Source organism: Ixodes scapularis, unplaced genomic scaffold, assembly GCF_016920785.2.
Source record: "Ixodes scapularis isolate PalLabHiFi unplaced genomic scaffold, ASM1692078v2 ptg000460l_1___fragment_1__unscaffolded, whole genome shotgun sequence".
NCBI lineage: Eukaryota > Metazoa > Arthropoda > Arachnida > Ixodida > Ixodidae > Ixodes > Ixodes scapularis.
Window position 1 is genome coordinate 977013 of NW_024609981.1, and position 288358 is coordinate 1265370.

General features: G+C 44.7%; 3 protein-coding genes and 1 pseudogene across 3 annotated transcripts; 2 read left to right on the forward strand and 2 right to left on the reverse strand.

Annotated features, from left to right (window-relative positions):
- Positions 1-5815: 5815 nt before the first annotated feature.
- On the forward strand, positions 5816-6685 carry LOC121047136 (annotated as a pseudogene).
- Positions 6686-41521: 34836 nt separating this feature from the next.
- On the forward strand, positions 41522-238610 carry LOC120842550 (A disintegrin and metalloproteinase with thrombospondin motifs 16-like). The gene is made up of 15 exons (XM_040213686.1): positions 41522-41582; positions 60568-60740; positions 76630-76722; positions 80802-80928; positions 82929-82979; positions 133856-133986; positions 150479-150550; positions 150688-150827; positions 173215-173270; positions 200895-201006; positions 202915-203082; positions 220833-220968; positions 224814-224822; positions 228534-228653; positions 238539-238610. Exons 1-15 carry the CDS (start codon positions 41522-41524, stop codon positions 238608-238610), a joined length of 1521 nt encoding a protein of 506 aa, XP_040069620.1.
- LOC120842551 lies at positions 101174-102162 on the reverse strand. Its single transcript, XM_040213687.3, has one exon. It carries the CDS (start codon positions 102136-102138, stop codon positions 101263-101265), a length of 876 nt encoding a protein of 291 aa, XP_040069621.1. The 5' UTR covers positions 102139-102162; the 3' UTR covers positions 101174-101262.
- Positions 207408-209220, reverse strand: LOC115318756. The gene has a single exon (XM_029978476.3). The coding sequence runs from the start codon at positions 209203-209205 to the stop codon at positions 208033-208035; it is 1173 nt and encodes a 390-aa protein (XP_029834336.2). The 5' UTR covers positions 209206-209220; the 3' UTR covers positions 207408-208032.
- Positions 238611-288358: the final 49748 nt, after the last annotated feature.

A 288358-nucleotide genomic window follows, 5' to 3' on the forward strand; every position in this document is an offset into this window, starting at 1 on the left:
CTCAGAAGTCTTTCACTGGTCGCATTTTCGTGGTAAAATTAGAAGTCTCCACTCTAAATATTAGGGTTGTGAGACTTTTTACGTGTGTTTCAACAGCGGAAGGAGACGCTAACCAAAAACCAGTTCTGTATTGTTTTTTTAAATGGCTCTGTCTACAGTGCCGTCCGACAGCACTCCAATCGCGCCTACAAGTGCCGTCCGAAAGAGAGTCGGACGACGCGTGTATCACTGGGGAGCTCGTGAACACAGCCCCCCGCCTGCGTTCACGCCGCTCCGCGGCGACGGTATGCGGCTGCAAACTACAAAACTATTGACCCATTTGGCCCCGTCGTACACGCCGCTTCGCGGCGTCCAGCCAACAAACCAAGCCTCGTTGTGGCCCATGCACCACCGGAAAAGAATTCCCATAGGCAACCTGCAGTGCAATTTGGCGCTACACGTTGCGCCATCTAGCGGCTGCAGAATAAAGAAACTGGGTAGGCCAGGCCTGCGCGGGTCGCGGGGGCTGCGGGCGGGCGCATCCAGAAACCATCTGTGAACGTTGCATTCGGATCGGCGTGAGCTTTTTTGGAACCAATTTTCGTAAAAGTAAGTCCCAACTTCACGTCTCTATAACCTCACCGGGTTCCTGTGACATCTCGCCTACTCCTAGAGTTCCCCCAAAAATAAACGTTGCTACTGCTGCATGAAAGACGGCCACAGTCGCGAAAGTGACTCAAGCGTCAAACTTCACCGCTTCCCTTCGAGATCTTGGGAAGCGACACGGCAACAGAAGTGGATTACTGCAGTGCGACGCAACAAGTAAGTGAATTTTACAGAAACTGTTGGAGGGGGAAGTGAACGAAAATATATGTGCAGGCTTGGAAAGTAGTCGGACGAACTCATTTTGCAGACTACTCGGCAAAGTAACATATTTATAGAAGTTGTATTACGAGTCGCTTTGACAGCCACATTAGGGAAATATGATAGAAAACATCGGACCAATTGTTGCCTCGCTGTGACGTCGAGAATCGGACGATCAGGTCTTCAAGCGAAAGGCCCGTCGGCCCCTTCTGGCACTCCTAATGCCGTTCGGCACGCGTGGTCGCAGCGAAAACCTTCCAAAGCTGCGAGTTTTCAAATAGTGGATTTCCGTAGCACAAAGTTTTGTTTGTTTCAGCAGCCAAACTTAATGCTGAGTCTGGTAACAAATGTGACGGCGTGCAGAAAGCAGGATGCTGAAGTTATTCTTTAGATAAATCTCGTGCGAAGCGTGCAATTCCACGCTCCAGTGCAATTGCACGCGCACTTGATGTCATCGAGTGCGCGTGCAATTGTACTGGACATTTATACAACCGCATTCGCAACCGCTTTGCGAACGCGGATCCGCTTCCAGTGTGAATGAGCGGACGAAGGGCGGCAACTAGGGTCGGCGGGTCCGGACTGCCGGCTCTCGAAGACGGGCAACCGGGATGTGCAATAAACCCATTCGGTGACTTCTCGTTGTGTTGTGTCACTTCCTGGGAGACGAGCGAAGCACAGACCGATCGGGCAGCCACAAGTAGTGAAGACAACTCAAACTGGTGTTCAAATGACGACTCTAAAATATTCTCTCAACACTTGGACCTATCAAGACTCCCGATGGGCTTAAAAAACCGCATAAAAGAACCAGGGACATGGCACGCAGGGACGCAGGTGCACACGGGGACTGCTGGCCGCCCCATTAACAGAGACGCCTCCGCTTGTGGCGCTGAATGCAGTACTCTCGTGGCGCCACCTGGCCATTGCCGGCTACCTATGCCATTTAGCTCAGCGAAATTCCGGTGACAACATTCGATTTTTTCTGTGCTAATCGTAAAAAAATAAATGTGAACATCGCCAAATGCGTCGGCAAAATAAAATGTTCGAGAAAAAAAAAAAGAAATCCCGCACTGGGGATCGAATCTGGGATTACTAGCTTATGAGACAGACATCTTACCATTACGCTACACTCCGTTTCGAGAAACTCATTTTGAGAACTGGTTTTATACCCCACTTTCGAACGGCACTTAAACGCTCTGCAAGAGTACCGTCGGACGGTACTCTAGACACTACGTTTTTGGCTCAGGGTGTCATTTTTTTGTTTTGTTTTGTTTTCGGAGTTGAGACTTCAAATTTTAGTACGAAAATGCGACCAGTGAAAGACATTTTCGAGAGAAGTTACAACGTGATATGGCAAGTTTGTGATTTTTGCGGGCTATTTTACCATGTAAACTTTTTTGGGGAGACGTACACACGTGCTCAAAGACTCACTATGCCCAGAGTTATTCCGCTTACTAAGACGCATGGGGAAACGGCTTATAGCAATACAGAGGTGAGAAAGAAAAACAAGAACCCCAGACGTACTCACGCAACCTAGAAGTTTAGAAGAATCGAATAAGCGGTTTCCGAAGAATACTAACGAGGCGCTGTACTAACAAAGACCCATCCGGAACTCCAAATCTCGCACCACGGCGCATCATGGGAAGGGACTAGGTCGACCAGCGCGCCGCCTTTGGACACATTACAAGGCATGCGTAGTAAAATATAACTGCGAAAAAGCGAAAATCAATTTTGCCACAAAAATATCCAAGAGAGTGCGAGGATGTATACATTTATGCATGCTTGAAGCTCGATAAAAGTGCAATATACTTTAGCCCCATCAAATGGCGAATAGCGGGCGCTCGGAGTGCGCTCGCCGAGCGCGTCCAGCGGTCTGGAGTATTTCTCTACGCAGCCCTTTTCGGGAGAGTACGATCTGTGGTCAGTCGCAACATTTCAGTTTCGTTATCAACGTTCCCATGGGGGAGCGAAGGGGTTTCGCGGCTTCTTTGTTTCGATTGCTGGGTGGGCTCTCGCTGTGCTGCTTTCGTTCCTCTCGTCATGACCGACTCGCCCGGGCATACTGCGGCGATGACATCGTTGCAGTTAATATCAGAAGGTCTACTGAAACGCAGCAACATCGACGAAGATACGAGCTTAGCTCCTGCTCGAGTGACGACGAGGCAGCCGTTCTCAGCGAAGTCTTTGCCGAGTCGTTCGCCTTGCCAGCGAAGAGGCCCAAGATATCGCGTTGCGTTGAAGACGTGTTAGCGCGCCTATTCAGATGAAGAGCTAGGTATGTCGTTTGTTTGTTGTGTGGTCTCTGTAATGTAATTGGAATAATTAGAAGACAATACCCAAATACTCGGCAGATGGAAGTTGCCTTCGGAGATGACGATCGCTTTACGGCATACGTCAAATTTGGGTCTTTTTTTTACGTGCCAATCCAACGACGGGCATCTGGCACACCCCAGCGGAGGACTGAGGATTAATTTCGACCACCTGGGGATCTTTTGACGTGCGGCCGAAAGCTCGGTTACACGGCGCCTTCTCCGCAATATGCCTCCGTCAGATTGCGGGCACCTCGGCCGGGATCCGAACCCGCCACATGGGGATCCGTAGGCCCGCGCTCTCGCGTCGGAGCCACCGAAGCGGCTATGGCATACCTGTCTGGTAAAGGGGTATTCACACGAGGGAGAAATCCCGGGGATTTCTCCCCGGCACGCGGATCCCACGACGAAAACGTCAGGCTTTGCGATGTGCAAAAGCCTCGCGTTTTCATCTCGTGATGCGCGCGTGTCGGCGAGAAATCCCCGGGATTTCTCCCTCGTGTGAATACCCCTTATTGCTCAATAGACCTACTGCTAAATTACCAATGCATCAAGGAGAATGCAGGGATTGGTGCTCCACGCGCCGCACGTGCTGGCCTCAGCAGTAGTAGCTTTTCTGAAGCAAATGCCTAAAACAAATTGCATCTTGCACGCGCGTTCGTCGACGCTTTTTTGGTTATTTACTTCGAATCTGTATTACGGGGAAGGCCTTGTGGAGCGTGGAACACCAATCCCTCCATTCACCTTGATGCTTGGGTAATTTAGCATTAGGTGTATTGCATCCTACGGCTCGTACAAGTACTTCTAGTTGTTTTCATCGTGTCAGCGTTAATCAAGTAGTAAACTATGAAAATTTTCTATGAAAGCATGAAGTTCGATCAGGACTTATGCTTTCAGCAAGACAGCAGACTGTCTGAAAGATGTGGCGCTGGGAGCGTTACGCTCGATTGGCTCCGCATCGCGTGGCTGTGTTCCAAATCTTACCCAAATGAACCCGAGTTACTCCGGCGGGTCGTGTCACGTGACAACACAGATTGAAGAACGCTGGACGCGGGTAGGTTTTGGAACGCCAAGGTAGAAAACTCTTATCCTGGAGTAAGATCGAGTAAATTTTGGAACATGGCCCGTGTCAACAATGCGTGTCATGGGGTGGATCACGTGACCGATCGCTCACGGAGGCCAAGCCGCTAGCGCGGAGCGCTCGGCATCTGCCAGCTGAAGGGCTATTAGTACATTTATGTAGCCGATGGAGCAACCCTGAATGCGGGTAGATTTTTGTAGGTTTTAGAACGCCTGGGGTAAAAAACCTTTACTCAGAAATAGGATCGAATAAGTTTTCGAACACGGCGTGTATAACCGGCGGCTCGGCCAGGCTCGGCTCACCGTTGGCTCGGCTGTAGCTCGGCCTGGCTCGGCTGGCTCAGCCACGTCGGCTTTGTGGCTTTGTTGTTCGCCGTTGCTCACTGCTCGGAATTGCGAGCAGCTTCCTTGGTTCAGGTGATTTGTTCGCTTCATTTCTTTATGATGAGCTCCAAATGGACGAAGTGCCGGGTCGTGAGGCAGGAGTATGACGAGATCCTTGCGGAACTGGGCATCTCGCCACAGACCACGGTGCCTCCGGCTCCAGTTGTAGCACCGAAGTCCCCGAGCAACAAGAGACCAAGAAGCGAAGCCTTCACAGACGACGTTTGCGCTGGTGGCAGCGGACAGGGGAGTTTTCCTGTCAGTGTCGATCGCGACGAAGACCCGCAGCCTACGGGGTGCGGTCCGGGTGACGACGAGGACACTTGCAGTTCAGTCGATGACGGCGACCTGCACATCTCGAACGATTACCCTCTGATTTCCGACACCTCTAGCGAATCTAGTGGAGAATCGGAGCAGTGCGAGGAAGGACCCAGTTTCGTTGAAGCATCGTCTGATGCGCCTCCGCTACACGAACTCTCAGCAAGCGAAGAGCTCGCTGTCATTGCCCTCAAGCACAACCTGACGCACGGAAGCATTAACGATGTTCTGCGATTCTGTCGGCGACGAGGCATCGCTGACCTTCCGAAGGACGCGAGGACAGTGATGCGGACCGAGCGGAAAGCTCATCTCGACCGCAGTCGTTCGTTTGTGCATTTTGGCCTTGCGGAGGGCATCCGGCAGGTCTTGAAGCCCGGACCTGTTCCTAGTGAGCTGAAGCTGCAAGTCAACATTGATGGCCTTCCGTTGTACAGGAGCAGCCAGGTTGGTTTATGGCCGATACTGTGCCGAGTGACGAACGTCAAGTCATCGCCGCCGTTCATGGTTAGCGTGTGTTGTGATGCTGGAAAGCCACCTAGCCTGCAAGAGTATCTGGACCCATTCCTGGAGGAAATTGCCAAGCTCACCTGCAATGGTATAGTATTCAGGGCTGTTCACATAGATGTGAGCCTCACAGTGGTGGTCTGTGATGCACCTCCAAGGAGCTACGTGAAAGCTATAATAGGACACACCGGCTACCATGCCTGTGAACGTTGCAGCCAAAAAGGCCGACGCACCATCGGCAGAAAGATATTCCCAGATCTGCATGCACCACAACGTACGGATGCCTCATTTCGGTCCCAGGAGGATCAGCACCATCATAATGGTGTATCCCCATTCATCTCGCTCGACGTCGACATGGTGACCTTTTTCCTACCGAATACATGCATCTTGTATGCCTCGGAGTTATGCGGCGACTGCTACGAAATTGGGTAAGCCAGGGCTACGGCAAGAGGCTGAGCCGAGATCAGCGCAGCCGCCTCAGTGATGGCCTACGAGAGCCGGCCAAGTGTTTCCCATATCACTTTCAGAGGAAGCCGAGGGGTACGGAAGAGCTGGACCATTGGAAGGCGACGGAGTACCGGACCTTCCTTCTCTACGTTAGCCCAGTGCTTCTCAAGCACCTACTGAGTGATGAGCAGTACAAACATTTTTTTATCTTTCATGTGGCACAGCGCATACTGGTATCACCTGATGGTTTACAACCAGTTTGCCCAGAAGCTGCTCAAGTACTTTGTTCAAGAGTTTGGCAAGCTGTATGGAGAGAAGCAGCTTGTTTATAACGTTCACACCCTGAGCCACCTTGCCGAGCAGTGCCTGGACCATGGGCCCCTAGACACCTTCAGCGCTTTCCCCTTTGAGAACTACCTGGGAAAAATCCAGAAGAAGCTGCGATCTTCCAGCAAGCCACTCTCGCAGCTCAGCAGAAGAATGTCTGAAGTCCGACGCTTGGCCCACGTCTCAGCCAAAGAAGTGCTACATCCTGTCAAGCAAGGTGACTGTTTCTTGCTTGCCAACTCTCCTATCATCGTCCTGGAAATTCTGGGTGACACCTTCAAGGGAGGCATCTTGCCTAATGCAAGGAATTTTTTTGAAGTTCCACTGCAGTCATCTTGACTTGGCATCTGGCGATGTGACTCCTTCAGACGTGGAACGAGAATCTGGCTCTTCTTTATCTCCAGAATGGAATTCAATGCCTGAAACTAAACTACAAGCATGGACACGTCATACTCCCGCTATTACACCTGCAGTGAAGCATTAGCGCCAATCGGTGAGACTTGTCGGACAGGATCTTCGTGCACAAGGACAATGTTAGGTGTGGTGCTGACGGTCTCCGCCCAGCGCGCTTCCCTGCAGCCTGCAAAATCTCGCGTGACGTGTTTGTGCCAGTCAACTGAGGAGTGCCAGCTGTGGCAAGGTGCTTCCATCGAGCCGAACTGGTTCCCTGCTCGCCCTCGTGGCAGGCTGCAAAGCTTTCCGTGCAGTGTTTGTGCCAGTCAACTCAGAAGTGCCAGCTGCGGCAAGGTGCTTCCATCGAGCCGAACTGGTTCACTGCTCGCCCTCGTGGCAAGCTGCAAAGCTTTCCGTGCAGTGTTTGTACCAGTCAACTCAGAAGTGCCAGCTGCGGCAAGGTGCTTCCATCGAGCCGAACTGGTTGCCTGCTCGCCTTCGTGGCAGGCTGCAAAGCTTTCCGTGCAGTGTTTGTGCCAGTCAACTCAAAAGTGCCAGCTGCGGTAAGGTGCTTCCATCGAGCCGAACTGGTTTCCTACTCGCTCTCGTGGTAGACTGCAAGGCTTTCCGTGTGGTGTTTGTGCCAGTCAGCTCAGAGGTGCCAGCTGCAGCAAGATGCTTCCACCAAGGCAAATAGGAGTACCGTCTGCAGCAAGGGGCTTTACAAAAAGGCCCTTTTCAGGGCCCCAATATATCGTATCGGGGCGTGCACTCTATTGATTGCCCTCCATGTGTCTCGTGTTTTGTTGCATACCTTTATTTCTAAAGGACTCTCCTGTAGCATCTCCAACTAAGACTCAGTCTGTTGTCCGACCGCTCGAAAGAATGTGATGGCCTTTGATGTTTTCTAAAGTTTTATAATGGGTCTCGGTATAGTCCTACTAATTGGCTTAGCCAGAATGTGCTCACAAAGGCTGCACCATTATTCTTTGTGAGTAAAGGAAGTGTCCGCATCTCGAATAGTGATGCAAAACTATCAATAAATTGGATATTGATAGTATTAATGGATAGCGTTGAAAAACTATTGATAGTACTATCGATAGCGAAAAAATGGCAGATATTTAGCAATAAATATCGTTAAGCTTGTTGCCTTTTCTCAGATCGGTTTTAGTTGAGGTAGATGTGAATACTAGCCACCCTTAAAATTTCAATTGCAATGTGACCCAATAAGCCGTGAATTAATCAACTTATGGTGGTGTTGATCCACTCATCTGATGCCCACCGAGCACCACAAATATACAGCGAAGGTGGCATCAACTTATCTGTCACCACCGTTTTTCAAAAATTGTGTGAAGTTTAAAAACAAATGCCCTGTACGGGACAGGTTCACTTTCCATTTGCAGGTTTGAGCTTTACTCAGACTTTCCCAATATTTCCAGCAGTCAGGTAGGAATGGAAAGCTCCCTGATGATTGCACTAGGGTATACCAATCTTGTGAAATCACAAGGGATGACTTTATTGTCCTCAAATTTTGTTGTGTGCAAGCGAGTACTGGTAAGGGAAAGGGGGCCCTCAGTATTGCTATACACCAGTACTCTAGTAACACATCCACTTGTAGAAACTTCTTTAATAGCCATATGCTTATTCCCAACGCATTAATATATTTTGTTAAAGGCCTTTTATTTTATTTTATTTGGAAATTACGCTTTTCTAAAAGTGCAAACTGCTGTTTTTACCTATGTATTTTGTAACTCAATAGTAGCAGGAGAAGTCTTACCAGAATGGCGAAGTAAAGACATGAGAGGAGGAGAGCAGACAGGAGAAAACCACCAACTGTGGCGAGCAGGGGTGCTTTTCTCTTGTCCCTGTACTGCTATTCTTGAGTTGCAAAATACTGTAACTTATTTGTCTCATTGAGAAACTGAATTTATAATCAAACATGAACTCCTGAAAACACCTTTCGACTGTTTTTGTATACTCCGAAAATGCAGAACCCTATTTTATAACCCTTCTGGGCATTTTGTGCCTGTTCACATTGAGGAAATTGTCAGAATCAACATGTGTCAATGTGCAGTGTAGCATGAATGTACAAAACAATGTTTTCTCATTGGTGTTCATAAGAGCACTGCAGGGAAGCTGCATTCTAATGAAACGGCTGTATCCCGCTGAGGTGAAGCCAACTTTGGGGGTAGACCTTAAGGAAAATATGAGCACCAATGTGCATGATAGTGCCGATAAATGTGCTTAGCGAGAGTTTTTCCCATTTGTGCCATGGCAAACACTGCAGGAAAGTCAAAACCTTGGAAAAGGGGTACTTTATAAAGCAGGTGATGCCAACTTTAGGGTGATCTCTAGTTCGGAATGCTGCCCAAATTATTGCACTTTTTGCCAAAAATTTGTTAATTATGTGAAGTTTCTAGAAATTTAGCATAAGAGAGCTGTTTAATCTTGTTTAAACCTAGTGAGGAATGTGATGTAAAGCATAGGAGAAATGCACTGGTTTGAAACAATTGAAATAACTTAATACTCACCGAGTATGTTGAGGGACAGTTTTTAATGGGCCAGAGTTTTTTGTACCTGAAGTTCGTAACTTTAAAAAGGTATTTCCAAGTTGGTTCTGGGCATGTGCATCTGCTTTGAAGCTTGGAGTGAGTAATCGGCTTATGCTGGTTATGTGTGCTCAGTAAATCTCAATTTCGCACAAAGTAAAATTGCCAGTTATTCTCCTTTTTTGTTTGGCAACAAACTCGCTGGTTCCATCTGTCGGATAGCCCTTTTAAACTTCTGGTTGACATTTTTTAACGCATCTTTCCTCCACATAATAGCAAGAAAATGTTCACTCAGTGTAAAATACAGCCCTTTTGCAAAGAAAACTATCAGATTTAGTCCCGCAAATGATGAAAAACAGTACCTTTACGTCGTACCGGAAGTGTTTTTTTGCCTATTCCGAAGCTAGCGCCTCCACGTTTCAACTTGCGCGAAAAAGAGTGAATACCGCCGTTGTGAAAAGTTCTGCAGAACGGGAGCTCGCACTGGTGCTCTGGGGAGGCGGATAGCTTGTGCATGCCACTTTCAGTTGCTATTTTGTTCTGCTCATTACGTATGCAGTTCACATTCCAGTTGCCTGCTTATGGATGGCTTTCTGACGATTTTCTTGTTCATGCACATTTATGTGATTTGCTCATTGTACTTAGATTGCATAGCAAATTCCTGATCACGGCATTCGGTCAGATTTTCTCATTCAGGCACATTCGGTTTGGCACCAAAATGCACATTCAATTGGTCTCATTTTGTGCATTCAGCTTGCGGATTTCTGGCATAATTTCACATTCAAGTTGCATTGAAATGCTCATTAATGCACATTATTTTTCGTGCCACCAATATGAATGAGATTTCAGTTCTTTTTTCCAGCAGGGAAGCCTTTGCTTAGATTATTACAGAGAAGTCTGACAGTTGGAATACAATAAACAACAATTGTTTTTGGCCAGTATGCCATCTGGAAAAAGTTGTCAAACTTCACAATGATGAAAATATAATGCCTTATGCGATATTACTGGGACACCCACAAGCAGAGGATGTAAGCAAAGTAATGGGGCATCTCAATTCTTTTTGATTACTAACATCCACTTTAGAGCGACATATATATTTTGATTACATTGCATAACAAATAAAAGTGTGATGATTATCATTTTTCTATCGTTTTATGGACTAACATATCATTTTGCCTTTGGGATCAGCGTGATAAAGGGCAGCATCATCGGAAGCACTGTGAAGTTTATTGCAAGGGTGGTGAGATCATATCCAATCTGCGTCCACTGCACATGGCATCCGTATTTGATCTGCCCCTGCCAGTGGGGTGCAGGTATCCACAGGTAATCTGTGGATATGTGGGGCTCTAGGCGTCCTCTACTACAAATAATGGCATCATCCTGAGCGAAGTGTACTGTACAGGCCTGGGTATCATATTTGCTGAGCTAGGATGGCTGGAGATTAAAGGGAAGACCTGCACGAGCAGGTCTCGCTACTTGTGCGACGATATCACATCTGTGTGTTGAGGGAGGCACTCATTTCATCGATTGACGTTTTAGCGAACGCCCACGTTTCACCGAATGACGCTTTAGCGAATAGTCGGACGCCGCGAAGCGGCGTTTTCGAGTGGACCAAATGGGTTCACATTTTTGTAATGAGCCGCCGCAGACTGTCGCCGCGAAGCGGCGTAAAGCGCAGCGCGGCGGATGGGGTAACGCGCGCCCCCGTTATTCGCTAAAACGTCGATTCGCTGAAATGTCGCTGTTCGCTAAAATGTCATTCGCTCCTGTGGTATGGACCCGTGTGTTGACATGTTGTCCAATATGCAGTTGGGATTCAGTTCTTAATCTTGGCCTCCTTTGCGAGCCGATGTGTGCAAGACTGCAAACATATTGAAGGTATGATTTATAGAAAGAATCACTCTCAGCGCTTTTTAGATTTTTAGGCCAATGATAATAAGCCATTGGCTAAGACTTACTATTGGCCAGCCTAAGACAATCAATTACCAACGTTGGTAGCCTATTGGCCAAAACAGGCCAATGTTGGTCAGGCTAAACCAATCAATTACCAACGTTGGTAACAGACTGGTTAAGACAGGTCAATGTTGGCCAGTTTAAGCTAATCGATTGCCAACGTTGGTAAGCCATTGGCTAAAACAGGCAAATGTTGGCCGGCCTAAGCCAATCAATTACCAATGTTGGTAACCCATTGGCTAAGACAGGCCAATGTTCACCAGCCTAAGCGAATGAATCGCCAATGGGCGCGTTAAGTCAGCGTTCCTTTACTCACTCCGACGCTCCGAGTTTCATACTCCGAGCGCAGCAACTAAACGGCGCATGGCGTACAGGAGCGCGACACACAAAAACTATCGTCGAGCCGCACGAGCACCTTCCGACCGCATGGTTATGACGAACCCGGCATCTCGTGGATACGGGTGGCAGTGGCCAAAATTATTTCGGAGATAAATCAATTAAGGCCCATGTGGAGTGGCAGGATGTAAAGTAAATAAAACGGCGACGTTGTGAAGTTTCTACGAACGTTTTAATATTCCTCAAAGGTTTGAAGACTCGCTTCGAGCACATATGTGGAAAGTTACCTTGGCCTATCTATTTATTGACAATGCATGCTGTGCATATTTCAATTGAAGACAATTAACAATTTTGAACCCGTTTGTCGACGCAGGAAACCCTCAAACTTGTCAGATATTTCGTGGCTTAATTGTCTTGCAGCGCGAGACGGAATTGTGCTACGTCGATACCGGCACGCCGTCGTTCAATAGATAGCCGTTTTCTGGCGAGATGCATGAGCATGATATCTTTCGGCTTTCCAATCGGAATATCTTGATTCGCTGGGTAAATTCGTTGGCTGGGCGAAGCATCCTAAAAAAGGCAGCGGTCCGACTGTCTTCTCATCTCAAAGACGTTTCTGTCGCTGTGCTGTCGGCACGCTACCGTTCGATAGATGAATTCGTTTTCAGGCGACATGCATGAACAAACCTTTTCCGCAGCGCTAACATGCTTCGGCTTTACATTCGGTGTATCTTTATTTTGTATCAAAATTAACTGCTGGGCTAGTTGGTAATGCATTATAGAGGACAAGAGCGCAAAATACACGTGACAAGTAGAACTCGAGACGCTTTGTCCTGTTCTTCTACTTGTCCGTGTCGTTTGCGCTCTTGTCCTCTATAATGTCATTATTTGCTGGGCTAAGCATTGGGGAAGCGACCCGAATGTCTCATCATCTCGACATCTTTTCTGTCGCTGTGCTATCGGCACGCTACTGTTTGATAGACGAATTCGTTTTCAGGTGAGATGCAGGGGGATCGGTGGCCGAGTGGTCTAGCGTACACCAGCTGGGAGCGCGTGGAGTGAAAGCTCGTGCTGCAGAACATCCTGGGCTCAATCCCCGCCCCTGTCCGTTTCGATCTGGATGAGCATCGTACGGCATGCGGTCGTGTATCACTACTGCGTGGTGCACGTTAAAGACCCCAGGTTAGCGGTTGTACCGCACTGGTTAAATTTCTCATCTAGACGCCCACTGAGGCAGACTAACTTCCGGCTGTATAAACACACACACAACAATTTGCTTTAGGTGAGATGCACGAACAAACCTTTTCCGGAACGCTATAATTGCTGACTAAGTATATTTCAAATCAGATTGTTTTTACCTGCTGGATTAGGCACTAATCAACTGAAAAGGAGCAGCGGTCCGGCTACACCTTTCGTCTCGACGGTCTCAACAAATGCGCAGCCATCTTGTTTGTTTACGTGACGTCACGGAGCGCGAAGAAGTCTCTCGCGCTCCGAGAAATACTCGGTGCACGAATAGCGCTCTCGAGTGTACTTTCCGGCGGCACTCCTGTGCGTTTAGTGAAAGGAGCGCCAAACTGTCGCGCTCCGGAGCACGGACTTAACGCGACCAATATGTTGTAAAGCCACTGTCTAAGACAGTCCAGCCAAAGCCAATTGATTGCCAAGGTTGGTAAGCCACCGGCTAAGACAGGCCAATGTTCACCAGCATAAGCCAATCGATTGCCAATGTTGGTAACCCCTTGGCTAAGACAGGCCAATGTTGGCCAGCCTAAGCCGATCGAGTACCAATGTTGCTCACCCATTGGCTAAGGCAGGCCAATGTTGGCCAGCCTAAGCCAATCGATTACCAACGTTGGTAACCCATTGGCTAAGGCAGGCCAATGTTTGCCAGCTTAAGCCAATGGACTGCCAACGTTGGTAAGCCATTGGCTAAGACAGGCCAATGTTGGCCAGCCTAAGTCAATCGATTACCAACGTTGGTAACCCATTGGCTAAGGCAGGCCAATGTTGGCCAGCTGAAGCCAATGGACTGCCAACGTTGGTAAGCCATTGGCTAAGGCAGGCCAATGTTGGCCAGCCTAAGCCAATCGATTACCAACGTTGGAAACCCATTGGCTAAGGCAGGCCAATGTTGGCCAGCTTAAGCCAGTGAATCCCCGACATTGGTACTACAATGGCTGTAATGGCCCAACCGTGGTCCACCGTTTGCCAATTGAATTCTAATGTTGGCCCGACGTTGTGTGCTGCCTGGGGTTGCTTATGACTAGATCCTTCTGTTGTACATCTCATAAAAGTTAAACTCAAGGAGTGCTACAACAGTGACGTCACTGCCTACGGAACAAGACGCAATGTTATAGCACTGACCACCACCAATTCGGTCGTGGTCGAGGCTTCGGGAGCTTGTCAAGTGACAAAAACTAGATCCCAGGACAGCTTTGTTCTAAGGGCGAGCTTTTGTTTTTCAACTTTCTCGGTACAAGGCAGCAAACAAAAAGCAATCGCGAGAAAGGTTGATTAGGCGTCGAAATTGGCGTTCCGATTGCCGGTTTTCTCGCAGTTTTCTCGCGCGGTTTTGAGGCTGTTGTGGTCTGTCGAAGCTAATTGAGTGTTGAAATGTAACGCACGCGCAGCAGTACTATTCCATTACCTTCTGCGGTAACTGTTTGGTCATGATGCTCAATTGAGTTCGGCAAAAAAATTTTCGTCCGGCGTCTCGTGACTAGCGTAGCTACCGATACCTGCTCTAGCTGAATCCGGGTTGACGTTTACACCGTCATCTCAGAAAAAATAGACATACACGAGGAATGAAGTGTTCGTATCGCATGATGCGACGGTAATCCATGCCGTGTTTATTTAAGCTTTACGTCAAGAAAAGCACCAAATAGAATCAACGAGTGTGGCACTCTGTGGGAACCGCGTCTGCCACCACCGCACGACCATAGCCGGTAACCCCTCCCCCCCCCCCTTACATAATGCCCCTTGAGGGCGTGTAAGGTATTTAAATAAAATTTAAAAAAAAAATGCTGACAAAGCCTGGCAGATCGCCATGAGAAGCGGCCGCCGAAATGGAAAAGGTGGACTGGCAGACAACAGATGGGAGGAGAAGCACGTCACTGGCGCCCAGCATGGCGAGAAGCCGGAACACACTTCTCCCGAGCGAGGAGGAGTGTTTAGGGTCCTTGCCGTCCTTGCGCTGACGTTCAGGTTCTCCGAGGAATGCACTGTGCTACTGGGGAGCCCCGATAGACGCGCCTCCGTCCAGGGTAGAGACATCTCCGTCGGCTCCGCCATCTTTGTTCAATTGCGTGCCGAGGCGCTATCTTGTGTGGGCTACTTCCAGCCTAAGAGTCGCTTGCGTACGCTTACGTCGTACAACTTCCATTTCGCGTTGTATTTTCCAACTCAGACGCGCGTCTCTGAAAGTCTTTTTACTCTTTTTTTTGTAGTGCCACACTTTTCCTGCTAGAGTGAGTGCAGAACTTTGAAGTGGGCAACCCCTATGCGTACTATTCGAGACATGATGTAGCACATAATGGCAAAATATTATAATTTTTTTGTTAAATGGAGCAGCTGTTCTACCATTAGGAGACACTTACTGCAGAGCTCGGTTTGTATATTATGCGCTTGTTCAGTAATTTTTGTATTAAATGGGTTATGGGTATCACATGTCATGTTACAGAAAAAGACACAAATACCTCAACTCGGTATGCAAGATTTATTTCTCGAAAAGCGAAAAGCTGCATCTCACAGCAGGTTGGCACCGGCGACGCTTTGCTACCATACACATGATATGACTCCTCCCGCTGAGTTAGCCGATGCGTGTAAATGCGCAGGCGCATTTGCGACCAAACGCTTCAACAAACTGCGCATTAGATCTTTGTGTTCGTTGAAATAACCGGAATAACAGGAAGAAATTGCTCAATAATTTTTCTCGCGGTCTTCATTAGGCTCTTCAAAAGACAAATGTCCTCACCTTCTGAGAACGCTTTAGATACCACCTCACAGCAAGAAACTGACATAAGTGAGGTGTTTTTCACCTTGAACATATTCTTTCATAAGCACCAGAGCATGCTCCTCGGAAGACTCTTCTGCAGTGAACATTTGTGTGCAAACGCGGCACGACAGGACAGCGGAGAGCAGAGGTTTAAACAAAACCGTGCCAAATGAGCGAAGATTTCGGACTCGGCTTTATAGAGTGGTTTTATTTCTATAGTTTCACTCATCTAGTAGAGGCTCTTTAACTTCCTGCAGCACTTTGATTTCTGCGAAGAAGAAATCTACCAGGCGGGTGGTGTTGTAAATGTCGTAGCCTAGATTTTTTGGGACTTTGATGAACGAGCTCACTGTCGCAATTTTGAGTGCATTTTTCACATCATATGCCTTTGGTACTGGAGAAATCATCCTGACAACTGAAAATATATTCTCAAGACAGTCTCGAACTAACCGTTCTGTCAGCACGAAAATGTATACCCGCACTCTTTGAAAAGAACACCGTGCAATAGCAACACTAGAGTTGTCGACTCTAGTACCCCTGCCGGGCATGGCTTCCGTACTTTCTTCACTCCGATCCCCAAGCTCTCAACAACAGAAATACTAAGCTTCAGAGGTGAAATGGCGTCCTCATACTTTCTAGCATTCGCAAAGCTCAAAACAACAACAGGATGGCGAGAAGTCACTGGGGTGTACCATTTAAACCCCAATTTGAAAAACCAAGCTGTTGCTTTGGCCTTAACTGGCACTTTAATCTGCTGGATAAAATACCGAATAGCCGAGGGAGCTTGCCTGAATAGCTGCACCGCTAATCCGACTTTCATTTTCATGAAACGTCCATTTGACACATGAGTACTGTTTAAGCTTGGTGCCACACGCAGCTGCTCAGTGTCCACCTTTAGCACTACCTTCACATGCCATATTGAGACTTCACAGCTTGTTAAATTGAACTTGGAAACTACCTCGTCATTATATGCACTACATAATTTCGAACAAGGTGCCCCCTTCGATGTTTCACCACATGTACAGGGTCTGCCGTGAAGAACAATGGCTTACCATCATCACAGGGATGCGGCACACTGCATACGGTCACAAACTATGGGACCTAGAGAGGTTCAGGAATCTCCACATGGCACAGTTAGAACTGCCCATATCACACGTAACACAAAGCACACGCAGTGAAATGTCCACACAGAGCTTCATTCAGTAAACACTTCTTCAGGTCGTCCTTCATATATGAGCCCGAGTAGTCGCACGCTATGACTTGCTTCCAGCGTAAGTTGATCCCTCTCACCATAAAATTAGGGCATGGTTTGCACGGTGATCACTCTTGGGCAGTGTCGTTTTGACAAGCAAATTTTCATTGCCACAATGCAACACGATGCCTTTTCGAACTTCCATTTCGTCAAGAAAAAGGTCGCTATTCTTTTTAATGTCTGACATCACAGCTACTTTGGTTTACATCACATGCAATATTTCAGTTAGCCCACCGGGTTGAAATGGCAGGTGATGCGGTCTCCTGCACGTCCTTCCCTTCGGAAGTGGGTTGCCCTGCTCAAGTAGAAGGTCATGTCCTGTAGAGCCACAGGCAAACCTCAGCTGTAGTCCCGTCCATATGGTGGCAGCTCCACAAGCACAGCCCCATCTGTTCAGTTTTTTCAAAACAAGTTTTTCTCGTTCGGATATGTCAACTTTCTGGTCAACGTGGAAAGCTTTGGTTCTAGCTGCATTGTTTTCCTTAAAGCCCTCTAACTTTATTTTTGCAGTTGACAGGCTTTCCTCCAACTCACAGTTTTAGAGCGCAGCTCTCAGGTGCCCGTCTCCTGCTTGAGCGGCGTCGGCGTCGCCATCGGCGTAACCGCGCGTTGCATATTGGGACATCACGTGTGACGTCACGAGGGTCACTTGTGACGTTACCGCGCGTTGAATTATTGATAAAGTTCCCCCTAATTTTAGCGGAAAAAGTTCCCCGCTAAGTTTAGCGGAAAACTTTCCCCGCTAAAAACTGTCGGTGGCTAGTCGCGAATCAAGGCTATTGATCGAAAGGCGAAGATAGCATGCAGTCAGTGGACCACAAAAACTTGATGTACGCGCACGCGGAAATATTCCGCGCTTATCAGATCGTTTCAGGCTCTTTGAATAGTAAAATAAGCACGAAACGTTATCACAGAGCTGTGAATGAGAGAGAAACTCTCACACTAACATCTACCTCCTCAACCTATTTCAATCGGGGAAGGCTAATTAGTGAATATGCCATAACTGCAGAAAAAGAGTATCAATTTAGGTATTGCTATTAAAACTCGGGATCGGGTGCTTTAGAAAATAAGTTTCTGACTTCACAATTCCGATTGATCGCTCGATCCGACCGGTGAGACAACGCGAGGGTTGATTTTGAGTGGAGCAACTCCGATCATGGAGCGATCGATCGGAGCGGTTAAAAAAATTTATGAATACAACCTAATATTGTAATAAAGCGGTCGTGCTTTTGTAACTTACCTCGCAGATCTTCGAGGTTTGACTTGCTTTCCAGCGACGCGCGTGACGCAGGACTCCCGATTCCTTCTTCGCGCATTTTTTCTTGAGAAAAGCGGAAACATCGGACTGCCATTGCTGACGAAGCGGCCCAGGGCGGTCCAGAACAGGCGGTCATGCTAGTGCTCGGACAACTGCCGTTGATATCACTAAGACCCACTGATCTATGTGAGATCAGTTGTAAGACCAAAAAGTCGCGCCGCACGAACAACCGCACGTACCGCACGCATACTCCGACTACCTTTGAACCAAGATGGCGTCGTCGCGAGGAGATGGCGGCGTGGCGCGTTTCAAACGATGTCCTCACCATGCAAGTCGGCGCTGACTGACCAGATCCTCGCGCTCCAAATCTGCGACCGGCACTCTATGGCGTTGTCGTCGAACTGCCAGGATTTGTGAGAATAGAGGATTCTATGGCCCGACGCTTCCAAACAATGACAATTGGACGACGAAGATATAAGACTCGCCTTCTCAACTGAAAATCTAGGTTGAAGCTCAAACTCGAAAGGGGTTCGCTTAAAAAAAAAATCGGAAAAGGTCACGGGCTCATTGTCCATTCAACAAAGCAGCCGGTCGTCTGCAGCGAGTTAGGAACGATGGCTACGGGCACACAATTCGGTGGGGTTGTTTCCGCTCTTGCCGGGATACAAACATCTAGCGGCCTTCAACGAAGATAATAGTTAAGAATACGTTTTTTTTTTTTTCGTTTTAATTCAGGAAGTCTCAAAGAGCACGGAGGCGTACGCTCGTTGGTCTCCACGGCGAAATATCCGGGCGCTATGGCGGTCATAAAGCTATAGTAGTGTTTTATGTAACTTACACACAGCTTCCCTTCGTTTCGCTTGGTCTATTTTTATTTGTTTTTAAGTCGACGCAGGTTTTCCGTCGTGGCATAACCAAAATATACTAAGCGAACCGTTCTGCTTCCACGAGCTATATAACGAACCCAAAGCAAAGTGGAAAAAATACCAGGCTCTGTCACGTGATGCTGGTCACTACGTCACCATCGAGCAATCTCGGCTCTCGAATTAGTATCGCAGGAGCCTTGTAGCTCTCATTCTCGGGGTGCATTAGATATTTATTTCCAAGTCTTTCTGATACCGTCCGCAGTGTACATACTGTAACGTATCTTATCGGCATGATAAGCGGGGCGGGGCGCATGCCCAGTTTTCGGTGCGAACACGCTTTTTGCTTGAGATGGGACTAAAATAAAGTCGCCTGCCAGAACGAAGGTGTCGTCACTCCGGCCATCGCGGCCGAAACGTTACAATACTCTGCACTGGACGCTTAGGACTACCACGTCATCGATGCTTTCTCGCATTTCACCAAAATTAATGAACCGAAAAATAACATTCCGCTAAAACATTTGCCTTTCAAGGATAAGTGCAAAAGGAAAACAAAAAAATCGGCGGCACCTTGTTTTTTTATTAGCTTTGTCTCATTGAGTAGATAGCGTTTCTTTTGCTCACGTCTAGCCAACGTTACTAAAACACTCAGTTGGGAAACTCGCCGTCGAAGCCTGGGCCGCTGGCGTCCACCGAGACCGAGCTAAATGCGACAACAGCGCCACTCTTTTTCGTTTGTCTGTACTATGGTCACCTCGAGCTGTTTGAAAGCCTGTTTTTGCGTAAAAACAAACGGAAAAGACTCTTTTTGTATGAAATTTATTGGAGTTTAGCACCAAATGATAGGCGCGTGATGTTTCTATCATCTTTAGTTCGCAAGGTTTTGCGGAACAATTAATATTGTTTTCATACAACCATGCACCAGCGGGCCTTTCAGGTAGCACGTCCTGACCTAGGTGCATTTTAACGTCGGTAGTTGAACGCGGCGCGTCCGCCGGGGAAACAGGGGTGGCAACCCTGTAACCTCTACCGCTGTATCTATTCTTAAAGCCAAAATAGAAGTCACGTGCAGTTCTTCGAGAGGCCGCTGCGGGAGAAATGGTGGCGTTGTGTTCGTCATTAGCTCGGTGCTCGGAGACAGATTGGGACCACTTTTCAAAGCTGTCTCTATGGGAGTTTCCCAACTGAGTGTTTTAGTAACGTTGCGTCTAGCATAAGTTTTGCCAGTTTACCTCTAATTAATGAAATCAACGTATATTTCAATTAGACATTTTCGGGGAATATTAAAAACAAATATATCTCGATTTACAAAGTTTTTTAGCGCATGATTTCTTTATAAGCGCATCTAAAATGTGTGCAACGTCAAAGCGCCCGAGTGGTTTTTCAGTTTTCTACCGATCGCCCTCTCGCTGCGTCAGCCGTGAGCACGTTACAAAAGCGGCAACAATTGCGTATTCCACGCTTCCTGTGAGTTCAGCTCAGACGTATAACCTTTTTGAATGGCGTCGGTGTCAGATAGAGTGGATTTCTACGAGGTTGTTCTTCCTTTGTGTCGACTTCCGCGTAAATAACTCGCACTTTGCAGACGTCAGAAATAAAATGTGGGAGGAAAAAGCTGAACTCTCAAGTTATTTTGGTTTCTCTAAATGGCCGTTCTTTCTTTCGGTCCGCTTTCTTTGAAATCAAAAGTGTCTTGGATGCGGACTTTTTGTTTAAGGAAATAAATATCCAGATGCATCGATATAACTAAATTTATGAGACCATAATATACGCAATGCTTTTTTTCGGATTCTTTTTTTCTGTGATATGTCAATTAGATTTTGACAGGACGACCACTGAGACTAAATTATTTAGAGTTATCTTTAGAAGCTGGTTTCGTTAATATTACGTCTAATATAACCTTTTTAAACAGGCGACATATTTAAGGACAATCCGTTTTAACCTACTGCTGTTCTTTTTGCTCTATTTGGCACGTATATATCCACTTTAAAGAGTATTACAATATATAGTGTAGTTGTCGTGGCCTCGGTTTTCGATAACAATCTGTTTCTTTACATATTAACGGAAGTCGTTATAATGTGGATTAGGCTGAGGATCGCCGAACCATAGCTGCTGACTCCAGCTCGCGGTGTTCGCTTTCAAACTCGTATCGCGCCGCTTGCGGATCAAGCATGAACGCTCCTGCCTCGCTCGGTCTGCCCGACAGGAGCAGCTTCCAATATAAAGTGAGTAAAATATTTTATTTTCGATAAAAGTGTTATGTTTCATTTTTTTTTGGCCCCCCACCCCAAAAAAAAAATGGAACATAACACTTTTATCGAAAATAAAATATTTTACTCACTTTATATTGGAAACTGGGGGGGGGGGGCAAAATGCAGACATTGATAAAAAAAAATTTTCGGAAGAAAACAACTAGATTGGTACAATTCGATGCCATGTATATAAAACTGCAGTTGTGTTGTATTTAATAATTCGCCTTGCTTCGATTTAAACGCCTTGTCGATAGAAGTACATTTTCTAAATTATTTCAAAGAGTACGTTGTTAATTACGAAAATGGGCTTTTACATATATTCTTTTGTATACCAACATACACGCCCGACATGCACGTTCGAAATCAAGTGAAATCTCTAATAAATATAATTGCAAAATGATTCCTCACTCAATATATATCTCATTTTCCTTTTAATTACACGAACACAAAGGGTTGAAGATATCCGTTTTGACTAGATGTACTCTGTCCAAAGAATATCATTTTGTGGTTTGTCACATGAGTGCATATTACACAGGTTATCAGTCTAATGTTATCAGTCTAATGTTATCAGTCTAATGTGTAGACTCCATTGCTGTGTGCGTTAGAATATTGCACATTGGCGGGATTGCACAGAATGGCACCTGAGGAGGTGTCGTCCAGCTATATCGTTCTACGGTAGGCGAGGCAGCAAGGAATATTATCTTGTAAATGCAAAAGTCATCATGTTAGTATAGATCGAAGACATCGTTTAGTAGTGTCTGCACTCGTTGCAAGAGCAGTGGTTCCAAATTAGCGTAACTACACTGCACGTAGCAAACTAAAGAAATGGCTCACTCGACTCAAACTTCGGAATCCTGGCGGTCTAACTTCTGCCTAATACAGTTTTTCTTCAAGGATGTAGTTAGTGACAAAATGCACTCCTTTGACGTTTCTGCTACATTTTCTGGCACGTTATATACCTCCAAAGTGCCAGACATGAGCCGAAAATAACATGTATAAACCAAACACCCTGCAGTGAAGCATACATCTGGCACTTCTTTTGCCATTAAGGCTCAAAGTTGCCATATAAATACCGAACAAGCAGAACTGAAGCCTAACCGTGCGCATTTGTTTGGCAAATTAGAGGCAAGATACCAAAATTATGGCAAAAGAAGGCCATGTTTGGCTCTACTTTGAATTCTTCAAAACTTTTAAGGCCCTAAATATAAAACAAAAATCTAAGCTTAGTCCGAAAAATTGTGGTACCAGGGACTACGCCGTAAAACGCAACATATCTTTATGCTGCACAGAACGTACGCTACCTTTAGATGCACGGCGTGTATTTCCAGATGAGTAACTTAACTGGCCAAACTCTGCCAGCATGAAAGGCTCTGATGTCATCCACATGACTATTCCAGCGCAGAGTATGGGTCAAAATAATTCGAAAATATTTAAATTTTTTAATGCCGCGTATGAAGTAGCGGAAGTTTAAGACCTTTTTCTTGTTTGTAATTATGCAAGAGAATGTCTTACAACAATTAGTTACCATACCTTTGTTTTATCTTCCTTCCTCACCTTATTTGCGCTGCTTAAATAAACATGTCTAACCAATCCGCCCAGCAACTCATTCTGGTACCATACCCCATTGCTTTCTCCACATCAAGATTTGTCCTAGCAACTGGTTGAAAATTTCCTGTTCCTGGACTGTTGCCAGTTTTTCAAAAACCATGCAGTCGTCTGCGAACAGCGGACCTTAAACAAAGAAAAATGAAGGTTAAAAAAAGTCCTTGGAGACGTGCAATTAATGCTGACACTGATTTGCAAAGCAGCGGTTCTCACGACATAGCAGAGGTGATAACGATGATTACGAAAGTTACAGAAGGGGGAATCGGACACAGCGATATTGGAATTTAGTGTGGGCAAGACGGGGATTTTGGCGCCAAGGAGTTTGACAGTCGGGGGAAATGGCACGTGGCACATGGAACGGGGGAATCACCATCGGAGGAATCGTGCTACAGCCATATCTGAAGTTATTAGTTTGTCCTGGTCCCCAAGCCATTCTTCACTCTGTCTTTTGTTGTTCTCACGAGGACAAGAAACTAACGTTATTTTCTTGAATTTATAATGTTTTACAATTGTAGCAGAAATGAGGAAGCAGAGTTTTATATTCTCAGCAGCGTTCAAGCCCAGGCGGCACAGTCAGCGAGTTCACAAGGAGGCAAATGATGCACTCCTCCGCGGGGAATTATCTCTTGGGAATGGGCGCCGAGAAGGTCGCGCGGCCGCAGCGATGGCAGATACCATAAACGGAAAACTCTCAGAGGCCCACTCAGCGTTTTAAAAGGAATCAGCGAGCACGAGCTTCTATGCAAGTCGGAGCTTCGGCCGGTGTTCCAAGAGGGCACGAAGAAATGGGACATGAAAAATGGCGAGCGGTGCCCCCGAGACATTGCTCGCACGCTACTGAAACCAACGGACCGCCCAAGAGGTGACGTGTGGAGCGGCTCAAGGAGTACAACATTGTCGAACCCTGTAGAGCAACAAGATTGCGACAGATATGACTGAAAACGCACGCCAAACAAGCCAATTACGGCAAGCAACCGGGTACAGACGTGCGGCATGTGTTGAGGGGGCCTTCGCACGTCAGTCTCTTGCAAGGCTCGCTCCATGACAGGAGTTGCGAAAACGACGAATCAGTGTCACGGCGCGACCGTTAGGAACAGTGTAACTTTCCTATCGGACATTGCCGTGTGTACCTAAGTGCACACAATTCCACGCTTTCTGTATTTTAAAAATCAGCGTTGCCTGGTCGAGCCGTGGCACAACATTCCGCACAACTTTGAAATAGAGAAAGCTCGAGAAACAAAACAAATATTTGATGGCAGAATAAAACTCAACTTGCATTTAATTAGGCGCTGACCGGCCGCGCCCTATGAAAACTGAATCGGTCCTCTATTTCCATGCAGAAATTAACCTGCGCGAACGGTATCCGTCCCGATTAACTAACTTTTGCAACGGTTCAGGAAAAAATCAAGTCAAATTAGATACCAGATGCTAACCGGGCTACTAGACAATAAAGCCCAACTCTGACATTTGCTTGGTAATTTGAGATCAATGACTCTGGATAACTACTAAACATTCATGCAGAAAGCCTACCTCTAGCACTTCCTGGGCAATTTATGCCTAGAGAAAGCCGATGACAGCTGAACTATGAGCAAGTGAATCCTAACTTTGACACTTGTTTGGAGATTTCGGCCCAACGATTCCAGATGCGATCCAAGTTAAAAAGGCAGTAAGCCTAACTTTGGCATTGGTGTGGCGGCTTGTGCCCAAAAATTCCAGATTACAATCATAAACTGAGAAAGTGAGGTCTAACTTACAGTTCTAATAACAGTGTTTTACGCCGCCTTGCTATTTGTGTGGTTTGTTGGTTCGCGTTTTTTTTTTATTTTGCCTTCCATAGAAAGCCACTTTCTTTTTGCTGAAAAATCCACCTTACCTCTTCTCGTGATCCCGCTATTATTTGCTGTAGAGTTTCTATTTTTATTGAATGGGTCTGGCTACGGAAGTTTTAAAGCGAACGCTCGGAAACTGCCGCAATGACGCCTCCAACATTTTACACAATAGACCTCTGAAAAAACAGGAATAAAAAAACTTCAGAACTGACGTCAAGTTATGATGCGTCTACGCTTACTACTCTTGCGTGGGCAAGGTTTCTTGCACCCTGTAAGCACCTGCATGCTCTTTGAGAAAGACAGGAAAATTTTCAAACACTATCCAAGAAGAAAAATTATAATATCGCAAAAATTTAACAGCTTGCCTGAACAACTAAGAAGTTGTTGACACTGCTAAAAGAAGTGATTCTAATTGAATAAATGAACATTCAACCTGGTAGTTCGAAATATTTTCTACACTTTACCCTATGTTGAATACTGAAACATTTCAAGCTGTGAAAACAAACAAACGGTTTGCTTGAAAATTTTCAGAAAACGAATGGATAATATCAAAATGCCTTAAGGTTTTAGTTATCAACAATAACAAGTTTTGCTACATGTTTACAATAGTTTCTTTGTGTTACCATCATTTTCATATATGATTGAGAGAAACAAATTGGCATTTATGTAAGCATTCAGTTTAAAACATGCAGTACTGTGTAAATCAACCTCTTTTCTAAGTTCCGGAGGGCACGCAAACGACATTATATTTGTTGTAATAATCACTGCAGTTTATATATGTTTGCGTACAGGGGGATCAGCACACCTTTAAAACAGTTAATCAAGTTCACGCTCACAAAAGTGGGTGCGCCGTTCCCCTTGTACATCTTGAGCACCCAGGTCGCCCGAAAATCCGTTTTAACTTAACGGTGTTTTAAGTGTGTATTACTTACAGCCTAACAAACCAAGATACTGATGTTTTCGAAAAATAAAGCACCTATCTCACGGGAGCACTTCCAAGCCTTGCACCCTTATGCCTCTAAAAACGTTGGTAACGGTGCAAGGTTGTAAAGTCTACAATACATTAACCAAACCCATGCCGTGAGATACCATCTTGAATTAGCTCGAGACTGAGGTAGAAAAGAAGCATCGAAACGCAGAATGGACCGAAAATAGACAGGACGACGTCTGAAACTCAGGAACCCGTTTATTTAATCCACGTCCTTATACAGTCTCAATTATCAAGGTCATCACCATGAACACGAAAGGACAAAGTCTATACAGTCCAAGTGCCACAGTCTACATCAAAAAATGTAAGAATCTGGACAAGCTCAAAGGTGGATGCTATAAGGCAACATCCATCCTCCTTCAAACTTTAACTATAGGATCTCTCTCACCTTCCTTGTCAACACAGTCCCCACTTCTGATTCTGATTCAAACAGTAGCGAAGCCTGCCATATACAAGAAAGGACAGTTGGGCTATTGGTCAGCGTTCATGTTGAAAAACAGCGCCTTGTCCTGTATGCATTTCTTTTCTTTGTGTCCTTGTGTTTCGCGCTGTTTTTTACCATGAAGGGCCTTATACAATTGCTTGAAGATTTTATCCTTTTCGCTACAGTTCGGAAGCAATTCAGAAATATTTTTAGAAAGCCAATATAAGTTTTTATGTGTGAAATGGGCACCCCGATTGTGATTGTCTAAAGTGACTGTAAGGCATATTTTTTGGCGGTTTTTGTTTTTTGACGTATGTTGGTGAGAAGGCCGTTTCGGTGTTTTCTGGGGGTATTAGGTGGAAAGGGCGTCTTTTGCACCGGAAGAGGTGACTGTGTTGAGAACGGAAGGGGAGATAGATCTTATTTTTCAAGTTTGAGGGAGGATGGATGCTGCCTTATTGCATCGACCTGTAAGTTTTTCCACATCCTTAATTGTGTGATGTAGACTTTGGCGCTTGAACTGCGTAGACTTCGTCCTTGTGTGTTGCTGGTGATGGCCTTTAGTCTGCGACTATATAAGGAGGTGGACGAAATAAACGAGTTAGCTGAATTTGTGACCTCATCCTTTCTATTTGTTGTCTCGTCTACGTTTCGAAGTTTCTTCTCTAGCCCAGTCTCAGGTTTATTCAACAAGGTTAATAAAGACCCGTTAACGTTGGTTACTTCAGCCGATGTCGGTCTTCGATCGGATCTCTGCCCAGCGATTGTATAGCGGACCTCTCCTTCAAGGGCGCCGTGATTCGAGCAAGGCCTCGTGGGGGTAGAAACATACCTGCTTTCGAGCAAGATCAAAGTAGCCCCCGTTGCCGATTATGATTACACTGTAAATCTGAAAGAAAAGTGAGCTCCCAGTCAAGCTCATAAAAGGTGGACATGCCTTGATCTCAGAAAGAGGAGGAAAAGAAAGACACGTCTCCGAACATGCAGCCGATATTGGAGAAGCTGTGTGTTGATCCTATCTTTTACATGTCTTCTTTCTTCTCTGTCTCGTGCTAAGTAATGTCAACCACAGTTTCCTTGGGTTCAACCGAGCAAGCAGGCGTCCTTGTCCAGGTCGCCTTCTTGAACAAAAAGTAAGGGCGCAAACGAGCTGGTGTACATTGCACATGGTTGTCGCTTCCCCGCAGCCTCGGGGTTTTTTCAACCATCGCCTTCTTGCTTTGGTGCCTTCATTACGAGCCGATACCAACGACCCCTTCATTCTTGAGAGTCAGGAATCCCAGCGCGTTAAGGTGGGTAGCATGCTCCTGGCACAGTCGACGTTTTTCGTCGCGAGTGAAGCGGGTGAGGTTTTCGGTTTGCGCGCGCGGAACTAGTGCTCCGACGCGAGAGAGGGTTGCTCCTCTTTATGAGCAGCCGTCAACAGCGCGATTCTTGCCTGCACCAACACGATGTTTTAAAGAAGGCGCGGAGCGTGCGTCCTGCATTCCGCATAAAATTGAAATAGCATTTTTTCAATTAACTCTTAGCCACCATAAACTGGACAGAAAGAGCTGTGTTTTATCAACGCATATTGGGTTTATATTACTTTCCAGAAATTTACTTGCATTAGAACAGATGTAACGGTCAACGACACACAGGATTGGTTGCAGTCGGTCCACAAATGCAAAAGCTGCTTTCCACTTTCTAGTAAACCCTACCCTGGATTCCCCGCGTAGGGACGCCTCAGAGACTGCGTAGCCGCTTCCGCTCGCCGGGGTTGGCTCTGGACGTTTTCCAAGCTGGTGACCAGTGCCAATTTCGCGTTGACATAGAGATATCAAAGAGGGTCGAACCACGGTGCGTGCGTTGCTAGTATAAGTTCACCCTTCCTTTACGTCCCTTCAGTTGACATTTTCCTTAAATGTACAACCTAGCGATTCAGGTAGAACACCGTACATCATTCCTAAAATAAACACCCTTTTCCAAGCATAGCCCCTCGTTCATCGGCTCGCTTTAACCTTTCGTTAGGGGAAAACGGGTGATTAAGCACAATTATTCTTGCTTAAAATTGTCACGAGCGATTGGCGCCCATGTTTACATTGAAGCCTACTTCAGGTTACTTAAAAGTAGAGCGAAAGAGGGCTGGATTCGCGTACCGCTTCACGGAAAAGCGATTTCAGTTTGGTGACTATCCTAGGCCTAACGTCAAAGTGGTTGAGTCGTCGGGCGTGGCCAGCCGGTCCCGCCGCGCCCGGTGGGCCGCGCGGCGTCACCGGTTCGTATGCGAGGCTCTTTCCAATGCAGTGGTTTATACATTTGCGAACAAGCGATATATTACCAAATGGCACTGTCACTGCCCACATTTTGTATAAAAGTAATCGATATCGTAAAGACTAAGCGAGTCGGAGTTGGCCAAGACAGTACTCGCGTCGGACGCAGATATCTTCTCGAAGCCGTAACCGCTGAGTGTGGCACATGCTCGACGTATTCGTTATAGCGTCGGCAAGTCGCTCTAACAAATCAGAAAGGTTCTATCGTGCTTGCCGCTGCGCTTGCCCAAACTGCGCGTCACCAAATCAGATTATCTTTTCCAAAGCCTCGTTCATCGGCACGCTTTATAACTTCCAATGCTCTAACTTCAAACAAGTTGAGCTCCTTCATTGAAAACATTCAAAGGAGTGCTACTATAGGTGAAAAATGAAAAACAGAATGCTAAATGAAAAGGAGACGAGACTCGCTTAGCGCTTTGGTCAGATGCACCATCGTCGTCAAGGCAGACGAGTAGGGACGGTCGGCTGGTCAGCAGTCAACTGGCCAATGTTGCTGCTGGGTGCCGGCGCCGCCGTCAGCGGCGCCGTCACCCAGCACCCGGGGACGCCGTAGCATCCAGCTTCGGGTGCTATGGACTACGGCGTCCCCAGCACCCGAGGCGACGTGCGCTTTGCTTATTGCCGAAGCGAGGAGCGTATAGAACGTGGGAGTGTTCGCAGGTGGTGCAAAGCTCCAGAACGATGTTTGAAGTTCACCCTGGCTAACAACCTTGACGTGGATGATGTTAGGCCTGTGCACGTTGGTTGAGCGGCGCACGGAGGAGGTAGGACTTCCGTGGAACAAACTGCACCCAACGCGAAGATTTCAGAAGGAGACGAAAGTGACAAATATAAAGATAGCTTAGGTGGAATATCACCGGGAACGTTATACGCAAGGTTAAAGTAGTGCTAAATGAAGGCGGCCAAATCATATCTACGCTTTGTTATAAACGTAGTGGTTGCTCATTTTGAGCGGTGAACTGACGATGACACATTAGTGCAACATGGTGGCTCCATGTTTGAGGAATGTAAATGTGATAACACTTAAGTAGAAGTTAGATGGCTGCATGTATGGCGACTATAAGCATGGCGGCAACATACAGGGACCGTAATGTTTGCATGTATGACGATGATAACTAATGATTCATCTTGTTGGAGGTATATGAGCTGTCTGTTTGTTTCCGCTACCTATTTCCGATAGGGTAATAATATTATTAACACTATTATTAGGTTGCGTAGTATAATCATTCCTAATCAGCATGGCTTCATGTCCGCTTATCTTCTACGTTTGCTGCGTATGAAGTAGTTTGTAATAGAGGTAAGTTTGACGTGTCTTTTTTTTCGACCTGAGTAAGCCCTTCGACGTAGTGAACCACAACATACTCTTATACATGCTTTCCTCTTACGGAGTATGTGGTTCGGTACACAATTTGTTAAAAACGTATTTCTCCACTATTTATTTAATTGATTAATTTAGTACATACTGCTGACTTTTTTCAAGGTTCAAGCAGGGTGGGCGATAAAAAAAAAATAACGGTGCACAAACCAATGGTTGCACATAAAACAACAAAAAAACAAGGGTGGAAAAAGTGCGGCACAGAAACGCAGGACATAGAAGATATACTTATGTCAAAATCTTGTAAATAACAGTTATAAGAATAACCCAATAAAAATATACAATGAGAAAAATAACAATGAAACTACAAAGCTGAGAGCTCCATCAAAATATATAATGACAATAAGATTACAGTGAAAGCACAAAGCTGCGAGGGTCACTGGGATAGATAAATAGATTCCAATGATGGTAGAAAATTGGGTGATGAAAACAGCTCCAGGGGCAATGAATTCCACTCGTTTATTGTCTTTGGGAAATAAGAAAATGTAAATGTATTAGTACGTGCGAAGTCGGGCGTTAAAGAGTTGCGATGATTGTATTTTGTATGCTTGGTTGAAAGCGGACTAACGTAAGAACAGAAATTTAGAGAAACCTTAGAATTGGCAAGTCGCTATAAGAACTTTAAATGGGCAATCTTACGTCGGTGTTGGAGAGTAGGTATATTGTTTGTCTGGGCATTGGTAATGATGTAGAATCGGTGCGTTTGAATTGACCAGAAACAAAGCGAACAGCGCGTTTTTAAACTTTTTCTAGAATGTCGAAACTTTTTTGTCGATAGAGCCTATACTGTGGAAAAATATTCGAGTTTGGGTCGACTGAGAGAAGTGTAGGCTAACCATTTGACATTTGGGGGGGGGGGGGGGGGGGGGGGGCGTTCTTAAGTTTATGCCGTACAAGACCAAGCTTGCGGAAGGCTCCCAGAAAACTTTATTCACGTTACCGGACCAGCTCAGGGTTCTATTGATGGTAACACCAAGGTATTTACATTGATCAACTTCTTAAATGAGGAAGTCCTTAATTGAAAAGGAAAACACAAGCAAATTTTTATAATTGTGATATGTAAAAAGACTGTTTAGTCCAGATTTATTATCATACCCCACAGGTCGCACAAGTCTTGTATCGCACCAAGACCACAGTTAATCAATCATTAATCAGATGATGAAACTATACTTTTAAATAACACGCAGTCATCCGCGAATGACCTCATACTTAAAGAACGATCAACTGCGTCAACAATGTCATTCACATTTATTAAAAATAGTAATGGCCCCAATACGCTGCCTTGTGGTATTCCTGATGTTACATCCAGCGTTTCCGAAAAACAACCTGCTATGTCGACGAATTTCTCGTGATGTAATAGGCATGAGCGAAACCAGTTGACGATTGCTGAATGAAGACCTATACTATGCAGTTTTGATATTAGTTTGCCATGGGAATCAGGTGAAAAGCTTTACTGAAGTCTAAAAAGATAACATCTACCTGGCATGCCTTATTCATTATTTGTGATAACTCATAAATGGTAGTTAGTAATTGTGTCGCTCCTTTTGTAGTCAAGGCATCCTCAGACGTCACAAATCCCACGACTTGAGGGAGGGGCCCTTTGCTGCTGACGCCTCGTGGAAACGTTCTGTCGTAATGGATCGGTAGTTGGATGGCGTTGAAGCTTTCACTTGAAGCACCCATGCAGCAGTTGAAAAGAAGCAGGAGGGCCTGAACAAAGAAGAACATCGGCTTAGCGATCGTCATGCTCCTGTGGCATCCGCCGTGCCCACTGAGCCGAACTTGGTGCGTCGCTCCTTTTGTAGCCGTGGCATCCTCAGACGTCAGAAACCGCATGACTCGAGGGAGGGTCCCTTTGCTGCCGACGCCTCGTGGAAGCGTTCTGTCATAATGGATCGGTAGTTGGATGGCGTTGAAGCTTTCACTTGAAGCACCCATGCAGCAGTTGAAAAGAAGCAGGAGGGCGTGAACAAAGAAGAACATCGGCTTGGCGATCGTCATGCTCCTGTGACATCCGCCAAACCCACTGAGCCGAACTTGGTGCGTCGCTCCTTTTGTAGCCGTGGCATCCTCAGACGTCAGAAACCGCATGACTTGAGGGAGGGTCCCTTTGCTGCCGACGCCTCGTGGAAACGTTCTGTGGTAATGGATCGGTAGTTAGATGACGTTGAAGCTTTCACTTGAAGCACCCGTGCGGCAGAAGAAAGGAAGCAGGAAGGCCTGAAAAAAGTACATCGGCTTAGCGATCGTCATGCTCCTGTGACATCCGCCGAGCCCACTGAGCCGAACTTGGTGCGTCACTCCTTTTGTAGCCATGGCATCCTCAGACATCAGAAACCGCATGACTTGAGGGAGGGTCCCTTTGCTGCCCACGCCTCGTGGAAACGTTCTGTCGTAATGGATCGGTATTTGGATGGCGTTGAAGCTTTCGCTTGAAGCACCCATGCAGTAGTAGGAAGGAAGCAGGAGGGCCTGAACAAAGAAGAACATCGGCTTAGCGATCGTCATGCTCCTGTGACATTCTCGGAGCCCAATAGGCAAGCGTACGTTCGTGTCAACCATACTCCGTCGTCCTTGTACAAAGCAAGCTCTGGGGTGCCTCAGGAATATGTCTTGGGCCTCATCCTCTTTGATATTCTTGAAAATGATGTCTCTCAGTTTATATGAAACACCCCATTTTCCTAGTACGCTGATAATATAAACTATACAAAAATATCGGCCCTAGAGGATTGCATGACGCTTCAGAATGACGCATAGTCCTTCGGTTATTCGTGTTTAGACAATGGCCTCTGTTTGAATATTTATAAAACAAATATAATACCATATTCTCGCAAGACCCACGATATATGTTTTCCATTTAGTTATCATGGCGAACTTCTGTCACGTGTATGTCAACTGAGGGACCTTGGTGTTTGTTCTTGATTCCACTCTGAGATTTTAGACTCAGGTAATCAAAGTAGTTTAATCGACCTTGCGGAAGTTAGGTGCCGCGTCTCGCATAACAAAGAAATTCAAAATAATTCTTCTCCAGGGATTATTTTTGGTACTCTTCTCCAGCTCGCCTGCACCTTTGCATTTAATAGCATTATAATCAACAGTCCGTCCGCTTTTTCCACACTGTACTGTTCCTTAGTCAGATCCAAGCTGGAGTACGCCTCGGTTGTTTGCAACAGCGTTTAAAAAACTTACAGTTCAACTGTCGAATGAGTCCAAAACAAATTTATATCCATTTTAAATGTTGTTACCTTGAGGAAGGTACTCTTTGCTTAAACGTTGCCGCCTCGGTGGCTCCGAGGCGAGAGCGCCGGCCTACGGATCACCAGGTGGCGGGTTCGAATCTCGACCGAGGTCCCCGCAATATGACGGAGGCTTATGCGGTGAAGGCGCCGTGTAACCCAGCTTTCGGTTGCACGTCAAAAGATCCCCAGGTGGTCCAAATTAATCCTCAGTCCTCCGCTTGCGCGTGCCAGATGCCCGTCGTAGGTTTGGCACGTAAAACCCGCAAATTTGACTTTTTTGCTTAAACGTTGGGTCTAACTCGAAACTCGTCAACTTCAGCTTGCAGGAGCGTCGGGTGAAGGAAGATCGGTTATTTTTGTTTAAGACCCTGCACGGCTTGATTAACTCTCCCAGCCTTCTGTCTGAAGTGAGCCTTAGTGTTCCACGTGTGCCTGCACGGAATCAATTATAGTTTTATATACCCTCGACATTTTAGCCACTTATACCTGGTCCAAACATCGGCAGAGTGTTATAACCGTTACTCTGATGCACTTGATATTTTTAACTCATGCTGGAGCAAGTTCGGAAATGCTGTTCGATACTTCCTCTTTCAAGAAGAGGGCTGATCAGCTGAAGGGTTGAAGTTTGTCAGTAAGATATCCAATTATTTGCTTTTTGCTCTCACACCTGGTGATGTATTTCTTTTATGCTTTTGATTTTCCTTGTTTATTTGAGTGGCTTTTGTACTTGTTAATATTTTTAGTCTCAGACTGGTGGACTACGTTTCCTTTCTGCACTCGTGTGTATGTGTGTTTGTATGAGTTTGTTGCTTTTTTAAACTGTGCCAGGACTAGGACCGATTGTATTGTTCCTAAAAAACTCTAATAAACACTGATTGATTGAGTTATTGATTAGTATAATTTATTACTAATATTATTATCATTATTACTATTAATACTATTTATAATATAAACAACCAAAATTTTGAAAGGTATGAATTCTACGTAGTTGACATATGAATGCTACCTAGTTCTTTAATATTTTATGTTAATGACTGAATATGTAATCCCTGAATGTATAGTGTTTCATAACGCTGATAATGCCTTGCGTCTTTCACGACATGTGCGTTTTGCGAGGCAGTTTGTACTGTGCAGCCTAAGATTGGTAAACTGATATATTGGTATACTCCCAAACATTCAAATATCGTCCATATTACAATAATGCTTGTCTTCTTCTGCAGTCTATTAATGTCAGAACAAAAACTGCGTATTCGATCATATAACCTCTTCATTAGACAACCCCTCTAATCCATGGCAATATTGTTTATTATCCCTATTTAAATTTTATTGCACCTCTTACAAAAGGTCCTGCGATATGATGTTGAAGAGTAAACTTCGGCAAGTCCGCGCCTAGTATATGAGTTCTTTGTAACTTTCCATCGCTTCGACTTATGTTTTTTTCTAGAGAGGAATCAGACGAGTTATGTCTTAGAACGAAACTGGATCGGTGCGTAGCCATAGAAATTTGTGAACAACGCAATAATCACGTAGTACTTTGAGACAACCCACAAGTATCAAGTCAAAGCACCCACTGTTCAAGCAAAAGGGGGTATTCATTCATTCATAAAAAGTTGTTTTCTGTATTATTTTTTTTTTTAATTTCCTCGCTGCCAGCGTACGCTAAGCGAGTACGCTGACCTTTGTAAGATAACTTTTGACTTTTCGGATAAGTCTGACGTCTTGTAGAACGTCCGTGGTAATCACAGTTAAAATGTAACTCACTTGCCTTCTCCAAAGGTTTTCGTACGTTGCTGTTGACTCAAGTGTCAGCCCATTTCATTTCTTTGTCTTCTTTTCGGAAGTGACTTTACATTGTACTTGGTTGAAGTGAGTGCTGAATTTATTTGACCATTTCCTTCTTCGGCGAGTCTCATTCATTCGCAAGATGACGTACTCGAGAATTTCTTCTCCAATGAGCTTCCGGAAACAAGTAAGGCTCACTTATTGATAGATATTGTTAGACCCCATCACGGGTTTCTTATGAGAAGACTGAATTTTCTAGGGGCAACATGGGCGACACTTTAAAAAAATGTTATACTCAACTTGTTTCTCAACGCTATCAGAGCTGCGTGAGTTAGTTTTTTATGTGTACGTATTTTTTTAGTGTGTTGTTTTTGTCCGCTGTGTAGTTTTAATGGGACTCACCAACTCGCCCAAGATGAAATATTGACTACGTCTACCTATCGAATATATTGCGAAACGGCGGAGTCATGCCTCGAGGATCGAAGATGTGTCGAAGAAGTGTCGAAGATCATTTCTGCATCTTCGACACTGCAAAGAGCCTGTATGTTTGGGGCTTTCTTTGCGATGTAAAATTGGTGAGTCACTCAGTGCTATTCAATTCAAATCCTGTCCGCCCATCCCCATTAGACGCGGGCACCAACACGTGCATTGAAGCCAAATACTAGGCGATTCCTACGTGGCTCGTGATTGGATCTGGTGGTCCGTAGCTTTTGCCTTTAGTACATCGTATGGTGAGACAAAGTATAGAAGTTTATTACAAACCACTCCGTAGACAATTACAAAAGTGCAACCGATCTGTGAAATGTGAAGAATCATTCTTTTATACTACTGAGAAGATTGCAGAGCAAACAAGAACCGAGGCAATCTAGACTATTATGGCAAACGTTCGGGGAAAATAATCTCCCGGCTGCCGCGAGAATAGACGCTGCATAATTCTATAGGTTGCCTGGAAGTGTACGCGTAGAAGAACGATCGATCGTCGCCAACAAGTAGGTTGAAGTGCACTTACCATGATAATAGCGGACCTGAAAGATGCAATCCAAGATATATGTCGACACGGTGTAAGCAGGCCAACCAAACAAACACAAAAAATGACAAGGAAGGCTCCTTAAGTTTCAACACGTTGCGGCGCACAAACGGTCATTTATCGAACCCAACCAAACCGCAAGAATTCCTGAATTTTTCGAAGAATCATTTGTTGCCGATATACGCGTAGGACTTTGCAAACACTGATAGCTTTGGTGCACATTCAATACGTTGTCGAGATACATCCTAATAGGGAGTTTTAGTAGACCGTGTTTCCCCCTCCGCTATCCCTCCGCTACGAAGAAACCGCCACTGCGCCTGCGCGCCGATGGCCTTGGCTCAATGTTACTAGAACACGCAGTTGGGAAACTCGCCGTCGAAACCTGGGCCGCTGGCGTCAACCGAGACCGAGATAAATACGACAACAGCGCCACTCTTCATCATTTGTCTGTACTGTGGTCACCTTGAGCTTTTAAAAAGCATGTTTTTGCGTAAAAACAAACGGAAAAGACTCTTTTTGCATGAAATTTTTTTGAGTTTAGTACAAAATGGAGGGCGCGTGATGTCTTTATAATCTTTAGTTTGCAAGGTTTTGCGGAACAATTAATATTGTTTTTATACAACCATGCCTCATCGGTACTTTCAGGTAGCGCGTCCCGACCTAGGTCCATGCGGCGCGTCCGCTGGGGAGACGGGGGTGGCACCCCTGTAACCTCTTCGCTGTATCTTTTTCGGCGGAAAATGCCGATTAAAGCCAAAATAGAAGTAACGTGCAGTTCCTCGAGTGGCCGCTGCGGAAGAAATGGCGGCGTTGTGTTCACCATTAGCTCGGTTCTGGTGGACAGATTGGGACCACTTTTTCAGAGCAGTCTCTGTGGCAGTTTCCGAACTGAGTGGTTCTAGTACGTTGCCTTGGCTGTAGAGTTCCGGGTAGCGGAGCTGCTTAGCGGAGGGGCTTAGCGGAGCGGGAAACACGATCTACTGAAACTCGCTGATAAGACCGCAAGGAAAAGCGACATATCGAAGCAGGTAGGACGAAAGAAGTTCGAACTGCAACCGACAACAAGCAGACAAAAAAAAAAAGCGGCTGCAAGCACGCGCGTTTCCGGATCACGGAGGCTGCTATGCTTATCAGCGTGTAGCTCTCGCGCACCTTGGTGCCCTCCTTTCTCTCGGGTCACGTGATCAGAGAGGAGGAATGGGGCGCGGTCAAGCAGGTCAAGGCAGGGGACACCGCGGCCCCCCGAGCCCCCCCCCCCCCCCCCCCCCCCCCCCCACCCTCTTCTCGGGTATCAATGCGTTGCAGCCTCGGAAAGCAGGCGAATCGCGCGCATTTCCGCACGCTCGAAGGCTCGAAATGGCGCCGGCCGGTAGCTGGGCTTGTGCCCCAGCGAGGAAAGCACTCAGCGCGAGCTCGTAATTTGACTGCTGTAACGGCGGGCGTGCTCTCGCTATGCTCGATGTTTTAGCAGCCAAGTGTTCGCGCGCTACCCTCGCCACGTCTTCAATAGACCGATCTTACCAAGCGTTCGGCGCATGCGTGACGCCGCCATAACTTTAGTTCGCAGGAGGCAGGCTGCAGTGCACAAGACGGCTCGTGCCGCCTCATGCTCCACACGCGCAGAGCTCCAGCGAGGTTGTTGCACGTGCAGAAAGACTAAAGCTCCCTCAATTCATTGCGGCAGCGGTGGCGTAGTCAAACTGGCTGGTGAGATCGGTCTATTGAGGTGAAACGGAGTCCAGAAGGGTATTCTTTCATGCGGTCGCGTCTTCTGTGAGAAAGTTCCGAGCTGAATAAGTAAATTGAGGCAACAAAGAACGCCACAGTTTTAACGTTCTACCAAAAATATTGCTTCGCCGAAGTCGCTCGTTTACACACAAAAAAAGAAGAAAAAACAAGATCTTGTTTATTGCAGTTGCAATATAAGGGAACATCAGCGCAATCAAAATATAAATATAATTACTTGCATTACGCGGACAATTTGAAATCGATGAACCGGCGCTCCCGGCCTTCCGGAAACAGAAACCAAGGCTGAAACAGGCGTACCCATGCCGCCGATCTGTACGTTCAGTATCAGACGGTTGTCCGGAGGGCCGTTTGCTTAAACCGGTACAGTTTGCCGGTCACCGCTCACCCGTCCGTGGAACATGGTCACCGGTTTGAGCAAACGTGCGACAACTTTGCCCAAACGAGTGGCCCATTTGCCTAGAGGAGTGATCCCTTTGCTAAAGGAGTGACCTTTTTGCCCGAATGGGGAACCGTTATGGCTCATACGGGAGACCCCTTTGAGCCATACGGGCGACCCCTTTGACGAAGTGATAAACGGTATGGCTATACCAGGGGTGGCCAAACCTCGGCTCGCGAGCCGCATGGGGCTCTTTGCTGGTCACTGTGCGGCTCGCAGATCCCTTGTAAAGGGACACCCCCCCCCCCCCCCCCCCCCCCAGACCGTTCCGCTTTTCCCCAGGAAAGAAAAAAAGGATTTCAGAATAAAGAACAGCTTGCGGTTTGACAGCCTTGCGTCCCCATACGTGCAGTCGAACCGCTTTTCACTCGTATGTTTCCACAGATCCTGTTTCTTTCATTGTTCGAGGGAATTTGCCGGATCATAATTGGAAAGGCATCAAGGAGAGGGACTGCCAAAACATGCATGCACTTTAGCTTGAGGTCGAGGAAATGTTCTGTCTCACGGCCTTTGTCACTCGCCGGTGACACTTGTCCCCTTTAAGTAACGGTTGTTCCCTCCATATCGTTTCTTGCTCAAGTTCGCGGAAGCCCGGGTTGACCTCATTTATAGCTTCCGCAGACGTTATGCTCAAGTTCACAGAAGACCAGGAACATTCTCATTGCTATTTTTACCGGCTTTCAGTTGTGACCCGCAAGCTGCTTTTTTATGCTTTCGGGGGGAAGGGGGGGGGGGGGGTATAACCAGGCAGCGGTGTTTGTTCCCTCCCCCCCCCCCCCCCCCCCCCCTTTGGGCGGCTCTTATTCGCGTCTCCAGCTCGACGCTCGCCCTCCCGCGGCGGAAACGGGAAGCGCTCTAGTGAGGGTCCCCCGATTCTCCTGCTCAGCGGGCATGGCGGAACTGCTCGCGATCATGGATCGCGAAATGTCGCTTCCGAATGCAAACAACACTCTTCACTGTCCCAACGTAGTGCTGCAGCCGGTATGGGATTGTGCCTTACTGGAGAGTTTTAGTATTGCGCATAGAAGCAAACGCAAGCGGTGTGCGTTTGCGTTAGAGTTGCGTGCCCCACGTTGTGCGTGCGCCTCATCGCCATGCGCCATCCAAGACCACAATTTCGGGCTCCGCGCACGCGCAGTGTGGAACGCGCAATGCTAACGCAAACACACGGGACTTGAGTTCGCTCGTATACGCAATATTAAAACTCACTACTGTTTCACCGGCTTCCAACGCCAACGAAACGTGCTGCAGTGAGCAGACGTGCAAGCAGGTAGGCGTTCCTTCGAACTGGAAAGGCTGAGATTGGCAAAACGACGGCGAACAGATACAAAAGTAAATAAATGTTATGAAAAAACTAGTAATTAAAAAAGGCTTTTTTTTACTTTTGGGCATTTGGTCTGGAAGTATATTGGCGGCGACTTTGGACGTTTCGCCGATTGTCAAAAGTCGCGACTTTGACAGCACAATATACTTTACCCACAATTAATGTAATTTTACATGGATTTCCCACGTTCGCTAGAACGTTTCCATTGATTTTAGACTATTTTTATTTTATTTGTAATTAAAATGCAGCAATTGGAACCAGTGATCATAATTAGCACAGTTTTCATTGTCATATTCCTTCACGCGTTTAAAATTAGATCATAAGCAACATATTATATTAGAGATTGAAGAATTACTTATTCAAATTTGCGAATTTTAATATTATTATTATAATACAAATCGCGGCAATGTATGCCTCTAATTAACGCCAAGATCACGAGAATACTCTATTTAACCATAATAGTCTTTCCAGAAAGGTATAACTCTGTTTTCTTTTTAGCGTATGATAAACTCTTACAGAGTTATCAAGATAGACAAACAATTAAACGCTGGATGTAATACGAAGCCCTACGCGTCACGCGGTGCTATATAAACACACACTCACTTCAGCTGTCTGACTCAGATTTCGTCTTGGGTTGTTGCAGTGAGAGCAGCGTTTATTAGTTTATGCGTTTCGTGGACATATTGTAAAAATTGGAATTATTCTCTTATTCTTGTGCTGGGATAATTGCCATTATTTCCCATGACAATTATCTGAGCGAGAAAAAGGCAGCGAGAACGCACAGATATCAGCACTGATTTTTTCAACAACGACGAATATAAGCCTGGATCGAACAGTATGTCACAAAATAAAGTTTCCGCGAACAACTTTTCTAAGTAAATAATTACGATGTGAGACACACCTTGAGCCATGAAAGAATCCGAAATTAAGACATCTGTCGAGAAATTAAATCCAAAATAGAGGTAAGTTTCGGTTTCGCTCCAGGATTAAAACGCGCATCCTTCCGTAATTAATACGCTAAACACCGTTCTTGTTTCCAGGTTAAAGAAGTGACCTGCGCTGATAAAACATTAGCTTCCTCGTATTACCAAAAATAATTTATGTCGCTCAGTGAAGCCAGCACACTAGACAGGCTCAACAGCGGCACGCATCTCTGACCCTCACTAAACCCGCCATCTTGGAAAATGAGTGGCGCCACCTATAGTTAGTTGGAGTCGCGACTCCGCGACAACTTTTCTTGGCAATGCAGTGGAAGGTACAGGCCCGCGTCCTCTCTCCCATTTTGAGTGTGCGCGGGCTCTCCTCCTCTCCCCGGAAATGGGGGAGGAGGAGAGCCTGCGTACACTCAAAATGGGAGAGGGGACGCTGGCCTGTACCTTCCACTGCATTGCCAAGAAAAGTTGTCGCGTAGTATAGAAGGTTTATGGTTTCCTTTGCGGCTCTTAGGCCGGGTCAGCCTGGCCACTCCTGGGCTGTACTGTTACCGGTATGAAACCGTTTACTCTCATACAAACGCCAAATGTTTTTTTTTAGCAGGGAATTTTCTTTTTTCCATCTCATTTTTTCTTTTCATTTTCTTTTGTTTTCTTTATCTATCTGTTTCAATTTTTTTCTTAATGATTTTTTGTATATATCTACTTCAAAAAGCAACCTCCTATTTCATATCCGATGTCTTTTTTTATCTTCCTTCTTCTTCTTCTTTATTGATTTTTCTATTTGAAATATCTCACTTCTTTTTGTCTTCTTTTCTCTTCAAAATTAAAAGCCAGTCGTCAGTTAGCGCACTTCTCGTTCTTTTCCGTCGTTCTCGGGATATTTTTTACTAACCGAAGTAGCTGGTAGAAAATATGTGTCGCAGGTACACGTCATTGGAAGCGCTGTGCAGGCGCTTGTTTTGTAGTTAGAATACTTACATCTTTAAACAAGTTTTTAAACTACGAATTTTTAAATTTTTTCTTTGTTTGTTGTTTTGAGTTTTAGTCATAAAGACCGCTCTCTGGACAAAACGTAAACTTGATCTATTATATTTTCTCTTTAAATTTAGTTGCAATACGTGCTCAACATTTTCTAACTGGCCTCTAGGATTGTGATAAAGTTTTGTTGGGTGCAAGTTTATATTTTAGAGAATTATCGTTCAATATACCTTTGACCTCATGTTACACGTAGAAAATTGCGGAGTCTTTGTTTTTTTTATACGTTACCGTCACTCCATGTAGAACTAACTATCTTTTTGAAAAGTTGCTTGTCCTTCCGCAGTTAAGGTCCGAAATATTAAAAAAGCGAGACTGCGAGCACATTCTGCGTATCGCCAAACATTTCGTCGTGTATAATTTAATTTTGCGGTTTTTGTATAACAGACATTATTCACTATGCTGGAAGTTTTTAGGGTGGCGTTCATTTGCGCAATTATTTACGTAGACGTCGATTGCGGTGAGTACTGTAATTTTTGATTAAATGGAAATTTAGCAAATAAGATTGGCATTTATTTCTAAAATAGTATGAATAAATATTTTTTGTTAAAGTTTGTTGCTATTATGATTATTTTTATGTTTTATGATTTATTCATTCTTAAAATTGAATATTTTTCTAGTTTATTTTGCGTCATTTGTTTGTTTCGAATGCGTTTGTTATAAACAATCAATGTCATTTTTGTTTCGATGCCAAGCAAAGTAAACTCTGAAAACCCCCTTTTTTGCTTTATTTAATTTATGGTAAGCTTGCTGACCACTCGTTGAGACTTTTTTTTTATTCAGTAATTCAATACAACTTTAAGTGCATTTTCATTTGCTTGTGGCGTACGTATTCATTTATAACAAAACAGTGTATTGCTAAGCGCATAGTTTCAGAAACAGCCTATGTATAAAAACTCCTCTTGCCTAAAGACATGGTACTTTTTAGCATCATGGTAGCTTAGGCGATTTCGCCCCATACACATGAGTACCTCTTTCTCTTCATGTGATTGTGAAGTGAGGGCAAAAAGCTGCCGCCTCGATACACAGGGACAAATAAACGGCCACCGTATATGCAGTTCTAGAGAAGAAGCCATTGTTTATTATGCTCTTTCCTCCCATACTCAGTTAGCTTATAACATACTGCTCCTATAAGAGAGCATAACGCAAACAATGGAATATTGCAGCATCTCTCTTTGATTCAAAAGGAGGAACCTCCTAGGTAAAATTTGTAACTGGGGTGTATGTACATATATAATCTGCAACTGCAACCTCTCTAAGTATCTAAGATATACTTTTCTCATATTCCTGACGTATTCGATTTTCTAACCATTCATTCGCTGCAAGTGATTACCAGGGCAGACTTGTCGTGGCCTAATCAATTCACAAAGACAGAGTTCAAATACACGGCCATATTAAATTACGATTCTGTCCTATCCTCTCCCCTCTCTTTTATAAATTTCGAAGGAAACATCTTTTTTTTCTGTTTCGGTTTTGAAGGTAAAAACGCGGTGCCATCTCTTTTAGCACTTGGTAAAGGCTGGTATTTTCAAATTTCTTAAAACGTAAATTTACTCGAGCGTTCTTAAAAAAATAACAAAAAATTGCTGTTTAATATGAAGGTTTTGTCTCCTAGTTCATATTAAAAGCATACAGGTGAAGATTTTTTTTGACATCAGTCTCAACAAAGGCGGATCGAAAAGCACCCTGAAGACAATTACGACTGCTTATGTGTAGGGATGCGAAAGTATTTATACACGCAGTGCATTTTTACAAGCCGCGCGCCACGCCCTCTTTTTGCACACGGCGCTCCGGCGGTGACCTCACGCTTTGCCGCTGCGCAGGCTTGGCGACCCCTCCAATTTCACGGCTTTTGGGACGAAGCATCTGCGTTGCTGTGTTTTTCTTTGTGTTTTATTTCTGAGGCACGTCAACTTTGGCCTTGAAAGGCGCACGCGTGATGGTGTATTTTTATGGCCATTCTCGGGCACAACGCCGACATCTCTTCGGGTAATGGGACATATCAGGCTTTGGCTTTAGAATTGGTAGACGTCATTTCTTGTCTAATGTGCTTTTACTTCTGAGAAGTTATCAGCTACATGTAGGACCGTTCAGCAGCCTTCTCTATAGCTGGATACTTCCATTACACACGTAATGAGGTTTTGGCTGTGTCTTCGAGCGCTGCTCGAGCCATATCTTATGTGGCTATCAGCTTGCCTGAAATGTCTATCACCTTTGACTGGTTACACATGAGTCATGTGAATAAAATATTGTCTACGTCACAAATGTGCTACTAGTCAAAGCTGATGGAATTTCCGGCAAGTCTGGGATCTGTGGCCGCGGCGCTTGACCCGATAAAATTGCCAAATGACGGGTCGCCAACACGTCCTCGCGTTGATCGCAAGGAATGCTATTCCGCTGGCCGAAAATGAGAGGTCAGAATGAAGTGCAGAATAATTAATCTTTGATTACTTGTTGAATTGAGTTCTAGGTTCTTGCTGTGAAAAACCGCAATAAACTAAATTAATTAACACGGCATTCTAAGCTTCATCCTTTAACCTTCTTACCTTGGAACATGGCATGGAATAATTCACTTCTTTATTATAGTTTGTTCGAAACTAATCCTCACGCATCATATATACGTCATTACTACAACCGAACTGCAACTATAACCTCTGTGAAACGTTCATTATTATTGCCGAATCTAGATTTCCGTAGACAGTATTCTCCTTTATTTGTTTGTCACTAAATTTACCACTATCCTTCCCCGCGGCATTATCTACTAAAACCCCCCTTATTTGCTCTTCGCCTAGATCGCCAAAACAAAGTTGACGTTCTTTCATGTCATAACAACCCGTTGTTTCACTGGTGTATTCCTCGCACGCCTGTCGAACAAATCTCCCCCTCCCGCACCTCGCCCCCATTTTCCTCGTAAACTGCAATCGTTCATAGCAAACTCCTTTTAAGAATGCTATTTTTAACCAATTCGTTTCTTAGCAAATCGGTTTACCCGTTTATTTCACTTTTGTGTTCTCGGGGATTTACTCTACCACCTCCCTCTGTAATGCCGTATGACCAGGAAAATTAATAATTGATCTGCTAAAGAGATTCATATAACTGCATAACCTGATGGCAATTTCCCCGGCCACCGTGGCCAGTAGACTGAAGCGTCACTTTCGACTACATACATTTCTAGGATTAAATAGTCTTGGGTTTATATTTTTCAATTATTTTAGTGCGCAGCTCTCAGAAGCCTTTTTCCGGGTTGAGCGTCGTCGCGGTCACCGTCGGCGTAACCGCGCGTCACATTATGGAACGTTTTTCATGATAAAGTCACACCTGACGTCATGTGTGACGTCACGAGGGTTACCGTCACGAGGGTTAGGAGCCTTACCCTCATGTCCGTCACCCTTGTGAGTTTAACCTTTCTTTCCCTCATGAGGGTCACGAAGGTAACGTCACAACGTCACGCTCGTGACGTCACGTGTTACGTCAATATAAAAAACACCTGACGTATGACGTCACCTGTGACGTGACGTGACGTCACACACATCTAACATTGCCAATATTCCCGGTAAAATTAGCGACGCAATTTTCCGCTAAATATGTGGGAAAAATATTCCTGCTAAATTTATCATCGTCGCGTCACAGTTGACGACACGTTTGGCTTGAAGAGGGTAAAATTTCCCCGTTATATTTACCAGAAATGTTTACCCGCTAAATTTAGCGGGGGTAGAAGAGGGGCATATTCTCCCCTCGAGGAGGAAGAGGGAGGGTATCTCCCCTGTTCCTCTTCGAGAGCTGCGCTCCAGTTTGGCGTTAGGGAGAATTGTAAACGTCTTTCATTTTCTGTCTTTTATTTTTGTTCTATTATGAACACAAAAATCACGTAATTTAAAGAATAATTCACCTTCGGAAGACTTTTTATTTAATATCTGTGTTTCTAATTGCTCTGAGTAGCGCCTCGGCTAGAGCAGTTTCCCTCGCACTTTTGCTTTTGGGAAATAATGGGAACGTTCCTGACCGTCAAAAGCCTTGACGCTGTGCCTAATACAGCAAAAAGGCAGTTTCACAAGCTACGATTCTCGTCCGAACTCGGTGCGATTTCCAGTAAATGTGCCATTAAAATCGCAGTGCACTGTCGCAGCGGCTGTGCGACTGGTTTTTACCAAGGTAATATTTTGTCGCAGAGTCGGTGCGATCGTGCGATCACGTCATATAGCCCCTTCCCCTGCAAATAGCGAGCGCTGGGCGCGCGCTCGCCGAGCGGATTCTTGTTTCCCTCGCGAGATGAGAGCAATCCCTCCGTGTGCCGCTTGTAGATCTGGAGCCAGGAGGCGCTCGCCGAGCGCCTCCAACCGCTCCGTACAACAGTGGCGGAGCGCGGCGAGCGGTCCGGAGTAGTTCTCCGCGCAGCCTTTTTCGGAGGAGTACGGTCTGTAGACGTCTCTCGCAACGTTTCAGTTTCGTTATCGACATTCCCGCGAGTGAGCGAAGAAGTTATCGCGGCTTTTTTGTTTCAATTGCTAGGTGGGCTCACTTGGTGCGTTTGTTTTTGTTCCCCTCGTCATGACCGACTCGCTCGAGCATACTGCGGCGATGACATCGTTGCAGTTAATTTCAGGAGGTCTAATTAAACGCAGTGACAGCGACGAAGATACCAGCTTAGCTTCAGCTCGAGTGACGACGAGGCAGCCGTTTTCGGCGAAGTGTTTGCCGAGTCGTTTGGCTGGCCAGCGAAGAGGCCCAAGATACCGCGTTACGTCGAAGGCGTTGTGCGCGCCTATTCGGATGAAGAGCTAGGTATGTCGTTTGTTCGTTTTGTGGTCTCTGTAATCTATTTGGAATAATTAGAAGACAACACGCCAAATACTCCGCAGATGGAAGTCGCCTTCGGAGATGACGATCGCTTTACGGCATACGTGTTTGGTATTACTTAAATCCTACGACTCGTACAAGCACTTCTAGTCTCTTCATCGGGCTTACCTAACTGAAAGGAAAAATAAGTTGTGTCTTAACGTCGGGGTCACCGTTAATCAAGTAGCAAAAAATCAATTTTTTGTGAAAGCATAAAGTTCCGACCAGAACTTCATGCTTTCAGCAAGATAGCAATGGGAACCGCAACTGTTCAAAAGCGAAAGCAGACGCTCTGGAAGCGGTGGCGCTGGGAGCGTTACGCTCGATTTGCTTCGCAACGCGTGCCACTGGAATGGATCACGAGACCGATCGCTCACGGAGGCAGACCGCTTTGACGACCGCTAGCGCGGAGCGCTCGGCATTTGCCAGGGGAAGGGGCTACTAGTCAACAAATCGTTCATTACAGAGCTTTCATGCGATCCTTGCGTATTCGCAAATGAATATTGACACCTGACAACTTTTGGTTTAATGCTTAATTATTAAAATGTCTAGTTACATATTGTATTCGTAAAACATTTGTGTTTATTAAGACGTTTTTGTTGTATTTTAGGCAAAGTCAAACCCGTCGAGTCCGCGTCCGAACAGCCGGCAGCGCCGACAGAAATCGCGCGGTTGTTGGAGCATATGAAACCAAACATTGCGATCGGTCTCGCTGCGTCGGCTGTCGCACCGATTTGTTTCGCAACAGTCGCTGCATGTGAAAGAGGCTATATTGTCACGAATGAAGGTGACGAAAAGCCGAACAGTGAACTGAAAATAAAGATTTAATGGGCGAACTTGTGCCAACCAAAAATAAATAACGAAAGAGCGTCGAGGTAGCAGAAAAGCGGGCGGCGGTTCGGCGGCACTACAGAGCGCTAGCGAAACTGGGACTGACTCGACAAGGTCGCGGGAGCCGCTTATCTACCCTGCGTCACTATCTCGAAAGTTCGGCAAAGAAGGTTCGAGCGTCGCGCGCTCGGGGCGAGGATGAACTGGCACTTTCGAGAATAACAAAGCAGAAGGAAAGTTACGTCTGCTGCGAGAATGACCGGGAATCTTCTAGAAGACCGTGACCGAGCGTTGCCTTCTCGGCTCTTGGTGGCATTATCCCCCCTTTAAAAGTGCATCGCCCCGATGCAAAACGAAAGGAAAACGGAAATGGCTAAAACAATTACGGCGAAACAAAACAAACATGCAGTTTCACAATCCTAACGCGCGTAGAACGGCTTGAGTCGAACTACGTGGACGACTTCGGGTCGTGGCTGGCGGCGTCCTGATGGGCGAGTTCCGTCGGGGAGCACCCCGTAGTTCAAGTCCCCAAGGCGGCGGATGACCTTGTAGGGTCCGAAGTAGCGTTTTAACAGTTTCTCGCTGAGGCCGCAGCGGCGAATGGGCGTCCACACCCATACCCTGTCTCCGGGCTGGAACTCCACGTCGCGGCGGCGAAGGTTGTACCGGCCAGCGTCCACACGTTGCTGGTCCTTTATTCGAAGACGGGCTAGCTGGCGTACTTCTTCTGCTCGTTGGGTGACCAGCTGGGCGTCGTCAGTGCCGTCATCCGTCGGGTTGTGGGGCAGCATGGCGTCGAGCATCGTCGTCACCTTTCTGCCGTGCACCTGCTGAAAGGGTGTAACGCCGGTAGTTTCTTGAATCGCCGTGTTGTACGCAAACGTGACGTAGGGCAGCACTTCATCCCACGTCTTGTGTTCCACGTCCACGTACATAGAAATCATGTCGGAGATGGTCTTGTTTAGTCGCTCCGTCAGCCCGTTGGTCTGCGGGTGGTATGCCGTGGTCCGGCGGTGGTCGGTGTGGCTCAGGCGGAGTATCTCTTGTGTCAGTTGCGCCATGAACGAGGATCCTAGGTCCGTAATCAGGACTTGGGGAGCGCCGTGTCGGAGGACGATAGACTCCACGAAGAATTTGGCTACTTCCACGGCGGTCCCCGACGGGAGTGCTTTTGTCTCGGCGTACCTGGTGAGATAATCAGTTGCCACGATTATCCACCGGTTTCCCTGCGCCGACGGTGGGAAAGGTCCGAGAAGATCCATTCCAACCTGCTGGAATGGTGCAGTCGGGGGCGCGATCGGTTGCAAGAGACCTGCCGGCTTCGTCGGTGGTTTCTTGCGTCGTTGGCATTCGTGGCACGAACGGACGTAGAGGTGGACAGTCTTCGGAAGCTTGGGCCAGTAGTATTTTTCTCGGATTCGAGCAAGAGTCCTACTGTAGCCAAGGTGACCAGATGTTGGGTCGTCGTGGCAGGCTTGGAAGATCTCTTCTCGAAGACTAGCAGGAATCACTAACAACCACGTCGAGTTGTTGTCCCCGAAGTTTTCTTTATAGAGGATACCTCTCCGGACGGCGAATCTTGGCAGGTCACGTGAGACGGCTCGGGGAATCGTACCCCCTCGTCCCTCCAAGTGGTCGATCAATGCACGCAGCTCACGATCGTCCCGCTGGAGCGCTGCCATGCCGTGAATGCTCACCGCGCCAAGAAAGTGGTCGTCGTCGTCGTCTTTGGCACATCCGGCAGCTGACTCGACAGGGGCTCTGGACAGGCAGTCGGCGTCGCTGTGTTTTCGGCCTGACTTGTAGACCACGGTTACGTCGTACTCTTGCAGTCGTAGGCTCCATCGAGCGAGGCGTCCCGATGGGTCCTTCAGGCTCGCTAACCAACACAGCGAATGGTGGTCGGTGACCACCCGAAAAGGGGTCCCGTACAGGTATGGGCGGAATTTCGTGATGGCCCAGACGACGGCCAGACATTCCTTCTCGGTCGTTGAGTAATTGCGTTCCGCGTTCGACAGCGTCCGGCTAGCGTATGCGATCACGCGCTCCGCACCGTCTTGTCGTTGGACCAGTACCTCTCCGAGTCCTGTATTACTGGCGTCCGTGTGGACCTCCGTTGCGGCTGATTGGTCGAAGTGGCCGAGAATCGGTGGTGACTGGAGCCGTCGCTTTAGTTCGTCGAATGCCTGTTGTTGTTCTTCACCCCAGTCGAAGTTCACGGCGTCTTTCGTAAGGTGCGTTAGCGGCGCAGAAAGCTTGGCGAAATCCTGAACGAATCGCCGGTAGTATGCGCAAAGTCCAAGGAATCTTCGGACGGCAGTTTTGTCGGTGGGTGGTGGAAAGGCCGCTACGGCGCGAGTCTTCTCAGGGTCAGGACTTACACCTTCGTTGCTCACCACGTGGCCCAGGAACTTCAGTTCTCCGTAGGCAAACCGGCACTTCGTCGGCTTGAGGGTGAGTCCTGCGGTCCTGATTGCCTCTAAAACGGCCCGAAGGCGTCGTAAATGCTCGTCGAAGTTGGCCGAGAATACCACGACGTCATCGAGGTAAACGAGACAGCTCTGCCACTTGAGGCCTGCCAGGACGGTGTTCATGACACGTTGAAACGTTGCCGGCGCCGTGCACAGTCCGAAGGGCATCACCTTGAACTCGAACAGTCCGTCGGGCGTGACGAAGGCAGTCTTTTCTCGGTCTCGTTCGTCGACTTCGATCTGCCAGTAGCCACTCTTAAGGTCCATCGACGAAAAGTATCGGGAGTGGCGCAGCCGGTTCAGCGTGTCGTCGATGCGGGGGAGCGGATACACGTCTTTCTTCGTAACCGCGTTGAGCCGCCGGTAGTCAACGCAGAATCGAAGCGTTCCGTCTTTCTTCTTTACCAGCACAACTGGAGAGGCCCACGGGCTGCTCGAAGGCTGAATGATGTCGTCGTTGAGCATCTCCTGTACTTGTTCATGAATGGCCTCTCGTTCCTTTGGGGAGACCCGGTACGGCGGCCGATGCACAGGGAGCGCGTCCTCGTTGGTAATGATGCGGTGTTTCGCAACTGTTGTCTGGCGCACCCTCGACGTCGTCGCAAAGCAGTCGCCGAACTCGGCGAGGAGGTCTCCGAGCTGTCCTCGTTCCGTGGCGCTGAGCTTGGGGTTAACGTCAAGCTGTTGCGGCACTGTACTGGACGGCTGACATGGCGAGGGCTCGTCGGAGATCGCGGCGATTTCGGCGTCGGCCCGGAGTTCCTCGACGTGTCCTATAGTGGCACCTTTCGTTAGATGCTGCGCCTCCGGTCGAAAGTTCGTCACGAGGACCACACAACGTCTATCCTGCAGCTCTGCTACGCCCCTTGCGACGCCTATTCCTCTTCCGAGAAGCAGTTGGACGTTGCCTTCCAGAAGGACTTTCCCGCTGGCAACTGCGTCGGTCACGACGGGCACAAGAACACTCGACCGTGGCGGCAGGTTCACGTGGTCCGCAATGACTCGGACGGCGGCTGGCGACGTTTTGGATTCCTCCGGAGGTAGCACGGGCTTTCGCAGCGTCAACCTGTTTGCTCCAAGGTCGATCACGGCACCGTACTCACAAAGGAAGTCCATGCCAAGGATAACGTCTCTCGAACAGTCTTTGAGGACGACGAATTTGACGGGGCAAGACTCTCCGTAGATGTCCACGCGCGCAGTACACCTTCCCATTGGTGTGATGAGATGTCCGCCGGCGGTTCGTATTTTCGGGCCATCCCACGGCGTCATCACTTTCCGAAGGCGGCGAGAGAGCTTCCCACTTAAAACGGAATAGTCTGCTCCGGTGTCGACGAGTGCCTTCGCGTCGTGGCCGTCGATGGTAACGTCGAGGTTATTCGACACCGTCACAGAAGCGTCGCTCCTATCCGTTTCGTCGCTAGTGTGGGAGCCCTCCGACGTTAGTGGAGGATATTGGCGTCGTTCGTCACCGGCAATACCACCTCCCGGTATTGCCGCACTCAGTTTTCCCGACGAGGCAGGGGGGACAGGCTTTCTCGACGGGACCTACGATGAGGTGATGCAAGGCGTTGCGGTGATGGCGATCGGTAACCGCGGCGGGGAGACGGTCCTGGGGATGGCGAACGGCGGAGGTATTCGTCGATGTCCCTAGGTCGCTCTCCGTAGCGTGGTCGCGGGTCGTCGGGGTGGAAGCCTCGTAACCCCAGCTGCCGGTACGGGCAACGGCGGTAGACATGATCGGCTTCCCCGCAATGGTAACAAAGCGGGCGTCGGTCGGCCGTTCGCCACACGTCAGTTTTCCTGAGTGCTGGTTTTTCCGGGCGCACGTGCTGTCGTTCTTCGCGACGTTGGTAGTACTGTGGCGCTGGAGGTTGACGTCGTGGTGGCACCGTAGCTTGGCGGGGAGCTTGCGGCGGTCGTCTGGCCATGGCGGCGTAGGTCAGCCTCGGTTCCTCAGGGGCTTGCTCGTTGACGGGAGTTTCCGGCTGCAAGGCCCGCTGTACCTCGTCGCGCACGATCTCGGCGACTGACAGCGACGCCGGGCGCTCAGTAGCGGGGAGCAGCTTTCGGAGCTCCTCTCGGACGACGTCCCGGATAACGTCGCGTATGTCCCGGGTGCGGGCGCCGATGTCGGTGGAGGCAACGACGCCGGGATGTCGTTGGTAGTAGGAGGCGCGTGCTTGGAGGGCGCGCTCCATGTTCGTTGCTTCCGTGACAAACGCTTCGACGGTGGTCGGCGGGTAGCGGACGAGGCCCCCAAAGATGTCGTCCCTCACCCCGCGCATGAGGACACGCAGCTTCTTGTCATCAGTGGCTTGTGGGTCGGCACGCGCACTCAGCCGCAGGACGTCTTGAACGAAGCTGGTTACGCTTTCGTTGGGGCCTTGCGTCCTCGTCCGAAGGAGGTCCTCGGCTCTCTCCCTTCGGTGGTGACTGGCGAACGTCCCTCGGAGCTCTCCTTTCAGCTGGTCCCATGACGTAATCGAGGTTTCACGATTCTCGAACCACTGTCGCGCCGTTCCCTCGAGGGAAAAATAGACATTTTGAAGACGCTGTTCCGGAGTCCATTGGTTGTGCAGCGCCACCCGTTCGTATTGCTGCAACCAATCTTCGACGTCTTCGTAGATCTCGCCGTGGAAGGACGTCGGTGTACGAGGGGCGACGGGCAGGTAGACGACGGGGGCGACAGTCGGGGTCTGCGACGACTGGGGGTCCATGGTCGGCTTCGTCGACTGGTTGGTCTTCTTCGGCAGTAGACCGTATGAAACCCGTGCAAAGTACCCCGCACCTCCACCAGAAATGTCACGAATGAAGGTGACGAAAAGCCGAACAGTGAACTGAAAATAAAGATTTAATGGGCGAACTTGTGCCAACCAAAAATAAATAACGAAAGAGCGTCGAGGTAGCAGAAAAGCGGGCGGCGGTTCGGCGGCACTACAGAGCGCTAGCGAAACTGGGACTGACTCGACAAGGTCGCGGGAGCCGCTTATCTACCCTGCGTCACTATCTCGAAAGTTCGGCAAAGAAGGTTCGAGCGTCGCGCGCTCGGGGCGAGGATGAACTGGCACTTTCGAGAATAACAAAGCAGAAGGAAAGTTACGTCTGCTGCGAGAATGACCGGGAATCTTCTAGAAGACCGTGACCGAGCGTTGCCTTCTCGGCTCTGCGGGTGGCAATATACCGTTTCCTTCCCGGCTGCTCACAGGCTATTTTGCCAAGCGTGTGTGCTGCGTGAAGTGCAAGATTTCATGTTTCATCGCTTGTGCACGTGCAATAATCCGCAGTTCCCAAAACCGATCGCCGGTACACTCAGTCATGGTAAGGCCATAACTGGTCCCGGTTGGAGCAACGCCTCTTAGATAGGAAAGCTTAGGTGCTGCAGTATTACTGCGTTACTAACGGAGGTTACAGATTGGAGACGAGTGCTGCGCCAGTATTTGGTTGGAACTCGTGTCCAATCAACGGGAACACGACTCCTAGCCGTACGCTGACGCCTTAATCGTGTCCAACCTCTCGCCAAATGTGGCCTTTTTTAGTGACGCAGGAAAGTTCAAAACTAGGCTTTCTTTTTCCTGTAGGTGCGGGTTGCGCACGATGATTTTCTTTGCATGTGAAACATATGGTAGTGTTTTTGAACACGCCTAACCATGCGTCTGCTTCGTTTTTCGGAGTTTCTATCGTTCCTGTTTTCGTTCTTGAGCTCAGAATCGATATCGCAGCTTACGATTTGCCACGCTCCATCTCTTACTTCACACTTGTAATCCACGCGAGGTAGGACTGTTCGAGCTGTCACAATTCCGCGTAAATAACCGACGCATCTGAACTGATCCGACTCGACGATTCGGCCGGCCCGACGACCTCGCCAACCTCGCCACGTGCGCTCACGGCCGATTGAAAGAAAATGACTTAGCGCGCTTAGGTCGACTTTCTCCAACGTTACTAGAATACTCAGTTGGGAAGCTGAGTATTCTCAAACCATGAACTGAACTAACGGGGATCGCAACGCCGCCATTTCTCCCGCAGCGCACAAGCATGCATTTCTACGGAAATTTCAAGACTGCAGGTATTGCAGTCGCGCAAGCGCCGGGGGCGCCATCTCGCAGGCAATCTCGCATTAGCTATATAAAGCATCTTTCATGATTTTACTCGTCGCTAAAAGGTGGCGCTGTTATCGTATTTAGGTTTGTTTCGGGGGAGACCAAGCTCCGTCATATTCTACGGATCAACTTCGGCAGGGTTTTAAACGCGCCACGGGGCAGGTGCCGCCACACACCTTGCGGGGCGAAAAAATACAGGGAGTCCAAAGCGGCTAAAGCATATGTTGCTGTTGTTGTTGTTGTTGTCGTCATCCCCTCTTTAAACCAATACTAGAGACTGTAAGCAAAAGTATATTGAACAGTAACCCAACGTTTCGAAAGCAGTTCGGCCCCTCGTTCACGAGTGCGTGACGGCTTTTCCGTCCCTCCCCCGTGAAGAAGGGACCGAACTGGTCTCGAAACGTCGGGTTATTGTTTCTTAAACATTTGGTCAGAATTCCTATTTTTGCTTAATATCTCTGCCTAACCAGGCAGAAGGGGCTGCCAACGTTTACCTTCGATCCCCTAATTACACAAAGTCTCACACATTTAAAAAAAAAAAAAAGAGAAGGTTTGCAGCCGCTCTGAAATTTATTCAGTTTTTCATACCCCTCAAAAAACCAGTGCGGTTCGTTCAAAAGTTAACTCGAGGGCAAAAAGAATAGCATGAAGAGGCGTTATAAGAATCACGCATATCCGATGGTTCCATGTGCTATGGGAGTATTGTATAGGTTACCGCCCTCATGTGGCAGCACCTACGTTGGCAGATGAGACGCTGCCTGAACGGTCGGCTCCAAGAACACAGCTATTCTCTGGGAGAATGGCGGCGGAGCATACGCTCGTGGGACGTGTCTTGCACGTTTAAACAACAGTGGTTGGTGCCTCTATCAAAGAGCTATACTAGGAGCCACCCTGGAACTCCACTTCACCGTTCACTTTAAAGAGTGTCTGTGCGAACCGTCATTCAGTTCCCCCACCTTTTTAGAGCGACGCAAGGACAAGATGACGCCCGAAGTGCTTCAAGCATTTCACATTCACTGTGGGAAAGAAAAGCTTATAAGCGAGGCTTCATTGGTGTTGTCTATGAGCAAGCTCGAGTTCTCGAAAAATGACAATGAAGTGCCAGCTCGTACCGAAGTGACCATCTACCTCGGGCAAAGGTTTCGCGTGTGACTGTGTGATGCGTTGCTTGTTTTCTTTCTTCCTTTCTATAAATAAAAGAAGAAGTAGTTTCGGGTTAGCGCTTTTCCTGTCGTGTATGTTCCTAATCTGTTTTTGTGTTCTGCGCTATTTTTTTTTTTACTATGTAAAATGACTACAAATTAGCCCAGCGTTCAGCTTCATTCAGGGGTTTATTTCTGCTATTCAGTATCTTTGATACCCAAGTTTCGCTCTGTTTAATGATAACCAGAACAACCCGATTTGCCTCAGTTCGTAAATGAACGTATGGTACACAAAATGTTACGGACAAATTGACTGTGAGAGGTAGAAGGACGACAGGATCTGCTCTATCTTTATGGGATGCGGAACACAATAATCTTTAAAAAAAAAAAACAAAAAAAAAAACGGGCTGTCTCTGCGGTGCTTCGCTACAGACCAGACATAAACGCTACAGTATTTTAACTTTTTTTTTATGAAGCCCATATTTCACTGACCAAATTGAGCCGAATCTTGCACCCTCACTCAGCCCTCGATTGTAGGAAGACTAGCCCACGTTTCTTGTCTTCTCCTGGCCAAACTCTGCTTCCTCTTTCCCGGCGTCTTATTTGCCGACGATGATACAGAGCCACAGAGCCTCGCATTTAAAAAAAAGAAAAAAAAGTATTTAGAGTCTTTACTTTATTTCTCGAAATGGATGGGATTATATTCTTGCATAAACTAGGCAACGAATTGTTACCTTGAGAAGAGTGCGTTTAGTGCTTGGAGCAATGCCGTGAGTTGGGCACGTTTGTATTGAGACGACATAATTCAAAAGCAGCGCAAATGGACAGGACAACAGGAGGGATACACATACAACACAGAAGCACTGCACGAGAGGAAGAGGAAAACGACGTTCATACATAAAAGGAGAAAGGAACGAAGAAAAATAAATCATATCATGAATATTTACAAGAATAGTAATAACGTAACAAAAAAAAAAACTATAACGATACATGTGCAAAGCAGATCACACGTTCAGGTAGAACACACATACATAGAACAAACAGTGAGTGTGTGTTCTATGTGCCTCTTTCCTGTTGTCCCGTTCTTTGTGCGCAGTTTTTACAGCGGAGCTGTTAAGAGCTACTTTTCCCAGTTTCATGTCCGTGGAAAAATAAATCTTGACACAATTTTCTGGACAGCTACCGCCATCTATAAGCGACGGAGGCAACCAGAAAACCAGCTTACCGGTTGTCTGGTTGCCGCCGTCGCTCATAAATGGTGGCACGTAGTACAGCACCGCTGCTTTCCCTTCTTCACCAAAATGGAAAGGCTGAATTTTTTTTATCATGAAGTGCTTGGAATTTTAGCGATACATTGCTATTCTACTAATAAACCCTCAAAACTGGAGACGCTGTGAAATATCTCAGTAAATTATAAGGCCTACTCGTTATCCTCTCACTTCACCATAAGAGGATTCGTGCTTCTCTCACAGAATACCACATCTGAATATGACAAAAGAAAGTAACCCTTGCATTGAGCCAGCGCGCTTTCTATCGTAAACTGGCAAAAGAAGTAAGGACATGATAGCTCAGTAATTCTAGCGTTAAAGTAAGGAACCGCCAGAAGTATGCCCCACTCCGTGTCAAAAACGATTTCTCTCTTGAAAGGACACTGACAGGGTATTTATGCTCACCGAGGTTTTTTATTTGTGCATGACATATAAGAGCCCAACTACCGAGGACAGAATTTGCAGCTCAAATATCGGTTTCTTTCTGCCCGAAAGCCGCCGATCGAAAACTAGCCGGTTTGAGACGCGCTCACTTTCTTTTCCATGGTCAAGGACCGTTCTCTAAGGTTTAGACAGAAGCACCCAATTTAATAAAAGTCGTGGGTCATTGAAGGCACAAACGAAAAAGTAAAAATAGAAAAAAAAACATATGAAACCCATTTTTGTGGCTTCTAAAACGCTGTAAATACATTGATTGAAAAAAAAAGCTCAAGGTACATTTATGCACTTCTTATGAGTTGTGAATGCGAAAGCATGCATGTCATTCTTCCGCTCCCTTATTTCGTATGCGGCGTATTTGCGTCGACGGCAGAGCGCGCCCTCTCCTCGCCGCTCTGACCTTGGACGTTTCGTGTTACCGGTCCGCTGACGGACACGCAGTGCCATGGGGTGGCGGTCGTTGAAAGTGACGCGCAGCAGCCAATGGAAGCTTTGTCGACACGCGCCAGCCAATGGGACCGAAGCAAAATCTATTAGCTTTATACCGCTCCTTTGGGATCGGGGAAACTAGGTGCCGTTTGACTATAGGCTTTTCGCGTGGTTTCATAGCTGGGAGCTGCCTTCACATGACAGAAGAATTTAAGGTGCCGTTTGGTGCGGCTTCAAAGCTGATAACGTCGGCTCGCTCCATGGGGCAGTTAATACTTTCGCATTGAAAGTTGCACAGAGAACCGGAATCTTTCTGTGCTTTCATAATTCTCAACATGACGTCGTATCACATATCGTGGGACTCGCGGGCTGGACAGCGATGGCAGCGGACGACGGGCGTGGGACCTCTACTTCAGAACAGTCGTTCGCGATACCGGCGAATATGTCTTCCTTCGAAAGATACATTTTTGGACGGATCAAAACAATTATGATTCATTCCGTACGGCACACCCGACCATCAAGCCGATTTGCACGAAGACGTCGCCGTGTCGTCTCCACTTTTCGTGGCTCAAGATATCGCGAGTCTTCCGAACACGAATAGGTAAGAGCTTGAAAAACCCGCAAACTTCAAGTAGGAAGTGCGTACTCCGAGTAGAATATGCATGCGTGCGATTTCTTCACTATGTGCGAATGTGGCGAATGCACCACCCCCCCGACTTCGAGCCTGACGAGTGCCTTTGCTGCAGAGAAATTGGTAGCAAACTTTCTAACCTACAGTCGAGTGGCTGAGTTACTATGAACGAGGAGTTTCTGCTGGTCTGTCCGAACATTACGATGATAAGACAATCGTACTTCGAGCTCCACGATAGGAAGCTGCATATGCCCAAGGACATCCAGAAGTCTATGTTAGAAAGTGGATATTTTGCCGGCAGCCTGCATAATCTTGGAAAAAAATTGCCGGAAATTGTTCCCTATCGGGTCTCGTATACAACAAATTGTCAAAACGTAGCTTAGTAGAAAGGTGTCCGTTTCACATACTCCGGACCGAGGCCCAGTTCAAAGGGCGGGAATACTGTTTTTCTTTCAACATTTTACGACATTTAAAAATTTCTTTTTTACAATTATCGATGAAAAAAACATTGCGGACGAAACATTATTAAACAAAATTTTATAGGACTCCCTTTTTGAAACCTGCGAACCTAATGTACTGACATTCCACAAAATGCAAGAAGCACACAAATAAGGTAGCGTTCGCTTTCCGAAGTGCCGGTAACTGTTCTGCCGGAATTTCAGCCAGGCTTCGGTCTCAATCGCAATGATTTTTCGGAACCTCGTGCAGGCTATGCCGCGTAATACCACTTTCGGATGCAGAACTTGTGAGGCAGCTCTTTACGCGACATCTTGGGGGTACTCTTTTGGGAGCCGATCACGGGCATTCCCCCACCATGGGTGCTCACTACTAATTTCCAACTCTTCAACCCAAAGAGCAAATCATCTTGAAGGGCAGAACAGCGAGCGGAACAAGCATAACTCCAAAACAATCAAACGGGAAACGTTACCCGCAACACTGTCAACAAAATCGTCTGTTGCGCAAAATAACAAAAAAAAACAAAAAAAAAACGGAGGAACAAAATAAAATGCACGGACGGGTGTAGCCACGGGACTCCACGTGAATTCCGGCACTCTTTCCTTTGATCATGATGGAACTTAACCCGAGACTGGGGTAGAAACAGAAACTTAAAAGTAGAAGGGACAGTGACAAGTGAAGAAGAGAACGTCTCAAACGCAGCTAAAAGATTTATTTAGTCCCACATCCTTATATACTCACAACCACAATGTCACCCAAACACTCAACATGCCCCTTTCAAAAACACAACACACCAGGAAAAAAAAAAAACCAAGGACAACAATGCAAAGGGACGCCCCCTCAAGCAATGTTGTGTCTTTGAAAGACACAACATTGTCAAGTGTTGTTTCTTTGAAAGGGGCATGTTGAGTGTTTGGGTGACCTTGTGGTTGTGAGTATATAAGGATGTGGGACTAAATAAATCTTTTAGCTGCGTTTGAGACGTTCTCTTCTTCACTTGTCTCTGTCCCTTCTACTTTTAAGTTTCTGTTTCAACCCCAGTCTCGGGTTAAGTTCCATCATGGTAAATATCCACCAGCTCGCCTGTACTTTAACCGTTTTTTCACTCTTTCCTCCTCTATATTTCTTCAACCTTCGTGCGAAGCCTTCGGTTTCGGTTTCGAGTAGTTACGTTTCTTGGCTTTGTTAAAAACATACGTGACTCTGGAGCAAAGTGTTAATTGGGTAGTCTTCTGACACCTTATTGAATCGCCCGCAAAAAAGTAAAGCCAATTTTTGAGGGTGTCAGTGTCCCTTTAAGACACGCCACAAATGCATTACACGTATTAAGTCCTTGCTGTAAAATTTCCTGCCCATGTGTACTAATGCTTTTTCCACGGATCATTGCACTTCTTTGATTACTTAAAAACTACACGCGAATCTAGTTGCAGAGACTTTGTGACCTCATTCTCAAGATATTCAGCAGCTTTGCGCAGTACGGCATTATGTGTTACCACATTGCATTCTTTGTGCTAACCTAGGCTGACTTGCCTTAAGCGCACTACAGAATAATCGACAGTTTATTCGATTGAAAAAGTACGGTCCCGAAGTGCCTACTATTTTCTTTTTTTATAACTAAGCCTTTTCTTTTATGGCACATGGAACAAACGAGGAGGCAAACTTGAAACGGTGGAGGGCATTCATATACATATTTGCAATATCAAACTTGTTGGTAACGCAAATTATTTTATTGCTTAATTCGTTTTAGCTGTTTCGTCATTCCTACTTGTGTACTACCATGTATACCACTCACAGAGAAAATACATATGTAACATTATTCTGAGGAATATTAGACAAACCCTACCAAAGAAAAAATATATATATATATATATATTCACAGATAGCAATATCAAACAAGAAGTCTAACTGGATTTCTTGCTGGAAATCTGAAAACCAGTTAACAGACAAACCGCAATTCATTTAGCGAAAAATTATACTGTTTTTTTCGGTAAGGAAATCTTTTTAATATTAGACAAACGGAGTAGGTTGAAATATTTAAATGGTGTATCAAGAGTGACTGTTGCTGTTTATATATATTGTTTGCTCTTTTATTTTTTATACAACCCAGTGAAACAACCAAATTAAAATTTTCGTATCAATAAAGGAGTCGTATTCTGTGATCACGGGGAGATCCAAGCATTCTTGTTTATTTGATGTGCGCTTGTTCTCTTTTGACATATTTTTTCGTATGCTTCAGATGGAAAAGCCTCCATTGTCGAAGCGACATATCAGCCTCAATTTCCTTGACCCACCGCAGCGGCAAATAAAATTTACATCTATAAATTATCAATATGTATGGTCTCATGTTTTGGTGCATACCGATTGACTCCAAAATGTAACCCCCGGTCCTGCCTCTTATTTTTAGTGGAGGAAAACCTAAAAGTACCGAAAGCGCACTATCCCTCCATAAGAAACACCCTCCAAAACGTGAAGAACATTTTCATCTTCGCTGTATTCTGTGTTTACACGAAACTCGACCCAGACTGAATTGTCCTTGAGGCTACTTTAAGAGCAATATGGTTTATGTCGTTTCTTGGTCTTAGTGACAACAGTATGTTCTACAATGTCTCAATTTATGCGCATGTTCTCTGGATTTTGGGAAAAGTCATTCCCGTTTCGTCGTTTATACTAAATTAACCCTCTACAACGTCGATATGTTTACGGCAACTAAAATCACAAAATCAATGAAAAATATCATTATAAATATAGCCAGTCTTCTAATAAAATAAAGTCCGAAAACGCGGAACCTTACTTATCAACGATTACGAAATGTTGACTAACCTGTACCCTCTTCCTTGTATCTGCAGCACATTTACCTGAACACATCGTGTATCCAAAGTTGCTCGAGGCAAGAGGAATCAACGGAACAAAATTATTGCGCATTAAAGACGGACTGACTCTTAGGTTGGAAAAACTCTCCGTACTGGCAGACTCACTTGTTTTCACAGGAAGTAATGACGGAGTCACCGCTGAAACAATCGTAAGTTTTTCCACTGAAGGTGAAACAGCATATAAAAAACCATGAACCGCGGATGTAGTTGACCTCAAAGAGTTATCATCCCCCTATAAGAGTGTCTGGTCAATGAAAAGCCTAATCACAAGAGGGACGCTCAAAACGACTGTGTAATGAAACAAATCCCAATAGAAAATGTAGATACACTCAAACTCAATCAAAAGGTAAATAAACTAAAAGATAAATACACTCTCACTAATGATTGAATGAAAATATGTCAGGTCAAACAAACGGTAGCCCTGCCAACGTTTTAACAAACAGCATGTATAATGGTACCTACATTCCCATTGATGCTAGAGTCGTCGACGACACCAACGCTGAGATTGTGCAATACTGTCAAAGGTACAAGAAGTTCATATTGAATGACAAAATATTTTCTCGAACAACCTTCAACATAAAAACGAAAATTGTAAACGCCACGGTATTTTAGATGTGGCGTTGAAGAACCATATATATTTACGTATATTCTAAAATATAAATATATCTGCGTGCCGAGTTGTGGCCGATTTAGTTGTCCCTGTTATGTGCGCAAACCTAGCCAGAAAATTACGGTTAATTTATAAAAAATTAAATAAAAAATAGTCAAAAATTAACTCACGTACGAGTAGAAGACAGACAAATGCAATGCCTCCTACGGGTCCTGTTTATTTCTGCGCTGTTTTTATTTCTCTGGTTATGCACCGACTCATTCATCTTCACACCTTATTACAGTTTATTTATGAACACTGTAAAATAATAATTCTTACTAAATGCGCGGCAAAATTGCCAGTGGTAATGAAAGGAACATATCAAGATAAATTACGGACACGCATATGCAAAGAATTGTCGTGGTGCCAACCGAAAGCTTAAACGAAGACAAGAATATATTCTTCCAGGCATATTCCATCTCGACACAACTTTCTATAATTTACTACAGATACTGAACATGTTGCTTACAATTTAAAAATGCAGACAACTGAATTATTTAATCATCCCCACCGTACGCATCACTTATTAACTTTCGATCACATCCAGCGATAAAAAACAACTCTTATGCATATTTGTAGATTTAATTAACAGTTATAATGTTTGGCGTCTTCAACTAAGGATAATATCTCTGCAGTGGGTTGTTGAATACGTAGTTTCAGATAAAGTTTCTGAAAAGTTTCAATGATAGCATATACTTGTCGCTTTTTTACAGTGTCGAAATATAAAACTGACGGGAAACCCTTATTGACACAGGAGCATTGCTTTTCTTAGTCATGAAGGTTGCCAAATTAAATATTTATTTTTATGTAACAAAAGGTTGTGCTTTGAAAAAAAACGTAGCTTTACGGTCTGTCTTGGCAAGATCATACACGCGTAGCAAGTTCGGTAGACATTTTTTAGGTGTTAAATTTCAATGTATGTATAAATAGAAATCATAAAGAGCATTGTCAAGAAAAATAGATCAGGGCTGCATCAAAGTGGCAACCTTTTTTTGGAGTTTTGTGATTCTTACAAAGTTTGACGGCACGTAATTGACAAAACGCGAATGACAAAAAAATCTAATATTTTATTACGATAGTTGTTTATAGTGTTGATATCTACAACAGTCTGTACCATAGTATTCTAGAAAGTATATATCGCTCTTCAAAACTGGACAATCTGTGTTACTTTGACATTTTAGTTTATATTTGCTATTTATTAAATCTTACTGCTTTGTAAGATATAGCTTTTGAACTTTCGTCATATATTATATATATATATATTTATCTATCATTTGTGTATAATTTGGTGCTTTATTTTATGACAAAAATATTGACAGCGCTTTGAACCTGTCTGAATGAAAAAAGTTCTGCAACTTCAACGTTTCATAAGACTTTCCTTTAAATGTAGGTGTATTATTATACAAAATATCACCTTGTTTGTGTTTTTATTAAAGCATGTTGCAATATTTGTCTCCTTATAAAATATAGCGCTTTAAAACACACATATTCGTCTACTTTTACACTTTTGACAATATTGGTGACCTGTTATCTCGTGCGTTTTCAAGCTTTAATACATCTTTTTTTTTTCTCATATAATATATTCGAAAGTATCTACGATTTAGATATAAATTGTTGCTTTATTTTACAAATAAAACTAAAGATGGCGCGTCTAACATTCCTTAACATAAGAAGGTCCGCCAATTCAACGTACAATTAAAAAAAAAGACAAATATTTCTTTTCAAATTTTAGTAAAATATTTACACAACATCGCAATGTTTTCTAATTAAAAACGTGTAGCATTATTTCGTCCCGTAAAGCATTAAGTGCTGCGAAATCTGATATCATCATCACAGGTACCGGAAAAGCGAAACCGCGGAACAGCGGGTGATATCAGGGCACTTTAAAGGTCCGGAGCGAGTGCGATAAAAAGATAAGGCGGGTTCAGAGTTAACCAAACAGCGTAACCATTCACCGAACGCTCTCTATGCCTAAAGAGCGAGACACACGGGACTAGACCAACCTATTATAGAGTCACGAGATGTGAACTACGTGCATGTGGAATCGGTAATTCACGCGAGCGAGACGCATGCGGATCAGAGCGACTTGTCGCTTCTACTCTTCTTTGCCGCATGCGATAATGTTTTCGGCAGCAAAAGTAAAGCGGCGGACCCCGGAAGTGCCGCGGCAGGCGCAATCGTGCCTAATTGAATGCCAACGCGGGATATGGCGGCTTCGATACCTAAGCGAAATCTGAAGACGTAGCATGCAGCACTGGTCGCCGTAAGGCGCTGTCGAGAGCGCAGATCGAAGTTTATTTGGGAACTGCGAAGGACGCCTCGTCAGCCCCTAAATATTTGGTTATCGCGTGCATGAGGTCTAATTGCACACACTTGCTCCCTTCCTAGAATAAGACATCTTAAAAGTATAAGAAATTGTCTCGCTCTCTTGCACCTTTTCATTAATTGCATAATCATCATAACCTTAATATTGATACCGTTCACCCTTTTGGGTGTTGGACTTGTGGCCACAGATAAAACACGTTTGCTCAACTGAGGTCTAACTCCCTGCTACCTGAGTTGGTAGAGCGCTCCTCTGGAAATGGAGAGGTCTCTGCTTCGATACGAGGACCAGGTGGAGTTTTTCGGTCGCGCACCAGTCACCTAGTTGTTTTGGAGGTTTGCGTCTTCTCTTTGTGCCTCCTGTTCCTCTTTTGCTGTGATTAATATCGTCATTTATGTCCACCTCGCTTTTCCATTTGCATTATTTGGATTATCATCATAACCTTAAAATGCAGGCCGTTCACCCTTGCTGGTGTTACACTGATGGCTGCTGACAAAACCTGTTTGCTCCAATGACGTCTACTCCCGGTTAGCTCAGTTAGTAGAGCGCTCCACTGGAAATGTCGAGGTTTCTTTTTCGACACCTGGAACAAGCGGAGTTTTTCTGTCACGCGCCAATCACCTAGCTGTGCTTGGGCATTCGTGTTTATGCTTTGTCCCCCTTGTTCCCCCGCCTTCAGGGATTTTTATCGTCTTTCTTGTCCTGCTCCCTTGGGCGTTTGCAATAAATTGCATTATCATCATAGAAAAACAAAGAGTATAGCGTTATTTCCAACCTTACCGAAGTTACGTCTCAAGTCCCGCCATAATTGGGTTTATGAAAGAGATAAAGGAGGAGAAATGAGGTTAAGGTGATACTTTCAGTGCTGAGTGGGGAGTTAACTCCTGTCAGATTGTAAAAATACAAATAGCACAGTGTGTGTCCTTCAATTCAATACATCAACATTCCCGAGTTCCGTTTATTTGCATCGTGCCAGAACGCTCCTCAGCTACGGCAGCGAATAACAGCGTTGACAGATACTTTGTGGCGGCTATCTCAGTAAATTTAAGAAAAGATAACACAGCAGAGGAATTTTCTGAGTGCGGAAAATTTCGGCGTCGACACCCTCGAGAAGATTTCGTCCCAGGAGGCATCTGTTGCAGTGAACGAAACAAATGGCCTTTTCCAAAACTGTTTCGAAATTCTTCAACCGGTACATACAGTGTGCACAAAAAAGGTTTGAGAAATGACTGCCTTTTTTTTCTGATTTAGGGGCCGTCAAGAAGCTGAATAGCTATCTACTACCAACAGAAGTGACACCACTAAAGCAGCCAAGGCAATTAAAAAGCCGCTACTGAGAGTCCTATGATAAAAGAAGACAAGTAGATATCAAATATGCAGTTATTACGATGTTTGAATGGGGATTCCAACGGCGTAGGGCAAATTCCATGTTTCGAGACCATCGCATGGTGTCAGTAACAAGTCCAGCGAGGGGATGCAGAGCTTTCGGCCCAAGCACGCTACATGCGCTCCTTACCAGGAATCATGGATGAAGAAAGAATGAAACAATTAAAACAGGGACAACACAACCACATCTTTCAACTACACTTTGTCGCATCCTACGATGAACTAAAGGCCAAAGCCACGGGCGCCAGGTCCAATCACGCTCCATGCTATGCTATGACACGCTTAACATTGATTAGGGGTGGACGTATATTGCTCGAATCCAAAAGCGCCGCATCATTTCTATAGCTTTGACGCTGCAAAGAGCCTATATGTCGTGGCTTTCTTTGCCACGCAAAATTGTTGAGTCACTCAGTCCTCTTCGATTCGAACCACTGTCAACCCGTCCCCTCATCAGTGAGCCCAGACTCGGGCACCGATACGTGCATTGAAGCGAAATACCGCACAATTTCTAAGTGGCTCGTGATTGGGTCTGGCTGTCCGTAGCTTTGGCTTTAGTCCATCGTAGGGCGAGACGAAGTATAGCAACAGACGAGTAAACTTTCAACACCGAGCGGCCGACTATACCCAGGAGGAGAAGGGGGTAGAAGGGAAGATAAGAAAACGCGACGTGCAAGTCAGAGTGGTGGGCTTATCTCGGATTTTAGAAATTCAACCTCAGTTTTCGTCAGCAGGAGGGAAGGGTTTGACACGTTGTTTTTTGCTGTGGTCATGGCAAATGACTCTATGATCTCCCTGCCGAATCTGCTGTCATGCCCACCCAGGATTTTTGTTTCATCAAAGTGGGGATGACAACGCAAACACAAACGGGCATGTGTGACTATGGGATGATAAGAATCTGGAGAGGCCTTAGAAACTTCGTTTTGATCTTCGCGGAGTCTGTGATTGGTGCAACTGTCGGTCTGTCCTATGTATTGATGGCCACAGCTCAAGGGGATGGCGTAAACTTTCTTCTCTTTGCATGGAATGAATTTCTTTTCGTGTTTAACAGTGCAGCCAATCGGAATCCGGTTGTTTTTCACTTGTTGACAGAGTTGTTTAAGACGCATGCGGCACGAGAAGACATCATTCGTGTCGAACTTTAAGGCAATGGATTTTATCCGGTGTGCTGAATTGTGTACGTAAGGAATGACGGCGAATCAGGTTTTCTTTTTTGTGGTTGGTCACTGGCAGTCAGGCCCGCGAATCAGCCTTTCCATTGCAGATCGAAGAAGGTCGACGGGAACCCCTGCCATGACGAGCCTCATGTGCTGCGATTTGAAGCTATCTTCTGAAAGATGACAGCAAGGCTTCGTGAAGGATGAAGAAAACAACGATTTCATGATACCGTGTTTTACCGACTTCGAATGGACGCTGGAAAACGGTAGGACAGGTTTAGCAAACCTTTGTTGAAAGGCCCAGCAGAGTCCAGTAGCACTGACATGAAGCCGCAAATCTACGTACTGAAGACCTTCTTTCGAGGGTTCTTCCATCGTGAATGTAAGGCCTTACGAACAAGGGGAAAAACGGCTGTAATGCTATCTGAAGAAGTTCGATCAGGATAAAGGATTAGGTAATCGTTTACATTTCTGAAAACATGGCAGCCAGGCGCGGAGATGTCCAGTCGTGCTTTTATAGCTCTGTCAACGAATAAAAGAAATAATACGCTGAGAACAGGGGCAAGGCATGAACTGATCCAAACTCCTTTTGTTTTGGCGGTAGATTCCTCTCTCATGTTCAACTAAGGTGAACTGGAGATATAGATGAATCAGGTCCACGAATCCAGCAACGGAGACACCGGAGGAATTCTGAAAATCCACAGCTGCGTTCTCAAAGATGACGTTGGAGATTGAGGCAAGCAATGCGGTAGGATCTAGATTGAAATACATGTCTTCTATGTCAAGTGAAAAAAATAGAGTGCGGCAAGGAGACGAAATGTTGGGAACTGATGAGAAAGATGAGTTCTATTGAGTTAGACACTCTAAAGGGTTGAGGTAGGTGGATGCAGGACAGATGCTTTTGTAGAAAGAGCCCGAGCTGCTTCTGCCAACAACCCTTTTCCGACACAATACTCCCGAGGGGAACTCCAGTTTTATAAGCTTTTGCATTGAAGAAAACTGAAAGGTACAGCATCGCTGGGCTACTAATTGCCCTTTTTAAGGACGACAAGTTCAACGACGAGCAGAGTTGTTTAGCTCTTAACCTGAGGGTCCCGGACGGTCGCGATTTCAGTTTGAGAAAATTCTTTAAAAGGGCGGCGTTCACCTTATCTCCGAAATCTCCCTCCTCTAACACAACAAAAACAGCCGTCTTATCGGATTCTAACAGCTTTAGGTGTTCTTGACGAAGCGTTTTAACAGCGTCGAGTTGAGAGATCTTGCTGAGCTTGGGGGGGGGGGGGGGTGGAAGCACACGGCGCGGATGGCGGAGCCGAGAAAATCTTGCCTCTGTGGATCTTGGATGGCGACGGCGACTTGATGTACTGAGGCGAGTTGATCAACCCTCTTAGTAGGAAGGTCTGGGGCGAACTTGGGGCCTCTGGAGAGCGATTCCATGGTGTCCTACGAGATAGCAGTGTTGCACAACAGGACTGGCGGTTCGAACTTCGTCTCGTCAAAGTGAAATCGCGACCGTCCGGGACCCCCAGGTCAAGAGCTGAACAACTCTGCTCGTCGTTGAACCTGTCGTCCCTAAAAAGTGCCATTAGTAGTCCAGCGAAGCAGTACCTTTCAGTTTTCTTCAAAGCAAAAACACATAAAACTGGAGTTCCACTCCGGAGTATTGTGTCGAAAAAGGGTTGTTGACAGAAGAAACTCGGGCTCTTCCTACAAAAGCATCAGTTCTGCATCCTCCTCCCTCAACCCTTTAGAGTGTATAACTCATTAGAACTCATCTCTCTCATCAGTTCCCACCATTTCTTCTCCTTGCCCCACTCTATTTTTCACTTGACATAGAAGACCTGTATTTCAATCTAGGTCCTACCGCATTGCTTGCCTCAATCTCCGACGCCACCTTTGAGCACGGAGCTGTGGATTTTCAGAATTCCCCCGGTGTCTCCGTTGCTGGATTCGTGGACCTGATTCATCTATATCTCCAGCCCACCTTAGTTGAACATGAGAGAGGGATCTACCGCCAAAAGAAAGGAGTTTGCATCGGTTCACGCCTCGCCCTTGTTCTCAGCGATTTATTTTTTTTTATTCGTTGACAGAGCTATAAAAGCACAACTGGACATTTCCGCGCCTGGCTGCGATGTTTTCAGATATGTAGACGATTACCTAATCGTTCATTCTGATTGAACTTCTCCAGATAGCATTACAGCCGTTTTTCCGCGTGTTCGTCAGGTCTTACATTCACGAAGGAAGAACCTTCGAATGAAGGTCTTCAGTACCTAGATTTGCGGCTTCATGTCAGTGCCACTGGAATCTGCTGGGCCTTTCAACAAAGGTTTGCTGAACCTGTTCTACCGTTTTCTAGCGCCCATTCGAAGACGGTAAAACAAGGTATCATCAAATCGTTGTTTTCTTCATCCTTCACGAAGTCTTGCTGTCATCTTTCAGAAGATAGCTTCAAATTGCAGCACATGAGGCACGTCAGGGCAGGGTTTCCCGCCGACCTTCTTCGATCAGTAATTAAAACGCTGATTTGCGGGCCTTATCGCCAGTCACCAGCCAGAACAAAAGAAAGCCCTATTCGTCGTCATTCCTTACGTACACAATTCAGCCAACCAGATAAAATCCATTGCCTCAAAGTTCGACACGAATGTTGTCTTCTCGTGCCGCATGCGTCTTTAACAACTCTGTCAACAAGTGAAAAACAACCGGATTCCGATTGGCTGCACTTTTAAACACGAAAAGAAATTCATTCCATGCAAAGAGAATAAAGTGTACTACATCCCCTGGAGCTGCGGCTATTGATACATAGGACAGACTGGCAGATGCATTAATCACAGACTCCGCGAACATCACAACGAAGTTTCTAAGGCCTCTTCAGATTCTTATCATCCCATAGTCATACATGTTCGTTCGTGTTTGCGTTGTCATCCCCTGTTTGATGAAACAAAACTCCTGGGGGGGCCATGACAGCAGATTCGGCAGGGAGGTCGTAGAGCCATTCGCCATGACCACAGCAAAAAACAACGTGTCAAACCCCTCCCTCCTGCTGACGAAAACTGAGTTTTAATTTCTAAAATCCGAGATAAGCCCACCACTCTGACTTGCACGTCGCGTTTTCTTATCTTCCCTTCTCCCCCCTTCTCCTGGGTATAGTCGGCTGCTCGCTGTTGAAAGTTTACTCGTTTGTTGCTAGTTGAAAAATGTGGTTGTGTTGTCCCTGTTTTAATTGTTAATTATTTCTTCATCCATGACTTAAACCAACACGCTCATCTCCCAAGCTCACCGGGAACTCAGTGGGCTACTGATGCTCTCTCCCCCATCCCTAACGAGGAAAGAGCGAGAGTGTTGTGCAGAAGGCCATTCGGTATATTATACACAAATCACGGAAATTCGGAGAAAACCATCTCGTGCGTTTTATACCAACACCCCACTAAAGATCAAATGTGAGCGATGGCGAGTTATATCTACTTCTTAAATTCTATACTAAGGGTGGAGTAGGCTGCTCTAGACAAAGCCCAAATAAGAAAGACATCATTTGTGTATTGGTCAAAAACAGAAAAACAAGACCTGCGTAAGTCTTTTATGAAACGATCAATGTGAGAGTCATTTAGTGTGTTCAATAGTGCGAAACACAAATCCAAGCTTGGCCTCATTAACTTCCCCTCATTGCGACCTCGGTGGAACACATGTGCACCACAGAGAGGTGTTTTTGTATGTATTTATTGCGTGAATTCCAAGCTTCCCGCAGCAGCTTTTGAAAGAGTTATCGGTAAATCGTCCACATCTCTGACTTTGAATCCAGGTACTGGTTTACTCAGCAAGCCAATCAGCGCCGACTGGCCACTGCTAGAGATGGATTGCAATTTTACGCTCGAACGGCTTGGCAATCTGGAAGAAGCGGAGCTTCTGTTAGTGGCGTGGTAATATAAATCTTTGATAAAAAGCTTTGAATCTGGTGGTATTTATAAATTAACTTCAGATGCTGGTAGGAAGGTGGATCTCTTATCATCATGTTAGATAAGTTCACAGAAAGTTGATACACACGGAAAAAAGTTGCTAAGAAAAGGAATGCCCCAGAGTACGTTTTGATTTTCCGGACAATTGAACCATTTTGCATTCAGAAGTGGAGGCCTACAACTGACACAAAAAGCACGTTTAAATCTTCTCATGCGTAAAACTTCACTCACAGCCTCTCGGTCATCAGCAACAATGTAATTCACAAATCTGCCCACGCCTGCTTTGCACTCGGAAAAGTCACGGATTGGATTGATGACAAAGTTACTGTTTACTGGCAAGTTATTTATGCAAACGATGGTGCAGCGAGCCTCTTTAAGAACCGTTATCAACTGCACGAATTTAGGAAACTTGTGTCCGCTATAGCATAATGGCTGGTTTTTGCGACTTGATACGGCAAAAACGCGTGCGATGGTTGAACAGGACTTGTAAAACAGAAGGTCACTCTACACAACTTGGGACATCCAGCAAGCATGGCGATGCAAAACGCCCGAGACATCTCAGGAGTATTTTCCCATCAGCTACTAGGAGTCAATTAGATTTTTTTTTTTTTTTTGAAGCAAACGAACTAATAGAGTTTCGAAGTGCGAAAAAAGTGCAATGAAGACACGTGTGCCCCGTTGCTGGAATGAAAAAGTGGCATGGAAAAGTGGCATGATTACTCCCCATTTCATATTTCATCCCGTTTTGACCATCAGCACAAAGTTGGAGTCCCAAGCTCATTTACCGCAACATTTCAATCTTAGCTTTTACCCCGCACAGCCGAGGGATGGAGCCACCTCAGCGGGTTGATTGCTACTATAACTGATACTAACCTTTTTAGGAATTCCATAAATAACTATAGGGTCCGATCGAGAAAAGTAAACCCTACTTTTCGGCCCGCGTAAAAAAACTACGCATCGCAGAACGCTCAAACTCCGCCCGAATGTAACCCTAGCGGTCCAAGCAAGATGCCAAAGTTTCAGCCCGATTGGATAACTTAATCAAAAGTTATAAGTGATTTTCTGAAAATTTCAATGGGAAAATGGCCGCCGACGGAGTTTTTTTTAACACATGGGGCTCTATGACACCAGAAACCGAAAACGGGCAAAAATGGGCTCCATTTTCCCATTGAAATTTTCAGAAAATCACTTATAACTTTTGATTAAGTTATTGGATCGGGCTGAAACTTTGGCATCTTGCTTGGGCCGCTAGGATTACATTCTGGCGGAGTTTGAGCGTTCTGCGACGTTTAGTTTTTTTACCCGGGCCGAAAAGTAGGGTTTACTGTTCTCGATAGGACCCTGTAGTTTAATGGTGACCCATGACCTGTGGATTTTCTTTGTTTGTTGTATATTTAATAATGTTGACTTGTTACTGTTTTACTACCTTCGTCTTTGTGTGTGTGCTCTCCCCCTCTCTAATGCCTTCGGGCCCTGACGGTACTTTCGATAAGTAAATAAATTAATAAAGTCGTACAGACAGGGTGAGCTTGGAACTGCCTCTTTTTCGGACCGCAGATAGGGTAATGACGACCATTTTTAAACAATTACTTAACGTTTTGAGTGCCCGTCACGTAGAATAGAGTTGAGGATTATGCATTTTTTAGATGAATTTAAGTATTAATTTGATAGGTTCAATTAAAGTGTTATGTTCGGTACCTACCTCGGCTGCGAAAACCTAGTTTTAACAAACAAAACTTTAGGGCGCAAACAAGCTGGTGAAGGTTTAAGATAATTTGAGACAAACCCCCGAGACTAATGAAAAGACGAAGGGCAGCACAACACACATAATCTCATACACAGTTTTGAGCTGTGTTTGAAACCCTGTGTGTTGTGTTGTCCTTCGTCTTTTCCCCAGTATCAGAGGTTTGTCTTAAATTATGTTAAACCTAGGTTTCGTGCTGGTGATTTGCTTTTCAGTCAAAAGGGGCACGTACTAGGAAGTCTCAATAGAAGGCTGAACTTGAAACTGACTTTCACTCCGACCATAGAGGGCGCAATTTGACCATTCTTTCTATATAACTACAGCTTGGATATTCTCAGTGCCGAACACGTGTAATTTCATTAATCTGTTATAAAGAGTCAAGTGTTACTTCACGGTTCCACTATGATATTGTGTTTGGTTCCTTCCACGGGAGCGACAACAGAGGCATTGTGTTTTTCCCTATCTGGGGAATTGTGTTTCAGTTTGCGCCTCTACCAAGCAGCGACCTATAAAACTAGCGCGAAGGCGGGCTCGGCATAGAACGCTTTATGCTCAGGCTTTGAACTACTGCCGAGAGTCTATAGGTGCACTTACTGAATATGGTTATAGTATCAGATATCTGAAATTAATTTGCACTTAGGCACGAAGTAAAAATATATATAGTCTGTGGCATTCTCGCTCACAGTTTGTTCGGAGAAAGGAGCCAAGTCCTGATGGAGATACATGAAATCTTCGAGCCCGGTGCTCGGCTGCTTACGCTGCCATGGCTGAACTAGCTGACCTGTCCCCTAGCCACGCGTTTCTTGCCCCGTGCCTCGGTCTCACACTCGCTCCTCGTGCGTCCGCTGCATCGTCGCCAAAGTTCTGGGTGTGCAAAAACCCCGCAACCATTTTAAACACTTTTTTGCATTTTAATACTTTAGACCTCTACGGATTAAAAAAAAAACAGGGCAGGGAATGTTAAAAAAAAACACGCTTTTTGTGTAAGGCTCGTCAGACAATGGGGCGCTGGTGGGAACCAGCCTTCTGCGTTAAGTGCTTATTTCGAACACTTTTTGTTTCCGTTCCGCTCTCTGAAAAGCCTGGAAGCGCATCAGCACGCACCTGGTATCGTTGCGCCTCAGCGTTCTTCCGCGACATAAGGTCCGTCTCCTTTCATCTCCGTCACCATGGCAACGAACGCCGAAAGACCTCTTCGGACGGCGCGTGTATCACTGGGGAGCGCGTTAAACCCCACCCCCCTGTGTTCACGACTCATCGCGGCGACAGTCTGTGGCTCCTAACTATTAAATTCTGGCTAGCAGGCAGGGGGGTAGAGTGTCTGTTTCCATTCATTCCACGTTCGTGGCCATGCTGACGGCGATGAAGGCAGACGCCATTTAGGCTGCGGAAGAACACTGCGGCGCAGAGATACGATGTGCGTGCTGAGGCCACTTCCGTGTGCTTTTCAATGGGCAGAACGCGAACAAAAGGAGTTGGAAATAAGAGCATAATGGAAAACGCTGGTTTTCTCAAGGGCTTTATAATATGACAAGCCCTACTCAAAAAGCATGTTTTTAAACCGGAGTTTAGATATTTTTTTTTCACAGCAACTTGGGTTTAAGGTACCAATGCTCAAACTCCTTTATAAAACGTAGAAAAAAGGCCGGAGACTGTGAAAAATATTTATCTCTGGAAGATAAATATCTGAGCGTATTATTTACAACATAATGCAATTTGATGTAATTGGTAAGACATGGCAATGTGGCATTACTTGAACATGAAACAACAAATTCCACTCTGAATTCGCGAAACGTTCTACCTTCGGAAATGTTTGACGCGATGTCAGTCCGTTCATATATAAACAAGTGCATCAGTTTATTTCTAGATGATACATCCTTTGGAAAAGTATACTTGAAAAAAAAAGAAAAAAAACAACAAGTGCAGCTTAAAAATGTTACGTGATTAAAGCTAACCATGTTTTGGTAAAAATATCAAAGTAGATAAATATGTTTGCATCGGAGCTCTATATTGTATGCCAAAATAAAAAATGAAATTTTTTTAGTGAAAAACACCGAGATATCGTGTCAAATTCTTCACCTACATAACATAAAATAAATGTTTTATTGCATCTTGAATTTGCGGAACGTTTTACTTTGACGCATGTTTGAAGGGCTGTAAGTATTTTTTTATGAACTAAAGTAGCACATTATTTATTTATTTATTTATTTATTCAAAGTACCTCAAAGGCCTGTCGGCATTACATGAGGGGGGGTTATATAATCTGGTTAACACAAAGAAGGAATGGCAGGGAGCACGCCGACTCTATACAAACATCAATACACATCTGCGCGCAACAGAATAAACTAAATATTTGCACAGCTGGGTAACATAAAGCACATACTGAAATAAAAAATAATAATAATACACACATCCGTTAACATTTCGAGTAAAAATATAGATACAGTGACCAGTTTGCAAGAAAATAACATCGTTACACATTTTTAATTGGATAACATATATGCGGTTAATTCTGAACGAAAAAGTGCTAGGTCGGAAACTGAAACAACGGCCTCGGGAAGATCATTCCAGAGCTTGATGGCACGTGGCAGGGAAGAATTATTGAATGACAATGATGTCCCAAAGATGCGCTTAAAACTCTTAGTGTTAAAATTACGTGATTCCTTGTTCAGGTGTTCCAGATGCAAGAACCAAGTCCCAGCGGGGCTGTGGCATAATCGGTGAATTAAGCATAGGAGTGAAATGTTACGTCGAGTTTCCAGTAGACAGATAGAATAATTTTGCTTTATTAGTGACACGCTGTCGAAACGCGAATATGATGAAGAAATGAAGCGGGCTGCACGGTTTTGAATGGATTCGATTTGATTAATAAGGTAGGTTTGGTAAGGGGCCCAGATAGCGGAGGCGTACTCTAATTTCGGGCGAACATAGGTTTCATAGACAGATATACACTTTTGTGAATAATATATGAAAAACAAATGCCAAAGATGATATATCTGATAAACACAACGAGAAAATAAATCTTAATTATATAGCTAAAATGTCAGAATGGCGAAATTTTTGCAATTGTGACGCACGATATATATTTTCTAAAATGGTAGACATTGTAATGGATATCGGCACTATAAAATAATATGTTCATAAAGCATTTGAGTTTTTTTGTTTAATGGTTTACAGTATTTCCGGGCCATCTAACCTTGTATTTATGAAAAATACCAAAAAGAGGTTACTGCTCTTATGGCGCGTTCTCAACCGCAAAGCGGCTAGGATCGAGCGGTTGGAGCGCGTTTTTGCCAACCGCTTCGGGACCGATTTCTCCCAACCGCGTTCACGAACCGCAAAGCGGCAACCAATCACAACGCGACGCTGACGTGACGTCAGTGACTTTCAAAACAAGATGGCACCTGTCGCTGGTGAGGCATCCAAGGCGCTGTAGTCCTAGCGCTGTAGTCTTAGCTTTCGACATATCAACGGAGAAACTTGATGCTCACGTCCGTCACTTGAATCCACCGCGAAAAGAATTGACTTGTAATTTTAACGGGCTTCGCACCGGTGATTTGGTTCGGGTAAGAGTTAGTTTATTATTCCGGGTGCCACAGGCCCAAGCTCGCTGTCGTGTTAATCCCTGCCTGTAGAACATCGGAACCCGCCCCTGATCGACCGAAATGTCAGCTTTTCTACCCACTAAGAGAGTCGCGTGAACTATTGAAAGCTTTCGACTCCGTGCATGATCACCACGAAGGCCGATAGAGACGTCGTGAGCTTGATTGCGTAGCTAACGCACTATTGCGGAGGGGGCAGGGTACCGCACTATTGCGGAGGGGGCAGGGTACCTGCGCTAGCTCGACCTGTAACGTTTACTACTAATAAAATAAATAAATGAACCTACTCAAGGAATAAAGTGTACGTACCAGACAGTGCTTAGGTAATCCATACGGCGTTTATTTGAGCTTCATGTCAAACAGTAGACTCGATCGACGAGCGAGTGACGAGAGGAGAGTCCGCCACCAACGAAGCCACGACCGGCTAGCACCGAACACATTTCCCCGCACCACGGTCCACCCCACCGCTCACAACTTCGAAAATGATAAGAGCGAACAACAACGAGGGGGAAAACTGGCCCTCTATCCCGAAAACAAGGTCAGCTATTCATTCGGGAAGGGTCCACTTCGAAGAAAAGGTCGGGGGCATCCTGTTCTGAGTCAGCAAGGCGCGCCTAGCTGGGCTTTGCTTGTGGGCGAAGTCGAGGGAATCACAGGCGAGTTTGGCGGGTCCATGCTTCTTTTTTCGCTGCCTGAACTCGTGGATCACGAGTTCAGGCAGCGAACATCCCGGAGAAAAATATTCCGAGTGCCAAAATAGCAAAACTTTGGCTTTGGATCTTGAATTAAAGTGGATTTTGGATTGTAAAACAGGGTTGCCAAACGCAAGTCTCAGAAGATCACGCGTGATCGCCGAGAAACCGCCAACCGCCTCTCGGTGTGTCTGAACGGGGTCGCTCGCGAACCGCATCCGCGACCGCTTCGCGAACGCGGATCCGCTTCCAGGGTGAATGCGCCATTAGTCAGACTTGATATTTTTTTTCTCCAGAAGTACATTCGGGTTTTAAACTTTTCTTGATTTTTTGGGGGAGTAATATAGAAATGTGTAAACAAAATATCGGCCGAACACGTGTGCATGATCTAATCTAAAGGATATATAGACCAATGAAAACAAATATAGAAAAAATATTAAGAGCGCGTCAATATTTCATTGCACATAGACTGAATATTTTATACGCGATAAATTTTTTTGCTTTGAACACATTTTAATATCAATTGTTTCTTATTCAGATGAACGGAACTGAGCTTGAACTAAATTTGTACCAAGACAAAGAGAAGATGGCCGCGGTAGCTGTGGAAGAAATCGACGACACTATTGAAGTGGTACGAATATCTTCTGGTTTCTTCTTTCTACTGTGGGAATGAAGTAAAGATTAATAGAGCAATCTGTTATATTTATATATTTTCTGTGATACGTTGGAAAAGCACTACGTAGTGGAAATATGAGATCGTCCTGGAATCAAGAAAAACAACGCAGCAAAAAAGAAACGTTAGCCCAATTGTTTTGTCTGCATTATTTTAAATCTATACGTCAAAACATTTACGAAACAAGCCATGTTTGTGTAGTTTGTAAAAAAAATAATTGCAACACTTTGCTATGCGACGATTGTGACAAAATTCAGTGGTGAACTATTGGGCCAAAATGTAGATTTGTCTGAGAGTTTATGTCCCTAAAATGACCGAAGAAATCAAGGCAGGATCGAACTTCAATTTTTTTGGCAAGAGTCTGGGTATTCGGGCATTAATTCGCCAAACAAGTGCCAGATTTAGGCTTCATATTTGACTGTCATCTGGCACCTTTGGCTTAAGTCTGGATAATTTGCTGGATTATCCGAAAAGCCATTACATTGATTTACAGATAATGGCACTTTAGTCAGTATTTGGCAGGCTAGAAACAGGAGGTAAAAATAAATTAAAATCAACTGTTGGGCTAGTCGGTTAGACATCTTAATTAAAAAGCGCAAAGGACAAGGAGAGGACCAAAAAAGAACAGGGCAAGCGCTTACTAACAACTGATTGTTTAATTACTGTATTAAAATTAACTGTTGGGCTAGTTGGTTAAACAATCAGTTGTTAGTAAGCGCTTGTCCTGTCCTTGTCCTTTGCGCTTTTGTAATGAAGACGTATAAACGCCGGAGTAAGTCACTTTGACTCAAAATAACGCCCTGTAGCATATTCTGTATTAGCGCAATTACGTTTGGCCACCGAGATTGATAAGCTTCTGCCAAGTTTGGCGTTTCTCAGGCGTGCTACCTGGGATAGGTAATATCTCATTCCGGGTTGTTTTATCATGAATAATTACAACGTTATTTCCCTTATTTTCCCTACATTCCCGTAGAGTAATAAATGGTACAATATTTTCAATAGTGCCAACTTTATGTTTTTTTCCAACCAAATTAATAATGGGTATTTATAAAGAAGGATGCCCTCTTTTACATGATTGGGTGCAAAGAGCTTCCACCGGGTGTCACATGCGCTATACAATAAATGATTTACATTCCCGTGCATGATGTAAGAGCGTGAGAATAATATATTTGTTTGTTTCCTGAATAACGGTGTCAAGAAAAAAGCGTTGCTTTCCTTGGTCATTGCGTATTGCCCGTTCAGTCAGGCAATGTCAGAATAAACGCTAACAGCTCACATATTCACGTAGCTGATTCAGTAAGAATCAAAGTATTATTGATAATTTTGTTACTCTTAAATAATTTTACAGAAAATAATTAATTTGAAATGTAAAATAACAGCGGAGTCATCGGACAAAATCAAGTTTGACAATACTCTGCCGCATGTCGACATCACAACGCAAATTAGTGTTAGCGCGAGGCTGCGATGCAAAGTGGAAACGAAAAGTAATAGCTCCTGGCACAAAAAAGCCTCCTTAAAAGAAATAAAAACAAATTACGTAAAGTTCCAGTTACAATCTTTGACTTATCCTGCCCTGAACACCGATGGTGAAAAAGAAATGCACGATACGTATACTTATTTTCCCCCTTTATAAAACAAATTTCATATTTTACCGAATCAAATTGCCGCAGGTCATACACTATTAATTTGTTATAACAGCGGGTCGACACGTTGGCCATAGCACTGAGGTGCTGAGTATACGAAAGGCATATAAAACAGGGCTTCAATTCTTGAATGTATGTTAAAAATATGCCTTAAGTGTACGCGCGTTTTATACAAATCCCAATTACAATACGTTTAGTGTATTGCTCATGGTTACGACCAACAATTCCAACATCTACTGCCCGTTCTATTCAATTTACATAGTGAGTTATTGCTCCCCATCGGCCGATTGTCAGAACCGACTGGACGAAGTGATGTCGGCACCCTATAGACATAGAATATGTCAGTCAATATTATTCTCGTTCATTCTCATCTTGTACGGACTTTACATTATAACACGATTTAGCAATACCGTTTTCCTTTTCTTGTATGCTTTCTGATATTTGCATTGTTAGCACATATCTTCATGACATGCCATTATTCGCAAACACAACTCTTCGTCGTCATTTGTTCAATTTTTGGCCTTCAGTTGTGCTTTATGAACAGAGCCAGCCGAGAAAAGTGTCGGTAAAAGTAAATACGCGAAACACTCCAGAGATAGTTTTATTGCAGTTCATTTAATTCCAATTAGAATCTTATTCATTATACCAACCGCTGATGAAATGCACGACCTACAACTAAGTGTAAACGCTGAACTCGAAGTTTTTATGTACAGGAAAGTGCAATAGTTTGCTACAATCTGATAATACCAGATTATTCATACACAACCGAATTTTTTTATTTTTTTTTTTTACAATTCCGTTAACTTTTGTACAGTTTATTCACATGTTTCATACCTAGGCAATGGGTAACACCCCGTCAATGATTTTAATGGAAAAGTTCAGTACAGTAGTTCACTCAGATAGGACATAGTTGATTTAAAAATGAGATTCTCACGCCTTGATTTCAAAACGTCAGAGCGTCTATTGCAACGAAAATATATTTATGAGATAAGGAAGCAAAAATATCGCTGTTATACGTTAAGATGTAGCGTTTAATAAGAATATTAACTTAAATGTCAATTATAGACACTTGAAATGCTCTTTAGTAGACTCCGTTCTCAAGAACTGCGTAGATGTGGGCCCTGATATTTTTAACTGTACTACTCCTGTCATACGGTGGGTGAAATTTCTGGTCTCGTGTGCATAAAAAAACTGGCATTTTCTTATGGTTTTTCATAACACGTCTTCCTCCCGTCAAGTTTGCGTAAAACTTGACTGTAGTGTACACCTCCCCCCAAACCCCAAGGTGTGGTGTTAAATCAGCTAAATATTTACTTTATAATTATCAGGACATCATGTAATTTTGTATTACAAGAATTCTTAGAAAACTTTCGCCGCCACCTCGTCACGCAATTTTCTTAAGTGGTGACCTTTTATAAATTTCTGCTAGTGGACATAAGTCAGTAAAAGGCCCTACCTGAGAGCGTTTTTTTTTTATTATCATGCTAAACGTGCAGGAATCATAACCCTCCTTTTCTCCAACTCCATAACTGTACCACCGTGTGTCTTAGATTGTGGTTATGCTGATGTATTAACCGTTCCATTTCATACATGTCCACTCCCTTGTATAATGCCCAGAATAATGCCAAGAAAAATGAATTATTATCATTATGAATATAAAAAGCATACGGGCGAACAAGTTATCAACAAAAAAGTGAAAGCCGTTTACAACTCCCTGTAACACAGAATTAGAGCGCAGCTCTTGAGGAGGAGGAGGGAAGGGTACCGGGGGACCTGGGGGAGGGGTCACGTGACCCTGGGGGAAGGGGTCACGTGACCTTGGGGTGACCTTGGGGTCACGTGACCTTGGGGTGACCTTGGGGTCACGTGACGATACCGATGATGTCATCAGTGACGTCACTGATGACATCATCAGTGACGATGACGATGCGGACTCCGATGACGTCATCAGCGATGATGACGATGACGATGCGGATGTCAGTGACGTCATCAGTGACGTCACTGATGACGTCATCAATGATGATGACGATGCGGATGCCGGTGAGGTCATTAGTGACGTCACTGATGACGTCATCAGTGATGATGACGATGACGATGGGGATGCCGGGGACGTCATCAGTGACGATGACGTCATCGGGGAGGTCACGTGACTCGGCGAGGGTCACGTGACCTCGGGGGGGGGTCACGTGACCTCTGGGGGTCACGTGACCTTGGGATGACCTTGGGGGTCGCGTGACCTTGGGGTGACCTTGGTTACGCCGACGCCGCTCAAGCCGGGAACGGGCCCCTAAGAACTGCGCTCTAAAACGATAGTCAAGGTCATAACCTGAACCACGTGTTAGGTGTGTCAAAAACCTTCCTGGTGATCTTATGGGAGTGTTTCATTCTTTCCAGATGGGAGTTCTCAATGACAAGTTACGGATTGCTCCTTTGCCTTTGATGGCTCGATCTGAGGAGGGACATCTTGCACACAGGATCTACGAGGTGGAGCCTTCTATGAATCACGGAGAAAATGACCCTGGTATGATTGCATCCTCAATAAATTTGCATTTCAGAATAATCGAAATAATAACTTTTGCTAGGACTACCTAAAATCACTTCCTTTAGTGGCTTAAAAATTGGGTTGCAGGCATGTTTATACATCCTAGAACTTGGTCTTCCTCAAAGGGCGATGGGTCTCCCAGCTGTAGATGATAAATTTAGCTAGTGCAGTACAAGCGCTAGCCTGGGGTCTTTAACGTGCATCACGCAGTAGTGATACCCGACCGCACGCCGGCACGGTGATCTGCAGATTGACGCGGCTAGGGGTGAAGATTGAACCCAGGATCCTGGGTTCTCCAGTGTGAGTTCTCGCTCCACGGGCTCTGAGCTGGTCACGTGGCATGACAATTTGCAATCCCCATCACACTCTACTCCTTACCCTCTCCGTCCCTCTCGTTCTATTCCTTCACCCTCCTACAGTGTCCCCTCTTCCCTTCCGCATCTGTTTTCCTTTCCCTCATTCTCCCCCTTCCCTTCCCCCTTCCAATCCCTCCCGCCTTACATTTCCCTCTCTCTCACTGCCTTCCCTCTCTCTCCCCACATTTTTCGCTTGTCGCATTACACACCAATCCAGTTTCCCCGAAAACTGAGAGAAACAAAAAGAACAGATTCTTTACTCCCGAAGCGACTGCTTAATGTTTAGGCAGAATTGAAACGATCGCTGCTAAATACTGCATTTCATGCAATGTAGAACTGTGTAAAAAAAAGGTCGCCGCGAATTTTTATTTATACATACTACCGGCAGCCAAGGGGCTGCAACATTACGAACACAAATATGTAGTACCACTGTACCCACATTTGGTGCACAACACTACACTCTTAATATAATCAGAAGGCTGGACAACGATTGAGAAAAGAAGGTCATTATCGCATGATAAAACTTCACGCACAATGAGACAAGGACGGAAGAGGACGGAACACAGAACAGAGACAAGCGCGTACTCATAACTCTGTTATATAAGGTGAAGAAAGAAAAGAAGAAGCAAGATTCATCATGTTCAACCCTTACCAACCTACCAAGCTAACCACTTTACTACAGTTCATGATCACATATTATAAAAAAAGCATCACATAATAAAAGAAAAAACGAGGTAAATTATAACTTGAGTAAACCTGTAATATAAAAATTCTGGCCAATCGTTTAGTCAGTATGTATTCAATCGGCAGGAAAATAAGAACACGCCATCTGAAACGGCATTTCATCCGGGGATATAGTTTCTTAGTTCGTTGTGAGCGCGTTTGTGAAGTTAAATAAAATAGAAATAATAAACATAGGGACGGACAGAATAGCACATCTTTCGAATATGTGGAAAAAAAAAATAGTTCTAAAAATTTCTGCAGCACATTATATCACCGAATAATTCAAGTTTGTTTCTTGTCACTCTGGTTGTATTAAAATTGAAGTAGTTCTGATAAACAAACATAGTTATCATTTGTCAAGATTAAAAAGAAAGTTCAGTTGATTAGTTATTTAGGTTTCTCCAAAAACGTTTGTCCGGTCTGGATATAAAGTTCTGAAGTATACATAGTCCTGTCAAATCTGTTCAAAATAAATCCTAAGGCTAACATCTGAATTATTTCTAACCGATTAATATTACACTTAGTATGCGGGCCATGTCTAAATGCGCGCTGAGATGCATGTGTAACCCGACCTTTTTGCAGTATCGTGAAGTTACATACAATGCAGTGTAATGCAGTTTACACCTACAAAACAAAGTGACTATGAAAACATTTTTTATTAGATCAGCAAGTTCTAACATTTTGACAAAACATTTTCTTCTTCAGCTTATCAATAAACATAATTTTGAAGAAATGAATAATTTTAGTTAAAAATTTGTCTGTAATGTTGATCATAACAGTCAGAATTTAATTTCGTTTGATTGGTAGTTTTTATGTAATAGTAACAGCTTCGCCAAGTATATATTAGTAAACATTTCTCGATTTTATGGTGACACATTTTTATTATCCTTTATATTTTAGTTCTTCCAAATTCACTACATGAAGAATATGCTCACATCAAGAGCCGAACAGGTAAGCAGTAGTTTACTTTTCTATCTCCATTGATTTGTGAGATTCGTAGATCTATGGAACATATTCTGTCACTGATTACAAAACGTTTTTGTGGCAGCATCGTTATTGCAATAACCAGAACATACCTTTTGCCTTCTGGAAAACAGCTCTGCTCTAAACTCTCCTGTACGTGGGTCTGAACGAAATATAGAAAGCTGAGGTTATGTTATTCGGAAACCCCCAAAATTATTTTAATATACCGCACGACTGGAGGTGATACCTAGATATAACCTCAAAAGTTAAAACCTGAAATAATTAAAAAAAAGAGAAAACTTTCTGAAACTTTAATGTGAATATTCTACGCTCCGCAGTGACGCAAATAAAAGTTTGACGTACTTTTTGCTTTTTATTTTCTTCTGCTCTCCTTCGAATTCCGAAAGTGTCGTTTGTCTATCCCCCTCCTCCCCTCGTCCATCACGCGCTCGCGCTCGAATTTCGCTCCGCGCTCCGCGACGGCCATTTGTCGTAAGCAGACGACGCGTCAGTTGCGGGTTTCGATATATTGGTGATCCTCAGTTACGCGTAGGCGTTTCAAACAGTATGAAAAGCGGTGCAGTTGTAGACGAAATGCATCGAACTTTGATGAACGACGTCACTGGCGATGTTGCGTCGGTGCAGGATCAAAAACTCTTCCAGCACTTGCTACACAAGCCTTCAAAGAATAAAACGAAGAAGAAAGCGTGACTGGAGGCGATTCTTGAGAGTCAAATCCAGGATTCAGGCTCGTTTCGTCTGCTGCCGCCACCTCATCGATGACGATTACGAGACAAATTGGAACGTTGCTAGGGTGTAGGCATATTGAACCCTTTCTTGTTTGAAGCGTGGGGTCGTTCCGACGAAGTTTCCAATCCAAGGCCCATCAGGTGAAGCAAAACGGCCAAGATTAAAGCAAGTTCAATTAAAAGTAAGTCACGCATTGTTTTGCAGTCCTGGCGCTGCATGCGAATCCGCATCCGCCCAATCTACCTAGAGCATTTGCCCTTGTACGGTGCAAAGCTGCTCAACACAGCTCATCGGCACCGCTGTACGCAGGAAAGGACTTATAATAAATACATAAGTGACGGTCGCTGTCTTCTAACTTTGACAGCTTTGAAATGGCGGACCAACTATAGGCTGTATAAATATCCACACAACCCCAATTATTATTTCTTTCATCTGCTCGGAGCATGCAACGCGATCTTACCAGTCTGTGTAGTCGAGGACCCACACATCTGATGTAGGTGAAAGTACCGACGAGTCGGCGACGTCCGAATCGGCATATTCCTTCTTTCGATCAGGCGACTCAAACTGCACCAGACCCGGCCTCCGCGAACGATCAACTGATTCCTTCCCGAAGTCAGAAAGGTTTGCTGGTACTCAAAAAGCCACGTGATCTTCCGATCTGTCCCTAACATCGCCCTCGCTTGCGCACAACCAACGTGCGTCGCCATTTTCAAAGACCATACCAAAGATGGCAATGAGACGACGTCGACGCGTTGACGTCTTGAAGACGCGTCCGGAATTTCATTTACACATTTTGAATCCAGCGTCGTCGTGCGCAAGCTACGTTTGTACAAAACATATATTATGCACAACATTTTAAATGTCGAAAAACATAATTTTCGCGAACTAGAACAATTTCTGCATATTCACCCATCGATGACTTCGCTGCTGGTGATCAGAAAAACGATCTAAGGAGGCGTCCGGTAGGAGAGGAGGGCAACTTTTTTTTTTTTTTTTTTAAAGCGCGTTCGAGTAATGATCTTTTTTTGCGCGTTGGAAATTTTTCCTTTGTTCCTGACATCATTTTTAAGTGTTTAAGACAAAAAAACGATTTGGTGGTGTCAGTGTTTTTTAATGTATGTGTCGCCGAAGCCATCTTAATTGAAAGGACAGGGGGTTCTGAGGACATTGTATGTCGTGGAGTTATGCCGTTACCTGCAGAACTCAACCAGTTGCGAACGCTTGTTGTTGTTAGCCACCAACACCGTCATATCTGAGAATGCCTCGTTTTTATATCCTCCAATCTGTCAAATTTTCGCGATAACTTCCTCTATATCACTCATTTTTTTAGCGTGTTATTTTTTTTTTTTAAGCGAAAGCACTAACTGTTCTATGAAGCGTAGCCGGCGTTGTATACAACCACGAAAAAAGGCAGCTTTCAATGACTGAGTGTAACGGCACCTAAATGCCCATTGGGTGAGCGAAACGGTGGCTCAATGCAAGTCATCGTGCAAACGAGTTTAAAAATAAAACTTAAAGAGAAGCACAGCAACGCAAATGTTTTGTCACGGAAGCCGAAAGGGGCGCTCAATGTCAAAGCGGACGCACCTCAGAAATAAAGCACAAAGAACGGCACAGCAACGCAGATGCATCGCCCTGGAAGGCACGGAGACGGCGAAGTTCGCCGCGCATGCGCAGTGCCTGATGTCACCATCGGAGCTCCGTGTGCGAAAGGAAGACGTTGTGCGCTGCTTGTAGGAAGGCGCTGCGTGTACGAATGCCTTTCAAATTTTTACATGTAAACAATGTAAAGGGTTTCTGCCGAATCTTTAATTTTGTAAAAAGAAAATCAATATTCATTTTACAAATACGGGAGGAATACATTTGACGTGCAGCGCAACGATGCGTATATTTAACTTCATTAAATTAGCTCAATCTTCGTTGTTTCAAAAACTCTCGATGCAATCCTAGCTAAGCATTAAAATTATGTCTTAATGTCACATTATAAAAAACAATTGTCTTCAATTATTTGTTCTTAAACCTAGCTCTTTGGATATTTAGAGTCATTAGATAAACACAAATTCGCAGCGTCAGTTGCAAATCACGAGGGTTAATTAATTTAAAATCAATCTATTCACAGCGAGACTATTTTTTAGCCAATAAGATTATGACGGTGTCGCACTCAACTCGGGGCTTGTTGGAACATGGCGCGCGAGATTCCTTGTGCGCATAGCTCTCCTCGGCCATTCCATTTGTCGGGAGAGACTGAGATAGAGTAAATAAATGGCTGGATGATGTTTTGGGAACGCGGTGGCGGTGGTACACGACCGCAATCACCATCATCGAGCTTGCTTGGCTAGCTTCCCGGAGAAAAATATGCTTGTTTGCCAGAAATTATGTTATTTGTTCCACGCCACAACAAACATTACTGTTTAGGAAGCCGGAAGAGGACGCCGACAAGGACACTGAAGGAAGCTGGCTCGCTATCGTACTGTGGACTGCGGACATTCGATCACCGATCATATTCATTGCATTTAAACATCCCCGATTAAACATCCGCGTATTCCTATCCTCAGATATGGTGGAGGTCGTTTAACGGTCCCCGTCCTCTTATCTGGATTCATTTTCGTCTTCACGGGGCTCCACAGCGGCCGCTCGACCCTCACCCAGATGCCCGACGAAACCAGAGAGGAAGCCGCCACTGAAGAACGGTCCCGCGTCAAGAACCGGCAACGGGATCCCCACGACTTCGCAGGTACTCCTAATGCCGACGGTCATGACTGGCTGAAAACCGTCGACCGAGTAAGCGAGCACAACCGCTGGGACGGCACCTTAAAACTAACCAACCCAAGCAGCACGTTGTGAATGGGCCATCACTGGCAAGTGTACTATGGCCAACCAGATTTTCGATGGCCCAAGCTTGGCCAAAGTGCTCGGCAATAGAAGTGTTTTCGTCCTCGTCTGGTGACTTGCCATTCACTTTATGCCAGTCGCTGGCCATTCACTTTAGGCCAGTGACTGGCCATTCACTTTTGTCCAGTGGCTGGCCATTCACTTTAGGTCAGAGACTGGCCATTCATCTTTGGCCAGTGACTGGCCATTCACATTTGGCTAGTGACTAGCCATTCACTCTAGGCCAGTGACTTGCCATTCACCTTTGGCAGTCACTTTCGGCCAGCCACTGGCCATTGACTTCCGGCCAGTCACTGGCCGAAAGTGGCTGTAGTTATACACTTAATACATAATTTATCACAGACTGCCTCAGTGTTCCTCAGAAGACTGTTAAGAGTTTCGGGAGGTCATGTTTTATAACTCAACCCCAGAAACTCTTACATAGTAATGACACGCGAAGCTGCTGCAAGGCTGCTCAATATTTATTGGACCTTTTGAGTACTAAGTCTTACGACGCTGGTTGCGACCACCATTCCAGTCGTCGTAGGTTCAGGGATGGTCTGTTGTCCCACCATTAAGATCCCCCGGTAGTGCAGCAGTAAAAAAAAATAAGAAGTAACTTTAGGTGAAGGGACAGTGCAACAATAGAGAGTTTTAGTAGATCGTTTCGATACCTCCGATAGTCCCGATAACGATACATGTATGCGCAAGGGAGGCGGTGGCGGAGTATCGGGTATCGTTATCGGAGTCATCGGAGCGATCTACTAAAACTCTCTACTGTTCAGTTAGTAGTTAAGGGTGTAAATCAGTTTGTCCCTGGGCTAACACCCTTATGGCGTTCAGGCAAGCACCCTTCACAAAGGATGCTTGCTAACACCCTTGGTAAAGGGTGCTTGGCGTGAAATGTTCACCTGCTGGGGTGGCCCATCCACCCCAGCCAATCTGGCGCCGGGAGAGTATCATGCGACGGTTTGGTTATGTGGAGTTCAAGGTCACATGATGCTCTCTCGACGCTGGATTGGCTGGTAGCGTCCGCCGCGCTCGGACGAAGGGTGAAATGAAGTATAGACCCCAGTGAACATTTCATTGGAATGTGTCCAATACACATATCAGAACTTGTAAATTGTACGAAAATCATATATGGTATTGCATATTCTTATATTATTATCATATGATTTACAGCTTATCATGTGTACTGAACACATTTACACTTTCTTCACTTAAAGGGATTGCCACATCACCACATACGAGGCACGTGATAAAGAAATAATGAGTCACACTAAACACAACTCACTTCATGAAGAAGTAATACGAAAGAGCTCCTTGCAAGCCACATCATAACCCCGTGGACACTTGGGAAGTGTTACGGCACCCCCCTTTTTCGAACTCTAAGTGAGCAAGCAGTGGCCCCAAGCATCGCACTGCACGGCTGAACCATTGTGAACATCATGGTCTGCCACAAACGAAGCATGCAAAGCTTTCCTGTTTGGAGATCAAGTGACATGTTTTGTTTGTCTCAGAGGATTGCAGGCAACACGCTTCGCTTATCACTTGTCTCCTACGCCCATCTGTTTACTAATTGGAAGCAGGGTAGAGGGGATAGTTTAGCCCTTGACTGAACCACAGCAGTATTTCATTAGGTGAAGCTCATTATGACATCAATTAGAATGTGTTAAATTGAACATTTATTGAACCTTGGGAAATGGAAAATACAATGTATGCCATTCCATGAAATAAAGAATGCTATCTGCAAATATGTAATGAAAAATACTACAGAATGAACTTGCACTCTACGGCAAAACAGCAAACGTTTCAGTAGAACACGCTATCCTCTTGCTCACGTACAAAGAAAATTATAAAGTTCTGGAAGACGACTATGGATAAGGAACTCGTACAGCTAAATTATAAGCACCTCGTCTACAGGAGGTCAGTATTAGTTATCACAGAAAGTGCCCAACATTTAAAGAAAGAAAAAGAAAACATGCCTCCATAAAACCTTCTATCATTCATTCTGGAAGCAAAATAAAAATTAACCTGATAATTCTGGCGAGAAATGTGGATTATACACTTTTAAAACAGCTCACAAAACGTCTCTTCAACCACATACCTTTCTGCAAACATTGTTAAAAAATTTAATTACGACTGTCCTTGGATCGGCGTCGCTCAAGCCAAGGAAAATCCTCTCCAGAGCAACCAGTGTGTTGGAGGCCTTGCATTCGTACTGGATGCTGAGCAGCCAATATGCTGCCAACAACATGCACAGCCCCTCTTCTGCATTAAAAACGAAAAACAAGCGCTCACGATCCTCAACAAGGTGAAGAAAGTCTGCATCGTCCAGCTCTTGCTTGTTGTAGAGGACACATGGTGTCGGTGGGGTGTTCTCGTCCTGCGTTAGGTAAAAGGATAAAGCAAAACATATTTTAATGTAGAAGGCCAAAACTTCTTTGCTCTTGTCAACTGCTATTATTCGCTGCTGTTAAGGCCATGAGCATCAGCCTCCACACAGGCATACAGTGCTTATGTTGGAACAAGTAACCGGCGTCTGCAGCAATGTAAAACGAATGAAGAATTACAATCGGGGCAACATCACAACATGCAAGCATTGCGATGTAATCTTAGGGGCACTCGTGAGCATCTATATTTCTGTGCCGAAATGCATTTCCGAAATCTATTTGTGTTTCAGTAGTGAAATACTTTTGTGATGCATTATGATACGCTGCTAGACTTATGTATCTTGTTACATTTATTGTTAGAAATGAGGTGACAGGTTTGGAGATAAAAAAAAAATGCCACTCAAAAATCCGACGCATCACTGGTTTATTTCTGCAATGAGTGATTTTTTGCTCTGCTCTCACTTTTAACTTCTACAGCGGCCGGTTTCCTTTCTGCTGACAGCAGTCTTCCTGTGTACATTTGAGGTTATTGTATGGGTAAGAGGCCACCAACAAATGCACAGATGAGAAACAATATGTCTAAAAGAAGAAGGCAAAAGCAGGGACGTTTGGGCAGACACGCTTTGTCAGGCAGTGTCATCAGTCGACAGCGTTCATTGGGTGCGATAATGGGTTCTTTTCGGTATCAGCAAACATAGCCAAGGGAAGTCAAGTTGCAAAAAAAAAAAAAAGGGACAAACACCGACAGAAGGCGGGGAGCTTAGGTGCTACAATCTATGTTTGCCACAGACGCACCCTTCTCACCTAGCCACCCTGCATTTATGAACCGTATAGGGCTACGACTGACTATAACGGTACATGCTAATATTTGTCTCTTGGCCAATGTTAATTTTTTTTGCCTCCTCCTCTACACTGAAAAACCCAAAGATAAAGGTTACAGAAAACAGCCAACATAAAAATGTTTCGCGTGTAGCTGTAAAAATTAATTTTCAAGAGCTACATTTTAAGTACAGTCGCCGGCCATATGAACTCCCCCGTCCAAACACCAACCGGTGCAGCAAAAATTCAGCATGCAGCGTGTCGAGGTTGACGGCCGCGGTTTTCAACGGTGGAGGGGGTGATTACACATTAAAAGGTGCTCGTGATAATATATTTCTACAGCTATCTATGATACATTGTTGCGTTTGCACCTCAATGCACCCCTCGAATCCGTGACAGACAAAGGTGTTCTGACAAAATATACAATGAGCTGTCTGCGTCAAGAGAAGAGCAATCTCGGTGGCCCAAAAGGTAACCAGCAGCTGCTGGATGACTTCATGTAAACGGACTCAGAATTCACGGGCTTGGAGAGAGGTGCAGAAACTATGTGACATTCAACTGAAAAGTTAATAAGCTCAAATTATTATCCATTTTAAGCCAAAATCCATGATTCGCAGATGCCTATTATTTTCACAATGAAGCCAAAGGCGAAACAAGTAGTAGTCCGTTGATTTATTGCCGAATAGAGTACCAAACTGGATGCTTTGCTTATGTTTGGAAGGTTGCAATGACAAATGCAATACTTAATTGGGTGAAAAGCAAAGTTTTGTAACAATTATGTGCATGATTACATTCTACAAGTCGTTTTACGTGTATACACTCTGCACAGCATTCTATTTGAAAGCTAACAAAATTTAAAAAAAAAGGCCGTGAGACTTCTGTCGATGCCTTCACTGCGTGTTCGTGGGACTCGGCGGACATTAGTAAAGGGGATAACTGACACAGTATGTTGACTAATTGACCAAAATCTGTTAGCTTTGTAATTCATGGCTTTATGGACCATGTTGCAACTGCAGTTGTAAAAGCCCGTAAATATTAAAGGCTATCCCTATTTAAACCATTCACAAAAAGCCAAGCGGCTTGGAGGTATTCATTTTCCAACTTTTGTGTTTTTAATGTCGCATGCAAAAACCGTGCTTAGCTTGAGCTCAAGATTTCGTGCCGTTAATAATGGGCAGAAGAGTGACCTAGTCATACCGGGTACGTCGTCACTATCTCGACTGTGTGTCCTTGGCGGAAGCATCGGCGTCATACTTCCAGGATAGTGAAGGTGCGTTCGAAGCAACCAGGTCCGCACGACATCCTGAGGCCTTCTGCGCGCAAGATTTTGGAATTGGGCGACGAAAAGGCAGATTTTTATCACTGAATATTTCGAAACTTGTTGCCATTCGCAAATTGTGTTAATTGTGTTAGTCTTTAATATTCACTGCCTTTGAAACTAGAATTGAAACATACCCCATAAAACCATTATTAAAAATTTTGGTTAATTAGTTTTGAATAACATTCTGCTAAGGGTTTTCCCCTTATGTAATGTCCTCTGAGCCCCACAAACCCACATTGAAGTCAACATCCAAGTAACACTCACGCCGTTTTTTTTTTGTTTTTTTTACTTTGTTTGAATTAAAATAGAAAGCTTTGTATTTATGTATATATAAATATAATAAATACCGGGTGCATGTGCATGCAGCCGTGCACCATCCCACTATAGAGGTCCACTTTTTTCTGAAGTAAAACTGGTTCAAACGGACAAGGCCAGTTTTACATAAACCCCCAGCACTGCATGTACCAAAGACTGCCAAACATGATTGCTCACCTCATAGAACACTCTGCGCGGCTTGAAGATAGCGGCGTGCGGTCTTTGACGGTGAATCTACTCGCTTGGTGCAGCTGGGACCTGCAATAATTTCAATACCGCTTACCATATCCCACAAAGTAACAAAGAAAAGCCAGTAATACATAAGTGTACAGCAGGACATGTCCCAAGGACCGCTAGAAATTTTCGCTCGATTCATAGAACACTTCATGCGACAAAACCCTGCATTAAGGACCGATTGAACTTAGTATAAATGTTGCAGAAAAATAAGGATCTGTATTCAGCTGTGTCAAAACACGTGATCTAATGTAAAAATTGTGTGGCCTTATAGAAGACTACTGAAATAATTTTGACTAAAGAGAGTGACCACGAGTGTATACTGAAAGAATCACTAACAATGACGAAACCTAGAAATCTATTAGTGCCTTCCCTGTGTTTTCCCATCGAGTGGAAGAAGTTTCTTGGCCTATATTTTTGTTAGAAACAGGTGTGATGCGTCCGTCTGTTTTTTTTAAATCTTGATGTTGTGCATATTTTTTTTATTTCCTAGGTTGAAATCTCAAGGCATTCCCTGTTGTTTGTTCAATCACATTTACCCAAATGTTAGTAGGTTGCTTTTTTATGTTTACTGCCCTTGGGTATGTCAGGGGTTGTGAACAGTAAAACGCTGTAAGGCCCAGGAAGGAATTCCCTTTGTAAAGTGGTGGCAAGCAGAAGGGAAATCGTAAAGACTGACTTCAAGTCTTCCCCTACGTTTTCTTTTTTGAGTCGCCTATTCATTTTTTGCCCATTAATACTCACTTGTGTTTGATACTTCTCTGCGTTTGTGTCGTCCTTCAGAGAATCCGTCTTTAATAAATTATGTCTTTAACCTGATTAGCTAGCTTGCACCCTCGTTTTTGTTTATTAAGAAATGACTGTAGGATTCAACTGCAAACACGGTGTTAATGCATACTACTAAATAGCAGCATACGTTTATTGACTAGTGCTGATGATTGGACTAGTTAGTAGCCAATTATTGAAAAGAAATCATAAAGAATATGGGAACGGAGGATATGAACACAACACAGCGCTGTGTTGATCTCCTCGTTCCTGTCCGCGCCATTCACATTCCATGTTTTTAATAACACATTTATTACTAATTTTCTGCTTGGCATCATCTGTATAGGGGTTCACTGGAACGACCCATCTGCTATTGCATTCACTTTAGGGCAGCTCCCCCTTCCTCATGGTGCCATCGCTCAGGAAGTGCAAGGCGGGTGTCACTCTCACTCTTGTGGTTCAGTTCCCCAGGTTCCCATAGGTTTCAAGCTGCAAGCCAAACTGAGTCAGGCCTTCCAGCCCTGCAGGAAATGTCAATTCCAGTCTTTTAGACGTAGACACCCACATTTTGCGTGTACGTGAAAGAAGCTCTAACAGAGAGGAAACAAAATGATCGGCCTTTTTTTAATGCATCCTTTTCTTTTGCTGAGAACATACATAAACGTTACACGCTATTGTACATACAGTGGTTCGGCTTAATTTAGGAAGAGCACTTTTTTTCATATAACTTTTATATAAAGAAAAACTCAATATAATGGGTCGGGCATAAATGGTTGCTATGAACTGCCCTATACGTTTACACATTACCTGATATCATCAAAAGAGTAGAGTAGCGTAGGGCTGCACTGCACCAATTACGACTTTGTAACCAATTAATACTTGGCATTTATTTGTTTATTACTATTGGCTATTATTCTTTGACAGAAAGAATAACCGGGCGAGTTGGTACGGTGGTAGCGTTTGAACTCCATCAAATATACAGGTTTGACATTAGTTCATTTTTTCCGCCTTTTTTCATGTTTTTGCTTTTTCCAGCTGCTCTGATTTTTGTAAGGGCTTTCGCCACTACTAAAAAACGTGACATCTAAACTCCTTTTATTTTTTGCATCACACAATTGTAAACGTAAAAAGTGTGCCGGTTCGGTAAACGCGAAGAGACCTAATTGTCTAGTGTCTGGTATGAACGAATCCAAACTTAGTTTTGACTAGAAAAAATACTTGGGGACAGGAAAAATCGTAAGGCATGAGGTGGTGGACAGATGCATTAACGCGCACTGATGGAGGGGGCCCGTTTGAGAGTGAATAACTAAAGCCATAACATTAGGAGAACTCTAATACGTTTTAGGCGCAAACTATGGGTATAGCTTGCTTGTAATATAAAGTAATCATATTTATTTAAAATTTATTTATTTTTCTAAAAATTGACAAACATGCCTGCTCGAACGACAAATGGCAAAATTTGGAGGTCTGTATCTCATGAAATAATTTAATCATTATGATATAATTTGCAGATATTATTCTACTAATATATAGCTAATATTTAAAAAAATAACTAAGGTATCTGTGTGATACAATAGTTAGGATATATTTAGTCGAACATGGAAAAAAAATCAAACAAAGAAAAATTTCGATGCGAATAAAAAAAAAAACACCACCCTCGATTTTTTTTAAATTTAGGTAACCTGTTATACTCTATTTCGGCATTCATTTCCATTAAAAACATGTTGCATCATTTTATTGAGAAAGAAGATACAACTCCCCAAAGTAGGGTCCTTTTTCAAAGCCTACACTTAGCAGTGTTTTATACAAGAACTGACTCTGAGTTCCAGTTTCATGAAACCAACACACATCTTTTATATATTTTTATTCAGATGAGGCCAATGATAACTAAAGAAATCGTTCACACACTTAAATTAAGGAGAAACTACTGTGTACAAAGAGGTATCATATTACGGACTAGTGATCCGAGAAAAGATCATGCAGCCATCGGCCACTAGGAACTTTGTTTACTTTATTCTCCTGCGACACTATATGCTATTCCCTCTTCCGCTCTACCTTCATCTCTCTCTCTCTCATATATATCCCTGATATATATCCAGAACAAAAACATGTTCAAGCATTCCCTTTCTGCGTGGTAGTGTTCTGTGGCTAGCAAAAATCATTTCCTCGCTAAGCTCACGATTATGGCAAAATAGTTGCCGGAAACCGCAGACGACACTCGTCGCTAGTTCTGGCAAAACGGCCGATACAATCTTTTTTTCGCATTTCCCCGCTCGCTGTCAAGGACAAGGGGGTTCGCTTCAACCAGCAAAACATGGCCGCCGACGCCTGTTTACTGAGCAGTCATGCCTGTCGCCATCTCACTCGCTGGCGTCACGGGCGATAATATCAGGCACAAAGGGGCACACCAACCGGCAGCATTATCCCCAAATACTCGAGCCTCGCGTAAATACATAGAGTGTAAACGCTGTCGCCATGTTATCGTAGTAAGACCGCCCCCCCCCCTCCCCCAACGGGGGACTGCAGTACGCGACGGCGTACTAACACAACGGCGACGATATCGACATCGCGGGCTCCGAATTTTCCCATAGTTCTACTCCACGGGCATTTCTCGAAACGCTTGATATTGTGTACGCCCGCCTGGAAGGAGTTCAGGCGCGTAGTTAAGATAAGGCGGTTCTCCGCGGCAAAAGAAAGCAATTTCACAAAAAGCTTAAAAGCGGCGGCGACGCGTGTGCGGTGAACGCTTGTAGTTTTGGTGTAGACAGGGTGTGTGTGTTCTCGTTGTTGACACCAGCCGGCGATAAGGCACTGCAGGCGGTAGCTCAGTACAGCAAGGGCTAATCCGAGTGACCATCAACGTAACCCCACCGCCAACCCCTCGCGAACCGGTCGCCGACATGGCTCAGGCTGTGTCATGAACCACGTGGTAGAAGCTCGGGTGCTTTCATATCAGCGCGTGGAGGGACGACAGCAGAGCTGGCAGTAATGTAATTACTGTAATGAAATTACAGTAATTTAATTACTTGTTCCAGTAATTAGTAATGTAATTCATTACTTTTTGTAGCAGGTAATTTAGTAATCTAATGAATTACTCCAGCGACGGTAATGTAATTAAATTACCTAATTACTTTTTCGCACCGGGCATATTTTTTGTGTCCACAATGCACAAGGCGCTTTTCTTTTTATTTTACTTTTTCTTTTTCCTCTACACCTTTCCAAAAAACGCTCTTTGGCCGCCGCTATGTTGCTGATGCTGATGCGGCTGGTGCGACTCTCGCGCCCGCTATCAGCTAGACATTTTCTGCCACTCTCTTGAACTGTGAAAACCCGCTCAGCGCGATTCTCTACCTATGTTTTGCGGTTTTGCATTCGACGTTTTCTAGCCCCTCTTGAAAGTTTCCGCTTACTTTTTCTGATGCATACTGCGTACCCTCTCTGTGTTTTCGTCCACTGTGAGAAATAGGGCTGGTAAGTGCCTTCCATTCGAGCTTTTCTGCTCGATATTCTCGGGAAACGAAGGAGGGGAAGTAGGTCGAACCAAGGCCGCTGGTGGAACGGCCCTCGACGCGATTTTGCGAACAATGACAAGTGTTCTCCCCCTCCCAGAGATAATCCGCGTAGGGTCCTCAGTCATTTCCAAAAATAGTTGTCCGGGTTGGAGTGGGAAACGGATCAGTCGCGTGCGTTCCTCTGTCCATCGGTAAACATGCAACAGAGAGTTCAAGCTGTGTGCCATGAACTGTGTAAATAATGTAAATAAAGTTATCTGTAAAAGGAAGTTATCAATAGCACCTTTATATTTAAAAGTATACAAAAGTAATGCGAAAGTAATGTCATTACTTTTAAAAGTAATTTGTAATGGTAATTAATTACTTTCTGGCTGTGGTAATTTGTAATGTAATTTAATTACATTTCAGCAATTTTCAGCAAAGTAATTAGTAATGTAATTTAATTACAAAATATGAGTAATTTGGCCAGCTCTGGACGACAGTGCGATTCCGGAAAGTCTTTTCCGAAGGCCGCTGACCACAATTTTTTGTCTGGAGACTTTCCCTCTTTCTTCCTTTGACGTGGATCAAGCTTTGCCGACAGCCTCAGTTGTGACCTCTCTTTTCAAATGTACGTTTGCAGTGTGTGAGCTCCTCAGCCTCGGACTTGTCACTTGTGCACCCAGTAGTTCTTTCACTTGGCAATTATATGCCATCAGTTGGGGTTTAATTTCTATTATTTATGTATACATTATGAAGACGTCCGTGAGCTCCGAACGAGTGTTTTGTGCACATTACTTTTGCAAACACAAAAAGACTATACCAAAGCAGCGGAATTTTCGAAGTGTTGGCGAGTTGGACCTAAACTCGTTGAAGCAAATTCTTCCGCCTGACTGTTCCACCAAAGTGAGTGCGACGGACTACCTGTGCTACCATTGCTTCATGCACATCACTAAGGAGATCTCGATGCGAAGCTCAGAGCAGTGCCCTGACATATTTGTGCCAGCTGAAGAAGCAATTGAAGATCTAAATCGCAGCATACTACCTACAGATGTGTCGCCGCTGAGACAACCAAGCGTCGTAAGAAGTCGGGACAGGCCTGCCTATGTCAAGAGAAAGCAGACAGAACTGGAGCAGGTTGCTGTCAAGAATATACGCTCAAGGCTACGTATTGCGTACGACAGGGACGCACCATCGGGGTCGTCCGAACCAACATGCTCCACATGCACTGAGTGGGTGGACAACTTTCGGCAGGCCTTTGAAACCGCGACCTCTCTCCGGGAACGTTGTCAACTGCTTACACTCCTGCCGTCAACACTGACGAAGAATGAGGTTCAAAAGATGATTCCACAGGCCTCAATGTACCTCATCAGTAAATCCCGAAAACTCAAGGAAAAGCATGGCGTGTGGTATGAGCCGGATCCTTACACGAGGTGCAAGGTGAGCCCTGAGAACCTGTCTGCTGCCCTAGAGTACTTCACTAAAGGCGAGCTACAATGTTCGCGCCAAAGTCCCAACCAGAAGGACGTCATCTCTGTCATGCTCAACGGAGAGAAAACGTTCGTGCCAAAGCGCTTCATGACACGCTCAATACGAGAGGCCTTCCGTATATACAAAGACAAGCATCCCGATTCCGGCGTTGGGCTAACGAAATTTTATTCGTTGCGCCCTAGATGGGTCCAATCTATTCCACACCAGAAAGTGTGCGTTTGTGTGCGCTGCGCCAATTATTATCTTTGTATTGCCGCTCTAGAGAACGTTACAGGCTCAACATTCAACACTGGTGAAATGAACTCGGCATTTCTGTGCGACCCAGCAACAGAACTGTGCCTTCAAGGAGACTGTGATCACTGCCCAAAAGGCCAGTTTCTTACACTCCAGGAACTTGATATCCCGTAGGATGAAGAGATTGTGCTTGCAACATGGGAGTCCGGCGACCTTGTGAAAAAAAGTTTGGAACCTGAGACTTTCCTAAAAGTCATCCAAGTGACGGTTGGAAGTTGGGTACTTCACAACCATATCCGGCAAACGCAAGGTAAAGCGATCTACGATGAAAAACAGTGCATGCAACGCGGGAGCATTGTCTTTCATTTTGACTTTGCTGAAAACTGGACCATCGTGCTTCCTGACGAATTGCAAGCATATCACTGGAAAAAAAAAACAAGTTTCGATATTTACATGTGTAGTGACGACAAGAAAATCTACAAACAGCTTTGCCATCATCAGTGAGGACCTGTGTCACGACGCCGCTCACGCTTGCTTGGCTCTAGAAAAAGTGAAGTAGTGGGTTGAAGACAACGTTGCGGTATACTCGTACGTGACGTACGTAAGTGACGGCGCCGCCAGTCATTTCAAGAATCGCTACCAGCTTCACCAACTTGCAAAGGACGATTGCCCACAAGCCCAGTGGTTATTTTCTGCATCTGGACATGGGAAAAATGCATGTGACGGAGTTGGCGGACTCGTGAAGCACCAGGCCACGCTGAACAACCTGAGAGAACGTTCAGTAAGCGCAATTCAGACGGCCAGGACAATGGTGAGCGTTCTATCAAAGAAACTGAAAGGCGTGCATGTTGTATATCTGGACGAAAAGGAGGTTGTTCGGTATCGTGAACAAAAAAAAGAAGAGTGGCTGACGGTGCGCGCCTTCCCTGGCATTCAGTCTTGGCACGCGTGGCGGCTCAGCAAGTCATCAACAGAAGGGACCTGTGACGTATATGTAGCACGGACAGTCGGATCTGCTTGGAAGCAACTTTATTAAATGGGTACAGCGAGGAAAACCTTAGCGTAAAGTGCCGAATTTGATTTCCCAAGGACTGCTCGTTTTGAATGCAGGGACATCTTATTTATCACATTTTTCTTCACGGGGTATTTAACCTACTGTTTTTGTTGGTGGTTATTAATAATTTTTATCTGATCACTATAAAAAAAATCCCAAAATGTTATCCTCGAGCAGGATAAAATATATCGGCTTGCCACGATTCATTCATACACCGAGAGCATCGAAGCTGCTCCAGTTAGGCACTATGGCATCCGTCACCTGAAATTGTTTGTAATCGTAAATACACAGCCAACCTAAATATCTTACTATTATATCTTTGGTTTTGTGTGTGGAAGTAAAGTTATTTATTTTACTCTAGATATAAAATATACCGGAAGGTACAACTTCACACTGCATCATCTTTTCTCAAATCGTTAGTCTCTAATATGATACCACTTTGTACGCTTATGTAAAATGCTGTATATAGTTTCTCCTCCCTTTTACTGTGTGACCGATTGCTCTTTTTATCAATGACCTCATCTGAATAAATGTATATAAATTATTTGTGCAAGTTTCATGAAACTGGAACTCAGAGTCACTTCTTGTATAGGACACTGCTAAGTGTAGGCTTTGAAAAAGGACCCTACTTTGGGGAGTTGTTTCTTCTTTCACAGTGCAATGATGCAACATGTTTTTAATAGAAATGAATGCCGAAATAGAGTATAACAGGGTACCCAAATTAAAAAAAAATCGAAGGTGGTGTTTTTTTTTTATTTGCATTGGAATTTTTCTTTGTTTGATTTTTTTCCCATGTTTGCCTAAATATATTGTAACTATTGTGTCACTCAGATACCTTATTTATTTTTTCAATAATAGCCATATATTAGTAAAATAATGTCTGCAAGTTATGTAATAATGATTAAATTATTTCATGAGATACAGATTTCCAAAGTTTGCCATTTGTCGTTCGAGCAGGCATGTTTGGCAATTTTTAGAAAACTAAATAAATTTTTAATAAATATTATTACTTTATATTACAAGCAAGTTGTACCCATAGTTTGTTTGTAAAAAGTTTTAAAATTCTCCTAATTTTATTGTTTTAATTATTCACTTTCAAACTTGCCCCCTCCATCAGTGCGCGTTATTGCAACTGTCCACCTCTCCCTGCCTTACGATTTTTCTTGTCTCCAAATTTTTTTTTTTTTTGGTCAAAACTAAGTGTGGATTTGTTTATACCAGACACTAGACAATGTCATATAAAAACATCAGTTGATTTAAAAATGTCGACCAGCCACCCTTTGGTTGATCTTATCTGAAATCACCCGGTTACGCTCTTTTCAAATAACGAAATAACACAGGGCAGAAGCATAGTTAGAATCAAGCATAGCTTAGCAAGCACACGGTACACGACAAAGTTTGAAACAGCAGCCCACTTCGCAGAAACAAAAGAAAGTTGCTTACCGGCGTTTGCACGAGTCGTGCATGGGCGGTTCTGAACTTACGGGCGTTGGCAAGACGCAGCGTCTCCCAGCTCTCAGTCATCGATTGTTATTCTTGAACACGGTATTCGTAAGGAAGATATCTAAAATATCCACTAAAACGGCTAAAACGTAAAAAAAAAAAAAAAGATTTCCGAAACCTCTGGAATTTCAACGACCATTCAACCGAGCCCAACGGAAGCTGATTGCAATAGCGATTGCCTTGCGCAGTCTTCAAGAGTCTCTTTTCCTTTTTATTTATTGTTATTTTTTTTAGAACGATACTAAGCAAATTATTTTTGTATTAGTAACAATAAGATGGTCATTAGAATAATAATGTAAAAGATTACAAAAAGTGAGTAAATCTTAGGTTTTATTTAAACTTTAGGTTGTTTCTTTTTTGTGTAAACCGAAACCGAAACTAACTTGAGCAACGTTTCGGGAACATGCTCCTCGGGAATACTTTTTCTTTAATATTGGGGTTAGGGGGCTGAAATTTGCACAGCTAGTAGAAATTGAGCTCCTCTTTTCATTTATGTAATTTGTTTGGTGATAGCTGCTCTAGTTCAATATCTGTGCTGCATGATATGCATAAAAAGCACCCGTCTTGTGCACAACTTTTTCACACTAATTATAAAGATAGGGCAACCTAAATAGCCAGGGTGGTTCCCCAATAACTACAGACTGTGAGTATCTATTTGAATCAGCAATACCTAAAATATTTTTTGATATAAAAATAAAAACTTTTTGTGTCAGTATTTTGAAAATTTCACTTTTTGTTTAGTATTTTCTAAAAAAAAGAGGTAGTACTTATCTTGTAACTAACAAGGTTTGCACACTCTGTGCACTCTCAGAAGTAGCTGTGTAAAATTTCATTGCGATTTGACAAATACAAGGGGAAAAAATTGTGTGTACAAACTCCGGAAACAGGCAAAAACACCTATTTGAGAAAAAAGCATTTCAAAGTTTATTTTTATGCCAGATACCAAATGTGACAATCAAACCACATGAAACTTCAAGATGATATAGTCCCAAATGTCTATTTCTAGACCCCCAGACTAAAACTCTCCTGCCTAATAGGTAGAGCCCTCACGGTCTTTGCGGTTAGAGTCCTCCGCACGGGCACGCTTCAGCTGACGGCGTCGATGAGACCTGGCCTCAGCGGTCAGCTTTGCAGACATGCTGGTTATCCTCTTCTGGTCAGCCGCACTGCTCAGATGGACCAGCTGCTTGGAAGGGAGGACTCCCAGCTCTTCCAGAACTTGCTCGAAGCTGGAGTGGCCCCGATTGAACCATAGCACAGCAATGGCAGTGGCGGTCTCCACCGCAGTCCGTGCAGCAAAGCGGGTCTTGGGGCACAACATCCAAATCTTGCTGTTCAAAGACTCCGCAGCATTTTGTGTCTTCACCCGCAGACAGCGAGCAAGGAGCTTGATGTCCGTCAATCGTTTGTAGATGGGAAGCACTGCCTTCCCTTGTGCTTTGGTGAGGAGGGGTGTGTGGGCCGGAGCCGGTGCTTGTAGAGCTAGTGCCCGCTTATGCTTGCACCAGGACTCCTCCCCGTCAGGGCAGAACTTGTGGCTGCTGGCTCCGTCAGTCGAGCATGAGTGAAAATACGATGCCCAGATTGAACAGTACATGCCTCGCACACTCCCTCGGTTGCTGGTGATGGCAATTTGGTAGTACCGCTGCAGTTGTTGAATGGTCTTGTCGCCAAGCTTCTCCTCACGTGGTAGAGGAGTCTTTAGTTTCCTCAGTGCTGTTCCAAGACGTTTGGCGACATGATTCGTGCAGTCTTCCTTCGTCACCGCGGTGGACCCATACACATCTGCTTCCGACACTGCCGCATACGCCTTGCTGTCCCCGTCGCTGAGGAATGTCGTAAACTGCATCTTTGTGTTGTCTGCCTCTGTCCTACGCCAGATGCGTAGAGCTGCTTCAATTTCCATTGCATGTGACGAGCAGTTTACGTTCTTCTCGCACACCGGAGAATGAAATGCCTGCCACACTTCTTCCTCTTGCTCGTCGAGGATCTGGTGCCTGTTGCAGCCGTGGCAGTAGTTAGACAGCACCTCGAAATCCAGGCAGAGGCCTGTGTCCACAGAAATGGCAGTGCCAACTCCATTGTGGCTCTTATGTCCCCGTTTCTGCCACGTCCCGTCAAACATCACGGCGATGTCGCTCTGACCCGCTTCAGACGCAGATGCTCGCCTCGCTTCTGCAAGGTTGTCGGAAACGGCTTTGGTGGCAGCGACGTGGACTTTTTTCGAGATGTTGGAGAACGTCTTATGATGAAGCGGTTTCGGGAGACCAAGGATGCCGCAAAATCTAACCAGCTGGTCGTGACCGATGCCAATCGCGCGCGCTGCGAGCACTTTCACGTTGAGCGCAAAGCTGTCGCGGGCGCTTCCACGGCTCTGTTCCGGGTCGCTCATTTCACAACCAGCGGCGGTCGCACGCTGCGATGTATACGCAGCCGAAAGAACTTCGGAAGGCCACGCAACGTTTGTACACTTGAGCTCCAGCAAAGATGCAAGACCCTTGCGTTTGTTCTCAACTTCCACAACGGCGAGTTCGCACTTCCCACATGTCCCGCACGTCGCGCCGCTCACAAGTTGCGTCAGAGTTTCACTTTCGCAGATAACGGCGTTTCCGCCGCTTTCCTTGTCAACGGTTTTATTATCGCAAAATGTCATCAGCTTCTTTTCCGAAGCACTCACGGAGTCCAACACGTCGCTGATGTGTTCCGATGCGCTCCGTTGCCCGGCACGCGCTTCGCTCGAAGAGCTCGTAGGCGCGTCGCCATTCTGCTGGAGTGGTAGGTCCACGGGGGGAGGCACTCACGTGATCGAATGACGTTTTAGCGAACGCCCACGTTTCACCGAATGACACTTTAGCGCGAATAGTCGGACGCCGCGAAGCGGCCTTTTCGGGTGGGCCAAGTGGATTCCCATTTTTGTAATGAGCTGCCGCAGACTGTCGCCGCGAAGCGGCGTATAAAGCGCAGCGCGGCAGATGGGTTAACGCGCGCCCCCGTTATTCGCTAAAACGACCATTCGCTCAAATGTCGCTGTTCGCTAAAATGTCATTCGCTCATGTGATATGAACCCGTCCACGGGTGGGTCCGTCGCATTCCTCGCACTTTTGCGCGTTTGCATGCGCCTTCCCTTGAACGGCCGCAGTGACCGGCTCTTCCGGAGTCGAAAGTTGCGTTTCTCGACGCCATTCATCATGAGAAACTCTCGATAGGCGAACAGAAAACGTAGTTCTCCTTTCAGACAATGTGCGACGTAAAGCGAGCGGAAAAGATGCGCTGTCTTCACAGCATGGTCTGTCAGCGCGTTAGCCAATAGGAGTGCCGCATTTACGTCACGTGGTTTTAAAGCGCTACCTAGGGCCTCATCGGGACGCGAGGAAATGTTTTATTATTTTTATTTCTACTTCAAGTACAAAACTGTGGAAGGAGTCAACGGAAAGAAGGAGGCTGACTCCTCCTCGTCGAAGCGACGGCAACAATGGCCAACGCGGACGTTAGGAGGGACGCGAGCTCGAAAATGACGAACTTCCCGATTTTCGTGAGTCGCGGTAAGGCGTTCAAGTTCGCTTTTTTGTAACTTCTAGGCCGAATTTTTCAGCAGTTCTTTTTTTATATGAAACTAGAAGACATACAGATGGCAAAAACATTAAAAAACAAAAATCGAAAATTTGAGCCAAAACGTCTATTTCTCGACCCGCATCTCCCCTTCGTAGTAATTGTTTGCGTGTGTGTGCGTGTATGGGCGCGTGCGTGTTTGTGCGCGCACGAGTGGATGCGTCCGCGTGCATGCCTGTGTGCGTCTCTGGTTGTGCGTGCGTGTGCGTCTGCGCGCGGGCGTGGGTTTGCGCGTGTGCATGCGTGTGTACGTGCGTGCGCGCGTGTATGTGTGCGACTGCGAGCGCGCGTCTGTTCGTGCGTTCTATTGCACTGCGCCGGCAAGAAGAACAATTGGATGTCCCTGGACACTGTTAAAACACTAACTTATTGATTATTGTTATGAATATTATTATTATTATTATTATTATGTTGGTTGTGTTGGTTGTGTGTTCGTCGTCGCCGTGCCTGTGATACTTTTGTCAATTAAACTGCTGGGTCTGATCCTACAAGCCCCTGATGGCTTTGATCGGGCCCGAAACTGATCTTGGTACTGGGCAATTTGAGAATAAAGATTTATTATTATTATTATTATTATTATTCATGCATCTATTATTGTGCTAACCGAGACCTGGCTCTGTTCGAATATTTCTTCATCTGATCTCTTCCCACCAAATTTCACAGTATTTCGACGCGATCGCACATTCTCTACATTGAAAAAGACAGGGGGTGGGGTGCTGATAGCAATTGATACGTCGTTACAATGCGTTAGGCGTCCAGATCTCGAGACATCATTTGAGTCAGTGTGGGTAGAGCTACAATGCGCTAATGGCGAGCGTATCCTTCTCGGCTCTTATTACTTGCCCCCTGATACCTCTCCTGATGATTTTAGCCAATGTCTACTAGGCATTGAGCGCACAACCAACGCCCTTGAAAAATTTAAATTTATGGTTCTTGGCGATTTTAATGTCCCCAACATATGTTGGGAAACAGCCTCTGCGTCCTCAAAACATTACTATATTATTCAAAAATCTCATCTTTTGCTTAATTTCGCATCATTTACGAACTTAAGACAATATAACTGTATCCCGAACACCCAGGGCAACATGCTTGATCTTTGCTTCTCGGATCTTGACTGCATAGATGTAACTGAGGGCGCGTCAGGCTTGGTTCCCCCCGACGGATATCACCCCCCTTTGGAGATTAGTATACCTGTCCGACAGGGCATGAGACGTTGTTCACGGAAACATCCTGAAGGGAATAGACACAATTTTTGCGCTGGAGATTATGTTAGTTTGTACGATCATTTCTCCAATTACGACTGGTCCTCAGTTATCCTGTGTTCTGACGTTGATCAACAGGTTCGCGATTTCACTCGAATCGTCCGAGAAGGAATGGATCAATTCATCCCGCTTCGTAAAACATCAGGCTCAAAGTTTCCCTTCTGGTTCTCGCACGAATTACGTACTTTAATGAATAAGAAATTGCGCGCTCATCGAAAGTTTAAAAAGAACGATACCCCCGAATTAAAATCAGAATTTGGGCACTTTAGGTCTCTCTGCAAGGAAGTTTTTAAACGTGATCGTCAGGCGTACACTGATTCCGTCGAGTTGCAGCTAACTAAAAATCCCAAAGAATTCTGGAAGTATGTTCGCTCTCGGTCCCAGAAAAAAGGTAGAGGAGAGATCACCCTGCTGGACTCACAGGGAAACTCGACGACAGATGTTTGTGAAATTTTTGCACGCCACTTCCAGTCTGTTTTTAAGCATCATCCAATCCCTTCAACTACTGCCGCGCCAGCTGTCTCTGGGAATGCATCCTGTATTGCACTCTTTGACGAGGAGCTACTGCATGAGTGTGTAAAAAAAATGAAACCATCATTGTCTTCTGGCCATGATGGTATTCCGTCAGTCCTCTTGAAGGCATACAGTGCCATATTTATTCCTGTTCTAGTACAGATTTTTAACAACTGCCTAAAGAATGAGGTCTTTCCCGCCATGTGGAAAACGGCACTTGTTGTACCTGTGCATAAGTCCGGTCCAAAAACAAATGTGTCGAACTACAGACCTATATCTCTTCTTTGCACATTTTCGAAGCTCCTCGAAGTGGCACTACACAAAATATTGTCATTCAATCTCAAGCGTTATCTTATCCCTAACCAACATGGATTTATGGCGGGTCGCTCGACCACAACTAATCTCGCCTGTTTTATGTCAACCGCTGCTCACGCCGTCGCTAACAGAGGCCAGCTTGATGTGATTTACTTTGACTTGAGTAAAGCGTTTGACATTGTTAATCATGAAATGTTACTGGCTAAACTGTCAAAGCTAGATATTCACAACTCATTGCTTTCATTGCTCGAAAGTTATTTGCGTGACCGGAAGTGCTTTGTTAGCTCGAATAATAATTTTTCTGCTACTTATGAGGCGACAACGGGTGTGCCTCAGGGCTCCGTTCTCGGACCTCTTCTGTTTTCAGTTTTTGTTAATGATGTTTCGACTGTGATTCGTCACTCTTCATTTCTTCAGTACGCAGATGATATTAAGATGTTTATGGAGGTACGAGAAGACCGAGACTGTGTTTTGCTACAGAGAGATGTTGATGCTTTTGAAGAATGGTGCCGGGGGAATGACCTAAAGATAAATAGCTCTAAAACGAAAGTCGTGTCGTACACTCGTAAGACACATAACATTGTATTCCCATATGTTATTCAGACAGACCTTTTGGAACGTATGAACAGAATCAAAGATCTTGGCGTAGTGTTTGACAGCACCTTAATCTTCTCCAGTCATGTGGATCACATCGTGAACGCAGCTCTACGTACGCTCGGTAGTGCGTGCCGCATCACTAAAGAGTTTATTAACCCCTGCACATTTCTTATACTCTACAGTGCATTGTGTCGACCACAGCTTGAATACGCTTCTGTTGTATGGAATGGAATTTGTGCCACAAATTCCTTGAAAATAGAACGGGTTCAGAACAAGTTTCTTTCCATCTATAGACATCGTTGCTCAGCGCGCATTGTACCCACCACTACTGATGTCCCTGTCCCTGTTCAGCGTAGCGTGGCACTACCTACCCTGCTTCGTAGGAGAGAACTTGCCGATATCTTATTTTTATACAAACTTGTCCACGCCGTCACTGATTGCACGGTATTGACGTCAAGAGTACTCTTAAAAATTCCTCTAAAAACAACAAGGCAAAATGCGTCCTTCTGCAACAGGCGTCTACTCAACCTCCACGATCCTGTGTCCAGACTTGGGCATACTTATAATTCTTCTTTTTCTGAAACACTCGACATATTTAACAATAACACGCTGCAGTTTGTAAAAACGTTAAAGGCCATCACTTAAATTAGAACTGTATGCACTAACTTGCGGCGTTCACGCCGAAATTCCCCACTTTGAATGCATTTTTTTTTCTTTCTTTCTAGCAATTGGTGTTGGCGGTAGTACCCTTAAGCTTATCGTATGTTGTGACTTTGTGTTTACTTTTTATAATTTTTAAGTGTATTTTTCTAGGGCTTGTCCGTTGTTTGTGTTGTCCGTACTATTGCTTTATACCCTGTTCTGCCTTACATGTTAACACAGTGCACCTGTACCAAGACCGCAAGGTTGTTCCCGGGCACGAATAAAAACATTGATTGATTGATTGATTGATTGATTATTATTATTATTATTATTATTATTATTATTATTATTATTATTATTATTATTATTATTATTATTATTATTATTGTTGTTGTTGTTGTTGTTATTGAAACATAGCCCCGAGTCTTTGGACACAGGGCCCTAAACGTTTCTATAGCTGGCTGTAGCTGTATCTATAAATTTCTAAGGCCGACCATGCAAAGCTACAGGGGGTGATAGCCTGCCATTGAATTTTCCATAGGCGACCATAGGCCTTTTTTGTATGGGATGTCTCGGACTGGTTTACTATGGGATTCGCCTCTTTATGTGTGTGAGTTTTTGTGCATGTCACCATATTCTTAAATGAATATTTTACTCAGGTTGACATGGTCATGTGACAGGTTCTAGCAGCATGTCATGCATATTTGTCAAACTTTTTCACTATATTTTGATTTCATGTTGCCAGATATAAACTCGAGACTAATGACTTTTTTACTGTACACTTCCATCAATAAATATTTGTAAAAAATGCTAGTATAGAGCATCTCACCCTACTTTGCAATTTCTGAGCATGGAGTGATTTGTAATAAAATAAATATGAACTCATATATAAAGTTTTGATTGCAAAGATAAAAATTGTATGCAAAAGAGGCACTTTATTATCAGTTATTTGCATGAATTACAACTGACATTATAAAAAAAACTAGACTGCTAACAACTGTTGCTTTTCAAGCAGAAATCTTACCTGTACATTATGGACAGAGCCATATATAAGCTTTCCAAAACCATTTCACATTATTTATTTAGCACCCTCTTCCTGCACCCTTCTCACATTCTTCACTAAATGTAGGGTGTAACACGAAACAGCACCTTTTTCGGTAAAATTATGAGGTTGTATTCCTAGTTTTTAAGGTGTTAAAAGGGTGTAGCCGAGGATGTAAGTTGCTAGAACACCCCTTTTAGACCCTTAAAGGTGTAAAAACTTTTACTGTGTAGTACGGCCGAGCATCACTGGCGTCAATCGCCACTATAGCGTCAATAGCGTCACGGCGTTGCCCAGCACCCGCCAACAACCACGTTGTTAACAACAAAACCAGCGTTCTGCACATCTAGGTCGAGGTGTTCATTTTCTTTTTCGTTTACGTGTGGTTCGCTTTTGAACGTTTCCGTTGCGGTTTTAACCGAAGCTGTTAGCTTTCGTTGACTCAGGAAATCAGTACCCTAGCACCTCTATAAAACATTACTGAGACTAGCTTAAGTTTAATCAATATATGAGAGACGTCTTGTTTAGGCTCTTCCAAAACACAAAGCCTGAAATATCCAATCTTATCCGATTTAAGTACAAGCTGATCGGGAAGCGTGTCTAGCGTGGCGGTTTACTAAGCTGGGTGCATTGATGCACCTATAGGTTTTTAAGGTGGAGAAGGGGGCTTATGGTCGGTGTACAAGTATACACTGGCTGGGTAACGGAGGGCGCGTCTTCCAGGAAAGGGGAGTATGTGCGCCTGATGCACCCGACTACAACTTTTTTTTCTTCGAATGCAGTTGGGAAGTAAATATGTGGAGCACTAACCGAAAAATCGCGGATGTGGTATTCGCGCTAAGAGGTGCCGCGCAGCGACAGAGCGGCATTCTTAGCGCGAAAATGACGTTGGCGCTGTTTTCGTACTTTATTTTCATAGAACAACGACGGGCACAATATTTTCCCACTTCTGGTAATGTTCCAAATGAATATATCACACGATAGTGCTAGTTAAGAAAATAGCCTTTCAAGTCTAACGAAAAAAAAAAAAAACTGAATAAAACGGTGATCGTTTGCTTGCGCTAACGGTGTTCGCGCGATGCACGCACTAATATCCTGCCAACCACTCGCTCATGATGCTTCTCTCGCTGCCCGTCGTTATGCCAAAGGTTCGTCAACGCGATGAAAGTTTAGATTATGGGTGTCCCTGCGGCGAAACTGAAAATCAACACTTTTGGCCGAACACATGACGGCCATGTTTATGTCCACGGCGGTCAAGCTGAAAATCATCATTTCTGGCCAAACACTCGCCGGCCGTGTTTATGTTTCCGGCGGCCAAGCTGAAAATCAGCACTGCTGGCCAAACACTTGCCGGCCGTGTTTATGTCTCCGGCGGCCAAGCTGAAAATCAGCACTGCTGGCCCAACACTCGCCGGCCATGTTTATGTTTCCGGCGGCTAAGCTGAAAATCAGCACTACTGGCCAAACACTTGCCGGCCGTGTTTATGTCTCCGGCGGCCAAACTGAAAATCAGCACTTCTGGCCAAACACTTGCCGGCCGTGTTTATGTCCCCGGCGGCCGCGATGAAAATCAGCACTGCTGGCCAAACACTTGCCGGCCGTGTTTATGTCTCCGGCGGCCAAGCTGAAAATCAGCACTTCTGGCCAGGCACTTGCCGGCAGTGTTTATGTCTCCGGCGGACAAGCTAAAAACAACTAGTTTGTGGCCGGACTCTTGCCGGCCTTGTTTGTGTCTCCGGTGGCCAAGCACTTAAAGTGGCCAAGCTGTCCAGACACTGGCCAACCGTCGGCCGATCGAAATTCACTTTCTGGTGCTGCTTGGGCAACGTTGCGTTTTGCCTTAAGGGCACTGCTCTCCAGTGGTTTGACAGCCACGAAGGTGAAATTAATTCATGGGACTCGTTTAAAGCCGCCTTCTTAGAAGTTTTTGGCACCCCTGAACGCCACCGGCAACAAGCTCGCGACATGCTGTCGCGCATATACCAAGCCTCTACTGAATCCTCCATATCGCACATCGAGGACGTCCTTCGCCTTTGCGGTCGTGTCGATTCGAATGTGCTGGAGGAAGACAAAATCCGCCACCTCTTTAAAGGCTTGTCTCAAGAACTGTTTTCCGTCGTGGCACCTAAGACTCCTCCGACTGTTCAGCAGCTCATATCCTAGTGCAAACACTATGAGGACCTTCAGAGTGGACGAATCCTAAAGGCACCCTTTGCACGCCTCCCAGAAGTTCCAAGTCCCACTTCTGCCACAGACCTTCCGACGCTGAATTGCGTCATCATCCGCGAAGAACTACGTGAGTTTTTATCCTCACTGCCTGGTTCAAAACCGTCTGCCGACTCGTTCGCCGAGCCCGACTTGGCGCCCGCGCCTAACATACAACAGATCATCGACGAGCTTCGATCCGCACTCCATCGCGAGTCGTCTGCACATACGCGTGCACATACGCGTACACATACGCCTCAACAGCCGCTTCGCCGCAACCTGTCTGTGCTCTCTAGCATGTTGCGCCTTTATGTGCTCCCATGCAACCACAAATATGATGCAGACGCCTCCCTTACCCTATGTACAACCACGAAGAACAGAATTGTGGAGAACGACAGACCGCCGACCAGTTTGCTTCTACTGTCATAACCCCGGTCTTGTCATCCGCTACTGTCACCGCCACATCGACGCCGAAACTAACGGTCGTTCCCCAGCCAACAATTTTAGGTACTCTGACCACACTGATGCCAATCGAAACGTCGATGACCCCCCCCCCCCCCTCAGTCCCTCCTTTGGTTTCTAGCCGCGACGAGGTGGATCACCTTCTCCTTAGCCAGGACTTCAGCGCTCCGTCTTTCAACAACACACCCGTCGACAACCAACCGTCAAACTAAAAACTGCAGCTGCCTTGGAGCCGGAGGTCAGGCTGCATCAGCACGAACTGACGAAAATCCTTTTCGTCCTTGTCCAACAACTATATTGGTAACAGTGGATAAACAGCTAATTCCAGCATTAGTCGGTACAGGGTCCGCAAAATCGTGCATATCTAATCACCTTCGTCGCCACTTAAGCCAAGTGTTAACTCCACCAACTTCCGGACATTTCTTCCGTTTGGGTAATGGAGAGGCCACACGACCCCTTGGATGCTGCGCCGTGCCAATATCTACTAGTGGCATCACTCATTATTGTGTTCACTGACCTTTCCAGTTATGTGGCCGACCTTATTTTAGGATGAGATTTTTTTCTCAGCCGCCGATGCCCTCATTGATTGTGCCAGCCGTGAACTGCACTTGAGCTCTACTGACATCATAGACGACTCCTCAGTCTCTCGTTCCGTTCCCCTCCACACCGACGACGACTACATCGTTCCGCCTCACTCTGCTCTCGCGGTCGTCCTTGTGCCGGACCATTCGCTTTCAGCGCCAGGCTGCCTCGTTGAACCCCTGTCAAATGCTTTCACAAAAAAGAAAATTATCATTCCGTACAGCCTTGTCGTACCAACAGATGACAAAGTTTTCCTTCTCGCCACCAATTCTTCTCCCCAACCACAGGTTTTACCCCGCGGTACTAATATGCCTACGATCACCGCACACTGTGAGCACAACTTCGCTACTTTGTCTAAAGCCACGACTCATGTCGCTTTCCCACCTTCAACATATGTTCTTGAAAATAGAGAAAAAATGATAGACACTTCTCTGACCGCCGCGCAGCATAAAGCTTTGACCAAGCTACTTACGACCTGTCACAACCTCTTCGATTTCGACCGGCGTCAACTTGCCCAGACGTCGCATGTCCAGCACCACATCCCTACACTGGAGCAGCTTCACCTATTCAAAGTCGTCCGTACAGAGTTTCGGCAGTCGAGTGTAGAAACATTCATGAAGACGTTCAAGATATGTTAGACAAGCGGGTTATCGAGCCATCCCACAGTCCTTGGTCTTCACCAGTAGTACTTGCGAAGAAAAAAGATGGCTCCTCGCGTTTTTGTATAGACTACCGTCGCCTCTACAAAATAACAAAGAAAGACGTCTACCCCCTGCCGCCTACTGACGACGCCCTCGGTACCCTCCAAGGGTCTTCTTTTTTCTCCGCCATGGATCTTCGCAGTGGATACTTTCAAATCCCCGTTGCTCACGCTGACAGACCGAAAACAGCTTTCGTCAGAACTGATGGGCTCTACCAGTTCAATATCATGCCATTCGGTCAGCGCAAAACACCAGCAACATTCGAGCGAATAATGGATACACTACTCCGCGGTCTCACTTGGAAAACATGTCTTTGTTATCTTGACGATGCCGTTGTCTTCGCAGAAAACTTCGAACGACTTTTACGCCGTCTAAGACAAGTCCTTGATTGTTTTCAATCCACTGGCTTGCAGCTAAACTCCCAAAAGTGCATATTTGGAGCTCGCCACATTAAAGTTCTGGGACATATCGTCAGCACTGATGGAGTTCGTCCAGATCCCCAGAAAACCGCCGCCATCTCCAATTTCCCCCAGCCGAAGAACTTGAAAAACGTACGCTCATTCCTTGACCTCTGTACGTACTTTCGCAGATTTATACCAGGATTCCCTCACCTCACTGAACCGTTGAACATACTACTTCGCAACAACACATCTTTCCACTGGAGTAAGGAGCAAACCAAAGCTTTCGAACGACTCAAAACAGCCATAACAACCGTCCCAGTACTCGGCCGTTTTGTCCCGGGCGCCGACACCGAGATTCGTACTGACGCTAGCTGTTATGGAATTCGTGCAGTGTTAGTCCAAAGCATCTCTAGCACTCAGCACGCCATCGCCTACGCCAGCCGCACACTTACCAAATGCGAACGTAATTATTCCACAATCGAACCCAAAAGCTTAGCCGTCGTATGGGCGATACCCAAATTTCGTCTTTACCTCTACGCACGCGCATTTCTATCGTCACTGATTACCACGCCTATGCTGGTTGGCCACTTTTAAAGGTCCTTCAGGACGCCTTGTACTTTGGTCGCTTAAACTACAAGACTATGACCTTACCGTCTTGTACAAATCTGGAAACGCCACCTTCATGCCGACAGCCTCTCCAGACGTCCTTTGCTTGTTTCTTCATGCGGATCCAAGCCTGTCGCTCACCGGGACACCACCGCAGCCTTCGAAACTGTCGACATTGCCGCCGCCCGATCTTCTAACGTAACTTTGCGGCCTATTATTGAACACCTGAACGGAACGCTGCACCACCCCAAAATGCGAACGCAACGTTGCTCCTGACTCTCCGTATTTCGCGATAGAATTCTTTACCGGCGGAACTACGAGCCCGAAGGATGCCCATGGCTTCTTGTTGTCCCATCCAACCTACAGCGACAAATCATTCAAGCTCATCACGACGATCCTGTAGCCGGCCGCTTTGGGAGTTTTCAAAACCTACTTTAAAATTCGCCGAAGCTACATATGGACCGCCACAACCCGCACTATCAGAAAATACGTTCGAGCATGCCATCAGTGTAAGACATAAAAAACTCCGTTCACAAAGCCACACGGCTTTTTACAACCGCCTATCCCACCTGATTGGCCATTTCAACGCATTGGCATCGACTTTCTCGGCCCCTTCCCTTTGCCGGCAATAAACAACAAATGTATCATAGTAGCCATCGATCATCTGACGCGGTACGCCGAATCCAAGTGCGCTCGTGTGGCCAATGCCCAAGAAGTCGATAAGTTCTTTCTACACGGCATTCTATTACACCACGGCGCACCCCAACAGATCATCAGCGATCCAGGGACCCCTTTTGTCTCAAAAGTCCTCGAAGACGTCTTACGTCTGGCATCAACCATCCACAGAGTTACCAACGCCTATCACCCTCAAACCAACGGACTTACACAGCGACTCAATCTCACCTTAGCTGACATGATCTCTATGTACGTTTCCGACGACCATACAAACTGGGACACCATCCTTCCCTATGTGACGCTTGCCTATAATACCGCCCGTCAGGCCAAAGCCGGCTATTCTCCTTGTTACCTTCTGTATGCCCGTGAGCCTCTCACACCGCTTGACACTGTCCTGCCCCTCCATCGACGACCGCCCGGTTGAGCACTATATCGAAGAAGTAACATCCCGGGAAGAAGACGCTCGTCAACTCGCCCGCATTCACACCTTCCAGTCCCAGCAGCACCAGCGACTACGTCACGCCGACCTCTATCGCCCAACTTGATGCAACGTCGCGATAAAGTTCTTTTCTGGGCGCTGTCCCGCATCGCCAGACGCTGTGAGAAATTTATAAAGCGCTTTGTAGGCCCCTTCCGTGTCTGGCCCCAGTTTCGCCGCCTCGAGACCGTCGCTTTAAATCAAGAGAAGTTTTGCACGTTTCCCGCATGAAACCATATTACCGTCACAACTTCTGAGTCTGCCACAAGCTCCGGGTGGCCAGCCCTTTCCACGACGGCGGGATATTGTTAGGAAGCCGGGGAACGGACGACGACAAGGACACTGGAGGGAGCTGGCTCGCGCTCTCATGCTGTGGGCTGCAGACATTCGATCATCTATCATACCCATTGTATTTAAACATCCCCGATTAATTACCCGCGTATTCCTATCCTCATTACATATATATATATATATATATATATATATATATATATAGATGGGCGGTTTCCTTTGGATTCAGGCAACGAAGGGCAGTCGTATTTTTTATTTTGTTTCAAATTTTTATATTTTGTGGAGCATGTTCCAGGAAGAACAATCTGTTTATTTTAATGTCCTGACATGTTTAGTTTCTGAGAAAAAAAGTCACAGAGTAGCGGGAAAGAAGGACGAGGTTTTGGCGATTGTCCTCTGTGGCGTGTTTGAATCACTCTCTATCTCAAAGTATTCAAAAGAGAGCGTCTATATTTTTTTAGTGTGAGGTATATGGAAGTAGGTAATACAACATTATAACTACTATATTTTATTCGTCGTTCCAATCTTTGTAAAAATCCCCGAACATGCCTCCGCGAACAACTGTGACCAAAATTGCGGATTTTCTAGTCGTCTATGTTTAGTATCGGGTGAAAAATTGAATGATCGGGTGAAAAATTAATCAACTTTTACGTGGTGCTGCTTTGCCTGTCGTGTGTATATATGTGTTCAATTTTCCAGAATAAAACTAGTTGAAAGTTAGCGCCTGTCCTGTTTACTTCTTGTCCTTGGTTCTGTTGCGCTATTTTATATGTTTTACTATGTTTAGTATCGTTTTTAAAATATTACCACGAGTAGAACCTTTCATTCCCTTTCAAATTAAACAAAATTTGTGTTTTTATTATGTACGACTACTGAGAAATAAATTATGAAACAGAGAAAGTTTTCACTTTTCGTTCAATATCAGCACGCTGTATATAAAAAAAAAAACGATTTTTAATTTTTCTCTCTTGTTCTCGCGTCGCGTTCGTTTTGCACCCTTATTTTACCTAGAATAGATTCCGCTAGAGGTACAGTGCCCCTCAAACTTAACGCCGCCACTTGGTTGCGCAAATATTAATCTATTGTATGCTACCAAAAGATAAATTGGTCGCTGCATCTACTGGAATTCCTTCCCCTGGTTGGGTTTTCATCGAGGACGCAAGTCTTCACCAACTAATTCCATCGCCAGGTTCAGGAGTAGCTCAAAAGGTGCAGAAACCGGACCATCTCGTGGCGGCGTTAAGTTTGCGGCGCACCGTACTCGCACTGGTTTTGAGTTTTAAGCCGCTAAATATGCTAAAAAAGAGCAAGTGCCAATGGTGGATTTTGAAGATTCTCGTGTTTGGCGTTTTTGAACCACTCTCAAGCTCAAAGTATTCAAAAGAGAACTTCTATATGTTTATATATATATATATATATATATATATATATATATATATATATATATATATATATATATATATATATATATTCTTTTAACTCGGAAAAACGTAGATTAGCTACGAATACATAAAAGGATAAAACACCGAGGACCACGACGTTAACAGAACTTTTTTCTTATTTACCAAGATCATAGAAAGCTATTCTATTCTTTTGCTTCTATAGTAGATAGGCCTGGTCAAGTCGACGTCATCTTCTTTGATTTTAGCAAAGCCTTCGACAGAGTTCCTCATTCCGGTCTTATATACAAACTAAATGAGATTGGCCTTTCCAGCACAGTTGTTCAATGGATTTCAGCTTATCTTCAAATGCGAAAACAATTCGTCGATGTAGACGGTCACCATTCTGATCCTCTTCCAGTAATTTCGGGTGTTCCGCAGGGAGTGTCCTTGGCCCTCTCCTTTTTTCAATTTTTATTAATGACCTCACTTTTTGTATAGATAAAAGCATGAGTATTCGTTTATTTGCGGGCGACTGTCTATTGTTCAAGGATATTAACTCTACTAGGGACCAAGTTGCTCTGAACGAAAGTCTTAATGCAGTTTCTAGCTGGTGCGATCGTTGGGAGATGAAGCTTAACCAAGAAAAGTCCTTGTACATGCGCATCACTAACAAAAAGTCCTCTCATCAGTATGAATACTTTATTGGTGATAACTACATCTCTCGGACTATGAGCTTTAAATATCTTGGTATAACAATTTCTAGCAACTTATCTTGGTCCTCACACATTGAACACGTTTGTGCAGCTGCCCGTCGAAAACTAGGTATGATAAGGCACAAGCTTAAGCACGTGCCTTCTCATGTGAAACATTTAGCCTAGAACACATTGATAAGAACGAAGTTAGAATACGCCTGTACAGTCTGGGATCCATTCACAAAAAAAGATATCAAAATGCTGGAAGATGTTCAAAAGCAAGCAGCTCGTTTTATATTTAATCGCTACCACCCGCATGACTCACCTGCTGCCTTAATTCAAAGAAACAACATCATCTCTCTTGAATCACGAAGGAAGCTAGCTAGACTAAAATTTCTTTATCAACTCTGGTTTAAAAACTCCGGCTTGAATCGTCGTCCTTTCTTCACCCATCCTCGACTAGGCGCAAAAGGCATGACCATCCGCATAAAATAACTCCGGTATTCGCTCGAACAAATGCATTTAAATACTCCTTCTTTCCCAGAACCATAACAGAATGGAACAACCTACCTCATCAGATATTTATATCTGACAATGTTTTGGAGTCGATTGAGCGTTTGTTTGATGTGCAACTCTTTGCATTGTGTTTTATTTTCCTGTTCCCCACTACCGCCACCCCTCCCAACTTTGTTGTGAGCTATTACATGTGCTTTATTACAATTTTTGCACAATTTTCCCCTGTTCCCCTCTCCCAATTTACGGATTACCTGGTGTTGCGCTTTTTTGACTCCACTTTTGTAACCCTCAATCCTGCTTGGGCCGCAATTGGCCTGCAGTATTCCTAAATAAATAAATAAATAAATAAATAAAAATAAATATAAAACTGCTCCCCAAAAGTTTTAAAATTATTAAAGCGTGAAAGAAGAAAATTGGTCGAGGAAAGAAAAATTTACTATATATTTAAAAGTTTAAAAAGCACTGTGTCCCGGCGATATCAGTAATCTAGTCATCTCTGGTGTCTGTAATTGGAACTTTGGGTTTTTCACTGACAATGAAGGCATGGAAATGTTGTTGCTGGCAGTCCCCTGGCAAAAGGTTCAATGATTTCTCTCCCAAATATGTGTTTGTGCCCTCTCAGTATTCTAGTATCAGAGAAAAAAGTACAGTCAACGAACGTGCGGCTGTAAACGACGATTGGGTGAAAGATTTATTTGAAGCCTTTGATGCCTCCAAGTTGTGTTCTCTGAGTCTTTTGTTGAAGCATCCATCAGTTGGTCCGATGTACTGACTGTTGTAGCCTAGTGGAATTGAATACAGCTTTCTATTTTCGCACTTTACGAACTTTATGTCATATTTAACATTGCACCTTCTGGGGCTGTCGCTCTCATTTGCCTTCTTACATATCTGCTTAAGGCGCATACGACAGGAGAAAAACCAGCCTCGCGTCGAACTTGGAGGCGATAGGTCTTAAACGGTGCGCAGTATTGTGCATGTACGAAATCACAGTTTAACGACCTGTCTTTCTGGCAACAGCTTGCGGACGTTCTGGCCTGAGAATGAATCTCTACAGTGTGTAACGAAGTATTGCTAGAGGAAAACCTGCTTTTATTAACCTCTGATGCTCCAAGTTGCCTTCAAGCAGAAATCGGAAAAACCAGTCCTCCCTTTCACCAGTGCTTATTCCGGGTCAGTTAAGCATGGCATAGTGAGGTCGTCTGCCAAGTCCTCATTCTTCAAGTCGTCTACGTTTCTGCAAGAGGAACCTCAAGTTTCAGCATCAGAGGTTTTTAGAAGCTGCTGACACATTTCGTTCCACGCTTGAGAGTTTCCTTCTCAGGTCACAACTTCTGCAAGCTGATAAAGGTTGTTTCGCTGTTCCTTCCTAGATGCACAGTTTCGCTCATCAGTTAATATCTATTGCTATGAAGTTTGACATGAGGGTGTTTTTTTCTTGTCGTGTGCGCCTAAAGCAGATGTGTAAAAAGGAAAATTAGAATGACAGTTTGAGAAGGTGCAATTTTGAACATGCCGTAAATTTCTTAGTGTGCGAATAAATAAATGCTTATTCAATTCCACTAATCTGCAGTAGTCAGCACAATGAACAAACTGGGAGATACGTTAACCATCGACTCGGAGGACACAACTTCGAAGCATCAAAAGCTTCATAGTCCTTCGTCGCATTCCCAGTGAGCTGAGTCCTTCCACCCAATCGTCATTCACAGCCGCGCGTGCGATGACCGTGCTCCTAATTTAGCTAATACTGGAATACTGGGCGGGCATAACAGCAAATTTGGTAAAAAATCATTGAAAAATTTTCTATGGGGACTGTCAACAAGAATATTTCTGCACCTTCATGGTCACTAAAAAAGACTGGGGTCGAATTCATAACACCAGAAATTACTACATTCCGGATACATCGTAGCGACGCTAGTACTTTTTCAACGCATATATTTATTGTAAATTTCCCTTTCTTTCGTCAATTTTCTGGTTTTCTGGCTAGATAATGTTTAAAACTTTTTTTTGGGGGCGGGGGGCAGTTTTATATTTTGTGTCATTCTATGTTGTTGCTTAATGAAGGATGTTGGGTTTCGGTCCCCAACCTCGGAGATTTATCCTTTCATGTATTCGTATCGATACACCTACGCGCTTGTTTTCAATTATTAATATCAAATAAATGCACACCCGATTGTTTTCACACGAATTGCGCGTACAAGAAATTTCTACAAAAATAATCGCGAGTCAATGACTTGTCTTAATAATGTTTATTTTCCACAAATATAATTTCCTTTGTGAGAGTTAAAGCAGGTGAAGCGTCATGCTAATTATTGTCTCACAAATCGCTTTATTGTAGTGCAAGCCAAAGGGGCTTTTGTTTATAGGTCTTGTAATTTGTTTAGTGCTCCGAATTCTATCTTTTTTTAAAGATTTATGTTAGTTTAATATTATTCATCGCTTTCTATTTGATGTTTTGAGCGTTTCTCTTAAGCGTTCTGAGACACCGTCTCGCAATGATTTTGCTATCGGCAGGGTTTCACGGCTTCGGACTTTTCGCCGCACTAGAAGTTTGTTCAAGATTCATCTGTACCGGCTTAGTAGAAACCGCGTGTTAGCAAAGGCTGTTTGAAAGAAAGCACTACCAGAGCCAGTGCAACAGCTGAGCGGCACTTGTACCGCGCATATAAAAGCGCTCGCGCGCCTCAGCCTTCGCGGTGGAAAGAAAATATGAGCTCTTTAACACGTGCACGCATTAGATTTTGAGATATTGGCAATATTCATAATAAACTGGCTACAGACACCACTATTTCTCGCTGTCTACAAATTACGACAGTATTCGCTATGAGACTCACGACTCAGCTCACTGGGAATCCGACGAGGCAAATTTGAAGTAAACACGTTTTTTTTAAAGGTTTACCCCGCAAACATTCACGTTGCGCGATCGTAGCACCCCACTTCGAAATTGAGTGACTGCTTCTATTCTATGTAATCGTTTAATCTTCTCTCTCTGTTTAATTCTTTAATGTGCAAGTTGTTTCACTACCATCATTGACGATGGGCCAACTATACTCAAACCGATAATTTCTTCATAGCTTGTGCTTAAATCTGAAAATGTGCGTACTGCCCCTCTGGGTATGCGCAGTGTGGGTATATCTTCTTGATAGGACGAGGACGAGGAAGACGTCCTAGACGATGACGTTAAAGACGACGTCTAGGGCTTCGCAGTGGATTGGTCGTAATTATAAAGAAGGTCGTGGTCTCACCAATGTTTCAAACACTAAAAATAGCGACGTTTCAATTCTGCGAGCAGCGAAGAAATATAGGTTTTGGTCAAATGTGTGTGCTTCGGCGATTTTTTCGAGTAATGACGGCGTAAATATTAGTTTAATTTTATCAATGTTCCAAAAGAACAAAAGGTGAATACTCTTTTCTTATCATTATTCCTAGTGGCAAAAGCAACAATGGGGCACTGCGACTCTCTGTAAACTATGTATCGTGCTACCGACAGTGCGCCTGTTGCCATGTTCGAGGAGAATACAGGCGTCACCCTCACCCAATCTAGTCCGAAGTGCACGTCAGTGATGGCTGCATTCTGCAAAAAGGATTATGCGAAAAATATGTATTTTCCCCAAAAGTAAAGACGAAAGGAAAAGTCCCAAGTTGTGATCTTGCATACAGACAACGCTCCGGCTTATCGTGGGCCATTGACCTAAAGTTTATTTAAGAAAGCAGTTTTAAATCGAATTCACTTCTTGCCTACTCCCCCGGGCTTGTAGTAGTAGTAGAAAGCGTTTTATTAGAAAGGAAAACCTGAACAGTTGGCCATTCCTAAAAATGGGGGCGAGCCAGTTCAGGGTTGAGGAATGAGTTAGAGGAGAGGCAGATTAAAAGAAAAGAAACAGAGAGAGAGAGAGAGATAAAAACAAAGGGAAGGAGTAAATGACTGTCACTTTTTGGCACTCTGCCCTTAAGGTCGGGTACTTGTGTTACCCTACCTTTGACCACGCGGTTAAACATTCAATCAGTCACTCATTCTGTCAATCAAGATTTGAATTAATCAATTAATTATATTTATCTCTGTGAAAAAGGAAGGAGCATAAGAGGCACGCAAGACTAGCAGGTACGACCATAAGCCGTATTCAGGAGCTCCTCCTAGCCAACTTCCTCAGCACATACGGAAATGCAAGTAAATGAAGAATGACGAAGTTTAGCGTAGGAATAATAATGAAATACATTCACAAATGGAAAGAACGATGTGACTATAGGTTTTATGATGTCGTGTTGTCGATGTTGCCAAAAATTATTAGGAGTATATGGTGACTATGTGGGAAAATGACAAAGTTTTAGCTTATAGTTACACATACGTGTTTTGTAAATAAAATAGGAGATCTCGAACATTATTAAAATTAGCGAACAACATTAGGAAACTGTTCAAGAAAACAGAAGACAAAAAAGACGCTGACATTCACAACTCAATATATATTCCAAAGAGTAGAATAAAGAAAATGACACAGAATATAAAGACCCCCTGCTAATAGCTAGCGAAATCTGGAACGCGACGCGATAGCTTTAGACCTTTAACGTTTTAAAAAGGATATTTTCTTTTGTGATAAAGCCACGGATGGCTGACTGACATAGCCCGCCCCCAAACCATGTATATTAAGCGCCTCATAAATTTGTTTTAATTTTTGCCCGATATCTACCTATAATATTAGTGTTAGCCAGAGTTGGACTACATTAACAATTACGGCAGCGTAAAGGCAAGTGACCAGCTACGTTGGATTTAAGTGATAGGTAATGTTCACAAAGCTTGTCGTTAATATACCGTCCAGTCTGTCCGACATAAGTTCTACCACATGACAACCTAATGCTGTACACCACACACGAGGTACAGGGCATAAACGATGAGACATTTTTTGTTGCACATATGTTTGGACGTCTGGAAAAATGAAAGCCGTTTACAACTCCCTGTAACACCGAATTGGAGCGCAGCTCTTGAGGAGGAGGAGGGAAGGGTACTGAGGGTGACGTGTTCTCGGGGCGGGGGGGGGGAGGGTGTCGCGCGACCTCGGGGGGGGGGGGGGGGGGGGTCACGTGACCCCCCAGGAAAATTTTTCCGCTAGGTTTAGCAGGGTATTTTTTCCGCTATATCTAGCGGGGAAATTTTTCCGCTAGATTTAGCGCGGAATTTTTTCCGCTAGATTTAGTGGGGAATTTCTTCCGCTAGATTTAGGGGGAACATTTTTCAGCTAGATTTAGCGGGCAAATTTTTCCGCTAGATTTAGCGGGGAAATTTTACCGCTAGATTTAGCGGGGAATTTTTCCCGCTTGATTTAGCGGGAAAATGTTTCCGCTACATTTAGTGGGAAATGTTTTCCGCTAGATTTAGCGGAGAAATTTTTCCGCTAGATTTAGCGGGGAAAATGTTCCGCTAGGTTTAGCGAAGAATTTTTCCCGCTAGATTTAGCGGGGAAATTTTTCCGCTAGCTGGGAATTTTTTCCGCTAAATCAGCGGGGAAATTTTTCCGCTAGATTTAGCGGGGAAAATTTTCCGCTAGATTTAGCGGGAAATTTTTCAGCTAGATTTAGCTGAGAAAATTTTCCGCTAGATTTAGCGGGGAATTTTTCCCCGAACTAACGGGGAAAAATTTTTCCCGCTAGATTTAGCGGGGAAATTTTTCCGCTAGCTGGGAATTTTTTCCGCTAAATCAGCGGGGAAATTTTTCCGCTAGATTTAGCGGTGAATTTTTTTCCGCTAAATCTAGCGGGGAAATTTTTCCGCTAGATTTAGCGGGGAAATCTTTCCGCTAGATTTAGCGGGGAAATTTTTCCGCTAGATTTAGCGGGAAAATTTTTGCGCTAGATTTAGCGGAGAATTTTTTCCGCTAAATCTAGCGGGGAAAATTTCCCGTTATTTAGCGGGGAAATTTTTCCGCTAGATTTAGCGGGGAAATTTTTCCGCTAGATTTAGCGGGGAATATTTTTTGCTATTAGTGGGGAAGTTTTTCGCTAGATTTAGCGGAGAAATTTTTCCGCTAGATTTAGCGGGGAAATTTACCCACAATGCAGCGCGCGGTTACGCCGACGCCGACGCCGACGCCGACGCCGACGCCGACGCCGACGCCGACGCCGACGCCGCTCAAGCCGGAAACGGGCCCCTAAGAGCTGCGCTCTAAAACAACCGGTACGGCATATCGCTGAGCTACATGTTTTAGGTTACGCGATACCTTGTGTAAGTACGGTACCACTACCACCCGTTTTTTCTCAGCATGGCGCCTAGGGCTTACTAATTCATTTACTTTCTTAACCAAGACACTCACCACTTCACTTAACACCGGCCACGGAAACCAGGAAGACCGGAGTCTATGAATTGGGGCATTAAAGCGGTCCTTAAAGGGACACTGGAAGGGTATTTAAGCTCGCCAAGGTTTTTAGTTTGTGGGGTTCTTCATGGAGATCCCTCTAGTAATATTCGCCGCCCGAACGGTATGCGCTCCACCCGTCACCCAGGGAGTGACATAACACAACGAGAAGACAGCGAATGGGTTTAGTGTACCTCCCGTTTGCTCGTCGTCGAGAGCCGGCAGTCCGGGCACGCCGACCCTTGTTGTCGCCCGTCGATCAGAGCACACAGTCCGAGTCCGTGCCCAGGCATGCGAATCGCCTTTCCCACGCCAGTGCTGCGTAGGCTGGCTGTCCCGGGCTATTAATGCCCGAGTCTCGCTGCGGAATCACCCCGGGATCGCCGTAGCTCAGGTCATATGGCCAGGGCTCGCCGTTCCCACCTGAGTTGCTCCAGATCCCGATGGTGGACCGCTCCGGGGTTGGCCATGGGCCAGGCCAGGCAGCCCCGCTTTGACGTTTGTGTCCAGCTCCAGCCTCGCTCAGCACGCACTGTCTCGCGCCAGCTCGCGTCTCCTCCGCCGACCGCCTGTCACGTGCCCTTTGCCTCGTCTTTCACCCTCGGCTCTCACAAATTGCGCATGACATATGCGAACCCAGCTACCCAGTACACAAATTGAGGCTCGAAATTCGGTTTCTTTCCGCCTGAAAACCACCGATCAAGAACTGGCCGGTTCGAGTCTCGCTCACTCTCTTTTCCGTGGTCACGTGCCGTTTTCTAAGGTTTAGACACAACCACTAAATTTAATCAAAGTCGTTGGCCACTGAAGGCACACACTTAATATTAAAAATGGAAAAAAAATATGAAACCCATTTTTGTGGCTTCTAAGAAACTGCAAATACGTTGATTAAAAAAAAAAATTTCCACAGAGAACCGGAAGCATTCTGTGCGTGCGTCGTTTCGCGCATCGTGAGATTCGCGTGGACGGCGATGGCAGCGGGCAACGGGCGTGGGACCTTTACTTCAGAACTGTTGTTCGCTGTACCGGCGAATTCCGTCCACCTTTAAAAGAGAAATTTGCGACTGATCAAAAGAATTGGTATTCGTCCCGTACAATACGCCCGACTACCAAGCCGACTTGCACGAAGACGTCGCCGAGCCGTCGCTCCCTTCTCGTGGCTGAAGCCATCGCTCGCGCAAACGTCAAGCACGAAGTGTGTACTTCGAGCTGAATACGCACGCGTACGGTTTCTTTACTAGGTGCGAATGTCGCCAATGCGTGGTTCGAGGCTAGAACAGGATTATTGAGGACTAGGATATCTAGGACGAACTATGGGGGAATCGATACGCGGTGTGCCGTGTGCCAAGGGGAAGCCGAGACTATAGAACATGTGGTGTTGACGTTCACAGGACTTGCTCCCGCCCTCCCGGAGGGAGCGACAGATTTAGCCGGAGCACCAGTGTTCGCAGACGAGAATGGAAATATAGATGATAAATGTATTTTATACACCAACTCATGTTTACAAACAAACCGGAGCGCCCCTAGCGGACGTCACCGGCGCCGCGCATGCGCCGTGGATGGTGGGCAAGAAGCCCGCCGTCGCCCATAAACAGACCATTGAATTGCGTTGTTGTCGGCGTCGGTGGGAGTCCCCGTGCTCTTTTTCGCGTTGGAATTGTTGATTCTACGTCCTCCTAACAATGTCTGACTACTTGAGCGGCTTCAGCAAAACTATCGAGGTAAAACTTTGCGTGGATAATGTGACGTGCGGCGATTCATTTCACGTGGACGCCGCAGAATGGGCGCTAAAGCCTGACTCCCACGTCGAGATTCTGCTCGCTATTTTCAGTCGCGACGTCGCTCGGACTGCAAAAGCGTGGACCGTAGCTGAGATGGTGGACATCGATACTGAAAACCTCAAGTAGAATCGGGCATTACAAGTCGGTGATGGTAACTGGTAACAATGATCTACAACTTCTTGTATCTGTTTACACTTAGCCAACTTACCTCAACCAACCTTCAAAAGTGTTGTGAGGCCTGCACTTAGTTCTTATTGCAATTACCGGGTCAACGTTTGGTTTACGAGCCGCTGTTGTTTGAACGAACTAACGACAAAAAGCAGCCAAGTTTGAAAGAGCAAACGACAGTTCGAACGCACGCGCAATGGAGTACGGGCAAGAAGCACCGCGTCCCGCCTCAACAAACCATTCGAATGTCACGTTGTCGGCGTCTGTGTGAGTCAGCATACTCTTTTTCGCGTTGAAGTTGTCGATACTACGTCCTCATCGCAATGTCTTACCACTTCAATCGCCTGAGCGAAATTATCAAGGCTCGTTACGCCGCTAAAATTTCCGTAAATAATTTGACGTGCGGCGATTCATTCGCATCAACGCTGCAGAATGGACGCCAAAACCATGATGAGATTCTTGTAGCTATTTTCGGTCTCGACGTCGCTCGTGTTGCAAAAGTGTAAAAAGTAGCGGCGATGATCGACGTCGATACTGAAAATCGGAAGCGGGAACAGAAAAAGCATAACAAGTAGGTGATGGCCACCGGTACCAATAATTAACATCTTGTATCTACTGTTTACACCTAGCCTACTTAAGTCTTTTGAGGCTTGAAATTACTTCTTATTGCAATCACCGGGTCAATGTTTGGTCTACGGGCCGCTTTTGTTTGAACGAGCAGACGACAAAAAGCAGACAACTTTGAAAGAGCAGACGAAAGTTCGAACGATCAGGCGGCCGTGTGAATTTGAAGACGCACTGAATCCGTGAGTGGTCCGGACAACTTGGGTGTTTTCTCTCGGTCATGTTGGAACAAAGCAAATACATCTGGCGACTACAAATTGTGGCCCGCACACGCAATCGTAGTTCGAAAGCGTTAGGTTTGCCATTTTCACGGCTGCTATCCACGTTCTCGGACGAACGGAGGGTGCAAAAACACATGAAAACTGATCTTCAAACCTTCCCAGACTCTCTTGGTAAAGCCCCCATCGCAGCATTTTGACGAGAAAGCAGGTTTTTTGTCTCGTTTCTTCCAAAGGAACACAGGAATGCATCTCTGGCACGGCGACTTCTGCCCACCGCCCGAGACCGGAAGTGCGTCCGGCGCGCCACCACCGCGGCGTGACGTAGGAGTGTTGAGTTGGTGTATAGGCAAAAAGGAGACGGAAGACTGGTGGAAATTATCTAGGGAGAATTGAACGGCGTACAACTAGATGACACGACTGGGGACAGGCAGGACAGAGGAAAATTCGGACTCCCTCCCGCGTGGTTCCGGCCCAGAGTATCCACCCTGTCTTCCAGTGGGCCCAGTGCCGGGGTAACGCCGACCATAGGTTTGACCAGAGGAACATTGGCAACTCCCTTGCCGGGGAGAAGAGCGGGGGGGGGGGGGGGGGGCGAGAAAGAGAGGGGGGCGGGGCGTGAATTTGTTTTTTTCTCCTATTTTTCGAAGGTCATTCTGATGACATCCCACACCACCTGGTGATAGTCACAAAACTGCAGAGGGTAATCAAATGGGCGAAAGAAAGAAAGCATACCTTTAGTTCTTAACTGCTAGGCTAGGTGGCGCAAGCTACCGCCCGTTATAAGGGGTCCAGTCATTTGCATTCATGTATCCATCCCATCACCGGCGATCACAGCCGCGGGGGACACAGTCGTCCTTCATCATCACCAAGCGGCTGGTCGTCTCTTCTCTCTCCGGGTGCCTCGACCTCCTCATGCGCGATCTCGGCCGATCGCGACAAGAATGACTACCAGAAGCAGTCGTGTCAGAAATAGTTACAAACACGGCGGCTCTCCAACGACCTTTGGCACCACCTACGACTAATATAAACAACAAAGGAATTTACGTTTTAATGCGGTAACCCGCATCATCACATATAAAGGTTGTTTATGTTTTAAGTGAGTCCTGATTATTTCATTGAACGAAGGAGACCGAAAACAATCCACAAATTTATACAACACATTTTTTCTCTAAATATGCATTTTATTACGTCTCATAGAGCGCACAAAATAGTCCAGGCAATTAAATTTCACTATGACAATTGTGGTCGGTTTGCCTTGCTGCATACCCGACCCGGAGGAATAACACGGAGCCAACGGTTTCAACAACAAGGAACTACATTTAATTGGACATGGACAAGACGATTAACATTGCTACCGGTGCTGCCGGAGTCCAGGCAGCGAGTCTCCGTGCGCCGCCTCTGATCTGCCTTATCAAGGCGGCGCATCCGATGTGCGCGTGGCTGGCGTGACGTCGCCGCCACGCGGGAAAACTTCGGCACCTTTGCCTCGCAGTCGGGCAACTTGGCTGGGGAGCCGCCAGGGTGCCCACACTTCCCCCCCCTCAAGCTTCGTCCGGCATGTCGATGACGGGAGACGTTGTGGGCGTCAGGGGGTGGATGGCGCTGTTCGGCGGACTGACTTTGTAAGTCCGGCCGGCGCCTGCTGGACGAGCGCGGCGGCTGCTGACGAGCGCGGCGGCTGCTGACGAGCGCGGCGGCTGCTGACGAGCGCGGCGGCTGCTGACGAGCGCGGCGGCTCGGTCAGCTCCAGCTTGTCACTTGAGCTTGTTCTGGACCAGGCCTCCAGCAGGTGGCTGTTCTGCACGTGGTCCATGGTTCTCTGGGCTGCCCCTGGCGCGCCGACGTCCTTGGTGGCCCGGTCCACCATGAGACCGGCCGCCGTGTCATTCCGATGGCGGCTGTGGTGACGGTGGTGTCCATGAGCCAGCTCCACAGAAAAACAAGGAAGCAGACGACATGGAGCTCAGTTGAGGGTTGCGCCTAACGTTATCTTCGCACCCCTTCCAGAAAGTTTGAAATAACGGATCTGAGGTGGGCACACAATCTTCTCCCCCCTCTCTTGAAAAGGGGGCAGATCCGTGGAAGTAGAAAACTACCCCCAAAATGCGAGAGAGGCAAAGCCAAGGAGACAAAAAAAAAGGTTCCTCTCTCTTTGGTGTCACCGACGTCGCAGGTTATACCGCCGCCTTGGTGGAGACAAGGGGGTTTCCGGAACGGGACTGCTGTCAGTGTCGTTCCGGTCCTGCGAGGAATCTTCGTCTTCTGCTTGGAAAAATCGTTTAAGGTCGGTGACATGAACAGGTCCGGTTTCCTCACTAGACTCACAGCTAACTAGTTTGTAAGTGAGTGGCGAGCACTTTTCACGCACGCGAAACGGACCTTCCCACCTGTTGGCGAGGGAGGCTGCGAAGCCTCGAGCGGCGTCACTCAGTGGGTGAGTACGCCGGAGCACAATATCTCCCACCTCGAACTGCAAGTCACGTCGCCCCCGGTTGTACTGTTCAGCCTGCTGTACCCGGGCGACGTCTAGATTTTCTCTGGCCTCTCGAAGGTTATCGGAGAAGCGCTTTCGCAGGTCCTCTGCGAACTTCACGTAGGGGCGAGGCCTTCCTCCCGACTCTGTAGAAAGGAGGCTGTTAGAAAGCGGGAATGCGAGCTCCTTGCCGAAATTTAATTGGGCAGGAGTGAGACCCGTTGACCGATTAGTGGTTGTACGGGTCGCGAATGCCAGCTCGGGCAGTTTCGCGTCCCAGTCCTTGTGGCGCTCTGTGTAGGCCACTAGCATCATCTTAAGGTTTCGATTTACCCTTTCCGTGATGTTTGCTTGCGGGTGGTACGGGGAAGTTCTTTTGTGTTTGATTCCCAGTACCGCGCATGCGTCCACAAACACCTTACTCGTGAAATAGGAGGCATTATCGCTTACAAGCTGTGCAGGAAAGCCAAACCTAGCGAATGTTTCGAGTAGACACTCCCAGATTTTTTGCGAATCTAGCTTCCGCAATGGAAATAACTCAACCCACTTCGTGAAGTGGTCGGTTACCACGAACAAGTACTGATTGCCCCGGGTACTACGTGGGAAGGGGCCCATGACGTCACAGCAACAAATCTGCCAAGGGCTCTGACTCGCGATTGGTTGCATGAGACCGGGGGGCTGGCCACCACGTGGTTTTGCCTTCTGGCACACCGAGCAGCTACGAGCGTATCGGAGCACATCCTGCCTCATGCCTGGCCAGGTAGCAATTTGGGATAACTTTTCGTAGGTCTTGCTCCCACTGCTGTGTCCTGCCAAGGCAGAGTCATGCATGTATCGGATGAAAAGCTTACGTAGCTTGCGGGGTATCACGGTCCGGAATGCCGAGCCATCCGGATCGTCGTCGGCCTGGGGGATGTAGCGCAGCAAGAGGCCGTCGTCGCTCATCAAGTAGGAGTCGAACTCCTCGTCACTTGGGCGGTCGACTGGACCTCTTGCTGCCAGCCAAGCGGACACGCGTTGGCAGAGTCCGTCATCCAGCTGCGCCTTGCGAAGCTCCTCGCGGCTCACCAATGTACCCCACCGTGAATCTGGGGATCCTCGTGTCGTGGCCGCGACGGTCACCAAGCCATGGGTATCCTGCGAGTGTTCCTCAGGAAGTGGAGCACGAGAAAGCGCATCAGCAACTTTGTTAGTTGACCCCGGGCGGTACACAATGGAGTAGTCGTACTGTTGTAGCGTAAGCGCCCAACGAGCAAGACGTCCAGCTGGATTCTTAAGTCCCCTTAGCCATGATAGCGCTAAGTGATCAGATTGAATCTGGAACGTTGCGCCATCTAGGTACATATCGAAGCGCTTCAAAGCATGAATAATGGCGAGACATTCACGTTCTGCGACACTGTAGTTGCGCTCGGCTGAAGTTAGCGTGTGGCTCGTGAAAGCGACTGGCCGAAGCACACCGCCATACTCCTGCAGCAATACAGCACCCAGGCCACAGTCGCTTGCATCTGTCTGCAGAACGAACGGCTTGTTCAAGTCTGGGAGCTGTAAACAAGCGTTGTCAGTCACGGCTTTTGAAAGGGCTGCGAATGCGCATTGTTGTTGTTCGGCCCAACACCACTTGACGCCTTTTTTTAGGAGGTGATTGAGCGGTTGCGATATCTCGGAACAGTGTGGAATGAAATCCCTGTAGAACGCAATCATTCCGAGGTATCTTTGTAGGCTCTTTACGTCATGTGGGCTTGGGTATTCCGTTAGCGCGCGCAACTTATCTTCGTTGGGGCGGAGCGTGCCGTTATCCACAACGAATCCAAGGAGGTTAATCTTGGGCGCGGCTAACTGAACCTTTCCGGGATGAATCGTGAGCCCAGCATTACGCATTCGCTCAAGTACAATGCGAAGGTGCTCGACATGCTCTTCGATAGTTCTCGAGAAAACAACCACGTCATCCATGTATGCCATGGCAAATTCGTACTTCGAGTTCCCAAGTACAACATCCATCAGGCGTTGAAAACTGGCTGGAGAGTTAGACAAGCCAAACGGCAGTCGGGTGAACTCGAACAACCCTCTGTGGCAGATAAAAGCCGTTTTTGGAACGTCTGATGGGTGAATCTCTATCTGAAGGAACCCGCGACTGCAATCCAGCGTTGTAAACACGGTCGCGTTACCGAGCGCGTACATCACGGAGGAAATGCTGGGGAAAGGGTAGCTGTCTCGTACGGACACATCGTTAAGCCGCCTGTAATCCACACAGAGTCTGGCTGTTCCGTCTTTTTTCGGGGCGAGAACAACGGGGAATGCCCAGGGGCTCTTCGACTCACGTACTGAACCGGTGTCGATCATTTCCTCGAGCGCCGCATCAAGGAGTGCCCTTTTGTGGACGCTGATCGGTCGAGGGTTGCACCTCCGAGGCGGCGCGTCACCGGTTTCAATACGGTGCAGCAGAATGTCAGTCTTTCCAGGTGTTTCCGTGAACATCGGTGAGAAAGACTCCAGGACGGCTTGCAGCTCCTGCTTCTGCTGGCTGCTTGCGGGGCACTTTCGCAACGATTCTCGAACGCCGGCAGGCAAGACGTCTGGCACCGTGGTGAAGTGGGCTGCAGTGGTCGAGTTAGGGATGCAGTCCTCCCTTTTGGTAAACGGAGTCAGCTCCGGTTGTTGTCCCAGCCGGTATCCACCACCAGAAAAGTCGAGTGTCATGCTTTCGCCTGTAATGAAATCTCGGCCCAAGATCACAGGTACCACAAGTCCTGGCATATAAAGAAATCGCTGACGTCGCTTTTTTCCATTAAACCGAATCTGCAGCCTCACGGCTCCTCCAGCTGTTATCGCTGTACCAGAAGCTAGCTGCAAACGGGTTTCGCACTCCCGGAGGCTTATCTTTTTTGCTTTGCAGAGTTCGAAAACGAAATCCCCTATGAGCGAGATAGCGGCCCCAGAATCCAAAAGTGCGGCAATGGGAAAATCGAGCAGTGATATTGTCATGCGCGGTTCAATGATGTTAGGCTCGGGCTGGATTCGACATACCGATGGAATCTGTGCCGCGGCCTGACCGCTCCCAGGGACTGCACCGGCCGTCGGCGAGTGGCTGTCTGGTTTCAGCGTCGCCGGCCGTAGTAGTTTCCCTGGTTGTTTTGGTTCCGGCCCTTTGCCGCCGTCTCGTGCCACCTCTTGTTTGTAGTGTCCAGAAGCCTTGGACACTGCTTTCGGTGATGGCCGGGCTGCTCGCACTCGTAGCAGCAGTCCGACGACAGTTGCCTGCTTAGGCCACCCGCACCGAGGTGCCCGTCGGACTGCCTCCAGTGATCGGATAAGGAACCACTATGGGAGGGCCTCCACCAGGCTTGCGACTGGCTGTTGTGGGGAGGGCTTGTTCCGTTGCGGCGGGGGTCAATGCTGCTGGGCTGCGGGTTTGCGACCGCACCGTGCCAGTTTTCGCCAGCACTTGCAGGAGCAGACTGATGAAGATGGTTCGCTTGGGTGGTGATCTCCGTTGGGCCCCAGCTTGCGATAGGGCACGGCCAACGACCTCCCACCTGTCGTGGCGACCCCCGCCCGAAACCCTCACGGGCCTCGCTGTGACCTCCGGGGACCTCTCGGGGAGAGTTAGGCGAACATACGCTTATCCCGCACGGGATATCACCATGCATGCCACGCCAACTCTCCTGGTTGACGTGGTGGGGAAGGGAGGTCTCGTTCGGACAGTCCACTTGCGTGGAGGCCTCGGGGCCCCGCCATGCGCATGCCGGTTCGAGCGCGTACTTGGCTGGTGGCGGCGGCACGTAGTTCCGCTCGGCATGAAGAGCTTCCTCGATGAGGCGGGCGCCCCGGGCTAGCTCTTCAAGGGTCTCAAAGGTGCGGTTGATCAGGTAGACGTGGTACCTGGGGTGACACTGTCTTCTGACCCGAGCTACTCTGTCCGACTCCGGTGACTTCGGGTCCGCCCTCTTGAAGAGCTCTTGCATGACCCGAACGTACCGGACCAGACTTTCATCCGGGTGCTGCGTCCTTGCCTCGAGCTCTCGGAGAATCTGCGTCGCGTAGCCTGCAGGCAGGAACTCTTCTCGAAGCCTTGTCTGGAAGTCCGCCAGGCTGGTGAAGGGGGCCTGTGACCCCAACCAGCACCTGGCGCTGGCTTGCAACGCCAGCGGGACAATCCGCTCCACGATGAAGGCTTCCGAGGCACCGGAGGCAAGGTGGTACGTCTGCAGCTCGCCCAGGAAGTCTGCCACGGACTTGACGTCGTCGTACCCCATGTAGACCGGAACAGTCAAGTGTGGTCTGGGCTCTCGCGGTGGGGTTTCCTGCTGGCCAGGCGTGTGGGCCAGGCGCTGCATCACGGAGTCGCACATCTCCGTGACCTTCGTGAGCAGGTTCATTTGCGCTGCTGCGGCCATCGCTTCCTGCTCCCGCGTGACCATTCCTGCAAGCACAAAAAAAAGAAACGCCCCCAAAAACCCAACACAAGCGCGCGAAACGATTGCCGCGGTCACAAAACAAACAGTCAGAAACACGCCAATACAACAAACGTGGACGTGACGGAAGCACGAAACAACGATAGGAAACACGGGGATTATGAAAAAGGCTTACCGAAAGAAGAAACCAAGCCCCGTGAAATTCCTGCGAGTGGGTAGCATACCACGGTTGGGCGCCATTGTGGTCGGTTTGCCTTGCTGCATACCCGACCCGGAGGAATAACACGGAGCCAACGGTTTCAACAACAAGGAACTACATTTAATTGGACATGGACAAGACGATTAACATTGCTACCGGTGCTGCCGGAGTCCAGGCAGCGAGTCTCCGTGCGCCGCCTCTGATCTGCCTTATCAAGGCGGCGCATCCGATGTGCGCGTGGCTGGCGTGACGTCGCCGCCACGCGGGAAAACTTCGGCACCTTTGCCTCGCAGTCGGGCAACTTGGCTGGGGAGCCGCCAGGGTGCCCACACAATCAACCTAAAAATTTTCGTTTTTTTGATTTTTGCGTATGCAGGCAATTAAAACTGGTGATTTTTCTTCTCGAGCATTTATAACAGCGTTTTGATTTCAGGTGCCGCATCTATGGAGCACGTACCGGATCAATATTTGGTGGAAGTTCACGTGATGGTGGATGAGCATCATTACAAAGTGTTTAGCCGGAGAGAAGATTTAGTAACTTATTTGTCACTCACCATTGTACTAGTAAGTTATATTTATCCTGTAAATATCGGCTTTGATGGGTTCTTTTCAAAATGTAGCTTTTGATCAACCGCGGTCTGTGCCTCAGTGGGTGGGGGTCCGATCGATTACGAGGAATACCTGTTCTTGGAGAGATATAGAACCTACCGTCGTTTTAAAAGAACACTTGAATAAAAGAAGAGTTTGTAAAAGTGCCTAAATGACACACGTATATTATAACACAAAAAGTTTCAGCGAAGCAATATTTTACCCGCAATATTCTCGTTGCGTTACACAATTTAATTGCAGGAGACGACCCGCTCTAGAACGGCGACTTGCCCATTACTAGTGGATTCGCTTGGTTGCTCAGTCAAAGAAGGTCGCAAGCCCAATATCTACTTGTCGCCACGCCCGCTGCATCTAGTCCGCCGTCTGACCCCACCAGCCAGTCGTGCGAGCATAAGTGCTGCAGCGCTGGACATGGTCTGGTAGAAGACACGCACTAACGCCTGCGAAGCTCCAAAGACGCGACCATGAAACCGGCGCTGCAGAATTTCATCGTACATGTCCGGTATTGAACCGTGTTGCCTCTGTCGATGTGCGTCAGAGAGCGTCCAAAGGAACTTAAAAAGAAAAAAAAAAACTATGCACATATTTTAGCATTTCTGTTGATGCGTTTTTTTCTTTTTTATAGCGTCTGAGAGTGAGCTTGACTAGGTTCGTGACGCACAATTAAAATCCGAATTGAACATACTATCTTCGGTAAGCCAGGTGCGCTAACCAATCCTTAAACGGCAACTCCGCCGATTTTTCATAGCCCTCGATTTGACTGTAAATTAGCAGACCGTATCAATAGCCCTTTCTGACCAGGTTGGCTAAACATTTTATATAAATGAACGTTTTAGTGGAGGTATTTAATTTACAAGTAACTTCGGTGGTATACGTTCGAGCAGGGAACTTTCTACTGACACGTTTAAGACATCCTTACCTTTCCATACTCCTGTGCGTCACCGGCGGGAGGGCGGACGCCGGCAACGTACAGTGGTCGGGAAGCCGCTTCCTGGTTTTCCCTTTCCAAAATAGATATAATTTATTTTAATCACTTCTATGCACCCAAAAGGCATTGCATAAGGGGGAACGATGCAATAAAAAATACTTTGAATCCAACACACAAAAAATTACATAAAGTTATTACAAAATATATATACGAAGGTAGCAATATTGTCACGAACGGCAAGTGATGAGGCGACAAAAACTGAAGCAAACTAAATGTTTATTGGGCGAACTAGCACCAAAGAGAAAGAAGGAAATAGAAGATAATAATCGAGCGTCGCGGGCGTCGAAGTCATCGTAACAGCGGGATCGAACGCTGGGGCGAGACGGACCCCCGGCTCGCCATGCGAAGCCCCTTTTGTACACACGTGCGCTTCTGGAACAATCGGCCTAGATGTTTCGGCGCGAAGAACATTCTGACCAAGGACAAGCCCAACACTGTTCTCCAATTTACCAGAACATCACACTACGCAGTCAACAAAAATGTGCAACCGCGGCCAGGCATCGAACCCTTCCCTTTTTCGTGGAAGGAATGCGCAATAATCATTAGGCCATTAGCGCGCTGCTGCTTGATCACCTTCGCGCGCGGCATTATTTCCCCCTTTAAAAAAATGCATCGTCCCGATGCAGCACAAAACGAAAACACAAATTCACAAAAAAGTGCAGAATAATCGAGAGCCATGGTTCACAGTTCACTTTTTGACGAGAGTCCGAATTCCACCGTTGGTAATACGGCTTGAGCCGGACAGCGTGCACCACCTCCGGTCTTGGCTGGCGTCTTGCAGATGGGAGTGTTTCGTCGGGACGAACTTCGTAGTTCAGATCGCCGAGGCGTCGGATGATCTTGTTGGCCCCGAAATAGCGTTTCAAAAGCTTTTCGCTGAGTCCGCGGCGCGGTATCGATGTCCAAACCCATACCCGGTCTCCGGGTTGAAAGTGGACGTCTCGGCGACGAAGGTTATGCCGGCGTGAGTCGACTCGCTGTTGGTCTTGAATTGTGATTCTTGCCAGTTGACGAGCTTCCTCCGCGTGTTGAGAGATCAGCTGAGCGTTCTCGTTGCCATCATCGGTTGGCACGTGAGGCAGCATGGCGTCAAGCATCGTGGTAACCGCCCGGCTGTGTACCACTTGAAACAACGTCACTCCCGTGGTTTCTTGCACTGTTGTGTTGTACGCAAACGTAACGTACGGCAACACCTCGTCTCACGTATTCTGCGTCACGTCGACGTACATGGAGATAATGACGGCAATCGTCTTGTTGAGCCGCTGCATTAGTCCGTTGGTCTGCGGATGATAAGCGGTGGTTTGTCGTTGGCTGGTGTGACTGAGCCGAAGAACCTCTTGAGTCAGCTGTGCCATGAAAGATGATCATCGATCTGTGATCACCACTTCAGGTGCGCCGTGTCGAAGGAGAATGGACTCGACAAAAAACTTGACGACTTCCACCGCTGTTCCCGATGGCAGGACTTTCGTCTCGGCTTATCGTGTAAGATAATCGGTCGCGACGATAATCCACCGGTTTCCTTGCGTCGACGTTGGGAAGGACCTAAGTAAATCCATTCCGACCTGCTGAAAGGGCGTAGTCGGGGAAGAAATCGGCTGCAGGAGTCCTGCTGGCCTCGTCGGAAGCCTCTTACGTCGTTGGCATTCATGGCACGATCGTGTGCACAGATGGACTGTTTTCGGGAGTCTCGGCCAGAAGTACTTGTCACGAATACGCGCGAGCGTCCGGCTGTAGCCTGGGTGTCCAGCCGTCGGGTTGTCGTGGCATGCTTGAAAGATTTTTTCGCGAAGGCTGGCAGGAACAACCAGCAGCTAGGCAGGGTAGCTCGTTCCGAAGTTCTTCTTGAAGAGCACGACTTGCCATAGAACGAAGCTTGACAAGTCTCGGGCCAGGACATGCAGAACTAAACTTCCTTGACCTTGGAGGTGGTCGATCACGGCGCGAAGTTTCGGGTCGTCTCGTTGAAGTGCTCCCATGTCGGTATCTGTAATTGCGCTGAGAAAACGGACGTCATCGTCGTCGTCGGTGCTTTTTTGAGGAGATTCGACTGGAGCCCTAGACGAACAGTCGGCGTCGTTATGCTTGTGGCCAGACTTATTCACGGTGGCTGGGTCGAGTTCTTCCAGTCGAAGGCTCCAGCGAGCTAGGCGTCCTGACGGGTCCTAGAGGTTGGCGAGCCAACAGAGAGCGTGGTGGTCCGTCACAACGCGGAAGAAAATCCCGTACAGGTACGGGCGGAAGTTGGTTAACGCCCAGATGACAGCGAGACATTCCTTGTCAGTCGTTGAGTAATTTTTCTCTGCCTTGGGCAGTGCCCGGCTTGCATAAGCGGTCACCCTCTCTGCTCCGTCTTGTCTTTGGACGAGTTCCGCGCAGAGTCCGGCGTTGCTGGCGTCCGAGTGAACTTCCGTTTCCGCTGATGGATCGAAGTGATCAAGGATACAGGGTGACTGCAGTCTTTCAGTTCACTGAACGCTTGTCCTTGCTCCTCTCCCCACTGGAAGTTCATGTCGTCCTTCGTCAGATGCGTGAGCGGTACAGAAACCTTGCCAAAATCCCGAAAGAAACATCTGTAGTAAGCGCACAGCCCAAGAAATCTTCTAACGGCTTTCTTGTCTGATGCCTTCGGAAATTTGGCGACAGCGGATATCTCTGCAGGATCCGGGCTTACACCCTGCGCACTCAGGATATGGCCCAGGAATTTGGCCTTGCCGTAAGCGAACCTTCATTTCGACAGCTTTAGTGTCAGTCCAGCATTCTGGAGAGCCGGTAGCACGGCTCGCAATTTTCTCAGCTGCTCCCCAAAGTCGCTTGCGAATACCAGGACGTCGTCGAGATAGACGAGACAGCTTTGCTATTTGCAGCCGGAGAGAACTGTGTACATTACGCGCTGAAACGTCGCCATCGCTGTTCACAGTCCAAGCGGCATCACTTTAAATTCGTACAGTCCGTCAGGCGTGACGAAGACAGTCTTTTCACGGCCGGTCCAGAGTGTCGTCGATGCGATGCGGGTAAACGCCTTTTTAGTCACGGCGTTCAGTCGAAGATAGTCCACGCAGGACCTAAACATCCCGTCTTTCTTTTTCACCAGGACTACCGATGAAGCCCACGGTCTGTTTGAGGGCTGGACGATGTCGTCGTCGAACATTTTTTGGACCTGCTTCTCGATGACTTCTCTCTCTTTCACAGAGACACGATACGGCGATGGATAAGGAGGAAGCGCGTCGTCATCAATAATAATTCAATGCTTCGCAAAAGTCGTTTGGCGCACCTTTGAATACGTGGAGAAGCACTCACTGAACTCGGCGAGAAGGTCACTGAGTTGTCGTCGTGGGGCTGGGAGGGACGGGTCCATGTCGACCTCTGACGGCGTGGTTCTCTTGTGCTGCGTCGGGGAGGCGTCTTCTGAGATCACGGCGATCGCGGCTCAGTCCTGAATTTCCACGACGTAGCCCACTGCTGTAGCCTTTGTAAGGTGCAGAGACTCTTGCCGGAAGTTGGTGACAAGGTCTACGGTACGCCCGTCCTGGAGCTCAGCTACGCCTCTTGCAATGCCAATCCCTCGTCCAAGGAGAAGTTGAATGCTCCCTTCCACCAGTGCTACACCTCAGATGGCTTCTTCGGTCCCAACGGGCACAAATGACACTCGGCAGCGGCGGCAGGTTTACGTGACTGGTAAGGACTCGCAGTGCACCTAAAGTCGCTTTTGGAATTTTCCGTTGATGGGACAGGTTTCCAGCGCCATATTCGCACAAGAACTCCATTCCGAGAATAACGTCCCTTGAACAGAGAAGTGCACCTGCCGACAGGTGTGATAAGATGTCCGCCTGCAGTTCGTATCTGCGGTCCGTCCCACGACTTCGCTGCTTTCCGAAGGCAGCGAGAGTCTCCCACTCAAAGCGGAGTTGTCTGCTCCGGTGTCGATGAGTGCCGCCGCGTCGTGGCCGTCGATGATTACGCTGAGGTTATTCGACACTCTTGCAGAAACGTTGTTTCGGGGCTTGCGGCGTTAGAGTGGGAGCGCTCCAACGATCTTGGAGGATCTTGGCGTCGTTCGTCTTCGGCAAAACCACCTCCCAGCATTGCCGCACCTAGTTTTCCTGACGGGAAGCGTTGGGTTACAGGTTGTCTCGGCGAGACCCGGCGGAAAAGCGATGGCGAGCGTCGGGGAGACGGTGAACGGAATTCTCGGCGGGGAGTCGACCCAGGAGATGAAGAGCGGCAGAGGTAGTACTCGATATCCCGAGGTAGCTCTCCGAGACGTGGTCGAGGGTCGTTGGGCGCAAGCCCTCGTAGGCCCAGCTGGCGTTAGGGGCATCGCCGGTAGATGTGGTCCGCTTTTCCGCAGTGGTAGCTCAGCGGGCGTCGATCAGCCGTTCGACAGAAATCGGTCTTCCTGGGCGCCGGTTGTTCTCGCCGGACGTACTGAAGTCGGTTGTCGAGACGTCGGGGGAGCGGCTGTGCTGGTGCGTCCCGTCGTCGTGACACACGAGGTTGATGGGCAGCAGGTGGCGGTCGTCGGGCCATGGCGGCGTATCTCACCGTCAGTTGTTCTGGTGGTGCCAGGTCGACGGGAGCCTTCAGCTGGAAGGCTCGCTGCTTCTTCTCTCGCACTACTTCGGTCAGGGAGAGCGAAGCAGGGCGAACAACAATTGACAGCACCTTCTTGATATCCTCCCGAACGACGTCGCGGATGATCTGGCGAAAGCCATCGACACCGAGACTGCCCAGGTCAAGCGTTGATGACGCCATCGCCGAAGTAGCATGGGAGCCGGCGAGTCGAGTGTAGTAGTTCGATCGTGCTTGCTAAGCCCGCTCCATGTTCGTGGCTTCAGCGAGGAATTCATCTACTGTCGTCGGGGGATTACGAACGAGGCCGCCGAAGATTTCGCTTTTTACACCCCTCGTCAGGACGCACAGCTTCTTTTCCTCACTGGCCACGGGGTCGCCGCGGGAGCTCAGGCGTAGGACGTCTTCTACAAAGCTGGCGAGGTTCTCATTCTGTTCCTGGGTCCTCGATTGTAGCAGATCTTCGGCCCTCTCTCTTCGGTGTTGGCTGGTGAAGGTACGCGTCAACCCATTCTTGTGAAGGTCCCACGAACTGACGCAGGCTTCGTGGCATTCGAACCAGCTGCTTGTAGTACCTTCAAGCGAAAAATAGAGGTGCTGTAGGCGCTGCTCGTTACTCCGCCCGTTGTGGCGGGCCACGCGATTGTACTGGTTGATCCAGTCTTCGACGTCCTCGTAGATCTCTCCGAGGAAGGGAGTAGGAGTCCGCGGAGCGACGGGCAGGACGACGACGGGCGGGGTGGTAAACGTCGGGATCTTCTTTTGGGGTTCTGCAGCAGGGGACCGAAGTCGGGGGACTGACCTCTGGTACGACGGCTGCTTCGGGCTTCGGCGTTTTCTGTGGAGGGTAGTTTTCAGGGGCTGAGCACCTCACTTGGTAGGGATGTCTTTGGAGGGGTACGCTCTACGGGCATAGAATGCGATACCCCGCACCTCCACCAAATTGTCAGGAACAGCAAGTGACGAGGCGACAAAAACTGAAGTAAACTAAACGTTTAATGACGCGACCTTTTGTTTAAAAAAAATGAAACAGAAGACAGTAATAAAGCGCCGCGGGCGTCGAAGTAGGCTTAACAGCGGGATCGGACGCTGGGGTGAGACTGACCTCGGCTGGCCACGCGGAGGCCCTTTTGTAAACGCGTGAGTTTCTTTAACGATCGGCCTTGAGGGTTCGGCACGTAGAAAAGTTTGACCCAGAGCAAGCAACACGGTTCTTGAATTTACCAGAATAGGACATTACAGAGTCAGCAAAAATGTGTACTTGCGGCCAGGCATCAAACCCTGGCTTTCTGCGTGGAATGAAAGCACGATAACCATAGGGCCGCGAGCGCGCTGCTACTTGGTCAGGTGCGCGCGCGGCAATATTTACATTCTAAGGTAGTACATCGGGTTAAAGTACGTGAAATATTTCTTCGCGAGGACTCTTAAATTTACAATAATCAGATGCATTTACCATATTCTCCGGCAGGTAATTGCATTTCATAATAAACAGATTTAAAAGAGTCTTGGATGGCTGCTTGGTGCGACATGAGGGCATACGGAATCTGTGCTGGTGATCGTACCTAGGAAAACGTTCGGGAAGGGGAGGGCGGCCGGGGGGGGGGGGGGGGGGAGAGAAAAACTTTGACTCTTAAGACACGCATTATGGTTGTATATTCGGTGAAGCAGGATCAATCGCGAAACTTTGAGTCTGACGGAAAAAGCTGCGAGATCAGCTTTAGATTTCAGAACTGTCACACTAGACGTAAAAAACAAGTTCAAAATATAAGTTCAGCGGGTTGGTATTGGATATATTCGACTTTTTTAACGACGTAATCTTGCCAGGAGCTCCAAACTATGCCAGCGTATTCTACCGTCGATGAATGAAGGACATGTGAGCTTCCCACTGAACATTAATATGTGCTGAACATATTTTGTTTCTAGGAGAAACCGGTGTGGAATTGGCTTTTTACACAATGTATTCAATATGCTGATTGCAGCCGAAATTTAAGTTAGTACTGCACCTAGATATTTTCACGAATGAAGATGACGAGAGCACGAAGAGTTAACTGAAAATAAACGTGTAATCGACGAACTTGTGCTGAACAAAATAAAGAACGAGCGTCGAGGCAGTGGAAACGCGGTCGAGAGCCGATCCCTTAGGAGCTTCTCATTTTAATATAAAGCGATGAGATGAGTCATTGCGAACTGAGACTGATCGGGTTCTCTCGCAAAGGAGTGCCTAAGTCCGTACAAGAATTGACTGCCTGAAAGTAAGAGCTTCCTAAGTTTTTTTTTTTTTATTAAACGCAGGTGAGGGACACGGTCAAACGCCCTTAAAAATCAAGAAAAATAGCATCAGTTTTGTACGACAGTGGATGCTGTCGTACACATCATTAAGAAATAAAAAAAATTGAGTCTCGCATGATCGTTTTTTTTGCAGAAACCGGGCTAGTTAGTGAAGAAAACTGCATACCTGAGAGGCTACTAACGACGTGACTGGAGATAAGATGTTCAAGGAGCGTTCGGGGTGGGTTGCTTAGAGACATGGGGTCATACTTCTTAGGAGAAATGAGGTCTCCAGACTTAAAAACATGAATAATCTTTGCGTGTTTCCAGCCTCTAAGTGGTATTCCCTGATCTGAACTTTGTTAGGTTAATATTGGCAGCAGGATACTGGAGGATGGCAAAGTGAGTTTTAGAAGTTTGGACGTAATACCTCTACTTCCCGGACTAGAAAATTGGATACGTTGGATATAAGCTGGCTAATCCCGTGGGACACGACGCGTATTTAATCAAGAAGTGCGCTATTCTGGTATACGTAACATACCGTCTTTTTTTTAACCAACAGATATGTTTTAAAAAAATCGTGAAAGTCACACACCTGCGGTTTGCGCAGGTGTGTTATACGGCCAAGTGGACATAGTATAGGGGGCTAACTGTAACGATCAATCGGCTAATTAATTAGAATTCGTTCATTTACTTTTCGATATTGAAAACAGACACTGAAAACAGAAACTTGCTCAACCTTGTCTAAAACCAGTAAATGACTTTCTAATTGGAACCATATAGTATATGTTAATTAAAACGTTAATTAATGAATTTTAAATAATTGGCCAACTACTTGTTACGATTAGTCCCTATACTATGTCCCGCTGGCCGTATAACTCACCCGCACAAACCGCTTAAGTGCAACTTTCACGGCTTTTTTTAAACAAATCTGCTAAAATAAAATAAAACCTGTATGAAGGCAGAGTTATGAAATCTTCGTTAAAATCCTCACCCAAGAATTGATTAAAATAAATTGCACTTTCCAGGTTAGACAACGGGTTATTATAACATCAATAAGGCTACGTAAAGCGTGCTCATTTTTCAGGGGGCTGATGATTTTCTAAAACTTTCTAGAATTAGAGCTCAAGATTTTGTAAGCCTCCCCCATAGAATCGCTCCTTTGTATTTTTAATTGTATCTTCCCTAAGTTTAGAATGGCTCAGCTATTTTTCTTCAACGAATCTGTTATTATCGCGATTCTTGCCCTAGAATAAAGTCGTTTTTTTTATTATTAAAACGTTTTTCCTAATTGTCGAGTACACCAACACTTTTGATAACTAGTTATTTTTATTTTTGGAATAAATAGATTCAGAATTTCTAAAAGCTTGTGTTTGATCACGCTCCAGCTCTATTTTACTGATCTGAGATCTTAGGAACCCTGAAAGTCAAGGAGGAACGTTTGAATAGTTTAAGCGAGCTCAGAAGAATATGCTCTAGGATAGTTAAAAATGAGTTTGTTGTCGCAACAGTTTTCAGGAACATCAATGTTCGCAGTTACCAAGACAATTTTATTATGACTCATTGCATCAACGGCATGAACACATAATATTAGGTCAGGAATCAATGCAAAAAATAAGTCAAGAGCAGCATATTCACGCGTGTAAACTAACACAACTCAATGAAGTGAACAACCTCTGCAAAGGTCCAAGAAGTCTCTATAGTGCGAAATATTTTTGCTATATCTAGCAGACGCACGATCAGTTCACTCAATTCCAGGGTAAATAAAATCCCCTCCCCCCAAAAAAATACGGCGCACTGAGGATAACGCAGCGTTACAAAATTAAGAATCTTATAAATCTTTAAATGAGCATGACATCACGACCTGGGGTCTATAAGAAACGCCTATCAAGATATGAAAAAATGCCAGCTTGACTCGAACAAAACATATTTTATTATCAGCCTATAAACTGAGAACTTCCTGAACGAATTACTTTATAATTGCCACAAGTACGCCAGCCCCCGGGAAAGGAATATGTCTGTCCAGTGAATGGTCAGGCCACTTTGTACTGATTGTTGGCCATTAGTTTTATTACTTCAAAGCCACGTTTCGGTCCATAAACTAACCTGAGGCCAGTATATTTCAACAGCATCATTAGACTCATCTTGCTTTGATAACGAACTTCGGAAATTGGAAACAAGGAACCTCAACTGGAGACCTTACAATTACGGCTAGACCGTCGATCGCGCTCATTTACAATCGGAAGCACAAGACTGAACATCGCGTTTAGTAATTCAACGAATTGACTCAGGTGGGGGTCATCACAAAACAAATTTTCGTCAATGAACAGTTTATCAAAACTGGGTCGTGCTCTTTTGAGAGCTTCGCGATGCGGTTTGCGAAATTTCATTGCTTCCTTCTTGCTTTCTAAATATTAAAAGAAAAGTGCACCTCGATCTATACATTTGGCGACGGAACGTTCCGTAAAGTCGGAGCTCTACCTTGTAATTCTTGTTTCTTTTTTTTCAAAGCCGTGAAAATTTACAACCCTACGAGTGAACCCATCCCGTTTTCTAGCAATACGACGTGCTCGTACAATTTCGCCGGGGTATACCTTAAGTGCCTTTTAAAAAATCGATAACAATTTGCTCGGTTCGATCCTATAATTCCCCGCGTTCTTTTAGGATCCATTCAAAAACAATATTGCAGGCCGTTATAAAAACATTCACGTGCCCTGCTACTGTCCCAAAATTTTTACGTCACAAATAACCTCCGTAGGTTGTTATCGAGTAATTTAAAATTCTGTACAATGGCAATGATGTCGTCCAGAAACCATGACTGATCGTCCACCTTTTTTTAGAGCGCAGCTCTTAGGCGCCCGTTTACGGCTTGAACGGCGTCAGCGTCGCCGTCGCCGTCGCCGATGACGCAACCAAGGTCACCCCAAGGTCACGTGACCCCCAGGACACATGACCCCCCAAGGTCACGTGAACCCTCTGAAGGTCGCCCCAAGGTCACGTGGCCCCCAAGGTCTCGTGACCCCCGAGGTCACGTGGCTCCCAGGTCGCGTGGCCCCCCTCCCCGAGGTCACGTGACCCCTCCCCCTGAGGTCAGGTGACCCCCCCGGAGCATATCAAAGAATGAGGGGAGGAGGAGGAGAAGGAGGAGAAGGGGTCTGCCCTCCCCTCAGTACCCTTCCCCCCTCCTCCTCAAGAGCTGCGCTCCAATTCGGCGTTACAAGGAGTTGTAAACGGCTTTCACTTTTTTCTACCCGAATCACTCTTTTTTTAAGGTTCTGAACGCCCACTGTGATACAAATAAGCTTTTCCATAATTTCTTTATGGTAGTCTCTTGTACTCTGCAGGAGTTTGTCGAGCGTAGACGGAAGTTTGCCTAACTGTTTGTTGGTCCTCGGATTCGTCTAGAGATGGTTTGCAAGAATGAAGAAGAAGCAAACGCACACCGTGACGAATATCAATCAGATTTTCTGTAGCGGCAAACAAAGACTAGGCGACAACAAACTTTTTTGTATTTGCGGCGCGAGCTCAAAAAATGCACCCAATACGAGCACGATAGGCAGCAAGTGAGATGCCCTCGACAGGAGGCACACTGAACACTTAAAACAAAAACACACTTTGAGAATTGCGGCCAAGAAAACAATAAGAGAAAATGATGCAGTGTTCATACCCACGACATGTAAGAGACGTCTGATAAGCACTTATGTCAAGGAGGCCTCAAATCCAAAAAAGTGCAGCACAATTGTCTGTTTTGTAGCACGTAGGATGCGATGGTGCCGCCTCCGTGGGACAGAGACTGTGTTGCAGAATAACTGGGCCAGGTGTCCGACCTTTAGCGACGGTGAAATGATGCAGAAGCTTCGCAGAAATGATCGCCGTCAAGCGCACCCTCCCTGATTGAAACTAGTGATCGTAGAGTGTAATGCTGCGAGATGTATCATACGTTTGATAGGCACGTCAGCAAACAAGGACGCCAATCCCTATTAAGAGCAGCACGACCGTCTGTTTCGTAGCAAATAACATTCGATGGTGCCACAGCTGCGGGCCAAATTTTGCGTTTCAGGATGAAGGGGCCCAATGTCCGATCTTCAGCAACGGTAGAACGACGCGGAAGCTTCGCAGAAATGATCGCCGTCGTGCGCAGTCTCGCTGGTCCAAACTGGTGGGCGTAGAGCGGAATGCTGCAAGAGGTAACAGACTTTCGATAAGAACTTCAGCCAAAGAAAGCCGCAAATCTCAATAAAGTGCAGCGCGACCCTCTGATTTGTAGCAGCGAAGATGCGATGGTGCCGCCACTATGGGGCATAATTTGTATTGCAGGATGACAGGGTCCGATGCTAGATCTTCATGGACGGTTAAATGACAGAAGCTTCGCAAAAATGATCACCGACGAGCGAAGCCTTGCTGGTGGAGTCTGGTGGGCGTAAAGCGGAATGCTGAGAGATGTGACAGACGTTTGATCAGCACTTCAGCCAAGGAGGCCGGAAATATCAACGAACTGCAGCATAACGGTCAGATTTGTAGCACAAAGCATGCGAAGGTGCCCACACCGTTGGGTATGTTTTGTGTTGCCGGATGACAAAGTCTGTACTGGCTTTGATGTCATATTTTCAGCAACAGTTAAACGACAGAAGCTTTAAAAAAATTATTGCCGACGAGCGAAGCCTCGCTGGTCGAAACTGGTGGGCGTAAAGCGGAATGCTGAGAGAAGTAACGAAGTGCGATGAGCACTTCAGCCGAGGAGGCCGCAAAATCGAATTTAAAAACAAAACAAAAAAACAAGGACGTATTTAAATAACGATTCATTTTCAAAACTAGTGAGCCGTGTGTCGAGCAGAACACATATGGTTTCCTCAAAATCCCAGGTGAGATGAAGGTGGTTTGATATCGGTATGTTTAAGCTGGATGCTTCGCCGTCTGAGTGCTTCACTATCATTGCTATCGCTGTCCTTATACGCATGGCAGGAGAAGAGTCTTCAGGTCCAGTCGAGAAGTCCTTTGATCTCACAGGATTGAGAACGTGTGTACAAAAGGCGAAATCATTTTTCCGTCGAATGGGCTGGAGGAGGGAGGTGTTTCGATTTGTTTTCTCTTAGTAATGCTGCGGCCTTACTTTGAAGCTCCATGACGATTGCGACCATTTCTGATGATTTTGCTTTTGTGTCATATTTTTCGCTCACTCAATACTGCAACCGGGACATCCGTGTCAGAAGAGAAAGTCCGTGGCGAGCTGGGTACCAAACATTATGATCTAAACCCTCAGACGAATAGTAAAAACTTGAATGATGTATGCTAGTTTATTTCTTCCCACCCAAGAGTGAAAAGAATGTATCACTATTTTGGGTACCTATCGATCTTATGCCAGCGGGAGACGGAAAAAAAAGCCCACTACAAGTGAGCCCACTTCTAGTGGGCTCACTAAAGCACTGCGTGCTTTTGTGTTGTGCCTGGGGCCAGAGTCCAGGGTTTGCAATTAATGAATAGTTAATAGGCCTTATAAAGTTTGATTGAATTTATGCTAGGTTTCATTAGTTGATTATGATTATTGTTTTTCAATACTTTATATAAAAACGGATAGGAAATTTAAGAACAATCTACTATACATACGAGGTTTTATGTGCTTGATTTCTTACTACACACGTTTCCCCAAATTACGTGATGAGAGAAGAGGGGAAAGTTTATCAGGCCGATATAATTATTAGTGTTTTGTTATTCTGATATTGGGTAATTATTACCTATCGTATAGCCGTGTCCTTAGTGGATGATGTAATTGGAAAGCAAGTTATGCAAAAACGGTCATTTTAATCAAATTTTAAGGCACCAGAAGTGATCTTGCTGATTTCAATAATGGTACACAAGAATAAAGCAGACAGCTCACGAAAATTTTGCCGATGGCAACCGACACTTCAGCAAAAAGCCTGTTTTTTTATTGTATCACACTCGCGTAGATTGCTTCTGCCCACTAAACAGGCTACTGCACTAAAGCCTTCCAACAGGTCATTGAGAGCTTTTCTTGTAAGTAAAAGTGCTTCACCCAACACAGGGATGGGCAGTATTTCAAATACAAGTATTTGAAATACGTATTTCAAATACTTTGAGTATTTTGCATTTGTATTTAATTACAAATTTGGGAATGTATTTGACATGTGTATTTAAATACTAAAACATGAGTATTTCAAATACAATCGTAATTAAATTCAATTTTGCGGGCGAAAATACATCTTGTTTTTCTGGTTGTAAGATATAGTCTCCATCCTTTATTCGGCCATGTGGCTTTTTTTCCTTTTCTCCTCCGGCTTTATTTTAAAGGCACTGTCCAGATCAGGAAGAAAACTTCGTTCTGCGCCGAATGCAGTGTTTTTCAATCAAGCACAAGCTTTTAGTGACTTTGTGATTGCGGTGCTAGTCCAGGGCAAGAATAGTGACGAAATCGACGTTCACAGGCAGACTGGCTAAATAAGTGCCTGTGACAACTTGTGATGCTTTCTAGCCTGATTTCCATCCATATTTGTGCCTGGAACATTCTAAATGTGCGGGTCGTCCAGATTTTTGTAACCGGTGCGAGTTGCAACAATAAAAAATTCTCTAGCTAGTGTTGCGCGTCTTGGTCGTCTCAGCTCTTTGTTGGTCTATACCAAAATGTAATCGACAAAAAAAAAGCTGCTTGAAGCTCTGTACGTTTTTTACCTATTACATCCGAGCTGATTACATTTTTTGTAATTATATTTTTATTACGTTAATAGAGCCTCGCACACTAGCTCCCGAGTGTGCAATGCAAAATTAAAATGAGATACCCAGGAACCCGTTGCAGGTGCCCTGAAGTCGCTGATGCAAATTTTGAGGAATGTATTTGGTAAAGTATTTGGAGGAGACCAAATACATTTGATTGTATTTGTATCTTGTACTTAAATGCTTTTGTGGAATTGTAATTAGATTTGTAATTAAATACATTTTTGACAAAGTATTTTGTATTTGTATTTCGATACATATGTGCATGTATTTTGCCCATCCCTGACCCAGCACAACCTGATAGAGGTTATCTGCCTGAATATTTTGGGCACGAAAATTAGGCCATAGACTGCGCAACTACATCGCCCCGAAATTTAAGGCACAGACATGAAGTTCTAGGCCATCAACAAATGTTTGAGGTAGGCTAACCAAATACGCAGGGTTTCAGGATGAATATCCGCCATATCAACTTAGAGGGGGCCATCTAAAGATCTCTATCGAATATTATTGACCATGCAAATACCGTCAAATTGGTTTGAGATGAGATACACTGGAGTCAAAAATGGCTGAGCGTTCCCTGAAGTACGGCGTGTTGTTCGCGGCGGGTCACCAGCTGCCAAAACAAACCACTACGAGCGCTCGCGCGCACGGTGCTGTGTCGCTTGCAGTACAACACACCTATTGAAACGTGAGCACTTGTATGTGGGATGGGGCCATGAGGCTAAACAGTGGCGACGTGTCACGGGCATCCAAAAGGCGCACTCGCGGTAAGATCAATCGATGGCAGTGCTTGGGTGAGACGGAATATCCAGGCGCTTGTAACCAGCACGACGTTTTCGCTCTTAATATTGAATGAGTGCCCCACCAGCAAAGGCATGCATGCGTTGCCCAGCTGCTCATCAGTGAAGGACAATAGAAAGTAATGAAATTGTTTATAGGAAGGTGATCAGAAGGCGAGATTTGTCGATGCAAATTAAGAGTGCTTTGGATTTACGTCCAAAGCAAATAGAGGGCAGAAACAGCTTATTTTACATAAACGCGAAATATAATGTTTGGCCGTCGGCAATTTCTACCTTGTAACGAACGTTGAGATCACAATAGAAGCACCAGGGATATACGATTTAGATTGTCAGCGTTAATTCAGTATTTTACTAATCAAGAGGAACGCTGACCTACGGCTGTATGAACATTCTCAACGTTCATTTTATCATTTACCCTCGCTCGGTAGAGGAGCTCGTTCAGAAGATTAAAGCAAATCACAATACACAGATTTCACTAAGCGTTCCACGCATGGGTCATGCCGCCATAAGTTGAGTTCAGAGGAGGCTGGCGGCAGTACACAAAACGGTCGGGCCGTCTCGTGCCCTGTGCACGCATAGCTCCATCAAGGTCATCCCTCGTGCACAAAGATTGAAGTTCCCTGAGTGCATTTCGTCAGCGGTGGCGTAATGAAATTGGATGGTAAGATCAGTCTATTGGGTTCCCATAAGTCACTTCTCTACTACTAAGTTGCATGTCTAAATAAAAGGACCTTCAGTATTATTCCAGGCACAAAATACGCCATCTATTCGCTAGCTCCATGCCCCCCCCCCCTAAAAAAAAAATTTTGTTTAATAAAAAACGTAGTCTTTGCGAAAAAAAAAAATGTAAGCACCCTCTCAGTAACGTGCGCGTTTTGCGTAACGCGCGTTGTTGGCACTTCTGGCGGCTTCCCCCCAAAAAAACCGTTCAGGCTGCGGGTCTAGAAATATTCACTAACAAATTAGGCGTAGGAAGGATTGACAAAGAGTATTAGGGCCGTTATTTTGAGAAACGAAATCGCAAACACGGCGCATTGCGCAATAACGCTCTGGAATGTATGTTGTAATTGTTACCGTTTTTCTTTTTCTCAACTAGGTTAACATGCGTTTCGAAGACACGTCAGGTCCAAACATTCAATTCCTGCTCACCTCTATTCAACAGGAACAGGTAGGTGTCGCTTTCACAATTCTGTTTTTGCCGATTTCTTTCCCCAGCCGAAAGCGCGAAAAGTAATAAAATATATTGGAAAGAATTATCGTCTGCGCACGTTCACTAAACACTTTAATATGTGTTTCTCTTTCTAGGGATTTGCGCAAACCTTTGTGGAATACGATATCGGCTGGCCAGATGCCAATAGAACGTATGCAGATGCAAACTCAACATTTAAGAACCTTCTTGAAAAGTACGGAAGAAGCCCCGCAGATATTACGGTTGCTGTGACCGGGTAAGCAAGAAAATTATTCAAAATTAAACAACAAAACAAACGATAAAATAGCACAACGTTCGAAAGTATGCAACATCTTAATAGAGTGCGTAAATATGTTTACTTAAAGTTGCTAGAGATATTCATCTAAAGATGAATATATCTATATAAAACGCATTATAATATATTATTGCTAATATTGGAAGTTAATATGTATGACATAATTCGGGAGTAGCTTCGCGTCTTGCTTCAAGCAGGCTTGAGTAGAATAAGTAAAATCAGAAGCGCATCATAAGAACAACGGCCATCAGCTTGACACTAAAATAGTAAATAGTTTTTTTTACACCGCAACCCAAACCCTTGTGCACACAAGGAAATGGCGTCGTCGCCACTGCATGCACCGTACCAAAAATGTGTCTCAAGTTTTTTTTTTTTTTGGTGCGCACATGTTTTCTGAAGCTTGCCTCAAACCCTTTGCGTTGCCGTCTCGATTCATGAGGAGGTGGGAGTAAGCTAAACCAAGATAATCCGCATTCAAAAATTGTGGCTCTCAGAACCACGGCCGAATTCCGAGAACGATGAAAGCGTCCTCGACACTGCGAGTTTTTTTTATACAGAACCACACTTTTCCTATGGGAGAGCAATGGACATCCGACAAACTGTTTCAAAACCCCACCAATAGGAGCAACGATCGCCGGCAGCTTTTAGACAGCTCGAATATGACACAACCGGTCGACCAACGAGTCGCATTATTACATTGAAAGAAATATAAAGTGTTATTCAGGACCAAGCGCTCTTTTTTATGGTACGGTATTTTCTGTGTTAAGCAATACCTGCGACTACATCTTGGTATCGTTACAGGTCACGAGCGCGAGATTCTTGATTTGTATTGTTGGGGAGAAATGTTAGTCTAAACTTTGATTGATCAACGTGCAATAAACTTAAAGTTATATTTAGCGCTAACGTGCGCTGAAACTGTTTACGTCACTGTAAATCTTTTAACTATAAATGCTGAAAGTACCTGAAGCTTTGAGACGAATGAAATGCATAAAGCAGAGAAAAGTCAAAACTAGAAAGATACCCAAGTATAGATGATAAGAAAAAAAAGGTATTGCCCGACGTTTCGATGCCACTTCGGCCCCTTGATCGTAGGTGAGTGTTTTTGTCATTGTGGTAGTGTCATAAAGCCCGGTATAGTCGTCTTCTTTTAAAAAGGCCGCTATTTCTTCGTGTTTGTTGCTGATGAGGTATAGCTCGACGCACCCTGCATGACGCATCATAAACCAGACACGTGCGTGCTTGGAACTGTCCCAGCTGACCGATTTATGTTTTCTTTGGTGTTTCCAATGTGTCAAGACTCTAAGAAAAGGCGTGTTTGACAGTTTCTTTCTCCGTGCCAAAAATACAGCTCTTGTTGAATGCGATATGGTGTGCCCCTTCTTCGCAACGTGTTCTGCCAGCACGTTACCCTGCACTTCATTCTTCTTGACGTCATATTGATGCTGGCGTAGTCCTTCCGGAAAGATTTAGTTTTCCGAACGTATGATGGGGGACTGTCACCGCATCAAAAGGAAGATAAAAAAATTTATTCCACCGGTTACTCAAATTCCTGTCACTCCACAAGTCAAGTGCTTTAATTCAGAGTCCATGCCTCTTATAGTAAAATATGACCTTTTGCGAATTATAATTTCTATGTCAATAGCCATTCACCAGGGGTTGATTGTATACCGGACAATTGGTCTTTAGCTTTCAATTCTTGATGTTTTCATTTTTATATAAAGGACTTATATAAAAATGAAAACGTCAAGAATTGAAAGCTAAAGACCAATTGCTATTTTACCTGTCTTAACTTGTATATTAGAAAATACGGGTACAAATTACGATGACTACCTTCGGCGATACATTTTCTTTGTTAAGTAATACCCAATATGGCTTCCGGAAACAAAAGAGTACAATTACACTATTAGACGATTTTTCAGCTTGCGTTAACGAAGAACTGGATAACAATAAGATTGCGCTAGAAGTGTTTCTAAATACATAAAAGGCTTTCGATACTACTCATCATTCCTTAATGCTAGATAAGCTTGGCAGATTAAGTTTCAGAGGGCATTTTTATAATTTTTAGGACTACTTAGGAATTAGCTGCAAGTAAAAATAGTTAATAATGTAAGAGGCATAGCTGAAGTGGAATGCGGTGTGCCACAGGCAAGTAAATTGGGGCCCACGTTATTTAATATTTACCTAAATGATTGAGGAATTTTGTCGTTGTAGTCTAAGATACATCAGTATAGTGATGATACAGCGTTAGTTTTACCGTACGATAACTACGATGAGGCATGTTCTGTCTTTCAAAAAGATATAAATCAATATTGAATTGTTTAATGCAAATGTTATTTCAATTAATGTTGTCAAAACTAAGTTATATATTTTCTTCCGAAATGCTCACAAACGAATTTCATCATCACCTTCAGTTTCACTTCATCGTCTCAGTGTATGAATTGTTACTGCGAACTCTTGCCTTATAATAAATCGGTCAAATGCTTATGTTTATATGTTGACGAACACCTGTCATGGAATCAACACGTTGAATATGTAACTATAAGACTGCGCGCCATTTCAGCTTTCTTATTAAAAATAAGATGTTTGCGTAGTATGAAGATAACATTACTAGTGTTATGATATTTAGCAGAATCAAATTCACAATATGGGTTTACTTTATATGGGCACGGTTCGTGATACAAAAAAAAAATCAATACACAGAGTGTTAAAACATGGAATTAACAACACTGCATAAGGACCATCTTACGAAACGTTACAACTAGAAGATAAAGCGAAGTAACTAATGACTTTTTTGTCAAGCTGTAAGACATGTGTTACGCTTATAAATTGCTATTATGACTATATTTTTTAAACTTCAGGTTCGCAAGAAGATAAACATTTTACGGCGAACGGAGAGGTTTAAGGTCCCTAGAGTGTAAACACAACACGGAAAGAAATGTAGATAATATAATATACCTTCTTTTTCAATGAACTACACGAGTATTTAATGTACCTAAGCTGCTTAAGAATGCTGAAAAAAGCAACTGAAATAATGATGTCAATTCTATGTTCCGTAAAATTCTGAGAGAATTTGTTTTTGGGAATTTTGTTTTGTGGTATCTGTTCCTGGCTGATTGTTTTTAACCTAGTGTACAATGTGACTGAGTGCCTCCTTGACCCATAGTTTTTCCAAGTATTTTCGTCTCTTTTCTCCGGCTGCAGAATTATATTTTCGACATAGAACTTTTTGGTGCGTTCATATTTGTGGCATTTTGTTTTCTTGTATGGAGCTTAAGTACATTCGTTATATTAGTTTATTTCCATGGTGCAGGCGTTCGTTGAATTTTCATGTTTACATAGAGCTTATTTGTAAATCTATTTTTGCTGGTTGTCTGGCCCAACGCACAAGCAGGAAGCTGCTTTTGTAGGTCAGCACTATTGTCTCTGGAAATTGCTATTTCAATGAAACATTATTTTTATTCTTATTATAGCACGTTGGGGAAAGTAGGCACTTCCCGGAACGCGTATGCCAGCCTCACTGTCACCTCAAATATGACGATGTGCAAGGAGCCGCGATGGCAGAACATGTTGGCAAGAGGGGTCACACGATTGCTTTAACAGTTGCTTTATTCTTGACACGGAGAAAAACTGGCGAAGACGCCTTTTTATTAGAGTCTTTGCATATTCAAAACTTCTAAGACAACATAAACTGGTCAGCTGAATCGTTTTCAAGCCCTTGCGTGTCTGGTTCACGATGCGTCATGCGGGGTGCGTCGAGCGAAACCTCATCAGCAACAAACACGAAAAAACAACCGTCACTTGAAAAGAAGACGACAACACCAAGTACTGTGCATAACGACAACAAGGACAAAAACAGTCACCCGTTGATCGAGGATCGAGGGGCCGAGCTGACCTCGAGACGTTGGGATCTTCATTACTTTCTTACTTGCGGGTTAGAGCCATTGCCTCCACATTTTTATCATTCCTAAAGCGGTGGATGTCCACCAAAATGTTTACTTTCAAGTCTTGATGATGTGATACGAAACGTTGATACTGAGTATTACGTCCTCAAGCGGTTCCCGTGCGACCTCACGTCCCGTGAGTGCTAGACCATACATCTTGCACGTCAAGGTAACTTTGACTAGCGTGCAAATTCTCGTGCTGGCTCACACGACCAGTAACGTAGTATCCAGGTGCCCTAGTTGCAATCGTATATAGGAAAGGGCACAAGAGATCATGATTCGTCGCCGTGGTAAGTCTCGTCGCTCGACAGGATAGCATCGCAGAGCAAATGTTTTCTTTTAATATTTTCGAATATCTTCTTAACCAGAAGTTTTAGCACAAAACGTGGTGATTGTTCAGCTTTGATCTCCTTCAGCACGTCAGTATCTGTTAGTTTTTTTTCTGCACAATTTGTAGAAGTATTCACATGGCAACAATTCGATTGTAACTCGTAGCACGGTGTTTTTTTAACTCAACATTGCCAGACAGTGGTTTAAAATATTATAAAATAAAACCGTCAGAAAAGAGACGGGAACAACATTAATGAGCACGGAATCGTAGGATGGTCTTTATTGCCCAAGATGTTGAAGGTTTGTATGCAGTATCTTTGTTCTTCGGATCGTTTTCCCATGTTCGCTTGGTTAAAATTGGACTGGTTCCGTGTTTTCCATGGTATGTTTCTGTTTCTTTAACTCTGCTTTGTTTTTAAGTTTACTGTTTCCACTGATTGCGTGTTTTTCGGTGTTTTACACATTAAAATATGGATGTGTTGAGCTTATGTAAAGAAAACCGGACACCTGTGTGCGACTCCATAGACTTCACGAAACATGCGCGGGACCCGAGTACTCGGAAAACGTCCCGGTACCGACAAGGCAAGGAAACGAGATGAGGGATGTGATACCGAAGAAAACATCAGCCTCGCGGTCAATTCAATGCTGGCTTCATTCCGGGTTAAAGGGGGAGGGGGTGCAGGAATTTTAATTTTAAAGGGTAACTTCAGTCGAAAATCTAAACAAAATAAATTATTGGCACTGATTTACGAAGTCTTAAAACTAGCACCTCCAACATCTTATACTAATGAAAAACCGCGATCCACCTTAAATTCGGTATTCAAAAAGAAGCCTCTATTCTACGCTGGGAAAGTGGTTGGACAGCGAAGCAGCTATTACCTGAAACGATTGCCCACTGCTCTATGGACCCTCTCATGGCAAATACCATTAGGTGGTGCTCCTGTCTTTGACGTGGCAGAGAACGTCCTGTTACGTCATGTTTATAAAATGAGTGAACAAAGGCCACCTTAACACCGCTGCTTAAAATGTAGATGAACCGTTTAACCACCCATTCTCCAGATTAACGCCAAAATAACGAAGGAGTACGAGATCTGTTCAAAGGTTTCTAGGCGACACAAGCAACCGAATTACGTCCTCCAAATGTAAAATTGTACAGCAGAAGGCCCTCTTTAAATCTTAAACCTTCTTGCCCATTTAGCATTTATGCTTTCTAGCACTGGTGACATAAAGAAGCTGAACAGGCTTGAAAAGACTGTGCGACCGGAAGTCGCTTGTGACACCAGTGGCAGTTTTGTTTTTTAAACAACAAAAAGGTCTATACAGAATGATTGACGAAAGAAAAATACAATACCTGTAATATTAAAAATAAACGTGGTTGTGTGCATATATATACAGCGTGTAGTTGATCAGCTTTTTCAAAGCTTTCACTCGCTGTAGTAGAGCAATTTAGCGAGTGCAGTACAACCGCTAGCCTGGTGTCTTTAGCGTGCACCACGCACTAGTGATACACGACCGCACGCTGGTACGATGCTCATCCAGATCTGAATGGGCAGGGGTGGGCGAGGGGGGGGGGGGGATTGACCCATGACCCCTGCGTTCGGCAGCGCGAGCTTTCACTCCACGTGCTCCGAGCAGGTGTGCGATAGACCACTCGGCCACCAATCTCCCTTAAATGACCTGTACCACACCTTTTTATAGAGAAGCTATATATCAGGTGGGGGGGGGGGGACTCGCAGGTGGGATTTTTTGGGGGGGTTCGTTCACACAAAACCCACGCGTGTGCCTTATCACCGTTCGTGCATGTCTTATCCTTTAAAATGTGGTTTTGGCACTTCTTTCAATAAGAAAACCACAAAACAATGTCAAAACCACGCGATAAATTATAAAGCGCTCGCGAACGACGGTAAACATGTAGCACTCCCCGCACGCGTTTTTCGGTAAAGATTGCGGTTGCATAAGGTGCCGCGGCAACGGCAGAACGAAGTCTTTAATATGCAAAAGGTTTTCGTGCTGTGCATTTACTTTTCTTTCGTCAATCATTTTGTATAGAACCATTTTAAGGTTTACAAACGTGAACTGCCGCTAGCGCCCCAAGCGACGTCCGGTCGCACCGTCTTCGCAAGCCTGTTGAACTTGCTTATGTTGCCAGTGATAGAAAGCATACATGCTACACGAACAACAAAGCTGGAACTTTAAGGACGGCTTTCGACTGTACGATATTGCATCTTGGAGGAGGACAGTTGGTTTGCAAGAATACTCGAAATATTTTACAGATCACGCACTCGTTCGTTTCCTTGGTGATCACCTGGAGAATTTGTGGTTAAACGTTTCATCTAAAAGTTTAACAGCGAAGTTAAGGCGGCCTTCGTTCATTTTCTTCATAAACCGGAAGGTCTCTGGCACGTCAAAGACCGGAGCACCACCTGGTGGCGTTTGCCATAAAAAGGATCTTTAGTGCAGCGGGCAATCGTAGCAGGGGAGACCACAGCTTCACTGTCCAACCAGCGTTTTATACATAAAATGCTTCGTAAGCTACCATAGCCTCGACAGCTTATGTAACCCCAATCTTCACCGGGAAACGCATGCGGGAAGCGCTAAGTGCTTCTCATTGTTAACGGAGCTAGTGACGTCCCTCTGCACTTCGTACTCTGCCGCTGCCGTAGCATCTTATGCAACCGCACTCTTCACTAATAAACGCATGCGGTGAGCGCTGCGTGCTTGTGATCTATCACGTGGTTTTGACACTTGTGCTTTTTTTTTTTATTAAAACAAGTGTAGAGATCACATGACTAGAGATAAGGCGAGCGCAAACGGTAATAAAACGCGCGCGTAGGCTTTCTGCCGACGAACTCAAAAAAACAATTACCTGCGAGTTGTATACCGCGTTACTGTAAAATGCTACCACAAGCTTCTGAGCGGGTTCACTCTTTGTCAAGCCCTGGTGTCACATTGTCACAAAGAACAATTGATAAGGCGACAAATAACTGAACAAAACTAAACGTTTAACGGGTGGAGCCTGTGGCGAGAACAAAGTGTCGCAGTCGTTTATGACGGCGTAAGCGCAGAATTGAGCGCTGGGGCGAGACTCCTACGGCTTGCCACGAGGAGCCCCTTATGTAGACACGTGGGCTTCAGAAAACATCGGTGTAGAATGTCCGGCACATAGAACATTCGGGCGTCGCATGAACAAGAGGGTTCTTAAAACACCAAAATGCGACAGTCACAGAAATAACAAAAATGGTGAGTCCGCTCCCAGACATCAAATCTGGGCACTTTGCGTGGGAGCCGAGCACGGCTACCATTCGGCCACAGGCGCGCTTGCCCGAAAACGCGCGTGTCATTTCTGCCCCCTTAAAAAAAAAAAAAGCTTCGTTTTGAAGCAACGTGCAAGGAAACAGGACAAAGCAAAAGAAACAAGACAGTGGGAAAATATGGAGGACGGTAAAACACTGTCATATCAAGTGTAGCTCGGTACTACTATTCACAGTCTTATCGTGCGTAGTACGTCTTGAGGCGCACGACATGAACGATCTCAGCTCGTTGTGAACGGCGTGATGATAGTATTGTCTTGTTGGGCATCACCTCGGTATTTTAGACCTCTGAGTCGACGAAGTAACTTGTAGGGTCTGAAGTAGCGCTTCAGGAGTTTCTCGCTTAGACCGCGTCGTTGTATCGCAATTCATACGCACACACAGTCTCCGGGCATGAAGCGAACGTCGATCTGACGAAGGTTGTACCGGGTAGCGTCAACACGTTGATTTTGAATCCGGAATCGGGTGAATGGCTAGCTTCTTCAGCCTGTTGTGCAACCACCTGGGAGTCGTGGCTCCGCTCGTCAGCCGGTTTCAGGGGCAAAATCGCGTCAAGCATACTCGTGTTTTCTGGCCATGCACCAACTGAAACGGTGTCAATTCTGTGGTCTCTTGCACTGCCGTGTTTTAAGTAGGGATGTCGCGAACCACCCCAAGTTCGATTTCGAAAGGTTTCAATATTTGCGAAGCGAACTGAGGTCCGATTTCGAAAAATTTCGATATTTTCGTACCGACGAGGTTCGAATTCGAAAAATTCGCAACTTTCGACCACAGTGAAGTTTCGAATTCGAAAAGGTCGAAGGTTTCACGGTTTCTACTATTTCGGAATCGAATATTTCGAATATCTTTTTACTTCAGGTTCGATAAATTCGAAGACTTCGAAATTCTTCGGAAATAAAATTTGAAAACTTCGAACGCTTCGAATTTTTATAGACATGAAGTTCGAACGATCGAAAATTTCAAATTTCTTTCTGCATAAAGTTGGAAAAGTTCGAAGGTTCCGATTCTCTTTTAACGCTAAATTCGAAAAAAAAAAAAAAAAAACTTCGAAGATTTTGGATTTCTTTTTAGTCCAGGTTTTCAAAGCTCGAAGTCCGGTTTTCAAGTTCCTCCACAGTTTATTTCAAATAACGTTTTCACGACTCACTGGTTTTCACAAAATCAAGTTTAGAAAAGTTAGGGTGTGATATCTAGACTCTGCGAAGTTGGTCAGGCAATTAAATGAGACGACGAGTGTCCCGGATGTGCTGGAATATTTGCCAGTGCAGAGTGACGAGTGACCATGGATCAGTAATTGTGACCGCCAGCCCGGGGGGGGGGGGGGGGGGTGAGGGGGGGGGGGGTCTTTAACCTGCATCACGCAGTAGTGATCACTCGAAGACACTGTTTTACGAGACTCATCTAGTTCGAAACGGCCAGGGACGAGCAGGAGGTTGACGCTCAGAAAAACCTTGAAGCGACCTGGCAAACTACCTCGCCACCCCTTGCACGCTGGTAGTAATCCGATCGAACGCCGCCCGAGTGAAGCTGGCATATAGTAAGTTCAGTTTGTAATTGTCCTGGAGGTTTATTTTCTGGGACGGAGGAATCGCCTCGCAAAAAACCGACACAACTCGAGGTCGTGAAGCGTTCTACCTACAGAAGGGTTTGGATTTGGGCTAGTTGGTTGAACACGTTTAGGGGTTAAAAGCGCTAAAAACGACGGACGAGTAGGAGAGACACACACCACAGAGCGCTACTTGCAACTGGTTTATTATTAGAAAAACTACACGTACCGCGAAAACAACAAGACAATATCCAATTCAGTTCCAACCGTCGCTAATCACACTTCTTACTCTTACACCATGCATGATCGTAAAAACGATAACTCTGATTCAAACAGGGTTATCGATGGGGCACTTACACACGTACCCTCGTCACACTCGGAAATAAAAAACGCTTCCGTTATCTCCCTTGTCTTTCTATTTTTGTTTCGGGCCAAGATGACGGTATTGTCTAAATAGGGTAAACACTCACACCTACTGCAATGTACTGCGAGATTGCCAGAGGGGGCTGACCTCAATGACAGGGCATGTTCCCTCAGTCTTTCGTTCACGCATCGCCCCGACTACCCCACGTATACCCTCCCCCAAGACAGAGGAATTCTGTACACTACCCCCACTCTGCATCCTACGTATTTCGTTGCGTGCTTTTTCTGACAAATATCCAACCGTGTGTCACCCCGTTCCACACTCCCACATAGCTTGCTTAATTTCTGTGGAGCTGAAAGGAGAACCGAAATGCCATGCTTTTCCCCCACCTTTTTGATGTTATGGCTAACGTTATGTATATACGGTATCACCACTGCTCTTTTATCTGGCTTGCCCCTCTCTTCCCTCTTCCCTCCTCCACGAAACCTTTTTAGCAAGCCCTCTACCACCCCCTTGACGATCTCACAGGGAAAGCCTCCCTCCTTCAGCCTCCTCACTTGTAACCCGAAGCTTTCGGCTACGCTGTGCTGACAGGACTTCGTTAAGGCCGCGTTCAGGCAGGTTGTGGCGATCCCCCTCTTGATAATCTTGGAGTGGTTCGAGTCATAGGGCAAAACACCTTTTTTCGCCCTAGGACAGTAAGTCCAACATACATGCGACGGGAGAAGGGCCAACTTCAGATCTAAAAACTGCAAACCACCCTCCACCGGGTTCTCACTTGTGAAATTCAAGCCCGAGGCGCTAGCCCCCTCGGGCAATCTCGCAGTACATTGCAGTAGGTGTGAGTGTTTACCCTATTTAGACAACACCGTCATATTGGCACGAAACAAAAATAGAAAGACAAGGGAGATAACGGAAGCGTTTTTTTTTTTATTTCCGAGTGTGACGAGGGTACGTGTGTAAGTGCCCCATCGATAACCCTGTTTGAATCAGAGTTATCGTTTTTACGATCATGCATGGTGTAAGAGTAAGAAGTGTGATTAGCGACGGTTGGAACTGAATCGGATATTGTCTTGTTGGTTTCGCGGTACGTGTAGTTTTTTCAATAATAAACCAGTTGCAAGTAGCGCTCTGTGGTGTGTGTCTCTCCTACTCGTCCGTCGTTTTTAGCGCTTTTAACCCCTAAACACGTTCTACCTAGTTCTACCATACAAGTGGCGTCGGAAGAGGAAACACGGGGGGTAAGAGGGTAGCGGGGGGGGGGGGGGGAGGTTCAGTTTCCTTCCCCGCCTTCTAGATATTTCGTACTGTTAAAGAACGGGGAAAGAGGGCGTGGTCGAGCTTATTTTAATCTGAAATTATTTATGCATATGTATAGCTACTGTCGCTCTTCACTGCATAAAAGATTGCGTAGATGGTCATTGTTAGAAACTCGTTGTCAGACGGCACTACTCGTCATAACAAAAATACGTCACTTCTACTCGAAGACGTAGCGGATTTTATTAATGAGAAGATAGACAATAATAAAATTGTACTTGCCTTATTTTTAGACTTAACTAAAGCGTTCGATACAATAGATCATGGTATTCTACTAGATAAACTAGAAAGTCTGGAATTCCGAGGACCGTTCCTTAGATTTTTCAGAAATTACTTTACCAGCCGAACACAGAAAGTAAGAATTAGCAATAGTATAAGTGACACCATCAACCTCACCTGCGGTGTACCCCAGGGATCGGTATTAGGCCCAATGCTATTTAATATATACATGAATGACTTTGCTTCTTTGCCTTTAATATCAAATATATATCAATATGCAGACGATACCGCTTTAGTTCTAGCAAACGAAAATTATAGTTCTGCGGCGTCCGCTTTACAAGAAGACATCAAACAAATAATGAACTGGTTTGTAAAAAACTACATTTTTGTAAATGAAAACAAGACTACTTTAATGTGCTTCACAACCCATCAAAAGCGTATTCACCTCACCAAACCCATATTTTTACATTCTGCGGAATGCACGAATTGTTGCTGTCCACCATACGCAACAGCAACTAAATACCTAGGAATTTACTTTGACGAACATTTATCCTGGAATTTGCATACAGATAACCTAATAAAGCAGTTGAGGATGATTTCATCTTACTTATACGGACTTCGTAGTCACGCGGACGTCACATTAAGGAAAACAGTTTACCAAATGTTAGGTGAATCAAAATTGAGGTATGGTATAACAATCTACGCATTCTGTTCGAACACCAAAAAGCAAAAAATTGATAACATGATAAAAAGAATGGTAAAGAACGTCACTTATGGAACCCGGCTCGAGCACATCCCATTCGAAGAACAGCTCATGGAACTTAATCTTCTGGCGATAGGTAATCTGAGGAACTATATAATCATCACGTCAAACCACTTCACGACCGATTACAAGACAAAGTCAACCAGACAAAAACAGCTTAGGAGGACCGAGAAATATGATATTCCTAGAGTATATACGAATTATGGAACACGATCAAGAAATTATTATGTCCCAAATCTCTTTAACCAACTTCCTGGCAATTTGCAGGAAATGCAATCGTTACGTTCTGTGAAAAAAGAAATATTGAAATGGTGTCAAAGCAGTTCGATTTGATTTTGGAAGTGGGCCCTTGGATTTTATTCATAATCTCGCCTTGTCACTCATGTCAAACAATTTTGTCGCTTCTTTTTCGTTTTTTTATTACTGATTCATGGCCGCTGCTTGTGTTGGTTTTTGTGTAGTGACTTTGCTGTTGAACATTTAGTTTCGAATATTTTCTTGTTGCTTTTGCGCTTCATTATCGGAATTCACGAGCAACGTCTACGGTATCTTTTTTACATATGTATATATTTTTCATTATTTTTTGTTTTTCGCTCGGATAGACATTTTCCGTGTTGAGCGTTACTTGTCGTTTTTGGTTACTGCTGCATGCGGTGTTTCTTCTTTTTACGCGGGATGAATGTAACGGATATGATTGCACGACGCAAAGCTCAATCCGCGAAGTGTTCATGATTATTGAGCCCCACGGGTTCTTGAAATTTAGTTTTTGTTTTATTCTTGTTGTTTCTTTTTTTTTTCCTGTAGTAATGCGTTTGGGGGGGGGGGGGGGGGAGACTTGTAGAGTTGGACTGCCCGTTCTCACACACAAGCACACATGTGCTTAAGTGAGACGATTCTGGAAAATGTATTTTTGAAAGAAACCTGGAATAAACTATTCTATTCTATTCTATTATATATGCTTAGTGGTTCGGAAGTTCAAAGCTATGTCTTTTTGAACTAAATACTTGAGCCAATAGTAAAAAAAAAAAAAAAGAATAAATGCGGGGATAAAAAGCTGGAGAAAAAAAAAACTATCAAGAATTCGCCGGAAGTGTTGTATTCTTGCATATTCAGAGGTTCAAAACTTCGAAACAAGTTTCTTTTACCAAAATGTGTACAGGCTAAAAGAAACACGTCCCAGGAACGTGAAGCGAAAAAAAAAAGTTTTCTTTTAATGACGTGCTGAACTTGAACACTATTAGAAATCTTCTCCCATGAGTTAATTTATTCCTTAACATGAAAAAACAATAAATACATTATTTTGTATTCTGCAGATGGCAATGATATGTAATGTCTGTGGTGTTAATTTAAATGCGATACCTCAAACAACTTAGACGAAAATAAATATCAAGTTTAGGGCATAATTGCATGTAGATACATGTTTGGACATTTCTTCGAAACTCACGTTGAATAACAATAATCACATCTTAAGACGGCACTTACCTAGGCTATACACCAACTCATGTTTACAAACAAACCGGAGTGCCCCTAGCGGACGCCACCGGCGCCCCGCATGCGCGGTGGATGGTGGGCAAGAAGCCCGCCGTCGCCCATAAACAAACCATTGAATTGCGTTGTTGTAGGCGTTGGTGGGAGTCCCCGTGCTCTTTTTCGCGTTGGAATTGTTGATTCTACGTCCTCCTAACAATGTCTGACTACTTGAGCGGCTTCAGCAAAACTATCGAGGCAAAACTTTGCGTGAATAATGTGACAAGCGGCGATTCATTTCACGTGGACGCCGCAGAATGGGCGCTAAAGCCTGACTCCCACGATGAGATTCTGCTCGCTATTTACAGTCGCGACGTCGCTGGGACTGCAAAAGCGTGGACCGTAGCTGAGATGGTGGACATCGATACTGAAAACCGCAAGTAGAATCGGGCATTACAAGTCGGTGATGGCCACTGGTAACAATGATCAACAACTTCTTGTATCTGTTTACACTTAGCCGACTTACCCCAACCAACCTTCAAAAGTGTTTTGAGGCCTGCACTTAGTTCTTATCGCAAGTACCGGGCCCACGTTTGGTTTACGGGCCGCTTTTCTTTGAACGAACTGACGACAAAAAGCAGCCAAGTTTGAAAGAGCAGACGACAGTTCGAACGCACGCGCAATGGAGTACGGGCAAGAAGCACCGCGTCCCGCGTCAACAAACCATTCGAATGTCACGTTGTCGGCGTCTGTGTGAGTCTGCATACTCTTTTTCGCGTTGGAGTTGTCGATTCTACGTCCTCATCGCAATGTCTTACCACTTCAATCGCCTGAGCGAAATTATCAAGGCTCGTTACGCCGCTAAACTTTCCGTAAATAATTTGACGTGTGGCGATTCATTCGCATGAAAGCTGCAGGATGGACGCCAAAACCATGATGAGATTCTTGTAGCTATTTTCGGTCGCGACGTCGCTCGTGCCGCAAAAGTGTAAAAGGTAGCGGCGATGATCGACGTCGATACTGAAAATCGGAAGCGGGAACAGACCAAGCGTAACAAGTGGGTGATGGCCACCGGTACCAATAATTAACATCTTGTATCTACTGTTTACACCGAGCCTACTTAAGTATTTTGAGCCCTGCAATTACTTCTTATTGCAATCACCGGGTCAAAGTTTCGTCTACGGGCCGCTTTTGTTTGAACGAGCAGACGACAAAAAGCAGACAATTTTGAAAGAGCAGACGAAAGTTCGAACGATCAGGCGGCCGTGTGAATTTAAAGACGCACTGAATCCGTGGGTGGTCCGGACAACTTGGGGGTTTTCTCTCGTTCATGTTGGAACAAAGCAAATACATCTGGTGACCACAAATTGTGGCCCGCACACGCAATCGTAGTTCGACAGCGTCTGGTTTGCCCTTTTCACGGCTGCTATCCACGTTCTCGGACGAACGGAGGGGGCAGAAACACATGAAAACTGATCTTCAAACCTTTCCAGACTCTCTTGGTAAAGCCCCCATCGCAGCATTTTGACGAGAACGCAGGTTTTTTGTCTCGTTTCTTCCAAGGGATCACAGGAATGCATGTCTGGCACGGCGACTTCTGCCCACCGCCCGAGACCGGAAGTGCGTCCGGCGCGCCACGACCGCGGCGTGACGTAGGAGAGTTGAGTTGGTGTATACATAGATAATTCTTAAAAAAAGTATAACATTTCTACCACAGATAGCTTCGGCTACAGCGCGCTTCAAATCTGGCACAAACGATAATCGTCAAAAACCCGTCGTCCTTCCTCGCCCCTTCGGGAATTTATTTCTTTAAAACTAAGCTTGCCAGAGCATTGAAACAAGCGGCATTGTCTTTCGTAAGGAACGCAGCACCACGTGTAAAAGTTTGAGAAAAAAAATTACGAATGTACCTTACTACTTGAATTCAAATGAAACCGTCCGCTGGTCTTTCGAAGTTTGACGAACGTCGAACTTTTACCCTAAATGTTCGAAGGTCGTCGAACTTCTGACTTTTTAGGATTCGAAAGTTCGCAACTTTTCGAATTTTCGTGATAAATAAATTCGAAAGTACGAAATTCATCGAATTTTTTGGTCAGTCAAGTACGGAAGTTCGACAAGCATCGAACTTTGCAGCGCAATAAGTTCGAAAGTTCGAAAACGATCGAATGTTTTAGCGTAATAAGTTCGACGGTTCGAAAAGCGTCGAACTTCTAAGCCTAACAAGTTCGAAAATTTGACTTCGTCGAATTTTGCGATGTAGACACTTGGAAAAATTGAAATCTTTCGAACCTTTCGAACAGCTTGATTCGATCATCGAAACTTCAATTCGAAAAAAGTTCGCGGCATCCCTAGTTTTAAGCAAACGTGACGTAGGATAACACCTCGTTCTACGTCTTGTGCCGTTTGTCGACACACATGAAAGCCATATAGACGATAGTTTTGTTAAACCGTTTTGTTCGCCCATTCGTCTACGGATCGCATGCAGTGCTTGCAGGCTGGCTGGTGCTACTGGGACGAATGACATATTGCACCAGCTGGCCCACGAATGGCAATCCACGTCCTGTAAATAGGACTTTGGGGGCGCCGTGCCGAAGGACGATGAACATGATGAAAAACTTGGCTAGTTCCACCGCGGTTCACATCGTGAGTGCTTTTCTCTCGGCGTAACGGGTTAGACAATCAGTTGCCACGATTATTCAACGGTTTCTCTGCGTCGACAGTGGAAACTGTCGAAGTAAATAGATTCTGATTTTCTGGAATAGGGCAGATGGCGGAGCAATAGGTTAAAGAAGTCCTGCCGGTCTCGTCGGTGGTTTCTTCCGTTGTTGACACTTGTGGCAAGATCGAGTGTAGTGATGGAGAGTTTTCGTAAGCTATGGACCAGTAGTACTTCTCGCGTACCCTGGCAAGGGACATGCTGCAGCCAAAGTGTCCCGCCGTCGGGACATTGCGGCAGGATTGAAATATCTCTTCTCGAAGGATATAAGCGACCACCAACAGCCACGCCGTGTTGTCGTCGCTGAGTTTCTCCTTGTACAACACACCTTGCCACAAGGAGAATTTTGGCAGTGATCAATGCACTGTCCAACGTCTCCCTGTTGGAGGGAAAGTTTGGAAGTGTTCGTATAAAAACGCGGGGAACCGGGCTTCCTTGTCTGTCTATATGCTGCATGAGCCCTCGCAGTACAGGGTCATCATTTTGGAATACTGCCATGTCACTGACATCTAGTGCACATAGAAAGCAGTCGTCGTCGTCGTCTAAAGTGCAGTCAGGACCGGCCTCGACAGAAAATCGGCGTCACTGGGCTTTCGGCCGGACCTGTTCACCCCGTTCATGTCAAACTCCTGCAGTAGTAGACGCTACTGGGCGAGGGGTGCTGAGGAGTCCTTCAGATTCGCGAGCCAGCAGAACGAATGGTGGTCTGTAACCACTTGAAACGGATTTTCGTGCAACCACGAGTGAAACTTGATGGTGGCCTAGACTAGAGCGAGGCATTCTTTCTTCGTCTTTGAGTAATTACCCTCCGCCTTGGACAGTGTCCTGCAATTACCCGCTCCGTTCCCTCCTGTGTTTGGACGAGCACCGCGCCAAGCCCCGTGCTACTTGTGTCCCTGTGAATTTCTCTTTGTGCACGCTGGTCGAAATGTCAAAGGGCGGAGATGTTTGACGTCTTCGCTTAACTTCCATAAAAAAAACGCTTGTGCTCTTTTTTCCACTTACAATTTACGGCGTCTTTTGTAAGGTATGTCAGTGGTGCACAAATCTTGGCAAAATCTTGAACGAAGCCCCCGTAGTAGGCAGAGATGCCTAGGAATTTACTTACGAATTTTCGTCCGACGACAACTAAAACGCAGCTACGACGCGCGTATTCCTGGGGTAAAGTGGAACAACCCAATTGCTCACGACGTGGCCTAGAAAATTGAGCTCACCGGAAGCGATCCGACATTTGGTAGGCTTAAAAGTTAGTTCTGCTGTCTTAATGTCTTAAAGTGCTGCACGGAGTCGTCGTCAGTGCTTGACGACGTTGCTACGAACACCACAACATTGTCCAGGTAGACGAGAAAACTCTTACATCTTGAACCTTGATACATGGTGTCCATGACACGTAGGAATTTCGCCTGCGCTGTGTATAATCTGAAGGGCATCACTTTAATTTCGCACAGTCTGTTGGGCGTGACGAAGGCAGTTCTGCCCGGTTCCATTTGTCGACCTTGATCTGCCAGTGTCCACTCTTCAAGCCCATCGAGGAAAAGTGTCGCAATGGCACAAACGGTCTTGGGAATCATTGATTCGAGAAGTGGGTAGACGTCTTTCTTCGTCACTTCATTGAGTCGGCGATAGTCCACACAGAATCTGAGTGCTCCGTCCTTCTTCTTCACGAGCACGACAGGTAAAGCCCAGGGACTGATTGGCAATTGGAAGATGTCATCATCGAGCATTTCCTTAACCTGTTATTGGAGAACTTCCCTTTTTTTCAAAAAGACACGGTACGCCGACTGGTGGACATGTGCACGTCGCCTTCGGTACCTATGTGATGTTTCGCCACTGGTGTTCGGCGGACTTTCGACTGCGTGGCAAAACATACCCTGCATTTATCGAGGAGATAAACCAGTTTCCGACGCGGTGAAGCTGGGAGCTCCGAGTCGATGTCGAAATGCGGCGGCAACGGTCTATTAAGCTGTGATGACGAGGTTTGCTCTAAGATTGCGGTGACCACGGCTGGCGCTAGAAGCTTGTCAACGTGGCCAATGGTGGTACCCTTTGTTAGGTGATGCGGCTCTTCTCAAAAGCGACTCCAGTTCCTTTTTCAAAAAGCAGTTCGACGCTGATTTCCAGGAGAGCTTCACCGCACATGGTGCGTCGGTTATGACTATTACAAAAACACTCGACCGCGGCTGCAGGTTCATACCTCGTATCGCGGTTGACGTCGTGTTGGGCTCCATCGTCAGCAGAACAGGCTTTCGCATCGTCAACTGGTTTGCCCCGAGGTCGATGACGGCGCCATACTCGCCGAGAAAGTCTATTCCGAGGTTAACTTCCCTGGGAGAGTTTTGCAGAATGCTGAACTTCTCAGGGTACGTGTCACTGTGGATGTCCACGTGGGCAGTTCATCTCCTGACTGGTCTCATGATGTGGCCTCCGGCAGTTCGTATTTAAGGTACATCCAACGGCTTCGTCACATTTCGCAGGTGGCCTTTGAGCCTACCACTCAAGGCTGAGTAGTCTGCTCCGGCATTCCCACGTGCCGATGAGACGTGGCCGTCGAGAACAACGTTAAGATTGTTGGGCACAGTTGCAAGAGCGTTGTTGCAATGCGTGCTTTCCCTGGAGTGCGAAAAGCTTCGTTTTACTCCGTTCGTTATCAAACTCAAACATGTGTTCTGCCGAAAAGGAAAAACTGTCTTCATTCGGCCTCGAGGTAAGACCGAGTACCTTCAACCCACCCGTCAGTTGACCTAATGGTCTTTCATCGGGGCCGTTCCCTTAACGAATTTTGACCAGGACTGTGCTATTGGCGCCCCATTTATGAATCTTCATCCCCACTACTTCAAATATCTCGATGGCCTCACTAACATCGAAACTCAACGACTTCGTCGTGACGTGCCACAACTATCGCTACGACTGTAAGTGGATTTACAGATGACTACTAATATTTTTTTCCTAGTAGTGCTCTACAACACCCCTAACCCACATTAAAGCAACGAATGACAAGTTTTGTTTGAGCAGGAAATGCACGACTGCTTCGTGAAGCAGTGCATTTGCAATTAATGCTCTGACCATTGTTCTTCATCGAAAATAGCTGCCTGGGATGGAGGCCTTGAGGCGTAATTACACAGCTTTTTGTCGTGAGCGCACTACTTCGCTGCAAATTAAGCTTCATACAGTTGGCTTTAAATGGCTGGAGACATAATTCCTCCTGGGGCGTATATAGTACATTATAGTATTTTGGTGCTAACTGCATTTCTGCACACTCCTCCTCTTACTGAAGGCTACTTCTCTGCAGATGGTATATTTCGGTATATGCCGTATATTATATATATATAATATACGGTATATTTCCTACTCAGCTGTATATATGTGCAGACTCGTACTGTCTAGTCGCATTTTTGCAGGAAAGAACACCAACCAACAAACCTCTTCCTCGGGCTTCCTCTTCTTTCACCGGAAAAAGAGGAAGCGAGCTGGGCGTAAGACGTGTTTTTCCATTAACATAGAGCCAACCGGGCTACTGGCACCCGCCATAACTTCGACGGACAGCGTGCTCAAGCTGCTCGGTTACAGAATCGACCGGAATCTGCGAAACATCACGGCCCGTTTTCGCAAAGACCACCACCTGGCCAACACCGGTGCCGAATTGCACAGCTCCAACACGGGCATCCTGGACTCCTTGCGTCACCGGAAATTTGCCCGGATGGTCTATATGCTGGGCAAGTAGGGAGCCCTCTCCAGGCGATCGAATCTGGCCTGCTAGAAGTCAGCAGCTCATTGCGGCCCATCGAAGACCATCGTCGCGGCGATCGGTGCCTGACGCTCTTTTTCATCCTCTAAGTCATCCCCTTATATTCCTTATCATTCAGACGGTTAATTTGTACTATACCATTCATCGTCATGAGAAGTGGCGCTGGAGGTCTTCAAGGTATGGGCGATTTGACTTTCTGCGGCGCTGCGGTTTTCCAAAGCTAACATGAATACATCATAACATATCATAACCTCTATGGGCAACAGAGGTTCCCCAGCAGTGGGTACTCGCCGTCCAGCCTGGAGGATATGACACAAACACATACCGGTACAAAAACACTATATATGTGAGACTGTTGCAGTAACCACTTATCGAGATAACGTAGCGAAAACTAAATAAAAAGAAGGAAAAAAGCGTGAAGAAAATATTGTAAATAATGTGCGTTATCTAATGAATGCACTTAAATCAAAGCTTTTATTTTTATGTTTATTGTTAATTTTTGCACGACCTTCATCACAAACTAAACATTCACTCATAATGTTCAATTCCATTCTAGATTATTTTAAGTCTAGTCTATATTTTAGGACCCGAGTATATCATCTTCAAAAGGTTCATGTGGCTTAAGGTAATGCTGTACTAGGGGACAATAAAAATGAACTGCAATCCCTATCATTTTTGCAAGGCGGTTCCGCTCTGACCGCTACTATAATTACGCTGGTACATCCCACCAGCAGTCCGTTTCATTTGCACTTATTTTACTGCTCTCCCAATGAGCTTGCACGTAAGTTGCACGCTATGCCATACAAATTGTGGCAGAATACAGATTTTGGCATAGGTTTTGATTGCTATAGTTGTGCTCGAGTTTATTCCTTCGATACGGCATCTCAGCGTTTAGTTTGAATAAGGTTGGGACTACTGAAAACACGCACACAAATTTTAAAGTCACCTTCATATTAATGAAGAAGGATTCCTTTTTTTCTGGCTGAACACTTTTCCATAGGGCCCGCCAGGTTGCTTTATCCTGACGTAAGTGCAATCAATGCACGCAGTATAACGCATGACACTCCATTTCGTAGAAGTCCTGCATGTTCGTGTTGAAGTTTGTCGCGCCATGCGAGCACATCACCTGGCGATTGAAGAGAACGGCGAGGAGCCGAGAAGCTCACTTTATAACCCGGCACTCTGTCTGCTCTAGCACGTTCAGAAGGTCGCCCGTATCAACTTGGAACCTCCCGGCACCATAAATTTTCTGAGCGACGAGGCGTTGAAGCATCGGTTTCAACGACCAGTCCTGATTATTCGCGTTCCCCACCACCGGCATGGACTGGTGTATGCTCGCGACGGTTCCTCTCATGAAGCAGTACCACGCGAGGAAGTCGCGCCCATTGAAATTTGTGCGAGCCCAGGTGACTCCTGGAACTCCGTCTTTAGACATGCCTCGAACGGCTGTCGCCTTAGTCGCCTCTTTTGCTTTCGAAAGGGTGTTCACAAACTCCGCGAATGACTCGCCGGCTACCACGAGACTCCGAACTGACTTCGAGGACCTTCTAAAGGTTCTGGCGGAGCTACCTTGCGATTCGCGAGGAAATGGCCGAGTATTTTCTCCAGTCGATGAGCGTTTGGAGCCGAGACCGGCTGAAGAACAAACGCGGCCTTGGATGGAATTTAGATGAAAATTTTCGACTCGAGGCTCGTTTTTGAGTGTGTTTGCACACCCTTGAAGAGTCTACAATCGTCGAGGGAGCGATGGCGTGTTTCAAGACAAAACCCGACTGGAAGTTACCTTGTACCTTTCTGAACGTCACTCGGAGTACGGCGTTTGAGTGAAGAGGTACCCCGATTTTCAATTTGTTCTCTTTTTAATAAAGAAAACAACGCACACAACGAAATTAAAATAAGTTTTGTTAGTTTTATCTTTTTAAAGGGCCTAATTGCAGCAATTAGTTGTCCAAAATCATGGAATCGTTACTCCGCTCATTCAACAAATATTAAGCCCTCGATAGAACATATTCTTCTCCTTGTAGCTTGGTTTCTTTAATTCAAAACCAACTTTCCTGTGGGGTTTGTCGGTTTTCTTCATTATTGAAAAAACAGTCTCAGGGGCTATTTGTTAGCGTTTATCGGTATTCACCGAAAAACGGAGCCCTAGTTATAACACAAAATTTCTTTTTGAATATTAGCTATTCTCAACAGTTCTTCAGTTTCATATTACATTAATGGTCAGCTCTGTTATGGATTAGTCAATCTACAGTGAATGAGGTATTTTCCTTAATAAATATTAATTAAAATTGCAACAAAATGGTCTTGAATTCAGCAGCAGAGTTTTTTTATCACACGCAGATTGAATGGTTTTACTTCCGGCGGGTAATTGTATGTAAAACATTGTTCTCAGTGCGACCAGTGGCAAAGACGTAAGACTATGGGTTTGTGAATATGTTTCATTCCTAAAACCAGTCGCGTACGAAAGGATATTCGAAAGCTGCTCGCTCCCTCTAATTTGGTCGATAGCAGTAAATACTGTTTGTGAGATACAGTAACGTTTAGGTAATCAATTAACTGATAAATTGCCTCGTCTTTAGCGCTACCTTTATTTTTATAGCACCTCACAAAACGATTCATAAATTTGCAGGTTAATTCTCGCAGATAATTATGAAGATTTTTCCTCTGAAGATGCCGCAGTAAAAGGTGCGTATTCTGTTTCTCTAGATTATCTTACAAAAAAATTAATATTAGTTTAGCTCACAGGTACTATTCACAAATATATACTCTGTTTCACCTTGAGTTGTACAGCAGGAAAGGCTACAAGCGCGAGCTCCTTGCTCTAGGGCACATTTCGGCGGCACAAGCTCTCGTGCACCAAGGGCAGCTGCCAACGCCATAAGCTCGCACTTCTAGCCTTCGGTGCGGTACAACATAAGGTGCTGCAACGTTTGTTCACTACATGTACACTCTCCGGCGATATGAAAGACCCACTCGGAGCGCGTGGCAGAGGCGGTGGCTGAGGGGGGCGCTGCTCGCGCTTTGGGCAATTCCATGTCGCTGGAAGGGGAGGCGTCACTCGGTGCTCAGCCGCGCCAGCTGGCGAGCCGCGTCGAGACGCGCTTAAAGTTTGATTTCCGTTTGGCGGGAGAGCGCGATTTCTACAGGGCATCAGCATAACTGTAATCTTGGTTGTTTTTTTTCGCAGTGCTGTATTTGATAATTTGCACACACAAAAATTGATAAAAGCGCCCGTGATGACGAGACTTCATTCGAGCCTCCTTTACAATACTCACAGGCGTGCCGCATAAGAAGCGCTCTCCCGCCAAACCGAAATCAAAATCTGTTAAGCACATCTCGGCGCGGCTGGCGCGGCTGAGCACCGAGTGAGGCCTCCCCTCCGAGCGACATAGAATTGGTCAAAGCGCGCGCAGCGCCTCCCTAAGCCACCGCCTCTGCCACGCGCTCCCAGTGGGTCTTTCATATTTCCGGAGAGTGTACTTACATTATAGTTTAATACTCTAGCTTACATGTTATTTCCGCTACTCGGGGATAATCGGATTTTTTATAATAAAAATGAAAATAAACACTTTTACTTTGTTGTTCGGCAGCGTGTGTAACCAATTCTAAGAAAGTTCCCACTAGATGCAGAAAGAACCATTCGCACCTTCTCGTCGCTATAGTTTATTTTAACCTAATACATGCAGGCGAGTCTTCGCACACACTGAAGGAAGGAACAGAACTATAGCCATCCTCTAGCAAAATACTGCTGAGTGGAATAAAGTAATAAAATGGAGAGCTGGGCTAGTTGGTGAAAGTCAAACATAATGTCAATGCAATAGCCCAAAACACGGAAGACTAAGCAGAGGAACAAACAACACAGTGACAACACAGAAAGCAGTAAAAATATGTTATGTGTTGTTCGTTGCTTTCCGTCGTCTTCGTTGTTGAGCCATGTTACACTTGCGTCATGATTGCTATTTCCAAGCAATTGTCTATGGTTATCGAAGCGCACGTCTCTCGCTGGCCGATTTTGTGACGCTAGAAAAATGGTGCATTTATATAAAAAAAAGGTGCGGACGTACCTTATCTATATATATATGTATATGGTGTTTTCTTTTTAAGCTTAACATAATTTTTTACAAAATAGCCATGAAAGCTAGAACGCAGTGCTCACTAATGCTTCTCTAGATTTGGTAAAAATAACTATCGAACACTGCGAGACAACTTTAACTGAAGTCAGCAGGGCTGAGGGCAACCTATTACGTGATAACGTGCTATCACCTCATGAGGTCACAACGCTTAAATTATTCGAGGAGGAAAACTGGGACAGCCCATGGAGATAAAGGAAAAAAAAATTGGACAAAGATAGTGTAAAATCTTTACCAACAACAGTGCGCGGACGGGACGTACCAAATAGTTTTGACCACAGCAACATAGTTAATCTTTCAAATGTTACTCCCTCCCCCGCCAAACAGTCGCTTGTCTCCCGCGGCCTTAACTTCTGTCCCACCACGGGACAATACGAAGAATTTACGCTTCTTCAAGATTTCGATAACTTTGCGCGAAGCCTTCGACTTTTTTCCATAAGCCACACGTGGCCAAGATTCCTCTTCCTTCAACATCAAATGGTTGGACTCCTGATACTAAGAGGGACAAGCATCTCAACCTTTACATTCAGGCTGTACAGAGGGACGTAGGAGCGGCCTATGGGAAGCGGCAACCATAGCACTTTAATATCTCTCTTTCGGGGCGTAACGCTCTCAAGGCCCTAAGCAATAGAAAATACATTATTATCAAACCAGCCGACAAGGGCGGCGCCGTAGTTATTCTGAACACCACTGACTACATTACGGAAGGATATAGACAACTTAACGATACCAAACTATATTCCAGACTCAGAGATGATCCCACCAAGCAGCATGCCAAAATTATACAAGAGCGGCTTGTCAGGCTCGAGGAACAAGGCGAAATCACCACTAACACATTAAATGCTCTGACTGCCAAACACGCCGACCCAAGGCCAATTTTATATGGTACCGAAAATTCACAAAAAAGGCAACCCGGGGCGCCCCACCATATTCGGATAAGGGACCCCAACCGAACCGATATCTAGCTTCATTGACAACCTAATCAAAAACATCCCTCCGACATTTCCATCGTACGTCCGTGACACAAATCACTTTCTTAGAGAAATCTCAAAATTGGAGGTACCCAAGGATACATTTCTTGTAACAATGGACGCATCGGCCCTGTACACAAATATTCCACATGCGGATTGCATTGAATCGCTCGTGCGAACGTATAATGGCTACAGGAAAGACGACCTTCCAGATGGCAGTGTTCTGGCCGCTTTCGCTGGTCTCGTGATCGAACAAACGGCTTTGAATTCGACGGAAATTTCTTTCCCCAAACTGGCGGCATCGCGATGGGAACAAAAAAGGCACCACATTACGCAAATATCTTCATGGGTACCCTAGAGTCTAACTTTCTTTCGAATATTTTACAAAAGATACATTGATGATATATTTCTAATCTGGCCACACAAAGAAGCGCTCCTTGGCTTTAACGAGGCTTTTAACTCTGAGCACCCTTCTATTAGTTTTACTCATAATTCTTCCAAAACCGAAGTTCATTTTCTGGACGTCAGGACAATAATAGAGGGCAGAAAACTAGTCACTGAACTTTATCGAAAGCCGACTGACCGCCAAAAATACCTGCACTTCAACAGTTGCCACGCTCGCCCTTGCAAAACTAGTATACCCTATAGCCATGGCCCACAAGTTCAGAGGCGTGTATTCGAGCGACGACGGCTTCAACGCCAACGCGGACCAACTACGCCAAGTATTAAAAGAACAAAAGTACCCTGAACCAATTATAGACGATGCAATAAAAAAGGCGCAAGCTTTTGATCGTGATGAGTTATTAAGCGAACGATGTTCCTAGACAAAAACTGGCCGACAAGCCAACCTCGTGTTGACCTTCAGCAATAGGTCCCCTAAGGTAAGTGATATTAAAAAAAAAAAAAAAAAACATTTCAACATCGTACAGCAGAGTGAACGCCTAAAAGGTGTTTTTACAACCATTCTCCGAGTGGTGTATCGACGATCGCGTAATCTTAATGATGAAATAGTTAAGTCAAAAACAACTGTCTCTAAGAGCACTGGGAGTCGGCCATGCGGTAAGAAGGGCTGCGAGGTATGTAAGCATGTGAAGCCGAGAGAAAACGCAGAGAGTACAAATTCCAACTTTACCTACACACTTTACGGGAACTTAAACTGCGATACAAGTAACATCGTATACCTATTGGAATGTGGCAAATGCCATAAGCAGTACGTGGGCCAGACGACGACAGCTTTCCGCTTAAGATTCAATAATCATAGGTCCCTTGTATGACCCTGCCCATGTATTCCCCTCTCAAGACACATGAGTATTTCCGGACACTCATTCCATAAGCTTGAGGCGACATCTCTACAATCTGGTTTTAAAACTAACCGGCATCGCGAGCAGAGGGAGTCATATTTAATTCACAAGTTCAACACTATTAAAGCTGGGATCAATGAACACCCTGGAATAATGACGTCCATGCACGCAGTTAACACATCTTGAGCAGTCATATCGGTTTAAAAGTCCACAACCTCCCCTCGTCTTCCCCGGCTTGAAGATTATTATGTGAAAAAAAGGATATGTATGTGTTTGTCTTGTTTTTACGCGCTGAGGACGCGGCTCGTGCACCGCTCGTACACCGCTCGGGGCAAGTTTTCTCAGCAGCTGCAACCGTTTTCTTTTTTCTTTATTTTCCCTCTTTCGGCGAGGAAGTCCAGAACCACCCCTAGTCTTCCCTGTCTTGAAGTTCATTACGTGAAAGAGGGATATGTATATGTGTGTTTTTTCAGGGACAGAGGGGGCGGCTGGTACACCGCTCGGACACGGATCGAGGCATTTTTCTCAAAAGCTGTTTTTTGTTGTTTTGTTTTTCTCCCAGCGAGAGTTTGGCGCCTGCTGTTCATGTGGCTGGCCCTTCTCCTCCCTCGCCCACCGCTTTGCTTCAGATAGATTTTCCGATATTGTGCGAGTTCTTTCACCAAGGTCAGGTTTATGCGGGATTGGGGGGGGGGGGGGGGGGGGGACGCCTGCGTCGGGGGGTACCGTCAACTCTTGAGAGAAACCAGATGTTTGGAATACCACGTGACGTAGTCAAGGAGCGTCAGTGTGACATCTCATGTACCAGTCTCGAAAAAGGTCTGGCTATATATATAGCCAGACCTTTTTCAATCAAAGAAAAAACGGCCGGAAAAAAGAAGAAGTTAATTGGAAAAATGCTTACCGTTTAGCGGGTACCTACTCAACTAAATTCTCGCTTAAAAGTTTAATATATCCCGATACCAATGCAATAAATACTATGGAAATAATTAGATATAATATTATTACTACCATTCTTATCATAAAACCAGTTTTTGGGACATGTGGTTGGGTATAACCCAACTATACCTGGTGTCATGTGAAGCCAATGAGAGGCCCAATGTTACGCGTTTGCTCGTGTTATATTAAACGATGAAGCGAGAAAAAAAAACAAAAAAACGCAACAGTGCGGTACCGATTAGAAGATCTCAATTAAATGTCCATAAAAAAAGACGGCAATGATCCTTTCGATCTGTTAAGGCCCTTCGGTTCTAAAGTATTAAATTTATAACAAAATTCAGATTCTTTATTTTTTCAATCTCTGGTGGTTCGAAAGCCCCCCTGGAGTATAATAAAATTAAAATCAGAAAGTCCGTTATGTCCTGCGGAGTTTAAGTGACGGGAAACCGGTCCGGCAACGTGTTTACGTATATGACTTCTATGTAGACTCATGCGTTTTCTTATGCTTGTTTTAGTTTCTCCTGTGTATTGAATTTGGCATTTTCTACATTGAATTAAATAAATAACATTTTCCGAATTACAGTCAAAGGTACCATTTATTTTCCAATTAAAGTTATTCGCTGTGCTACGAATAGAGTTAGCTATAATTATATCAACACATAAACTGCATTGGTTATTATTGCACTTGGTGCAACCAATCGGAACCAGGCTACGTCCGATGGAGTTTCGGGACTGTTTAAATAAATATAATAAATTACGTGGTCTCTTGAACGCTATGCCGGGGGGTCGAGGGATAACTGCCTTTAAAGCTGTGTCCATGTGTAAAATATTCATGTGTCGTCTAAGAATATTGTTTATGTTTGGAAGTTTTGACTGGTAAGGTAAGATTAGTCGTAATTCACGATTATTTCTTTTCGGCCGCTCTACTAAACACGCGTTCCGAGAGATCGCTCGACTTTTTGATATAGAATTATTTATTAGCGGTAATGGGTTTCCACGGTTAATGAAATCCTCTCCTAGTGCTCTTGCTTTTATATCAAAATCCTTATCTTCTGAACATAAGCGTCTTAAGCGTAGCATTTGACTGTATGGTATACCTTTTTTGTTTTGTATTGGATGACAGCTTTTATAATGTAGGAATTGACGTCTATCTGTAGGTTTTCGGTATAAGGTTGTTTTCAAACCACTTTCAGTAAGTCTTACCTTAATATCTAGAAACTCTATTTCTGTATCAGAGTATTTATACGTAAATTTAATATGTGGATTAAAATTGTTTGCAAAATTAATAAATTCAAAGAGCTTATCTTCCCCATTATTCCAAATTATAAATATGTTGTCTAAGAAACGTTTATAAAAAAGGGGTTTATGCGGGAAGGAGTTAAGTAGCCGCTCTTCTAAAGACATCATATATATATTTGCATAGGAGGGAGAGAAGCGAGATCCCATTGCTGCGCCATGTATTTGTAAATAATGCTCATTCATAAATGTGAAGTTATTAAGCTCTAAAGCTAAGTGCATAAAAATATTTAAGACGCTTTTACTAACAGTGAGGTCGTTCTCATTAACAATATTAAGAACTGCTTGAATACCTTCATCATGCGGTATATTAGTGTAAAGAGACACTACGTCCATTGTGACAAGCAACGTACTATTCGTCCTAAAATCTATTTGGATATCATTAATCAAATTGAGAAAATGAGAGGAATCTTTTACGTAGGACGGGGCACCGGCTGCAGTACTTTTAATTTGTTCGTAAATAAAGGCGGAAATATTCTCTGTATTAGTACCTATTCCCGAAATAATTGGTCTACCTGGGTGATTTTGCTTATGTACTTTCATTAGCATATAGAACTGTCCTGGTCTCGGATTTTCCTGAATGAGATACGTAGAAATGTTTTTCTCTATTTTCTTATTATCTACTAGGTATTTTTTTATTTTTTTATTTATTTATTTATTATACCCTCAGGGCCGAAGCATTACAGAGGGGGTGGGCAACGGAAGTACAAAAAACGCTGAAAATGGTTAGTCCGGCACAGATCATGAACAGTAACTTGTTAAAGCTTCTTTAAAGAGGACAAAATCGCCAATGGACGCAATGGGTGAGGGAAGGCCGTTCCAATCACGAGATGTTTTTGGGATGAAAGATTTGAAAAAAGAATTTGAAATGGAAGTGGGTATACCAACTTTGCAGCAGTGATCGAGGCGAGAGGATACGTAGATGGGAGCACTGATTAGTTGTTCTTTCAAGAGTGAATTGGCATAGTAAATTTTATGGAATAAACAGAGACGGGAGATAGTGCGACGATTGGAAAGAGGGGGCAGTGAGAGACTAGCTTTCATGGATGTGACGCTTGATGTACGATGGTAGTTTGATAATATAAAACGTGCTGACCGGTTTTGGATGGCTTCAAGCGCTGATATGAGGATTTCTGTACCGGGATCCCAGACCGAGCATGCATATTCAAGTTTTGGTCGCACCAGTGTTTTATAAAGTAGTAATTTTAATGATGATGGAGCTAGAGAAAAGTTACGTCTTAAATATCCAAGCATGCGGTTACTGTTATTAACGATATATTCGGTGTGAGTTTTCCATGATAGGTCAGGAGAGATATGAACACCTAGATATTTGTAAGTTGATACGTTTTCAAGGATGTTATTTGGTAGGAAGTAGTTAGGACAGAGTGCTGCTTTGCGAGAAATCCTCATTGTCTTACACTTCATAGTGTTTAGTTTCATGTGCCAAGCATCACACCAGGAAGAAATTGCATTTAAATCAGATTGAATTATGTGTACGTCAGAGTCATTAGTAATTTCACTGTAAACAACGCAATCATCCGCAAATACGCTTATGGAGGAGGAAATGCTAGTAGGTAGGTCATTTATATATACTAAGAATAAGAGGGGGCCTAGGACAGAACCCTGTGGTACACCGGACTTAACGAGGGACGATGACGAGTTTTTGTTATTGACAGTTACAAATTGCGATCTGTTAGTGAGGAAACACTCTAACCAAGATAAGATATATGGATCAATACTGAGTAGGCTAAGCTTGTATAGTAGTAGTTTATGTGTTACCTTATCGAAAGCCTTTGCAAAGCCCAGAAAGATGCAGTCAATCTGAGATCCACGGTCCAGTTTAATTTGTTTTTATTGTCTCTCGAAACTTAAGTGTTGGATCATAATCTAGTTTTTTATAGAACTTAGTGTCGTTCAGTTGTTTAATTGCTTCCGATACATAGTCGGCTGTGTTAACTATGCATATACCTCCCCCTTTGTCAGCCTGGGCTATTATGATATCTCTGTAATCCGTCAGGTTTTTTAAGCATTGCCTATCTTTATAAGTTAAATTATTATTAAGTGGTCTGTCTGTTTTATACGCTGATAAAACATCTTTCTGGACCGCCTCTATGTATTTTATGACATTAACATTTTGTTTATTCAACGGCGGAATCCAATAGGATTTGTGTTTATATAAAGGCTCTTGATAAGGAGCTCCTTTGAAAAAACCTTTACAGTGCAATTGTCGTGCAAATTCATTTAAACCTTTGTGCAAGTCCAAATGATCACTATTGTTGCGAGGAGTGGGGCAAAACTTTAATCCCTTCTTAAGAACTATCTCTTCGTGTTTAGAAATTACATAGGAAGAATAATTGAATATTTCGGACTTTTCTCCACCCAAATCTGCAGAATGTTCTGAGTTACATGGATTAGTATGCTGTGTTCTATTAATTAGGCGTGAAAAGAAGTTTTTCCATTTTTCTATTAGGGGCGAGAAAAAATCCAAGAGTACATTATCTCTAAGTGCCTTACGTCGTTTAGTATTAATTACTTCTCCCTCCTTTTTATGTATGTAATGCTGCAATTCTTTTAATATTATCAAAAGTAAACCAGGGGAAGTTTTTAAAATAATATCGATCTGAGACTCTAAAGCACGAATATTTTCCATTGACTGTTGTATTGTAATGTCCAGTAAAGAAATTCTAAAATTAAAAATAGCGCTATCCTATGTCTGTGCATTTACATGGGATAACTGTATGGTTGGAGCTGTATATGTGTTATAAAAACCGAACAGAATCTTTTTTTGTGTGCGGCAGTTTTGCAAAGAAAGTTTAAGGGATTCAAATCGAATTAATTTATCGAAACCAACGCGAAGATTAAAAAAGGGTTGGAGAGAAGCCTGTGGGAGTCAATGTGAATCCGACGAACGTCGGCGTTTACATTGTGGAGCGCGTCGAAAACGACCCGCTAAGGGATTTCTATTACGTGCGGAGCCATTCCTCACACTTTGCCGTGAAAGCTGCGGGAATGACTCCGGCAAAGATAATAGAACAGAATATGAAGGCATGCCAAAAGAAGGAGGAACAACCCCTGAAAACTGCCCACTATGTACCCTCCTCCCTCGGGCAACATCTTCAAATTCAAGGGACACTTGCACAGCAAGTGAGTAACTAAAAAATCTTTGAAATGGTTGGCCAATTCAGCTATACCCTCCCTACTTAGGTGTAACCCATCGAAAGAGAAAAAGCGATGAGGGGTCTCAAAAAAAGAACGGTGATTTAAGAATACTACATTTTCGTAAATAAAAGAGAACTCCCTCAGAAAAAAGTTTAATTCAAAGATTTTTTCGTTAATGCATCGTATGTAGCCTGGTCCACGGGGCCTAAAATTATCCTCCAACCGGGGAGGAACGCTAGAGATAATTATAGTCACGTCCGGTCGTTTTTGCCGAATGTGTAAAATAAGATTATTAAATAAAATGGCGCACTGGAAAGGCGGTAAACGGCAAATATCATTTGACCCGATTTGTAAAAAAATGGAATTGACGTGACGGGGGAGACTGTCTATGATAGAAAAAAAATATATATATATATATATATGAACGAATATGTGCAGATGAATGAACCGTACTTATTCCAATATAATAAGTATATATATATATATATATATACTTATTCCAATATATATATATATATATATATATATATATATATATATATATATATATATATATATATATATATATATATATATATATATATACCGCCTCGGCCACGCGCTCCCAGTAGGTCTTTCAGAATGCACGGCACTGCATATGCAAAATAAAATGACGCATTACCGACCTACGTTACAAAAGTAACGCTCGTTACAGAAGTAGCGCACGTTACTTTTGGTTACTTTTTATTAATAAATTGAAAGTAAAGTTTTGCTATTTTTTTTTTTGTTTAGCTTTACTTTACTTATTTTGTAGAAAACAACGATGGGTTGCGCGACCATGCAGGCCCGAAGGTCACAGTTTTGCTCTTTTTTTTAGCAACAGCGTTTTATACCGGGTGATTTAAGGAGACGGCAGGCTCTTTAAATCGACCGCAAAATTCGGTTTCCTAACCTATCGCGCTACGACTTTGTGCAGCGTTGCCCACAAATGGCGCATTTTTTTTTTTTTTTTTGTAAAATTTGGAAAGAGCGAATTTGCCTGAGGAAAAAGTAAACAAAGAAAAAGGCTTAGCTCCTATGGAAACGCAGCGACGCCACCGGTCTTCAAAACACGGCGCCGTTTCGCACGGGAGACACGAGATGGCGCAACGAACGCCGGCAACGAACGAGTATATGGCGCCGAGAGCCAGCGTCTTTAATATTTTTCTTGTTTATGACTGATTCAGCGATGACAGAACAGGTACAGAAACATGACGAACACTATGACGGTGCCTTTTTGAGTCCGTCTGATCGATTCCATCGGCTCGTAGCGTCGACTGCGTCTGGGTATACTGGAAAACCAAGTCTTGGGCAGAAAATGTAATGAGTAACGCAATTACGTTACCTATCACTGTATTAAAAATGTAACGAGTACGTTACGTTACAGAAGAAAAGTAACACCTTAACGGTAAGCTCCCTATTTGTAACGCGTTATCGCCGAGACTGAGGAAACTCCGAGTAATAACACGGGTTAGCTGGTGAACGGTCATACATATGATACCCCGAGACAAGAAAAGAAACCGAAAACACAGCATCGTGGTCTTTTGCCGTTCTTTTCTTGTTTTTCTCCTCTGTACAGCCGCGTAGGCAGCAATATAAAACCCATATGTTTAAACTATGAAACTCTCAACCCATTCACCGGAGCATGTAACATACCGCAGTGATATCTGAGGAACTTGGAAACGACTTGTCTTTCATCCACATAGTCATACTGTTAGTTTCGAACGACCATACTTTAGCTTCCCCCTTAATCGCCCCATTCAGCTAACTGTGTGTAATATTTCTTTTTCAAGATTGAAACTCGAGCTAAAATATTTTACGCGGTCATAAAATTGTCACTGTGACTAATACAGTTATTATAGGGGGTGATTTCAGAAAAGATCGACCAAAGAGTGGCTGTTCGACATTTTTAAATCAACTAACGTTTTTATATGTCCTTGTCCAGTGTCTGGTATAAACGAATCCACACCTAGTTTTGGCCAGAAAAACAATTTGGGGACAGAAAAAATCGTAAGGCAGGAAGAGGTGGACAGTTGCATTAACGCGCGCTGATGGAGGGGGCACGTTTGAAAGGAAATAACTAAAAGGATAAGAGTAAAGGAATTCTAATACTTTTAAAAACAAACTATGGGTATAGCTTGCTTGTAATATAAAGTAATAATATTTACTTAAATTTTATTTATTTTACCAAAATTTGCCAAACATGCCTGCTCGAACGACAAATAGCGAAATTTGGAGGCTTGTATATCATGAAATAATTTAACCATTTTAATATATTTTGCAGGTAGTATTCGATTTATATATGGCTATTATTTAAAAAATAAATGAGGTACCTTAGTGATACGATAGTTGCGATATATTTAGGCAAACATAAAAAAAAATCAAAACACAAAAATTTCTGATGCAAATAAAAAAAAACACCAGCTTCGATTTTTGTTTTTAAATATGGGTACTCTGTCATACTCTATTTCGGAATTCATTTCTATTAAAACATGTTGCCTTATTTTATTGAGAAAGAAGACACAACTCCCCAAAGTAGGGTCCTTTTTCGAAGCCTACACTAGGCAGTACCCTATACGAGATGTGACCCTGAGTTCCCGTTTCAGGAAACTAACACAAATCTTTTATACATTTTTATTCAGATGAGGTCACTGACAACTAGAGCAATCGGTCAGGCACTAAAAGTGTCCAGAAATAATATACAGTATTTTACATACAGCGTACCAGGGATGGGCAGTATTTTAAATACTTTGTGTATTTTGTATTTGTATTGAATTACAAATTGGGTAATGTATTTGACGTGTGTATTTAATTACTAAAACATAGGTTTTTCAAATACAATTGTAATTAAATACAATTTTGTGGGCGCAAATACATCCCTCAAATTTATTGTCACTGTCCAGAGCAGGAAGAAACTACGTTCTGCACCGAATGCAGTGTCTCTCAATCAAGCACAAGCGTTTAGTGACTTTGTGATTACGGTGCTAGTCCAGGGCAAGAATAGTGACGAAATCGACGTTCACTGGCAGACTGGCTAAATAAGTGCCTGTGACAACTTGTGATGCTTTCCAGCCTGATTTCCATCTATATCTTTACCTGGAACATTCTAAATGCGCGGGTCGTCCAGATTTTCGTAACAAGTGCGAGTTGCAGCAACAAAAAATTCTCTAGCTAGTGCTGCGCGTCTTAGTCGTCTCGGTTCTTGTCGGTCTATACTAAAATGTAATCGACAAAAAAAAAAAGCTGTTTGAAGCTCTGTACTTTTTTAACCTATTACGTCCAAGCTGATTACATTTTTTGTGATTATATTTCTATAACATTACTAGAGCCTCGCACACTAACTCCCGAGTGTGCGATGCAAAATTAGAATCAGATACCCAGAAACCCGTTGCAGGTGCCTTGAAGTCGCTGACGCAAATTTTGAGGAATGTATTTGGAAAAGTATTTGGAGGAGAACAAATGCATCTGGTTGTATTTGTATCGTGTACTCAAATGATTTTTGGAAATGTAATTAGATTTGTAATTAAATACATTTTTGACGAAGTATTTTATATTTGTATTTCGGTACATATTTGCATGTATTTTGCCCATCCCTGCAGCGTACAAAGAGGTATGATATCAAGGGCTAGTGATTCGAGAAAAGATGATGCAGCGTGAAGTATAATTTATATTTAAAATAAAAGAAACCACTTTACTTCAACACACAAAAATAAGGATAGAATACTAAAATTGTTTAGGTTAGTTATGTATTTCCGGGGACAAACCATTTCAGGTAAGCGGTGGCATCGCGCCGGACTGTAAGAGCTTCGACACTCTCTGTGTATGAATCGATCGCGGCAAGCCGAGATATTCTATCCTGCGCGAGGATAACGTATTGTGATTCTCATATAGTGATCAGAAAATAAGCTATCTCCAAGTAAAATAGCAGGTTAAACACACCGCGGAGAAAACTTTGATAGATAAATAACCCTGCATTCAAAATGAGCAGTCCTCGGGGCATCAAATTCGGCACTTTACACTAAGGCTTTCCTCGATGTACCCATTTAATAAAGTTTCTTCGAACAAGATCCGACTGTCCATGCTACATATATGTCACAGGTTCCTTCTGTTGATGACTTGCACAGCCGTCACGCCTACCAAGACTGAATGTCAGAAAAGGCGCGCACCGTCAGCCACTGTTCTTTTTTTTTTGTTGTTGACGACACGGAACAAGCTCATTTTCGTCCAGATACGCAAGATGCAACAAGTTTCTCAAATAGAGCGCTCACCAATGTCCTGCCCGTCTGAATTGCGTTTATTCAACGTTCACTCAGGTTGTTTCGCGTGGCCTGGTGCTTCACGAGACCGCCAACTCCGTCGCATGTATTTTCCGATGTCCAGATGCAGAAAATTACTACTGGGCTTGTGGACAATCATTCTGTGCAAACTGGTGAAGCTGGTAGCAATTCTTAAAATGATTGGCGGCCCCGTCACTTACGTGCGTCACGTGCGAGTGTACGGCAACGTTGTCTTCGGCCCACTCGTTCACTTTTTCTAGTGCCAAGCACGTGAGAGCGACGTCGTCACACTGGTCCTTATTGATGATAGCAACGCTGTTTGTAGATTTTTTTGTCGTCATTAGACATGTAAACATCGTAACTTTTTTTTTCTCCAGTGGTATGCTTTAACATTTTCAGGAAGCACGATAGTCCACTTTTCAGCAAAGTCAAAATGACAGGCAATGTTCCCTCGTTGCACGCAGCTGCTTTTCATCGTATATCGCTTTATCTTGCATTTGTTGGATATGGTTCTGAAATATCCAACTTTCAACCGTTACTTGAACGACTTTTAGGAAAATCTCATAATTTAATGGGTTTTTTTTTCTGGTTTTTCACAAGGTCGCCGGACTCCCATGTTGTAAGCACACTCTGTTCATACTCTAGGATATGAAGTTCCTCGAGCGTAAGAGACTGGCCTTTTGAACAGTAATCACACTCTCCTTAAATACACAGACTTGCTAGTGAGTCGCACAGAAATGCTGAGTTCATTTCACCAGTGTTGAATGTTGACCCTGTAGCCTATTCTACAGCGGCAATACAAAGGTAATAATTGGCGCAGGGCACACGAACACACACTTCCTGGAGTGGAATACATTTGACCCATCTAGGGCGCGAGGAATAAAGGTTCGTTAGCCCAATGCCGGAATCAGGAAGCTTGTATCTGTATACACAAAAGGCCTCTCGGATTGAGCGTGTCAAGAAGCGCTTTGGCACGAACCTTTTCTCCCCGTCGAGCATGACAGAGATCACGTCCTTCTGGTTGGGACCTTGGCGCGAACATTGTAACTGGTCTTTCGTGAAGTACTCTAGGGCAGCAGACAAGTTCTATGGGCTCACCTGGCACCTCGTGTAAGGATCCGGCTCATACCACACGCCATGCTTTTCCTTACCTAAGAAGTAAACACTGTCGCCATGTTAACCTCTCCTAGGTTAACACGGTGACAGTGTTTACGCTCTATTGTATTTAGGCGGGGCCCGATTTCGGGGTTCTGCTCTCCGTCGGCGTGCCCCTTTGAGCCTGATGTTATCGCCCGCGAAGCCAGCGAGTGAAATGGCGACAGGCACGACTGCTCAGTAAACAGGCATCGGTGGCCATATTTTGCTGGTTGAAGCGACCCCCTCATCCTTGACAGCGAGCGGGAAAATGCGAAAAAAATTGTATCGGCCGTTTTGCCAGAACTAGTGACGAGTGTCGCCTGCTACTTCCGTCAACTATTGCGCCATAATCGTGATCTTCGCTAGGAAATGATTGTCGCTAGCCACAGAACACTATCACGCAGAAAGGGATTGCTTGATTATGTTCTATTCTAGATATAAGTCAAGGATATATATAAGAGAGAGATGAAGATACAGGGTAAGAGAGAGGAGCATATAGAGTAACAGGAAAATAAAGTAAACGAAGTTCCCAGTGACCGATGACTGGAGGATCTTTTCTCGGATCACTGGTTCGTATAACATGATAGATCTTCGTACATTGTAGTTTCTCCTATATTTCAGTGTGTGAACGATTTCTATCAAAATCAGTGGCCTCATCTAAATAAAAAATATAAAAGATCTGTGTTAATTTCATGAAACTGGAACTCAAAGTCACTTCTTGTGTAGGACACTGCGAAGAATAGGCTTTGAAAAAGAACCCTATTTTTGGGAGTTGTTTCTTATTTCTCAATCAAATAATGCAACATATTTTTAATAGAAATGAATGCCAAAATAGAGTATAAAAGGCTACCCAAATTTTAAAAAATCGAAGATTATTTTTTTATCGGAGTTTTTCGTTGTTTGATGTTTTTCTCAAGTTTGCCTCAATATATCGGGACTATCGTATGACTCACATACCTTATTTATTTTTAAATAATATCCACAGATAAGTTGAATACTATCTGCAAATATATAATAATGAGTAAATTATTTCATGAGATACAGCCCTCCAAATTTTGCCATTTGTCGTTCGAGCAGGCATGTTTGGCAATTTTTAGAATATAAATGAAATTTAATTGAACATATTTACTTTGTATTACAAACAAGCTGTACCCATAATATGCGTCTAAAAAGTATTATAATTCTCCTAATGTTATCGTTTTAGTTATTAACTCTCAAATGTTCCCCCTCCATCAGTGCGCGTTAATGGAACTTCCACCTCTCTATCCCTTGGGATTTTTTCTGTCCCCAAATATTTTTTTCTGGTCAAAACTAAATTTAGATTTGTTTATACCTGACACTAGAAAATAGCGTATAAAAACATCAGTTGATTTAAAAATGTCGAGGAGCCACCCTTTGGCCGATCTTATCTGAAATCACCCAGGGGGTGTCTGAATCAAAGCGAATGTTGCGAGATCACATTCCCCATTCTTCCAAAGACGCAACATTTTTAGAGGAAACCGAAATCAGCAGCAATTTAGAGGAGTTTTAAACCATTATAGGAAAGTTTCTTTTCGTCTATATTATTACTGCATAGTTATCATTGAGGCCACCACACAATTCACGGAAGTCGGACAGGGTCCTTGAAAAATCTAGAAATGAGACTCCAACATAAAGTTTTTTTTTATTCTTGCAGATTTGTTTTAGAAAAAGTCGTGAAAGCTACACTTATGCGGTTTGTGCTAATATTTGCGATAAGTCTAATCTACCGATAAGGCTAATCTTTGCGATAAGTCTGCTAATTAACAAAAATTCACTAATTCACTTTTTAATCAGTGAAAATAGATATATGGTTCCAATTAGAGACTTGCTGAGCGTCGTCCGAAACCCCTAAATCAGTAATTTTTGGAAAGACTTTGAGCGCGCGTGAAGCGCAGTAGTGCGCTGAAGCTACCACTCGTGGAGGAGGTACAAGGCTGGGGTTAGATAAGACACGGAAGAATTGCGCGGACGCCTTACCGAAACCGCTAGCCTTGTATCTGCTCCACGAGTGGTATATTAGTGCACTACTACGCTTCTCACGGGCTGAAATTTTTTGTAAAAATGACTGAATTAGAGATTTTAGACGACGCTCAGCAAGTTTCTTATAGGAACCACATGTCTATTTTCACAAATTAAAAAGTGAATTAGCAAATTTTTTTTTAATTACCCGACTTATTGCAAAGATTAGCCACCCAACTAATATACCACTGGGTGTATAACTCACTCGCACAAACCGCATATGTCTAGCTTTCATGGTTTTTTTTAACAAATCTGCAAGAATAAAACTAAAAAACACCCTGCATATTGGCCTGTCAGCAACCATTTTTTATGTTGTGAAAATGAATGGAAAGCAAATCCGCACTGAATATATTTCTGGATTTCAAGTTTATTTTTTTACAAGTTTTTGAAGCTTTTTGAGATATGAAACTAACTTTATAAACTGTCTGTTTCTTACGTTGTCCATTGTCTTTCTATATACAGCATTGTTCATTGACTTTAAAAAAAAGTATTTTTCAAAGGCATTTTACTTTGACTTCGCAGTTTTGTGATTTGGACTATGTAATCCTTGAAAAAAAGTTTCTTTTTAGATCTAAAATGGCTCTGTATTTAAGTTACTTTATTTCCAAGTCTATTGTATTTCTTGAAGGGCACGTAATGAACGACGTAATTATTTTTATATCCTACAGTTAAGAGAAGTTTTTCAGTTCATTTAAATGGTGCAAATGAAAAATCATTATGTTTATCGTGTGAATTCGGGGTATTCGGGGTATTTAAGATCGACTTCGAGGATGTAACCATATTCTTTTAATAGGAGCACATGAGGATCTATATACCCGAAATCAGCATAGGCCTACGATTGGGATAAGGCCTATCCAATTAGGTTATTTGCATCTAACTAGATAGTTTGATGGTGGGGCTGGATCGTATCTGGTAGATATTTATTATTTCCTTCCGCATATTTGTGTGTTACATCGGTCATTCCACCTCTTAATTATTTCTCTATCATAAGGGGCATATTCATATCTGTAATATTTTGAAGTTTAATTTTATCCATCTTTAACACCATCTCCCACGCTACACAATAGTCTTATAGAACAAACATTGCTCTAATACATGTTTTCAGACATACATCCCGGAAGTTCTCGAATACTATTGTGAGCAATGAAACATATTGTTTGAGATAAAGATCAGAATACTTTCCTAGTGTTTTACAGCATTTTGTATAAAAGGTTAATCCTCTTTCGTATTTTTTTTTATTTCATCGCCTGTCATCTTACTTGCAAAGATATCTCTTTAAAAAAATCCGGTTTCATCATACCTTTTACGCTAATCTATGTGATCAAAAGTAGAGTAACATTTTCGAAAAAGGATGGAATTATTGAAATATTTGGAGGCCTCTCTTAACTGTTTCTTAGTTAGGTTTGAAATGAGTTCATTAAAACTTTTGACAAATTTAAAACTAGCCACAAATCTCAATTCAAATGTTTCCTAAACTGTTCTTACAATTAATGCTTCCAATCTAGTTTGTCGTAACCCACGGTGTTTGTTTTAATAAATAAATGACAGCCATATACGGGTAAGCTATGAAAGTAAACTGGAATAAACATTGAGGCATAATAATTGTCATTGCAAATCATACAGGCTGGGACTTTATATTTTCTAGTCCAACGATCGTGATCGTGTACCTTGTTTTCCTTGAATGGTTTTAGAGATATGTAGCATTCATGACCATTCTCCTGTATTTCTTCGTCTTTGTCGTTTTGACGAATCATTTCTTTGTTTATCGTCAGTACTTTCCGAATTTCCTTAACAATTATCGTAATATTTTCACACACAAAACATATTTGCACCCTTTGCATTACGATAAATTTCCAGCGGAACTTTTATAGTATCGTAAGCACTGAAAACAAATTCCGAAACTGAATGGTATGTGATTTTGGTCTAGTGTTATTTTTTCCTGCATTCTCATCTATTGGCAGACGAACCAATTCAAAATCAGCATACATAGCGTACGGAAGTGTGAGTTTGCAAAATACTTCTGGAATTCAATTTAACCACGTTTTCGTAATGCGACTATTTCAATTTCGTTATTTTTACAAAATGTCTTAAAGGTCCTTCAAAATATCTTGCTTTACGGTTTGATTGAGACGTCTTTCGCATGTATATTTCTTTCTGTTATGTTGTGAGTGGGAGACTATTCTGCTTGAATTCTTTATTGAACAAAAATGCTTTTTTATACAATAGGAGGTTTAGTAAACCTCATATTTGACAACATTAGAAGCTCATTGAAAGTTCATTAAAAGTGGTTTTCAGTTTATGCAAGAGGCTGACAATGACTGCCTAATAAAAAACAATACACTTATTTCATTGAAACTATATTGTATGTTGTATCCAATCTATCCGTTGGGGTGCCAATGACCATCCAATATTGGATGACACTGGTAGCTCAATTGCACCATATTGGAAGTGGTTTCCAATTTATCCAAATGAACCCTAATTGATTCTCAATATTGCTGATTTAGATGATGATGGGGCCGATCATGGCACTATATGCCTAAAACATTTCCAGTATTGGTTACAGGCAGGAAACACTGGGCCGATGATGGCACTCTTTTTCGAAGATATACTCAATATTGGCCTAATTGGCCTGTGGTGCCCGGGATACACAACCTCTCGTGCGTTGGTCTTGCGCCCTTTGCAGTTCTCGTGCTGCTGCTGCCTCCCGTCTTATCTGCACAGCGCGGCGCACTTGCTACACCCGCTTCCCGTACGGAAAGTGTATCTTTCATGTCCTGGTTGAATCTAACGGGGGGGGGGGGGGGGGGCTGAAACGTGAGCGAGCGCCATGCAAAGTTGCCGGAGAAGAGGCGACGGGCCGGGGGGGGGGGGGGGGGGTAGTCCAGAGGTAGAGGGAACGATATTGTTAGGAATGACAACGAATGAGGCATTGATAGCTGAAGAAACTAAGCTTTTAATGGGGCGAACTTGTGCCCAAAAATAAGAAGGAAACAGAAGATAACAGAGAGCGTCGCGGGCGTCGAAGTCGGCGTAACAGCAGAATTGACGCTGGGGCGAGCTCACTCCGCTTGCTTTGCGGAGTCCCGTATTATGAACCCTCGTAGGTTTCTGGATCATTTGACGTAGAACGTTCCGTGCGTAGAACATTCGGAACTTGATCAGACGGGAATGTTCTCGACCTTACGGGAAGGCCAACTTGAAAGAATAAATAAAAAGACAGTCCGTTGACTGAAATCGATCCTACTACTTCCGCGCGACAGTCAAGCGCGGTAACCACTCGGTTAAGCACGCGCTTGCTCGCCGACGCGCGTGGCATTACTCCCCCCTTTAAAAGCGCATCGTCTCGATGCGACGTGTCGGGAAACAAAAACAGCAAAAAAAAATGGCAAACTACGTGGACTTGTGCAAAACAACACAATTCACAGTCCTATCGATCGCAGCACGGCTTGAGGCGCACGACGAGGACGACTTCCGGTCGTGGAGGGCGGCGTGATGAAGTCCGTGTCCGTCGGGCATCACCTCGTACTTCACATCCCCGAGTCGACGAAGCACTTTGTAGGGTCCAAAGTATTGCTTCAGGAGTTTTTCGCAGAGACCACGGCGGCAGATCGGTGTCCACACAAACACCCTGTCTCCGGCTGGAAGTGGACGTCCCGACGACGAAGGTTGTCGCGGCCAGTGTCGATGCCTTGTTGGGCTTGGATGCGGAGTCTGGCAAGCTGACGGACTTCTGCGCGCTGGGCAACCACCTGGGCGTCGTCGCTTCCGTCGACAGCAGTTTCGTGGGGTAACATCGCGTCCAGCATTGTCGTCACTTTACGACCATGAACCAGTTGAAAGGGCGTAACCCCAGTGGTCTCATGCACGGCCGTGTTGTAGGCAAAGGTGACGTACGGCAACACCTCGTCCCATGTGTTGTGCTCCACGTCGACGTACATGGAAATCATGTCGGCGATGATCTTGTTGAATCTTTCCGTCAGCCCGTTGGTCTGCGAGTGGTACGCCGTGATGCGACGATGGCTGGAGTGGCTGAGACGAAGGACGTCTTGTGTCAGCTGGGCCATGAACGAGGATCCAAGGTCTGATATCAAGACATCGGGAGCGCCGTGCCGGAGGACGATAGATTCAATGAAAAACTTTGCAACTTTCACAGCAGTCCCGGAAGGAAGGACTTTCGTTTCGGCGTACCGCGTGAGGTAATCTGTGGCGACGATGATCCAGCGGAAGGTGTAGGTTCGATTCCCAGTCAACGGACTGACTTTTTATTTATTCTTTCTTTTTAAGCAGTACGACTGGAGAGGCCCAAGGACTACTTGAAGGCTGAATTATGTCGTCGTTCAGCATCTATTGAACTTGCTCCTGGATCACCTGCCTTTTTTTTAACGGAGACTCTGTATGGCGATCAATGCACAGGGCGCGCGTCGTCCTCGGTAACGATGCAGTGCTTCGCAACGGCGGTTTGGCGCTCATTCGACGACGTCGCAAAGCACTCACGGTATTCAGCGAGGAGGTTAATCAGCTGACTTCGTTTCGGGCCCGGGAGCTTAGGGTGAATGTCGAGCTGCGCTGGCGACGTACTGTCTTGCTGAGGTGGCGGGGATTTGCCAGTAATGGCGGCGATTTCGGCGGAGCTCTGGAGTTCCTTGACGTGGCCAACGGCTGCACCTTTCGTGACGTGTTGTAATTCGTTCCGGAAGTTCGTCACGAAGACCAACGTGCGGCCATTCTGAAGTTCAGCTACTCCTCTCGTGACGCCTATTCCTCTTCCTAGAAGCAACTGGAGGCTCCCCTCGAGCAGAACTTCGCCGCAGAAAGCTTCGGTGATCCCGACAGGCACGAAAACACGGACCGCGGATGACGTCGCTTTGGGCTTTTTCGGTGGTGAAACAGGATTTCGCAGAGTTAGCCGCTTTGCTCCGAGGTCGATGACGGCGCCATACTCGCAAAGAAAGTCCATTCCGAGAATAACGTCCCTCGAACAGTCTTGCAGAACGACGAACTTGACAGGGCACGTCTTACCATAAATCTCGACGCGAGCAGTGCATCTGCCGATGGTGTAATGAGGTGTCCTCCCGCGGTTCTTATTTGTGGTCCATCCCACGGCATCATGACTTTTCGAAGGCGGCGGGAGAGCCTCCCACTCAAGACTGAGTAGTCTATGCGTCGAGGCCATCGATAACAACGTTTAGGTTGTTGGACACCGATGCAGGAGCGTCGTTGTGATGCGTAGCGTCGGGAGAGTGGGAGCGCTCTGTCGTTCTTGGAGGCTGTCTACGTCAGTCGTCTTCGGCAACTGCACCTCCAGGGGTTAAAGCGCCTAGTTTCTCCGGCGAGGAGCGAGGGGTGACAGGCTTTCACGTCGGGGTCGGTGAATCGGCGAAGCTGGACGTCGGGGCGACGGCGACCGGAACTCTCGGCGGGACGCAGGCTCGGGCGACTGAGGTCGTCGCAGGTACTCGTCGATCTCCCTAGGGCGTTCACCATAACGGGGGCGTGGGTCGTTCGGGTGGAATCCTTGCAGCGCGAGTCCTCGGTAGGGGCATCGACGGTAAATGTGGTCGGCTTCACCGCAGTGATAGCAGAGGGGTCGTCGATCCGCTGTCCTCCACGTGTCGGTTTTCCTTGGCGCCGGCTGGTCTCGGTGGTCGTACTGACGTTTAACGTCGTTGCGTCGGGGGTACGCCTGCGTTGGTGAGTCTCGTCGTGGCGCCGCCCGGTAATGCTGAACAGCTGGCGGCGGCCGTCGGGCCACTGCGGCATAGGTCAGCGTCGGCTCATCCGCTACTGCCACGGTGATAGGGGCATCCTTACTTAACGCTCGCTGAACCTCGTCCCGAACAACCTCGGCAATTGAGACTGAGGCCGGGCGCTCAGCAGTCGGCAGAAACTTCTTACTCTCCTCCCGGACGACGTCGCGAATAAGCTCTCGAATACCCGGGATGCCGTGGACGAGGTCACAAGGGGACTGCGGAACCGCGTTGACGCCGGGTAGCCTCTGGTAGTGGCTGGCTCGGGTTTGCAGAGCACGCTCGATGTTCGTCGCCTCCGTGACAAATCGTTGAACGGTCGTCGGTGGGTTGCGTACAAGTCCACTAAAGATGTCGTCATTCACGCCAGCATTCTTTTCCTCGGTGGCCTGAGGGTTGGCGCGGGAGCTCAGACGAAGGATGTCTTCCACAAAGCTCGTGACACTTTCATTGGGGTCCTGGGTTCTGGATTGCAGCAGGTCGTCGGCCCTCTCTCTCCGGTGTTGACTGAGAAATGTTGCCTTCAGCTGGCTCTTGAAAACATCCCACGATGTCAAAGAAGGCTCTTGATTTTCGTACCAGTACCTGGCAGTTCCTTCGAGCGAGAAATACGCGTTTCGCAGACGCTGCTCGTCGGTTCAGCCATTGTCGCGGGCGACACGTTCGTACCGGTCAATCCAATCCTGGACGTCTTCGTAAAGTTCACCATGGAAGGGGGCAGCCGTCCGCGGTGCCACGGGCAGGTAGATGACGGGAGAAGCGGCGGGGGCTTGCGACTGGTTGGCCATCATCGTCTTCTTCGGCTTGGGCTTGTCCAGCAGCAAACCGTACTCAGGACCCTCTCCCTTGGTGCGGCGGCTGATCCGAGTTTCAGGTTCCGCGTTGAGTGGTCTTCTCACTGGGCTTGGAATCGGACTTGCACTGCGGGCTTTTGGAGGGGAATGCTGCACGGACCTGCGTTACCCAGCACCTCCACCAAATTTCACGAATGACAACGAATGAGGTGATGAAAACTGAAGAAACTAAACGTTGAATAGGCGAACTTGTGCCCAAAAACAAAAAGTTAACAGAAGATAACAGAGAGGATCGCGGGCGTCGAAGTCGGCGTAACAGCAAAGTCAAACGCTGGGGCGAGACTGACTCCGCTCGCCTTGCGGAGTCCCTTGTGTACCCTCATAGGTTTCTGGATCATTCGACGTAGAGCTTTCGGTGCGTAGAACATTCGAAACTTAATCAGACGGGAATGTTCTTGACCTAACGAGAATGCCAAGTTGAAAGTATGAATAAAGACACAGTCCGTTGGCTGGGGAATCGAACCTACACCTTCCGCGCGACAGCCAAGCGCGGTAACCACTCGGCCACGCATGCGCTTGCTAGCCGACGCGCATGGCATTATACCAATAGCGCACTTGGCCGCAGGTGACGTGAAAGGGCGAAGACAAGGCCGTTGTCCTTCAAATTTTTTAAACACCAACGAACGAAGGAGGGCTACTTGGGGGCTATGGCGATTGGAAGAGTAAATGCCTGGCGACGATAGTACTATCTTTCCGCGTATAAAATTTTCCGCAACAATCTAGCTAGATTTTGAACGAGAGGGGCACTAACCGATAGAGTTGTAAGAAATGAATATCCAAATCTCGAAGCAAGCAATGATTTTCGTTGTACCGCTCGACAATAAATCACATCGAGAAAATTTCGGCTAGCTTAAGACCGAGACATTGCGCCAGCCACAACTCGATTACAACACTTGTGTCACGTGGTAAAGTGCGGGTTAATAGAATGTGAAAGTATACTGCGCACTGACGTAGTCAAACGAAAATACATATAATTGATAAGAATCCTCGAGTTTTTGTCTGAATAAATACCTGAAGGAGTATCAGAATAAAACTCCACTATACCCTCTGATCGTCAAGAGCAAGAGTTACATGCCGGTGACGTCAGCACATAATTTCCAAAATATTTATCATCCTATGGCGTGAGTGGCACAGATCAGAAAGCTTACAACATACTATCTAGTCGCGGTGTATTAGTTACATCCTGCTCAGATTTTAAAAAAAAAAAGTGAAACTTTGCTTAAACAGAGAAATTCTGCTACAGAGGTCCTCGCGATGCTTGAGGAGGCATAGGGTAATGAAGGTATAGGAAGAACTAAGATTTTGAGCGGCACCAAAGTTTAAAAACGGGTAGAACTTTGATGGAGGACTAGTAGAATTATAAATGGCTAGCGGCCACCCCCTCCCCTTCTTCCCTGTACAGAAAAACCAAAAGTAAATCACTTGTCTGCGCTGATCGACATCAAATTGAAGTGCGTCATTGACATAAGTTCTTATTTCAGACTGGTGAAGCTCAAAAAAATATCGTAGGTAATATTAATGTGCATCTTATTGCGCGATAGAAATTGGCTACGGCACGATGACACACGCACCCGTGTACCCACAATACCATCAAGATGAAAGTTGTTTGGGCAGTGAACAGATAAGGGTCACTGGCATTCTCCACAGTCAACACTTGGGTGCTAGGTTTCATTTTCTTTTTCCAAAATGACACTGTGTCTGAAGTATTTGGCGAATCATATGCGGAATTTGGATGTTCGGCTAAAAATCAAGTTCTATATCACACGGTTCAATGCAGCGACTTTCAGGGGGCGCTTATAGCGTGACGGTCGTAAAGTCCCTTATAATTTGTTTTACAAGTAGCAACAACCATTACAAATGACAATGCAGATTCTACTGGAACAGAATGGGGTCATTCAGTCCAGTCTTCTGCTGTGCGCCGCTATTCGCTTTCTGAACTCTGCACCGTTACGTAGTCGGCGCTTCAAAGAATATCGTTACTGGTAGGAAGATCTTAACCAGGAACCAATGCGATCGCGGTAAGATCACACAGGCGAAGCCTAAAACAATTTATTGAAGGGGGCGAAAATTGTATATAAGTTAGGTGAGTGTTATATCTTGATAAGCATGTTCGCCCTCTGACAGCACTTAGTATTTACTAATTCATTTACAACATATTGAAAACAATCGCAAGTACCGGATTCGATAAAAGGCTAGAATCCGGGAATGTTTTAGTGCTATCTATAGCAATGCTATATATTCACCAAGCTTCCACGTGTATATGGTGACAACAGGCCTGAAGGTGAACATGAAATCGTGGGCCACTTCCCCTGGCACCATCATGGAGCACCAGCCGTGTTCATTTACATGCCTTATCTCACGCCCCACCACGCTTGGTTCGCGAAGCACACACAGCACGGTCCACGTTTCAAGGCAGTAGAGAGTTAAGAAACACCTCTGCATAGCCGATCGGTACGAATACGATCGCAAATGACGTGTGTAAAAACGAGTACACGGTTCATTCACAAGAATTCTACACCGCTGCGACAAAAAAAGACGAAGAGGCTGGAAATACGATCGAGGAGATGTGTGGGTGCGTACCTGGGGACTGATGCATAAAGATTTTGCCGAGGAAGATCTTAAGAAGGAGAATCAAACGAAAAAGAAAAAGCCCTTAGACGTACGTTTGTCAGAGGTTCATAAACCTCTGAAATGTCCGAGGTCTTAACTTCCTCTGGGAGCCAAGGGGGCCGAGACCCCTTCTTGCGGTACATGGAGTTCTGGGCTCAAGCAATTGGAAATTTTGCTTTTTCTCTTCTTAATATTTATAACGTTTAGTGTCACACCATAAGGCAATTAAAACACTCATTCACCTTCTTTTTACATTTATTTTATGTGTCTCCTCGGTGCCTGCAGTGGCAGCTCCGTGAAAGAAGTTGCGAAAGCATTTTATAGCTTCCTATCGTTGCTGCGTTTTTTTTTCCTTTTTGGAAATTATCTTTTTTTTTGTATAAAAAAGTGCACATTCTTACCCTTTTGCAGACCTTTGTATTATGTTACAAAAACTCTAGCCAGTCATTCGTCGCTGACTCCGTCGAGAAGCATGTATGTAGCACACACAAACAGTAGTAGTCTATCGGTAGTAGTCTATACAATGGGCCCAACCGACCGCTACCGATCGTAAGTACTCTGACTCACGCTATGGTAGGGACACGAGGCAGTGCTTAGAGATTGAAGACTCTGTTCTTCATAACATGTAAGTCGAGTTTTAGTACTTGCTTTTGTTTTATCGAAAAGAAAATTGCAGCAGAAGTATGAAAAAAAATAGTCACCTGACAAGTAAGCTCGCCGAGGCGCTACAACAATCGCCAAGGAGACACGAAGATTTAAAAAAAAATCTGAACGTGAATTCACATTTAGAACTTCGCATCCCAAACCTCTCGACAACCAACCCAATTTTTGTATTATGATTTTTGAACCCTGATACGGAAGAATTCGTACAGATAGCGCCTCAAACTCAGGTGAACATCTATGCGTGGCTTTTATACGGAACTCCCTAGACCACCCAAGACGTCGCCTCTCCCCAAAATATACAAGCGATAAATTCCCCATCATAAGGTTGAGATTGTGATTCATGCGCACCACCTCTCCTGCACTTCGGCCATCTTTTCCCTTTTAGAGCGCAGCTCTTAGGGGCCCGTTTCAGGCTTGAGCGGCGTCGCCGTAACGGCGAGGTCACGTGACTCCACCCCATGGTCACGTGACCCCCTGAAGTCACGTGACCCCCTGAAGTCACGTGACCCCCCTGAGGTCATGGGAACGGCTGAGGTTACGTGACCCCCTCCCCCGAGGTCACGTGAACACCCTGACGTCACACTACCGCCCTGAGGTAACGTGACCTTAAGGAGTCACCTATCCCGCAGTACGCTTCCATCCTACTCAAGAGCTGCGCTCTAACCGGCAATACAAGGATTTTTTTAAACGACTTTCCTTTTTTTCTCTTCTAGTTCTCGACAACCAATCCAAATTAGCATATCAAACTTTTCAGGGGGTTTATGATACTATTTTAGAAATACAAGCTTAGGACCTTTTCGTGTTTAGTCAATTTTTGTTTCTTACGTTCTTACTCGGCAAATCATTTGCTGGTTGCTCCTCAAGTATGCGAATAGGCTTAAATGTCAGTCATACAGACACTAAGACCTGTTTTGCCAAGCTAAATTGCATTTTCGTCATTGAAATGACGACGCGTTTTTGCGCTCGTTGATTGTTGATTGTTTCCGTGCCGATTTAAGATGCGCGACGTTTCCCTAAAACTCTCTATTATCAGTAAAGAGCTGTTGGCAACCGCGTCTTGTCTTTCGATTGGATCGCGAGTGTACGCAACAAAGTAATAAAAGTAGAATGCTAGTACTTTCAAAAGTTCTATTCTGACAAAATCTGAATATTGTTTTTCTATTTCAGGGCAGGCTCGTCTCGGTGGCGTTCGCAATGCCAATTACAGCATTCTAATGGTGGAGGACGTCCCCATGTCGTTTGGAATGGTGAGCCTCTTGCCACACGAACTGGGACATGCGTAAGTTTAACTAAGGAGCTTGTCGTCTGTTGAGAGAAATAACTAAAATGTCCATTCCTTTTTAGCAGGGAATGTTGAAACTCTGCACTTCTAATCGGTGCTGATACGATCGGAGATACAAAACTCCGATATTACCCGGAGGTTTGTATCTACGATACGGATCTCCGAATACGGTCCGAAATGTGTGCCTCGGGTTGTGTCCGAGATACAGATCTCGGATTGTGTCCCAATATTCAACATTCCCCCATTGGTACTTTATATGGCAAATAAACCTTACTGATATCAAATAAAACAGTTAAATGTTCATTCCCGCCACTTTTTAAGCATTATGTAATACTCCATATCGTAGTTTTATTCTTCAATAAACTTTGTTGCTTTGTCTGTAATTCTGAACATAGCAATTGCCACACTTTGGTTTTAAGCAATTGAAAATGTAAATGCTTAGTCTTTCGTTCACTACATAATGATTCAAAAATAATTAGGTAACTCAGATATTTTGGTTGCTGTCTGTGGTAATCTATTTAACACTGAAAGCACTTCGTACGTCTCTCAAAATGTCAAAATAAAATAAAATTGTTCTCTACGTACTGGAGGCATATAAGCAGAGCAACACTACTCTGAATATAAAAGCGTATCAAATGTATATGTACCTAATTAATTCACATAGCTTATAATAAATCAGCATGAATTGAATATACAAAAATAGGAATACACAACTTTCAGAGAACAAAGCGGGCTATATGTGTGTGACATCGGCATTAGATTCCTCTCGTGCAAACCGTTAAGGCTGAATCGCCAGAGAGAGAGAGAGAGAGGGAGAGAGAGAGAGAGAGAGAGAGAAAGAGAGAGAGAGAGAGAGAGGTTTCATTGACTCTGCACGAGGCTGCACATGCATTTATGTTCGGTTGCGCTCTCTTCATCGCGATCAGCTCACTTCATGAATGACAACGTCTCTCTAATATAATTAAACCGTTTAATATACTACCCATAAATCCACTTTATTTTCTATTACTGTTCTTATAAAGATCGCGCAGTGGCTTATTTTTAGAAGCATCGTTTATCAACTATGCACCAGCTAACACATATCAACCATACCTAAGTAATTTTTCATCGTTACAACTTTTCTGTAAAAGAAAAATAATAAGAGGTGATACTGCGTATAACCTGAGACGGATTCGATTCTCGGCAACAAAATATGTACAACATTAGGTCGAACAAAGCGGAAGGCACCAAATCTTAGATCTCCTAAAGCAACACCCGCACATTTTGTTTTTCATTTTGCTAAAACCAAAGATTTGTAATCCTTAAAAAATGCTAATATATTTGGAACATAAATGTGAATATTGCTTTAACATTCCTAGCATCTTTCTTTTCTACTCTGGTGTTCTGTATGTGTGTTGCCATGCCAAACCTGTGTGGCGTACGGACACTTTTTTCATGTGTTTCATTTACCTCCTGCCAACCCACGAAATATGTTATAAATACAAATTCAATATTTCAAAGTTTGGGGGTCGTAAATTGTGCGTACAGGTGATGTTTAGATAATTGATTCTACACAGAAACAATTGTAAGTAGCCATGAAAATATACGATCTGTATTTCGATACACAAAACTGAGGACATAAAATTTACCGTAATTTTCTTTTGTGATTTGTAAAAAGAGAGATATTGGAGCTTGGTCTTTTTTATACTTGAGAGAACTTCTACTGAAAACTATGGGGTCAAATTGGGAAAGTAATGAACCCTACAGTTAATCGGCCACTGGTCACTAGCAGTGAACCATCGAATTAAAGGAGGGAAAAAAGCGATTCACACAGAGAAAGAAGGAGGTAGACCGGTGTATGAAGGGGTAAAGTGCACTCCAGCGAAAAATAATAAGGATATCAATTTTTACTTCCTAATATTGCAGTCTTGGGGCGCCTCACGATGGAAAAACATATACGTGGAATAAATATCTTCCGCCAAGAAACAACTGCCGCAAAGTTAGAAGGAATGACCACTTCATTATGCATCCTTCAGAGCCCGGAAATCGAAAGTTCTCGAATTGTTCCAGGGAACATATGACTGCATTTATGTCGTAAGTATTGAATCACAAATTTTATAATATTAAGCATGATAAGGTTTGCTTTGAGCCTGGTACAAAACGTTTACCCATAACGTGACAGGAAGGTGGATGTTGCGTGCTTGGTGCACCACCAAGCACGCAACTTGTTGCTTGATTCCGTTTTTTTTTTCTTTTCCTTTCTTGAATAGCAGCTGAACGTAGAGAAAAAGCGAAGGAGAGTAGAACGCAAGGAACCACACTGCTGGTGCTTCTGTGTTTTCTCTATATTCAGCTGGTGTTCAAGGAAGCATGTCAAACCAACCGGCACAGCTCCCGGCCGTTTTCTTTGCATGTGGCCATGGCGGGAACTGTGCTCATGCGACGATAGATGAACCGAAGACTGTTCTACGTAGAATGTAGGTTCCAATACACAGTTAGCTTAGTAAAAACGAAGTACATACATTATACAATTTATTTGGGTAGAGAAGACGGGACGCCATTAGTACATATTGTTGCAGAATTAAATACAACTGGCACAATAGTGCGAGAATATTAGCAATCCGATACACGTATCAAGGTGTTCACTAAGTAGAAAAGCATAGGGGAACTTACGTGATGCCCTCTAATTTCCAAATTATAGTTTGTGCTGACCAAACCATCACTAGAGCGACCCGGCTGTAGCACACAGTAAAGGGGGGGGGGGGGGGGAGGCGCCCGGCTGACTAGGAGCTGTGGTAAAGCAAAATTTGTCGTCCAACGAGTGACCCGTCCGTGTGGTCGGCTCGTTTGTCTTCTGTTTGCTTTCACAAGTTTTGCAAGATTACGTTTGTAGACAGATCCACTCGGCTAGAGAAAGCACCTTTTCTTCACGCGCCGTTCGGGAAAATACCGTATTTCCATGTATTCCGGAGTTCGGTCTATTAGGTTGTCACCAATGCTGCGTGGACTAGACAATTTCTGTTAGCTGTTGTCATTCCATAGCGTATCCCCCTAGCTCCGTGGTGTCGAAGGCTACACGACCAACCTAAACTTGGGAAAGCGGAAGTTCAGGACATCATGACCGCAACATGGGCGAATCATTATCGCTACTGAAGGTGCCAGCTGAACTTATAAAAGTACACGAGAAGAGGGAGGGCGAAAAGAGTACAAACTCAACAGCAGAGTGTTTGTCTTCTTTTTAGGGGCGAGGCTCCTTAGGGGCTAGCCATGTCCGTATGTCCGTCCGCCGTCCGGCGTGCCCCTGCTCGTGAGTTCAGCAGCGAGAGCAAGAAAAAAAAATGAAAAAAAGCGTCCGACGTGCCTCTGCTCGTGAGCTCACGAACAGGAGCTCACGAGCTCCTGCTCGTGAGTTCAGCAGTGAGAGCGAGAAAAGAAAAGATGAAAAAAAAATCAAAAAAGAAAAAGAAGAAAAAAAAAAACAGGGGGCTCTGAGATGCCATCCCATCTGTCTTTTTAAGAAAAGAAAAAGAAAAAACGACACATTCTTCTACTCATAGAGTTATTATAATGTACGCTAGAGGTTCAACTGGCGCTAGTGTCTATGCAACTTCCGTGACGCAAATTGAAGCAGAGAGCAACCAGTCTACTTTTGCGGTGCTCCATGTGCATTCCTCTGAGAAAACGCGCGTGCATTTTGTCTTTTCGCCGAAAAATAACACGGAACACTTTGGTCATTTGGGTTGTACCGAATAGTATGTACCTTGATTAACACTGTAAAAGTGTAATTGCTTTAGTTAGCGCATTTTTGTTCATAAGTGAATGAAGTTTAACTTCGCTATATTTCAGTCCCAAACGTGTGTTCCGCATCAGTTGTGTAAAAACAAGCGACGATTTAAAGCAAAATTACAATCTAAAGGAATATAAAGTGTGTTCAAGGCTTGCCAGCATTCCGGTGACGCTTATATATTGATAATATGCCAGTCCTGTGACTATATAAAAATGACCCCGTTGTGCATGAGCAGATTTATTTATTTATTTATTTATTTCCAATACTACTAACCCCATTCGGGGTTGTTGTAGGGTGGTACAGTTTGAGATATTACAAGCAGAAAAATAATATTCAACACACAATTTGCAGGTAAATATTCAAAGCAAATATAGAAGTCGCGAATGAAAAATTAGTAAACAACTTCAATACAATAGATACACTGCACTTTTAAAAACAGCATAAAATGTTAGTTTATGATGAAAAGTGGGCATCTACGTAATCGAGGAAGATTTCAATAGAAGAGGAATGAACAACGTTTTAGGCAGGTGGTTCCATTCGTTAATGGTTCGGGGAAAAAAAGAGAATTTAAAGCAGTTATTATGAGCGACGTCTTCCTCGTAAAGCTTGCCATGGTTGTACCGTGTTAATCGTTTGCTTGTATGGATAAGATAATTTTCTTTTGGTAGGTTGAAATGATCGTTGGCTAATTCGTATAGAAATTTAAGTCTAGCTGTTTTTGCTCTTTTTTCTAAAGAGGAGAGACCCAGTTGCCTGCAAAGTTCAGAGGGAGAGACGTGCCTACTATACTTATTGCAAATAAACCTCGCGGCCATTCTCTGAACTCTTTCTATCTTATTGATGCCGGAGACTGTGTGGGGAAACCAGACGACGTTGGCGTACTCGAGCATAGGACGTATTAAAGTTTTCTAGGCTAGTAATTTAGTGGCAGGAGATGCAAATTTTAAGACTCGTTTAAGGAAACTCAGTTTGTTTAGAGCTTTATTAGTTGTGGAGTGAATGTGTGAGTCCCAACGTAAATTTTGACTTATATTGAGGCCGAGGTATTTGTATTCACCGACTTGTTCCAAGAGGTTATTGCCTATCTGGTAAGGAAAGGAGTATTGTTGTCTTTTATTGGTTATGGTCATAAATACAGTTTTATTCGAATTTATTTCCATCTGCCAGTCGTGGCACCAATTTATGATGTGTTGAAGCGCATTATTTAGGTGAATCTGGTCATTTGGGTTATTTATTTGTGAGTAAAGTATGCAATCATCAGCAAAGAGGCGAATTTTTACGTTCACATCTTTGACCAGGTCATTTATGTATATTAGGAACAAAAAAGGTGCCAGTACTGATCCCTGGGGGACTCCCGATGAAACTTTGCCTTTGAATGATGAGTCCGCATTAAGTGCTACGTACTGGTAGCGATCTGAAAGGTAGTCTTCAATCCACCTGAGAATTTTTCCTGCTCCTAGTATAGATTCTAGCTTAAACAATAGCTTTGGGTGAGATACCTTGTCGAAGGCTTTTGACAGATCGATGAATATGGCGTCAACCTGTCCTCTATTGTTTATGACAGTGGAAAAATCGTGAACGCTTTCAACAAGTTGCGTCACTGTTGAAAGGTGACGTCTGAAACCGTGCTGATATGGAGTAAGTATTTGATTATTCTCGATGTGGGTGGAGACATGGTTCAGAACAATGTGTTCGAGCAATTTACAGCAAGTTGAGGTAAGGGAGATGGGCCTGTAGTTCGCAAATTCGTTTTTGTTTCCAGACTTATGAATGGGGATGACTTTCGCTAACTTCCAGTCTTTAGGAAGTTGCCCTTTGTTAAGTGATTGTGTAAATATTATAACAAGATATTTTGTTACCCATTCGGCATATCTTTTTAGAAATTCATTTGGTATATCGTCCGGCCCAGCACTTTTTTTTGTGTTCAGGTTGAGTAGAAGAGATAAGATACCCTGTTCGGTAATTACAACATCATTTACAGCCAAGACTGGAGAATTGGACGCGAATGAGGGTGCATTACCATTATCTGTTGTAAAGACCGAAAGAAAATAATCATTGAAGGCTTTTGCAAGATTTGCTTTGTCACCGAAGAGCGTTTCTAGACTCGATTTGTTTTTTGGGTTGACATAGTTCCAGAATTTGACGGGTGAAGATTGAATAAACGATTGGAGAGTGATATTGAAAAAATTGTATTTAGCCGACTTGATTTTTTGTCCAAGATCGCTGTTGAGTAATGCCATTTTGTTCTTATTTAGAAGAGTTCTGGTTTTCTTTGCCTTCTTACGAAGCCTATTTATTTTGCGCTTTACATGGATGATTTCTCGCGTTATCCAAGGGTTTTTCTTAATTCGTTTAGTTCGTTGTGGAATAAAACATGAGACACACGTGTTAACTGCCGTTTTGAATTCGTTCCAAAGCATATCAACAGTGTTACGGTCGCTCTTGGACAGTAGAAGAAAGTTATCGAAGTGTGTATCAAAGAAGTCGAGCACGCCAACGTCATCTGCTCTGTCAAAGTTCAGAACCTTACAAGTCTGGGGATTGCCAGAAGTTGGGATGTTCGTTTTGAAGCAGCACAAAACCATCTCATGATCAGATATGTCATTTAAAACTTCTACGCTGTGTTCATCTTTCAGGAAATGATCGGTGACAAAGACGAGATCGAGCATTGATTGCGACGTTCCCTGAATACGGGTATTTTCAGTAACTATTTGGGTGAGGTTATAATGAAAACATAGATCTGTAAGGATATCTGCGCCGAGAGATGATTTTGTACATTTCGATAGAGAGGACCATTCTAAGGAAGGTAGATTGAAGTCACCTGCAATTATAATCTTACTGCTCACATTAATATTATCATTGATATAACTATACATACTTTTGAAAAACCCTGAAGTGGAAGTGGGAGGTCTATAGAGAACAAGTATATAGCAGCACGTATTTTTATAAGCAATTTTACAACACAGGCACTCAATTTCTGGGCAATCGGGTAAGGGGGTACATACAATGCCATTTTTTACAAGAATCGCTACTCCACCACCGCGAGAACCTCTATCCTTGCGCAAAATCGTATAGTTTGGGGGCGTGATTTCACAGTCAAGAATGCTGTCTGATAGCCAAGTTTCTGTCATTGCTATAATATCAGGTTGGGTATTCAAAACAGCAGCTTCAAGTTTATCAGTTTTATTTACGATGCTTCGCGCGTTTAGGTTTAGTAATCGAAATTCATATACACGGTTGACTTGAGTAGGGCTTGGTCACGTACTGGGATTCCGGGTTTCCTCAGATATGGGAACCTTATCGTTTATGGCCTCATTCCAAATGTATACTGTGCCATTTATCTTAATTTTGTCATAGGTAAGCGTGACCTTATCACCAGCAAGTTTATTTGATTTCGAGCTATCAAGTAATTTTTTTCTAATGCCCTGAATTCGCTTTGAGTAGTCTTCACTAATCGAGAGTCGTTCATTTTTCAATTTATTGCAGTTGCGTAAAATATTCAATTTATCTTTAAAGTTTACGAGTCGAAATATTACTGGACGGGTTTTGCCATGAGCTGGCCTCCCAAGGCGATGTATGCGATCGATTCCATTAATCTTTACATTTAGTTTTCCACCAAGAATCTCTTTAGTTACTCTATCCTCGAGGGTGCTACTCTCTTCGTTAGGTAGTTCAGAAAGACCAAAAATAATTAGATTGTTTCTTCTGCTACGGTTCTCTAAATCATCAATTTTGTTCGAGAGTGATGTGATGGTGGCTTCGAGGCGGTTGGTCTTGTCGCAGTTTTTGTTCACAACGGACCTGAGTTCTTCAAGGCCTTCGAGGCGCGATTCTATTTTCTCTAGTCTCGATGTTGTCGCAGCCTGGCTCAGTTTAATTTCCTTAATGTCGACCGAGATATTAGTTAACATTTCCATCATCGCTGCCCTGTCAGGACCGGGATTGGTCTCTATATCTCCGCACAGCATGAGCAAATCAGCAAATCGTGCACGCATTTCACGCAACAAGGCAAAACAGGTCCGTGGGCACGGCAGCAAAAAAAGACAAAGGTTGTTGCTACGGTAACAGAAAGGATAGCGTTTTCCTACCTGTGCAATGAACACGAAGCTGTTAACGACTGTCATCTTGGCGATGCCACCGTGCCCACAGTGGAGTGCAGATCGGGGGTGGTCTTTTATACTTGGCAGCGCTGGCGCTGAGGCAGCCGATGTCGATGGCGATGTGAATCTTGAGAATTCCAGGTTTTCGTTGAAGGTCCACCGAAGAAAATTTCGGTCTGTATGAGTCGCTGTTTCCTTGTTATCAGCCGTGATGATGCGCTCAGCTCGATGAATCGCCGCCGGACAGCTTTTGACGGCGTCACCGGCCCAGTGCGGCGGCAGAAGCAGCAGTACCTGTGCAATGAACACGAAGCTGTTAACGACTGTCATCTTGGCGATGCCACCGTGCCCACGAACATTCAAAAAGTAGATAAGAACATTCAAAAAGTAGATAATAAAGTCCGTGGGCTATTAAAGGTGTCTCCTTGTATTGCTTTCTCTGCCGGGCAGCTTTTATCGGGCACTTGTTCTCAAAAGATTTCGAGTGTGCGGGTGATATTTCGAACGTAGAACGAGCAGCTTCGCTCAGAGCAGAAAGAATAAAGCGTTATATTACTTATTCAAAATCGGAATAGACTACGTGACCTTCAACTTATTTTTATCGTACATGCACGGGTAGTTACTGATCCACTGTTACTGCGTAGTTCTCGCCGTCCCCCTTAATTTCCAAATATACTTCGTTCATTTGGCACGTATATCCCTCATGCTGAAAAGCGCCGACGTAGTGTTCGCGCTAACAGTGCCCGACAGTGCACATAAATGCACGCACGGAGCCATTAAAGCACCGTTTTTAATGTGATCAATTTGAAAGAAAAACGCCGGAACTGACCAATTATTTTGTCGGTCGGACTGAGAAGTTTTCCAAGCTACCTAGTCTGTAAGAATTATTTGGGATATTTGCTCTTACGATCGGGCGCTGAGAGAAAATGCACTCACTTTTTTGCCCATAGAAATCCATTACCGGAAGTCAATTTTCGACTGTTTGCTGTCTGCTTCAATTAGCGTCAGCACACTAGCGCCACTTGAACCTCTAGCCTACATTATAATAACTCTATGCTTCTACTGACATGAATGAAAACGGCACCATCAGCACTACCTATGGCCAAAATCAGTATCAAGAAAAAGAAGAAAAAATGAGTACGGGGTTCTGGAGTTGCCATCCCATCTGTCTTCTTAAAAAAGAAAAAAAAAGAAAACCACACATTCTCCTACTGACATGAATGAAAACGGCACCATCAGCACTACCTATGACCAAAATCAGTATCAACAAAAAGAAGACAAAAAAGAGTAAGGGCTTCTGGAGTTGCCATCCCATCTGTCTTTTTAAAAAGAAGAAAAAAGAAGAAAACCACACATTATACTACTGACATGAATGAAAACGGCACCATCAGCACTACCTATGACCAAAATCAGTAACATCAGCACCACCTGAGCTTCGCCCCAATCAACATCATTCACCACGTGGAGATGCGGTATTTTTATTTTTTTCTTCTTCAATTCAGTACGGTTTCGGTAATGACGTGCTCGCCCCGTCCGTCATTCGGCTGGACGGCGGAAGGTCCTTTGCGGCCCCGAATTCGCACACTTACAACAACCTCGGCCGTTGCGTTCCCGCTTGCAGCAGATTTCGGGAGGCCCACTGAGTGAGTATGTTCTGAGTCATAACGTACTCGGCGCGTCCGCCGTTGGGGTGGACGGCGGATGGTCCTTTAGGACTCCGAATTCTCCTGCTTGATTACACCGTTACCCCCTTCTTGCTGCAGGTCCCGGGAGGCCCGCTGAGTACGGCCTCGGTCATGAGTTACTCAGCGCGTCCGACCTTGGGCAGGACGACGGAAGGTTTTCTGAGGCCCGAGTTCTCACGGTTAGGAGAACCGTATGGGTCCTCTGTTGCAGCGGATCTCCGGAGGCTCGCTAAGTACGGTCTCGTCGTAAATTACTCGGGCGTCCACTGTTGGAGCGGTCATGGGAGGGACCTTCGCGGCCCCGGACTTTCGCGGTTAAGAGAACGCCGTTGCGTCAACTGTTGCAGTGATCTCGGCAGGGACGCTGAGTACGGTGTCGGTCATCAGGTACTCGGCGCGTTTACCCTTGGAGAACACAACCGAAAGTCCTTCTCGTCCCGAGATTCTCACGGATAGGAGAACACCGACGCGTATCCTGCTGCAGTGGATTTCAGGAGGCTCGCTGAGCCCGGTCTCACTCATAACGTTCTCGCCGCGTCCGCCGTTGGGGTGGGCGGCGGAGGGTCTTCTATGACAACGAAGTCTCACGCTTGAGCACCCCGTTACAACCCTTCATGCGGCAGATCTCGACAGGGCCGTGAGTAGGGTCTGGGTCATGAATTACGAAGCGCGTACGACATTCAGCAGGACGGCGGAAGGCTCTTTGCGACCCGGATTCTCACGGTTAAAAGAACGCCGTTGCGTCAACTTTTGCGGTGGATTTCAACAGGGCCGTGAGTAGGGTCTGGGTCATAAATTACTAAGCGCGTCCGACATTGGGAAGGACGGCGGAAGGCTCTTTGCGGCCCGGATTCTCATGGTTATAAGAACGCCGTTACGTCAACTATTGCGGCAGATCTCGACAGGGCCGTGAGTAGGGTCTGGGTTATGAATTACAAAGCGCGTCCGACATTCAGCAGGACGGCGGAAGGCTCTTTGCGGCCCGGATTCTCATGGTTATAAGAACGCCGTTACGTCAACTATTGCGGCAGATCTCGACAGGGCCGTGAGTAGGGTCTGGGTTATGAATTACAAAGCGCGTCCGACATTCAGCAGGACGGCGGAAGGCTCTTTGCGGCCGGATTCTCACGGTTATTAGAACGCCGTTACGTCAACTATTGCGGCAGATCTCGACAGGGCCGTGAGTAGGGTCTGGGTTATGAATTACAAAGCGCGTCCGACATTCAGCAGGACGGCGGAAGGCTCTTTGCGACCCGGATTCTCACGGTTAAAAGAACGCCGTTGCGTCAACTATTGCGGTGGATTTCAACAGGGCCGTGAGTAGGGTCTGGGTCATAAATTACTAAGCGCGTCCGACATTGAGAAGGACGGCGGAAGGCTCTTTGCGACCCGGATTCTCATGGTTATAAGAACGCCGTTACGTCAACTTTGCGGCACATCTCGACAGGGCCGTGAGTAGGGTCTGGGTTATGAATTACAAAGCGCGTCCGACATTCAGCAGGACGGCGGAAGGCTCTTTGCGGCCCGGATTCTCACGGTTATAAGAACGCCGTTACGTCAACTATTGCGGCAGATCTCACAGGGCCGTGAGTAGGGTCTGGGTTATGAATTACAAAGCGCGTCCGACATTCAGCAGGACGGCGGAAGGCTCTTTGCGGTCGGATTCTCACGGTTATAAGAACGCCGTTACGTCAACCATTGCGGCAGATCTCGACAGGGCCGTGAGTAGGGTCTAGGTCATGAATTACAAAGCGCGTCCGACATTCAGCAGGACGGCGGAAGGCTCTTTGCGGCCCGGATTCTTATGGTTATAAGAACGCCGTTACGTCAACTATTGCGGCAGATCTCGACAGGGCCGTGAGTAGATTCTGGGTTATGAATTACAAAGCGCGTCCGAGATTCAGCAGGACGGCGGAAGGCTCTTTGCGGCCCGGATTCTCACGGTTATAAGAACCCCGTTGCGTTAACTATTGCAGTGGATTTCGACAGGGCCATGAGAAGTGTCTGGGTCATAAATTACTAAGCGCGTCCGACATTGACAAGGACGGCGGAAGGCTCCTTGCGGCCCGGATGCTCACGGCTTTAAGAACCCCGTTGCGTCAAGTATAGCGGTGGATCTCGGGAGGCCAAATGAGTATAATCTGGGTTATGAAATTACTAAGCGCGTCCGACCTTGAGCAGGACAGCGGAAGTCTTTTTGCGGCCCGGATTCTCACGTTTATAAGACCCTTGTTGCGTCAACTATTGCGGTGGATCTCGAGAGAGCCGTGTGTATGGTCTGGGGTCATGGATTACTAAGTGCGTCCGACCTTGAGCCTGACGGCAGAAGCTCTTTGCGGCCCGGATTCTCACGGTTATAAAAAAACCCGTTGCGTCATCTATTGCGTTCGATCTCGGGAGGGCCGTGAGTATGGTCTGTGTCATGAATCACTAAGCACTTCCTATCTTGAGCAGGACGGCGGAAGGTTTTTTGCGGCCCGGATTCTCGCGGTTATAAGAAACCCGTTGGGCCAACTATTGCGTTGGATCTCGGGAGGGCCGTTAGTATGGTCTGGGTCATAAATATCTAAGTGCGTCCGACCTTGAGCAGGACGGCGGAAGGCTCTTTGCGGCCCGGATTCTCACGGTTATAAGAACCCCATTGCGTCAACTATTGCGGTGGATCTCGGGAGGGCCATGAGAACGGTCTGGGTCATGAATTACTAAGCACGTCCGACCTTGAGCAGGACGGCGGAAGGCTCATTGCGGCCCGGATTCTTACGGTTATGAGAACCCCGTTGAGTCTCCTATTGCAGTGGATCTCAGGAGGGCCGCTGAGTGCGGTCTCAGTCACGAGGTTCTCGGCGTGCCCGCCGTTGGGATGGATGGCGTAACGTACTTTGCGGCGCCGAATTCTCAAGATTATGAGTAGCCCGTTGCGTTCTCTGCTGCAGTGGATCTCTGGAGGCCCTCTGAGTACAGCCTCGGTCGTAAATTTTTCGGCGCGTCCGCAGTTTGGCGGAAAGCGGTAGGTACTTTGCAGCCCCTATGAGGTGTGCCAATATTAACAATTTCTAGATAGCGAATCGGTAGTAGCCCTATTCGATTCGTTCATCGAATAAAAAAAATATTTTATAAGTTTCAAATGCTTTTGAAGTAATTTCAGAATAGTCATTAAGGTGTCGCTCATTGAGATTCTTTACAGGCGTCCCGCAACGCTCCGGCGAGCTGCCGCACGTGCCGCAGGATGGCAAGGTTATCTTGTGGCACTCCTAGAGTTCCTGTATAAGAACTCTAGGAATTCCTATACAAGAACTCCTGCTTCTTTCAGGAGCCAGAGTTGCGCGTTCATCCCCGTAGCGCCGTCTTTCCAGCACAGCATGTTGATCCTGAACCTCATAGTATCTGAATTCGGCGAATCGCCGCGCCGCGCGTTCGAAGCGCGCGGCTTGCTCAAAAGCAGTTGAACGTACGCCAGGGCGCGTGCAACGTTTACTTTTCTGCAGGGCATTTGTTTCAGATTCTCACGTGATCGGTGTTTGGCGAATAGCTGCGCGGCGGCTCGTGGGAATCAGACGCACAACTCTTGCTCCCGTAAGAAGCCTCTACAGGAACTCTATCTTCTTCTAGGCTATGATCATGATCGTCGGCAGCAGCAGTTTCTCTCAATGCATGCGTTGCTGTTGCCTGCATAAGGAACCGCTTTCGAACGATAATGCTCGTGCACTTTCTCAAAAAGCGTGTCGTGGAGACACTTCACAAATGTTTGTAACGGTGTCGCCGCTCGGTATGAGCGAAGTAGATGTATTCGAAGCGAGAATATCTTCGTAAAGAAACCGCAGCGGTGTCTGGAAAAGTTTCGATCGCCCCCGCGTTGCCTCGTCAAGATGCCTCGTGCATGGCGTCATTTTGAACACGCCAACAAGCAAGACAACGCCTTCGTTGAATCCCCTAGTGCTTCATTCATGGGCCCGCAAGGTGTATGAAAGTGGAGCTGCTATGGCGGAACAACGTTATGTTCCAAAGTCCAAGTACATAAGCATAATACCGGCTCTCAGGCTTTAAGTAATTAATAAGAACGTTCGAGCCAGGGCAATTTTTTGTTTCACCGCAACTGGCTTCCACAGCTACACAGTCGTGGAGGAACCAGCTTTTCTGGAGCTGACCAAATGTGCAGTGCCGAAGTAGAACATTTCTCCCCGAACGTCGTTCTCAAGGACCGTCGTACTCGAAATGTACGTTGCTGCTAGGTATGTTCTCCACACTCTGCTGCACAGCTTCCCAAAGAAGGACGTGGGGTGTATCGCGATCTCCCCTGACAGCTCGTCGTCACGAGCTGGCGACATTTATGAGTCAGTGACGTGCCATGTGCTGAGTGAGGACTTCGTGTTTTACAGTTTTGTGCTTGTGTACCGCTGCATACGTGAACGCCATACTGCAAAGAATCTGCGTCCTCTCATCGAGGAAGTCATTGACAAGTGGGGCACACTTTTGACACTTTTTTGCTTTGTGGTCCCTGATAACGCTCGGAACTTGGTTTCTGCGATTGCGCGAACGCCGTGGGTGCACATTGCAAGTTTTTCTCAGACATTGCAACTTTCCGTTCAAAATGCCAAGAAAGAAACCAAAGGGTTCGCAGATATATGCACCAAAGCGCAAGCCAAAGAAGGGCACTATAAGTGGAGCAGCGGTGCAAGGACAAGACTGCACGATGTACAAAAGAGAATGGTCATAGAGGTTCCTCTTGAGCTAGTAAAATATGTAACACGGTGGAATAGGGAGTACGCCATGGTGGCACGCCTGCTGAAGCTCAAGGTCGTTGTTGCATTAGACCTTGCAGAAGCCGACACCGTTGAGAACTTGACCACGGACGAATGGCGTCTTTTAATAGCCTTGGTGTCAGAGCTGCAACCAATTGGAGAAGCTACAACAGCTGCTTGTGCCGAGCTTTCCCAACACTCGCCATGGTTGTTCCAATTGTTCAATTTGTAAAGATGTTGCTTTCTGTGGGCTCAAGTGAAACTCAAGACAAGGAATTTACCCAGAATCTTCTCAGATCAGTGAAAACAAGGTTCCTGGACATAAGCACACAAGCACCGCAAGCCCCTGTCATCTTCCTTGATACTCAAGTGAAGGATATGTCCTACGCCAAGGGAGAAAAATATAATCTAGAGTTCCTACTAAGTACAATGCTTCAGGATGTGCCAGACTCAACACAGCTCACGTCCAATGAAAGTTGTGACGAACAGCAATCTGAAACCAGTGAGCAGCTTTCAGTGTTGGTGATATTGAACAGCTTGGCATTGCCGAAAAAGAATTACGCACCAAGTTGTCTGATGGAAGAAGCCTAGGACTGCCTTCAGTTTCCACTTTTGCCACGTACCGACAGCCCAACTTACTGGCGGCAAACTGCATGCAAGGAAGCATATAGACGCTTTCAGGCAGCTGTGTATGGGCGCTGCCATAACCGACCTTCAGTTCTTGTTCCCTCTCATTCCGTTCGCACCACTTCATCATTACCGCAGCAGGAGAGGTTATTGCCATTTTAAGTGTTACTGTGTCATCCCCAGCATCGTCCCTTGGGGAGACTCGTCAACGCCCGCTTCAGTGGCTCGGCATCTCGGTAAGACAAGAGAAGGTCGGCTATGGCGGCTCAATCTGGCGCGCGCTGAAAGCGTCTATAAGAAGCTCGCATGCCGGGCGCGAAAATACTTTGCAATTTACGCAACCCAGGTCACAGTGTGTTCGAACACAGTGGCAAGCCGATAAATGTACATTACTGCAAAAAACGAAGAATATATATATATTTTTTTTTTTGCATTGGAATTAGAGGTAAATTGAGATAATTTTCTGATCTGCGAAAATTTGATGCCTAGTGTACTGTTTCACCTCAGCCGCAAATGGGTAGTGGAAAAAAAGCTAATAAGGTGTAAGATTTATTTTCACTTAGTTCCCACCGAACTGTGATTTTATGTTTATTATCCGCGTGAACCGTTGTATTATGTTTAGCATTCTAACTTTTTAGTAGATTTTGTTTATATATAATCTTATATCTTTTAACTCTGGTGATTATTGTCTAGTTGCGTTTTTACAATTATTTAAAAATATTTTTAAACAAACTAATCTTATAATCTGTATTCTTCTTTAGTGGTGGTATACTTACTATTCGAACATTATCCGATTCGTATTCCTATTCGATACGGTGCCACAATTATTCCGTTCGTATTCGATTCTGTTTAAAAAAAAAAAAAAAAAAACTATTCGCACGACCTCAGGAGCCCCGGACTCTCATGATTATGAGAACCCCCTTGCGTCCCCCCTATTGCGGTGGATCTCAGGAAGACCGCTGAGTACGGACTTGGTCATGAGGTACTCGGCGCGTCTGCCGTTGAGGCGCAGAGTGGAAGGTCCTTTACGGGCCCGAATTCTCATGGTCATGAGCGCAACGCTGCGTCCCCTTTTGCGGTGTATCTCGGGGGTGCCTCCGAGTACGCTCTCACTCATGAGGCACTAGGCGCGTCCGCCGTTGGGGCGGACGGCGGGAAGTCCTTTTCGGCCCCGGATTCTCGCGTTAATGAGAGCCCCGTTGCGTCCCCTATTGCGGTGGATCTCGGGAAGGCCATTGGGTATGGCCTTCGTCATGAGGTACTCGGTGCGTCCGCCGTCAGGACGGACAGCGAGAGAATCTTTGCGGCCCCGGATACTCACGGTTAGGGAACCCCGCTGCGTCCCCCATTGCGGCGGAGCTCAGGAGGGCCAATGAGTTTGGTCTCGGACATGAGGTACTCGGACCGCCGACCGTTGGGGCTATCGCCGGGAGGTTCTTTACGGTCGCGGATTGTCACGTTTATGAGAACCCCGTTGTGTTCCCTTTTCCGGTGGATCTCGGAAAGGCCGCTGAGATCGGTCTCGGTCATGAGGTACTGGACGCGTCTTCCGTTGGGGCGGCCAGCGGGAGGCCCCTTGCTTTCCCGAATCGTCACAGTTATGAGAATCCCGGTTCGTTTCCTATTGCGCTGGATCTCGGGAGTGCCGCTAAGTACGATCTCTGTCATTAGGCACTCGGTGCGTCCGCCGTTGCGGCGGACAGCGGGAGATGATTTGCAGGCCCGGATTCTCACGATTAAGACAACACCGTTGCGTCCCCTATTGCGGTGGATGTCCGGAGGGCCGCTGAGTGTGGTCTTTGTCATGAGGCACTCGGCACGTCCACCGTCAGGGCGGGCACCGGTAGGTGCTTTGCGGCCCCGGATTCTCATGGTTATGAGAACCCAGTGGCGTCCCCTGTTGCAGTGGATCTTGTTAGGGCCGCTGAGTACGCTCTCGGTCATGAGGTTCTCGGCGCGACTGCCTTTGAGGCGGACGGCGTATTTTTTTTTACGATCCCAATTTCTGTCACTGATCTGCAGTGCAGGCAGAACCGAGGCCAGTCCCTCTCGCACAGGAGACGACGACGAATGTTTTTAAGGCTCACTATATATAAAGTAGATGATAGCACTTCAAGGAGATAATCCTGAACTGCGAAAACTCATCGAGCACCTAGAGGGTGCTCGATGAGTCCCAGCGACACCAACACGGCGTGGCTGTTGGTACATCCCATCTGCCTTCACAAAGAAGACTTCAAAGTACGCCAAGACGACCCCACGGCTGAGCACCTTGGCTAGAGCACGGCACTTGCCAAGATGCGTGAAAAGTAGCACTCGATCAGGCGTCCAAAAAGTGTGCATAACTACACGAGCTCCCGTCATGAATGCCAACGATGGAAGAAACCGCCGACGAAGCCGTCAGGACACTTGCACCTGATTGCGCCGCCGACCACCCCGTTCAAGTGTATTGAAAGCAACCGTGAATAACTGTCGGAACCGGTCAAATAACACGATACGCCGAGACAGAAACCCTACCATCGGGACTGCCTTTGAAGTCTCCATGTATTTTTTTAATGCGATGCTCTCTGTCTTTCCCGCTTCCCGCCCCCCCCCCCCCCCACAAAGTTCCTGATTACAGACCGAGGATCATCGTTCATGGCACAGCCAACGCAAGATATGCTTCGTCTCAGCCACACAGCCCACCGTCGAGCTACGGCGTATAATCTCCAGACTAACGGGCTGACAAAACGGTCAAACAAGACCAACACTGCCGTGGTATCAACGTACGTTGATGTAGAACACAAGACGTGGGGCGCAGCTTTGCCGTATCTTAAGTCCGCCTACAACACAGTGGTTCAAATGACCACTGGAGTTTCACTATTTCAGCTGATTCCAGGTCCCAAGGTAACGACGATGGTGGAATAGATACTGCCCCAAGCGCCAGCTGCCGACGGGAGTGACAACGCCCAGGATCCTCTGCACTCAAAAGTCCGCCAGCTTGTCCGGCTCAGTATTCAAGACATTTAATTTGTCGACCCTGGCCGCTACAACCTCCGTCGTCGGTACGTTCTGTTCTAGCGAGGAGACTGCGTGCGGGTGTGGACAGTGGTTTGTCACCACGGCCTGAGTGAGAAGATGTGAAAACGGTTCTTTGGACCCTAGAAGCTTTTCCACCGCCTAGGTGACTTCACTACAAAGTGGTGCCTGAAGAAACCCAGCTTTCTTCACGCCGCCGGCTGCGATTCGAGGGGGTTTACGTATTTCGTCGCAAGCCGCTTTACGCACGATAGCACTGTGGAGGTTTCGTGTTCCAAGTTACTCTTCAGTGCACGTTTACGTTTTTTGTGTGTGTGTTTTGTTTTTTTGTGGCATCAAGGTGATGCATTTGTTTGTGAAGAGGGGAGTAATGCCGCGCGTGTAGGTGGCCAAGTATGTAGCCAGCCCGTGGCCGGATGGTTATCGTGCTTGACTCCCATGCAAACGGTAAAAGTTTGATGGCTGAGAGAGGACGCATCTTTTTGCTACATCTGCAAATGTAGCGTTCTGTTGAATTCAAGAACCCCACTGCTTCTTCGAGGTCCGAATGTTCTACGCGCCGAGGTCTCCACACCGATCGCTCCTGAACCCTAAGCATGTACAAGAGGGGCTCCGCTTACCGGCCCGTAGTCAGCCACGCCCCACTGCCCGATCCTACTGCTACGCCTCCATCGATGTCTGCGGCGAAAGACTTTCTTTATTTTGTTTTGGGCACAAGTTCGCCCCAAGAAACGTTTGGTTTGCTTGAGTTTTCGTCGCGTCATCTATTTAGATTTGTGACAATATTATGTGAAGGATGCAGAACTACAAAACAAAATAAATCTAAACCAGCATTTGGAGATGGTCAAATGCCTCTAAATTGATTTGTACACATTTTGGAATTGTTTTCTAAAAAAGTAACTACATTTGCTATAACGTTCTCTGCCGAAGTGAATTGCCCTTTTATTCTGAGACAATGTAGCTAACATATTCCCCAGTTTTGCTTGGAACCAACCGCTTGTAACATCGGCTTCGCTCGGTATTTAGGTATTAACAAAGAGTATTAGCGCGCGCGGCGTTTGTTCCTGGGGTTCACTTAAGAAGACACTTATGGCCACATTAATTTTTGGCGCTATGGTATGTCTAGAGAAAGATTTCAGGATAATAATAAAACTTCAAGATTTCTTTTTTATTGTTTTTTTCCATTAAAATATCTGAAATGTTTTTTTGTTTTTTTTAACTTAAATATTTTGATACTGAGTCAGGCTGTGCGCATACCTTTGCATACTGATCGTGCGTAACTGATATCAAAGTTTTTTTGAACAAAATTTGGTTTTTGTGTGTGATTTAGAGCCTGAAACTGCTCGATGACGCCAACGTAGACTCAGACTTGACCTCCTTTGGCCAGAGCCAGGCTATCTTGGCCCCATCTCGACAAACAAGTACCAATGTTAGGCTTAGCCACTGGTTTTTCGGCTGCCATCTGGCAACCTTGGGCCTAAATGCCCAAACAAGTACCAGTGTCAGGCTTTGCTTACGTTTTTTTGGTTTCCTTGTGGCAACGTTGAGCGTAAATAAACAAAAAAAGTGCCAGATTTAGTTTTCACTGCTGCATCTTCGGTTCATACGTGGCGTGCCTCCGGCAAAGAACAACCTTGCTGACGCAAAATAAATGTTGCATCAGGCATGTGGTGTCTGTGGCTCAATGTGGGCACTTCGAAAATTGCGTCACGAGCCAGAGAAGAGCCATTGAAAAATCAAAGGAATTAATCAGCTACTAACTAACGCCTATGAGCAAAAGCGTATTAGGTCAAATTTAGGCCTTTAGAATTCCCAAGCGTTTGTCAAGTTAGGTGTTTCTCTGGCGCGTCACATACTTTACTTTTAATCACATACACCTTTTCTATTTCAGAACTCTATCCACAAGTTGCTTCGAGCTTAAAACAAAGCAAAACTGCACGACAGAAGTGAAAGAGCTGCCAGGTGTTTCTATCAACTTAACAAAAATTTGCCAAATAGCCCATCCTAAACTTCTAGAGTGGAAATGGGTACGTGCAAGAATAACCATTCGATTTTATCACACATTGTAGTGAACGTTCAGTTCCAGTTTTTTTCATGTTTTCCCACATTAGAAATTAATGTTCTAACTGCGAGCATTATCTACATGCATAACTCGATAGTCTTCTGCGCTTCACTGACACTTTCTATAAAAAAAGCAGTTTGACTACTACAAATAAATCGATTTACCTAAACTTATCGGGCTCTTCAATATATGAAAAGCAAAGCATCAATTATGAATGTGTGCACATGTTTATAAAAGAGCCACTCTCGCCAGTTCCAAAGTATTTGAGTTGATGTGGGATCATATTTCCGAGCGCAATATTAAGCGGTTCTAAAAAGAAAAAAAAAAACTTTGTTTCTTTAACTTTTTATAGAAGCTTACCACAAATTTAAACCAAAACGTTGCATGCATCTATCAATATTGCTCATTCGACGTCACGTACATACTCTGACCATGGGGAAACGTAATTAGATTAGCTCAGTTATGGAACTGGTCACAGACGCTGATGGCACGTGCAGTAACCCCCCCCCCCCCCTTAGTTCTGCACCCACGGCTCGCCCACTATGGTAGCTGCAGGGTATTCTATTGAATGTTTACGTTTTCAAGCACAGCGTCTAGCCCACCGTACTCTATATAAGGCACCATTATGAAACGAAAATTTAGATGCGTTTTGAAACGATGGGATGCGGACTGACCTTAAGGAGGGGTAAACCCCCCTACGCGGGAGCTACAAAGCTGAGGTAATCAAGTAACGTTGCCTTGTTGAACAAATCACGGCGTCACGTACGAGGCAGCCTGGCGCAGTTCGTGGCAATGGGGAACGTGTTGTCTGGTGCGATTGCCAGTCTGCTACAAACAACGGCGCTGCACTGCGGCGGCAGCACCTTGTGCTTCAGCGCAGAAAAATTCAAGCTCTCCGAAGTGCTTGTTTGAAAGGATTAGTTCAGCAAAGTAGCGCAAATCATTCGTGACTCCGTGCTCAACGTGACGCCGTGCTCAACGTCGCAAACTGGCTCTTTCGCATGTGACGGATGCTGCCAGCAATGATACATGCTCGAACGGGAGCCCACCAGTGCACACAAGCGTAGGCGAATTCCGCGAGTCACATGGCCAACGACGAGCGCCCTGCTAGAACCCCCTGTAGCCTTTCTTCGAAAACGTACAGAACAAGCAAACAAATCTCCCTAAGTGCCCTTAACATGACGTAGGTAGCGCCCGGTGAGCTGCGCCTACACGGTGGTATTGACTGTGCTGTTGGCAGCCCTCCCTCGCCCGCTAAGATCAGCAAATTTTGGTAATTTCGCGCAACTAAAACTTTGCTTATTCGTTTCGTCAAATGTTAGGTGGAATTAGATCGAAATGTTTGGTTTGTGGTATTCCTAGGCGATACTAAAGCTATTTTGATTGTTTTCTTAATAATGAAAATGAACCGGTTTAGCCCTTTGAGTTAGTATGCAGTAATACTGCCAAAACGATAGCGGCTAACAATTTGTCTAAATATTTGTTATTCCATCATGGCCCAAGCATTACAGAGAGGGCAGAAATTGGGGCGGTTAAACATTATTAAATTGTGTTATACAGGCTCAAATCAATGATACTATTTAGCTAGGGCAGCCTTAAATCTGACGAAAATAAGAAGGGTTCTAATCACAAGAGGTTTCGGCATGAAAATAGTGTAGAAAGAGGAATGGGTTTGTGAAGTTTGCAGCCATGGTGGAGGCCTGAAGATATGTAGATGGAGTAATAACTAGTAAATTGTTAAGACTCGAGTTATTGTAAAAAAACAATGAAGTTGGTGCGTGAATAATACGTGCAAATGCACATGGGCTTACGACAATGAGTACTGTTTTGTTGCGGCAACGCTGCCACTTTTTATGGTTCTGTAATCTAGTTACCCGTAGCGCAATATGAAAAATACCTATCGTTTTCGTATTTTTTCGATACCACCGACTTGTAAGCATTAAAAGCAGAGGACAAAACTCTAAAGTTCGCAATCCAGACACTAGCTCCACATAGACCAATCAAAATTATAAATACTTGAATTGTCAAATAGTTTAAAACGATTACACATTATGTAATATTCGACACTAAAAAGTTGTAAAGATCTTTGTTCCTATCATAGGTAAAATAAGTTAACAACTTTTTTTCATCCGTGCCGGAGCGTCTTTCGCTATCCGAACCCACTTCCTTTCCAGCCTCCTGAGTGCCGATTCAAACGACGGACCGAATCGCGATTTTCGTCCGCGGACCGCGTATCGCGTGACCGTCACGTTACTACTTATTGCGATCCATGCGACGTGTTTTTAAACGCGGACTCATCAAGTGAAGCTGCTTTTCACTAGCGGATTTTCGGTCGTTGACTGATTTGAAAAGCCTTTTGTTTGGTAATGGCAGAACGTTTTTTCTGTGGTTGTGCTTGGACGATTAAAACAAAAATGGCTCATTAGCGTGTTTTTTTGCTCTCGCTTGTGCGTTTTGTCTCGCGATTCCTTGTTCCACGCGTGAAAGAAGCTGCAGAAACTTTGCGTGGCCCTGACGCGACACAAGTTCCCTACTCCACCGTGCTTGCGTCAAATATATTTTGTCAAAACGTCTCTAGCATAGCACGCCGCAAACGTTTTTGCGCATCCAATCAGCTTCTCACCTAGCAAGACCTTTATTGTGGCTGTGGTGTAGTGAAGTGCTGCGCGCGAAGTTTGCATAAAGCCATCTCCGAACGCCCTTTCGCCAGCCCAGGACTTCGTCCCCTTTACGCCTAAGGCTTTTCGAGCAGGACCATGCTTGTGCCACTGCCATGCCTTGCGCAATTAGTAAAACTAGTGGCGCTTCGTGCTAAGCCTAGGCTGTGTTCTTTTCTCACTCTGCATGTAACAGCAGCGCATGATTTTATTTCGGCAGCTACTCGATTTTGCCAAAACTAAGAACCTGCCTTTCAAGCTTCGATTTTATAAACTCCTGATCGTACAAAACTCGTACGTTTATGATACGGATTCCAAACCGTCGTGGAATGTAATCGCTAGCGATTACAAAATGCTTCTGCAACATCGTCTGGAACAGTCGATAACATTACATTGCATATAGTAAACTGCCGAAGCATCCGAAATAAATCAGATGACCTAGCTAGTCTGATCACAGTTAACACTCCAGACGTTGTTATTGGAACTGAGTCAAGGCTGGACCCGTCATTTCTTAACACTGAAGTTTTCCCTCCAAACTTTGTTGTCGTCCGTAATGACAGAGATAATCGCGGTGGCGGTGTATTTTTGCTCGTTCATCAGAGCCTACACAGCATTCCTGAATATATTACCGGCGTAACCTGTGAAATGCCGTGGGTGTAAGATTTTCCTCTCCCGAGGTGAATACTTAACTGCTTGTTCTTTTTATAGGCCGCCATCGAGCACTGCTCAACCGCTTCTTTTATTGTATAATGCGCGTTCTGTTGTTGCGTCCTGTCATGCGGTCTTGTGTGGGGATTTTAATCTACCAGATGTTACTTGGTTAGATCATCGTCCCATGATTGAAAATTTAGCCTGCTCTACACGACCTTTTCGGACATTATTAATAAATTCCATTTAGATCAGTTTGTCACAGAACCCACAAGACTTGACGTTATTCGTGCAAGTGTTTTCGATATTTTTCTTTGTAATAGGTTTCCATCGATCATTCCGCTTTAGTAGTTCCAGGAATAAGTGACCATGAGGCAGTAGAAGCGACTATGAAATGTTTGAATGTGCCTGGATATAGAAACCTACCCAAAAGGCGTACATGTTCAATAGAGGGGATTATGATAGTTTAGGTTTTGACCTTTTGGATTCTTCGTGTGATTTTAAGGTGCACAGTGTGTCAAGTGATCGGAATACCTTGTGGAACCATCTTTAAAAATAAAATGCAAGAATTGGTAGATATTTATGTTTCAACAAAGATGGTCAACGCGAAGTGCAAACAAGATAAGTCATGGATGAATTCAGAAATCAGACCATCAATAAATAAAAAAAGCGTTTTTTTGTACAAAATGAAAATGTAACGATTCACTGATCTTGAACCAGCTTAAATATCTTTAAAAATACCCCAAAGTAAAACTGAAAAAAGCTGAATCAAATTATTTTCTCTCACTTGACAGCGAACGTAATGGCCGACGACCAGACTCGAGATTCTGCAAGGCAGAAGGTTCTCCTCACCATGGGGAAGGAGAAACCGCTAGCGGTGGACAGGGTAGAAGGGTGGAAAGGAGTAAGCGGAGCAAAAGTGGAAAGCGCGAACTGGTCGTCGGCCTTTAAGGACTGTCCCGAAGAACTCTGGAAGTATGTAAAATCTCAACGAAAGGACGTGGCTAGTGTCCCCTCTCTTCTGGTTGTCGATAATCTTGTGACAGACGATAGCGTCAAAACAGCCGCTTTCAATAAATAGTTCAAATCTGTGTTTTGAACTTTTGCATCTTATTGACTACCGCCGACGGCTAATAAAGTTATGGGTAAAATGAACGAACTCGCGTTCGATCACAATGGGGTAGGAAAATTACTAGGCAATATAAAACTAGGAAACGCACATGGGCCGGATGGAGTTCCAAATATTGTATTGAAATCTTGAGCCGATATTATAGCATCACACTTATTAATAATAATTATGAATTTGCTAGAGGGTGGACGTCTACGTGATGATTGGAAGTTAGGTAATGGAGTTCCAATACCAAAGAACGGTAAACTATAGTGTCAAAAACCATAGGCCGATTCCCCTAACGAATGAATCTTATAAGATAATGGAACATATAATTTATTCTAACCTTATTATTCATTTAAATATCAACAATGTCTTTTGCTCAGCTCAACACGGTTTCTGCACAGGGTTATAATGTAGCACTCAGCTCCTAGAATTTTATCGTGACCTTGATTGTGCATTTGATAGATGCTGTCGAAGTGATTGAATTTTTCTAGATTTCAGGAAAGGTTTTGAGGTGGTTAATCACCCGCTCTTGCTTCATAAATTACATAGCCTAAACATAGATGTAAAAGTTTTGTGATGGATAGCAAATTCTCTTATTCCAAGAAAACAGCGCGTCATCATGAATGGATTGGAAATGTCACGGGTGGTGACCAGAATAACAATAAATAAACAGGAAGAACTAAACGTTCAATGTGGCGAACTTGTGCCAAAACAAAAAGAGAATAGAAAATAATAACAAAGCGTCGCGAGCGTCGAGGTCGGCGAGACAGCAGAGTCGAGCGCTGGGGCGAAACTGACTCGACAAGGTCGCGGGCGGCCTCTTATCTAGAGTGAGTCACTATCTCGAAGATTCGGCGGAGAAGGTTCGAGCGTAGCGCGCTCGGGGCGAGAATGAACAAGCACTTTCTAGAACAACAAAAACAAGGATGAACGATAGTTATGTCCGCAGCAAGAATGAACGAGAACTTTCTACAAGTCCGTGACCCTGCGCGCGGCAATATGTAGATGTAATGTCAGGTGTACCACAAGGCTGTTTTAGGCCCTTCCCTTTTTCTAATTTTCATTAATGATATCACGCACGGAATATCATCGAATATAAGGTTGTATGCTAACCATTGCGTTTTATACAGACCAGTGACCAATGACAACAACGTCCAGGTCCTACAGGGCGATTTAAATAAGATCACAGAGTGGTGTGACAAGTGTAAAGTATTCCTTAATGTATCCAACTAAGTCCACGTTCGATTTACTCGAAAACGTAAAATTGTCTCTGTTGATTTTAAACTAAAAAATCTTCCTTTGGAACTTAGCACTGAGGCAGTACATCTCGGGATACACTTAACTGCTGATTCAAGATGGAATAATCACGTAAACTTATTACGTTCTCAGACCAGCGGAATGCTCCATTTTTTGCGTCGCAATTTCTGCAAAGTATCGGCTCATCTGAAAGAAACACTCTACTTTTATTACGTCCTCCCAATCATGGACTGCGCTTGTACTCTTTTGGACCCGCACACGCAAACATATATACATCAAATCCAAAGAATTCATCATCAAACCGCGAGATATGTGCTAAATAACTATAATTTACACGATAGTGTCTCTCCAACTCGGATGGAAACCTTTACAACTAAGCCGAAAAGTGCCTCCGTCTTAAGTTTATGTATAATCTTTATCACGGTTGCATCGGAATAGATAAGTCGCGATACCTAGTGGAACCTCATTACGTTTTTCTTAGAACTAGTGATCAAAAAGTGATCCGAGAAATTTGCATTCGGACTGACGTTCTAAAATATTAGTTTTTTCCACGGACAGTTAATGACTGGAACGTGCTGCCCGACTCACTGGTAGAGCTTCCTAATGTACAATCATTTTTCTGATGAAATATGTTATTGTAGTCGGTTCGATGATTTTTTGTGTGACTTCTGCAAGCTGTTAATCATTGTCTCACGTTATGGCAGTATATATTGGCATGTTTCTCCTGTATGACTTGGTTATTTCGCTGTTGTTCATTTTCTCCTATTTTTTAATAGCTCCAGCGGAAGCTGTCTTAATGGTTTCCTTTGGGACTCTTTTAGTACAATCGTTTCCTTTGAAAAACACGCTCTACTATCCTACTGAGCCGCACAATTTCCGCACTCTTCAAGGTGCATAACTATTCGGGAGCTAGGAAAATAATATTTTACTGATCTCTTGTGCTTACTCGACCGATCATTCACACACCGCTTGATTTTTTTTTTTTTTTTACGTACGAAAAACCGCACGTCATTGGTATCTGATAAACAACGTTTTCGCGGCAGTCGACTGAAGCATCACTATGTTTTTTTCTGACAACCTGATTGTCCTCCAAAAAAGGACGTCACATTGTCTAATCTAAAGTCAGTCTAGAGAGCAGTTTTGCACCGAAGCTACCCCGCGATACACATCAAGTTTAAAAACACGCCATGAAAAAACTAAACGCGCACTGCCCTGCCACTTTGTCTTTGGCCTCTTTACCATCCCACTGATTGTTAATACCAGTTTCCTCACTAGCCTTTTCCCCATACTCTCACTGTAACCCCTTTCTTTTAGCCGAAGCAGTTGGCTATCCGCTGAACCTGGTCATGTATGAGGACAAGATTTTTTGAAGGAACTATCCCAACAGATACATGACTATTCCTATTTGGACTAAATTAGAAAGGCAACTCTTATATGGCAACAAGGGATTTGTCGCCACTTTGCCGTACTCCCAACACAGTAGTCCCCCATGTTTGACACATCTTGTTTTTCTGCCTTCTTTGTAACCTAGGTCTTGGGCTTTAGAAATGTATAAATTACCAGTTTTGTTAAACTTAATTTCTGTTGACGATTTCAATCATCGCTCCGAATTGGGAGCGAGGTGGGTCTTCGTGTGAATCGTATTCAGTGCTTTTTCTTAATTCTTGCAGTTTGCGACATCATACACTATAGGTCGATCAACATTTGGTCTTCGTTTCGTCCTAAATTCTAATTGAAAATCGCTGATAACACGAATAAACGAATCACAAAATAAAAAGGCAAACTAAAAAAATGATAATGCGTAGCCTATATTTATCAATTTCAAACTGACTCTTTTTTTTTCTTTTTTCTAAGCAGGAGCTTACAGGAATTTGTCGTTTTAAATGCTGTAGTCGTCTCTCCCTAACGTACGATGAGGAGACCTGCGGCGCTGAGCATATTTTACCGGATGGAGCTGACTGTGGACGTGGAAAGGTAAGTAGTTGCATATCTGTACTTCAGTTGTCTTCGGTGATTAAAGAGCAAGAATGGTCCCTTTTGCAAAAACTGCTTTTAATTTTTATTGTTTTTATATTTTCATTCGTAAACCTAAAGAAGGCTGTTATTTTTTATTTGACTTACACGTGCCCAATATCTTAGGCTTGTTAAACGTCCTTTTTGGGATGCTATAGTTTCGATATATTTAAAAACACAACTGCGTATCTATCAACAATCAGCAAATCGTTTACACTTATTATTAAAAACTAACGTTGTGTGTGGTCTTCAAAGTAGTGTTACAGAAGAAAGTAAAAAATATAGCGTTCTATGTAATCATTTCTGTGTTAGCTTTTTCCGATGTTCCAGACATCTGGTAGTTGCATGAGGAAACCATACTTTTTGTGGGAATGCCAATTGTTTGAGCAATTAGGCGAAATTTGAATCGTAATCTTGTTTTCTAGAAATGATTTATAAACTGAATGCAGCATCATCAAAATCACGCGTAGAAGGTTTTTTGTTTTTTTTCACTGTACCACTTTACGAAATTTGAGAAATGCACGCGAAAATCGCGGTTATAGTGGACCTAGCTCACACGGTTTATGATTGAAATTTTGCTTCGGTTTTGAAGTTTAGTTTTCAATTTACTTTTATATCGTTTTACAGTGTATACACGTACACCCGTGAGCGATATGAAGGTGAACAGCCCTCTTCTTGTTTTTGACGCTCCTGCTAGTTTTGGAACCAGCTCTGTTCCAGAAGAGGGCTAGAAGGCAAAGTTTAGACACCCCAGCCACGTACCATTTGAGACGTTGAGAGTTAATATAGCTTTAGGGAGCCGTAAATCAGGCGACGGACCAGGTAAGGTGTTCACCTTCATATTGCCGGCGGGTGTGCATTTTAGTGAGTTCTGTTGAAGATACTTCTACGCTTGTCCTTGATGTATTTTAGACTTACTTATTTTAGAACCACACGGCAGAAGATAATTTTTAAAAGCACTACAGAAATGTCCAGCAGCAAGCATATCATTTTACTCGCGCTGTTTAATTGGCTTCATTGGCATTCAGCTTTTTCTATGTTTCGATTTCAAGAGTTCGTGAAAGAAAATCGGTCGAACTGTTTTCCACTTTAAGTAATCTCTCTGACACTAGTGTGGCCAACGTAAAGTCTCACGAGATACCACTGACAAAAGGACGCTTCTTTGTCGGGGTATTATTTCAAGTATTAAAACAGAATTTTAAGTATTAGTCTCTAGGAAAACATGATGATACATTTATGAGAATTGCAATGTTGAAGTAGTCCTTGAGGTTACCCTATGGAAGTGGTTATCAACCATTGATGTTTCGCGGACCCCTTGTAGATAGGCGGAGGTGATGGAGGACTCCGTTCGGGGTAAGGGGAATAGAGAGGTACAGGTTAATCATCATGATGATTTAATACATGAATATATGTTATTGCTTGCGTGAAGTAGACTTAGTTCATTGACATACGCACGAGACAACTCAGCCGGATATTAGAACGTTTACTCTCAATGTCAAAAAAGACAACTTGTATTGCCAGGCTTGACTGATAAGACAAGGCTTCGCGGACGCCTAGGATGTCTTCGCGGACCCCAAATGGTCCGCGGATTCCCATTTGAGAACCACTGCCCTATGGTTACGACAGGAAAATGTGATTTATTGACTGAACAGAAGCAAAGCGCTTGCATTCGATTTCGGCTAGTAACAATCAAGATCTTGGATGAACCTTTAGATGGTGACTCATGTGCAATCGCTTAAATTAGGTAAACATCCGAACTTTAATTACGAAATCCTGCAACTTCGCACTTGCCTGGCGTGTTTCTAACCGCAGCGTTTGCCTGCGATGAAAAGCAGCAGCTTATCAACACTCGCGTTTACCTATTTGTTTCGGCAAATGCTATTGGTTGGACGACGAACTAATGCATGTTTCCAAAATATTGACGAAAAAAAAGTAAGTCTAAGTGCTATTTCCTGAAAGTATAAAACGTTTTCACCGCCTCTTTGAGGTGAAACGAAGTATACGTAATTGTCATCGTCAAATTCGTTTTTTTTTTTTTAATTTTCACTTAACGCCATTTTAGTTTTTCGCGCGATTATGCAGTGGATGCGACCACGGTGGAAGAAAAAAGATGTCTCGAAAAAGGACCATAAAGGGAGTACAACTTTCATTTGGGTTTTGTGTATCTCCCGTCAGGTACATTGTCGGGTTCGGGTTCGTAAAATCCCTGCATAGGCCGTTTTGCTCCTCGTGGCCGCCATGTCGATTTCTGACGTTGATTATTTGGATTAAAATAGCGCATGAATTTATTCGCTGAATTGCAGGTGCTTGAAATCAAGGGGTTTATGCCAATAGATCCACTTTTATATGGGTAGTAGCTCAACGTACTGTCATTTATGGAATTGAATCTGTCCAGGATCGATCAGCGCGCTTTATTTGATCTAAGTATTTTCGTCTTGCTAGCGTTTCGTTAATTAAATTAAATCTTGGCCTTCCTGACCTATTAATTGGAAGAAAACTTTCGCGTCTATCTCTGTTTTATATGTTTTTTTTTTATAACCCTTCCTTGAAACAAATACTTATTACACAACCATCATACCTCTCAGCCCTCAAGGATCCCCAGTTCAAAGCTGCTATTTATTAATGCAGCACAAATATTTTTTTTCATCCTCAAAACCAGCTTAGAGCGAAGCCGGCTTCCCCCTTCCATTGCCTCCATTGAAAATTCGTCATAATTTATATCCCCCATAACTGAATATATTTATAATCCTGCATTTATTTAAGGTGTGTATTTTTACTACATATTCTACCACTGTTGGTGTATTTACTCCATGTACCCACTCCTCTGTAATGGCCCAAAAGGCCGTGTAGGTATTAAAAAAAAATAAACGAAGGTGGGTGTACCTCGATGCTGGATACCTGGAGGTCTACACACTATTTTATATATTGTTTTTCAATCAGCCAGTAAGAGCTCGGCGTTCGTATACATAATCGCAAACTTAATGCATGAAGCAGAATAATTTACGCTCCACATATAATCTATTTCTTACAGTAAACAACGAATATTTCGTATTATATAACTATTTCGGTAAGCGAGTGAAATTTCGGCAGAAATAGGGAAGTTTCAGCGTCCTCTAGGAACATTTTGACCTTCCCTGGTGGTGGCCCCGGTTGAGCGTTTCGCAGACTTAAGCGCGATCCAACCCAAAGCGTTTTTGTGCGCGCATAGGCTGTGAGGCTCCCGAAAATTGCATATTTCGTGACGTCGCGCTGATTCCGTGCACCTTCCCGGAGCGCATAGAAAAGTTCGATATTTTCAAGCTTTTCTGAAGGCGCTAGAAAACTCGCTGTGACATAGTAGGGCGCTCCTGCCTGCAGCCAAACGGTGGAGGGAAGTAAGTCCGGCTCCGCGTTTCTTCACCGTTTGACGCAGATGCTCCGCTCGACCGAAGCGACACCTTCCTAACCAACGCGTATGATTGTGACTCAGAAAGCGTCTCGGAAACAGCAAAAATGTCACAAAATACGCAATTTCCGGGAAGCGCACAGCCTACGAGCGCACAAAAACGCGTTGGTTTGGATCGCGCTTTAAAAAAAAAACGTGAAATCGTGTACGCGAAGGAGGGCGGTTTCTACACAAAACAAGTACACGAAACGTCATAATCAGCTGTGCTTGATACCTTATAGTGCATATGCCGTTTTTACCCGCTGACTTGGAATTTTATGTCATGCTCAGCAGTTACCAGTTCGTTTGCGTCCTTACATTTATTTCATAAATATGTTCATTTTTGTGTCGCAATCATGGACAACTCATAATGTGTGACCTTTTTTTTTCGGAGGGGGGGGGGGGGGAGAGAGAACGGATATTACCGATACATCATTGTCACAAAACGTAAGATGTTTGGACTTTCCTTGATCTTCAGTGAAAAAGGACTTTTTAACTTCAACATCTATCGAACTAACATTGCGATCAAAGTAATATTGATATAAAATGCTTTAACATCAACGAAATCTAAGTGTACATGCTGTAGCTACCCCTCCACGTAATTGTCATGCAGATTCAGACACTTATGAAATACCTCAAAGATTACGATGCCTACCTCGAAGAATGTTCCGATCTGGGCTCATAATCATTCCATCAGGCGTTCATCAAGACTATCATTGGCTACAGATTTGTAATAATTATTTAGGAAACTGCATGAAGTGGCAGGGAGGACGATCAGACGTTTATAATTATGGGGGTCAGAGAATAACATCTGTGGCAACAGAAGGTCTCGTGGAGCACGGGATAGATAGACCGGGGATCCAGGTTGTGACCTTCTTCGAGGAGGGGTTGCAATATCTTTTGCCGGCTTATGAAAATCGCCTTAACGTGAACGGATATTTTTCTGAGAAGTCGCTGCATGATGTGCCTAAGTTTTATACATATTAAAACATTTTTCATCAGGCGAACCTTCTAAGCCAGTTCATCGAATGTTAAAAAACACAGTCCTCGTATTGCACTTCATATGAAATATTGACCCGAACAGAATAAATGCATATTATATATCTGCATTTTCACAATTATGGAGGTGTGGGAGTATCTTTTATTTCTCCGTGCTGCCGCAGTGAGTTCGGCGAAGCGAACTTACACCCGCTTTAAATCGCGTGCCGACGATTACTTTGCTACTGTATCGAATACATTGCCATGCTTTTGACTCCCACATACATGTCTTCCCCTTTCATCTATTTAAATATTGATAGTAAAGCAACAACATATTTGCAAACATCGCAATTTTAAGGTTTTTCAACCGCGAATAAATATCTTTCAATTCTTGTATACATTATGGAACCCCTGACACATGAAAAAGTCATTTAGGTTGAATATTGGTCGTGTCATTGGTGAATTAGCACGCCCTCGGGCATGAACCTCGCGCGTAGAACGCGCTGTGTCAGGAATGGTGTCACTGACTGGCCGATCGCTCAATTGTCATTTGACGGAAATAACATTAACATTTATTAATTAAATTGGAATGCCAATGCATTGCATTTTGCGTTACGTTTATTGAACTTCGAAATGTGATGTGTTTTGTTAAATATTGACGATAGCAAAACGACTTACTTCAAACCCTTGTAATTGCGGAGGCACTTACCTGCGAATCAATGTTTTTACATTGTCGAGTGTAATAGGTAGTGGAGCGGTGAAAAGGTTGTGAATGTTTTTTTGGGGGGTTTCCACTGTATCTCTATGTGTGGTTTCCGTGCATATGACAACGATGCACGGTGCATGTTGCTTTAAACATGATTGCCCACGAAACATCAGAATCAGAATCAGTTTATTTTGTCTATATGTACAGACGACAGGGGCATGGCCAAAAAGCCAACACATGTTGGCTTGACTGGGCCCCACCCCCGTTTTCTTGACAGAGGCGGATCAGCAAATTGTAAGACAATGAAACAAAATCGATAATTATATAGCAGGAAGACGTTTAAAAAAAACACAAAAAAAAACATGTAGACACTTGTAGCCGGGAATTAGAACACTGATATTATGAGGCACAATACAAAAATAAGTGAGCTACAGAAAAATATTTTTGATGGCACGAGGTGTTAGTGTTTCTATGGTGAAGTTGTTGCTCCTTAGATTGTTCAATAATGATGGGAGGTGGTGTCTCAACATCTGCGTTCCATAGTTTGTTCTGCTGTACGGTACCTTCCAGACATCCTCATTACGAGTAGAATAAAAATTTATACTCCGTGCTAGACCAGCGATCTCTTGAAATAAAGGATTGTTCAGTTTAATGCCAGCTGTGTATCTTAAAATTATTGTGTAGTCATACAGGTTGGTAACTGGAATGATATGCAGAGTCTTAAAAAGGGGCTGTGTATGAGAATCATATGGGGCATTGACGATACTCCTTATGGCCTTTTTCTGAGAGACATGAAGATTGTTTATATTGGTTAATGTTGTCATTAACCAATATAATTATTGTCATCTGGTTCCCCAAACCAGATGACAATAATTTAGATGTGAAGAAAATAGAGAGTTGTATAAAAGGAGTTTAATTTTTACTGGAAGATTGAAGCGAAACCTGTTAAGAATGCCAACGGCTTTCGAAACCTTGCGAATGAGACCTTCAATGTGAAAATCCCAAGACAGGTTTTCCTGAAAAATTGCGCCTAGTGTTTTAGTACTAGGTACTAGTTCAATGATGGAGGGCCCAAGAACAAGGTTGTAGTCGAAAACCAAAGACTTATTCTTCGGTTTAAAGAGCACTGCCTTAGTTTTGGAAGTGTTAATAGGAAGTGAATTTACAGAGCTCCATTTGTGGAGAGAGTTAAGAGTACGATTTGCGACTTGCCCGAGCTTTTCCTTATCTTGAGCAGAAAAAAATAAACTAGTGTCATCGGCATATATAACATAAGTTGCCTCTGTACTAATTTTGACAATATCATTGATATATATGTTAAAAAGTAGAGGACCCAGCATACTTCCCTGAGGAACACCGACAGCTAATGACTGTAAACCTGAACGCTGATTGTCGATGACAACACACTGTTGGCGAAATTCTAAATATGAAGCCACAACGTCAAGAGTTACTCCACAAAAGCCGTAAAACTCAAGCTTTTTAAGTAGAGTAATATGATTAATGCGGTCAAATGCCTTAGAAAAGTCCACAAATATACCCAGAGTGGTACACTTTTCTTCGAATGTTTTCAAGATTATTTCTTTCTGGGTTAGCAAGGCAAGTTCAGTCGAACGCCCCTTTCGAAAGCCATACTGCGAGGGGGTCAGAATAGAGAATTGGTTGCAAAACGACGAAATTCTGGTGTGGATGAGCTTTTCCAGGCACTTAGAGAAGACGGGTAAAATGGAGATAGGCCTGTAATTGGATTGATCATTCTTGTCGTCACCTTTAAAAATAAACACCACATTGGCAATTTGCATTTTACGCGGAAAAGTACCCGAAGAAATTGCAACATTGTAAGGCCTAATTTGAATAACGTCAATGTCACTTGATTTACTGTTTTGAATGGAATTGAATGTACTGAAAACTTCGTATTCGTCAGTAGGGTGAAAAAAGGCACTGCTTTCATTGCGAGTTTCTAGGTAGCTTGTCGACAGAGGGTTATGGCTGCTATGAACACTGTTAGCGAAATAGTTGTTAAACGATTCTCCGAGTTCTTGTCCGCGCAATATTCTATCACCAATTTTAATTTCTAAAATGCTATTGTTTTCAAGAGATCGATTTAGGAGTTGATTTACTATTTTCCATGTTTTGTCTACTCTTGACATTGTGGCTACATTAAATAAAGAGTGCAAATAATTTTTCTTTGCTTGCCTAAGCATTTTAGTCAGTCTATTTCTATGTGTCCTGAACTTTTTTAAATCACCAGGCTTCCTAGTATTTATGAATTGTATAATTTATTTTTCATACGAATCATCTTGAGACATTCTTGGGTTACCCACGGCTTATGAGTGTTTTTCTTTTGTTGGATTGGTTTATAGTGAAAACTACTGTTATATACTTCCAAAAAAAGTGCTAGGAAATTGACGTACGCGTCATCAGCGGAACTTGAGTTGTATACTGGGTTCCAGTTTACGTCACCAATCAAGGACCTAAAGGTTTCGAGGGTCTGAGAATTTATGTCTCGAAACACACGAATGGCTGCAGGTGTATCACAATGAATAACATTGACGTTACTAGCGATCATGAATATTGGCAAATGATCACTTATCTGTACACCAATGACACCGCCGTATGCGCTACCTAAATCGGTATTGGTTATGAATAGGTCGATAAGCGTGGATGAGACACTTGTAACATGTGTTGGCGATGTAATGACGTTGACACAGTCGTTTGAATCAAGGACACTTTTAAATGAACATTGCACGCTTGAGGCAACAAGCATGTTGACATTAAAATCCCCAGCCACAAAAAGATTATACTTGTTTACACTTGAAAAATCTAGAAACTTATCGAAATAACACAAAAAATTGTTAGAGTTTCCACTTGAGGGCCTATGCACCACACTAAAAATATTTTGCGCACACTTCAGCGTTAGAATCTCAAAATCATCACATATGCTAGAAACCTCAGTAACGATTTCGCAGTCAAAAGTAGCTTTTACACAATTCAATATTCCTCCACCCCTTTTGCAATCACGATTTAAGAAAAAAGTTTTGTATTTATTCAGTTTCAGTACCTCCTCCTCACTTTGGTACCAGGTTTCGGTGAGCATAATTACGTCGAACGAGAATCCAAAGTCTTGGAACAATGCACACAGTTCGTCCTCTTTATTACGCGCAGAACGCAGATTCGAATGAAAGAAATATATCGATTTTCCTTTAGTGGGTGTAAAAAGAGGGGTTATTTCACTTGGCGTATGATGTGTGTGAGCAGCCATGATGAAGAAACAAGACTACAAGAAAAGATATGCTAAAGTTGCTACATCATCTTGGCAAGATCGCTAGTGCTACTGATATGGACAACCCGTGACTCATCTGTTTTTCGTGCGTAGATTTTTCCTCCCCTCGTCCACGCAGATTTCCACTTTAGTTCGTTCTTTTTGGCGATAGTCATGCCAAGCAGTTTTTTTAGCTCCGGACACAAGTGTTCGTTGACGTAGACAGGGGCGCGTGTAGCATGACCTAGATCGGCCGTTGATACCCGTTTCCTTCGTGCTTTCTCAATTACAGCGTCCCGTCTCGAACGATACTTAAACTGTGCAATGATGAGCGGGCATGACGATGAATTGCCAGCAGGAACGCGATGACATACGTCGATATCGCACGGAAGGATTGGTTCATCAATCAGATTGCCGATATTTTGTAAGATTACTGCCAGATCTTCATTTTGGACTGAGGGAACACCCTTAATCTCTATGTTGCGATTTCTAGAGTACTGTTCACAGGCCGTGAGCCGACGTTCACTCTGTTCGGCTTGGCTTTTCAGGGCTTTACATTCCTCTCGGAGGTCACCGTTGTTGTTTTTCAAGCTTGCATTTTCTTTTTTTAGCATGGCGACATCAGCCCTCATATCCTCAAAGTCTTTGTTGAAATTATAGAGACTCAGCTTGATCTCTCTGAGCTCTTTCCGAATTTCTCTCTCGAAAACACTACGGAAATCTTTGAACTCTTGCTTTATCTCTTTTTTTAGGTCGTCACACAGTTTAGCAAAATCAGGAGTCATTGCACAAACGGTTAAGCAAACAGCACGCTAAATGGCAGCAGCGTCAGCAATATGGCGCAAAATACAGAATTAGGCATGCAAGTTACAAAAATAAAGAACGTTTGCTTCCAACCTGTGAACGGAGAAGGATGATAAGCCCTCCGAACAGCTCGCTGCCGCCGCTGCCAAAAAACTGGCCGCTGGTCCAAGGCTCCTTTTCGGCTGTTTGCGGTGGTGGCGCTGTTGGTCTCGGTTGAAACGTGGACCGGTCTTGATCTTGATGCGGCACGTGGAAGGTCACTCCTGACGATGATGGTGCGTTAGGGGCTGCGGCAGGATTGTGAAGGTATCTGTGAACAGAGTATCTGTTCACAGGTACTCTGTTTGAACAGAACATGTATCTGAATGCTGCGCATAATCTACTGCACCCTTTATTAGAGCCTCAACCTTACAGATAGGGTGTTAGCCAGGCAAATATAAAGTGTCATGCTAGTGCACTTTTTCTGATAAGCTCTTTTATTGTCTATGGGTTTCACGTATTGTAGTCGTATAGGTCCATAAAAGTAAGTTCAAAATATTGTAGTGTGGAGCCCTTAAATATGGTATGAAAAGCAAGTGCCAAGGGCGGGTTTGTCGACACTTTTTGTCTGTGCTGAGTTTGATTAAGGCTTTAACTTAAATAACTAAATATCCAAAGTTGTGTTTTATTTTCTAGAGATGCGTAAGAGGCACGTGCGGCTACTACGACAAACACGGAGCACCGACGACCCAACGGCAAGGTGCTTGAACATAAATATACAACTACTCGCAGGAATATCTCTTCAAATCGTAAAGAAAAAGAGGTCTGTAGAAAACTCAAGTTTCAAGATTAACGATTTCTCTGCAACGCAGAATAAAAAATCAACTAAACTGCAGCTACTTCAAGCCTAAAGAGCATACATAAACAAGACCAAGTAAGCGACTTTGTAAACATAGTAAATAAATTTAGTGTTCATTTGAATTGTGTACATGTTTGGACTTTAATTTTAATACATGCACTATATAAAACACGAGTGCGTGACGCTCGACCCTTAAGAATAATACACGAGTCAGTAGGAATCATCAGATCAACTAAAACATCGGTTGTTTTAACCTCAAGACTTTCACCATTAAATCCTGAACAATTCCTGCTATATTGACCATCTCTGCCGTGCCCAAAAGACTTAAATAAACATTCGGACTTACAGCGGTCTACGCCATCATTCCCAGAAAAAAAAGGGGCAATTCATAATGACTCTTTTTTTTTGTCTCACGAAATGGCTGTACACAACGATGCTGCTGAACCGCTTCCTCAGCAACCCCTGGCAAGGCAGGAGTGTATGCGTACACTAAGTACCCTCAGTCGCCAATTCCCTTGGCTTCGTTGCTTACCCCATTCCAGTAAGTGGTTGATGCACTTGTACGCCTGCCTCACAGGGACTTTATTCTTTTATGGTGTTATGTGCGACCCTAAGATATGAGAGTGACTTGTCTCCGCCTAGTCTGGCTGCACTATGTGTGCCTAACGTATTTTGGCCGCCCGGTATCGGTGGTCAGTGATTTTAATTCTTCACATGTGGCTTAGGGCTACTCCTCTACCAGGACAGGACGCCCTCTTCCGATGGACGCTTGTGTGGACGCTCAATTCACGATCTTAAACGCCCCAGACGTTCCAACATGTCGTAATGCCCACCCTAATTTTGTCCCTCTTCTCCCGACATGTCATGATGACTTGGCCATGTCCCATCCATCAGCCCAGATCGAGAACCGGACTGTTGGTGTAAAGATCATTTTCCCCTTCATATAGGTCTGCACCCAAGTTCCACCTGTCTCCGCCGCACGTGTCTTTTTACGAACAGAGATATGTTCCTTTCTTTCGTCAATGCCTCTTTGCATTCAGGTTTGCAGGTCACACCTGAAAAACCCCTCTCTCTTATCTGGCCGATAATCTCTGGTGCAACTACGTGCCGCTGCGAGGGTGAGTCAAGACTGCCCGATTGGAAAACTCCAATATGAACAGCGTATTATGGATATTAGTAAACAATATATTTTTATTGTATTACAATACGATTTGGACAGTGTATTGGAAAACATTACATTTATTGTATTGTATTACAATTAGGGTTTGTTATGGGATTCCAATATTCATAATACGCTAAAAACATTAGAATCCAATACCGTATAGACCCTTATTGGATCCCCATGTGTCTATGGGGATCCAATAAGGGTTTACGATTCCAGTGTACTTAGCGTATTATGGATAGTGGAATCCAATATATTATATCGGCTACCAATAAAACTCTATACGAGTTGGAATATCACGTTCAGCACGACATTTCTTTCCAACGCAGTCTCTTTTTGTGTGTATTTCTGAGTGATAAAATAAAAATGTTGCTGTTGTCAAATTGTGAATAAAGAAGCAAAACACTGGGCTTATCCATACCAAATATATTTAACATATTCCTGAACTAGAGGATGTGGCATTTACTGCAAAAGAAAGTTAATTGTTTAGGACCCTCATTCAAAAACTTGATGCTTGAAAAACGAATGTGCAATCCTCACCTTTTAACGAAAACAGCGCCTGCTAGCTGAAGCCATATAGAAACTGCAAAATAAAAATTTGTGATTAGCTCGCAACAAGTAGCAATCCTTCACTAAGCCGGATAGATTCAAAATTATTCCTGCGTCTGACTGCAGTAAAATAAGCTTCAATTCCACTGCCACGGGTCACTCTGAGCTCGGTCAAATAAATATACCTATCCGCTCGTCTGGCTTCACAATTCCTATTTCGCACCTAACTAGAGTATCTGAAATGCTCACCTTTGGGGAAACACGAACTGGTGTTTGCTTGCTTCTAGGCCGTGGAAATAAGAGAGAGATTTGCGATTAGTTGCGTTCAAGTAGCAATTACATTGAGTGGCCCCGTGAAGTACACTGAGTCGGAAATATTAAAAAACTTAAATGCGCGGGACATAGATAACCTCTTGCGACGTAACTGGGCATACGTCAATGTCGCTCGCGTGTATTACAGAAAAATAAGCTTCAATGAAGGAGCCCCCAGCCGTTTTGAGCTCCGTCATTTAAAAATGCTGTACCGGTCGTCTGGCTTTAGTATTCCTGCTTTGGGAACCTGGAATTCTCATCTCTGAGGAAAAGCAAACTGGGACCTGCTGGCTCTTAGGCCTTGGAAACTGCCAGAAAGATTTGCGAATAGTTGCGTACAAGTCCCAATTTCTTCGACCAGTCACCTACAGCACACTAAGCCGGATAAATTAAAAATTACATGTGCGTGACGTAATATGCCTGTTGTGAAAAAACTGGGCACATGTTTTGTCGCCTACAGCAACGCTGAAGCCAGACAGACAAGCCGTACGGCATATTTAAGTGACGGGGCTCAGAACGACTGGGGACGCTTTCACTGAAGCTTGTTTTGCTGCAATACACGCCTGTATTGCAGCAAAACATTCTTCAGTGAAAGCGTCCCCGGTAGTTCCAAGCTCCGTCAATTAAATATGCCGTACCGTGTGTATTACAGCAAAACAAGCTTAAGTGAAACCGTCCCCAGTCGTTCTGAGTTCTGTCAATTAATTATGCCGTTCCGTTTGTCTGGCTTCAGTATTGCTGCTTCAGAGCAATTCTAGAATCCTCACCTTTGAACAAGAACGAACTGGCGCCTGCTGGCTTGTGGGCCGTGGAAACTACAAGAGATTTGCGTTTTGTTACGTCCAAGTAACAATTGTTTGGAGTATCCAACTGCAGCACACTCACAATAATATGCACGGGACATAGATGCCTCATGCGACGAACTCCCTTCATCCTTGTTTTCTGTTAACTCTGCTCACTTTCACCACTCGCCTCCAATTTCTGCGCTACTTCTTTAATCTCGATTCCCTGCTTCCCAAAGGCCATGCCATGGCTTGTGCCAGTCACGGGTCTGTCAGCTCTGCAACCGGCGCCATTGTGGCAAAGACGCCCCAGCACCTGGCGCTTGATGTGCTCTTTGAATATTTTGAGCGTGGCTCAAAACAGGTGGATGGGTGTCTGGTATGCCCTTTGCTTATTTGCGGATCGTTTCGAATCAGAGAGTAGGCGCTTCTGGGATTTGAGCGCATGCTCGGTATTTTACAATCCTTGAAATTGAACTCTGCAGGAATCTTCAATATTAACACACAGAATGTCCATGCCAAAAGGCATAGCAAAGGAAACACCCACCGTCTATCTATTTTCGGTTCTTGCTCGCAAGAAGCCGTCGTATATATCGCCTCCCTTGCTTAAGCCACTCCTCCCTAATGTCCCGGTTGGGTCTCGTCCTGGTGAATCGTTGGTGGAGACCTGAGGTACGGTCAACATCAGATTAGACCTTTTGAGAGAGAACCGTATACTTGCTGGGGGGAAGTATACCCAAACGAATTTTAGGCATATTATTTATAGTGAGTTTTAAAATGAGAGGCCTGATGTAAAATGAGACGTCAATACTGACGCAACCCTGTTGCGAAGCTAAAATTTTGATGGCCTTGTCCCCCTCGCTAGGGGGACAAGGCACATGAATCCCGGCATGTGGATGAAACTTTTACCTTAACATCCCGACTCAATGCCCATCCCCGAATATTCGACCACCATACTTTTAGAAAAAAAAAACTTTTTAGAAAACACCGAGTCATCGACCACCCCTACAAAAGCATGAACCAAGCATAATCGTACCGTAACTTGTTTGCTCCGTGCCCCCTCCTACCCCCCCCCCCCCCCCCCCGAGGTAATTCGGGCTGACAATGTTGTTTTGTTTTTGTTTTTTTCAAATGGAACCCACATTTTTAGTTTCGGTTTCACTTGTAGAGGCAGGTGGATACTTTTGTAAAGCTTCCTCCCCATGCGCTTCCGAGTCAAAATTTTTGCAATGGCCAACCCCCGGTCTTTGATTTTGCGCTCCTTGACAAATGCTGAAACTCATATAGGCGGGCAATAGCTCGCTTTGAAAATAATTGCTCTTGGTGACCGAGAACAAACTCGTGTTCTTGATTGGCAGCCATTTCCTGTGAAGAATACCTGCACATATCCTAAAGAACCCAGTCTTAGTCTAATACAGATGCTTTGGCCGGACAGAAACACAAAAGCCTGACACAAGACCACTATAAAGACAGGAAATAGAGTGTCTGGGAGGAATCAAACACACAACTCAGATAGGCATCAATCACTCACCTTGAAAACACTTACGATGAGCGGCAAAGAGCAAACTTCTGGCCTTGATTGGCTGGTGCTTGCCACCAAGACCTGCATGTATAAGAAAGACCCCGGTCTTAATTAAACCTGGGTGTTCTTGCAGGACAGAGACAACAAAATACTAATGCAAGACAACTACACATCGGAAATGGCATCCAAGAGGAATGAAACACTAAACGCAGTGTGTTAGTTTTGACTGTGTTTTTTCCCCGAGTCACCCGTTTTCTCGGGCGAGCCCCATTGGCGGGGTCATGGACCACTTTTGTTTTTAATTTTTATTAACGATTTAAAGATACACCACCCCAATGTACAAAGCCGATATTTTTTTGCTGACGATTGTGTTTTATTTGCTAAGGGTCGTCTGATCGGGAAGAATTAAATTATTGTCTATCTTTGGTTCATGCATGGTGCATAAAGTGGAATATGGTTCTCAACTGTAAAAAGTGTGTTCAAATGGTCATGACGCGGAAGAAAAACCCTTTGTTTTTTACATATTTTATCAATGGAGTATTACTCGAGTCTGTTAAACAATATCAATACCTCGGAGTTTTAATTACCTCTGATTTGTTATGGCCCTATTGGAAAACCCCAATATAAACAGCGTATTATGTATATTGGTAAACAATATCTCTTTATTGTATTGCAATACAATATAGACAGTGTATTGGAAGACATTACATTTATTGTATTGTATTACAATAAGGATTTGTTATGGGATTCCAATATCCATAATACGCTGAAAATATTGGAATCCAATACCGTATAAACCCTTATTGGATCCCCATGTGTTGTATGGGGATCCAATAAGGGTTTACGATTCCAATATACTCAGCGTATTATGGATATTGGAATCCAATATATTATATCGGCTACCAATAAAACTATATTCGAGTTGAAATATCACGTTCAGCGCAACATTTCTCTGCAACGCAGTCTCTTCTTGTGTGTATTTCTGAGTGATAAATTAAAAAAATGTTGCTGTTGTCAAATTATGAATAAAGAAGCAAAACACTGGGCTTATCCAAACCAAATATATTTATCATATTCCTGAACTGGAGAATCTGGCATTTACAGCAAAAAAAAGTTAATTGTTTAGGACCCTCATTCAAAAACCTGATGTTTGAAAACAGAATGTGAAATCCTCACCTTTTAATGAAAACCGCACCTGCTAGCTGTAGCCATATAGAAACTGCAAAATAAAAATTTGTGATTAGTTCGCAACAAGTAGCAATCCTTCACTAAGCGGGATAGATTCAAAATTATGTGTGTTTGATTGCGGAAAAATAAGCTTCAATTCCACTGCCACCGGTCATTCTGAGCTCGGTCAATTAAATATACCTATCCGCTCGTCTGGCTTCACTATTCCTGCTTCACACCTAACTAGAGTATCTGGAATGCTCACCTTTGAGGAAAAACAAACTGGTGCTTGCTTGCTTGTAGGCCGTGGAAACAGGAAGAGAGATTTGCGATTAGTTGCGTTCAAGTAGCAATTACATTGAGTAGCCCCGTAAAGTACACTAAGTCGGAAAGATTAAAAAAATTACATGAACGGGATATAGATAACCTCTTGCGACGTAACTGGGCACACGTCAATGTCGCTCGCGTGTATAACAGAAAAATAAGCTTCAATGCAGGAGCCCCCAGTCGTTCTGAGCTCCGTCAACTAAAAATGCTGTAACGGTCGTCTGGCTTCAGTATTCCTGCTTCGGGAATCTGGAATTCTCACCTCTGAGGAAAAGCAAACTGGGACTGCTGGCTCTTAGGCCGTGGAAACCGCCAGAAAGATTTGCGATTAGTTGCGTCCAAGTACCAATTTCTTTGACCAGCCACCTACAGCACACTAAGCCAGATAAATTCAAAATTACATGTGCGTTACATAATATGCCTCTTGTGACAAAACTGGGCACATGTTTTGTCGCCTACAGCAACACTGCTACCAGACAGACAAGCGGTACGGCATATTTAATTGACGAAGCTCAGAACGACTGGGGACGCTTTCACTGAAGCTTGTTTTGCTGCAATACACACATGTATTGCAGCAAAACAAGCTTCAGTGAAAGCGTCCCTAGTCGTTCTGAGTTCTGTCAATTAAATATGCCGTACCGCTTATCTGGCTTCAGTATTGCTGCTTCAGAGCAATCTAGAAAATCTAAATCCTCACCTTTGAACAAGAACGAACTGGCGCCTGCTGGCTTGTGGGCCGTGGAAACTGCAAGAGATTTGCGATTAGTTACCTCCAAGTGAATTTTTGTGAGTAGCCAACTACAGCACATTTAAAATTATATGCACGGGACATAGATGCCTCATGCGACGAACTCCCTTCATCCTTGTTTTCTGTTAACTCTGCTCACCTTCACCACTCGCCTCCAATTTCTGCGCTACTTTTTTAATCTCGATTCCCTGGTTCCCAAAGGCCATGCCATGGCTTGTGCCAGTCACGAGTCTGTCAGCTCTGCAACCGGCGCCATTGTGGCAAAGACGCCACAGCACCTGGCGCTGGATGTGTTCTCTGAAAGGCCGACGACCAGACACGAGATTCTGCAAGGCAGAAGATCCTCCTCCCCCTGGGGGAGGAGGAAACGGGCAACGGTGGACAGGGTAGAAGGGCCGAGAGAAGGAAGCGAGGGAAAAGTGGAAAGCGCAAACTGGTCGTCGGTCTTTAATATTTTGAGCATGGCTCAAAACAGGTGGATGGGTGTCTGGTATGACCTTTGCTTATTTGCGGATCGTTCCGAATCAGAGGGTAGGTGCTTCTGTGATCTGGGCGCATGCTCGGTATTCTACAATATTTGAAATTGAACTCGGCAGGAATCTTGAAACATAACAAACATAATGTACACGCCAAAAGGCATAGCAAATGAAACACTTACCATCTATCTATTTTCGTTTCTTGTCCGCAAGAAGCTGTCGTATATGTAGCCTCCCTTGCTTAAGCCGCTCCTCCCTAGTGTCCCGGTTGGGTCTCATCCTGATGAATCATCGGTGGAGACCTGAGGTGCGGTCAACATCAGATCAGACCTTTTTGAGACAGAACCATATACTTGCTGAGAGGACTTACACCCAAACAAATCTCAGGCATGTCATTTATAGTGCGTTTTGAAATGAGGTGCATGATATAAAATGAGGCGTCAAAACTGACGCACCCCTTTTGCGAACCTAAACTTTTGAAGGCCTTGTCCCCCCCGCTAGGCGGACAGTCACTTGAATCCTGGCATGTGGATGAATTTTTTACCTTAACACCCCGACTCAATGCCCATCCCCGAATATTCGACCACCATACTTTAAGAAAAAAAACGATTTTTTTTACAAAACACAGAGTCATCGACCACTTCGACAAAAGCCTGCACCAAGCATACTCGTACCGTGGCTTGTTTGCTCCGTGCCGCCCCCAAGTTAATTTGGGCCAACAATGTTTTTTTTTTTTTCAATTGGAACCCACATTCTTAGTTTTGGTTTCACTTGTTGAGTCAGGTGGATACTTTTGTAAAGCTTCCTCCTTATGCGCTTCCGAGTCAACATTTTTGCAATGGCCAACCCCCGGGCTTTGATTTTGCGCTCATTGACAAATGCTGAAACTCATATAGGCGGGCATTAGCTCGCCTTGGAAATACTTGCTCTTGGTGGCCGAGAACAAACACGTGTTCCTGATTGGCAGCCATTTGCTGCGAAGAATACCTGCACATATCGTAAAGAACCCAGTCTTAGTCTAACACAGATGCTTTGGCCGGATCTGATACAAACCACAAAAAGCAGGAAATAGTGTCTGCGAGAGATAAAAACAGACCCAGGTGGAGAGGCTCGTTCTCTTTCACCTTAGTCAAATATTGAAGCTCATTTTGCTAAAACAATGCATATTTGCTAAAAAAAAGTATATATATTTTGCCCCATTTAGCAGAGTTTACTGCCAAGGGTATTTGCACACCAGAATAAGTCAGACTTAGTAAGTTTTTTTTCTTCTTTTGGTGAGCGACAACAGAATCCTAAACGGGTGATGAAACAAAATATGAGCCCAGCAAGACAGGCTAGTTTGCCGTGTGCAAGCACAGTGCCTCGGCCGACAAATGAGGTTCTATTCTTGGTCACTGGTCATATTTGGTGGGAATAGTAAAGTGAACGAAAATAAGGCAATATCTCTTGCAGCTGACAGCTGCAAACAAAATTCATATACCTCGATGAATAACCTGGAAATAAAATTGTGTGGTGGCCGAGTGGTTTCAGGTGTCAAATTTCAAACTTACAGACTGTGTAGTTCTGGTTTAAGTCCTTTAAGTCCTCCTAATCTAAATTGTTTTTCTTTTCTCAATTTTCGAGGCACTAGCACATAATTTATATGCTAATTCACCTTTAGAAGCATCTTAATTATACTCGGCGGCTTCCTAGTGCCCGTAATAGATTCTCAATAAGAGTGGCTTCTAATTGTTTTTTCTTGCTCTCGCTGCTGCTTGGTTCCTCACCCTTAAAAAACTGACAAATCGACAGAAAGTAAAAAAAAAAATGTGTTTCAAATGTGATGAAGATCAGCATTTACAAGTTTTACCCCTCCTTCATGCCCCGACCATGCCACCATACCATACCTGAGTGCACTGACGAATGGTCCCAGGTGCTGTGACCCGGCCATATATGGCCTTACAGTGTGATGCGACTCATGCAGCACCTATGCTTCATGATGGAGATAGTGTGCGAGGTGCGACCTGCTAGAGCTGTGCACTACAGCTTTACAGCCTGCAAAAGGTGGGAAGATGCCCGTCCCTTTGCAGAGCTCGCAATAGCTCACCAAGAAGCTATTGCAAACACTAGGGAGCCACAGAGTGTGAATAAAAGCACTTCTGAATGTGAATTAGTGTGCAAATTATCTGTCTATAGGTTAAAACTAAAAAAAGCATATATATGTATATGCACATGCATATCTATATATATATGTATCAGGGATGGGCAAAATACATGCAAATATATTAAAATACAAATACAAAATACTTCGTCAAAAATGTATTTAATTACAAATCTAATTACATTTCCAAAAAAAAATTTAAAGGGATATTGAACCAAAAAATTTAGTGTCCATAATAAGTGGCGGACGTTCTTTCCACGAGCCAGCAGCCGCCGGTGTGCGCGAGCACACGCAACGAGAATTACGTCAAAGACCTCCATTCTCGCTTAAGAGGACAGTGAAATGCGTGGGATTCGGGCCAAAGGAGACTAAAGCCAGGCTTTTCAACTCTACAAGTGACAGCTACGTGCTTGTTAGACCAACTAATCGCTTACCTGTTACACCAGACATCACTGTGTAGATGAAAAACTTGTCTTTATTCTCTTTTGGCCCGAAGCCCATAGATTTCACTGTCATCTTAAAGGGGAACTCCGGCGATACTTTGAGCAACCCCAACTAACCATTTATTCGAAATCGCCGTCCGTTACTCTTTTCGGTATGCTATTTAGTATCGCGAAATTCAGAATAGTTTTTGTGAAATCGGCAAATGAAAACGACGCCAAAACGAAGATTCGAATATACCCGCGCTTTTCATTGCCCTGAACGTCACGGTTGGGCTGGATTGCGGTTCGAGCAGGCAGTCTAAATATGAACTATGCCGAGCATTTGTATCGTGCTGCTGCGCGGGGGCTGGAGCGACCTTCCAAAGCACTCATTTGACACCATGAAACTGTTTGTAATCAGACGTGAACAAAGTCTACAGCCCAAAGAGTGAACTCCTACCCAAACATGACGACACTTTTTCAATGTTGCCCGTAGAGCTTTTCACTTTGAAAACACGATGAGGTCCAAAATTGTAAATTCTGTAACTGCACGAAAAAATCTTACTTTGTCCAAATATTCGGGTTACTAGTTCAGCGATGTTTGTTGGTGTGTCTAGCAAGCTTTTAGGCAAATCGGGGACTGAAGAAAACGGCGGAGTACCCGTTTAACCGCGAATGGAGGTCTTTGACGTCATTTTTGTTGCGTGTGCTCACGCACACCGGCTGCTGCTGGCTCGTAGAAAGAATGTGCGCCACTTATTATGGACACTAAATTTTTTGGTTCAGTATCCCTTTAAGTACAAGATACAAATACAACCAAATGTGTTTGGTCTCTTCCAAATACATTCCTCAAAATTAGCGTCAGCGACTTCAGGGCACCTGCAACGGGTTTCTGGGTATCTCATTTTAATTTTGTATCACACACTCGGGCGTTAGTGTGCGAGGCTCTAGTAATGTTATAGAAATATAATCACAAAAAATGTAATCAGCTTGGACGTAATAGGTTAAAAAAGTACAGAGCTTCAAACAGCTTTTTTTTTGTCGATTACATTTTGTTATAGACCAACAAAGAACCAAGACGACCAAGACGCGCAGCACTATCTAGAGATTTTTTTATTGTTGCAACTCGCACCAGTTACGAAAATCTGGACAACCCGCGCATTTAGAATGTTCCATGCAAAAGTATGGATGGAAATCAGGCTGGAAAGCATCACAAGTGGTCACAGGCACTTATTTAGCCAGTCCGCTAGTGAACGTCGATTTCGTCACTATTCTTGCCCTGGACTAGCACCATAATCATAAAGTCACTAAACGCTTGTGCTTGATTGAGAGACACTGCATTCGGTGCAGAACGTAGTTTTCTTCCTACTCTGAACACATCTTAGGTGAGCAAATTGAGTCGTGACAATAAATTTGAGGGATGTATTTTCGCCCACAAAATTGTATTTAATTGCAATTGTGCTTGAAATATCCACATTTTAACATTTAAATACACACATGAAATACATTACCCAATTTGTAATTAAATACAAACGCAAAATACACAATGTATTTGAAATACGTATTTCAAATACTTGTATTTGCAATATTGCCCATCCCTGATATGTATATGTGTGTGTGTTTGCATCTGCGTGCGTGTGTGCGTGCGTGTGTGTGCGTGCGTGTGTGTGTGTGTGTACTAAAAAAAGGCAAAAAAAAATTCTCCACGTGGGTTTGAATTAAGAGCTCCACTGCCCTCGATTTCAGTTTACTAAGGCCCGCTTCAGACGTGGCAACTTTTCCAGCAATTTTGAGGTTGCTGGCGGGTTGTTCCCTAGGTTTTCCCAGATCAAAACAAATTGTTGAGATCGGGTTCGGCTTGAAATGGACGAGCAACTCGAGCAACTAGGAGAAGTGTGAAGCGGCAGCAGCCAATCAGGAATACAATGTTTTCACGTGACATCCCTGTGGTGGTGACAGTGACAGCTAAAGACTTGGTTCTCGTTTGAAATAGATCGTTTTTGGAAATAAACCGTTTCAAAAAGACGAGTTAGTATTCTCAGCACAATTTAAAGATATAAAAACATGTTTTTTTATGTAACTGTGCACCTAAATAAAGCAAGGAAAATAAAATTTCATGATGATGATGGCAAGCTCAGTTGTCATCATCATCACCACCACAGGGGTTTCACGTGAAAATATCACAGTCTCGATTGGCTGCTGCCGCTTCAAACATCTCCGAGTTGTCCGAGTTGCTTGTCCGTTTCGAGCCAGACCAGATCTCAGCAATTCGTGTCGATCTAGGGAAAGCTATGGAACAACCCACCAGCAACCCCAAAATTGCTCAAAAAGTTGCCCCGTCTGAAGCGGGCCTAAGACACTCTATTGTCGGGTACAGAGACCATTTAGGAATGTTTTGGTGTTTAAACGTTGTACTACCCTTTTTACAAAAACAACAACAGAAAAACACATTTCAGAGGGAAAAGTTAAGGAAAGGGAATGTCCCATTATGTTCAGTGAAGTTCGGTGGCATGACCCGGGACTCGAGCAGGAACACTGTTATCCTTGGTGTGGCCCCATGAGACTGTCTTGCTGTCTTTGCTGGGGCTTATCTAACTGAAGTACCTGTACCAAAAGTAGAAGAAACATATGTGCATAACACTCATTATTCACAAGAAAATTTGTCAACATCCAAAGTGACCCATGGAGAAAATTATGTGAGGAATTTTTCGGCCACGTTAGCCGAGTCCCCTTTTGTGGCCAATGTTTCATTGCAACTTTAATTGTACTGAACAGTTATAGGGTATATTACAAAGTGCAATTTGGTTTGTATGAAACTACAACACACAAAACAGCACTCTAATACAGTATGTTGAGGTATCTCTGAACAAATTTTAGGGTTTCATGGTGCCTCCTTCAGATAACTGATGTTGAACAAGAAATATGTGCACTGAGGAGTGAGCAAACAGTGACTTCCAATTAGTCCCGCGACATGTCGACAAGGAGTGCGATGTGTAGAAGGTCATCTAGAAGTATGCAGCCATAATGAAAAAGCAAAATATAACGTTATCAGAATAAGATCACATAAAAAAGGCTCCAGAGCAGTGAGACAATCTACAATCTAGGCACAGTAATGAGTCAACCGACGTACAGCCGCGATTCCCTTTGCGTCGATTGAGGTGAAACGTGACAAACAGAAAAATAATAACGCGTTTTTTTTTTTTTTTTTACATTATGTGTTTTGTGCAGCCGATAGCAGGGCGGTTGGGCGGCGTCACAAAAATTTGACTCACTCGCTAGCGTTTTTAACTTCTTTCGGCGTCAGTCGACACCACAGATCAGTGGTCGGCACTCATGGTCTACCCGGGAGAAAAAAAAGTACGAGCTCAGAGCCGAGCGCCGATCGCGACTTGCCTAAAGAGAAGCTCCGGTAACAGTTCGGCGACTCGTCAGCTTCAAACAACGCCTCTTCGAACGAGCCCGCGAATCCAATGCCTCGAACGGTCGCGGCGGCAAGCACGCCGGAAGGAAGGGGGCTGGAGGCGCTCGAGAGGTATCCGAAAGAGACGCGGCGCTGGTTTCTACGTCTATTTCGCACATGAGATAAGAAGATAGCAAAGCTAGGCGAGTGTAACACTGACTGTCGTTACATTGGAGTACACGCAGTCGAAATGACGCCTGCAACAGAGCACAGCTAGAGGCTTTCAACAGGGGACACGAGCGTTAAAATAAGCTGCGATTTCAAAACATCATGTCTCTTTTCTGTCCTTCGGTGTTTACTTTGATCAGTGTATACCAAAGCAAAGCACTCAATGCTGCAAGTAATAAAGTCGTGTATACGTACCTTTCGAAGCGATTGAAAGTGCGTTGGTTTCGCTTGCAGCTCACGAGCAAGGAGCACTGTCTGTCGGTCTCGCGTGCTCGCCATGCTCGCGTCTCGACGGGTCGCCCGCAGCAGTGCGCATGCTCGGCGCACGGCGGCACGGCGGCTTGGCCAGGCTCAACTGGGCTCGGCGGCCCGGCTGGCCCGGCTACGTAGTCAGGCGGCTCGGCTCGCTCCCTTCGAACTTCAGCTGGTGCGCGCGCTGGTTGACGACTTCTCAAAAAACGAGGCTGTAACGTATCGTTTGACGCCGCAAATGCACGTATTTTCCGCGTCGTTTTCTTTTTTTTTAACAGTGTGTGAATCGGTGGGATGAAGATAAAGAGTGGTGGGTGAAATGTGTTCGCATGTGGTCGTGGATTTTGTTAACGACGTAGGATTACCCCGAAAGATGGGTCAATATCGAGAAATGTGCGCGTAAGAGCTGTCAAACCTATTCACCCTCGTTATTTTATCGTGCGCTGCGAACCGACATTGTTACGGATCGCGTTCGAATTGGGTTCGAACACCGGTAAACCATTTTTTGTTGCATCACAACGACTGCAATAAACATTTGTAAAACGATCACTTCAATAAGAACGTCGTTAATGGACTTTTTCATTGAAAGGTAGGTCGCGGGTGTACCAGATAGTTATTCTGAATGGTTTGGTGGTTATCCAGCATTTCAAGCACGCAAGACTGTGTCTACTGTGTGCCGTACCAACTGCTTTATATACTTGCACTGTCAATCAATGTTCATGTTTTCGCAAGGCAGAACGTTTGTGTTAAAATATCTTTCTCTCGCGTGTTGCCGTGTGGTAACTCGTGCAGTTTTACGATATCATTCACGCGATGTCATATATGTGGCCATACCGATATCCACATGTTGCTTCACGAACGCTGAGTATCGTGTTACGTTTTCTGTTGTTGGTAACTTGGTATCCGTTCTGAGATATATGCACGCGATATCATATTGGGCCCGTGATCGACGACCGATATTTATATATCGTGAGGCCGTACGGTATGTCCGTATCGGTCTCCAAAAGGCACGCGATGTCGTATTCTATTCCAATAACCACGCATTATCGGGGTATTGTGCTCCAATATGGTGTTGTAACCACAAGTTCTATAGGGATATTGTGCTTCGATATCGTGTTGTATACCAATAACCGCAAGTTCTATCGGGATATTGTGCTCCAATATCCTGTTGTATACCAATAACCACATACTATATCGGGATATTGTGCTCCGATATGAATTCCCATCGTGCGTATCGGGTTAATCGGATAACAATAAGATTTTATTGGTTTCTATCAACTTCATTGGAATACAATATTTACAATAAGCCGAGTTCATATTGGCCTTTTTCAATAGGGGGGGGGGGGCGCATATTGAATTTATAGCTCGTAAAGCAATGCGGAAGCTCTGGTTTTTAAAACGAAATATTACCCTATTGGAAAACCCCAATATGAACAGCGTATTATGGATATTGGTAAACAATATATTTTTATTGTATTGCAATACAATATAGACAGTGTATTTCAGAACATTATATTTATTGTATTGTATTATAATAAGGATTTGTTATGGGATTCCAATATCCATAATACGCTGAAAATATTGGAATCCAATACCGTATAAACCCTTATTGGATCCCATGTGTCGTATGGGGATCCAATAAGGGTTTACGATTCCAATATACTCAGCGTATTATGGATATTGGAATCCAATATATTATATCGCCTACCAATAAAACTATATACGAGTTGGAATATCACGTTCAGCGCAACATTTCTCTGCAACGCAGTCTCTTCTTGTGTGTATTTCTGAGTGATAAATTAAAAAAATGTTGCTGTTGTGAAATTGTGAATAAAGAAGCAAAACACTGGACTTATCCATACCAAATATATTTAACATATTCCTGAACTGAAGGATCTGGCATTTACTGCAAAAGAAAGTTAATTGTTTAGGACTCTCATTCAAAAACTTGATGTTTGAAAACAGAATGTGAAATCCTCACCTTAATGAAAACAGCACCTGCTAGCTGTAGCCATATAGAAACTGCAAAATAAAAATTTGTGATTAGTTCGCGACAAGTAGCAATCCTTCACCAAGCGGGTAGATTCAACATTATGTCTGCGTTTGATTGTGGAAAAATAAGCTTCAATGCCACTGCCACAGGTCATTCTGAGCTCGGTCAATTAAATATACGTATCCGCTCGTCTGGCTTCACTATTCCTGCTTCGCACCTAACTAGAGTATCTGGAATGCTCACCTTTGAGGAAAACGAACTGGTGCTTGCTTGCTTGTAGTCCGTGGAAATTGGAAGAGAGATTAGCGGTTAGTTGCGTCCAAGTAGCAGTTACTTTGAGTAGCCACGTAAAGTACACCAAGTCTGAAAGATTCAAAATTACATGCGCGGGACATAGATATCCTCTTGCGACGTAACTGGGCACGTGTCAATGTCGCCCGCTTGTATTACAGAAAAATAAGTTTCAATGCAGAAGCTCCCAGTCGTTCTGAGCTCTGTTAATTAAAAATGCTGTACCGGTCGTATGGCTTCAGTATTCCTGCTTCGGGAATCTGGAATTCTCACCTTTGAAGAAAAGCAAACTAAGACCTGCTGGCTCTTAGGCTGTGGAAACTGCCCGAAAGATTTGCGATTAGCTGCGTCCAAGTATCAATTTCTTTGACCAGCCACCTACAGCACACTAAGCCGGATAAATTCAAAATTACATGTGCGTGACATAATATGCCTCTTGTGACAAAACTGGGCACACGTTTTGTCACCTACAGCAACATTGAAGTCAGACAGACAAGCGGTACGGCACCTTTAATTGACGGAGCTCAGAACGAGTAGGGACGCTTTCACTGTAGCTTGTTTTGCTGCAATACACACGTGTATTGCAGCAAAACAAGCTTCAGTGAAAGCGTCCCCAGTCGTTCTGTCAAATAAATATGCCGTACCGCTTGTCTGGCTTCAATATTGCTGCTTCAGAGCAATCTAGAAAATCTAGAATCCTCACGTTTGAACGAGAACGAACTGGCGCCGGCTGGCTTGTGGGCCATGGAAACTGCAAGAGAGGTTTGCGATTAGTTACGTCCAAGTAACAATTTTTTTGGGTAGCCACCTACAGCACACTCAAAATTATATGCACGATACACAGATGCCTCATGCGACGGAACTCCCTTCGTCCTTGTTTTCTGTTAACTCTGCTCACCTTCACCACTCGCCTCCAATTTCTGCGCTACTTCTTTAATCTCGATTCCCTGGTTCCCAAAGGCCATGCCATGGCTTGCGCCAGTCACGGATCTGTCAGCTCTGCGACTGGCGCTATTGTGGCGAAGACGCCACAGCACCTTGCGCTTGATGTGCTCTTTCAATATTTTGAGCACGGCTCAAAACAGGTGGATGGGTGTCTGGTATGCCCTTTGCTTATATGCAGATCGTTCCGAATCAGAGGGTAGGCGCTTCGGCGACTTGGGCGCATGCTCGGTATTTTACAATAGTTGAAAAAAAACTCTGCAAGAATCTTGAAACATAACAAACATAATGTGCACACCAAAAGGCATAGCAAATGAAACACCCACCATCTATCCATTTTCGTTTCTTGTCCGCAAGAAGCTCTCTTATATGTAGCCTCTCTTGCTTAAGCCGTTCCTCCCTAGTGTCCCGGTTGGGTCTCGTCCTGATGAATCGTCGGTGGAGACCTGAAGAGCGGTCAAAATCAGATTAGACCTTTTTGAGACAGAACCATGTACTTGCTGAGAGGAAGTACACCCAAACGAATCTCAGGCATGTCATTTATAGTGCGTTTTAAATTGAGACGCATGATGCAAAATGAGACGTCAATACTGACGCACCCCTTTTGCGAACCCAAAATATTGAAGGCCTTGTCCCCCTCGCTAGGGGGACAAGGCACATGAATCCCGGCATGTGGATGAAATTTTTACCTTAACATCCCGACTCAATGCCAATCCCTGAATATTCGACCACCACACTTTTAGAAAAAAAAATATTTTTTTTAGAAAACACCGAGTCATCTACCACCCCTACAAACGCCTGAACCAAGCATACTCGTACCGTGGCTTGTTTGCTCAATGCCGCCCCCGAGTTAATTCGGGCTGACAACGTTTTTTTTTTTTTTCAAATGGAACCCACATTCTTAGTTTTGGTTTGTCTTGTAGAAGCAGGTGGACACTTTTATAAAGCTTCCTCCCTATGCGCTTCCGAGTCAACATTTTTGCAATGGCCAACCCCCGGGCTTTGATTTTGCGCTCCTTGATGAATGCTGAAACTCATATAGGCGGGCAATAGCTCGCCTTGAAAATACTTGCTTTTGGTGGCCGAGAACAAACTCGTGTTCCTGATTGGCAGCCACTTGCTGCCAAGAATTGCTACACATATCCTAAAGATTAGTCTAACACAGATGCTTTGGCCGGACAGAGACACAAAAGCCTGAAACAAGGCCACTATACAGACAGGAAATAGAGTGTCTGTGAGGAATGAAACAAACAACTCAGATAGGCATCAATCACTCACCTTGAAAACACTTGCCATGCGCGGCAAAAAACAAACTTCTGGCCTTGATTGGCTGGTTCTTGCCACCAAGACCTGCATGTATAAGAAAGAACCCGGTCTTAATTAAACTTGGGTCCTTTTGCAGAAGAGAGACAACAAAACACTAGTGCAAGACCACTGCACATAGGAAACGGCATCCAAAAGGAATGAAACACAAAACTGATATAGGTGGGCAATAGCTCACCTTGAAAATACTTGCTCTTAGTGGCCGAGAACAAACACGTGTTCCTGATTGGCAGTCATTTGCTGCAAAGAATACCTGCAGATATCCTAAAGGACCGAGTCTTAGTCTAACACAGATGCTTTGACCGGACAGAGACACAAAAGCCTGACACAAGACCACTCCCTATTGAAAAACGCCAATATGAACTCGGCCTATTGGAAATTTTGTATTCCAGTGAAGTTGATGGAAACCAATAAAAACTTATTGTTATCCGATTAACCCAATACGCACGATGGGAATTCTTATCGGAGCACAATATCCCAATATAGTAAGTGGTTATTGGTATACAACAGGATATTGGCGCACAATATCCCGACAGAACTTACGGTTATTGGATTAGAATACGACACCGCGTGCATATTGGTGACCGACATGGACATACTCTGCGGCCACACGATATATAAATATCGGTCGTCGATCACGGGTCCAAAGGAGAATACAATATGATATCGCGTGGATAAATCTCAGAATGAATTCCGAGTTACCAACATGAATTACGTCGGCATATACCGCAGACTAAGAGGAAACGTAACACAATATTCATCGTCCGTGAAGCAACATTATCGGTATACATCGCGTGAATGATATCGTAAAACAGCAGGAGTTACCATACGGCAATACGAGAGAGAACGATATTGGTGGTGGATGCACTGCACACAGAAACACAAACGTTCCGCATTGCAAACACATTCACATTGATCGAAAGCGCAAGTACATACGGCTGTTCGCACGTACGGCACACAGCCTTGCGCGCTTGAAATGCTTGACAACCACCAAACCATTGATTCAGAATAACTAGCTGGAACACCCGCGACCCACCTTTCAATAAGAAAGCCTAATAACGACGTGCTTATTGTAGTGATCGTTTTTAAACAAATGTTTATTGCAGGTGTAATGCAACAAAAGTTAGGTTACCGATGCTGGAACCCAAATCGAACGCGATACGTGACAATGTCAGTTCGCACGTTAAAATAATAAGGGTTAATATGCTTGACAGGTCACGAGCATGGAGTTGCTTCTTACCCGTACATTTATCGATATTGACCCACCTTTCTGGGTAATCCTACGTCGTACACAAAATCCACGACCACATACGAGCACATTTCACCCACCACTCTTCGTCGCCTATTTCGCGAGATTCACACACTGTAAAAAACGACGTGAAAAATACGTGCATTTGCGCCATCAAACGATACGTTACAGACTCGTTTTATGAGAAAAGTTTCGATCGTCAACCCGCGCGCGCGAAAGCTCGAACGCTCGAGCTTCGGAGGCGGTTCGAAAGGAGCGAGCCGCGAGCCCAGCGAGCCGGCGAGCCTGCGCGCATGCGCTGCCTGCGCTGTAGCCCATCGAGCCACACGAGCGGCTGAGCGAGCCACTGAGCCCAGCGGCCCAGCCAAGCTTGGCCGAGCTGCCGAGATTGCGCCATTGCGCGAACTGCGCACCGACCGCGACCGCGCCAACCCGGCGAGACGGCGGTACCGACGGATGACAGGATGTCAGTTCGTGAAGTTCGTCGCGCACTTTGCTTGTGGGGTCCAAGTGAAACCAACGCACTTTCAATCGCTTCGAACGGTACGTATACAGGACTTTATTACTTGCGGCATTGAATGCTTTGGTACACACAGATCATAGTGAACACTGAAGGACAGAAAAGAGACGCGATGTTTTGAAATCGCAGCTTATTTGAACCCATGTGTCCGATGTTGAAAGCGTCTGGCTGTGCTCTGTTGCAGGCGTAATTTCGACTGCGTGTATGCGTGTACTCTGATGGAACGTGAGTCAGTGTTCACACTCGGCTAGCTTCGCTATCTTGTTATCGCATGTGCGAAATAGACTTAAAATTCAGCTCCTCGTCTCTTTCGGATATTTAACCTCCAGCCCCTGGCTCCCAGCGTGCTTGCCGGCGCAAACCGTTCGACGCGCTGGATTCGCGGGCTCGTTCGAAGAGGCGTTGTTTAAAGCTCACGAGTCGCCAAAGTGTTACCGGAGCTTCTCTTTACGAAAGTCGCGATCGACGCTGGGCTCTGAGCTTGTACTTTTTTCTTCCCTGGTAGACTATGAGTGCCAACCACTGATCCGTGGTGCCGACTGGCGCCGGACGAAGTTGAGAAAAGCTAGCGAGTCAGTCGGATTTTCGTGACGCCGCCCAGCTGCTCTGCTATCGGCTGTGCTCAACAAAAAACGTAAAAAAAAAGTTTTCTAATTTTTTTTTGGCATGTTTCACCTTAGCCAGCGCAAGTAAATCGCGGCCGTACGTCGGTTGACTCCCGATTACTGTCTCTACCTCATAGATTGTCTTACTACAATGGTACCTCTTTGGTGTGATCTTATTCTGATATCGTTACATCTTGCTTTTTCACCTTGGAACACTTCTAGACGACCTTCTACATGTTGCTCTCCTTGTCGACAAGTCGCTGGTGTTAGAGACAAATCTGAAGTCACTGTTTGCTCACTCCTTGGTGCACATATTTCATGTTCAACATCAGCTATCTGAAGAAGGCGCCATCAAACCCTGGAGTTTGTTCAAGGTACCTCAACATACTGTAATAGAGTGTCGCTTTGTGTGTTATAGTTTCATACGGAACAAAATGCACTTAGTTCGTAATATACCCTATAACTGTTCACTACAATTAAAATTGCAATGAAACATTGGCCACGAGAGGTTACTCGGCCAACGGGGCCGAAAAATTCCTCGCATAATTTTCTCCATGGGCCATTTTGGACGTTGACAAATTTTCTTGTGAATAATGAGTGTTATGCACATATGTTTCTTCTACTTTTTGTACAGGTACTTCAGTTAGATAAACCCCAGCCGAGGCAGCAAGACAGTCTCATGGGGTCACATCAAGGATAACGGCATTCCTGCTCGAGTCCCGAGTCTTGTCACCGAAATTCACTGAACATAATGGTACATTCCCTTTCCTTAACTTTTTCTTCTGAAATGCGTTTTTTTTTATTGTTGTTGTTGTTGCTTTTTTCTGTAGAAAAAAAGGGTAGTACAACGTTTAAACACCCGATGTTGTTGTTGTTGTTTTTTTTTTATTGTTTTTTTTTTTTGTAAAATGTGTAGTACATCATTTAAACACCCAAGCATTCATAAATGATGTCTGTACCAGACAATATGGTTCTTATACTCCGTTTCAGACATAGCGTGCAACGGTGTCAAAGGTACTGAAGTGGTGCGCATGAAAAAAAAAGAACAAAATGTGTTACTCTGTGCGTTTCGTCGACAGAGTGGTAGAAGGCGATGCTCTGGCGATACTGACGTCTCGGTGGCCATGGTTCGAACCCACTTCACGCACGAAGTATTTTGTTTTTTTTCTTTTTTAGACATACCTTTCGTGCAAGATTGTGCGCATTGCCGAAGTGCATATTTCAATACTTCCTTTCTTCTTACTTATTATTTATAAGTAGCCTAGAGGCCAGATTTCTCCCATCTGCTCTGCCGCTTTGCAAGTGTTATTTGCCTCCAGCACCGAGTTATATTTTTCTTTCGTGCAGCGTGGAATGAGGAATCGCCCTGATAGCGGCCTTGTCTCAAAATTTATATTAGGACATTAATCGACAATAGTTGTGGCCTGTACAGTTTATTTTGATATAGCTGTCAAGGTTAGGAATCTCCCTCTCGGAGTACCTGCGATGCACCTTCACGCGAATGGCGTTCTGTGTGAACTCGTCATGCTTGACGGTCCCCGTCCTCAGAACTTCCACGTTGCGAGGTTTTTGCTTCGGGGACGCCACCTTGCCAGATAGGCACTGCGCCTTGCACTTCGCGACAGTATGGGGCACACTCCAGTGTTGTTACTGGCCGTCTTCAGCACTTCACGACCGAATTCTCCGGGGAATGTGTTCTTTTACTCGCGTACATATTGGCGACCATCTGCTTGCACTCTGTCAAGATTTTCGCACAACGAATCTTCGAAAACATCCAAGCAGGAGAGGTGCTTGAGCTTCCTGCGTAAGACGCCATCTTCTCAAAGCCAGCCAGTGCCACACAACCAGAAAACCCGCAGCGGCTGCCGCACGGACGAAAACGAAAACAATTTAAAGTGGTTTACATTATCTTTTCCCTTTTATTGAAAAACATTTGTGGTCCGTCGAAATCATAACGCCACTATCAGTTATTAGCCGCGAGAAGGCACATTTTTCGACTTTTTTTTTATTTATTTTTTTGCACGGGACGCACAATTTTATGAGGCGAACGTAGGCAGGGTCAGCAATGCAAACCGGTGCGCTAGCTTTGACTGCGTTGCACTCTATGTATGAAACAGAGTATAGGATCGCTTCAGACGGGGCAACCTTTCCAGCAATTTTGGGGCTGCTGGCGGGTTGTTCCCTAGTTTTCCCTAGATCGACACGAATTGCTGAGATCGGGTCCGGCTCGAAGCGGACGAGCAACACTGACTACTCGGAGATGTTTGAAGCGGCAGCAGCCAATCAGGAATGCAATATTTTCACGTGACACCCCTGTGGTCGTGATGATGAGAACTGAGGACTTAGTTCTGGTTTGAAATGGATCATTTTTGAAAATAAACTGTTTCAAAAAGATGAGTTAGTATTCTCACCGCAATTTAAAGATATAAAAACAGGTTTTTAGGATATAAGTGTGCGTCTAAATACTGTAAGAAAAATAAAATTTCATGATGATGATGGCAAATCGTAACAATTCGTTTGCTGCATGTGAACGAGGGCGGCCCGTGTAGCTGGTGTTGCGACATGAAGTTGCTGGGCGAAATTGCCCCGTCTGAGGAAGGCTATAGGGAACTGAACTCAAGGGCCGTGGAGCACTGTGTGCAAGCCCACCTGGAAAAAATTGTTTGCCTTTTTTAGTACTTAAGTATATATACACACATATATATATATATATATATATATATATATATATATATATATATATATATGTCTATATATATATATATATATATATATATATATATATATATATATATATATATATATATATATATATTGTTAAGAATGGAACCTTCGGCGACCTTCTTCCGAGTTTCAACGCTGCGGAAACGAGTCAAGACGAGTCCGGGACCGTCGCCCGCTTGTCGGGGCCTGCGCGAAACGAGTCCCGACGAGTCCGGGACCGTCGCCTGCATGACGGGGCCTGCGGCAACAAGTCTCAACGCGCCCGTGACGTTAGCGGGACGTGTGTGTGTGCGTGGTGGTTGGTGCGCTCGGGAAAGGGAGAGAGGCATGGCCTAACTGCGGAGAACTTTGGCTACGTCGCACTGGACGGCGGACTTTGCTGCATCGCACTTGACGGCGGGTTGCTGCATCGCACTGGCTGCCCTGGCGGGGAGTGAGGGAGAAACGGACCCTATATAAGGCGGAGCGCAAGGCTGCTCCGTTGTTCTCTCGGATTTGACGACTGTATCGCTACCATGTAATTAAACCGTTCGTTACGTTACCAAGTCTCCCACCTCCACTGAACCCCTGGGTTCTTCACTTCGGGGAATGGACGTCGTCTCGAGCCAGGAAGCTTCAGGACGTGCGGCCTAAACCCCGCCTCGAACAATATATATATATATATATATATATATATATATATAATTTTTTTTTTTAATTTTCAACGTATAGACACTTAATTTACACACTAATTCATTTTCAGAAGCGCTTTTATTTACACTCTGTGGCTTTCAAGTGCTTGCAATAGCTTCTCGGTGAGCTAATGCGAGCTCTGTGGAGGGAGAGGCATCTTCCCACGCTTTGCAGGCTGTAAAGCGGTGGATGCCACAGCTCTAGCGTGTCACACCTCGCTCAATGGCTCCATCGCGAAGCATAGGTAAGTCCATATATGGTCGGGTCACAAACCTGGGACCATTCGTCACTGCACTCAGCTATGGTATGGTGGCATAGTCGGGGCATGAAGCAGGGGTACAACTTGGAAATGCTGATCCTCATCACATTCTAAGCACATTTTTTATTACTTTTCTGTCGAGTTGTCAGCATTTTAAAGGTGAGAGAGCAAGCAGCGGCGACAGCAAGAAAGAATATTAAAACCAAATACCATGTAAGCCAATACTGGCAACTCCCGCGGATCACGGGCGAAAAGTGATCGCAGCGCCCCTGGCGAGCTCGGAGTCTCCGCTAGCAGACGAAGTCTCCACAATGCATTGGTTTTGCCTATCTCCGTGCGAGGTGAGCAATGAAAAACAATTGTCACGGTTATTCGCTGCTTTGAATGTTAAAAAGTAGGTTCCACCTCATGATTCAATGCCATTTTCTTCGCGAGTGAAAGATTTTACAGCTTGTAGGGTGCAATTATCGGGCTCTCCCGAAGAAAACATTCCGCCAGAAGACTCGGAACTTATGTCTGCCAGGCAAGACACGAATGTACCTGCGCCCTGTTTCTTTGAAAAGGGGAATGTAAAAAATGTTTTTAAACATTGCTACGTTTCAACTTTATTGTGCATATCGATCAGTTCTTTTTGTTGTTGCGATTTCAATTTCTCATGATTGTATTGCTTAAAACAGTTTCGTCGAATAGCGAGCTGGCTATATCCCGATCGTCCCCGGATAAAAAAGCAAAATGCAATTTCGAACGACGTACCTTACTGCTAGGTCAGTATGCTCTGGAAGAAGACGATTGTGCACATGCAAATCTGACGCAATTACTGAAACTAATAAAAGCCTAGTTGCAAAAAAGAACAGCCGATGGACGGTCGTGCACCTCCTTCCATTTTTCAAAGTCTAATTTCTTGTTATGTCTGAGGCGACGCTACGCCGCCGCGGTCGTTCTTCCTCCTGCGTTTATGTTTTTTGCTTGATTTTTTCTTTCTTGCGCTTACTTGAAGTTTGAACCATCGCGTATTTTGCTTTGCCTTGTTTGGCTTAGTTTTTACTTTCTTTCCTTCGCTTCGTCGCTTACTACCACCGGTTCGTCTCTTACGCTATGCCTGGACATTTGGAGGGCCGTCGGCAACTTTGTTATTGTTGTTGTTGTTGTTTTTCCACTGTCGTCTATGATAACCTCCTATGTTCGCCTTCGATTGAGTTTCTGATCCGAAATCTTCATATGTACTTTTTGATACTTAATAAATATATTAAGGAGTGTAAGCTCGCTATACATTTCTATTTGGAGTTTATTTGAGTACGCGGTCACGTCTGCTATGAGTCATCGTTGGTTGATCAACCGGCCGCCTTCGGGCATACATTAGCGCATACTTGGAGATGGCAGTCGTGCCATGTGCCTGCCATCTCCACTGCGAAAACCAGTTTTTCTGATGTGGTGGAAAATCCTTCTTCCGCTTCCCTAAGACCGAGCAAACGTGAGTAATTAAGTTACTTCAAATTAAACTGGAACAGCTATCCAAGTTTGGCTTCAAAATCGCCACTGACGCCTCAACAAACGAATATTTCACCAAACAAAAGTTCAGCTGAAAACGCACTTGAGGCCGCTGATCGACACTCAAAACAAAGGCACGGTGTGCAAGGATTGCCTGGACATGTACGCCAACAAGTATACTGGAATGTACTTTTGAACTGCTGCGCCGAGCGAGCAAACAAACAACCTCCCAAAGTCACTGGGAAAAGAAAAGCGAAAGCAAAAAAGGTCACACACTGCTAGCACGTAGCAGATTGCAGCTCTTTTGTTCTTAGTTCCTACCGCCACGAAAGCAAATAAACAAACGTGTAACGTGCAGCTGAAAAAAAAAGTTCAGCTCTTTTTTTTTATAGTTTCGTCGTGTATCTTCCGCTTTGCGTGTTGCTTTGCGAGCACCACCTGCTAATTTTCAAGCGACGCCCCGTGCGATCGTCGTAGTTGAAGGAGGTCTTTGCTGGGTGATTCGTATTTTTGTATCGTCTCCTAACTTCTTCGTTGCAATCGCCGGCCGCTGTTCGCGACTGTTTTCCATTTCTTTTTATTTTCGTCTGGGATGGGGACCCCATCTGTTCTGGAAAGTTCGGAAAGTGTTTGCACGGACATTTTTCTCGTTACTTTTTGTTTTTTGTAATGCTGCAGAGACTGGTGCGTTTGCTCTGGTAATTCTAACATATTGTTTGCGCACGATTTAATAGTCACCTATTCAGGTAAGAAATTATGACAACGCAGTTTGTAACGGATAAACAGTAACTTCTTACGATGTAGTTCGAGCGGCTGAATGCCTTTTTTCCGCTTCCCAGATGCGCTTTAAACGCGTGTGATCCCCCTGAGCGGCGTTTGAGACCTCTAAATAAACTGCTCTATCTTTCATGCGCGTATAGTTATTTGTTTGTCGTTGCAGTTGCAATCAGTGGATTCCGCTTTGCAAACGTGTTGACCGTAATGAATTGTTTCAACTGTCGGGGTGAAGAAACGGGGCTCGCAAAGCTCGAGGACGTCGCGGAGCCTATACTTTTCCATTGCGTTGTCCCCTTCCGTAGACTCCGAGTACGCTAGAGGCGCCACTGTCACGTTCGCCGCCGCTCCCATAGGTTTTCGGAGGAGTTTCCAGTATTGGCGAAGCTATATCGTATTTGCCTGCAGCTTATTTTGGTCGATAGTTTCAGCGCCGGCGCGAGTGATCAGGTGCAGTACAACCTCGACGAAACTCGTGGTTGCCTCGTTCCTGCTCTCGGTCCTAATTCGAATAAGGTTCTCGGATTTCTCCCAGCCCTATTGGTTAGTGAATGTCAGTCCCGGCGCATCCTTGCAGGAGGTCCCCGAAGTCAAGGAAGTCGCCCGATTCTCGAACCAATGCCTGGCCTTTCTTTCGAGCGCGAAGTAAAAACTCCGAAGGCGTTGTTGATCCGTCCATCGGTTGTGCTGGGCCACTCGCTCGTACTGCTGTAGCCAGACCTTGACGTCTTCATAATGCTTTCCTTGGAAGGATGCGGGCGTACGTGCAGCGATAGTACGACAACGATGGGTGGAGTAATCCTCGTCGCGATCTTCTTTAGCCTCTGCGGCAGGGGACCGAATTACGGGGGTTGGAACGATGGCTTGTTCGGGCTTCGCCATCTTTTACCAAATGTAGCCTTCCGGGGCTGAGCGCCTCACATGTCGGGGTGTCTTTGGAGAGGAACGCTTCACGAGCACAGTGTGCAATACGCAGCACCTCCACCAAATTATGACGAATGACAAATGATAAGGCTACGAATAACTGGAAAAACTAAACCTTTAAGGGGGGCAAACGTGTGCCGAAAACAAAATAATAATAAGAATAATAGGCCTCGTGGGCGAGTGTTGATATCGGTGTAACAGCGGAATCGAGCCCTGGCGAAGAACTGAATTCGTAGAGCCACGTGGAGCGCCATTATGTAGACACACGGGTTTCGCGAACATTCGAACTATAATCAAATACCGTTGAGAATAATACAGGAATCTCCGGGCTAAAATTGGAGACGGAAGTAGAAAGCGATCCTGACGGTGTGGAGTGGACAACTCGCCACTTTCCCCGGAAATGAATCAAGTGGGTCTGACTCACTAGAGAAATAATAGTCTATGAAATATTCCCATATTTTGATGGAGCATAGGCAGCATAAGCTCCTGGTATTGGACCTCTTGGTATTTTGATGTCAAAATGCAGTGTGTTGTATAGACCAGTCAGGACTTGTATGGCGATTTTTTACAATCAAAATAATTATTAACCTTTTCTGAGCTTGGTGATTTATTTGTTTTATTCCTGCCGAAACATGTCTTAACTTCCACCAGCTCGCCTGCACCCTTACAATTTTTTCAATGTCTTATTAGATGCCCGTGGCTCCAAGTGACCATAAATGGCAGTAGGCATAATTTTTTTATGAGACCGACTTGAAATGACTCCAATTGACTATACTTCGTCTCACCTTAGCATGAACTAACCGCGAATGCTGTGCTAGCGCGAGCGGCTATCCTTGACTGCCTTGACTGGAGCACTCGCTGCACGAGCGCTCGTGCAGCCGCCAAGGCTTCATTCAAAGCAACTATCTCGCGCTTCAAGCACGCGCGACTAACAATACTCCATACTAACCTGAGACGAAGTATTAGCTATGTGCAGGACCAAAAGCGTCGCTGTGGTCAGCTTTCCACGATTGGCCAAACCATGGGCATATGAGCACTCTCAGATTGTCAACTTTGACGGTGTTAGGTTCCGATTGCGATAGCTCCTACCTTCTACTGTGCTTTTTAAACACACCATCGAACTCGTCGTCGCACCCGATGGTAAGTAGCCAGAATAACGACTGGGGACGTCATGGCGAGGCAAATCCCAGTCGTGACGTCATGGAGGGAAACCATAAGAGGGCGCCACCGAAACATCTCGGCGCTAATAGAAGGGTCATTCCACACCAAACGATCCAGCCGCCCCTAAATCGACCATCACGGATTTGGTTTTAAAAAATTGCAGGCACTTAAATCGACGTAAAAGTAATCTTCCCAATATATTTTTGCAGTAAAAATGTTTTTGCTCCTTTGGCGACCCCTTGATTACCCCGAAAAACTGGCATCAAGGGCTATATATGGCATTTTTTTTTACTGGGAGTTTTGAAAGTAGGTTGTAAAATAACACTGTTTTTAGTCTAAATAGGTCCCTCTAAATGCCCAAATAGTTACTTGCATGTAATTTCAACCTTTTCTTGTAATTCCGGGGCACTAAAATAGCCTGAAATGCCGATATTCACATTTTTTTCCTCGTAAAAGGGCAAAAGTATCAGGCATAAATTTCACTTGTATTCATAGCACTTAGATTGAAGTTCATTATAAAAATATTTTTCGTATAATTTTTGTTGCGGTGTTTCGACCAAAAAATCTCCAATCTTGAAAATAGCAAAAAAAGAGCAACTTTCACTTAAGAATAACGGTGTGAGGTGGTCGGTCTAAAAATATATTGTCAACGGCAATGCGTCATTTAGAACCCAGACATCAAATAAGCAATGTTAGAAAAAAGTGCTATTTTTTAAACGCGAAAAAATAATTTTTCAATGTCGGTCGCCGCACCGGTCGCGTGCCTGTCCAGAGACGTCGAACAGCGGCGTACTGCAGCGGCGACGCCGCCGGGCAACAGAGCAGACGGGTTCGCTACGCGAGCGCGCAAAGCAGACGGGTTCGCTACGCAAGCGCCAACGTTATTAGATTACCTCAGTTGTGGAACTCACGCGGAGGGGGGTAACCCCCCTCACTCACCCCAATCCGCCAAGCGTAGAGTGCCTTCATACACACGCGCGCTTTTGCTTGTGTGGTGACATCTCAGCCATTTTTCCGCCCACTCCTTTTTTTATGCACATTGAAGCGCGCACAATCTGGTGTCACTCAGCTCCAGCGCGTAGCTTTGGCTAATGCATAGACGCCATTTTACCGCCCAAGTCACGCATCGAGTGCGCGAGAGCGTCACGCGCTGGCCCATCCAGGGCAACAATGGATGTCTTCACCCTGAGACAGACCGACATGTAGGCACCCTAGCCAAGCGTCGATCAAAGTGCCATCTACATTTTCGTTTCATAACTATTCGTTTCCAAGAGCCCGGCTGAAGCGTCAAATGGCGATCACAACGCCGCCATTTATCCCGCAGCGGTCGCTCAAGGAACTGCACCTAACACCTATTTTAACTTCAATCGGCCATTTCGGAGCCGAAACAGATACAGAGGAAAGAGGTTACAGCGATGCCACCCCCGTGTCCCCAGCGGACGCGCCGCGAAATTGCCCCGAAGTTAAGATGAGCCTATGTCGGGACGTGCTACCTGAAATGGCCGCTGAGTCATGGTTGTATGACAACCATATTAATTGTACTGCAAAACCTTGCAATCTTAAGATCTTAGAAAACATCACGCGCCCCCCATTTTGTACTAAACTCCAATAAAAGTTACTACAAAAAGAGTTTTTTCCGTTGGTTTTTACGTTTCTAGTAACGTTGAAACGTAGGTATCCTGATTCAGTTACCAAAGCAGCCGTCTGGCGGCGCGTCGAACGACGCTTGGCGAGTCGTGTTGAATGAGGGGGGGTACTGTTCGTGCATGCAGCGCCTATGAGCAGTTCTGTAACTGATATATCTAATAACGTTGGCAAGCGCGCAAAGCAGACGAGTTCGCTACGCGAGCGCGCAGAGCAGACGGGTTCGCTAAGTAGGCGCGCAAAGCAGACAGCAGAGTTTAAAAAGTGGTTTTGACATTGTCTGCTAATCGCCCAGCGGCGTGCGTTCACATGTAATGGGTGTAAATTGAACAAACCTTTTCCATGGAACCTAATAACACCGGTAATCTGGCTTCCACGGATCATGCCAGGGAATCTGAAGGTGGGTTTTAGGCAATATTTTTACTAGTTATTGCTTTTAAGCGTTCTAAAACCGAGGTTTTAACCTCGTACTTGTTACAGTAATTCCAAAAAAAAACGGTGAAATTCAGCTATTTGGGTGCACTGAGCAAACAATGCACCTTTTTTCAGGAGACCATCTTGTGCCGTGTTCATTGGGGCCAAAAGGGTGCCATAAAACGACGCAAGTCAACAGGAAGTTTCTCGTTAGAATTTCAACTGTGACAGAAAAAGAACAACGCATTTTGGCTCTGCGTGCAAACAAAGACAAAGACGCGCTCAACACAATATGCGCTCATCATTATCATACTTACGTAAAGAAGTATACCACACTTCTGGCTTCCAAGTTCTGTATGGACCCGTTCCTGAACACTCCAGGAGCCGGCGTGGGACATCAGTTATATCACTAGAGCTTGCGATAGCTCTACCGTCATTGAAGCTTGTTCCTGGAGAAAGGTTGTGCCCCGGGTGCAAAGTTCGCTGCTTCCAAATGGGCGTGAGGTTCAAGCAGACTACTGACACGCTTACTGAAGAGATGACCTCCTCTGAAATTAGCGGCCAGGAAGAAGCAATTCCCTCATCGTTCAGTCTCAAATTTTCAGCAGTTGGGGAAATTCCCCTGTCCATGGGGCAGAAGTGCGGACAAACAAATACGGATATGCAAACGACGCTGGACAGTCAAAGCCGGAATGTCTGTAAACTGACCAACACTGCGGACGTTAACGTCTCGTCGACATCTAGACCAAGACCTAGTTATGAGTTCCGGACAGACGACTACAGACGGCTCATGGAAGACGTCAAGAAGCACTTTGGCGAAGAAAAAGACCGATCAGATAAGATTTTGCTTTTGACCCTGGCCCCGAGCTCGTGGTCGCGAAAACGGATCGCGCAGTATTTTGGTGCCTCTGAAAGACAGGTTCGCCTTGCCATGTCAATGAAAAAAGAGAATGGCATCTTGAGTTGCTCAACCAAAAAGGGTGAACAGACCACTAGACGAATCCTCTAAAAGCTCTGTCAGAAACTTTTATGAAGACGAACTTGTTTCCATCTGCCTTCCAGGCAAAAAAGACGTCGTTCGTGGGAACCAAAAAAGATTGCTTTTAATGAACCTGAAGGAAGCATATGAGGAATGGAAGAAGTGCAACAACGGAGTGAAATGCGGATTCTCAAAGTTCGCTGCTCTACGGCCCAAGCACTGTCTGCTTGCTGGAGCTTCAGGAACGCACTCAGTCTGCGTTTGCCTTTATCACCAGAACCTGAAGTTACTTCTTCACTCATCTGGTCTGGAACACACAGTTGATTCTTTGGTAGGAATGACAGTGTGTGACTTAAACAATGAAGACTGCATGCTTGGCAGGTGTAAGCAATGCCCAGGCACTACGCACGTCGCAGCTTTGCTTATGAACTCCGCAGCCCTTGACCCCGACTTAGTGAGCAACGTTAACGTGTGTCAATGGGTCGCTGGAGCACGGTGCAAACTCGAAACGATAGTTATCACGCCAGAAGAATTGTCTGAGCGGTTGCTAGAGATGCTGAAAGAACTGAAGACGCATCACTTCGTGAGAAAAGTTCAGGCGCGTCATCTACGCGACTTAAAAATGCGTCTTACGCCAACAGAAGCAATTGTGCTGCTAGATTTTGCTGAAAACTACAGCTTTCTTGTTCAGGACGCTCCACAATCATATCATTGGGACAATACCCAAGCTACAGTTCATCCCGTCGTCGTATATTTTCGTCCACCAGATCGTCAAGACGAGCTCCACGTCATATCATACGCAATGATATCGGACTGTTTGGACCATACCACAGCAACGGTGTCGCCTTTCCAGAAAATGTTCCTGGATGACTTGAAAGCCCAACTGCCTTACGTAGAACACATTCATTACTTCTCAGACGGTGCGGCGTCTCAATACAAAAACAAAAAGAACTTTGTAAACCTCTGTCATCACGTGGAAGACTACAACCTCAGTGCAACATGGAACTTTTTTGCTACATCGCATGGAAAACGTGCCTGCGATGGAGTGGGCGAACTGTGAAAAGACTGGCTGCGAAGTCAAGCCTACAAAGACCATTCAGCGGAGAAATTTTAACACCACTAACTTTCTTCAACTGGGCACGCGACAACCTGACACCAATTCGAGCGATCTGGGTGCCGGAAAGTGATGTTCAGGTGCGGCGAGAGATGTTATTATCCCAGTTCAATGCCGCTCTACCTATCCGCGGTACTAGAGGACTCCATTACTTTGAGCCAATCTCATTGACCGAAATGAACGTCGGCTTCACTTCTCTTTCAAGAACAGTGAACGTCACGACGGCGTCGCGTCCTCAAATTGACTGCGTCCGAGAAGGTTAGATAGAGCAAGTCTTCCGAAGACTCCCTACCCATCATCAGCTTGAGCGCCCGCCTAGGGGCCGACGAGCTGAGTTGGCCCGGATTTCAAAAATTATTTTTTCGCGTTTAAGAAATAAAACTTTTTTCTAACATTGCTTATTTGATGTCTGGGTTCTAAATGATGTATTGCCGTTGTCAATATATTTTTAGACCGACCACCTCACACCATTATTCTTAAGTGAAAGTTGCTCTAAGTTGCGCTATTTTCAAGATTGGCGATTTTTTGGTCGAAACACCGCAACAAATATTATACGAAAAATATTTTTATAATGAACTTCAATCTAAGTGCTATGAATACAAGGGAATTTTATGCCTGATAATTTTGCCCTTTTACGAGGAAAAAAATGTGAATACCGGCATTTTAGGCTATTGTTACTGCCACGAAATTGCCAGAAAAGGTTGAAATTTCATGCAAGTAACTATTTGGGCATTTAGACGGACCCATTTAGTTACTAAAAACAGTGTTATTTTACAGCCTACTTTCAAAACTGCCAGGAAAAAAAATGCCGTATATAGCCCTTGAAGCCAGTTTTTCGGGGTAATCAAGGGGTCGCCAAAGGAGCAAAAAATATTTTATTGCAAAAAGATATTGGGAGGATTACTTTTACGTCGATTTAAGTGCCTACAATTTTTTAAAACCAAATCCGTGATGGTCGATTTAGGGGCTGGATCGTTTGGCGTGGAATGACCCAGAAAAGATTACTATTGATAATTATGTGATTTTTTTGTGTGCTTACTCTTATGAATGGCTTCAAGTAGCTTTTGTTGGCTATTAACATCTTCTTTGACCAGATTGACCTTAAATGGCTGCCAATAGCTATTGATGAGATAATTGACAATTACCCATTTCGGCATTGGTGAATGCACATGGTTTCAACTGGCTATTATTGGCTATCAGCCTCCACCTTTATATATATGTGATAGGTATAGCTACAAATATTAATGAGTAATGAAAACTGAGCTATTTCTGTTTATAAACTGGAATGACTTCAGGTGGCTATTGTTGGCGATTAGAATATATTTCTGACCAGATTGGCTCAATGGCTACTAATGGCTGTTAGTATAATAGCAATTATCTGCTGTCTGGGTGTTTATGAATGAGAATGGCTTCAAGTGGCTATTATTGGCTATAATCACCTATTTTCGAATAGATTGGCTGCAAATGGCTACAAACCGCTTTTAGTAGAAAACTATTGCCTGAGCTATTTTTATATTTACAAAATGAAATGGCTTCAAGTGGAGAATGTTGGCTATTTGTAATTATTTTTTACCAGATTGAATTGAAATGACTGCTGATGGATATTGACGAGATCATTAAGCAATTACGTGCTATTTCGGTACTTAAAATGAGTATGGCTTCAAGCGGCTATTATTAGCTTATGCATAAAATTTTAGATAAATTTGATTGAAATGGCTACAAATGGCTATTAGTGACTAGTGTTGATATTTATGGGTGTTTTAGTGTTTACTAACTGGAATGACTTTAAGGGGCTATTGTTGGCTATTAGCATATATTTCTGACCAGATTGGCTTCAAATGGCTAGCAATGGCTATTTGTAAGTATAATTGACAATTATGGGCTATTTCAGTGTTTATGGATGAAAATGGCCGCAAGTGGCTATTACTGGCTATAAACATTTATTTTTATTGCAATGGCTTAATTTGCCTACAAACGGCTAATAATGACTGCTCTTGGTAGTTATGAGTGATTTTTGTGTTCACCAACTGGACTGGCTTTAAGTGGCTATTGTTGGCTTTTATCATCTATTTCTGACCAGATTGGCTTCAAATGGCTAGCAACGGCTATTAGTGAGTATAATTGACAATTATGTGCTATTTCAGTATTTTAGGATGAAACTGGCTACAAGTGGCTATTACTGGCTATAAGCATTTAGATTGGTTTAAAATTGCTACAAATGGCTAGTAGTGACTAGTGTTGATATTTATCAGCAGGTTTTATGTTTATTAACTGGAATGGCTTTTAGTGGCTATTGCTGGCTATTAGCATCCATTTCTTTCCAGATTTGCCTCAAATGGCTTGCAGTGGCTATTAGTGAGTATAATTGACAATTATGTGCTGTTTCAGTGTTTTTGAATGAAACTGGCTACAAGTGACTATTACTGGCAATACGCATTTAGATTGGCTTAAAATTGCTACAAATGGCTTGTAGTGACTAGTGTTGATATTTATAAGCAGGTTTCATGTTTACTAACTGGAATGGCTTTTATTGGCTATTGTTGACTATTAGAATCCATTTCTGGCCAGATTTGCCTCAACTGGCTTGTAATGGTTATTAGTGAGTATAATTGACAATTATGTGCTATTTCAGTGTTTTTGAATGAAACTGGCTACAAGTGGCTATTACTGGCTATAAGCATTTAGATTGGCTTAAAATTGCTACAAATGGCTTGTAGTGACTAGTGTTGATATTTATCAGCAGGTTTTATGTTTACTAACTGGAATGGCTTTTAGTGGCTATTGTTGGCTATTAGCATCCATTTCTGGCCAGATTCGCCTCAAATGGCTTGCAATGGCTATTAGTGAGTATAATTGACAATTATGTGCTATTTCAGTGTTTTTGAATGAAACTGGCTACAAGTGGCTATTGCTGGCTATAAGCATTTAGATTGGCTTAAAAGTTGCTACAAATGGCTTGTAGCGACTAGTGTTGATATTTATAAGCAGGTTTTATGTTTACTAACTGGAATGGCTTTTATTGGCTATTGTTGGCGATTAGAATCCATTTCTGGCCAGATTTGCCTCAACTGGCTTGCAATGGCTATTAGTGAGTATAATTGACAATTAGGTGCTATTTCAGTGTTTTTGAATGAAACTTGCTACAAGTAGCTATTACTGGCTATAAGCATTTAGATTGGCTTAAAATTGCTACAAATGGCTTGTAGTGACAAGTGTTGATATATATAAGCAGGTTTCATGTTTACTAACTGGAATGGCTTTTATTGGCTATTGTTGGCTATTAGCATCTATTTCTCGCCAGATTTGCCTCAAATGGCTTGCAATGGCTATTAGTAAGTATAATTGACAATTCTGTGGTATTTCACTAGTTATGAACGAAACTGGCTTCAAGTGGCTATTATTGACTATAAGCATTTATCTTTATCCAATTGGTTTGAAATAGCTACAAATGGCTATTAGTGGCTAGTCTTGATAGTTATGAGCAATTTTAGTGTTTACTAACCGGACTTGCTTTTAGTAGCTGTTGTTGTCTATTATCATTAATTTTTAACCAGATTGGCTTCAATGGATGGGCTAGCAATGGCTATAGCAAGTATAACTGTAGATATTCATAAATAGCCATTCATAGTCATTCAATTGATATTCATTAATAGCCATGCATAGCCATTAAAGAGATATTCACGAATAGCCATTCAGAGCCATTTGTAGCCATTCTGGTAAAACATAGATGGTGATAGCCAAAACTAGCCACATGAAGCCATTTCAGTTTGTAGACAAAGAAATAGCTGCTAATTATAAATACTCGTCACTTTAAGCCATTTGTAGCCAATTGAAGCCACCGAGGTCAGGAACAGATGATTATATCCAATAATAGCCAATCCAAGCAACCAAGTCAAGAATTATTGGCATATAGCCAATAATATCCAGTTCAAGTCATTTAAATCTATACACACTCCAATTGCATAAATTGTAAATAATAGTTGCTGATAGCCATGTATAGCCATTTCAAGCCAATCTAGTAAAAATAGATACCAATGGCCAATAATAGCCATTTGAGGTCATTTTCCATCATAATCACCAAAATAACAAGAATTGGCAACAATATTCATGAATAGCCAATTGTAGCCATTTGAAGCCGATCTGGTAAAAATAGGTGGTAATAGCCAAAACTAGCTGCATGAAGCCATTTCAGTTCGTAGACAAAGAAATAGTTGCTAATTATAAATACTAGTCACTTTAAGCCATATGTAGCCAATCCAAGCCAACCAAGTCAAGAATAGATGCCTACAGCCAATAATATCCAGTTGAAGTCATTCGAATCTATATAGACTTCAATTGCATAAATTGTCAATAATAGTTGCTGATAGCCATATATAGCCATTTTAAGCCAATCTAACAAAAATACATGCTAATAGCCAATAATAGCCACTTTAAGTCATTTTCAGTCATGATCACTGAAATAGCACAGAATTGTCAACTATATCCACGAATAGCCATTCATAGCCATTTGAAGCCAGTCTGGTAAAAAAATATATGGTAATAGCCAGAACTAGCCACATGAAGCCATTTCAGTTTGTAGACGAAGAAATAGTTGCTAATTATAAATACTAGTCACTTTAAGCTATTTGTAGCCCATCCAAGCCAACCAAGTCAAGAATAGATGCCTACAGCCAATAATATCCAGTTGAAGTCATTCGAATCTATACAGACTCCAATGCGGAGGGCAAGTTCGTCTGCTTCTTGCGCAGGGGGTAGCGGTGACGCCAGAACGCCGAACCCTGGTTGGCTGATCACGACCCCCTATCTGAGCGTCGTCTGCTCCTTTGCAACGTCGTCTGCTCGCAACGTCGTTTGCGTCTGTCTTACCTTTCCTGCAACTTTCGGAAGGGCAGAGGCCAGATTCACGAAACGATCTTACGCCAAAAATGTGCGTAATACAAAACTTAAGAACAAATTAGTATTCACGAAACGAAATCTTCGTAAATTTCGCGTAGGTTACGACGAAATCCTACGACAACTCCGAAGCTGTCTCACGCACTTCTTACGATCAAATAAGCATGGCCGACAGCGTCGCGGTCGCGACGACCCACGGACATTTATTTTTCTACATGCACTTCTCACGCGTCCCGACTTCAAGCAGCAAGAAAAAAGTAAAAAGTACTTGAAACAGACCACGACGAACAAGAACGCTGGATCCACAAACACCCGGGAAAAGCTCCAACGGCCACGATTCCACCGAACGCGACCAAACGAGCCGGGCAGTTAGGCCTAGCAGGCACTCCGCGACTCGGCGACCGTCTGCCCACGACCGGCTGGCGTGCTGAATGGAATATGCCCGCGCGACCCTTGTGAACCCTTCCCGTATTGTACTTTGATCGCTGACCTCAATTTTAGATTAAGAGGTCAATTTCTTCCTCTTGTTATCTCCTTGTTTCCCGAGGCAACGGTGACTCTCACCGGTGAAAAAGCGATGAATCTCCGATAGACGCAGGAAAGGTAAAGTAGCCATCGCTCTGAGCAGCAGACGTAAAGCAGACGACGCTAACTGCGCCAACCCGCCGACGCCGTTAAAGAATGAGGGGTCTCGCCGCACACGAAAGGAGGGAAAAAGTAATTGGGAGGGAACTTGCGGACACTAACACGCTCACTCTCGGTTCTTAGCAAACAAACCTCGGCGCCTCGGGACACCTCGCCAGTGAGTCCTTGGACTTCTCTCCTTGATGCACGTCTGCTAGTTCTTATTTCGTCTGCCCTCTCTGAAAGGCGAAGTCGAGCTTGCTCGTAAAGACCTGTACCTCCGAAAGTCGCAGGAAAGGTAAGACAGACGCAGACGATGTTGCGAGCAGACGACGTTGCGAAGGAGCAGACGACGCTCAGATAGGGGGGTCGTGATCAGCCAATCAGGGCTCGGCGTTCTGACGTCCCCGCTACTTCCTTTCTCATGCGCAGAACACGAAAATGAGCCCACTTGCGAGGCGTATTGCATAAATTGTCAATAATAGTTGCTGATAGCCATATATAGCCATTTTAAGCCAATCTAACACAAATACATGCTAATAGCCAATAATAGCCACTTTAAGTCATTTTCAGTCATAATCACTGAAATAGCACAGAATTGTCAACTATATCCACGAATAGCCATTCATAGCCATTTGAAGCCAGTCTGGTAAAAAATATATGGTAATAGCCAGAACTAGCCACATGAAGCCATTTCAGTTTGTAGACAAAGAAATAGATGCTAATTATAAATACTAGTCACTTTAAGCCATTTGTAGCCAATTCAAGCCACCCAGGTCAGGAACAGATGATTATATCCAATAATAGCCAATCCAAGCAACCAAGTCAAGAATAGATGCATATAGCCAATGATATCCAGTTCAAGTCATTTAAATCTATACACACTCCAACTGCATAAATTGTAAATAATAGTTGCTGATAGCCATGTTAGCCATTTCAAGCCGATTTGGCCAAGAACTGCCCATAGCCAATAATAGTAGACTTTTGAATCCCTTCATATTCAAAACATCATGAATACTATGTCACCAAATGTCACTAATGTTCATTCTGAAGCAATTTAAGGTGATGTTGTTAAGATGATATGCAATAGCTAACAATAGCCACTTGAAGCCAATTTCATTCATAAGTAGAGAATAGCAGAATATTGCGACCGATATGCACTAATAGCCATTTTTTGGCAATTCGAGCCAACCAGGTTAATAACAGATGCCTATAGCCAAAGATAGCCATTGGAAGCCAACTCAGCCTGCGTAAAATCAAATAAGTCGATATAGTGACTGATCATCATTGATAGTCTCTACAAGTCATTTGGACCCCAAATCCACCATATAATTTATAAACATAATAATATAGCCAGTAATAGCCATATGAAGCCAAATCAGTCTGCACACAACCAGGTAAGTCGAAATAGTGACTCACAGCCATTGAAAGTCTCTAGAAGTAATTTGGACCCCGAATCTGCCATATAAATAAAAATATGATTGTATAGCCAATAGTAGCCATTGGAAGTCAACTAGCCGGCATAAAATCAAATAAGTCGAATTAGTGACTGATAGTGATTGATAGTCACTAGAAGTCATTTGGACCCCAAGCCCACCTTATAATGTGTAAACATAATCATATAGCAATAACAGCCATATTAGGCTAACTCAGTCTGCACACAATCGGGTAAGTCGAAATAGTGACTAATAGCCATGGATAGTCACTAGAAGTTATTTGAACCACGAATCTGCCATATAAATAAAAAAAATATTATTGTATAGCCAATAATAGCCATTGGAAACCAACTCAGCCTGCACACAATTAAATAACTCAAAATTGTGACCAAGAGTCAATAATAGTCAGTATAAGTCATTTGAACTCCGAATCTGCCATATAATTTATAAATATAATCATATAGTCAATAATAGCCATATGAAGCCAACTCAGTATTCACACAATCAAATAACTCGAATAGGGACTGATAATCATGGGCAATCACTAGAAGTCATTTGGACCCTAAATCTGCCATATAATTATAAATATGAATGTATAGCCAATAGTAGCCATTGGAAGCGAACTCAGTCTGCACACAACAAATAAGTTGAAAAAGTGACCGATAATGATTGATAGTCACTGAAGTAATTTGGACCCCAAATCTGCCATATAATTTATAAACATGATCACACAGCCAATAATAGCCATATGAAGCCAGCTCAGTCTGCACGCAATCAAATAACTCAAAATAGTGGCCAAAACTCGTTAAAAGTAACTAGAAGTCATTTGAACTACATATCTATCATGTCAAATTTTGATCAAAAAGCCAAAATTAACCATTGAAAGCCAACTCAGTCCGCGCGCAATCAAATAACTCAAAATATTTACAAATAGTCATTGATAGTCATTAAATGTCAATTGGAACCGAAATCCGCCATATAATCAGGAAATAAAATCAAATAGTAAATAATAGTCATGCAAATCCAATCTGAGACATAACCTCAAAAATATCACGAAATGATCACTAATGGTCATTAAAGTCTATCAGAAGTGGAACTACCTAATAAACAGCTGCTTGGTCTATATGCCCCGAAATAGCTTAGGATATTGGCCCAGAGCCATTAATAGCCCTTGGAAGGCAATCTAGTTTATACTCGTTCAAATAACTCAGAAATATAATCCAATAGTAATTGCAGTCATTAGAGGCTAACCAGGCCCCCAAAACGACAGGTAAACCTGAACCGGACACTATTTTTACTTCCTTATAAATACTGACTCTTCGTTAAACAGTCAGTGTAGCATTTACTGGCTGTAATAACTACGTCGTGTAGCATTTCCAGACTCATTGGAAGTGAATCTAATACAATTTAAAATAATGACCCATGGAGCAATTACATATTTGAATTGCTGTGCTTTATTTCTAACTGCAAAGAGCCAGTCACTGCAGCTCCATAAACTGTCAATTTACTAGAAAGTCACTAATTGCCGGTAGGTCATTTGTACCAGGTGTAATACATAGGTCTATATAATCTAAATACTTAGTGCCAATATGAAGCGCACCTAATTATCAGAAACACCGTGTATCAGCTCTTGCTCAATTGAAATCGGCACACCGATTCGTCATATATTCACAATTCCTGATAGTGTGAAGAGAAGAAATAGTGTAGTGAATGACTGTTTTCCTTTTAGTTTCGAGCGCATAGTTTACCATCCCACACCGAGAGATGGCAGCACTTCTGTGTCTCCCACGCATTTTGGCTCGAGTTTCCAGTATTGGTAGTGAATGGTATTTGCTATAATGTTCGACCTTCGAGCATTCAAATCGCGAGCCTTCTCGGACGTTGTAGAAACTAATTTTACAACACAACATTGAAAAGTGTGCGGCCCTCAGGGATAAATCCTGGTGCTTCTTCGTGCGTGTTAGGAGCGTTGCCACTTGGCCACGCACGTGGCTATACTTTATATCATGTTGTGTGTAGGCTATACTTTTTTCTTAGCAAAGATTAGTAAATACATTAAGGATGCATGCACTTGATAACATTTCAGAATGCGAAATATCCCATTTTATGCTGCAGCAGACGACACCGTCGATTCTCTGGCAGCAGACGAAATAGCCTCATTACGCTTTACAGCCCGTCAGTCGCGTGGAGTCGAAACAAAGTGGAAACTGGAACATATGACCAATATGACCAATACGTGCGACCGGGACCGATTGGCTCCGGTCGCACGCTGGATAGGCTGCGCGTCAAAAAAAGAGCGGAACCAAAATAGAGCAACAAGAAATAGCATCCGCACCAGAGTTCCGAGGCCACGGCAATATGGTAGAACTTTAGTGTGACTGGACTCCACTTTTTTCCTGTCACTTCTATGGCACGACGCTGTCTTCATTATCTGGGCTTGTGATCTCGAGTCTGGTTTAATCCTTATATCAATGTGTGAACAAGCAAACGTGATAATAACTGCGAACATTCACTATTGCAGCACGTGCATAGAAAGAGCGCACAGTTCTCGAGCATGATCAGGCCGAGTCGGAAACCCGTACCATCCGGACATTTGTCTGCGTTTTGTGGGTATTTCAACTTCTCGTGTCGGGGCAGCGCAACGGTTATGTTTCGGTCGTTACTCGGTCATTTCAGCTCATGTTGTCCATGGCTATACATAGGAAGGATTGTGTTGGGTGTCGTGACCCATTTCAAGCATGTAATGAAGGGAGCATGTAAATAGGAGAGCTTCCTTACAAGATTGAGTGAACCTCTAAAGCAAACTCCGAATTCTGTCAAAATTACGCTAAAAACCTTCATGTTAAAATTAGGTGTTTTCATATTTGTTTTCAGAGATAAGAGTGGTTGGTAAGAGCTACAGATAGCTACAGAGTAATAGTACACACAGGCCTGCTAACTGAAGACGCTGTAGGGGAGATAGCGGGGCCACGATGCGCCACCAGCGTGCGGCCCTGGTGTGAAGCGCCATGAGCAGCACCCGTGCAAGGACATAATCTTCCGAGACGGCAGTGGCGAGCTTGTATGCCGTCAGCTCAGCAAGAAAGTCGGCCACGAACTTCCGGTTGTCATGGGCCTTGTACACCGGGACTGGGTCCTGGGGCCGTGGTCCTTGCCCTTGAAGTCCGTGATCATCCAGGGTAAGGCCTTTCACTACCGTGTCGCAACGGTTGGCAACCCTTGATATCAGTTCCATTGACGTCGGGTCAGGCTCCTCTGCGGTCTCGCTCTGTGCTGTGGTGTCGCTGCGGCAGCTCATCGCGAAAACGGCCGCGAAAAAACAAAAACACAAAAGAAACGAAACGAAACCAAAGAAAACGCGCAAAGAAATATGCACAAGGGCCGTGCCGCGAAAGAGAATGGCAAAGATGGCGTCCAGTGGCCGAAGCCTAATCGAACGGCTACGTACGCCTAACGGGCCGGGCAAAGTTAAAAACAGAAAAACCGGACTAAAAACGTCTAAAACTTGCTGAAAGCCTGCGGTCCCACCCGCAGGAGAGCAGCAGGCCCGCGTTTGACGCCAGGTAATGTAAGGTTCGATTCCACTGCTCACCGGAAGAAGGACCTACGAGGCAGATATAAAAAACAAGCACGCACCTTTACTGTGCTCAACCGTCCCTGCTGACCGACTGCAATATTTACAGGCCAGGCGCCGAGCTCCGACTAGCTCGAGCCTCTCGCTCCACACGCCCCCAGCTCATGATCCAAGCCCCGTACTGCTATTGATTGCGGCGCTACACCGGCAGAAAGCCCAGGACACCGCCACAAGGGTTAACGTATATGGGGGGAGCACAGGGTTTTGCTTGCGAGGATAGAAGAACGGAGAAGATTGCAATCACAAAAAGGATGCTAAAAGATTGGTTGAGGAGCTCTCGAGAAGGAAGTTCATACACACATTATGTGGAGTCGAATATTTGAATAGAAGGTGTGTAGTCAAAATTAAAGTGTTCTAGCCCTAATAAAAAACGACTTTTCATCCATGACGTGCTGTGGGACCCTAATAAAACTTCTAAAATTCAGTCTGTTACGCATTCAGTATTTAGCACTTCAGACATCATGCTTCAGCACGTGCACTTCGGACTTTCACACTTCAGACCTTCAGATTTTACCCTTTCAGCCTACTAACCCCATAGCCAACATACCTTTCAAGCCAGAAGTACATCTTTCCTGAAGGCCGCGACAGACCAAACTATTTGTAAGGTGTTTACTCAAACCCCTACGCAAGGAGCTGTAGATAAAGCGATCACATCAAGAAGAGACATCAGCGGTTTTCGTCGGACAAATTATGTTTCTAGGTGTTCACAATGCCGCTGGGTAAATTCTTGAGAAGTGCGGTAGTTCAACGAATAAAACGGAGGAGATGCACTCCCCCCCCCCCCCCCCCTTCCCCTCAGAATGGAACTGGACGCCGGCCTCGAGCAGGAATGCGCTTCAGAGGATGGGCGCAATGCTACGCGGAGGAGTACGTTGACTTCGACGCACACACAGCCACAGCCGCAGCAGTGTCGACAGACTTCGGAGCACGAGCAGCGGAGCGCCTCTCCTCTGCATCCTCGACGACAAGAAGATGGCGGCGCTGCCGCGGGCGCTGTCTTTGGCTGGAGCAGAATGTTTGCTTGAACGCCTGGTAAACCGGAGCAACTCGAAGGCGGCACCGACCCAGCTCGTCAACCTGGAGCGTGCAGCATCGCTCGCCAGAGACGTTTTGAACGCAGCGATCCTGTTGCAGCGGCGAAAATAGAGACTGACCTTCCGTTGTCTGCTGCCCAACTGCGCCATTTGAGGAAATGGAGAGGCGAATCACCTGGCTTCTTCAGCCCTAGGCGAAGAAGCTTGCCCTACCTCCGTCGTGGCTGCGTTTTTGGACACACAACTCTTTTTGAGGCGGTCCATCGGCGTGTGCCACCCAGATCTTGAAAACGACCCCACACCGCGCAGACTACCGAAAAAGCTGCCAAGCAAAGTAGCTGCAGCAATGCGCAGACCTTGCACAAACAGCGCCTTCGCCCCAGCTCACCTGGCCCGCTGGCGTATCCCCAGAAGCAGCCGTTGCTCGCGCTGCGACGAGGAAAGAGCGGATGATTCGCACATTGTCCTGAGGTGTGACCACTTGCTCCACGAACGAATGAAACTCAGGCAAAAGTGCACTCCCATGAGGTGCACCACAAACTTCTTGGAGGGCGTCTTCAGGCCGCGAGGTCCACCTGGAACATCGGCGCTCTGGGCCCTGGCATATTTTTTTGAGCCAACAGAGCGCCAACAGTCAAGCAAAAACAAAGTCCCTCCCGCCGACCCTTGCCGCTAGGGACGCGGGAATGTCACAGTTACTCTACTTTTCAGGGCGACCCTGCCAGTCGCGCGCTGAGAAAGCCAGACTACTCGGCTCTCAAGGCACCGCGGATTCCGAAGTCCATGATTACCAACTCACCTGTTCTCTCTCACAGAGAAAACGGAGATCGGCGGAGTGTGGCGTTCGCTGTGGCCGCTCGATACAAAATGGGCAAGCGGCTTCCCGGACGCAAATATCCCGAAGGGTCACGTCATCTATCCCGCAAACCCGCTAATACAATTTTCAAGAATGTTGTGTTGAAAAAAAAAGGAAAAAAAATTGGGACAGACCTTATAGGCGTCTGAAATCCATGAAGCTTTTCCTACATTCTTTAGGGAACCTTAATAAGTACGCAGGCCCCTTAGAAATCTTCGACAAACTTCTCAAACCCCTGAATTATTTTTGAAGGATGCGTTTAAACAATTAAGAAATTCTGTTGGCATCATAGACGGTGTACCAACTAGCTCAATTTCGTAATGCAAGGCAAGATGACTTAAGTTACCGCGTGATACAGAAGGTATAGCCAACAACATTCATCCATTAATGCATTCTATAACGATACGCTTGCTGTAATCGAACTGGTTTTCTTCGCACTGCCTCGTAAACAAATAGCGGAGTGAAGAAAACATTGCATAATAAAGGCAGTGGCTCACTGAGGCTCACTTTGTTTGTCGTGTCAAGCAGAAGACTGAAAAGAGAAAACAGCGTCAAGCTTGGTACATAGGCGATCAGTTGGGTCATTCAACTACGGCGAACGGCTGAGCCAGGGAACGAAGTTCGTCTCAATTTAATCAATTGAATATGGCATTCGTAGATGTAACGCCGAAATGCTATCGCTTTTTGACGTAGTCTGTAGCGATGCACCGCAGATTTAATCAATTGAATATGGCATTCGTAGATGTAACGCCGAAATGCTATCGCTTTTTGACGTAGTCTGTAGCGATGCACCGCAGAAACAGTGAGTTGTTTAGCCTAACATATCTCTATGGGCTGAATTTTATGAAGAAGTGTAACGCTCGCGTTAAAAAAAAAACGTTACGCGCCTACCAAGGCAACGCAAAGGATGCATATCCCGTGCAAAACAATGCATATGCACCATTTAGAAAACATAATTTGTCATTGTAATCCATACGCAATTACATCTAGGAACAAACAGTCGAAACCAGAGAGATTGAATGCGGGTTTCAGCGGAAGTCGAAACGCGGACTGTGCGCCCCGCAGTCTCCGGCATCTTCGCACGGGGCCACAAAGAGGCTTTTTTTTTTTTTCGTTTTGGAACAAGTAAACACAAGGACAATAATAATTATAAAATTACACCATTCAGTAAGCGCACACACCATTCATAATTTGTTAAGATGCTCTAGACCGTTCAGAAATCGGCACTTATTTGGTAGGCAGTATAACATTCAGTAAACAAATTTCAAAATAGAAAACATTTTCTTTTTATAAAATGCATTAGCACAATGCGAACGTTCATAGCTGTATCTCGCGGAGCTATTCTGCTTCGCCCTATTCTGTACAGGGCCAAGATCATTACAAAATCGACAGGAATGTCACAAATATTTTCCTCGGGCAGGAACCGAAGGCAGTTTGGGATCGGAGGGAATTTTTTTTTTTTTATAGATATTTAACTGGAGAACATCGCAGAACAGATGGGCATCTCAGCAATTTAAAAGTGCGTGTTAAATTCTTTATTTTTTTGTGGAATAAAAAAACATTCAACAAGCCAAAGAACGAAGATATTTTTCTATTCGAGCCAGGCTTTAGCAGAAAATTCGCATGCAACAAAAAAAAAAAAATACATGGAAGGCGGAATTGACATATTTTTACACTGGATAAAAACTCATGCCCTGAGCCTGCCTGGTACATGGAACGGTATGCCGGTACCGAAGATACAACTTCAATAACGTTGTGCGTTAAAAACTTACAGGTGAGAGTTGACAAGTAATCAAGTAAAAAACGCGCGCGTTGAAAACAGCATGCACCAACCTTTTTGATTATACAATGGTCGCGACAAAAAGAAATAAGAATAAACAAGTTTATTTTATTTTGCAGTCTACTCTGAATTATAGCACGAAGAAAGGGATTTATAGGATCTCCGAAAAGCGTAAAACATGGAAAAACGTGCTCTTCAACTACGTGGGATATCCTTACTAACGCGACAAAACAACTTGTCGTCAAATGCTCCTTGCCACCTCAACCGCCAGATGGACGCAGCGCTAATACACGATATAACTTCTGCAAATTTACCCTCGAGCACTGCAAAAAATCTATCACATGTCAGAAACTCCCAATGAAAAATATATTGCTAGCACTGACCCGCGTAATTAGTGACAATTCTCATCAGTCCTATTTACTAGCTTTATCACGTGTTTCCTGAAATACTGTCCACCAGTGTCCGTTGTATCAGTTTAGTACTGCAACGGTACGCCGATGTACTCGGCTGGCACAGTCACGAAATTTACCTTTTGAAACACGGCTCGCTAAGCGGCACATGTACCGTGCCAACAGCTAACTTATGTCAATTTGCAGCCGCGCCCGCCAGTTCACAATAACCTTTCACTTTACGCGCGGATTTCGATATACTCTTTCTGTCTTTACAAAGTATGGCTACATTTACCGCGGAAGACAGTAAATTGACTTCAATGTTTTGGAGTGAAAGTCGACTTATGAAACAATTTTCGAATACCATTTTACAAAACGTCTCTAAATAGGTACTACATCAAAATTGCAACGACTGACAGCCTTCCTTGTCGGATGATTACACAGCATTTCGCGCAGTTCGCTTCGAACTGATTATAAGCGGTGTAATACATGCAGTATTGCCATTTGATCAGAACTTGGTATGACTTTGCCTACCACGGCATTTTCCCGTATTGTATACTTCATAGGACGCTCCACACGCTAAAATGCCTAGTCCATATCGATCTGAAGCATGGGAACTTGATCGAGGGCGTCGTCACATAGCTCAATTGCATACCTCGCTCTGTGGACGTTTGTTAAGTTAGGTCCCCCTATAATGCCACAAGTCTAGTGATTTACTACTATTCGTTAATAACGTTTTGTAATTGCCGGACTAAACATTAATGAAACCTTGTAATTAACTTTACCAAGCGAAATAGGCAACCTGCGATTATTGGTTTGATATTATCTTGCGACTGAAACAAAAAATATTGGGTGTGCCTGAAAGTGGAGGCTGCATTGTACAGACCTGAGCTCTACGGCGAGGAAGTCGTCTGCTTTGGTGCAGAAGTTGCGGTGACGTCATAACGACGCCGAGCTCTGATTGGCTTTGATTGAAAGAATAGCGGGTAGACCTCGAAGGAAGCTGCCTTGAGGTCTACCCACTATCCTTCATTCAGAACCAACCAGAGCTCGGCGTTCTGACGTCACCAAAACCCCTTCAAAATGAGGAGCCGAACTTACTCTCCGCATTCCTTTGGTGGCGTCGCTTAGCCTAGTGTCTGAAGCAAGAATTATATTTAATTTAGAGTTACAACAATTTTCAACTCCACGTCACTGCAACTGAGGCATTTATCGGATGTTACAGGACTCATACGCGCTGTGTTTATCAAATGTCGAGAAAGCAGACTCTCAGAGCTTACGCGCGGCCTTGCGGTAACCAGCCCACTTGAAACGCACCGAACCCAGGGCCGAATCTTGAGAAACCCGCTGCAGCGGGCTTTCGTTTTCATGCATTTGTCCATGTTGACAACGGAACTACTATTCCCTACGCCCTTCCACCCGACAACGAACGTTATTTCTAGTGGTGGGAAGAACCATAACACTCCTTGCTGTAAAATATCTTAAACGGACGACTATAAGGGACGACTCCTTTCACCAAATTAACCGCACGCCGGGCACGTAGGTACACCCTCTCCACGCGCTCGTCTTATCAACATAAAAGTTCTGAACTAAATAATAGAATAAGTCGTTGGCGAACGCACGTGCCATGCGATTATTTTTTTTAACAGCCACTGTAGCCGGCATTAGCGTGCGCGAGTGTACCTACAAGCATAGCATGCTCCACGGTCCTTGGCATTTTGCTAAGGCAGCCAAACATCCACAGAAAGTAAAGCATTAACCTCTTATACTTCATTTTTTTTAATTTTCGTACTGCAGTTTATCCATAAGCATTAAACAGTTCTGCGAGAAATAATGTGACTGGTACCCAAGTATAACCGTACATATCTAGATGTCAGCGAAAGACCGAGGCAACAATTAAAGGAAGCCGGACATGCGAAGGTTAAAGCTGAACTCCATGGAACGAATTATGCTACGAATAACTGTCGAACGCCGCCCGACGGCACGCTCGCTTGGCGCGCGACGTAGCAGCCACTGTGTTCCACGCGCAGAGCAAAAGCCGCCGGGCAAAATTCGTCGGTTATTCGTAGCATATTCGCCCCATGGGGTTCAGCCTTCAGACCTTTCTATCTTGAACTTCATCATTGTTTTGTATTCTCAGAACGGCTTTGCTACGTTTAACAGACACTGAGCTGCATAAGGTCATTGCATTAAAGGGGAGGTTTGGTTGCTGTATACTTCGGGAGTAAATATGTGATGGAATGGCGAATATAAATGTTATCCACAGATTGGTGTACGTCAATGTACGCGCACTTCTCTTTATATCCGGTTTCTTTTTGACGTGTGCAGTCCTGTACCTGCGTAAACAGCACGTGTCTCACAGCGGAAAGGTCATATAGAAAGGAAACGCATTACTCAACTTATATTTAGTACAAAGGGGGACCGTTTTTTATGTGTGTTTTGTTCGCG

Coding starts and splice junctions, on each gene's coding strand:
- LOC120842550 (XM_040213686.1), top strand. CDS start 41,522: ATGCTGGAAGTTTTTAGGGTGGCGTTCATTTGCGCAATTATTTACGTA. Junction 80,929..82,928: donor TCACGGAGAAAATGACCCTG/GTATGATTGCAT, acceptor TTTATATTTTAG/TTCTTCCAAATTCACTACAT. Junction 203,083..220,832: donor CATATGACTGCATTTATGTC/GTAAGTATTGAA, acceptor TTTCTATTTCAG/AACTCTATCCACAAGTTGCT.
- LOC120842551 (XM_040213687.3), bottom strand. CDS start 102,138: ATGGAAATTGAAGCAGCTCTACGCATCTGGCGTAGGACAGAGGCAGAC.
- LOC115318756 (XM_029978476.3), bottom strand. CDS start 209,205: ATGACAGTCGTTAACAGCTTCGTGTTCATTGCACAGGTACTGCTGCTT.